The sequence below is a fragment of the Nyctereutes procyonoides genome, unplaced genomic scaffold (genome assembly GCF_905146905.1).
Source record: "Nyctereutes procyonoides isolate TBG_1078 unplaced genomic scaffold, NYPRO_anot_genome, whole genome shotgun sequence".
NCBI lineage: Eukaryota > Metazoa > Chordata > Mammalia > Carnivora > Canidae > Nyctereutes > Nyctereutes procyonoides.
This window is the reverse complement of record NW_026575146.1, coordinates 88,324,841-88,613,198: the sequence shown is the minus strand read 5'-3', so window position 1 is coordinate 88,613,198 and position 288,358 is coordinate 88,324,841.

Here is a 288,358-nt window from a genome sequence, read left to right as displayed (position 1 = left end):
AAAGGGGATTAAGAGTACTAAGAGATGTATAGAGTTGTATGGAGGCAAGATGGTGGAAGAGTAGGGGTCCTTGTTTCATCTGGTTCCCCAAACTTACCTAGAGAACTTTTTGTTTTGTTTTTATTGAAGTTCAATTTGCCAACACATATAACAGTCAGTGATCATCCCATCAAGTCCCCTTGTCAGTGCCCATCACCATTACCCCGACCCCCCTCCCACCTCCACTTCTGCAACCCGTTGCTCATTTCCCAGAGTTAGGAGTCTCTCATGGTTTGTCTCTCTCCCTAGATAACTTTCAAACCACCCTGAACACCCACAAATTCAACCTGAGTTGTAAAGAGAGAAAGCTGGCATGCTACAGAGAGAAAGGTGACCACTTCTAACAAGGTAGGAGGGCAGAGAAGAGGAACAGAGGGGCTATTTCAGAAGATAAACAGCCGGGGAGGGATCCTTGGAAAGCCACTGCAGGAAAGTAGTGCCGTGGACAATCAGGAACTTTAGAAATGTGCTCTAGAGAGAGTCTTCCTAACTGAAAAGTGCTCAGTGGGAATATAGGGCAGCATCACGGGAGGGGCAGTGGAGTCTCAATATTCCTGGAGGCACAGTAAGAGTAGGGGCACCCCGGAGAAAGAGCACAGCAAATTGCTATCAGATTGTGGTAAAGGGCTGGAACTAGCAACCCTCCTGGGGCATCTGGGAGAGGTGGGTCACACACACAGGCCAACAATTGAGCTCTCTCTGCCCCAGAGCAGCGGACAGAGCAGGCTATCCAACCTTCCCTGCAGGACAGGCAGAGCCAGGGAGGGCACAAGACAGCAAAAGACCTCCTGCCACTAGGCGCCCTTCAATTTGCACAAATCAGTGCCCCCATGCCTGCCCCCAGGAGGATCTAAGCCAGTGGTACTAAGAGACTGCAGTTTGGTAAATGTGGGGAGCTCTTGGCTCTGGGGCTGGAGTTCTGGCCACCACCATTTTTTCTTTCTTCCTCCTTTCACCTGGGAGAGGCAGGGCCTCCAGGGAACAAAGGCCTCACAGGACAAACAGCTTTACAGGGAGCCCAGCAACCTGACAAGGGGTGGGGCACCTGGACCCAGGCACAGACACCTGAGAATCAGCACAGCAGGACCCTCCTCAACAACAGCTGGAAGAACATGGGAACAAAAAGTTTACTGACCAAGCAACATTGGAAAGTTCCAACGTGGAGGGAAAATAGTATATAGAACTAGAGGTTTGTTGTTGTTGTTGTTTTTATGATTCATTTATCTTTCTGGTTAAAAATTTCCAACATTCTTTCTTTTTTCATGCCTTAACTACAATATTGTATCAACGCTTCATTTTTAAGTTTTTTCTCCTTTTTGACATATATTTTAACAATTACATATTGTAGATAAATTCTTCATTTTTGGATACCTTTCAATATATCCCATTTATTTTTTTAGATATGTAAGTTATGGGGGGGAGGGTTGTTTTGTTTTGCTTTATAATTGTGGAATTTAGTATCTTCTGACATATGGACCAAAATATACTCAGAACCAAGTGGAGCACCATGTTGGTACACTCTGTGAGATAATATTCTCTCTTCCTTCCCATTCTGCCCCCTTCTTTTATATTGTTTTTGTTTTTACACTTGCTATTGCATCTCTATATAAGTTTTGTGGGTTTATATAAATTTGGAATTTAGCACCTTCTAACCTACAGACCAAAATGCACTCACAATGAGACTCACCTTCTTGGTCCACTGTGTGAGACTATATTCTCTCTCCCACACCACTTCTTCCACACCATTTTTTAATTTTTATTTTTACTATTTTTTAAATTTGTTTTTCACTTTCATGGGGTTATTTCTTCTTCTTCTTCTTCTTCTTCTTCTTCTTCTTCTTCTTCTTCTTCTTCATTCTCCTCCTCCTCCTCCTCCTTCTTTCTTCTTCTTTTCTATTTCTTTTATTTTCTGGTACCTACCTCACTGGAATTGTCTAGGGTGTATTTCACTTAGGTTGTGGTTGATATTTTTGATCCTGCTTGCTTGTATAGCCATTCTGCACTGGGAAAAATGACCAGAAGGAAGACTTCACCACAAAAGAAAGAACCAGAAGCAGTATTCTCTGCCAGAGACCTAATGGATATGGATTTATGTAGTATGTAAGAGATAAAATTCAGAAGTACAATTAAAAATTATTGGTGGCTCTGGAAAAAAGCATAAAGGACTTTAGAGATTCTCTTACTGCAGAAATGAGATCTAATCAAACTGAAATTAAAAATACTTGAACTGGTATGCAGTCTAAACTGGGTGCTCAAACTCCTAGGGTTAGTGAGGTAGAAGAGTGAGGGACATAGAAGACAAGTTGATTGAAAGGAAGGAAACTGAGGAAAAAAGAGAAAAACAATTAAGAACCCATGAGGAAAGGCTCTGGGAAATAAATGTTAATTTCAAAAGTAATGATATTCATCTTATTGAGATTCCAGAAGATGTAGAGAGAGAGAGGACCACAAAGTATATTTGAACAAATCATAGCTGAGAACTTCCCTAATGTGGGGAAGGAAACAGGCATTCAGATCCAAGAGATAGAGAGGACACCCCCAATCAGCCAAAACCAATCAACACCCTGACATATAATAGTGAACCTTGCAAATTTCAGAGATAAAGAGAAATCCTAAAAGTAGCTTGAGACAAGAGATTCCCAACCCATAGAGCATAAAATATCAGATTAAGGCAGACCTCTCCACAGAGTCCTGGAGGGCCAGAATGGGCTGGCATAATATATTCAGGGTCCTAAATGAGAAAAACATGCTGCCAAGAATACTATATCCAGCAAGGCTGTCATTCAGAATAGAGGGACAGATAAAGAACTTCCAGGACAGACAGAAGCTGAAATAATATGTGACCACCAAACCGGTTCTGCAAGAAATATTAGGGGGGAATCCTGTAAGAGAAAGAGGGAGCCCAAAGAAATAATCTGGAGAAACAGGGACTGTATAGGTAATACTATGACACTAAATTCATAACTTTTAATAGTTACTCTGAACATGAATGGGCTAAATGATCCCATCAAAAGACTCGGTATCAGACTGGATAAAAAAGCAAGAGCCATCTATATGCCATCTACAAGAGACTCATTTTAGGCCAAAGGCCGCCTCCAGACTGACAATGAGGGAGTGGAGAACCATTTACCATTCAAATGGTCCTCAAAGAAAACTGGGGTAGCAATCCTCATTGCAGGTAAGTTAGATTTTTTAATATTATTTATTTATTCATTAGAGACAGAGACATAGGCAGAGGGAGAAGCAGACTCCCTGTGGGGAGCTGGGTGCAAGACTCAAACCCAGGACCCTGGGATCATGACCCAAAGGCATATTCTCAACCACTGACTCACCCAGGCATCCTCAGATAAATTAGATTTTAAACCAAAGTCTGTACTAAGAGATGAAGAGGGACACTATATCATACTTAAAGGGTCTATCTAACATGAAGACCTAACAATTATGAATATTTATGCCCCGAACGTGGGAGCAGCCAAGTATATCAATCAATTAATAACCAAAGTAAAGAGATACATAAATAATAATACAATAATAATAGGAGACTTCAAAATGGCACTCTCAGCAAAAGACAGATCTTCTAAGTAGAAAATCACCAAAGAAACCAGGGCCTTGAAAGACACACCAGACCAGATGTATTTCACAGATATATACAGAGTATGACATTCTAATGCAACTGAATACACATTCTTTTTAAGTGTACATGGAGCTTTCTCCAGAACAGACCAAATCAGGACTCCTGATTATCCACTGCATATTTTCAAACCACAGTACTTTGAAGGTAGAACTCAATCACAGGAAGAAATTTGGAAAGAAGACAAATACTTGGAGGTTAAAGAGCATCCTATTAAAAGATGAATGGGACAACCAGGAAATTAGAGAGGAATATTAAAAATTCATGGAAACTAATGAAAATGAAAATACAGCTGTTCAAAATCTTTGGGATACAGCAAAGACCGTCATGAGAGGGAAATACATCACAACACAAATCTCCCTAAAAAAAATGAAAAAAATCTCAAACACATAAGTTAACCTTACACCTAAAGGAACTGGAGAAAGAATAGCAAATAAGGCCTAAACCAAGCAGAAGAAGAGAGATAATAAAGATTAGAGCAGAACTTAATGAAATAGAGATCAGAAGAACTGTAGAACAGATCAACAAAACCAGGAACTTGTTCATTGAAAGAATTAATAAGATAGAAAAACCCCTAGCCAGACTTAATGGAGAAAATACTCAAATTAATAAATTCACAAATGAAAGAGGAGAGCTCACAACCAAAACCAGGAAAATACAAACTATTTTAAAAATGTATTATGAGAAGCTATATGCCAAAAATTAGGCAATATGGAAGAAATGGATGCATTTCTGGAAACCTGAAATTACCAAAACTGGAAAGGAAGAAATAGAAAACCTGAATAGGCCAATAACCAGTGAGGAAATTGAAGCAGTCATCCAAAGCCTCGCAAGGAACAAAAATCCAGGGCCAGATGGCTTCCCGGGGCAATTCTGCCAAATATTTAAAGAAGAAATAATATCTACTCTACTAAAGCTGTTTCAGAGGATAGAAATGAAGAGACTACTTCCAAACTCGTTTTATGAGGCCAGCATGACCTTAATCCCAAAACCAGACCCCATCAAAAAGGAAAATTGCAGACCAATATCCCTGATCAACATAAATGCAAAAATTCTCACCAAGATACTACCCAACAGGACCCAACAGTACATTAAGAGGATTATTCACCACAGCCAAGTGGGATTTAACCCCGGGATGCAAGGGTGGTTCAACATTTATAAAACAATCAACGTGATAAATGACATTAATAAAAGAAGAGACAAGAACCATATGATCCTCTCAGTAGGTGCAGAGAAAGCATTTGACAAAATACAGCATCCATTCCTGATCATAACTCTTCAAAAGTGTAGGGATAGAGGGAAATTTCCTCAGTATCATAAAAGCCATTTGTGAAAGGTCCACAGAGAATATCATTCTCAATGGGGGAAAATTCGAGAACATTTTTCCTAAGGTCAGGAACACGACAGGGATGTCCCCTCTCACCACTGCTATTCGACGTAGTACTAGAAGGCCTAGCCTCAGCAATCAGGCAACAAAAATAAATAAAAGGCATTCAAATTGGCAAAGAAGAAGTCAAACTCTCCCTCTTTGCAGATGACATGATATTGTATGTAGAAAATCCAAAAGACTCCATCCCAAGATTGCTAGAACTCATATAGCAATTCAGCAATGAGGCAGGATACAAAATCAATGCCCAGAAGCCAGTGGCATTTCTATACACTAACAATGAGACTGAAGAAAGAGAAATTAAGGAGTCAAACCCATTTACAATTGCACCCAAAAGCATAAGATAAATAAGAGGAATAAACCTAACCAAAGAGGTAAAGGATCTATACCCTAAAAACTACAGAACACTTCTGAAAGAAATTGAGGAAGACACAAAGAGATGGAAAAATATTCCATGCTCATGGATTGGAAGAATTAATATTGTGAAAATGTTTATGCTCCCCAGGGAGCAATTTACACGTTCAATGGAATCCCTATCAAATTACGTGGACTTTCTTCACAGAGTTGGAACAAATAACCCTAAAACAAAAAACTTCTGCACAGCAAAGGAAACAATCAACAAAACTAAAAGACAACCTACAGAATGGGAGCAGATATTTGCAAATGATCTATCAGATAAAGGGCTAGTTTCCAAGATCTATAAAAAACTTATCAAACTCAACACCCAAGAAACAAACAATTCAGTCATGAAGTGGGTAGAAGACATGAACAGACAATTGGAGGAGGACAATCATATGGCTTCACTCATATGGGTAATATAAGAAATAGTGAAAGGGATTATACAGGAAAGGAGGGAAAATGAGTGGGAAAAATCAGAGAGGGAGACAAACCATGAGAGAATCCTAACTCTGAGAAACAAACAAAGGGTTGCTGAAGGGGAGGTGGGTGGGAGGATGGGATGACTGGGTGATGGGCACTAAGGAGGGCATCTGATGGGAAAAAATATTGGGATATTATTTTATATTGAGATTTTAAAGTATTGAGTGCTTAATCTTAAGATAAATTGTTAGCAAAAAAAAAAAAAGATAAAATGTTAGCCTTGACATCAAAACTTAAGTCACAGCTCTATAATTTTTTAAAAGATTCTGTTTATTTACTCATGAGAGACACAGACAGAAAGAGGCAGAGACATAGGCAGAGGAAGAAGCAGACCACATGCAGGAAGTCCGATGCAGAACTCGATCCCAGGACCCTGGGATCACTCCTGAGCTGAAGGCTCAACTGCTGAGCCACCCAGGCGTCCCAATCACAGTATCTATATTAAAAAATAATACTAAAGTGCCTGGGTGGCTCATTCTGTTAAGAGTCTGCCTTTGGCTCAGGGAGTGATCCCAGGGTCTTGAGCATCAGGCTCTATGCTCAGCAGAGTGCGTGTTTTTCTCTCTTAGCCCCTTATCACCCCCCCTTTTTTTCTCTTTCTCCTTCCCCCCTCCTCCTCAAATAAAATAAAATAAAATCTTTCTATAAGTTAAAAAAATAAAATTGTCACATCACTATATTGCATACCTGAAAGTAATATGCACTGTTTGTTAATTTATTAAGTAAATAAATAGACAAGTAAAAATAAACACATTTAAAAGTGGGATGGAAAGACTGGGAGAATTTAAGGGCAAAATTTCTGAACAGATTTTCCTAACTTATTTATATATAGGTTTGAATAGCCCTATTCCAAGTTAGTCAAAGTTCAGCTTCCTCCATCCCTCGCTTTACAGCCAAACTAAAACCTAAAGAGGGAACTCGTTGGAACATGTCAGTTTTTCTGTTCTATCAAATGGGAATAATACCAATATCTCATAGAATGGTTTTAGGGATCAAACAAAATGTTAAATGCACAGCCAACTGTGCTACGGGCAAAGTCACCTTCTAGGAGAGATGCTAAGAAAAGCAAGCAGGAGCTATGCCTTGAGAGGTAGTTGGTGTGGTATCTAAGAAAGCAGACCTGGGAGTCAGAGCTGGGCTCAGTCCACCGGGGAGGAACCTGGAATGTCTGTTTCTGCCTGTACAGCCTCCATTAAAACCCTGGAAACTTTCCTAGAAGCAGGCACTCCCTTTTCCACTCTTGGTCCATGTATTTGGATATGGGGGGATGTCATAAGTTGTCCTGAGCCCCAGTCCTAGGACTTTCCCATTACATAAGCAAACAAATGCCCTTTCTGATTAAGCCAGTTGGTGATGGTGATCAGGGGTCTTCTCTAACACAGCATATTGTGAAAAGTCATGGTATGCAGGGTGGGGCCCAATAATCTAAGACCTTGCATGTCAAGAGGACTGTGCTAAGCATAGAGACTGTGCCAAGCACAGAGAGCTCTATGAATTTGCTCCACCAGTTGTATTCAAATCCTTCTCAGGCTGCCTAGTAGGCTGAGCTACAGGCCGACTGGTAGGCTGAGCTACAGGCCAATTGGTAGGCCGAGACACAGGCAGACTGGTAGGCCGAGTTAAGGCCAACTGGTAGGCCGAGACACAGGCGGACTGGGAGGCCATGACACAGGCCGACTGGTAGGCTGAGACACAGGCAGACTGGGAAGCCCAGACACAGGCCAACTGGGAGGCCGAGACACAGGGCCACATAAACACTCATCTCACTTCGTTTCTGTCTTGCTCTCCACCTAAGGGAACCAATAAAAGTCCATGGAAAATGTGAACACAGCATGTTGTTGGATGATTCACACTGGGTCTCCAGAGTTAAGGTGCCTGTGACAAAGGAATCCAAGTTGAGGCTCTTGTCTCACCAGGAGGAGAAAGATCACTCTTATTTTAGCAGTTGCAGAGATTCTGCTGATGTGCCAAGTGGTTACTTAGGAAAATACGGGCAACCATAAGCAGTTCTGAGTGTGAAGTGCTCTGCCATGACTACGAGAAGGAGACTGTTTCTGAGTACATAATGACCCCATAAAACAGTGTCTTGTTTCCTCCTGGGAATCTGGTCCATTCCAGGAAGAAACCTATTCCATTTTCAACTCTTGTAATCAGATCTCCTGGGTCGCTGGTGCCAATCACAGCAGTTCTGGGTTTCAGGATGACAAGCACCGGCTGCCTTGGGTTTTTCTTCCCTACCTCTGCTACATTTCATTTCCAACCTGCTGCAAACCAAAGAGGGATTTTTATCAAGCCATGTTTTATAACCGTTTGGGGCATTAGAAGGAAAAATCAGTACTGTCATCTCATTGCACTTTCATAAACTTCTGCCATTTCTTTCTGTCCAGAAGAGCTGCATCCTTCAAGCTGGGAATCTTAAAGGTCACATAATCATGTTTCAATGATTTATGTATTTGCCAGAAACACTCCCCTTTAGTCCAGTCTGAATGTATGGAAGGGAGAAAATTGAGAGTTTATTCAGACTCTGGAGGTTTCTCCTCAGTTACATTTCTTGTGCATTATACCTCTTGTCAGGAAGGCAGGTTTGAAAGCTGCAGGTAATCAAGAAGCTGGCAAAAACCACAGATGCTCGCAAACACCCCTCACTCCAACTTTGCTTTAGAAGCACAGACACCAAGCAGACACTCCAAGTTTTGTTTCAATGCAGGAGAAAGAGGGTCTTCAGCTATCTATGAATATGGGCTCCTTCCTTGGAAAAATGATGAAAGCCACAAGTCTTGTTGTTGTTGTTGTTTTATTTTGCTTTTTAAGAGAGGAGAGTGAGGAGCAAAGGGAGGGGAAGAGAGAGAATCTTCAGCAGCTCCAGATCCAGAGCAGAGTCCAACATGGGCCCCAATCTCACAACCCTGAGATCATGACCTGAGGTGAAATCAAGAGTCAGAAACTTAGTCATTTGAGCTACTCACATGCACCCAAGTGTATTTTTTTAACATCCTCATGATGTATTATTTTATAACTTGAAATTCATACCTTTTGATACTCTTTACCTCTCTACCTATTTCACACACTCCCCAGCTTCCTTCCACTCTGGTAATCACTATTCTGTTCTATGATTTTGTTGTTGTGTTTGTTCATTTGTGTTACTCTTTAGATTCCACATATAAGTGAAATCATATATTTGTATTTCTCTGTTTGACTTATTTTGCTTAGCATAATTCCCTCAGGGTAAATCCATATTGTCACAAGCAACAGGATTTAATTCTTTTTTATGACTGAGTAGTTTTCTGCTATATATGTATACATACCACACGTTTTCTATCCATTCATCTATCAACAGATCCTTACATGGTTTCTATATCTTGACTATTTTAGATGACATCGGGCACATTCAGGGTGGTATGGCCGTAGACTCAACTATTTTAAATAATGCTACAGTGAATATGGAGGTGCATATATCTTTTCAAATTACTGTTTTTGTTTGCTTCAAATAAATACCCAGAAGTGGAATTGCTGGGTCATATGATAGTTTTATTTTTAGTTGCTTGAGGAACCTACATACTGTTTTCCATAGTGGGACACATATTAACATTCCTATTAACAGTGCAGAAGGATCCCTTTTCTACACATTCTTGTCAGCACTTATTTCTTATTGTGTGTGTGTGTTTTATAAAAGTGATTTTGACAGGTGTGGGGTGTTACTTCTTTGTAGTTTTGATTTGCATTTCCATGATGACTAGTGATGTTGAACATCTTTTCATGTATCTGTTGGCCATATGTATGTCTTCATTGGTTAAATGTTCATTCAGATTCTATTCTTTGCCCAATTTTAATTGATTGTTTTGTTAGTATTGACTTTCATGAGTCCTTCATTTATTTAGGATATTAGTGTCTTAACAGATATGATTTGTAAATGTTATCCCCCATCAGTAGGTTGTCTTCATTTCATTGAAGACATTCTTCTTCCATATGCAGAAGGTTTTTAGTTTCATGTAGTCCCACTTACTTTTGCTTTTGTTGCTTTTGGAGTCAAATACAAAAGCTCATCCCCAAGACTGATGTTAACATCAGTAGCTTACAATCTACATTTTCTCCTAGGAATTATATGGTTTCAGGTTTTGCATCAAAGTTTTTCATCTATTTTGAGCTATTTTTTTGTGTATGGTGTAAGATAGTGGTCTAGTTTCATTCTTTTGCATGTCACTGTCCAGTTTTCCCAACACCATTTATTGAAGATACTGTCTTTCCTTCCTGTATATTCTTGCCTCCTTTATCATAAATTAATTGTCCATATATATGTAGGTTTATTTCTGGGTTCTGCATTCTGTCCCATTGATCTATGTGACTGTTTTTAGGTGAAACTTCCAGACTTATTTTATAAAGACAGCATTACCTTGATTCCAAAACCACAAAGATCCCAGTTAAAAAGAAAATTACAGGACAATATCACTGATGAACATGGATGCAAATATTCTGAATAAAATACTGGCAAACTGAATTAAACAGGATATTAAAGAATTATTCACCACATTAAAAGACTTGTTTACCACAATCAGGTGGGATTTATTCCTTGGCTGCAGGAATGGTTCAGTATTCACAAATCAATCAATGTAATACACCACATTAATGAAAGTAAGGATAAGAACCGTAAGAGTTTTTATGAACCATAACATGGATAAGAACCATCAAAAGATGCAGGAAAAGCACTTAACAAAATACAGCATCCATTCTTGATTAAAAAAAAAAAACTCAACAAAGTAGGGATAGATGGAACATACTTCAACATCATAAGCCATATATGAAATACTCATATTAATATCATCTTCGATGGGGAGAAACAAGAGCCTTTCCCTTAGGGGAAAGGGAAAACAAGACAGAATGTCTACTCTCACCATTACTACTTAACATAGTACTGAAAACCTTAGCCTCGGCAACTAGACTATGAAAAAAACAAAAGGTATCCAAAATCAGCAAGGAAGAAGTCAAACTTTCACTATTTGCAGATGATATGATACTCTATGTAGAAAACCCAAAAAATTACTGGAACTGATACAAGAATTCAGCAAAGTCACAGATACAAAGTCAATGTGCAGAAATCTGCTGCTTTTCTATATGCCAATAATGAAGCAACAGAAAAAGAAATCAAGGTATTGATCCTATTTGCAATGGCACCAAAACAGTAAGATACCTAAGGAATACACCTAACCAAAGAGGTAAGAGATCTTTACTCTGAAAACTATAAAATACTTCTGAAATAAATGGAGGAAGACATGAAGAAATGGGAATACATTCCGTGCTCATGGATTGGAAGAACAAATATTGTTAAAATGTCAATACTACCCAAAGCAATCTACACATTTAATTCAATCCCTATCAAAATACCACCAGCATTTTTCACAGAGCTAGAACAAACAATCCTAAAATTTGTATGGAACTAGAAAAGACCCCAAATAGCCAAAGAAATCCTGAAAAAGCAAAGCAAAGCTGGAGGCATCGTGATTTGGGACTTCAAGCTGTATTACAGAGCTGTGATCATCAAGATAGTATAGTACTGGCACAAAAACAGACACATGGATCAATGGAACAGAATAGAGAACCCAGGAATGAACCACAACTCTGTGGTCAATTAATCTTTGACAAAGCAGGAAAAATTATCCAGTGGAAAAAAGACAGTCTCTTCAACAAATGGTGGTGGGAAAACTGTACAGCCACATGCAGAAGAATGAAACTGGATCACTTGTTTTAAAGATTTTATTTATTTATTCATGAGACACACACACACACACACACAGAGGCAGAGACACAGGCAGAAGGAGAAGCAGGCTCCATGCAGGGACGTGGGACTCGATCCCAGGACCCCAGGATCACGCCCTGGGCTGAAGGCAGGTACTAAACCACTGAGCCACCTGGGCAGCCTGAAACTGGATCACTTTCTTACACTATATACAAAAATAACTTCAAAATGGGTGAAAGATGTAAATGTGAGACAGAAATTGATCAAAATCCTAGAGGAGAACACAGGCAGCAACCTATTTGGCCTTGGCCATAGCAACTTCTTTCTAGACACATCCCCAGAAGCAAAGGAAACAAAACCAAAAGTGAACTAACTACAGGGACTTCATCTAGATAAAAGGCTTTACGCAAAAGGAAACAATAAAAAAAAGCAATCTATGGAATGGGAGAAGATATTTGCAAACGACACAACTGATGAAGGGTTAGTATCAAATATCTGTAAAGAATTTATAAACTCAACATGCAAAAAACAGTGATCCAGTTAAGATATAGACAGAAGACATGAATAGACACTTTTCCAAAGAAGACAGCCAGATGGCCAACAGACACATGAAAAGATGCTCAGCATCACTCATCATGAGGGAAATACAAATTAAAACCATGATAAGATACTACCTCACACCAGTAAGAATGGCTAAAATTAACAACACAGGAAGCAACAGGTATTGGTGAGGATGGAGAGAAAGGGGAATCCTTTCACACTTTTGATAGGAATGCAAACTGGTAGCACCACTCTGGAGAACAGAATGGAGCTTCCTCAATAACTACCTCTGATGCAGCAATTGCACTAGTAGGTATTTACCCAAAGGATACAAAAATATGGATTTGAAGAGGTACACGCACCTCAATGTTTATAACAGCATCATCAACAGTAGCCAAAGTATGGAGAGAACCCAATGTCCATCACCTGATGAATGGATAAAGAAGACGTGAGTTATATATATATATATATCTTGGATTATCACTCAACCAACAAAAATGAAATTTTGCCATTTGCAATGATGTGAATGGAGCTAGAGTGCATTATGCTAAGTGAAACACTTCAGTCAGAGAAAGACAAATACCATATGGTCTTACTCATAGGTGGAATGGAAGAAAAAAAAATAGATGAACATAAGGGGAAGGGGAAAGAAAATAAAGGAGAGAGGGAAACGAACCATAAGAGACTTCACAATAGAGAACTTGCAGAGTTGATGGAGGGAGCTGTGTTCTCCTCTAGGATTTTGATGAGCTAAATGGGAGATGGGTATTAAAGAGGGCACTTGTATGTAAGTAATGAGTCATTGAACCAATATTGCATTGTATGTTAACTGAAACTTAAATTAAAAAATAAAATTGAATGAAATCTTCTAGTTTATATTCTATATTAAAATATTAATTAATTAATTCTATGAAATTATAAGTATCCATTCCTGAAGTAGTCAATGGACTTTGACCTCCTTAGAAGAAGTATCTATGGCAATGGAAGTCAATCGCAGTGAGAGCAGATGAAATGGTCTCTAACGACTATTCACTTCGCTCTCTCTCTAAGCACACATATTTCCCAGACAGCCCTGCTTTGTAGGGAGCTGGGTTAACTGCAATAATGATTGATGCTTTCTGAATGAAATCCACCTTTCTTTTTTTTCTTTTTTTTAAATTTTTTTATTTAGTTATGATAGTCACAGAGAGAGAGAGAGGCAGAGACACAGGCAGAGGGAGAAGCAGGCTCCATGCACTGGGAGCCCGACGTGGGATTCGATCCCGGGTCTCCAGGATCGCGCCCTGGGCCAAAGGCAGGCCCCAAACCGCTGCGCCACCCAGGGATCCCAAAATCCACCTTTCTAAATGCTTTTATGAATTTCCTATTGAGTTCTCCCAACTACTGTCTCTTACTATCTTTTTTTTTAGATGACAGTAATGAGGCTTTGGGGGTCCCCAAAGTCACTTAATCAGATTAAGTTTCAATCTGTACTGCATCATCTATTGTTCAATTCCAAAACCCAATGCTCTCAATTAGTATGCCACCAGGTGTTAAAGTTGGTGTATAAAGTCCCAACATTTCTGGCCATGCCACACATCTGTGCCATAGGACTCCCACTGAAATAAGTTGAATATAGGCAGCTGATCTAAATGTGAGTTACTGTCCCAAAGACCCCAGCACAATTCAGTTTTGACAGACTTTAAGGAATAGGACATAGAAGTCTATTAATGTCTTTAGTTTTAGCAACTATGTAAAATAGTCAATGAATGTTGTCTTTCAAAAGTGTTACGCTGAAGACCTGTGCACTTGTTCCAATGGTGTGGCCTTTGTACATGACATTTTAGGACCTCTTCTCTTGACACAGCTTACATACCAGCTTTCATCCTCATAAAAATCAAAATATTATCCCACAGTCAATTCTTCTGTTAAATCAAACACAGCATTATGCAGTTTGGATAACCTTTGTGAGCATTTTGACTATTATCTAATATTAAACCCTCTCTCAAATGATAGATATTTATCTTCATGGATAAAAGGCCCCAAAACAGCCAGGAGGCAATGATATACTTCACAAACTCACTACAAAAATATTCGGAGCAAGAATTGTATGCTAGTTACAATGCTTTGGGGGGAAACCCAACGTGGCTTAAGGAATTTTATACTATCTTATGTAGCAAGCAGAATGGTGTAGAGAAGTTCCTAAATTGGGTAATTCAGATATACAACAGATTATCAAAGACCCAGTTTCCCTCCACCTTAATATTCTGTTATTCTCATCCTATTGGCTTTGACTTCAGCTTGCTCCCTTCATGACTCCAAGTGTTTGCTTCAGGCATCACATTGTCACCCTCCATTGTACAGAGTCTGAAAAGGACGTATTTCTTCCATATGTCTCCATTTAAGAGCCAAGAAACCTTTTCTAGATGTCTGCAGGCCACCATAACTCCTTCATGCCTCACTGTCCATGTGTATGCCCCATGCCTTCCTAAGCCTGACACTAGCAAAAGGAATGGAATTAGCATGATTGCCTTAGACTAATAAAGTTCAGACTGTGAGATTGACAGAAGAATTCCTTCCTTAATGACCACCATGTGAGAAAAATAAGCACCTAGACAAAAGTGTAAATGAAGATGGGGAAATTATAAGGGTACTTATATTCTGCCATTAAGAGTCAATAAGAGATTATACAATATCCTATAATTTATAAAAACCTTTAAGGAAGACATCCATGGATATTTAAGTTCTAGGAAGTTTCTCTTGAAATCAGCCAAATATATGGTCACAACACAGAAAGTCCCAGCAATCATCAGAATGAAAGAAGTGATTTAGTCAGGATTACAAGGTGGTAAACAGTAGAAATTGACCATGGCCAATTTAAACAGAATAAAAAGGTCTATTGGAAGGACATGGTGGAGCTCACAAAACTGAAAGCTGGAAATCCATATCAGAAAAGGACAAGCACCAAGACTGTCTACAGGCTCTGCGGAGAGAATCAGATTGTCTGAGCTTATGCTCGGTGCCCAGTGGTTCACCAGGGAAGGGTGATAAGCCCATCAAGACCACCCTCAACAACTGAGAAGTGATTCCTCAATAGGAAAGCAAGAGATTGTTGCAAAAGAAGGTGCTTGGAGACCAGGAGGCCCTGTATAACAAATTTTCAATAGAAAAACACCAAAGAGTCTTATATGGGAGGGCAGATCCTGCAGACACTTGACAACAGATCTAATCTTGGGACATGAGAAGATTAAGGTGTCAGGATCAACTAAGCCTTTTTTTTCCCCCCAGCTCCAGAGACTGACCATCAATTTTCCAGATATCCTGCTTGGTAGATGCTGTTGAGCCTGGGGTCGCTCCTTTATCAGGCCAGTTCAACTGCACCACTGCTTCCAGCTGGGCTCTTCTTTGGAGAGCTGCTCTTGTCCGGTGGGGTTCACCTCACCCAGAAATGCCAGAGCAGTTGTGCCCTGTCCTTGGATGCATTCATGTCATTCAATGGAAAGCCAGAAGTGAAAAGACCTTTTAAACATTTACTCCCAATGAAGATAAAAATAGAATCTATAGTTTTAAGAATCGATGAGTTAAATTAAATATTTATAATCCTATAGAGATGTTTTCACATTCCAAATAACATAAAAGGGCTAAAAGCTAACATTTGGACCCATTTGACCAGCACTGAATGGAGTAATCAAGTAACTGTCACTTTGGGATGCAGCCTAGAAGGCTGTCACACATAACTGATCTGGTAACCATAGCAACCTAGATACATCTCACCCCAACTTTAACCAAATGGTTATTTGAATACGATAAAAATAATTATGGGATTCACTTTAACATCAAGAAACAACTGGTTATTTTTGTTGACTTTGAAAATAGTCTTTAGAAGCTTAAGAAGGGTCGTAAGAAATTGATTTTTATGAGAATAGCTTCCAAGGACGGACATTTTCAGAAGTAAAAGTAGGACAATGGCATTTCCTGGTGCCTGACCCATAGCATCTCAGAGGTGCGGAGCATTTAGTACATGCTGAGAGAGACGTATTTGTTAAACATCCCAGGAAACCAATAGAGTTCTCCAACTCCGCATTCCCTCTCCTCAGTGTAAAAATTCAACCGTTTTGGCATCAAAACAGAACATCCTGAGTTATCCACTTGGCACATTCATGATATTAATTTTTCAGAGGAAAAATAATTCCCAGTCCTCTTGTTACGATGATAAAGGAGTCTGTTGTTTCAGCTGGAATGGATCCCATAGAAGTTTGATGTTTCTGACTTAGCTAATGGCGCGAGAGGGCAGCAGTTCTTTCTGCTGGTAAAGTAAAGCAACGCTGCCACCATCACTCAGTCGGAGTCGGAGTCGGAGCCGGGCCCCAGAGATCCCCTAGGGCTGCTTGCCAGTGCCAGGAATAAATAATTTCCCCTCTTTATTTGCTGTGCCAAAGAAAGATAATGTAGCACATTCCGTTAACATTTGTCACTGAAGCACAGTCCCCTCAAGGGATAATATGTGGGAGTATCAAGGACCGAGTGTTTCCAATTAATCAGGGCCAGGATTACTCATGCAACAAGCAAAAGGAAATTTTTAATATTTTGGAAATGGAGTGAAAGCAGTAGCCAGGTCTAATTAAAGTGCACTTTCTGCTTTTAATTTACATGGCAGGTTCCATTTTATTAACCACCTTAATTCCTTCATTTCTCCAAACCTCAGGAACCACCCTAGAAGTTTACACTTGTGTGGGCTGATTGCTTCCCAATGCACTCAGAGAGAGTCCAAAGGCAAGCCTGGTAAAGGAAGAGGAGTTCTGCGGCAAGTCTCCCTCCCCGGTAGACCCATTCTCTCTCTTTCTTGGATTTAAACGTGGCCCTGAATGGCTTCTCTATGCTTTATTTTGTGCCCTGGTGTCTTGTGCATCAAGCATCGTTGTTCATTGTCCAAAGCAGCACCTAGAACTCTGCTGGTTTCTTTTTTTTTTTTTTTTTTTTATTTATTTATGATAGTCATAGATAGAGAGAGAGAGGCAGAGACACAGGCAGAGGGAGAAGCAGGCTCCATGCACCGGGAGCCGGATGTGGGATTCGATCCCGAGTCTCCAGGATCGCGCCCTTGGCCAAAGGCAGGCGCCAAACCGCTGCGCCACCCAGGGATCCCTGCTGTTGGTTTCAAAGTGCAAACCCGACAGCCTTAGGCGGGGGAACAGCTCTGCTTGGGATTTCTCAGGGGCTCGGAGCAGGCTTTTACCTTGTATGCAGCATCCCTTTCCCTGGGGCCCTGGGGCATTGCAGCAAAGTCATGCCACAGCCAAGAAGCTCCTACCAAGAGGCAAACTAATATACAATATCGTAGTCCTGAGCAAACTAAGCATAGATAGGATTTGTTGTGGCTAATTAGTTTTATTACTAATTAGTTATAAAATAAAAGCCTAGGTCCATGGTTTTCAGGGAAACAATTATAATTACAAGTGAAGTGGCATCTCTGAAGGCAAAGTTCTTCATGCAAAAGTAACTACATACCCCACAGCCTGGCTACCGCAGTTCAGGATCTGCCAGGGATCAGCCTTTGGCAATTGGGGCACCAAACACAGGTAGTGGGCGATGCACAAACCCATTAGCCCTTGTCTCTCTCTCTTTGAGTTCACAAAAGATATCTCAGAAGGTGAAATCCTTAATACAGAACGGGACCAGATCCTTGATTGAGTCCCTAGAGTCAAAACACAGCAGGCATCTACAGACGTGTGCAAATGGAAGACCCTGGCCTTGAGAAGGGTATAGAAATTTCAGCCAGTGACCAAGGCCAGGGGCAGGGTCATTTCCCGTGTGACCTATGAAGTTTCCTGAGTTTTCAGGATTGTAAGGGGTGAAAAAAAAGACACACGATTGAAAAGAAATAAGCTTTTTTTTTTTTTTTTTGGCTGAGTAAATTTAGACATTTAAAAAATACTCTGACTATAAATACGTGGACTGCAGGAAGCTGAATAACTTAAAATGAATTTTTACTCTTCAGCTGATGCAATGACTATGAAGAGAGGGAACGAGGGAAAGGATGCCTATAGGTATCGATTTGTCACGATATATTTGTGGATATATATCTGTATCTGTATGTGTGCACCTATATAGCTATATGGATATTGATAGATACCCATTTCCGTGTCAGTATAACTGTGTGGATCCTCTCAGTTAAAATTATTGATGCCGCCTCCAGGCACATCTTTAATGATGCCTGTGTTCAAGAACACAGAGGCGCTGTCAAATCCAATGTGAGTACATCACTATGCTGGGTTATAATTTATTTATTTTTATTTTTCGGGGGGGCGTTGTAATTTAAAATGAGTCATTATCATTTATTTTTCTCTCAGAATCTTAGGAGTAGCTCCTTTGCTTTTTATTCGGACCTGGCCCAAAGCTAGTTTTTCTCCTGGTTTTAAGCAGTAACATCAGACCCTTGGACCACTGCTTTGCCCCCCACAAAGACTCACTAGTTGAAGACTAGCTTTAACAGCCCAGCAGACACCTTGACCCACTCTGGTTAGATAGAGGCGGCACTGGCTCAGTAGAGAAGGGCACCCAGGGGCCTGCTGGTCTCACGGTTGGCATAAAGAGTTGTATTGACCACACACTGCCCCCAATTAGAGAAAACCCCACATCATTCATTTGAATACAGAAAAGGCAGAAATAAGGACATTGACATTCAGTATCCCCACATATGGGAAAAGGCATGGGCTTTGCCCCATCTTCCCCGGACAGAAAGCAACTTCCTTATTGCCCCTTTTGTGATGTGAGGTGATTGCTTATGCTGCACGTGCTCATCATCTAAGGCCTCAGGCCTGATTCTCTCCCAAAGCAAAGTTCATGAGACTTCCTTGTGCCCCAAACCCACTGGCCCCTTGGCACCAAATCCTCAGTGGCTGCTATCTCCTAACATCATAGAAATCATTGTCTCATTGCTCTGTTTGCTCCACCCTGAAATAGGGCAAGGGATCATGACTTCCTCAGGATGTGCCCTCAGGGAGCACAGCCTCAAGGGCTCTAAGAATCACCCAAATCCCGCCCACGCCAGGGACCAACAGAGACAAAGCACATGAGATTTGCTCTTGGCACGTATTCCATATGTGCCATATATGGAATATGACGTTTTCATATTCCAGAAACGTCCCACTAGAGAACACTTCTTAGAGGGGAAAATGAAAAAAATATATATACATAAACTTGAAGGTTGGCATTTAAAATCTGAATATGATAAAGAATGTTGGAAAAACTCATTATCTTTTATTCATAACACTCATCCCATTACCTCAGAGCAGCCAGTATTAGCCTCCTTAACATTTCAGTGTCTGGACACAGATCTCCGTGGGTATTTTCGAGTGCCGACGTCAAAGTGATGTCCACTGGGGCGGCCAGGAACTAATTTGTTCTCCATGTTTTCATAGATAGACATCTATCTATTAATAATTTGTTCCCCACACCTGCTCACACAGGTTACATTGGGACATCTGTCACCCATAAGCCTGCCATGGTCCACTCTATTTCCAATCAAATCTCAGATCTTGTCTTGTCAAGTGTCCCCATCCTCCTCCATGTACCATTCCCACCTGCTAGACCTTAGCGAGGTACCACCTGGGAGCTGAATGTCCCAGATGACCCCTACCACTCTTGCTCTGCCCTTTCCCTCTTCTTCAAAGTAGGTTTCATCTCTCAGACGGAGAGATGCACGGCGGCCCACACCAGCCCTGGAGTTCCCTCCCAGGTCACCTTACACGCTCTGACCTCATCTAGAAGCTCTATGGTGTCTATCATCCAACCACATACACCCCCATGGTTTTGGCCCATATTCCAGAACATGCAGAAAGGATCATGTAATAACAGAGGAAGTGTGAAATATGGGGAAAGTACGCAGAACCATGCTTATGAAGTCAGAGAAGTACTTCGGGCAATTACATACACGCAAACACACACAACCACATAAAGCCACACACACATTTACACACAGAAACGAACACATAGGGATCCCTGGGTGGCGCAGCGGTTTGGCGCCTGCCTTTGGCCCAGGGCGTGATCCTGGAAACCCGGGATCGAATCCCATGTCGGGCTTCCGGTGCATGGAGCCTGCTTCTCCCTCTGGCTATGTCTCTGCCTCTCTCTCTCTCTCTGTGACTATCATAAATAAATAAAAAATTTAAAAAAAAAAAAAAAAAAAAAAGAAACGAACACATACCCAGCTTTCATGGACTCCTTGAGAAGTTATATTTTTATGACAAGATGACATTCCTCCTCTGAGTCCCTGTATAGGAGATATTTGTCCCTTCTGGCACTTGTTTTTAGCCAAGTACGTAAGAAAATATTATGCTTTCCCAATGCAACTTGTATTATTTTAGTCATATGCCTTCTGAGCCACCTCTCGTCCAATCATTCTCAATCTGGCAGCTTATATATATATATATATATATATATATACACACCACACACACATACATATATATTTAATTTAGATTTAAAAAGATAATAAAATTATGCCTTCTCACTGATGTCAATGACCACTTAGGCTGCATAAGGAATGACCCCTAAGGTCTGCCTCCAGCTGCAGGAAAGAGAATAGGCCTCACATCCTCTTGGTTCCTCTATAGACACTACTTTGCTCCACAATGCTGCTCTTGGGATCAACAAATTGCTCTGTTCTCTCAGTCAAAGTGATGGGGGAACAGAGGACTAGCTGAGGACAAAGCACACTGACAAGTCCCTGAAACAGGCAGAGGGATATTCCTCTAAGGACTCAACTGCCTCGATGTTAATACTGTGCTAAGGGCAAAAGGCAATCCTAGCCCGACCCCCAGGATCCAGTGAGTCTACTTTGACATACAAAAATTCCTTTTAGAAATTTCCTTTATCTCTAAGCCCCCAAGATATGTGTTGGCGATCATCCCCCAAGCACATGGCCCACCCACAGACATCTGAAGGGTCTCATGGCTCAGGTTTTATTAGACAGTAATAAGTGACCCTTTCCCAACAATAGCTGGCTCCCTCAAGGTCCTGGAGACCTGCCTCCAAAATTGCTTGGAGAGGACACTATTCTCAAACCCCTCCCAACTCCCAGGTATATAATCAGTCACCCCTCACAGGCCTGGGGCAGCCGCTCTTCCTGCCCATGGGTCCTGTCCCCGTGCTTTAATTAAACCACCATTTTGCACCAAAGATGTCTCAAGAATTCTTTCTTGGTCATTGGCTCCAGACCTCACCCCACCAAACCTCACTTATATTCCAAAACTTCATCAGTAATGATGCATCTGTGCATCCAGGCAAAGCCCAGAGTACAATGGCCTATCCAGCCATGGCCTATCGAAGACATGGCCACTAGTTAGAGTAGCGTAGCCATTGGGTCACATTAGAAGACAGTCATACAATTTTGGGCCTCCTTAAATGTATCATCCAATCCAAACAGTTCAAGAGAACTTTTTGAATGTAGAGAAAGCAGACTTTTCATCTTCTACCTGTGTACTTTTAAATCCATTCGTCTCAATCCTAGTCCGTCCTGACCATATCTAAGACTCCTCTCCAGAGATTTCCTTTCCCAGACCTTCTACAACTTTCTTTTGCATGCAGATTTTGTTCCAAGCCATTTCTTATCAAACATCCAGACTCATTTAGGACAAAATTACCTTCTTTTACCTTTAACAAAAATACATTCCCATTATTAAATCTTTCTTACATATCTCCAACTGTTCTACATACAGAGTTGTTTCTCTTATTCTCCATCAGTCTTAATTACATTTAGCAGAATTTTCCAGTCTTAGAAACCTTAGTCTCCAGTGAAAACTAAGTAGTAACCAATTGTGAGCTATTATACCAAAACTCTTCAGATGGCAAATTTATGGTTTTATTAAGCACAAAGTGTATTTACCAACAGACTCAAATATCCTTAGTTTCTCTGCAATGAGGCACAAACCTATCTCCTAGCACTTTAGCCTACTGAAGTGAATCTCAATTACCATCCAACCAAAACTTTAAAGTTGTAGGTTACCAAAAACTTTGAAAGCTGTCTTAACAATTGCTTATGAAAACTTTGAGACAGACAACCCTCATTTCATCTTTTTTTCCTAACAAATTGCAGCAGAGATAACATGAGCTTATTTGACCTTTAGCAAACCTTGATAAAATAGAAGTTTCATATTTAATGCTGATAACTTTAAAGACAGGTCTACCTTAAACCAACAAAGTTGTTAAATATGGAATATGAGTCACCTGGGCCCACTGTTAAAAGTCACTTTGTCCCCCATTGCCAATTTTTACCTGAGACACTGGTGGGGAAATCTGGAGTGAGCGGTGTTAATTCCAGGGGTGCTCTTCTTTGCTCCTTGACAGAGAGGGTGGGAGCCAATGTGCCAGAGGCACCAAGGATGGTATAGAAGCCAGTTACGTAGGCTGCACCCAAGGTGGTGCTGAAACAGGAGGGGGAGGGGGGTCAGAAGAGGTGAAGTGAAGCCAGAAGGCAGAGAAAGCATTCCTGGTTCTAGAGCTCATCCATTTGGACAGATGAGCAAATGCCATGTTCTTCCACAAACAAGTGAAATGAAGCAGTCCATGTCAGACTGGAGAAGATAGGGAATTTCCCCAAAACAAAGAGTGTTTCAGCAGCAGCTTGGGAATATTCCTTGATGTCTCTGGCCTGAGGCGGACTAACCACAGTTGGCTCCAATTATAGCCATTAGCCTGGGAAATGAGTGAGGGAGAAGCCTCCTATTAGGAGGAAGAATGAGAGAGTAAGAGTCAGAGTCCTCTTCATCTGGGATGGCCTGTGTTTCCAACACCTTGGGTTACTTGGAGGAGGCCTATTTAGATAATTATTATCCAACGTCAGGAGGGAGTTTACTAGCCAACACATTTGGGCCATTTCCCTTATTTCCTGCAGAGGCGATCTAATGGGTAGACCCCACAGAGGTCATGCATTGTTAGAAGAGCTCAGTCCTTTCCTAAATTTTGTAATCCTAATTGTCTCTAGTGGGTAAAAAGGCACCCCAAGGGAGAGTCCTTGGGGACTGAAGAGAGGATGTCCTATGTTCCGAGAGAAGAGTAAAGAAGGTTCATTACCAGAGAAAATCCCCCCCAACTCTCAGGGGACGTTCCGTGCTCAGGATATGTCAGACATTCCTGGTATCAAAGTGACCTGAGGCATCCCCTGAACAAAATTGCAGTGATCACTGCAGCCATTAAAGTCCCCTGTAGGAGGGAGACCTGCCCTTGCCCCGCTTCCCCATCACATCCTAAGCTATGGATGGGTTCTGGTGTATGGACCAAAATACTGTGCCTTGAAGGTCGTGCTGTGAAGGTCATGCCTTATTTTGCCTTGCCTTGAAGGCAAAACCTGCCATTTTTAACCCATGGGAACACCAGGAAAGTTTTACAAGGGAATTGCCTAATTTTTTAGTTTATATATTTATTAGAGGACAATGACAGAAAACAGTAAAGATAGAAATCCATCATGGCTAAGCGACATTCCAACACACGTAGTCTTTACAGCCAACTTCCCTAAGAAATGGTCTCTGGTTGGGTTTAACTCAATCAGGTACTGGTTTTGGCTGGCTCCCAGTGGAGGTCACACAGCCAGAAGTGGCTAGACCAGAGATGTGGAGGGGAATCACATCAGATCAATGAGGAGGAAACCTCACATGGGAATCTTAAGATTGGCTGTTGTCCTGGTGACTTAGGTGGCTGTCCCATGCCCACGACAGACAACTTTGTATAAGGACAGGAATACAGAGAAGGCATCAAGTTTCAGGGTCATTACCATTCCAGCCAGGTACGAACTTTCAGCCAAAAGGCAGGCTTTCTCCTCCCTGTAGAGTAGGATGAGCTCAAGGATTACAGCCTGAGCAATCAACATGAAAGTGTTCCAATAAGACCGCACTCCTCGAAGGGCCCCTGGAATGAGAGTAAAGGAAGAGAAGAGGAAAGTACTTAACAACTTTGCACCGAAGCTCAGAGTCCAGACGTAAAGACTCAAAGCTTCACGTTGGGCACCAGATGATGAGGTTTTGGAATATAAGTGAGGTTTGGTGGGGTGAGGTCTGGAGCCAATGACCAAGAAAGAATTCTTGAGACATCTTTGATGCAAAATGGCGGTTTAATTAAAGCACGGGGACAGGACCCATGGGCAGGAAGAGCGGCTGCCCCAGGCCTGTGAGGGGTGACTGATTATATACCTGGGAGTTGGGAGGGGTTTGAGGATAGTGTCCTCTCCAAGCAATTTTGGAGGCAGGTCTCCAGGACCTTGAGGGGGCTGGCTATTGTTGGGAAAGGGTCACTTATTACCGTTTAATAAAACTTGAGCCATGAGACCCTTCAGATGTCTATGGGTGGGCCATGTGCTTGGGGGATGATCGCCAACACGTATCTTGGGGGTTTAGAGATAAAGGAAATTTCTAAAGGAATTTTTGTATGTTAAAGTAGACTCACAGGATCCTGGGGGTCGGGCTAGGATTGCCTTTTGCCCTTAGCACAGTATTAACATCAAGGCAGTTGAGTCCTTAGAAGAATATCCCTCTGTTTCAGGGACTTGTCAGTGTGCTTTGTCCTCAGCTAGTCCTCTGTTCCCCCATCAAAAGGAGCCAGGCCCAGAGTCAGCAGTGGGGGTGGGGGATGCATACAATTAAGGCAGAGAAAGCCAAGCAGGGAAAATCAATCCTTTACATATTTCTTCTACCAGTCTATTCATTCAGTCAACAACTATTTACTGGCATTAACTATGTTCAGGATTGATCTGACCCCTGAGGATAAAGGAGTAAGACAGACAAGGTGCCTGGTCTTGGGGATTCATATTCAAGTAGAGGTAGGGACAGAGAACAAGGGGAATAGAATAAATAAGAAGTGGACACAGCATTTTCAGATGAGTTCTAGGAAGATAATGAAAAAGCAATGTGGGGAAGTAATGGGGAAGGAGAAGCTGCTTTAAATTGGGGTGGTGGAAGGGGAGGAGGGCGGGGGGTGGGGGTGAATGGGTGACGGGCACGGAGGGGGACACCTGACGGGATGAGCACTGGGTGTTATTCTGTATGTTGGTAAATTGAACACCAATAAAAATTAATTTATAAAAAAAAAATAAATTGGGTAATCAGGAAGGCCTCTCTGCAGTGAGAAGTTACCCAGGTATGTGAGGCAAGAATGCTCCAGGAAGAAGGAAGAGCATGGATGAAAGCCTTGAGTAAGGAATGGCTTTGCCCAAACCCATTCGGTCCAAATGCCACTTTGTTCAGGGGGTCCCTCCAGGGTACTGTACTTCTCTTCCTCTGATGAAGCACTGGACCCCTCTGCAGCCCATGGCACCCTGTTGCCACCCTCACTCTCTCTAGATTACTGCAGTGATTACATCTTCTCCAGCTCTGTCTCTTCCTCATCACCAAGCATGGATACGAGGTGTTCAACAGAAATTTACTGAGTGAATGAACCAATGACAACACTGGACTAGAGTGGCATTTCTGTCCTTTAATTGGTAATTATGGCAACTATAACTTTGGAGCACCCTCTATTTGAGGCTTAATTTAGGGTTATATTTCTCCCTTATAAATTGATTATAAGGTAAAAGTCAATTTTGTTTTGGAGATTTTTCTGCACCTTTAGGAGATAATAAGATGTAGGTGGCTGCATCTTGTAGCCAAAATCAGTGTTCTATCACTCCCACTGGCCTACACTGACAGGATCTCTGGTACTATGTGGACTTGTCCCCAACATGGCCAGATAGGGCTCATAGCAACATCAAAAGGAAAAGAATAAGTGAACATCAGTGAAAATGATACAGCATAGACCTCTGACAGTTATAGACCTCACTCCTCCATAAAAGCAATGAAAAAATCATCAAACATTGGCAGAATAAACTTTTTCAGAGCTCTAAAAACTAGCTCAATGCTTGTAGCAACCCAGGGAGCATTTATAAGAGAAAAACAGCTGAATCTCAGTAAGAACAGGGAGCTTTATAGCGTTTTAACTTACCTTAGTCCCACCTCCTTTCCAGCCATGCAATCCCATATATTGCTGCATTGTATTATATTATTTAAAATATCTAGTTTTCTTTTTTTAATTGAAAGGATTTTATTTTTTTGAATTTTTTTAAAGATTATTTTTTTCATGAGAGACACAGAGAAAGAGAGAGGCAGAGACACAAGCAGAGGGAGAAGCAGGCTCCATGCTGGGAACTGGATGCGGGACTCCCTCCTGGAACTCCAGGATCAGGCCCTGGGCTGAAGGCAGGCGCTAAACCACTGAGCCACCCAGGGATCCCTAAAATATCTAGTTTTCAACAACAAAATACTTAACATGCAAAGAAATGAGAAAGTATGGCCCATAAATTAAAAAAACAACAACAAAAAACAACAGAAATTGTCCCCAGGGAAATGCAAATACTGGACTCACTAGACAAATATTTTAAATCAATAATAATTTTAATTTAAATAATAATAATTTAAAATAATTTAAAATGTATTCAAAAACCTAAAGGAAATCAGGTCAATAAGTTAAAATATATATAAGAACTATATCAAATAGGAAATATCAATACAGACACATTATGAAAAGGAACCAAGTAGAAATGATAGAGTTGAGAAACACAATAACTGAAAGGGAAATCCACTAGAGTGGCTCAACAGCAGATTTGAGCATGCAGAGGAAGAATTAAGCAAATGTGAAGACAGAGCAACTGAAATTATCCAGCCTGAGATCCAGAGAGGAAAAAGAACGAAGAAAAATAAACAGAACCTCAGAGACGTGGGGGACACTATCAAGTGCATGGGGTTTTATTTGGTTCTGGAATTAGATAACATCTCTATGAATATACTAAAATGTACACTTTTAAATGGTGAAATTTTTAGGTCATGTGAATTATATCGCAGTAAAAAATAATTTTCAAAATAAAGGAACAAATAGTTCGATTTTACAATACCTGCAAATGCCAAACACATCATAGCAGGTGTGTCCTTTCCTCCCTTGCCACCTGCAAGTCTTCTGGCTTGTAAGCTTGTGCAGTGAATTCCTAGTTTATTGTTACTGGTTGCATTTTTGCTTTCTATTCTCTATTTTTATAAATTAGATGCAAGTATACCATAGGGAAATGTATCCAGAATAATGGCAGTTATACTTTTATTAACATAGTATTGGCAATTACATGGTGCCTTCACCTTTATTTATACTCTTCCCCATGAGAAAGAGGAATTTTCTTTTGTTCAAGGCAAGAAGCAAAAGCTCAGAGAGGTGTTTGACAGGCCCAGGCTCACACAACTGGTAAATGGCTTACCAGGGACTTATTTGCCCCAGGCCCACAGACTCTACAGCCTAGCGGGGTCTTGTAAGGCTCTGTTTGGACAAGGTGTAGTAGAGAGAAAGCTGCTGTTCAAAGTACAGCAGATTGTGCCAGAAATGCTGGTTCTAGAGCTCTAAGGATCCAGGTCCTTCCATGGCACAAATGTTAAATAGGATATCAAGATGACTTGATAATTATCTAACCCGGGGAGTGGAAGGAATCTTCCCCGCCCCGTAGCAGCCAGTTCTCAGGGTTTATTATTGAGGGAAAGGTCGGTGTCTTACTAATTTTGTGGCTATCATGCCTGCTCTTCCAGAAAAGAGCTTCCCAGCCTTTCCCACTCCCCAGAAACCAATGTGAGTGCTCTACTCTGCTGCAGGGTAAGGTGAGGCACTTGGCAGCTTCACTGAAACAGGATGTTTGGGAATTCCAGAATCACAAAGGGTCTGGGCCCCTGCCATGGCAACCCTCTTCTAGGTTTGGAATGAAAGTAATCCTTCCTGAGGCGCCTGGATGGCTCCCCGGGTTGTTGGTTACGTGCCTGCCTTCCGCTCAGATCCTGACCTCTGCATAATGGGATCCACCCCTGCAACAGGCTCCCTGTTCAGCGGGGCTTCTGCTTCTCCCTCTTCCTCGGTGCTTGCTCTCTCTCTTGCATGCATGCATGCATAAGTTAATAAACAAATAAAATCATTCCTATTGAAAAAGAATTGGAAAAGAATTTCCCCACTAGCATAACTGGAGAAGACATGGTAGTCCCAGTTTCAGAAAGACAAAATTTCATTCCTACTTTCCAACCCAAGTAGGGACAGAAACCTAGCAAAATTACATGGTGCAACATCGCCATCAGGCGACCAAATGAGGAAAATAGCCAAAGCCTGAAGAAATTGTTTCTAAGAGTAAAATTCTGGGTGGAAGTGCTTGGATGAGAATCATTCCTATCACCCTGATTCTCCTCTTTGTCCATGTGGAGATATCTAAACTCCACATTTTTAACTTTTCTTAGATCATTCAGTTTCTTTCAAGAAACTATGCACAATCTCATCTCAGGGCCTTTGCACTTGGTTTGACCTCTGCTTGGAAGGCACTTTCCTCAGAACTTTTAATAATGCATCATTGTTATCATTCAGATATTGGGTAAAAGTCAGTATCCTCCAAAGAGTCTCCTCTATTCATTCCACTTAAAGTGCCACCCCACCCACAAGTCACTTTCTCATAAGACACAAGTTTAATTTTTATTCATAGCCTTTTTAACACTGAAGTTATTTTATTTATTTATTTATTTATTTATTTATTTATTTATTTATTTATTTATTTATTTATTATCTGCATACCTTCATACCCCACACCTTCCCTACACCTTCATACCCGAGAATGAAATTTCATGAGAATAGGGTTTTGTCTGTTTTTATCAACCCACTGCCTGGATGAGAGGAGTCTCCAATGCAACACATGCAGCTTGGATGGATGGATGGACATAAAAAGGGATGGACGGGAAGATGGACAGATGGGTGGGGGGATGGATGAGTAAACGAGTGGTTTCGATGAGAAGACAAATGGAAGGATGGATGGGAGGATGGAAGGAAGGATAAACGGATAAGAAGGGGGAAAGGCCAGCATTTTACACTGAAAGATCAGGTAGTACCACCTCCATTAGCAATTCCATGGCCAACATTTGGGTTTTACTTTTTAAGATTCTTTGGCGTTGAATGCAAGGACAGTCTGTATTACTTACATTCAGACAACACCTGAAATCAGTTAATTTGGCTTTTAAAAAAAATAAAAAAACCCTCAAGTTTTCTACAAGATGCAGAATTACCCCAGGTATTGTACACAGGCCATACTTTCCTTTAAGCTGCCTCTATGCTCATAATGTTGCTATTGACACAAGTCTTTAAACGAGTCTTTCCTGTGTAAATTGAGAGCATTTGAGCTAAAATGTGGATGATCTCCTGCAACTAAAAACTAATGCACATTTGCCTACTGAATGTGGCAATTTTTCTAGACTCAAAGGCCTCCCTCCTGATAGTTTGCTGATGTTTTATGTCTGTGGATTGAGCTTGCAGAGGTGGGCTCATCAATGTACTCTGTCAACAAGGAGTATCCACTTAAATAAAATCAAAGCCTACAGCAAAGTTGCCAGAAGTAGTGTTTTGCAGGGACCTTTTCTCCAGGAGAACTAAAATTAAGCCACTGTTGATGTTGAATTATGCTCTCATTCACATATTAATAGGTTTGGAAGGTCACAGTGGAGGTGACATTGCTCAGGAACTGTGCAGCGTTTCCTCAAATTGTCACACCGCTTAAAAGATGAACAGGTAGTCTACAGCAACTATGCGGAAAACTTCAAGCTTCTGGTTACATGCTCTGGATAAGTAGGTGGGAAAATTTGTCCTCTGATGCAAATAAGGATGAAGAGCTTTTAGGGTGAATTACATGGTAAATCTGGGTGAAACCTCCCCCCAAGCTAAGAGAAAGCGCACTTAGATTTGCTGCCAAGCAGAATTTTCAGGAAAGGTTTGGGGAAAGCCACGGAAATTTGCAAAGATGCTATTTAGCCCCAGGAGTGGAGAAATACCCTCCTATCTAGTGGCAGCTGTCCTAGCTTCACTGTAAGCGTTCATGAATTTCTTGTTAGCTTATACCCAAAACCATAATATCTGCCAATCCTCCCCCTACCTTCCCAAGTAAATATGAACTGTGAACACACCCCACCTTCCCATGTGTCTATTCCTTCACTCAACAAACATTTGCGAAGCACCTACTAAGTGTCCGGCTGTCACTGTGCCGGGGGAGAGAGGTGATGCTGAAATGATACCCAACCCGCAAGGTCTAGAGGAGTCACAGCATGGGGGAGACTCTAACTAAAAAAGAAAATCTGAAGCACAGTTAAGAGCTCCACCAATTACCCACTGTGTATGTTAGGCAAGTAACTTAAACTCGGTAAGCCTCGGTTTCCTCATCTACAAAATGGGGGTAATAGCCCCATCTACCACTTAGGGATGCTATCATCCATGCAAACTCTTCAAGATATGTCCACACTATAGGAAGCACCCAGTAAACTGGAAAATTCAAGAGTTCAGACTGGAGAGAGGGAGGATTTCCAGGGAGGCCTGGTCATATAGCTGGTGAGTAGGGTCAGAAATGCCTCATGAGGGGATCCCTGGGTGGCTCAGCGGTTTAGCACCTGCCTTTGGCCCAGGGTGCCACCCTGGAGTCCCGGGATCGAGTCCCGCGTCGGGCTCCCCGCATGGAGCCTGCTTCTCCCTCTGCCTGTGTCTCTGCCTCTCTCCCTCTCTGTGTCTCTCATGAATAAATAAATAAAATATATATATAAAAAAGAAATGCCCCATGAGCATCTGGCTCTTTGATCAAATCATCTCCTGCATCCAGGACTAGGTTTCCTCATTTTTTAGATGAGGAAGTTGGATTAGAGTTGATCCCATCCAGCTCTTATTTTCAGCTGTTTGATCTGGTCACGAGAAAATGAGTAAGATTCGGACTTACGGAGATAAAGGAGGGAAGATATTCCCAGTGGAGACGAGAAGAGAGGATGCTTTAACTTAAAATATCACCCCTGTTGATCTCTATCCATAGAACATTTAATTCAATAATTATTTCCTGGATACCTTCTCTTTCCCATCTTTTCTTAAAAGGGCACTAATCCCATCCATGAGGGCTCTATCCTCATGACCTAACTACCGACCACCTCCCAAAGGCCCCGCCTCTAATACTGTCACATTGGGCGTTAGAACTTCAACATAGGAATTTTTTGGGAGACACAGACCTTCAGACCTTCAGTTAATAACATACCTCTACTCCCATTAATAACAATAACCAAAAAAAAAAAGAAACAAAAAAAAAACAATAAAAATACAAAAAAAACCCCAATAATCTGCAGAGACACTGGCCATAAACAACCAATCCATATCAGCTGAAAGTGGGCTTTTATATCCGACACTGATAGAAGATCCACCGTGGGCCTGATGCTGCCTGAGCCAATACATTATCCAAATGTGTTACCTCATTTGATCTTCAAGACAACTCTATAAGGAAGGTGCTTTATATTATGTTAGAGAAAAAGAAATTGAGGCTTTGGGGCCTTTATATCCAACAAGATTGTGCATCTTGCCCTAGTTCACAGAGCAAGTATAGCTTGAGCTGGGGCTTGCCCTGAGGCCCAGCTTACCGGAGCCTCATTCTTAACCACAAAGCTGAACCACCTTCCTAATCCTGAAAAGTGAGCATGTCACCGAGCCTTTAACTGGGAATACACGTGCCCATGCACTGGCTGACGGCCTCGTGCCCCCGCGGGCACCATGAACGCTTGATCGCTCTGTACTTTTCCAGACCCTAAGATCAGAATATGAAAACATGGTGCTTCTGCCCATAAAAGATGCTGTTTGTCTTCTCAATAAGTAAGATTACTGGGATAACATTTTAGCATACTGACTGAGCATTTTCCCCACAGAACTTTACTGTCTCCCCTTCCTTTGCCCCTTCCAAACAAGTAGGTCATTTTCTGTTAGCTGCCAGAGGGAAAGGACAGATGGATGAACGAGAAAGAGCAAGATTGCTGTGGGTGCCTTATCTCCGTCCTTCAGAGCTTCACCTTTTCCACTGTTGGTCCCATAATTGCATTTCTTTACCTGAGAGCTGAATATCAGGGAAGCCCCAAAGTGTTGAGGAAGTAACAGCTTTCCACCTAGTAATGAACAGCTGCCTCCCCTTTGGCCCCCGTGTTCTCCAGTAGGACTAAACCCCAGGTGCCTACAGTGGTTCCTGGTTTGATGACACATTTTGCTGACTTCTCGTTTCACTTCCCTACTACGCTATGGTGCTTCCTGGAATCCACCCACATATAAACTACGCGTGATCCTTGAGCTGCACGGGTTCACTTATATGTGGATTTTTAAAAATATATGAATACAGTATAGTACTGTAAATGTATTTTATCTTCCTCATGATTTTCTTTCTTTTTTTAAGATTTTATTTATTTGAGAAGGAGAAGGAGAGCGAGAGAGGGAGAGAGCAATGAAGAGCGCAAGAGCAGGGGGAGGAGAAGCAGACTCTCCGCTAAGCAGGGAGCCTGATGAGGGGCTCCATCCCAGGAGACTTGGATCATGACCTGAGCCAAATGCAGTTGCCCAACCAACTGAGCCACCTGGGCACCCCTTCCTTAGGATTTTCTTAATAATATTTCTTTCCTCTTGCTTACTTATTTATAAAAGTCTAGTATATAATACATATATAGAATAGGTATTGATCAACTTGATGTCATCGTTAAGCCTTCTGGTCAATAGCACTTGAGTTTCATTTAGTTTGGGGGAATTCAAAAGGTATAGATGGATTTTCTTTCTTTCTTTTTTCTTTTTAGATGGATTTTCAAATGCAGGTGGCAGGTGGAGGCACTTCCGACCCCTGCATTGTTCAAGGGTCAACTGCACTTGCACTTAAATCCTGGTCTCAGAGTCTGCTTCTTGGAGGAAGCTAGCCCAAGGCAGGAGTCAAGTCTTCATTTTTGAATCTTAAAGTTTAAGCCACAAAGAAGTCCAGGCATGGAGTAATAGCAATCAGAGAAGGGAGTTTTTTTGCCCTGAGAACTTAGAAATTTAGAAAAGGTCCTTGCTGTTGAACAAAGAAACACCAAGACCTTGGGATAGCTGAGAGAGTGTCAGGGCACTATCCCTGTCACAACCTCCCTAATTCTTGTGCTGATCCAAGTAGAGAGAAAAATAGAAATGCCAGAGATTTGGGGGTTTCCAAGAGAAAGGTGACCTAGGCTGTTCCCTCTGGTGAGAACCAGGATGTCTCAGAAAAGAAATAACATCTGTCAGGGATGTCCAGCCTGACCACCAGGCAGGCTAGGCTCATAGAGCTCCAGTAAACACAAAACCGTCACCCTCAGAGCCCAGAACAGAGCCTTCTCCTACCTTGTGTGGTATTTGGTACAAGACACTTAAGACCCTGAGACAGGGCCCAGACAGGCACGCAGATCACGTATGCTGACTAGGTCACCCTGTGTGCCTGTCTCATACTCTCTTGGCTTCACCTCTGATTTCACTGCAACTCTGACCCACTTCTGGCTGACAGCATTTTGGCCCAAGTGCACACTACACTTCCTTCATTTCATGTGCCAAAGCTCCTCCAACACTGCCAGCAAGGGGAGGGTGGAGGCTGGTAAGAGGATAGCCTGGACCAGCAGCATGAATAAGGAGCAGCCGAGAAGTAGAAAGGAGACTTGCACTTGTACACACCCTTTGGAACAAGCCTCGACCAATCTAGAGAGAGAGAGAGAGTATTTAAGAAATGGTCAGTGTTTAAATAGTTCTGGGAGGTCTTTCTCCTATTCCTCAAAGTGCCCTGATGGGACTGAGTTCTACTGCCTGCAATGTGACCAACTCAGTAATACACCATGCTCTCTGATCCTTCCCCATGTTGTTCATTGGTTGGGATCAGCTCCCAAATAAACCACCTACAAACACAGGTCTGTTCCAGGGGGAACCTATGCTAAGACATATGCTCAGAAGAGGCCAAGTAGACAATGGCCACGGTGAGGACCCTATCCCTTAACTCTATAGAAGCCCCTCAGAACTAGACTCAACACCTCGAAAGTGCAAAAACCCTGATTGACTGGAATTTCCATCACCTTTGAGAATGGGGACCCACAAAATACTTTATTTTTTTTTTTAAAAGACAAAATTGTGTTTATAGCACATATGAAAAAAATGACCTGCAATCCAACCAGGAAACAAGACTAAATGGCAGTCCTGCTCATCCTTCCCATGAAGGGCCAGTTAGATGGTCTTTAGTGAAGACCTAGAGAATGTACCTTAACTCTTCAATCACAAATGACTCTGAACATGATGAGCTAACAGGCTGTACCTGCCCATAGGTAATCAAGAGAGCATTTGAGCTGCGTGGCTGAGTTCCTCCACTAGCCCCTGTCTACCTCCACCCAGTTCTCCTGGCCCACTTGACCAAGCCCAGCACGGTGTCTTTCCCCAGCTCACCACTGTGGCTACCTTACCATGCCTGGTACATGGGGAGCTCCACATGACACTGGGGCCACCAAGGCTCCTAATGCTTCTCAGCTTCTCACTTTTACAGGATCCTGGGAAAGAGCTGGTGAGGCCCCAGAACCCTGCAGTCTGATCTGGGGCTTCAGGGTCCTGATATGGGGTCACCTGCTGACAGAGGTGGAGGGAGAGCTTCCTTCTGTCTAAACTTCGCTTTTTAAAATTTATTTATTTATTCATGAGAGAGAGAGAGAGAGAGAGAGAGAGAGGCAGAGACACAGGCAGAGGGAGAATCAGGATCCATGCAGGGAGCCTGATGGGGGACTCGATCCCAGGATCCAGGAGTCACACCCTGAGCCAAAGGCAGACGCTCAACCGCTGAGCTACCCAGGCGTCCCTAAATTTTGCTTCTGAGAACAGTCTTCCCACTGTCCTGTCCCTGCCTGAACACCAAGGGAGGGCCCTAGGTGCCTATATCTTGCCCAATCCCAGATGCCGAGCATTGCCCATTTATGTGGGCATATTGGTGTTGGAGAGCTTGGGGGTCATGAGTGAGAAAGCCAGTTACCTCAGATGTGAATTCTCAAGGCTCCACCCCATTTTCCTGGTCCCAGGTGGCTACTGGCATGAAGGGCATCAGAAGGCAGGACTCTGGGCCAAAGGTGGGGGTAGGCTGGAAGTGTCTGTACAATTACTACTTACCTTCCCCTCACTCAACTCCAATTTGGAGACAGGTCCATGGCTACACCCCTCATGGAAGACATAAGATTGGGTTTTCTGATTAAACTGCGTTTCTATATTTTCCGAGAGAGAGAGAGAGAGAGAGAGAGAGAGAGAATTTGAAGACATTCTCCAGGTCTATCTGGATGGAAGAGATTTTAAGTTTTAATTTTAATTCCAATTATTTAGCATACAATGTTATATTAGTTTCAAGTGTATAATAATGTGATTCAACAATTGGATTCAACAATTCCATATCACTGCACTCATCATGGTAAGTACAGTCCTTAATGCCTATTACCTATTTCACCCATGCCCCCACTCACAACCCCTCTGGTAACCATCAGTTTGTTCTCTCTTTCCTTTTTTTTCTTTTAAGATTTTATTTATTCATGAGAGGCACACAGAGAGAGGCAGAGAAACAGGCAGAGGTAGGAAGGCTCCCTGGGGGAAGCCCAATGCAGGACTTGATCCCAGGACCCCGGGGTCACGCCCTGAGCCAAAGGCAAATCCAAAGGCCATGGAGCCACTCAGGTGTACCAAGAGTCTATTTCTTGATTTGTGTCTCTCTTTCTCTTTTATTTTTTCCCTTTACTTGTTTGTTTGGTTTCTTAAATTCCACATATGAGTAAAATCATATGGTATTTTTCCTCTCTCCGATTTATTTTGCTTACGTTGTACTCTGTAGCTCCTAGATGGAAAAGATTTTGATTAAACAAGCAGGTCAAGGGACATTGCTGCTTACACAATATGCAAATCTGACCAGGTTTTCCCTTTCTCTTTACTTATGTCAGGAGCTTGCATGAGCTAGTGTCCCAAAATCTCCATTTTTACCCAGAAAGGGGTCCTGGTTCCTGGGTGTTTCATTTGGCCCCATCACTAACTGAAACAGACCCTGATGGGTCTGTCAGTAAGCCACATGTCAGGGCTTTCCTGCATTTCCATGTAAAAATGGAAAAGATACAGGAGGAAATGATGAATGGCGAATGGCTTAAAGTATTGATGGCCAAATTCTAGGTAATTGAGCCAAAGATGGAGGGAAAAAATGTTCTTAAAGATACTATTAACAAAGAGGGAATTTTGGGTTTCCTAACTTCTGTTTCACTTTTTCTTAACCCTGGAGACAAGGAACAGATTTGTGAGATGCTGAGGACTGCCTCCCAAGCGCAATTTCATCTTTGTTTCTTTTTGTTGAGCAACGATTCTGCCGAAGGAAGGGCTAAAGTAACTCAATGGCTCCAAAGGGTGGTTCTACCAACCATTCGTAATTATTTTATTATTTCATTTACCTTTTCAGAGACTGGCTAGAACTAGGTCACATGCCCACCCTTAAACAAATAAATGGTGGAGGATCATGTGACCCAGTTCTTGCAATAGTATGTGAGAGGTCTGCTAGGTTGCTTTTAAGGAAAATTTTCTTTTCTGATACAAAGAAGTACATTTAAAAATCTCTCCTTTGCAGCTGAAAAGTATTGTGTCTATGGGTAATGCCTGGAACAGCAGCAGTCATTTTTGTGTCCTTGATGGTGGAAACCCATGGAATAAGCTAATATGCTCTGGATGGCATAATAGAAACACAAAAAAGCCTGCATTCTTGAAATCATTGTTGAGCCACTGAATTAACTCTGTAACTGCCCTATTTTTGTTTACTTCATCATTAAGAAAACAAGTCCAGTATTGTTTAAATCATTTTTGGTTGAGGTTTCAGTTCCATCTATGATCAGATAAATTCAGACAAGAGTGGTCTAAATAAAATTGAACAACTTATGACTACCAGTGCATCAGAACCTACGTATTAAACACAAATGTGCATATTGAATTTTCAGGAATAAAAATCAAGTAATCAGGAAGCCTGGGTGTCTCGGCAGTTTAGTGCTGCCTTCAGCCCGGGGCATGACCCCGGGGTTCTGGGATCGAGTCCCGCATCGGGCTCCCTGCATGGAGCCTGCTTCTCTCTTGGCCTGTGTCTCTGCCCCCCCCCCGTCTCTCTCTCTGTGTCTCTCATGAAAATACATAAATAAAATATTTTTTTAAAAAATCCAGTAATCTTGCACATCTAGCTTGGGATAGTACTGGGTTACTGGATTTTCTAGGCCAATGTATTAATTCCCCAAGGCATCTTAATTTCAGTTATATATAATAAAAAATCTACAGCATAATTTAAACAGAAATTCTTATTTTTCATGGAAAGTTTTCTATACTACATTAATTAGAACAAATTATAATTTCTTTTAAAAATTAAAAGTTTAATTCACTTTTTAAAATTTACCTTTTAATGTAAGAAACATTATTTTAATACAAATAACATTCAATCACCAAAAATTGTTAATTTAAAATGACTGTTGGAGGAGGGTTAAAGATAATGGAGGAGTAGGGCTACTCTAAGCTTGCCTCCTCCCTCAAACACAGCTAGATAAATATCAAATCATGCTGAACACCCATGAAATCAATCTGAGAACTGAGAGAACAAAGCTGCATGTCTACAAGCAGAAAAAACAACCACTTCATAGAAGGTAGGAATTGTGGAGAGTAGGCCTGGGGAAGAAAAGAGTGATGGGCCATGGACGTTTGGAAGGGAGGGATCCAGGACCTAAAGAAAGGAGTGAAATAAAAAGGGAGAGAGAAAGAGGAAAAAAGAGTAAAAATGTGTGCAGGGGATTACACAAGAAAAACTCTTACTCAAAACAGTTGACTGGGAAAAAGCAGATGGTTGAAATACCACAAGTATTTGTTTTTGTTTTTCGTTGCTTGTTTTTTTTTTTTAAGATTTATTTATTTACTTATTTATGATAGACATAGAGAAAGAGAGAGAGGCAGAGACACAGGAGGAAGGAGAAGCAGGCTCCACGCCAGGAGCCCGACGAGGGACTCGATCCCAGGACTCCAGGATCGCGCCCTGGGCCAAAGGCAGGCACTAAATCGCTGAGCCACCCAGGGATCCCCTGTTTTGTTTTTTTATAAATAGCAGAGCACTGAGTCTGAAGTTCTGGAGGTCAGCACCTTTGTCAGAGTTGCACCTGGCAAGCTGAGCCAGGTTTCAGTGGGGAAGGAGGGTGGAGGCTCAGGAGCAGGAAGCATGTTCTGAGGATCTCCCGAGTCACATGGACAGAAGCAGACCCCCTGTTTGGGGTGTGGGGTAGAGGTGATACAGCATCTCCAGGGGCAAAAGACCTGGCAAGTGACATTGACCTGCCTCATTCCCCAGCATAGGAACAAAGACACAGGCTGAGGGCAGCAAACATTAGCAGGGGGATTGTGTGGCAATTTATAGTAAACTCTGAACCACTGTGTGGCCATGCAACCATTTTCTGGGAAAAGCTGACACCAACCACAGCTCAGTGAGGCCCTACCCCAGAGGATCAGCATGGGTCCATAATGTAGAGGTCTCTGAAGTTTGGAGTTTTGAAACACAGCCCTACCTGAGATAAAACACAGGATTGCTGGGCCACCTGGCAGGCAGCTTAGACACAGACAGGATGAAGGTAGGGGTTTACAGAATTCTGGAACCCAGGAAGGGTGATTGTTCATCTGTGAGGTCTACTGAGAAGTGCTAAGCATGAGGTCCCCGCTCTGGAGACAAGAGAGTGGGGAAAAGCCATTTTCATTCCTCACCCACTAGCACTGACCTAACTCAGTGAGACAAACAGCAACACCAAGTGGAGACCAGAGCTGGTTATACCAAGGCCCCATCCTTGTACTCTACAAATGCAGCTCCACTAGGGCAAGCCCACTGGAGAATCAGAGCAAGAGGCCCATCCTGCAGAAGGTGGAAAAAAACCCCTCACACACACCAAGTCTAGTGATAATAGAGTGATGCAAAGCTTCAGCTCCAGTGGAAACAGAATCTACTTTCTTTAGATTGAGGAAGGAAGAGGATAAGGGAAAGGCAATTTTTAAAAAATATTTTTGATTTTTAAAAATATTTTTATTATTTATTTTTAATAAATCAAGTTTCTCTTAACAAGCAGCTCAAAACACACCTAGGTTCTAACTTCCTGTTTATTATTATTTTTATCTATTTTTATTGTTTGTTGTTTCCTTTACTTTTTTTTTAATGTATGCTTTTTTTTTTTGACCTCTAAAATGGCAAGAATTCATTCCAAAAGAAAAAACAAGAAGAAGTGATGGCCAGGGATTTAATAAAACATACATAAGTAAGATGTCTGAACCAGAATTTAAAACTATAATGGTAAGAATACTACCTGGGCTTGAAAAAAGCAAAGAAGACACCAGAGAATCCCTTACTGTAGAGATAAAAGAACAAAAACTAGTCAGGCTGAAATTAAAAATGCTACAACTGAGATGCAAAATCAAATGGATGCAATGATCATAAGGATTGATGAAGCAGAAGAATGAATCAGTGATATAGATGATACAATTATGGAAAATAATGAAGCTGAAAAGAAGAGGAAAAGAAAGTTATTGGTTCATGAGTGTAAACTTAGGGAACTCTGAGGCCTTAAAGTGTAAAAACATTTGTATCATAGGATCCCAGATGATGAAGAGAGAGAAAAAGGGGCAGAAGGTTTAATTGAGCAAATCATAGCTGAAAACTTCCCTAATCTAGGGAAGGAAACACACATTGAAGTCCAAGAAGCACAGAGGACTCCCATTAAGTTCAACAAAAGCTAGCCATCACCAGGACATATTATAGTCAAATTCACAAAATCCTGAAAGGAGCAAGGGAAAAAAAAGTCCTTAACCCACAAAGGAAGGCAGATAAGGGTCACAGCAGATATGTCCACAGAAACGTGGCATGCCAGAAGAGAATAACAGGATGTATTCAACATGCTGAATGGGAAAAATATGCAGCCCAGAATATTTTATCCAGAAAGGCTGTCATTCAGAATAGAAGGAGAGAGAGTTTCCCAGACAAGCAGAAACTAAAGGAGTTCATGACTACTAAACCAGCCCTGCAAGAAATATTGAAGGACTCCTTTTTTGAGGAGGGCAGAACAAAAGCAACAAAGACTAGAAAGGACCAGAGAACATTATCAGAAACAGCAACATTATAGGTAACACAATGGCATATCAATAATCATATCAATACCATATCAATAATCACTCTGAATGTAAATGGATCAAATGCTCCAATCAAAGACATAGGGTACCAGAATGAATAAATAGCAAGACATATCTGTATGCTGCTTACAAGAGACTCATTTTAGACCTAATGAAACCTGCAGATTGAAAGTGAGGGGATGGAGAACCATCGATCACGCTAATGAATGTGACAAGAAAGCTGGAGTAGCTGTACTTATATCAGACAAACCAGATTTTAAACGAAAAACTGTAACAAGAGACAAAGAAGAGAATTATGTCATAATTAAGGGGTCTATCCATCAAGAAGATCTAACAGTTGTAAATAGTTTTGCCTCTAACTGGGAATGCCCAGATATATAAACCAATAACCAACATAAAGAAACTCATTGATAATAATATAATAATAAGTAGGAGACTTCAGCACAACACTTACCATTATGGACAGAATATCTAAGCAGAAAATCAACAAAGAAACAATAACTTTGAATGACACCCTCGATGGGTTGGACTTAACAGATATATTCAGAACCTTTCCTTCTAAGGCAGCAGAATACACATTCTTTTTGAGTGCACATGGGACACTCTCCAGAATATTCCACCTACTGGGTCACAAATCAGCCCTCAACAATTACAAAATGATCAAGATCATTCCAAGATATTCTCAGACCACAATGCTATGCAACTTGAAGTCATGCATAAGAAAAACTTTGGAAAGACCACAATACATACAGGTTAAAGAACCTTCTACTAAATAAGAAATGAGTTAACCAGGAAATTAAAGAAAAAACTAAAAAATATGTGAAGTAAATGAAAATGAAAACATGACAGTCTATGGGATGCAGCAAAGGCAGTCTTAAGAGGGAAGTATATTCAATACAGGCCTACCTCAAGAAGGAAGAAAAGTCTCAAATACACAACTTAATCTTATACCTAAAAGTTTTAGAAAAGAAACAGCAAATAAACCTAAAGCCAGCAATTAATAAGTTAATTAATAAAAGGAAATAATAAAGAGCAGAGCAGAAATAAATGATTTTGAAACAAATAAAACACGGTTGAACAGATCAATGAAACTAAGAGCTGATTCTTTTAGAGAAAAAATAAGGTTGATAAATGCCAAGCCAGACTTATAAAAAAAAAAAAACAGAGAGAGAAAGAACCCAAAAAGATAAAATCATGAATGAAAGAGGAGAGATTACAATCAACACTACAGAGAATATAGGAAAATATTATAAGAGTATGTTATGAAAAATTACATGCCAATGAACTGGGCAGTCTGGAAGAAATGGACAAATTCCTAGAAACCTGCAACCTACCAAAACAGAAACAGGAAGAAATAGAAAATTTGAACAGACCCATAACTGGCAAAGAAATTGAATCAGTAATAAAAAATCTCCCAACAAACAGAAGTCCAGGCCAGACAGTTTCCCAGGGGTTTTCTACCAGACATTTAAAGAAAAGTTAATACCTATTCTTCTCCAACTGTTCCAAAAAATAGAAATGGAAGGGAAACTTCCAAACTCATTCTATTAGGTCAGTATTACCTTGATTCCAAAGCCAAAGAACCCACTAAAAAGCAGAATTATAGGTCAATATCTCTGATGAACATAAATGCAAAACTGCCAGCAAGATACTAGCAAATCAATTCCAACAGTACACTAAAAGAATTATTCATCAGGATCAAGTGGGACTTATTCCTGGGCTATAGGAGGGGTTGAATATTTGCAAATCAATCCATGTGATACACCTCATTAATAAAAGAAAGGATATGGACCATATAATCCTCTCAATAGATGCAAAAATAGCACTTGACAAAATACAGCATCCACTCTTGATATATATATTAAAAAAAACCCTCAACAAAGTAGGGATACCTCAACATTATAAAGCCATAGATGAAAGACCCATATCCTCAATGGGGAAAATCTGACAGCCTTTCCCCTATGGTCGGGAACAAGACAGGAATGTCTGCTCTCACCATTACTATTTAACATAGCTCTGGAAGCCTTAGCCTCAGCAACCAGACTATGAAAAAATAAAAGGTATCCAAAATCAGCAAGGAAGAAGTCAGACTTTCACTATTTGCAGATGACAGGATACTCTATGTAGAAAACCCAAAAGACCCCACCAAAAAAAATTGCTGGAACTAATATAAGAATTCAGCAAAGTCACAGATATGAAATCAATGTGCAGAAATCTGTTGCTCATTGTTAATGTTAATGTTCATTGATAATGAAGCAACAGAAAAAGAAATCAAGGAATCGATCCCATTTGCAATGAAACCAAAACAGTAAGATACCTAGGAATACACCTAACCAAAGAGGTAAGAGATCTGTACTCTGAAAACTGTAAGACACTTCGGAAGTAAATTGAGGAAGATGCAAAGAAATGGAAAGACTCATGGATTGGAGGAACAAATATTGTTAAAATGTCAATACTACCCAAAGCAATCTACACATTTAATGCCATCCCTATCAAAAGACCACCAGCATTTTTCACAGAGCTAGAGCAAACAATCCCAAAATTTGTATGGAACTGGAAAAGACCCTGAATAGCCAAAGAAATCCTGAAAAAATAGAACAAAGCTGGAGGCATCATGACTTGGGACTTCAAGCTGTGTTACAGAACTGTGATCATCAAGATAGTATGGCACTGACACAAATCAGACACATAGATCAATGGAACAGAATAGAAAACCCAGAAATGAACCCACAACTCTATGGTCAATTAATCTTTGACAAAGCAGGAAAGAATATCCAATGGAAAAAAGTCTCTTCAACAAATGGTAGTGGGAAAACTGGGCAACCACATGCAGAAGAGTGAAACTGGATCACTTTCTTACACCATACACAACAATCAATTAAAAATGGATGAACATCCTAAATGTGAAACCTGAAGTAACCTCTTTGACATCAAACATACCAGCTTCTTTTTTTTTGATATTTCTCCTGAGGTAAGATAAACATAAGCAAAAATAATGAGACTCAATCAAAATAGTTTCTGTACATTGAAGGGGAAAAATCAACAAAACTACAAGGCAACTTACAGAATGGGAGAAGATATTTGTAAAGATGTACTGGTAAAGGCTAGTATCCAAAGTACATAAAGAAATTATAAAACTTATAAAACTCAATACTCAAAAGGCAAAGAATCCAAATGAAAAATGGGCAGAAGGCATGAATAGACATTTTTTTCCAAAGAAGACATCCAGATGGCCAAAAGACACATGAAAAGATGCTCAACATCACTCATCATCAGCAAAATGCACTTAGAAAATACAATGAGATATCACTTCATACCTATCAGACTGGATAAAATCAACAACACAAGAAACAACAGGGGTGGGAGAGGATGTGGAGATAGTGGAACCTCTTGCCCTGTTGGTAGGAATGCAAACTGGGGCAGCCACTCTGGCAAACAGCATGGAGGTGCCTTAAAAAGTTAAAAACAGCACTACCTTGAGATCTAGCAATCACACTACTAGTATTCACCTAAAGAATACAAAAATGCTAATTCAAAGCATGCACCCCAGCGTTTATAGCAGCACCATCACAATAGATAAGTTATGGAAAGAGCCCAAATGTCCATGGACTGATGAAAGAATAAAGAAGAATGGGTATATATATAGATGATGGAGATAGAGATAGAGATATTTTATCACAATATATTACTCATCCATAAAAAAGAATAATTCTTGCCATTTGTAATGATATGGATGGAGCTAAAGAGGATTATGTCAAGCAAAACAAGTTAGAAAAATAAAAATACCATATGATTTCACCCTTATGTGAAACTGAAGAAACAAAACAAATGAGGAAAGAGAGCTAGAAAAGAGAGAGGCAAATTAAGAAGCAGGCTCTTAATTATAGAGACAAACTAATGGTTACCAGTGGGCAGGTGGGCAGGAGGATGGGTTAGGTAATGAGAATTAAGAAGTGCACTTCTGATGCACCAGGTATTGTATGGAAATGTTGAATTGCTATATTGTACACCTGAAACTAGTCTTACACTGCACGTTAACTAACTGGAATTGAATAGCGACTTTAAAAAAATTAAAGATGTAATTAAATCTAATTAAAAAATTAAAAATGTAAAATTAATACAGGGAAGCAATCCACATGTCTGTTAATTGATGAATGGATAACCAAATTTTGATATTTCCATACAATGGAACGCCATTCAAACATCACAAGGAATTAAAATCTGATACATCTCACAACTTGGATCATCCTTGAAAACCCAGTAGGTGAGAGAAGTCAGATATAAAAAGCCACATATTTATTATTCCTTATATATGAAATGTCTAGAATAGGCAAATCCATAGAGACACAAAACTGATTAGTGGTTGCCAGAGCTTGAGGGGGGATAAATGGGGAGCAGTACCTATGGGGATGTGGTTTCTTTTTTGAGTAATGAAAATATTCTGGAATTAGGTAGTGGTGATAGTATCACAACATTGTGAATGTTCTAATAGTCACTGAATTTTGCAATTAAAAATGATTACAATGGTGAATGGTGGAATGGTTGTGTGAATTTTATCTCAAATTTTTTTATTATTTTTTATTTAAATTCAATTTGGGTAACTGTATTGTTAGTTTCAGGAGAATTTAGTGATTCCTCAGTTGCATATAACACACCTGGTGCTGATCACATCAAGATCCCTCCTTAATGACCATCACTGAATTACCCCATCCCCCCACCCGCTCCCCTCCAGCAACCCTCAGTCTGTTTCCTATAGTTAAGAGTCTTTAAATCACCTATGGTTTGCCACTTTCTCTGTTTTCATTTTATTTTATTTTTCCTTCCCATCCCCTCTGTTCATCTATTGTGTTTATTTTTATTTTATTTTATTTTTTTTTTATTCATGATAGTCACACAGAGAGAGACAGAGAGGCAGAGACACAGGCAGAGGGAGAAGCAGGCTCCATGCACCGGGAGCCCGACGTGGGATTCGATCCCGGGTCTCCAGGATCGCGCCCTGGGCCAAAGGCAGGCGCCAAACCGCTGCGCCACCCAGGCATCCCACATTTCTCAATTTTTAAGAAAGCAATTATCATACCTGACTTTCTCCCTTTTTACACAACATTCACTTCTCTCCGCCACTTCATGGATCGTGGCGGTTGTTTTCATGAGAGATAACCATGGGAGAGGAGATTAACTATTACACATTATAAGTCATCTCTCCTTTCCCAATAGGGGCTATTTCTTTTTCTTATTTTTGCTAAGAAATCCAGAAGTCTATATAGTTGTCAGCAAATCATTTTCAGTTTTGCTAATGAAACTAGAGGTCAAGCGTCCACAGTGTCAACAGCAGTCCAAGTGAGTGCCTGTGACTCACCACCCCTCCTCTCGCACATAAATATTTCTTGACTTTTTCATTGTTTGAATAAATGACTACAAGGCAAGAGCTCCTGAGAGGTTGCTGATTAAAGTGCCCTTTATTGTAAAAAAACATAATTAAATAATGCTTGGATTTATCCTCTCTTTGGGGAGACGGAGCACAAAAGATATTAGAATCTCAAATGACACAGTCAGAAAGTCATCTAGTTAATAATACTTTTTTAATTATCACAGCTAGCTGCATTGCAATCGTGTCTGCAAGGTTTAGTTGTATTTACAGAAATTAAACTGCAAATCAAGTCGTGAAGCTTTCCCCTCGTATGCGTTGTCCAAAGCCTGTTTAACAAAATAGAATTTAGAAACAGCAAGGAGCTATAAATAGTCCGCTGTTTGGTGTAGCTTGTCAATCTGTTACCACTTATATATTTTCTCTAACAGCTCTCTAATTAGCGCTCACTTTTGATACTACTGCTCCTAAAATGTTTACATTGGAAATAACAAATTACTGTCTGATTATGCTGGCTACTTTGTTTTACATGAAGTATAAATAAAATCCCACTCATTCTATTAAAAAAAAAGTGCAGTATCACTTTTTCTATAGGATGGCTAATAAAGTTGGCCAGTTTTACACTGGATATCAGCAATGAACAACTTTAATTAAACCCGACAGTATAAGAATTCATGGCTTTACTTCCTTTAGTAGTGAGTTGCTTGCAAGTATGAAAACTTTGCATAAGTGAAGTCAAAAGATATGATCCTGGGAGAGTAGCAAACTCCGCGTCGGACTTGGAAGTTTCAGAAAAAAAAGTTGTTTTCAAAAGTTTTTGGCTCCCCATCTGCCGCTGTGCACTAATGAACTCAGAATATTCGTGTTTCTACAAAACCCAGTCTGTGTAAACCCTGGAAATCAGTGCTGGGAGTAGTCCGAGCCCGGAGTAACTGTTATTTTGGCCAAAAAAATTCAGGGCAATGCTTCTGATAACATGCACTTCTTTGCAGATTCATGTAAGTTCTTCACAATCCACGGCGTCGCCTTGTGAAATAAGCCAAACCACTCATCAAAACTAATCTTTCTGCCATTGGGACTCCTTTGTCCAAGCTCATGCCGCTTACACTGATGTAAATGTTATCGTCTGTTCAAAATATCCGTGCTTCGGCTACCAAAGTGAGGGAAGTCTAGGAGGATTGTGCATCTCGCTCCCCTGACACCTGGGGCATCGTGATTTGCTTAGGCTAGTGATCCGACAGGAGCCACTTCCAACAGAACTTGGAGGGTCATCGCATGCAGTGTCATCGTGCATGAAGCCAGCACGTCTCAGATAAAAGCTGCTCTTTCTACCTTGGTCCTGGAACAAAGGTGATGCAGGAGAGCTACAGCCAGCCCATGATGGACATGAACTTAAAATAAACTGAAATTTTAGGGGCCATTTTTTTCACTGTAGCATTAACGTAGCCTAGGCTGAGTTTAATTATCATGTGCTATTTTAATATTTAGTAAATATCTAATATTGAATGAATGAATAATAGATGGGTGGAATAGAAACTGAAATGATCATTATTAAGATTATGTCTGCATACTCAACTGCAGGTTGTCCATGTTAACAGGAAACTGTTCTATATTTTATTGAGACCAGCTGTATTTTCTGGGCATGAGGCCCACACATCTACATTTTACTCAAAAAGACAAAGTTGATCAACACTCCACATATCCTCTAATTACCAGAAATTGTAGACCATGTCGGAGGCCAGCTCTCCTCCATAACCTGATCAGTAGTGGTTGTCCCTCCCCCTCATCCTGCCCATGCCCATGCAGCACGTCTACAACATTGTGCCATCTCTTCGATGTGTATCATAGGCTCTTTTATGACGCAGACAAGGTCAAGTGGCAGGTCCAGTGCATCTGCACAATGAGGGTTATTTGGATTTGGGAAATATTCAGGGCACAACACAGGATGACCTGCCTCCCACATAAGCAATCTCCTGGTTCAGCCTCAACACACACAATTTTGGATCTGCTTGTATGCTAATTATCAGCTGTTCTTGTAAGTACATAAAATATTAACACTCCATATAAAATCCCAATTGCACTGTCCCTAGCAATCTTCATTAAGTGTCACATATTGTGGAAATTGTTCATTCTGGTCTATAAATGCTGGCCTCCATGACTTGCTTGTAGAATTTTGTTGGAAGATTAACTTTAGATTAACTTCAGATTAACTTCAGAACTGACACTAGTTCATATCTCCCAAGTTCTCCACATAAGCCATGACTAAGACCAACCTCTCACGAAACCAAAAATTCTGAGGAAAGGAAGGCATTTGTTGAAACTGAACTTCTGGTCGGATAGTCTCTTTTGGCATCCTCTGCCTCAATGGGCCTGGAATGTTGTAGAAATGAAGAGTCCCTTCTTGGTAGTGGTAAAATGGACAAAGATTACTGGTCCCTGACATTCTCCCCAAACAACATCCAACACTCCACAGGAAAGGAGCATCTTTTTTTTTTCCTTTTTTTTTTTTTTTTAAGATTTTATCCATTTATCCATGGAGAGGGGGAGGGACAGAAGGGAAGGAGAGGGACAAGCAGACTCCATGCATAGTATGGAGCCTGACATGGGGCTCAATCTCATGACCCTGAGGTCACAACCTGAGCTGAGGCCAAGAGTCGTCTGCTCGACCAAGTGAGTCATTCAGGCTCCCCAGGGCACCATTTTTCTTCTATCCAAATTATTCAGTCTTCTTTCCAATGCTACTTTACCTACAAACTACAGCTCCCTGTAGTTAAAGGGATGAAGTCATAGAGGGGCCTGGCCAACAGAGACTTGAAGGCTCAGGTCTCCAACAGTGTAGGATAAGTTGAGTTTGAAGTGTTCATAAACTACTTGAACAGCCAATTATCCCTTGGGAAGAAGCTGAATTTTCCTTTTACTCTTTCAACATCTGTCCAATGAGTCCCTCCTATGTTCCTGACCTGTGCTATGTGCTGTAGAAGAGCAAGAAGCAAACAAGAGAGACATCACAGACCTTCAAGCTGAGAAAGAATAAAAGGTAAATTTAAAAAATCTTCATACTAAAATCAGTGTTATAATAGAGAAATTATAGGGTGCTATGAAAGTGAGGAGAGCAGCTGTTAACCTAGCCCATAGGATTGTGTCAGAAAAGAAAGATTTCCTTAAGGAGTGATAATTCTTATAAATTTTTTATTAATATTCAGTTTAGGTTAGTGTATTATCAGTTTCAGGGATAGAATTTAGTGTTTCGTCAGTTGCATATAACACCAAGTGCCCTCCTTAATGACCATCACCCGGGTACCCCGTCGCCCCCACCCACGTCCCCTCCAGCAACTCTGTTTCCTATAGTTAAGAGTCTTATGGTTTGTCTTCCTCTCTGTTTTTATCTCATTTTATTTTTCCTTCCCTTCCCCTATTTTCATCTGTTTTGTTTCTTAAATTCCACATATGAGTGAGATCAGATGGTATTTGTCTTTCTCTGACTGACTTATTTTGCTCAGCATAATACCCTCTAGTTCCATCCACAGTGTTGCAAATCCAATATTCCATTCTCTTTGGTGGCTGAGTAATATGCCATGATATATATCACATCTTTTTTATCCATTCATCTGTTGATGGACATCGGGGCTCTTTTCACAGTTTGGCTGTTGTGGACATTGCTGCTATAAACATTGGGATGCAGGTGCCCCTTCAAATCACTGTTTGTATCTTTGGATAAATACTAAGTAATGCAATTGCTGGGTCATAGGGCAGTTGTATTTTTAACTTTTTGAGGAATAAGGATTGATAATTAAGTTAAACACAGAGGATGACTGCAAGGTAGCCAGGTAAAGGGTAAGGAGAAAGGAAGCTTCTAGCAGGAGACATAATAAGTGCAAAAGCCTGGAAGTGAGAATGAGCATGGGGTCAGAAGGAACTGAAAAGAATTGCTAGGTGGAGCACAGAGATCAAAGAGAGAAATGGTGGGAGATGAGGCTGGAGAGTCGATCAGAAGGGTTCTTTGAGCAAATGTTGGGAACATTGGGTTTTATAATGAGGCAATGGAAAGTCATGGAAAGAGTTTAAGCAGGGACTCCTGGGTGGCTCAGGAGGTTAAGCGTCTGCCTTTGGCTCGGAGGGGATTCCTGGGTCCTGGGATCAAGTCCCACATCGGGCTCTCTGCAAGGAGCCTGCCTTTCTCCCTGCCTCTGTCTTTGTCTCTAATGAATAAATAAATAAATAAAATCTAAAAAATAAAATCTTTAAAAAAAAGAAAGTTTAAGCAATAATCAGATTTATATGTTAGTAAATCAGCAGATTTTGGCTACAGTGCAAAGGACAACAAGAGTAGGTATGGGAAGGCCAATTGGGATACTATATTCAGTTATCTATTGCTATATAAGAAATTAATACAAATATCATACCTGCTGAATATCTAGTCAAAGACATAAGAACTAAGTACCAGCATTCTGTAAATAATGATATGACATTAATTACTATGAATTATTAGTTGACTTATAATCAATCTAATTAGTGGAGCAATTATCAACAAATGTGAAATATTTATTGATTACTTACTATGGGCCAAGCATGGATCTAAGCAGTTTACATCTAACCTCCCAACAACCTCGTGAGGTGCATCACATCTCTTCAGGAAGCAGATGCACCAAGGTCACTCAACAGAAAAATGGTGGATATATTATGGCAGATGGAGTGTCGGGCTTCAGAGCACTGTATTATGACCTTTAAGTCCATTATAAACTCAAGCCTTATAAGGCAGGCACTAGACTTATGCCATTTTACAAGCGTGAAATTCATATTCTAAGAGAAGAAATAAAATGCCTAAAGTCATGCCACCCATAAAAGCTGTGATGCAATTCAAACTCAGGTTCTGAATGATTCACAGCCATATGCTCCCAATTGCTATGCTATACTGCACGAAGGCCAAGATATCTTGTTTCCAATATAAGAATATAAATTCTGTATCAGGGTTATGCAGTTTATTCCACATAACTTAGCAGCACAGAATTAGTTACAGGAAAACTGAAGTTACTCTACATGAAGAATTCCATCATCACCAAAACTCTCTGAAACTGGAAATAGAGATCACAGCAGTATGAATGCCCCATCACCGATACACGCAGGCTAGGATGACTGGCCTTGTGTTGAGGCTGATCAAGAGGGGATTCTTTTTTTTTTTCTTTTTTTTAAAATAAATTAATTTTTTATTGGTGTTCAATTTGTCAACATACAGAATAACCCCCAGTGCTCATCCCGTCAAGTGCTCCCCTCAGTGCCCGTCACCCAGTCAGCCCAACCCCCCGTCCACCTCCCCTTCCACCACCCCTAGTTCGTTTCCCAGAGTTAAGAGTCTTTCATGTTCTGTCTCCCTTTCTGATATTTCCCACTTATTTTTTCTCCTTTCCCCTTTATTCACTTTTTTTTCTCCTTTCCCCTTTATTCAAGTGGGGATTCTTGCATCAAGAAAAAGTTCAATCAAGGATCTCTGAGGTCATCTCTAACTTTAGGACTTTATGACCCACATGGCTAAAGCCTTTCTTTCAGTTCCTCAGAGCTTTGTCCTTTGTACCCTGCACTTTTTACCATAAAATCAAGAAACAATGCAGACTGGGAGCATAAAACTAATTTTAATATTTTTTTTCTGTTTTTATATCTAACAGAATGACAGTTCAGATGAGATGATCTGAAAACTATAAGGAACTAATCTTCTGTGTTTGAATTTCCAAGGAGTAAGGCCAGTCTTAACAACAGCAGGAGTCACTTTTGAACTCATCAGGATTATTTCACTTCTCATCTGCCAATGAGGTGATCCGTGTGGCAGAGACCGATTGTGCTGTGAGCAGCATGGTGGACCCGTCCAGTGCAGACTGCGTGTGCCTGGCTCAGGGGTTAGGTTTTGTACTTGCTATACCTTGATTCCTTTAAAGATATTTTGTAGATTTGACTCAAGGAGACCCATGCAGTTAAGAATTCTTTTGCCAAGACCTTGGATGCTAGACACCTGGCTCACTGCTTCTGACAAACAATGTAAACATCCCAAGGGCTGTCAGCCTACGACATGAGCATATCATGCTTTGGACATCATGTTTCTTTCTTTAAAAAAAAAAAAAAAGCTTCTTTCTGTCAAACTCATAAGGAGGATTATTTGCAGCGGAGAATAAGAATAGTTGACAATTTGCATGCGTTCAAGTCAGTGTCTCTTTCTCTTATCCTATGCAGGCTGGGGAACCCTGGGTGGCGCAGCGGTTTGGCGCCTGCCTTTGGCCCAGGGCGCGATCCTGGAGACCTGGGATCGAGTCCCACGTCGGGCTCCCGGTGCATGGAGCCTGCTTCTCCCTCTGCCTGTGTCTCTGCCTCTCTCTCTCTCTCTCTCTGTGACTGTCATAAATAAAAAATAATAATAGTAATATCCTATGCAGGCTGAACTCAGTCCTTCCAGGAGAAATCACACTGGACTCTAGAGAAATAGGTCATTCTCAGGAGAAAAGAGAAGTCACTAGATAGAGATTCTCTCGTCTCCCATATACCAGTTCTATAAACCTTGCTGCCTCAGTGGCTCTCCTCTTTCTGTTCCCTTTCAATCGAGGAAGAAGTTCTTCCCCCTAAATATGAAAGGCCCACTCCTGGACTTGTGCTATGAACATGAGTTCTTTCATCCTTCTGAGGTACCCCACTGACTCTATTGTTTCCTACCCGTCCTGTATCTTCTTCATCATCCCTTTTTTGTGTATACATCTCATAAATATCCAAAGATGCTTTAGTCTCTCCCATATTTTTTTTCAAAAGATTTTATTTATTTATTCATGAGAGACACAGAGAGAGGCAGAGACATAGGCAGAGAGAGAAACAGGCTCTATGCAGGAAGCCCGATGTGGGACTCGATCCCTGAATTTGGATCACGCCCTGAGCCAAAGGCAGACGCTCAACTGCTGAGCCACCCAGGGGTCCCTCTCCCATATTTATTTATTTATTTTTCCTCTCCCATATTTAAAAAACAAAAACAAAAACCTCTACACCTACTCCTTCAGCATTTGTCCTATTCCTTTGCTGCTTTCCTGTCCAACTTCAAAAAAAAAAAAAAAAAGGATTTGAGGTATCTACACCACCGCCCGCCCCCATCTCCTGTCACTCCCATTCTCTCTTCGATCTACTCCTGGCCCCATCATCACAACCCCGCCCAAAGAGCTCTTACCAAGGCATTATTTGCTTCCATGTTTCTAAATCCAATGGCTACATTTTAGTCCCCAGTCACATGGCCTTTTATAAACTTTTGCCATTTTTCTAGATCCCATAACTGTGTGTTCTCCTGGCTTTTATATGTTCTCTCAATCCCTTTCTCTTAGGTGCCCCATCTCCTCCATACAGCTTTACCTATCAAAGTTCCTCAGGGTTTAGCCCTGGCTCTTTGTCTTTTCAAGTAACTTCCTGGGGATTTCTCTCACTCCCAAGGTATCAAACAACCCATATGCAGAATCACAGATGTCTTGTTCACCGTAATTCCTCAGTACTTGGGACAATGCCTCACACAAATAGTTTCTTCATTATCTTTGCTCAATTAATTGACTTGAAGCCATATGTTCCAGGTTCATCCTGGAGAAAGGCATAGCAAGCGACAGGAGTAGGACACTGGGTTAGAAGCATGATCTCTGGAGTCCGAGCTTTGCAGTTCCTCTTACTAGCTTTGTGATTTCAGACACAAATTACTACCCCCCCCTTATTTCTAAAATTGTACTAAATTTGATATCTATGTTAAGATTTTTTTCTGAGAATTAAATATACGCTAGAGTTGAGATCTCATAACAGACATTTTTCTGTTTTGTTCAATAAATAATCCACATCATATAGAGTCTAGGTGTGGCCAGTAACTATGAGTGCATACCAAATCCAGCCCATTGCCTATTTTTGTATTGCCCCAAGGGCTAAGAATTGCCTTTACATTTTTAAGTAGTTGAGAGAAAAGCAGACTATGTGATAAAGATAGTATGTGGCTGTAAAACCTAAATTATTCACTATAAACAACCTGCTGAGAAATGAAACGTTAAAAATATCTCAGTTTTTCTAATATCAAACAGTTCATGTGGTGCTGTGCTGCTTGAAAATGGCTTACTAAATTTTTAATAATTTTTTATCCATTAAGAATAACTTACTCCACTGTTAGTGATTCAAGTACTATGGCCCCCTCACCCTTAAGGACAGTGGTTTCTACGTACTTAGAGCCTTCTGACCAGTTTTTTTCTAGACAGACGACCCATATACAGTGAAATGACATATATTGTTTTTGATAGACAACATCCACATAGCACCCATTCTCCCTTCTTTGGATAATTCTGCCAAAAATTTTCTGTAGGAAATACCCCCTTCCCTTCCTCAGTCCATGAATGTCAGAGGGAATTGACAACACTTGTGGCTGTCGGAGAAGGCATGGGACATAGGACTGACCAGCCAGAGCATCACATTCCCCTGGCCCTGGCAACTGGCTGAAGGACAGACACTGGCTCAGTCAGGGCCAGAGAGAGAGACAATAAGCATTTAGTGTGCCTTTTAGGAAGAAAAGCACACTCTCTTTTCCACAAGACTTGAACCTTAAATAATGAGGGGTTTGAGCCCCTCGTAGCCATCTTGCCATTAATGGAGTTTGATCATGCAGCTGAAATGGAAAAGAATGGCCAGGAAATGGAGAGAAACTGAGTCCAGTGACATTTTTTGAGCCTCTGGATCAAGAGTTCAACTGACTAGTCTTTTTGGCCATCATGGAACTCAATAAATTCCTTCTTCCACCAAAGCCAGGGTGAATTAGAGCTCGTTGGTTTAAAAAGAAAGGATAATCTAAGTGATGCACCTGTCTGGTGTATTCCTCTTTATTCTATGATTTACTCTAGCCACCTAGATAAGTGGAACAGGTGGCGTTTGAGGGAGCATCATCAAAAAGCAGTCATTCACTCCAGAAACATGGCATAGGAACCATTGTCAGAGATTCAAAGTCTGTAGGAAGCCAGCTGTAGGATATTTAGAGACAGAATTGCAGAATTTAAAAGATTGATGTGACTTAAGACAAGACCACATGTATTTAGGGGATCACAAATCCCAAAACATGCAAAGCCAAGATGGGAACAGTAAAAGGGTCAGGAGTGAAAAGAGCAGAAGCAGATGTACAATGAAAAATGACCAATAAAAAAAAAAGAAAGAAAAATGACCAATAGCATTCAATGTCAGGGACCCGACATGGAAGGGCGTAGTGGGTCCCAGGCTGCACTTGGAGACCCTGCCTCCATGAGCAGCCTCCACTGAGTGTCAGCTGACCACTGCACGTGGGAATGGTGGTTCAAGATGAAAGATTTTATGTGAAATTGGTCTTTGACTGTTGCCAACTAAATTGCTCTTTTAAACTGTGTGATTCTAACGTAATATATTCTCAAGCCATACTCAGGCCATAAATTGCCAGAACATTCATTATGCAGATGGGGGCAAGGTGGTGGCAAGGGAATAAATTAACCTCCCCAATGGACCATGTCTTACTGCAATGATACACAACTACTAGCAAGAGGCAAAGACTAGACTCACATTCTTGTCTCCTGATTTATTCCCTGCATTGAATAGGCTGGAGATGACACTGTAATAAAAGTAATCCTCCACACCTGGAGAACAGTCCATATCCCTGGAGAACAGTCCATACCCCTGGAGAACAGTCCATACCCCTGGAGACCAATCCATACCCCTGGAGAACAGTCCATACCCCTGGAAAACAATCCATACCTGGAGAACGATGCCAGTTTGTGTAGCATTCTCACATAAAGTGAAAATATAATCCTCATAGAATGTAGGTACTATTCTATTCTCATTTCTACTTCACAGATAATCTGGAAAATAAAGTTCCTGGAGACCGAGGGGCTTTCCTGAAGCTTAGTAAGAAAGTCAGAACTCATGTATTCCCAGGACCTAACTCATCACCTTTCCTTCTAACCATACCTGCTTTTCCTCCTGGGTCTCAGATCTCAGTTGAAACGTAGCACCCACCCCCCTCCTTACCCTAAGACACACACACAGGCTGATTCTGCTTTCTAAACTTCTCTTTGATCTCTTTTATCTCCATTACCATTGCCATCAATTCACACCAGCATCACCACATCAGGCTTTCTAAGCCTCATCTCCTATTTATTTATTTATTTATTTATTTATTTATTTATTTATTTATATTTATTTTTAAAGATTTTGTTTATTTATTCATGAGAGACACAGAGAGAGAGAGGCAGAGACACAGGCAGAGGGAGAAGCAGGCTCCATGCTGGGAGCCTGACGTGGGACTCGATCCTGAGACTCCAGGATCAAGCCCTGGGCCAAAGGCAGGTGCTAAACCGCTAAGCCACCCAGGTATTCCATCTCCTTCTTTTTTTAGAATATTTTATTTATTCATTTGTCAGAGAGAGAGCACATGCAGGGGAGAGGCAGGCAGAGCAGAGAAAGAAGCTTAGCTTCTCTGCTTAGCAGAGAGCCTGATGTCAGACTCAATCCCAGGACCCTGGGATCATGAGCTGAGCTGAAGATAGACGCTTAACCCACTGAGCCACCCAGGTGTCCCTCACCTTTTCCTTCTGCTGTCCATACTCTCTATCACAGCCAAAGGGAGCCTCCTAAAATGCTACCCTAGCCTTAGGCCTGCACTATCTTGTCCTGCTTTCATAGCATTCATCCTTTCATACATCATTATCTGTGCACTTATCCCCCCCCCCCACCCCACCAGACTGAAAACTCTAACAAAGGAAGGATTTGTCATTGTATTCCTGGGACCCAGTACCTGGATCATAGTAGATGCTCAGTGGATGTGGAGGAAAAGAGAAGGGAGGGAGATGGGGGAGGCAGAGAAGGAGACAGAGAAGTCTCCCTTTTAGGGAGACTAAAAAAAAAAAAAGAGGACTAAAGACTTAAGACTAAAAAAAGTCTCCTTTTTAGACTTTTAGGGGAAGTGAGAAATCCATACAGGCTACAAATGGGGGAGCCATTAACAAGCCTATTCCATGCACTGCTAAAAATATATAAACAGCTGAATGAAGGATTCAACTTGTCAAAGATTAGTCATAACTTCTTGCTATTTTCAAACAAAAACATTGCAAATTAAGAGCATTTGATGCTAATTTCAAAGTTCTCAGTACCACCCTGGGTGAAAATGATGTTACTTTAAAGAAAAACTTGGACACTCTACTGAGACACTCTACACACTTGCTAATTAGCCACTGATTATTTTATTTTATTATTTTATTTTATTATTTTATTTTATTTTATATTTTCTTTAGCCACTGATTATAAAACCAGCAGTACAACAGGAACACAACTAAGCTGGTGTCTGTTTATAGATAAGTGGCCATGAATGACCTTGGTTCTCTTCAAGCTGCCCTCCCCCGGGGCTGAGACATCTAATGAACTGTTAGCTGATCATTGTTTATCCAGGAAAAAAATCTATAAGTATCTCCTTTATGTCCATTAAGTTATCCAGTTTTGGGTAACATCCAAAACCAGATTTTTATTCTCCCGAGATGTCCATGTCCAGAGAGGGATTTGTTTTCACTATGAAACATGACATTCCATTTGGCATCCTAATTCTTTGGCACTATAATTTTTTGGATGCTTTGTTACTGAGTATTTTTGTTGCAGATGGTTATATAACAACAACATTGGAGCCTGGTGCATAATTAGTCATGGAAAAATTGTGTCCAGCTCATGAAATAAAAATCCTTGGAATTGTGGTCAAATATTTCTATTAGCTCCCGAGGCATTTGAGGGTTAGAGACCTGCTCTAAGAGTTCATGAAAAAGCAGAGACAAAAAGGATGATTTCCTCCCCCTTCGAGGTTCCAGTCTTGGTTCTGCCCCTGACTGGCAAGTTATTCAATCTCATGGAGTTTTAAAAGATCCAATAAGTTACATATATAAAGCTTTTATTTTTATTTATTTATTTATTTATTTATTTATTTATTTATTTATTTATTTATATTTTATAAAGCTTTTATTCAAATAAACCTGACCCAGATGGATTTCTAACAAATGCATCTCTCCTTAAAATCCTTATCACAGTAACCATTTTATGCATTTTCCTGAGTTAATATTTTTTTTAATTTAAATTCAATTACTCAACATATAGTACATTAGTTTCAGCTGTAGAGTTCAATAGTTCATCAGTTGCATATAACCCCCAGTGCTCATCACATCACATGCCCCCACCTTAGTGCCTTAGTGCCCATCACCAAGGTACCCCATCCCTTCACCATCTCCCCTCCAACAACCCTCAGTTTCTTTCCTATAGCTAAGAGTCTCTTATGCTTTGACTCTCTCTTTGATTTAATCTTATTTTTTCTCTCCCTTCCCCTATGATCCTCTTTTGTTTCTTAAATTCCACATGTGAGTGAAACCTATAAGTGTCTTTCTCTGATTCTCCTCTTATTTTGCTCAGCATAATACCCTCCAGTTCCAACTACACTGATGTAAATGGTAAGTATTCATCCTTTCTGATGGCTGAGTAATATTCCATTACCTCTCTCCTCTCCCACACACACACACACACACACACACATAATATATAACATACGCTTTATCCACTCATCTATCAGTGGACATCTGGGCTCTTTCTGTAGTTTGGCTATTGTGGACATCGCTGCTATAAACATTGGGGTGCAGGTGCCCTTCTGGACCACTACACCTGTATCTTTGGGGTAAATCCCCAGCAGTGCAATGGCTGGGTCGTAGGGTAGATCTATTTCTAACTTCTTGAGGACCCTCACACAGTTTTCCAGAGTGGCTGCACCAGTTCACATTCCCACCAGCAGTGTAAGAGGTTCCCCTTTGTCCATGTCCTCACCAACATTTTTTGTTTCTTGGCTTGTTAATCGTCACTGGTGTGAGGTGGTATCTCATCGTGCGTTTGATTTGTATTTCGCTGATGCTGAGACGTGTGGAGCATTTTTTTTAAGCGTCTGTTAGCCGTTTGTATTTCTTCTTTGGAGAAATGCCTGTTCACGTCTTCTGCCCCCTTTTCGACAGATTGTTTTTTTTGGGTATTGAGTTTGATGAGTTCTTTATACATCTTGGATACTAGCCCTTTATCTAACAGGACATTTGCAAATATTTTCTCCCATTCTGTAGGTTGTCTTTTAGTTTTATTGACTGTTTCTTTTGCTGTGCAGAAGCTTTTTATCTTTTTTTTTTAAAACGATTTTATTTATTTATTCATGAGAGACACAGAGAGAGGCAGACACACAGGCAGAGGGAGAAGCAGGCTCCCTGCGGGGAGCCCAATGCAGGACTCGATCCCAGGAGCCCAGGATCACACCCTGAGCCAAAAGCAGATGCTGACCAATGAGCCAACCAAGCTTCCCAAAAAGCTTTTTATCTTGATGAAGTCCTAATAGTTGATTTTTGCTTTTGTTTCTCTTGCCTTTGGAGACTTATCTAGCAAGAAGACACTGGGGCCAAGGTCCAAGAGGTTGCTGCTTATGTTCTCCTCTAGGATTTTGATGGATCCATGTCTCACATTTAGGTCTTTTATCCATTTTGAGTTTATCTTTGTGTCTGGTGTAAGAAAGTGGTCCAACTGCATTCTTCTAATGTGGCCGGCCAATTTTCCCAGCACCATTTTTTGCAGAGACTGTCCTTTTTCCATTGGATATTCTTTCCTGCTTTGTTGAACATTAATTGACCACAGAACTGAAGGTCCATCTCTGGGTTCTCTATTATGTTCCAATGATCTGTGTGTCTGTTTTTGTGCCAGGACCACACTGTCTTCATGATGACTGACAGCTTTGTAATAAACCTTGAAGTCCAGCATCGTGATGCCTCCAGTTTTGGTTTTCTTTTTCAATATTCCTCTGGCTATTTGGGATCTTTTCTGGTTCCATACAAATTTTAGGATTATTTGTTTCAGCTCTTTGAAAAATGTTGATGGTATTTTGATAGGGATTGCATTGAATGTATAGATTGCTCTGGGTAGCATAGACATTTTAATAATATTTAGTCTTCCAATCCATGAGCATGGAATGCTTTCACATCTCTTTGTGTCTTCCTCAATTTCTTTCATACGTGTTCTGTAGTTTTTAGAGTACAATATTTGATTAATGTCTGTTTCTATAGCAGATTGTCAGTGCCCCACCCATATCCCTTGCATTCTGTGATTTTTTTTAAAAGGCTAGAAGGTTTTTTTTAAAATTTTTTTTTATTTATTTATGATAGTCAGAGAGAGAGAGAGAGAGGCAGAGACACAGGCAGAGGGAGAAGCAGGCTCCATGCACCGGGAGCCTGACGTGGGATTCGATCCCGGGTCTCCAGGATCGCGCCCTGGGCCAAAGGCAGGCGCCAAACCGCTGCGCCACCCAGGGATCCCGCATTCTGTGATTTTAAGGGAGTTCAGCCAATTTCTGTATCTCAGGTCTTGAGACGTTTTCTTGGAAACCAAAGGCTACTGTGTAGCTCGCTGAAATGCCAAGAAATTAATAGCCTCTGGCAGAAGTCCTCAACCAATGATCCTCTAATGATGGTGTGTAAATACCCCAACTGTCTTACCCCTTGGGAGGGAAAATACTGAGGTGTGTATTTTACATATTTTCTCAATTTCCTACAGGTTTAAGCTTCACTGTGCTGTTCACTGTGGCATCTGACTTAAGAGGACGCCCTTTACTGACTGCCTTCCCTTCCCACCTCTGTTTCCTGCATCTACCAAATAAACATTGGGATCTTTGTCTCAGTATTTGCCTCTGGGGCAGCCTGAACTAAGACAGCCTCTTTCCTAGGGCAGTAAGCCTATGATGAGTATAGATGACTTATTCATGACTGTGTCTGGTAATAGGTGCTCAGTCAATAATTGAGGGGAAAAAGAGAGAAAGCGTTATTATTGTAGATGTTGTCAATGTTGTTATTCAACGTAAAATACACAGCCCACCCTTCACTGAGAAGATTCAGCAATACATCTGATTCTTGGACAAAATCAGGTTCTGGGACCTTTGTATTTCACTTAGGGAAAATGAGAAAAGACTTGGGAATCAGGTTTTGAGGAAAGGCTACGGGATGAGAGGTAACGTCTGTCCTGTTTTTCTGTCTGAGTCAGGACTGCAAAGGCAGAGATGACTCGCTCTCTAGTGTGAAAGCCTCCAAGGTTGTCAGCCCTGTGACAGACACTTAACAAGACTTCAGAAAGCATTGACCTCAGCCAGCACACTGTCTCAAGGAGGTAACTCAGAATTAAAGTCAAATCGACAAGCCATTCCTATAATTGAGGCTGAAAGTGGGAGAAGCTGTAGATAGAGTTTGTGGTATAAAGGACAAGCATGTCACCTCAGGAAAAAGTACACGTCAAGTCAGCATGTCACCTCCCACTGCTGGCTATGCAGAGATTTTAATGAAACATTCTTGGGATTAATCTGCACCAAAGCCTGCCTCACCCAGCTCCTGACAGGGGGCAATTTATAGCTTAAAGAGATGTCATCAACTTTAATAGGCTTCAAATATCACCTTAAAATCACTGACTTCTTACAGGGTCCAGTTTTCAGTACATCTCCTATCTGCCTGTCCATTTCACTTCATTCAGGAATAGTGTTGGAGAGCAAAAGAATAAAAAAGCCCACAAGCTTTAAGGCTAGAAAGGACCTTATTAGACAAGGAACCACAAAATCAAATGTCTATAGTAGGCAGCAGGGAGGATAAATGAATGAAGTAGCTGGTCAGGCTCTGTCAGGACCTGGAGAATGCCTGCTGGGTTCAAGGCAGCAATGCTTTTCAATCACAAGTAATTGTTGCCAGGCAGAAGTTCAGATCCAGTGTGGCCAGATTTTTTTTTTCAAAAGAAGCTGAATATCCAGGTTTATAAATGAAAATTTCCTGTCTACTTAATTAAGTACTAATAATTAATTTAATATTTTAACAATAATAAAACCAAGTGATAATAATAAAGAAGAACAAAATTACTGCACATTTAGTAGTCATCTAGAACTCACCTGCTGTGCTGTAGGGGTTGTTAAAGTAGTGACACCTTTACATTTATTTTTTAAAATTTTTTATATTTATATATTTTTTAATAATAAATTTATTTTTATCGGTGTTCAATTTGTCAACATACAGAATAACACCCAGTGCTCATTCCATCAAGCGTCCCCCTCAGTGCCCACCACCCAGTCACCCCCACCCCCTGCCCCCCTCCCCTTCCACCACCCCTAGTTCATTTCCCAGAGTTAGGGGTTGCTCGTGTTCTGTCTCCCTTTCTGATATCTCCTACTCATTTTTTCTCCTTTCCCCTTTATTCCCTTTCACTATTTTTTATATTCCCCAAATGAATGAGACGATATAATGTTTGTCCCTTTACATTTAGATTGGTAAGCAGTCATTACAGCAGGCCCTCCAAATGACTCCCACCACTACCCTGGCACTCCTTGCCTGCCCCAGAATGTCAGCCTGCTCCATCATCCAGCGACTAAAGGGTTAACATATAAACAACAGGTCACCTGGAGGATCCTGTTTCAGTACCACGGCCAGTGTCTGGTTGACTTGATCAGCATTTGCATTACACTTGTGAAGTGTTTTTAGGATCACCTCTCCATAGCGGTCAACAAAACACATAGGCCTGGAAATGGATCCTACCAAAAGCCAGTTTGGGACCCCTGATTTATTCCAATTCCCCTTATTTGATAGTTGATATTCCCCTTATTCCAATTCCCCTTATTTGATAGTCAAACAAAGGTTGACACAGAAAACATTAAGTTAATTAAAATTATGAAGCAAATCACTGAGAGACACTGATAGGAGCCCAGAACTCCAAGCTTATAGGCTAGGGCTCTGTCCTCTTCATCAGTAGCTACCAAACCCATGGAGGGTATGGATTGTTAAAAGCACAGATTTCTCTTAACTCTTATCTATAGAGAACAAACGATGGTTACTAGAGGGGAAGTGGATGGGGAATGGGTGAAACAAGTGATGGGGAATTAGAGTACACTTATCATGATGAGCACTGAGTAATGTATAGAATTGTTGAATAACCATATTGCACACCTGGAACTAATATAACACCGTGTGTTAACTATGCGGGAATTTAATAATTTAATTTTTAAGAGAGTGGCAACAATAAAAACACAGATTTCTGCCAAAACTCTGGAGTTGGTTGGCTCAGGCATGACTATTTTTCAAAAACTCATCAGATAATTCTGATGATCAGCAGATCTGCAAAACATTGCTGCAAACTGTTACCACTGGCGTAGCAGGAAACCTTAGCCACCCAAATTCCTCTGTGGACACATTTGGAAAGAAGGGTAAAGTCCCTAAAGACATATTATTTAAATAAATCTCATTAGAATATCACATAGAAGACATATGTGTGTATGTTGGGAGGGCAAATGGTTTTATGCAAGCCCTTTAGGTCTGTCTTATTGTTATACTGAAGGGAAGAAAATTAAAGGAGGAAATTTTTGAGGTTGGCAATAATTAAGGACCAGAGAAATGGAGATTACACAAGCACCAGTATCAAAAACAGGACCATTACTTACTAGTTACACATCTTCAGGTACCTCACTTAAGTTTTCTGGGTCTCACATTCTCCATCTGTCAAATGGGGATAGCAATACCCAGTAGGCAAAATAATCAGTTTTCAGAGATAAATCAGTCAATTCTGGATTACCCTGCCTATAGACTTCTCAGTGACTGCAGGCGCCTCAACCAGAGAGCCAAGTGGATATGCAGCTTCTGCTCTGCTCACAGGAGCAGCAACACAGGTTTATCAGCCCCCTCCCAAAGCCCAAGTCTAGCCACAAATTGAAGGACAGCTCAGGCCTTTGTGATACCTTCACCTACACCTCTGATTCTTATACTGATGAATCCAGCTCAGGTGTCAATAATTGACACTAGGGCTTTGTCAGCAGCAATGTGTTGTCCGTGAAAGTCTGCCGGCCTACCCACAATGTAATTGTAGAGCTTCCCTTAGTCATAAACACTTCTCACAGTACTGACATATAGTGGCAACTGTGATGGCCATGATTATGATTGCAAGTGATTTAGAATACCACTCTACAGCCAGACAGATCAAGGGGCAGCTGTGTGACTTTAGATATTATTTCCAAAAGTCTCATCATCAGTGAAATAAAGGCAATAGTGATTATCTCCTATATTGCATTATTACAAGAATTAAATGAACTAATAATACAGGAAAGGGCTTAGGTTAGTGCCTGACATATAGTATTCAGTAAATGTTCTTTTTGGTGATAAGATCAGTATTAATTTCAAGATTCAACCCCAAGTTTGAGAGAGCCTTGGCAATAGCATGTGATATTTGGTGCTAGAACCAGCAGCCTAATGGGTGCCCATGGCCTGATGAGAGGCTCACACAGAGTAATGCTCCATCTGGGCCCCTGTGGGGCACACAATTACTGAGAGGTTTAGGAGCCTCCTTCAAGTCTCTGAGTTCAACAAGGGGTTGTTTGCAAAACAGTCTCAGCCCATAGCCACCAACAGCCCTCTCTCAGTCTCAAACTCTTCTGCCAGAAAGGTTGCTAGTAACCCAGCCAGCCACCCCTGCTTCTGGAGCTTGGTTAAGTGAAGTCAAGGAGAAGTGCTGAGTTATCTTAAGCTTCTGGTGGCCCAGAAGACTCCAGTAAATGCCAATTGCAGATCCCAGATCTCCACCCACCTCTTCTAGGCAGATCCAAGCAATGGGTATTTAGGCAGGCAGCCAACTCTGGATCCCGAAACAAACAGGCTTCATGTTATATTATCTAAATTTCTAGTCTTCCCTGAGAGCTCCAGGGTGCAGCACAGAGCCTGGTAACAAGGAGAGGGGCTGCCAGAAAGAGAACACCTGGACCCAGAGCCCAGTTCTAGCACGAACTCAATGTGTCATTGTAAGAACCAAACAGATATGATTATATAAAGGGCTATAAAGTATAAATCAGGATTGCTGTTATTAACATTTATTATCATTACACGTGTTTTGAACTTTCAGTCATAAAACTCAGTGTGCAAAAATGTAACTTTCTATAACTGAACTCAATTTTTTAGTTAAGTTCCCATTTTGCCTGGTGCATAAACTTAATCTAGTTACTTCCACATATACCCATTCTTTGCCAAGTAAATGCAAAAATTTCAGGATTAAAAGTCAGTGTTTTCTCCTGCTTACCTTATTTTTCTGGATAGGAGATCTCAGGTATCCCAGAGTGGAGGTGAAAGGTAGGGCACCGAATCTCATTGAATCTTGGTATGGAGGAGGCAGTAGATCCACAGTGACTCTGATCCACATATCTCCTTCAGACCCAAAAGTCCTCTTTATTTCCAAATTCAGATACAAAAGTGCTTTTCCTTGCCACTTAGGGAGGGCTGTCTCAGGCTTTTTGGTAACTAGGCACCAGAGTACCATCCATTTGTTCCTACTGCCAAGTTTGCTGCACCAAATTAGGGTAGGAATGCTCTGGGTATCCCCCTGACACATCTGGGAAATTAGCTCCCTTCTGTAGAAGATCCCTTCAAACCCGTTAGATGTCTCCACGGTCACCGGCCAACTTCGGATATCATCCTGGTCATAGAGTCATGAATCCAATAGACTTCATCTCTGCCCTATGGAGCTAGTGACAGAAGACAAATAGTAAAGTCAACACATAAATGAATGCAGGATTGCAAATTGAAAAAGTGCTATAAAAATAACAAATAGGCAGTGGCAGAAGAAGAGAGGGTTAAGGGGTGCCTACTTATATAAAATGATCAGAATCAGGTAAGGTGTCTGAGGACATGATAGATAAGCTGAGACCTGAGGGAAGGGAAGGAACCCACATGGGAAAATTAGGATTATGGAGAAGGGATGGGACAGACACTCCAAGCATAGAAACAGATATGGAGAAAAGGCCCCAGGGCTTCCAGGTTTGATATGGTACTGGAATACATGGTCAGGGTGATTGAAACCCAATCAACAAACAGGGTCTAAATGTCGTGGTGAAGAGTTGGAATTCATCCTAAGAAAAATGCTAAAGTCATAGAAACATTCACTGTTAGTTTTTTTTTTTATCATCAAATGATTTTAACCAAGGATGAGATGGATTTTTTTTCTTATAAAATATTATGTTGGCAATAATTCTCAACAGACATAGTATGGTCACCCCCAGAAGACATTTGGAAACATGTAGGGACATTTTTGATTGCCACAATGATTTGAGTATATACTACTGGCATTTAGGGAAGTCCAGGGAGCTAAACCACCCGCAATACACAGGACAGGTCTACTCAATGAAGAATTGCACCCCCAAGTCCTTGTGTTCCTAGCAAGATTGAGCAGGTATCTGGCAGCAGTGCGGAAGTGGGGGTAGGACAAACATGTCAGCAGGGATGTAATGAGGATTGCATTGGCATTGTCCAGATGGGAAAAGATGATGGCAAGAGTAGGACTCGGACCTCGGAGATCAAGAACAGTGAAAAAGTGTGCAAATATGAGCAGAAATCATAAACTGGCCACACTGTTTCCTCTCAAATGAGACACAGTCCCAGAGAGTTTCTCAGTTTGATTCCTGGTAACCATTAGCAATTGTTTCCAGTTAATAGCGGAGGCAAACCTACTTGGAAAATACCTGATTGGGCTGTGATTCAGAGATAGAGCAAATAGGATACAAAGGGAAGAACATAGGGAGTAAGTCTGGAAAAGGATGTTACCTTAAATGCCCAGATGAGCTCCTTAAATAGAAAGGACAACAGCTCTTCCCTCTTTTAGAAGATTCCTCCTGGAAGCCCACCAGATTGTTATCTCTCTCTCACTTATCTCTACCAAAACCTCACAGCTGCAATTTGAATGTTCTCCACAATTAACAAAAAAAAAAAAAGTCTGTAAAGACTTGCCTATCACTCAGAAAATTAGCTGCCATGCATAATTAGGTTAATTTGGCATGATATTCATCTGAAATGTGAACATGCTATTAATAATGAAAGCAAACATATGGAGCAAATGTCCTTGATCTGCTGAGAGAGCGGCTAAGTCATGAGCTCCACACACAAATTATCACCATGCGGGGCGCCTGGGTGGCTCAGTCAGTCAAGCATCTGCCTTTGGTTCAGATCATGATCTCAGGGTCCTGAAATTAAGCCCCATGTCAGGCTCCCTGCTCAGCTGGGAATCTGCTTCTCCCTCTTCTTCAGCCCCTCCCCTGGACTCATGTGCACGTGCGCGCTCTCTCTCTTAAATAAATAAAAATCTTAAAAAAAAAGGCATCACAGAAAAAAAAAAGGCATCACAAAGTTCCAGAATCTCAAAAAAGTCCCCACTCAGGGAATTTATCACTCTGTGGAAAGAGCTAGCATTCAGTTAACTCTTACCGCATTTCCTCTCTGCCTCCTAATCAACCCCATCCTTTTGTGGACAGAGATCACAGATGGAGCCCGAGAATGAGGTCAACTCAAGTTTTCCATTTGTGAAGTTGAAAGAAATATAGTAAGTGGGAAATAGGAGATGTGATATACACAGTTTCCTTGTTGAAAATGCCAGATTCATTAGACTCTTTACCAACTGCATCTTTGTTGCATCACAAAGGCTCCTACACTGTCATGACCCATCCTGGAGGCTTGATGCTCTTCCCCCCAGACAGTGTGGTACTGTGATGCACACTCACAGGTGTAAGCACTCATGTGAACACTTAGACATCAAGGAAAGTATTTGAAACAAGCCTGCCTAAATCCAAGATATTGAAAATAGACCACAAGGAAAGGCTATAGTGGGAAAGCAAGCTGTGTTCTCTCTCTAGCCCCCCCCCTGAATTATCTACCATAGCCATTGGGTCTACCTTTCATACTAAATCGTACACAAACGAGGCTTTCTTGGGACACTTGGGTGGCTCAGATGGTTAAGCATCTGCCTTGGGTCAGATCATATCTCAGGATCCTGGGATCAAGCCCCATGTCTGGCTCTCTGCTCAGCAGGGAGTCTGTGTCCCTCACCACCCCCTCATGCCCTCTCTCATGTACTTTCTCAAATAAAATATTTTTTTGAAAAAAAAAAACCAGACTTTCTCTTAATTTTTCTTTTTTTTTTTTTGATTTTTATTTATTTATGATAGTCACAGAGAGAGAGAGAGAGAGAGAGAGAGGCAGAGACATAGGCAGAGGGAGAAGCAGTTTCCATGCACCGGGAGCCTGATGTGGGATTCGATCCCGGGTCTCCAGGATCGCGCCCTGGGCCAAAGGCAAGCGCCAAACCGCTGCGCCACCCAGGGATCCCTCTCTTAATTTTTCTAAAGGATGCTCTCATCAAGAAAGCTTTCTAATTATAATTCAATCATGATAGAAAATAGAACAGGGAATCCATGCTTTAAAAGGCAGTTATTCAGTGATTCTTGACTAATAGGTACTAAAGACATGATGCTGGGCATGTTTCTAAACCAAAGCCAAGAGGCAAGAGCCCCAACACTAGAGATGTACCCAAGGTCCTGCTGGTCACATATTGGACCTAGCCAAGCATTCCTGTGACTACTGAGGGGAAAAAATGGTATAGGTGGGCCAACTGCTCAAGTTTCCACATATTTCTGGATGGTGACATCATATATCTGAATAGTACAAGACCTGAAACTGACCTTCAACCCAAATTATCCATGCCACCATGCAGAGCTAGCTTGTGGAAATTTACATAAATTATTTTCCTATTTCAATATATTTGGAGACTTTAGTCTTTCCAGAATCATTTACAAGATGATAGCAGATACCAGCGATGGCTCAATTCCCTCAGTTCACTTGAGGTCACCTGAAAGTGTGACAGATGATTTCCTCCTGTCTCAAGCATTTCCACCTCTCTTCTCTGCCTGAGGACTTTCTCCAGCAACACCAGAGCAACTCCACCAAGTGGGGGTGTAAACTGGATCTGCAAGCAGCAGAGCACAAGGGATAATCCTCAACCAATAGAGATAGAAGGGAATAAATGCCTTGATTTCCCTGCCTTCTGGTAGACAAGTCCAGGTATATTCCATACAGGTTCTCACAGGGCCCTTGGACAGATGGATCCCTAATAACTCATTCATTTACATACCTCTGTCTCACTTTTCTAGTCATTCACTTTTGTGCCTCCTGAATTCATCTCCAAAATAAAATGTCAACTAAAGTCTTTGAATTGCAGTGTGCTTCTGTAGGAACCTAAACTAAGACAAAAACAGGTAGTTTTAATTATTACCTTAATTAATATGCTTTATAATATAGTACTTTCTTACATATTTGGAAATATATGTGTGTGTGTGTGTGTGTGTGTGTGTGTGTATTATACTCAGGTATGTATATAAAAGTTTTTAGTGAATGAAATCACATTATGTGAGAAACACAAATACAAGAATATACCACACAGATCCCCCTCAAAGAGAGGACCTTTTGTCCCAGATGCCAGAAGTGCTGTCCAGGTCATCTTCCAGTGGTCAGCCCACCCAGAGAATGCTCACATATAGAGGGTGCCTAACTCCCGTGTGAGTCCAACACCCATAATGGAGTTCCATGTTTTATATAGGAGAGATTATAAAGAAGAAAACCAAGTGAAAGCCATTGAAACTGTCCCCCCATCACTAGAAAGAGTAACTTTAAAACAACAGCACATTCCAGGGGTAGGTGAGAAGGTGGATATTGGCCATCCTTAAAGATTCTAAACAATGTAGGGAGGAACGGAAAGGAAAGAAATGATGAAAAATGAAGAGCTTCGAAAACCTGTAGTACAACATCAAACACACCAATGTCAGCATAAGAGAAGTCACAGGGGAGGAGAGAGAGATAGCAAGAGTATTTAAAACAATAATGACCAAAAACCTCTGAAATTTTATGAAAACCTTTTCCCTATATATCTGTGAAACTCAATAAACTCTTACAGGATAAACTCAAAGAGGTCTACAGCTAAAAAATATTTTTTTAAAAATTAAAAAAAAGTCTACAGCTGTACACATTATAGTCAAATTGTCAAAAAATAGAGTATATAAATAGTCCTAAGTAGCCCTGGTAATTAAATATTTCAATTCACTGAGGAAACTTGGATTGTTCAATTAACAGAGTTGGGCCATCAGATTAGTGATTCAGAAAAGAAATAATTAAAAGTATTCATGACTCTTTCATTTTTTCCAAAATAAATTCTTAATTGATGAAATATTTATATGCAAAAGAAGAAAGAAGAAAGAAAGAAAGAAAGAAAAGAAGAAAAGAAAAGAAAAGAAAAGAAAAAAAAGAAAAGAAAAGAAAAGAAAAGAAAAGAAAAGAAAAATTTTAAAAAACTAGGAAGAGGTTCTGGTCCTACCTGACAGCCCAGGAGGCTTCTGAACCCCCCGCCTCTCATGGACACAGCAACTCTACAAATACATATGGAGAAACTCCCTGTGAAAGGAATCCAGAAACTAACTGGGCAACTGTTACACATTAAATGGACGACTCCCCACACAGAAACATAAAATGAGGAGGGAACCCATGACTCCTAACTACTCCTTGAGGAGCAAAGGTTTGGATCCAACATCTAGCAACCCCAACTTTGAAATCTTCCACCGGAGCTACAGGCCCCAGGACACCTAGCTCTGAAAGGCAAAGAGGCTTGGCCCATGAGACCCCTAAGACTGTAACAAAGCAAGAAGCCATTCTTAAGAAGCTCATGAAGGTCAACTGTGGCTATACTCCCTCCTCCCCCGGCTCAGACCAAAAGGGCAGACGGAAAGACCCACCTCCTAATCTTTCCCTGAAAGAGCCCAATTTGCATACTTGAGAGGTTACTGCAGGGTCAAGCTTCTTGTTTATCACACATCCAGGAGCTGACTGCTCTTGAGAGATGAAGGAGATGAGGGAGGCCAGTGGACACCTTCTCCGCACTCCCCCTCTGGCTCAATTCAGTCACTGGTATGTATTTCCCTGGAAGGAGTTTGTGCACATGTCTGGTGCCCCCAAAATGAAAAGACATCCTTTGTAATGCGAGAAAATATGTCTGCTATAGGGTTAACATCCAAAATATAGAAAGGACTCCTGCAATCCAACAGCCAAAGAAAAAAATCCAATTAAAAAATGGGAAGAGAAATTGAACGTACAAACTTTCAGCTTTAAGATGAATGCGGCCTAAGGATCTAATATAATATATATTGACTATAGCTGATAACAATTATAAATTGAAACTTTCTAAGAGAGTAGAACTTAAATTAAATGTTCTTACCAAAAAAAAAAAGTAAATATGTGAGGTGATGGGGGTGTTAATTAACTAGATGTGGGGAATCCCTTCACGATGAATAGGCATATCAAATCACCATGATGCACACTTTAAATATCTTAGCATTTTACATAACATATACATTTTAAATATTTTAGAAGATAAATAAACAATAAAGCTGAATTTTCTTAAAGCAATAGGAAAAAACACAAGTAAGTATATTTATTGCCTTAGGAAAAAAACATCAGTTTTGACGTGAAAACTAAATGCGATGAAGGAAAATCCTGACAGACTTGATTACATTAAAATTTTAAATTTTGGAGTGACAGAAAGTAAAACTAAAATCAGAATGGAAAACAAAAGATAATATTTGCAACACATGGAATACATAGAAGGCTTAATACATAAATGTGTTTAACTAATCAAAAAGGAAAGGAATTCACAGAAGAAACAAGAAATAAAATAGCCAATTAACAAATAACCACGGTGACTATCACTCATATTTAAGACATAAAATTGGGCAGCCAGGGTGGCTCAGCGGTTGGGCACCTGCCTACGGCCCAGGGCATGACCCCGGGGTCCCAGGATCGAGTCCAACATTGGGATACTGAGAGGAGTCTGCTTCTCCCTCTGCCTGTGTCTCTGACTCTCTCTGTGTCTCTCATAAATAAATAAATAAAATATTTTTAAAAAAATAAAAAAATAGAGACATAAAATTAAAACAATGCAATGTCATTTCACATGTCAGATTATGTTTTATCTTCCTTAAATCTATGTCAGTGTAGACAAGGATGTGTTTGCTAAATACCTAGTAGTGCAATTGCTGGGTCATAGAGTAGCTCTATTATTAACTTCTTGAGAAACTTCCGCACTGTTTTCCAGAGTGGCTGCACAGTTCACGTTCCCACCAGCAGTGCAAGAGGGCTCCCCTTCTCCACAGCCTCGCCAACATTTGTTATTTCCTATCTTGTTAATTTTCTGACAGGAGTGAGGTGGGATCTCATTGTGGTTTTGATTTGTATTTCCCTGATGCTGAGTGCTGTGGAGCATTTTTTTCATGTGCCTGTTGGCCATGTGTACGTCTTCTTTGTAGAAAAGTCTGTTCATGTCTCTCGCCCATTTCTTGATTAGATTATTTGTTTTTTGGGTGTTGAGTTTGATAGGTTCTTTATAGATTTTTGGATACTAGCCCTTTATCTGGTAAGACATTAGCAAATATCTCCTCCCATTCCATAGGTTGCCTTTTACTTTTGTTGACTATTTCCTTGGCTGTGCAGAAGCTTTTTATCTTGATGAAATCCCAATAGTTGATTTTTGCTTTTATTTCTCTTGCCTTTGGAGACGTGTCTAGCAAGAAGTTGCTGTAATCAGCCAATTATTTAAAATCAACCATTTGTTCCTGCTTCTTTAATCTATGCGTTATAGCTCTGCTATGTCCATGCACTGTGTGGACCATGGAAGATGAGAGGGAAAGGAGAGATAGAGGACTGTTCCCGAAGTGTTTATGATTTTCTGAGAAGGAAAAGACTAACCTGAGTCCGAAAACCCAAAGTCTTGTACCTTCTCTATCTCTGTGTGACTTTGGGTATGTTACTTCTTTGTTCTGGGTCATAATTTTCTCTATGGAAAATAAAAATATAGAACTAGATAATATCCCATTGCTCTTCCAATTCTGATATTCTTTAATTCTTGTTTTCCAGTATTTCTAAGCAACATTTTATATATTCTGTCCTTCAGAGATGAAGCTAAAAAAAGTAATAAAGGAAATGTTTTCATATTTGTAGTCTATGACACAACTACTGTGATTAACATTTAAGGTTTTTATTTTTTTAATTTTTTTGATTTTATTTTTTATTTTTTATTTTATTTATTTATGATAGTCACACAGAGAGAGAGAGAGGCAGAGACAAGAGACATAGGCAGAGGGAGAAGCAGGCTCCATGCACCGGGAGCCCGACGTGGGATTCGATCCAGGGTCTCCAGGATCGCGCCCAGGGCCAAAGGCAGGCGCCAAACCGCTGCACCACCCAGGGATCCCCAACATTTAAGGTTTTTAAAAATACAAATGTAATGATCCAAAGGGGCACCTGCACCCCAATACTTATAGCAGCAATGTCCATAATAGCTAAACTATAGAAAGAGCACAGATGTCTATCCACAGATGAATGGATAAAGAAGATGTGGTGTATATAGAGTCTAAATACTTACCATTTACATTGACATGGACAGACCTAGAAAGCATTACGTTGAGCGAAATAAGTCAGTCAAAGAAAGACAATTATCATATGATCTCACTCACACATATGTGGAATTTTTTTTAAAGATTTATTTATTTATTTATTCATGACAGACATATATATAGAGAGAGAGCCAGAGACACAGGCAGAGGGAGAAGCAGGTTCCATGCAGGGAGCCTGATGCAGGACTCAATCCCAGGACTCCAGGATCGCGCCATGGGCCAAAGGCAGGCGCCAAACCACTGAGCCAACCAGGGATCCCCCATAAGTGGAATTGAAGAAACAAAACAGAGGATCATAGGGGAAGGGAGGGAAAAATAAAATAAGACAAAATAAGAGATGGAGACAAACCATAAGAGACTCTTAGCTATAGGAAACAAACTAAGGGTTGCTGGAGGGGAGGATGGTAAAGGGATGGGGTAACTGGGTGATGGGCACTAAGGAGGGCATGTGATGTGATGAGCACTGGGTGTTATATGCAACTGATGACTTATTGGACTGTACATCTGAAACTAATGATACACTATATGTTAACTAATTGCATTTAAATAAAATAAGTTACTAAAAAATACAATTGATCATCACCCAATCGGCTTGAGTTGCCAAGACATATGACTTCCCATTATGAGCTGTCTGCACTGGTTATTTTAATGATCAGACCTGATGAATTGCAAGGAATGATACATCCCTTTCAGCATTGTGTCTAAAGTCAAATAGTTAGGCACCTTCAGGCCAAAGATCTCCCCGCATCTTAATGTAATTTCATAATGAGTCTTAGGAAGACTTTACATATAATTTGCTAAACCTTGAGGCCAACGTTTGAATTATTTTCTATCAAGTCCTGTTATATGTCTGGTGTAAAGCATTACTCTAGAATTCAGAAATTTTATCCCCAATCTGAGCTTTCTTACCGCAGCAAGACCTAGACTAGATATTCATTCCTCTTGATGACATTTTTCTCTCTGGCTCTTCCAGAAACAAATGCTGGGACAAAGATTCAAGAGCAAGAATTTTATTCAGAAGGTAATTCCAGGAAACAGGGAAGGGAGTAGAAAAGTAAGATAGAGTAGGAAGCAACCAATAAAAGGTGAGTTAGTGAGCTAATTACTACTTCAGGGAACTAGAACTTGATTTTTCTGGGGAACCCTAAGAGCCAGTGTAGATCACCCCCTTCAGGGTTATCTACTGGAGGGAAAAAGGGACTAGGGTATTTCTACACCTACTCAAGCCATCCTTCATTGTTACTGTTCCTGGAGAGCATTATATTGCTCATTCAGCCTTCTAAAGAGTAAATTCTAGCCTCCAGAGAAAACCCTCAGGCAGTTAGAAGGCTGTACTACGACATTAAGACCTAAGGGGATATTTTGTGAAGAAACAGTTAAATTTCAACTAACAGGAAGGACTGAGTGAGAAGGAATTTAAATCTTGGGAGAGGAATTTAAGGAGCTTTAGATCAAATCCCCGTCTCAAGATTGTATTTGTTGCCCAAAATGGCCCACCTACCCATTCACTGACTTCCCCAGATCTCTAAATGCCAAAAGAGACTTAAAAACCATTTCAGGTTAATCAGAAGTAAAATATTTTGCCATAATAAAATCACTGTGGATGGAAATTGGAGCTACTCCATGAAAAGGCGTGTTGGCTGAGCTCAGAGCTGCCAATATGCACTTTATTGGTGCTGGGAAGAGGTAATTGAAGTTGAGCAATTCCTCACTAACAGTGGGTAAATGGACTTTAGCAGCTATGGCAGGAAGCTAGTAATCACCAGGGGACTCTCTGGGCATGCTCCACGAAAGAGACCATCTGAGGTCATTTGTGAGGATGTGCACCCAGCACTGGGTAGCCTCCACAGAGAGGGTCATGGCACCACTTGTGAGCTCTCCCATTCCTCCCTGATCTCCATCCCTCCCTGAATCATGCCAAAGACGCTTTCTCCCTTGTCACCCCTCAACCACAGGGCAGTGAGGGACAGTCCCATTTCTCAAGGTGGTCTCTTCACCTCCAGGGCTCCAGGCCTTAGTCTGGGAGAGCTGTCGCAGAAAAATAGAGCCCTAGAGGAAGAGGAGGGGTAGCTGATAGTTCTAAACTAAGAGCAAGGAGGAAATAAAAAATTCATGAACCAAATCATTGGTTCATAACTCGCCTTATGATGCCAGCTTTGGTCCAAGTGAAGGAGAGGAAGTGGAAGGAATGCTAATGGGGCAGCTGTTATTGCTCTGAATAGGTAGGTGGGCTATTCTGGCCACAGGGGTTCTAGGGGTGACAGTCCTTGGCTGACCAATTAGCCACCATCTTCCATTAAGTTGTTCTGTGTTGAGAGGCTCCCTTTTGGACTCTGGTCATACACTTCATTTGAAAGAAAATCTTCTTGGTAGAGAGGAGGAGACAGGCGTGTGATTTATCAACTACTCAGGGAGCAGCAAATCTGGGCTTCAAACTCCCTGCACATTTTTGACTGCTGTCTGTGCCCGGTGTACCTCATAAAATAGGAGGCAGGAGTCTGCAGGAGAAGACAGGGAAGGCAGATTCTGACATTTGATGGAACTTCTTAACCTTCCCATGCGCCACTCAGTGATATTTTCACGACGTGCAGAGGTAATTAGGAGATGACTGAGAGGAAGCAACAAAACAAAACAATAGAAGCATAAGCTTTGCTCTTTGAAAGAGGAGAAAAGCTACCAGTCCCATGTGCCAGGGCGCGTACAACCACTACTTCCACCAGCAGAGAGAGGCTTTAGTCTAAGCTGTTTCCAAAGGTAAATTGACATCTCCCTGTGGGGCCTCTGCTTCTGTAACTCCGGGATCCCTGCAGGGCATAACCCCCCAGAATGGGCCACCCACCACTCTACAAATCTGCCTTCAGATCCCCCCCCCCTTTTCCTGCCCCTCCGAGGACGGCATTGGAGGCCTTTCTGTAAGTGAATCTCAACCTGCCATGATCACAACGGCCCCTGATGCTCTCCCTTGTGACCAGCGAGGCTGTAGTCAAAATGAATCACTTTTGGTCCCTTGGAATTACCCTGAACATTCATTTGCCAAGCTCTGGGCTATGTGCTTTTCATTTATTATCTCATGTCAGCTCTTACCTCAATTCTGTGAAGATACCGCCATCGCCTACCAGATTAAATTAATTTCCAGATTAGAAAACCAACTACAAGGGGTTATAATAAATAATAACAATAATTAAATCATAATAATAAAATAAATTGCCTAAGGTGTCAAAAACTACTGTCAGGGCTAGAATCCGAATCCAGGTCTGTTTACGCCACACCTATGCTTTTAATAACATGATACACTGCTTCTCATGGGAGCCTTTTCCCTTTAATTAATCTGTTTTTCCCAAGTTGTTTAAATATTTATACTCTCTTCTTCATGAGGTTTATCCCTGTGCAGAAACTTGCTGTAGTTAAAATCTTGACGTCATTTTAAATTGCTAAGGGAAGCTACCTTCCCCAGAAGCCTATTGCTTCTCTCAAGAGCTCCCTGTCTCCTTCCTTTAAGCAGGAAATATACATGAAACAAGACCTTTAATTAGCCCTCACTATTAGCTCCTACATCCTCCAATAATTATCTTTGGCGATGTCGTCTTGAATCCCTTGGGTAGCATGGATACTATGAACGATTAGAGGCTGTTCTGAGAGCTGGCCGTCAGTGTGATTCGTATTAGGCCAATTACTCTAACTAAAATTAAAATTTGTCAAGGATAGTTTGATGATGAGTCTTGGCAGCTAAAGGGAGCCCTTAACGAGCCAAGCAGCACTCTTTGGCAGAAGCACGGTGGTTTCATCTCAAGGTGAAGGTCTGGTTGTTAGTGATCAAAAGGACAAACTTTTCAGGATTTGTCGCCTTGGACAGACTCCCTGGCTTGCTGTCACTGGAATCCACCCGGCCAATAAGTGCTTTGTTCTCTCTTGTGGTATTTGGGGGTTCTCAATAAAGACCAAAGTAAAAAACATGGACCCAGGGACCAAGGACTTTAACGTCCATTTGGTATAACACATCTATTAGGTGCCTACCTAATATCTATTTCCCCCATTTTAACAGAACCCTGGTTTTGTTGAAGCAGCAACATGATCTGCCAAAAACCAATCTTTTGGCCAGACTCCTTTTCGTGAAAGTCAGTCTTATAACGCAGTTATGGCTAAAGAGACCTAAAAGGACGTCTGCTTCAGAGTTTCTGGGAAAAAAAAAAAAGTTTATTTTTTCCTAATAAAAGGAAATGGATATGGTTATTGTTTTCTTTTGTCTTTTCTCTCTTCCTTCCGCTTGGGATACGCATGCAACTTCTGAAAGCGCATCTGTTGTCTTGAAACATGAGGTGATAATCGAAGGGATGAAATCCAACCTAAGGATGGCAGAACAGAGCTGGAGAAGGGCCTGGATCCTTTTTGTCCAATCCCTCGGCTGTTCACCTCCCAATTAAGGTTGCTCTAGTTAGGTTTTCCCATGACTTGCTGCTGAAAGCACGCCCGGTGGGTAGAGCTGGGAAGGTGAACAGAGAAGGATGCCAGTGTCAGCAGTCCTATCCGAAAACACCCTGAGGCGGCGGCTGAGCGTGGAAAGCAGGTGAGACCAGTGTGGGCTATCACGATCCCCTCTGTGAGTGCCTTTAGGGCAATGATCACTCATTAATTCATTCTCAGGGGACAATGGTTATGCTTATGTGTCAGACATTGGGTGTGTGATGCTGTCGATGCAACAATACAACTATTCTACAGTTGATTAAAAACATGAATACTTGTAGATTCAATGTCTACAAAGTGTACAAAGTCCTACTCTGGCCACCACAGCCAGGAGCCTCCTCTACCTAAGCCCCTGAGAAGGTTCTTCTCTGCTGCATGGCATTACCTGTGGTGTGTGCTCATCATTTTATTGAGGATAAACGCGGAACATTCTGGAATAGAAGGACATCCTGAGACTACCTGCCAAGGTCGGTGTGTAATGAAGCAGTGAGGCCGCCACTCTCGCCAAACGCTGCTCAGCCTCATCTTTACTTACTTTGACTGACCTTTATGTAATAACTGTGTTTCTAGAAATCCATGTCAAATTGAGTCACATTTTAGATATGCTATGAGGGTTTACTGTTTCACTACTTAAATCAATCTTGAGTCTAAATTTTTCTGAAAGGCGAATATTTCTCTTAATAGATTTGATATTTGAAACCAGATACTTGGGTATCAAACTTTCATGCAAAAGAAGTCTGAGGTATCGTCACTAGAGTATTATGCAAAATTCACCTGTGATAAAGTCACTATTGTGGCCCCTAATGCCCACTCTACCTGCAGCCTTCTCTGTCCACACTAAAGGGAATTCATTCTTCTAGGGATTCAGGCAAAAAAAAAAAAGTGCCATTTTTCTTAATACCTCTTTTTCCTTTACACTCCACATAGCAATTCCTTACCAAATACTGTTGGTTCCACTTCCAAAATACACACAGAATCTGGAGCCCCATCGCCCCTGCCACTGGGTTGGTCCTCCTCACACATCTCTCTGCTGCCATACTCACCTCCCTACAGTCTGTTCTCCACCTGAGGACCCAAGTGATCCTCTTTTTACTTTTTCTTTTCATTTTTTAAGTTGAAGTATAGCGGACACATGTTACATTAGTTTTACATGCACAACATAGAGACTCAACAAATGTGTATGTTACGCTCTGCTCACAAGTGTAGCTACCATCTGTCCCCAGACGTCATTACAATACCATTGACTATATTCCCCATGTTGTGCTTTCTATTCCCATGACATATTCATTCTGTAATGGGAAGCCTGTATTTCCCAGTCCCCTTCCTCCATCCCGCTCTTCTCCCCCCGCCCCCGGCAACCAGAAGTTTGTTCTCTGTATTTGTGGGTCTGTTTCTGCTTTTTGTTGGTTTATTTATTTTGTCCTCCTGATCCTTTTAGGGTAAAAGTGGGAACAATTAACAGCTGCACTCAGAGTCCTTCAGTGGCTCCCATCTCACTCAGTGTAAAAGCCGAAGTTCTCCCAATGTCCAAGAAGATCCTGCATGCCCGGGCCGTGTCCTTCCCCGACTGCTGCTCCATCTGCACTGACCTCCCAGCTGCTCCTCAAACTTGCTCAGCTCCTTAGGGTCTATGCACTGAGTGTTATTTCTGTCTGGAATGTTCTTCTCCCTGATATCTTTGGGACTGAATGCTCTTCCTCCTTCTCTCTTTGCCCATGTCAACTTCTGAGATGGACAAGGGCCAAGGTATGGGGGGCAGGTTGGGTGGAAAGGGCTCAAGTATCCTCCATTCTCCTCTTTTTAACCAGAGTAGCTTCAATTTTGTGTGCTTTATACATTGGAGTTTCTTGTAAGATTTGATGTGAACACAGGACTCCACTGCCTTAACAGAAAGCCTGAAAAAAATATCATATTGAAAGGGGAAAAATTGGTGGTTGGGAGATTTATTAGACATGGTTGCTGTAATTCAGATGAGAAATGATAAGGGAGGGACCAGAGTGGTAGTTACATGAGTGCAAAGAAATGAATGGACTTGAGAAATATCTATGGAAGCAAATCCACCAAATGTGTCAATTGATTGGCTGTGGGGCATAAGAAAGAGTGCAGGACGTTCTCAGGCTGGGTATGTGGTGATCATTTATATAAAATGAGTGTGGTATTGCACATGGGAAAAGCAGTTGTATTGAGTTTGGGGGATTGGAGACATTTATCAGGAAACTACCAAAAGTCAAGGTGAGGTCAGGTAGGCCTGGAGATACAGGAGTCATTATTAAAAATAAGAATAGCTGCCGTGTGTTGAGGGCTGGTCGTATGCCAAGCGTTGGTCTAAGCACTTCCATTTCGCAGGGCTATTATAAGGGTTCCGTAAACACCGAGTACATTTATTTCAAGTGGGATCCCTGTTCCTCCCATTCACTACAGTTAGTGTAACGTGGAATGTTGATGAGGAAAGAGAGCCTTCTAGTAGACACCATGGGCAAGGACGCTGCATGACCTCTGGGAAGAACTGGAAACACACTTTCACCCCCTCCAGGCTGTTCCTCCACCTCCTATCTGTCCTCCTCTCCTGTGCCTCACAGCAGTAGAGCAGCTCACCCTGGGCCTAGTTCATCTAACTGAATACGACCGCTAACAACTCCCAAGCTTGATGTGGGCCAGCACTTTCTCAGCCCCAAGTATGAATTTTTAGGGAAATGATTCAGTTGGCCCAGCTTGTGATGTCCATCTCTGAACCAATCCCCTGCAGCCAGGGGGCAGGGACACGCGGGGAAATCATGTGGCTGGAAAGAAGATAGCGCAACATCTCCCCAACTCTGGAGGGGAGATGGGTTATTTCCCAGAAAAGTTAAAGAGCTGGACAGACAAATCAAGATATGTCTCCAACAGGAAGCTGTCACCACCCCATTTTACAGATGAGCAACTGCAGAAGCTACACAAGGAAGTGACATGCCCCAGAGAGAGGAAGACGACAATGTAGGAAGGGACCGGGGAGCTCTGTTCGGGCCTGTGTTTGTGGGATAATTGGGAGAAGGCGCCGTAACAAACTGTCGTTGCCACACTTACATCCTCTCAACCTATCCAGGGAGGTGTTCACCGACAGTTCCGGTTCACGTTGGTGGCTCCCTGGGTCTCTGCCTGAGAATGTTCTCTGGCCCCTGGATGCAAGGGGAGCCAGAAGCGCCAGCCAGTTGACCCATGAGGAATGATAAATAGATACTTGGGCTTCCCCCGCGCCCCCAGGAAACATTCTGCGGGATATTCTAAAAAGTCATCAGAGTTCCCAACTGGGTGAGCCCCAGCTGCCCACAATGGTAATCAGAGCATGACGTAGCTCTTCATCTTTCTTTTCTTGCTGGTATTGCTCTCTCATTCCCTCGTTGTTCTTCCTTGGGCTACCTGCCCTCAAACCGTTGTCTCAGGGTCGGCCTGTGAAGGAGCTGAAATTAGGAGACCATGAGGACGTCTCAAGGACTGTGCATAGAGAGACCAGAATAAAACTCATGAGAAAAGCCAGAGAATGGGGACCAGCAGCCAACACCTGCCTCCAGGAGATGCCCACTCCTCAGACTTGGCCCTGAGGCAGGTGAGCATTTTGGCAGCCGCTGACCAGAGCCATGCATCTCCTGCCTCAGCGATGCTCCAGCAGACAACCTGAAGGGAGCCAGATCAGTTGATAGATCAAATGTATAAATGAGCAGACCACTCCCTTCTTATTATTATGCCACTGCTCCAGTCCTGCCCATAATCTGGGCCCATATCCAGGGCTTTGTTTTGTTTTTGAAAACTGCAAAAGAAACAACATGATTTTTCTGTTGGGAAAAAAAAAAAGACACTCCATCAAGCTATTTTTATTTCCTGGCTGACAGTCCCTTCGTAATCTCCAGTGGGTAGGAAATTAATTGGGGCTTGAAAATACAATTTTCCATAGGTGATTATTATAAGCCATTGGGCTGCCTCGCAGAGAGGGGACTGCTTCCAATTGCGGGCTAGGAAAATTCAGTGAATTTTTTTGCATTGTCTCTAAGACATCATTTGCCAATTATCTTTGAAATGCTTCACTGGCAGCTCTCCAAAAACAAGCCCTCTCCTTGCTAACGGGAGACATGGGGGAGTTCTAGCCACATCATTTAGAAAGCTTTATATGCACAATCTCCCCTAACACAAGCACTCCCTGAAGGATCGGAGGGCAGCTTCTTGGACTAATAATGATTCCCTGATATCACAGGTGAATAATTATCTGTTCTTCTTCCCTGAGGAAAGAAGAATAGAAAATGGTAAAAGACCAGAAGTACCTGGAAGAAGAAGAAAGAAAGGAAACAGGGAAACAAGACTATTCCTGTTCCATTCAAAGAGCATTAGGATAGAATCTCTCTCTCTCTCCCTCTCCCTCATATAACATTTCCAATTTCTCATCCACATGACATTTCAATAAATTGACTGGGCTCACAGAGTTTGAAGAAACGTATGCATGGAAGTCTTGCCAACATTGGAAGTCAAAGATTTACATACATTAGGTGATTAGGGCTCTACACAGCAGAATATGAAATCAAGTACAAGATGAACAATCATGAGTAGGAAGTATTTCAGAAAAAGGAGAAAGGATTGGGGAGAAGGGTGATAATATCTGGAGACACCTAGTCATGGGAGCACCATGGAGCTTCCACACGCCGCATGCAGGCTCTGACAGTTTACTCACTACCTCACCTGTCCAGGCCCTTGTAGGATAACGCTAACCCCTAGCAAGCTCCTCTGAAAACTGGTTCCTGAAACGTCTTGTTCTCCTTCCTTCTGGAGAACACTTCTAAGTTCATTTATTCTTCCCCAAGACATATGGAGGTTTCCCCAAGAAACCTCGAGGCTTTTCTTTCATGAGCTTTAACTCTCAAGGAAGATTTTTTTAATAATAAATTTATTTTTTATTGGTGTTCAATTTGCCAGCCTACAGATTAATATCACTCTATACCCAGTTTTTTTAAAAGATTTATTATTTATTTATTTATTTATTTATTTATTTATTTATTTATGATAGACATAGAGAGAGAGAGAGAGAGGCAGAGACACAAGCAGAAGGAGAAGCAGGCTCCATGCAAGGATCCCAATGTGGGACTTGATCCCGGGTCTCCAGGATTGCGCCCTGGCCCAAAGGCAGGCGCTAAACCACTGAGCCACCCAGGGAGTCCCCTATACCCAGTTTTTCAAAGGTATTTTCAAATGAGAGAAAGCAAACATATTTTAGGGTTTAAGCTTGACAAAACCAAACCTAACTCAAAAGAACTGAAAGCAGAGACTGAAGCCCGTAGTTGCACACACGTTTTTTTTTTAATAATAAATTTATTTTTTATTGGTGTTCAATTTGCCAACGTACAGAATAACACCCAGTGCTCATCCCATCAAGGGCCCCCCTCAGTGCCCGTCACCCAGTCACCCCCGCCCTCCTCCCCTTCCATCACTCCTAGTTCGTGTTTATAGCAGCATTATTCACAAAAACCGAAAGATAGAAACAGACCAAGTGTCCGTGTGATGGATGGATAAGCAAAATTGTGATATGAGCATGCAATGGAATAGTATTCAGCCTTAAAAAGGAATGACATTTTGACACATGTCAGAACCTGGATGACCTCTGAAGACATTATGCTAAGTGAAATGCTGTCACACTGAAGGACAGATACTGCCTGATCTCACTTCTATTACGTAAGTAGCGTCGTCAAGTTCATAAAGACGGAAAGCAGGAGAGTGGTTACCGGGAGCCGGGGAGGGGAAATGAGGATTTGTTGTTTAAACATTATAGAGTTTCAGTCTGGGGTGAAGAGAAAGTTCTAGAGATGGGCGGTGGCGATGGCTGCACAGTGTCAGCGTGCCTAATGCCACAGAAATGTACACTTAAAAGTGGAAAAATAATTAAAATGGCAAATTTTGTTATGAATTTTTTACCACAATAAAAAAAATGTCCAACCTCTACTCCGTGGAATCCTATTGACCCTCTGGATCTAGTTCTCTGATCTGACTGTAACCTGTTCAGACCACACCAGACAAAATGTGTATGAAGCTCCCCTTGGCACTTTGCCGAAACAAACATCCAGGTGCTCGTTCCACAGCTTCTCGTACTTTCTTCCACGTGCCCTGATGCATCAAGTATCACAGTCTCCTAAACCACATCCACTGTGGTTGTGCTGTGGCCTAGGCCAGAGCTGGAAGCCCGCAGGGAGGAGGCCGGAGAGCTGAGAACAAGTCTTTGTCCAGAGATGGGTAGAGCTGTATTGAAATTCGAATATATTACACATAAATCCAGAGGAGGAAAAAGTTTGCCCAAGGTCACAGGAGAAAATAGATAATTTTATTAGCACTCAGGAGCGCGTTGTTCCTAATATCACTCTTAATGACATGCTGGCACCACCTTCGCCATCTGGCCCAGCCTGGACAGAGTGCAGGAGCATATGCTCCCCCGACTGTTTGTTGTCGGAGTCTATGCAGTTGGTTACAAGATTCCAAACGGAAACAAATGATGAATTCTTTAAGAACCTGATCACTTTTAAAAACTGGTCTGACAAGAACCTCCTGACCCACTAAGAAGCTCATACTCCAGACCAGTCACAGTAGCCAGGAGTATCTTTCAGAAGCTCCCGGATGATCCAGTGTGGCGGGTGCCTGCCAATAGGATGCAAATGCAATGCCGATCAATTGCCAAATGCAATGGGGGAAATCCTGCATCTTCTGCAAGACTGACAAAGTCAATGAAAGTAACAAAGGAGACTGCTTTGAATTCCACTTAAATCAATGACAAATGAGGATAAGGCACAGTTAGGGCAGACACTGTGGAAGAAAAGACCACAAAATGATGATTTGACCAAATAAAAGCTTCAGAAGAGAAAGACGTCTTCAGAAGCTCTCAGGGAAATTGAAAACTCTTAAAACTTTTTTTGGCAGAGCTTGATCTCCCTAAGATGTTTTCTGTAGTTAGTTATTAGTTAGATTTTCAGAAAAATGGATTTGTTCTTTTGTGCGTGACTGTAACCAACAAAGATTGTATAAGACAAATTTGCTTTCAATATTTATTCCGTAAGATAAAGTTTCAAACAAATATTTTGGTTGCATTTAGAGTGCAATGTTCACCCCACTCTAAATAAATTCCCTTTAGGATGTGTTCCAGCGGCCTAGCCTGATAACGTGAGCCCTGCTGGGTATGTGCACGTGGCAAAGCCCCTGCCTCCTCGAAACATACCGTCAAGACGCGGGCCGAGGTGGCCAGCTACGTGTTGGACAAAGCAGTAGACGGAGATATTGTCCACACGACGTCCGTTCTCAGCCACCTTTCCCAGGATAGTATTTTGAATTATATTTCCAGGAATGGAAATATTTTTCCTCCCACCTATGCCCCTTGTAACAATCATGCCTTATGTATAAGCATGAGCTTTGGTAAAGGGCTTTCCTACTATTATCCAGTTTTAACTTTATACTAATTACCTCGTAAGCATTTAGAGCAGGAGTTATCAGGCCCAGTAAACAGGTTGAGGTCAAGAAAGTCCCTGCCCAGCAGACCCTGACTGCCTCCCCGAGGCCTCCTCCTACTATCAAGCACCTGCTCCCTGACCTGTTGTTTCCATACTTAAGCCTACTCTGACCCTCTCCTGGACCCATCGTGTGATATTTGGCTTCCCAGTGCCATTAGGATGGGGATGAAGAGAACCTAACCAGGAAGCAATTCGCCTGCATTGACCAAGAGGACATTAGAGTTGAGCACTGAATGAGAAGCTAGAAGCCTGGGGTTCAAATTCAAGTCTTACTCTGCACTAGTTGTGTGAATTTAGAGGGCAGGTTACTTAAACACCTGAGCCACAGTTGTATTTAAATTGAAAAGTTTAAAAAATAAATACATAAATTGAAAAGTTTTTTGAAATGTAATCTTAGTTCCAGAATAGGCCTAAGGATTCAAATCTCTTCCCTGCCTTGAATTCTGCAAGAGTGTTTGAGGAGCAAAAGAGCTCATGGGAATCTTTTAAACTCTGACCCTACAAAATATGTGATTATTAATCACTGTCACCCATGAATGCTCAATATCTCATTTATGACAAAATAATAAATTCTTCTTTGGGCTAAAGTTATGTAAGAGCCAATCATTTTATTTTATTTAAAAAAATTTTTTTAAAGATTGTGTTTTTATTCATTCATGAGAGGGAGGCAGAGACACAGGCAGAGGGAGCCCAACTCAGGACTCGATCCCGGGACCCCAGGATAATGCCCTGAGCCAAAGGCAGACACTCAACCACGGAGCGACCCAGGTGCCCCAGAATTTGGGATATTTAGAATCCAGAATGACTCAAGTTGTCCATTGCAGTGGTAGCAGTGGCTCAGTTGTTGCTGGCCAATGGCAAAGACTACAACTTTCACCCTTTGGGCATCTCTAACTCCTCCAGTCCTACTTATCCCCAAACCGTCATCATACTTCCTATTAAGTTCCTTTTTGCTCAAATTAGTGACCCTCTGTTGTTTGCAAAGTAGGAACTCTAGCAGATCATGAGGATGAGCTGACAGTGGGCCCGAGAGTGCTCACCAACTATCCTGAGCCCAGGATGTGTTCTAAGTGCTCCCTCATTGCCACTCTTGCCTTTGTATGGTCCAGTCACCCACAATCTACTATCATTGCTATTTATGTTTGCAACCTAAAGCATATTGAAGACAAACGGTGTCATAGATTTTGCTCCCTTTCTGGGAAATGGGTCCGCTAGTCTCTAATCTTATTATGCCCATTATCTGTCTAGGAACATGATGTACATGGATGGATGTACCTGGTGTATATGGATGATTCAGAGCCAGCAAAACCCATCTTGACCTCCAAAATCTCACCTGAACCACAACTCCCCAACACAGGCATATAAACATCTTTCTAGGCACAGAAACTCTATATCTGGGGCTGGAAGGAGCTCTTTTTCTTTTTTCTTCTTTTTCAAATATTTGTACTCATTCATTTTAAAGATTGATTGATTGATTGATTTGAGAGAGTGCGTGAATGGGGGGGCAGAGGGAGGGAGTCTTCAAGCAGACTCCCCACTGAGTGCAGAGCTCCACATGGGGTTCCACAAGGGACTTGATGGGGTGGGGAGGCCAGGAGGGGCTTGATCCCATAACCCTTGAGATCACAATCTAATGTGGTTGGTTTCTTGCCGAAACCAAGAGTCAGACACTTAACCAACTGAGCCACCCAGGCATTCCTGGAGGGATCTCTTAAAAAGCTTTTATGTCTACTCAAATGCTCAAAGTATAAGCCAGGACCAAAGTACTAGCCTCAAAATATTCCTTCAAAGGACTTGAGTGATCAAAGAGGCAGAGCACTCCCAGTACTCCACTTAACTCATTTCATTAATGTGACATAACCCAGCAAAGTGAGCAGCTTTGCTTTTAAAATTCTGACACTTGGAAGACAAGTGCTGATTACCAACAGTGCAGTCATGAAATGGCACTATGGGGAACAGTTTTTAACATATTTACCTAATTAGCCCATTATAAAGTGTAATGTGATTTCTTGCCTTATCCTGTCATTAGTTTTATGATAATCTTTAAGAAATGACAGCGTCAAAAGGGAAAGGGAAGAGGCATTTTGTGCCCAACTCCATATGCTTCCCAAAAGGCTCACACCGTCCTTGAATTTAACGTGGTGCACATGGAGCACCCCAGAGCTCAGCACAAGGGCTTGACGGCTTTTCAGAATTGTGAGAGAGGCTCCCCCAAGCAATTTGCATGCTCACTAAGATGATGCATAGAACCCAACCGCTGCAGACTCCATTCCAAAATAGCTTTGGAGAAAAGAGCCCTGATGTAGCAGTCAGTAAGGAAAATTAGGTTTCAATCTCAGACGTGTCTTTGACTAGTGAAATGACCCATTTCACGTAACCACTTGAGCCTCAGATGAATCTTCAGTTGCACAATGGTAATAACGATACTCAACAAGCCTACTCATGGGTCTGTATCATTGTGACAAGACCATGAGGTAATGGATGTGGAAGTGCTTACGATAGTGATCACTGATACGTACTGAGTGTTGACTGCATGCAAGACGTCCTTGAGATGATTTCTCAATTGTGCAATTAAAATGATCAAAAACTTTCATTTATTCTGGTTTGAATTTCAGAGAGAACTTTCTGAAAGCAACATCCTCAAATAATTCTTCCCTGATCTCCCCCCAAGTAGGCATCTTTTGCTACTTTCTCATAGCATCCCTTCTTTCTCTTTTTTAGCTCTCAAAACATGTATAGTTATAATTTGTGGTAAGGATCTGATTTGTTTAATTCCTTTCTCCCCCATGAGACTATAAATTCCATGAGGGCAGAGACTATGTCGTTTTTGCCTACCGAATTCCTTAACATAAACCCTACCACATAAACAGTGCTACATAAATACAGAAATGGCAACTGCCTGCTTTCTGAAAGGGAGTATTTTCTGGAGGCCCATGCCACAGCCATTATATACATAATAGACGGATTCTCTATATTTAAAAAGAGAATTGAAAAACTAGAGAGTGGCTAAGCTAACACTTTTCATTCCAGGTACTCTGCAGCATGGACAGAGCTTCAAAGAGAACTAACCCTATTGACTGAAGACTATACTAGTGGGAGAATCAGATTAATGCTTTTAAGTTAATTATGTTATTTACTACTAATACATTTCACTACTATGCATTGCAATATGTGATATCAGTCATCTTTAAATTAACACAAGGTGTAGGGGCACCTGGGTGGCTCAGTCAGTTAAGCGTCTGCCTTCAGCTCAGGTCATGATCTCGGGGTCCTGCCTCGGGGTCCAGCACCCATCAGGCTGTCCACTCAGTGAGGAATCTGCTTCTCCCTCCCCTTCTGTCCCTCTGTCCATGAATACACACACTCTGTCTCTCAAATAAATATAAATAATAATAAGTAGGCAAATAAATAAATACTTAAAAAATAGAATTACCACAAGGTTTGAGTAGCCTAGTATTATCCTTCTTTCATTCACTCAACATGGATTAATCAGTTGCCTGGTATGTGGTCGGTGCTGTGATGGCCCCTGGCTAATATTTATAGAAAGAAGGATTAAACCTTATTCTTAGAGTCTTGGATAATAATCTGAGCGCCAATATTGCCTACCTCATACCATCCAATCCCGACCCCAGTGTCCTGAGTGCTCCTGATAAGAGCACTAAGTTTAACATTGTTCTGTAAGAAACACACAGCCCTAATGAAAAAAAGCTCTGCTCTGGCATGGAGCAGGCAGGTTTGGGTTTGGTCCTACCTCCAACACTGGTTCTCTGAGTTACCCCATCAATGAGTTCCCTCTGCTAGCCTTAAATTCCTCAACCAACAGTGAAGAACTTGGACTAGAGTTTCTCTAAAGCTCTTTTAGCTCTAGCATCATGACCCTTTCTCTGTCCCCTACACTCAACATTGTGTTTGTTGCAAGTCATCTGTCATAAAGGAAAGCCTGATCCCCCATAAATGGAGGAGATGCAAATCAGCACTCCTACTAGGCTGTTAACACTGCCGTTCAGAGGGAAGGAGAAGAATTAAAATTATTATTAGTAGTAGTAGTAGCAGCAGCACAGGAGTAGCTATATATAATGTTATTATACATAATTAACATGTATTATAATATTATTATGTATACTAATAGCATCACCATAGATAAAATATTATGCTAAACTGAAAAATACACATGGTATAATATTAAATAAATATCAGAGAGGAAGACAGATCATGAGAGACTCCTAACTCTGGGAAACGAACAAGGGGTGGTGGGAAGGGAGGTGGGTGGGGGGTGGGGGTGACTGGGTGATGGGCACTGAGGGGGGCACTTGACGGGATGAGCACTGGGTGTTATGCTATATGTTGGCAAATCAAACTCTAATAAAAGACATACCAAAAAAGTGCAGAATTTATAACTACATTAATTCCAATACCGTGAAAGAGTAAATATCACAAGTAGGTATATTGGCTGTACGTTGTTGGCTGTGCCATTGTTGCAAGCAACAGAAACCCATGGGGCTAATTTAAACGGAAAAACAATTATATAGGAGAATGTTGGGAAATTCACTGAACTGTTCAGGGTTTGGAGAATTAAGATTGGAGGCAAATTAAACATTGCTGGAATCACACTGCAGAATGGCTTGCCCCACCCACTGACCCTGGACAGACACAGGACACCACCACCGTCACTGCTACTGTTGCTTCCCCTAAGAACCATTCTTGCTGAAACTGCCTAAGTGTCCACAGAGAGGGTGCCCCTGGATCCCCTTGTGGGTGTAGGAGCGTCTGCTGGCAGGCTGGCTGTGCCCCAGCTGCGAGGGAGGTGGGGAAGGCAGCGGCTGATGTGTTCGTTCCCACGGGAGTGTGGAGGGCCTGTTCCATAAGGAGGGGGAAGGCCCAGGCAGCAGAAGGGAGCCCAGACACGGGCTGGGCCATGGGAACAACCAGCGCGGGTAGGACAGGCATAGAGAGAATGACCAGATGTCACGGGGACAAATGGCAGCATTTATTTGATCGATTATCGGGAACAGGGGAGAAGAGCTGGGAAGACGGTGGGGTAGGAGGAAGCTGAGTTCACCTCATCCTGCATTTTCAACTGGGTTTCAGCCACATCCAAGTCAATAAATCAGACAGCTGGCCAAAGACTAGCAGAACTAACTCTGCAACCAACTACAGAGGGGAAGAAGCCGCATCTGAGAGGTTAGGAAGGTCAGAGGCCGAGGGAGGCTGAGGGAGGCTGCGGGAGGAACAAGGTGCGAGGCGCATGGAGAGCCCCAGCATCAGGCCCCCCCAGCAGGAAGCTCCCGCGGGGGAGACTAATCTCCATCACACTCGGCTTTAAAAAATATCAGAAAGGGAGACAGAACATGAGAAATTCCTAACTCTGGGAAATGAACTAGGGGTGGTGGGCAGGGGGTGGGGGTGACTGGGTGACGGGCACTGGGGGGAGCACTTGACGGGATGAGCACTGGGTGTTATTCTATATGTTGGCAAATTGAACACCAATAAAAAATAAATTTACATATAAAAAAAAAAACAAAAACCAGAGGGGCTGGAGTCTGTGAGCTTCTATAACCAGTGGGACTTGGAAGCGGAGCTTTAACAGTCGCTGACTCAGCCCTGGGAAGCCAAAAGGCCTGTGAGGGCTGGGTTGCCTCCCTTAAAGAGAGAGCAGCCTGGAGGAAAGGAAGCATAAAACCGGCAGTTTATAGGATGCTGGCGGCCAACAGGAGACAGATCTGTTCCCACTGACTTCTGAGCCCGTTAGGGGACTTCTTGGAGAACCAGCATGTGCCATTTTCCATCCCACTCCCAGGATAAACACAGGACACCTGCGGGAGGTGGGGCTGTACAGACACTTGCTACCTAACCTGCTAGCAGTGCACCTCGCTCACAGGTTCTACTGAGGACTCACTCCAACCCTGCTGGCCTCGGCCTTAAGCTCAGGTCAAATTTTATTCAAGTCCTGAGGGTACCCTGCCCAAGCACCTGTGCAGAGCTGCCACCCCATCCTGCACACATCCACCCTGCTGCACTCCGGTGGGTGCCCCAGGCCGTGTTGCACTCTGTGTCCACCACTAGGTAAACAGCTACCACAGCTGGAGCCCAACGGCCACTCCACACCCATGCCATCAGCCACTGTCACACTCCGTGCCCAGCCTTGTGCCCCTAGCCATCCAGGTGCACAGGCCCAGCTTCCACAGGGCTTCAGGGATCTAGCATAGGATTAGTGGCCCAGCACATATTCTGCTAACATAGCCGCTCTGCTGCCCAGTTCCCCAGTGGGGATGCCCCACCCAAAGCTGGCCTGGCTGGGTCCCACTAACACCATAGAGAGCAAGCACAGCCTACGACAGGCAGACTGTTGACTTAATTGAAAGGAAAATTGACTCAGACAAAATAGCAGGATGTAAACAACCTCGGAACCTAGGATACGTCCTGAAGGGCCAGATCCTGGTAAACAGAAGACACTGTGCTGCGAGGCACTCCAAGACCTCTTCTTCATAAAATCACTACATTGAAGAGCAGAAGACAGAGCTGACCTTTTGTTTTAAGTTTTTATTTAAATTCCAGTTAGTTAACACGTTAAACTATTATTAATTTCAGGTATACAATTTAACAATTTAGTGATTCAACATTTACATACAATACCCAATGTTCATCATCATAAAAAAGCACGTACCTTAATTACCATCATCTATTTAACCCATATCCCACCTGCCTGCCCTCTGGTAACCATGTTTCTTCTCTATAGTTAAGAGTCTCTTTCTTTTCTTAGAAATTATTTTTATTTTTATATTTATTTATTTATTTTTATTTATTTAATTTATTTATTCATGATAGGCAGAGAGAGAGAGAGAGAGAGAGAGAGAGGCAGAGACACAGGTAGAATGGGAGAAGCAGGCTCCATGCAGGGAGCCCAACACAGGACTCGATCCCGGGACTCCAGGACCGTGCCCTGGGCCAAAGGCAGGTGCCAAACCGCTGAGCCACCCAGGGATCCCCAAGAATCTCTTTCTTATTGGCCTCTCTCTCTCTTTGGTTTCCCTGTGATCACTTGTTTTGTTTTTTAAATTCCAAATTTGTCCAAAGACAAATTCCAGTTTGGTATTTGTCTTTTACTGCCTTATTTCACTTAGCACAATACTGTCTAGCTCCATCTACCTCATCACAAATGGTAAGATTTCATTCTTTCTTATGGCTGAGTAATATTCCACTATATCTATATCTATATTATCCTTATATATATATTCTTGTTTACCCATTCATCAATTGATGCACACTGGGCCATCTCCATAATTTGGGTATTATAGATAATGCTGCTATAAGCATCGTGGTGCATCTATATCACTTTGAATTACTATTTTTGTGTCTTTAGGTAAATACCTAGTAGTGCAATTGCTGGATCCTAGGGTAGCTCCATCTTTAGCTCTTTGAGGAACCTTCATAATGTTTCCCAGAAAAAACAAACAAAAAAAAAAACAAAAACTAAAACCAAACAAACAAAAAAACCCCATAATGTTTCCCAGAGCGACTGCACCAGTTTGCAGTCTCACCAACAGTGCAGGAGTGTTCACCTTTCTCTACATCCTTACCAACATCACAGCTGACTCTCTTTTTTTTTTTCACAACTCACTTTCTTAACACAGAGAAACAGACACAGAGAGGGAGACAAATGAGGAAGCAGAGAAATTTATCCCAAATAAAAGAACAGCACAAGACGACAGCCAGAGGTCTAAGTGAAAGGGATAGAAGCAACATGCCTGATAGAGAATTTAAAGCAATGATCATAAATATACTCACTGGACACGAGGAAAGATTGGAAGACATGACTGGGGCCCTTAACACAGAGATAAGGAATAACATGATACATATACATAAAACCCGAAAGACTCCACCAAAAAAAAACTGCTAGAACAGATCAATGAATCATTAAAGTCACAAGATATAAAAATCAGTGTACAGAAATCTGTTGCATATCAACACACCAATAATGAATCGACAGAAAGAAAAGTTAAGAAAACAATCCCATTTAAAATACACCCCAAATAATAAGATACCTAGGAATAAACCTAACCAAAGAGGTGGAAGGCACGTACTCTGTAAACTATAAAACACTGATGAAAGAAATTGTAGATGACATAAAGAAATGGAAAGACATTCTATTCTCATGGACTAGAAGAACAAATATTGTTAAAATGTCTATACTACCCAAAGCAATCTATACATTTAATGCAATCCCTATCAAAATACATACAGAATTTTTCATAGAGCTATAGAACAAACAACCTTAGAATGTGTATGGAATCACAAAAGACTCTGAATAGCAAAAGCGATCTTGAAAAAGAAAAGCAGGGCACCTGGGTGGCTCAGTGGTTGAGCATCTGCCTTTGGTTCAGGTTGAAATCCCAGGGAGCCTGCTTCTCCCTCTGCCTCTATGTGTCTCTCATGAATAAATAAATAAAATCTGAAAAGAAAAGAGAAGAAAAAAGAAAAGAAAAAAGGAAAGGAAAGGAAAAAGGAAAGGAAAGGAAAAAGGAAAGGAAAGGAAAGGAAAGCTGGAGTCATCACAATTCTGGACTTAAAGTCATATTCCAAAGCTCTAGTAATCAAAACAGTATGATATTGGCATGAAAACAGAGACCTAGATCAATAGGACAGACTAGAAAATAAACTCCTAATTATATGGTCTTTGATAAAGCAGGAAGGAATATCCAATGGAAAAAAAAAAGACAGTCTCCTCAACAAATGGTGTTGGGAAAACCAGACAGCAACATGAAGAAGAATGAAACTTTATCACTTTCTTACACCATATACACAAATCAGTTCAAAATAGATGAAAGATCTAAATGTGAGACTAAAAACCGTCAAAATCCTAGAAGAGAATACAAGTAGTAACTTCTTTGACATCAGTCATGGCAACTTCTTTCAAGATATGTCTCCTGAGGCAAGGACAACAAAAGCAACACTAACCTATTAGGGCTGCATCAAAATAAAAAGCTTCTGTACAGCGAAGGGAACAATCAATAAAACTAAAAGGCAACCTACAGAATGGGAGAAGATATTTGTAAATGACACATCAGATAAGGGGTTAGTATCCAAAATATATAAAGAAGTGATACAGGGCAGCCCAGGGTGGCTCAGTGGTTTAGCATCGCCTTCTGCCCAGGTGTGACTCCGGGGTCCCAGGATCGAGTTCCACATTGGGCTCCCTGCAGGGAGCCTGCTTCTCCCTCTGCCTGTGTCTCTCATGAATAAATAAATCAAATTTAAAAAAGAAGAACTGAAACAACTCAACACCCAAAAAACAAATAATCCAATTAAAAATGGGCAAAAGACATGAACAGACATTTCTCCAAAGAAGATAACAGACACATGCGAAGATGTCATCCTCACCCACCATCAGGGAAGTGCAAATCACAACTACAATGAGATGTCACCTGACATCTGTCAGAATGGCTAAAATCAACAACACAAGAAACAAGAGGTGTTGGTGAGGATGGGGAGAAAGGGGAACCCTCAGCACTGTTGGTTGGGATGAAAACTGGTACACGTGGAAAACAGTGTGGAGGTTTCCCAAAAAATTAAAAATAGAGTGACCCTACAATCCAGCGATTGCATTACTAGGTACTTACCCAAAGAATACAAACTAATTCAAAGGGATACACGCAGTCCTGTGTCCATGGCAGCATTACCATGACCACGTTACAGAAGCAGCCCTAGTCCTTCAGCTGACAAATGGATAGAGAAGATGTGGTACATGTATATCACGACGAAATGCTATTCGGGCATGAAAAAGAAAGAACTCTTGCCGTTTGCAACATGGATGGAGCTAGAGAGTATAATGCCGAGTGAAGGAAGTCGGAGAAGGACAAATATCCTATGATTTCACTCATATGTGGAGTTTAAGAAACACAATAAACAAGCCAAAGGAAAAAAATCAATAAAGAGACAAAGCATGAAGCAGATTCTTAATTAATTATAGAGAACAAAGTGGTGGTTATCAGAGGGGCCAAGGGTTGGGTTAAATAAGTGGTGGCAATTAAGGACCACCCTTGTCATGAGGAGCACAGGGTGATGCAGGGAACTGTTGATTACTATACTATAGACCTGAAACTAATAGTAAAGCAATATTAAAATATTAGGATGTTACTTAAGTGGAATTAAAATAAAAAGTTAAATTAAAAGTTTAAAATGGGGGGCAGCCTGGGTGGCTCAGTAGTTTAGCGCCGCCTTCAGCCCAGGGTGTGATCCTGGAGTCGCAGGATCGAGTCCCACGTCGGGCTCCCTGCATGGAGCCTGCTTCTCCCTCTGCCTGTGTCTCTGCCTCTCTCTCTTCTCTGTGTCTCTCATGAGTAAATAAAATCTTAAAAAAAATAAAAATAAATTAAAATGGGAATAGGAGAAATGTTTGCTTTATATTCCTGTTGTTATTTTTTTAATATTGTTTTTGCAAAACTGCTTTTTTTAAAAAATGGCTTAAAATTAAAGAAAAAGAAGAAAAAAGTAACCAAAAAGCCAAGCTGTGTTCCCTGTCCCCAAGGCCCAGTGCCTGGCAGGTGGCCGGTGCCCTCGGGAGCGCAGGCTGACGGCCCAGTGCAGGCGTCCCACTCAGAGGGCCAGAGAGGCTCAGGAGTCTGACAACCTCTCGTAAAGCCTGGCCTGAGAGTGGTAGAAACTGCACCAAAGAATCAGAAAGGATGGGGAATTGGGAAAACATGGCAAATATTTTTTTCCGTGTCCTCCAATATCCAGAAGTCCACCGAAATGGATCACATGGCCCACCTCATCAGGAAACCCGCGGGTCTGTGGCTCCAGAGAGAGCAGCGGCTCCCTGGGTGTTTCCAGGGGCTTCTAGGGACCTTGCCCTGGTGGGGGGGCAGCCACCTCCCGGTCCCGAGCACCGGCTGCCCGGCCCGCAGCCAGAATCGCGGAGATGTGGGGGACAAACTCCATGAACCCCCTAACTTTGCATCGCCAGACGGAGCTTCTGGTCACCTCCTTGAAGTCCCGCTGCCTCGGTGGCCTCCCGAGACAGCACTGCTTCCTCCAGCAGCTTCCGTCTGTGCACAGTCTTCAGGGCCGCGTGCAGCAAGCATACCTGAGCCTTAGCCCTAAATTCAGAACACGTACTGGAGGAAATGCTTGTTCTCTGAGATCAGGCATGTCATGAGCATCTACTAAGCACCAGGCCCTCTATGGGTACATGGAACCTGGTCGTGAACAAAAAAGTGCAGGAGGCACTGGCTTGGCCTAACTGACTTGGGGGTCAGCGCATGGACTATGCCGATAGACGTGCTGAAGGGATCCGTGGAGGTGGATGCAACACGGCCTGCCGGCGGCCGAGAAAGGAGAGGCCAGACACAAGGTGAGAACAGGTTCCCTGACCACCTGAGGTCACTTTTTAATGAAACTAAAGCCTCTTCCTGCATTTGAGGACATATACCCTCCATCCTTGTTCCACGGCCACCTGCACCACTCCAGGCTAGGGCAGCACCAGTTCCAGGTGAAGCAGCTGCCAAGAGGTCCCCGCTTGGGTTCCTGAGCCCAGAAGAGCAGAGGTGACATCCTGCAGGGCCCTGTGGGTTTCCCGGCCAGTCCGACACGCCCCCACCACCTCCGCACTGGCCAGCGCCGAGCGAAGCCCGTGCTGCCTCAACACACGATCGTGCCTCGGTCCCTAGTGCATCCGGGAGCCAGGAGGGCCTCCGATGAGACCATGGACGACGTGAGGTCGGAGCCCACAGCTACAGCCAGGCCAGGCTTGGGCAAGCAGCTCACGGGGAGGGAATTACGTTTCTTGACACCAACCAGGGTTTTTCCCTCTGAACCAGGATGCCTGAAGGTCTCCTCTTGCATTATGTGCTTTGTGTCTGGCGTCTGTAGACCTTCCCCACTGCGGTTCAGCCACCAGTGGAAGGGAAGGGCTGCAACTCGGAAACATCATGAGCAAATCTTTACAGCCCGGAGACAAAGGAAAGAAGGTCGGCAGGGGACGCACGCCCCGGGTTGTGTTCCCGGCTCTCTCACCAACCGATTGCGTGGCCTATGCTGCCCTTTGGACCTTCATTTCCTCATCTGTAAGTAAGGAAAAGGGTAGCCGGGAGCCTGCACAACTAACCGCCCGGACGGCCAGGCAAGTGATGTAATGGCCAAGCTGACCTTTGTAGCTCGTTAACTAGAGCAGGACCCCTGATTTACATCTGAATTCTACATTCAGGACATTTCAGCAGATGAAATTCAGCTGGCAGCCAGCACTTGCCATCCCTGGACTAGGCGCTTTCCACTTCTGAAAATGCTTCCCATCGGCTTTCCTCTAAAAGCAGCATTTTCCACACTGATTTGAACTTCGCTGCCGCGGACAGAGGTCTCCCACCCTGTTATGGGGAGTCCCGTGGGGGAAGGAAGGGGTTTTTACGTAGCAGGCTGAGCGTCCCAAAGTTTATAGGATTTGGTATTTGGGCAAATAGGCTCTGAATAGGCCCTGTCTCATATTACCCAAACAGAAGCTGGAAGCCAAATAGGGAAAGCAAAGAGGAAGCTGAAGGTAAGAACAAGGAGTGAACCGTATGGGATCCCCCCCTTCCTCTCCATGTCCTTGCTCCGAAAGAGCCTTCTCCTGAATAACGCAGGGACGTTTCTCAGGTCAAGTTGTACCTCCTGTTCCTGCAGCCAGGTGCTTCTTCTGAGATCAGCCTGGCCCTTCCGTACGTCTGTCGGTCCCCAGGTTAGAAGAGTCTGTGTTGATCTGGGGCGGATTAGTCAGGCAAGAGGACGGAGGAAGACCTTGAGGGCTCTCCAGTCATCTTGGGGGCGGGGGGGCTCCCGCGGAAACAAAAATGTGCGGCGTCCACACTCTCCCACAACCTCCCACGACGGACTCAGCGGGATCACCCTTGACTATCACGAAGGCCCGCGGAACCACAAATGTGCACACACATGCCAGCCTCCCCCCACACACAGACACCACCCAGGAAGAACGATAAGAGGGAGGGGAACGTCCTTGTTACCCCATGGATCAGCAGGAAACCCTACAGCACAGATGGGGGGGGCTGTGCCCTACAATATAAGGAAGGCTCTGGGCTTCCCGGAAGACAGACAACATGTTGAGGAGCTACAGAGAGGAAATTAGTCAATGGAAGCGTCCCAAGAGCGTGGAAGACGGAGACCTCACTGTGCATCCCGGAAGACCTCGGAGATCTCAGGGCTTTGGGCTAAGCTTGACGGCCTCGCTGGTCTTCAGCCTCCCCCTTCTTCAGTCCGACTGAGCGAAGAACAGAAGTCTGCTGACCCCTTTGCGTATTTTCCTTGCTCCTGTGCTCTCAGGTGAAGGGCGATCGCCATCTCTGGGCCAGCCCCACAGGTACAGCCACCCCATGCCTCAAACCCCAGCCAGGCCTGCTTGTTTTCACCAGATCATGTCACCTTGTCTCCGCTCAAAACACGTGATGCGAGAAACAAAGGCGAAAGAAAAATTAAATTTCTTCACCACCTATAGCCCACTGAGCAGTCCTTGAAACAGGTAGAGACACATTCCTCTAGAAACGCAGCTGCTGGGCGGTGGGGGTGACTGGGTGACGGGCACTGAGGGGGGCACTTGATGGGATGAGCACTGGGTGTTATTCTATATGTTGGCAAATTGAACTCCAATAAAAAATAAATTTATAAAAAAATTAAAAAAAGGAAACTAAGCTGCTTTGGTATTAATGCTGTGCTAAGGGCAAGAGGCAGTCTTACCACAGCCTCCAGGATCCCGTAAGTCTACTTTATTTATTTATTTATTTATTTATTTATTTAATTTATTTTTTCCGTAAGTCTACTTTTTAAATGATAAAAACTCCTTTGGAAACTTCACCTCTATCCCCTCAACTTGCGTGTTGGCGTTCACCCCCCAAGCACATGGCCCACCCATCCACATCTGAAGGGGCTCATGGCTCAGGTCTTATTAGACGGTAATAAGTGACCCTTTGCCATCAATAGGCAGCCCCTCGAGGTCCTGGGAACCTTGTTTCCAAAATTCCTTAGAGACTTACGCTCTCCCTAACCCCCCCCCTGCAACTTGAAAGCATATAACGGGCACCTCTTCCTGACCCCCAGTGCAGCTCTTTCTGCCCATAAGGCCTGTCCTTGTGCTTTAACAAAACCACTTTTTTGCACCAAAGCATCTCAAGAATTGTTTCTTGGCTGTTGGCTTTGAACCCTAACAACTTTCCTCCATCAAACCGGGCGCCAGGTCCCTAAACAAGCTGGAGGCGGTAGGGGGAGTAGGATGGTAGAAGCTGCCTCCTTGGTTCACGGGAGCTTCGTCTCAGGGCAAAGAGGATCCCACCATATGCCCCGGGGCACCTCTGCCTTCCTCCTGGAGGGCGAAGTCTCCCATCTCCCAGGAGTCGCTGCCCCCCCACCACGGCCCACCCATGCGGATCAAAAGGGCTCCACCCAAGTTCCAAAGAGGAGCCTGACCTTCTGCACCCCGAATCCCCACCCCCCAGCCCTTGGGACGGGCTCAGGGCAAGACGTGGGAATCGACAATCCAGTCGGTGAGCCCCAGGGACTGTGCTGCGGGAAACGGGGGCAGGAGATGTTCTTTCTTCCTTCCTCTGAAGCGAAGAGCAAAATGACGATGCTGAGACTGGAATCTATGTCTGCCAGCTGCCAAGAATCCCTCCACCTCATCCCGGGAAGCTGGTGGCTGCCTGGAATTCCAGGACTTACCATCCGCCAGCCCAAGCGTGGGTGGCCCAGGCTCTTGATGGACTTTGGTACGTTAGCTCTCAGCTTTCAGATCCGGAGACGGGGGTAGGAGTGCTGGGGTAATACTCATTCATGCACACACCACGCACAGATGCACACACACGTGCATGTACCCAGATACGTGCGTAGCTACGTGCACACGTGCGCACACCCCCCCTCCCATGGCTCCAATCCTGGGAAGCTGAAATTCCAAGTTTTACTTACAAATACAAGCTTCCTAAAAAAAGAGAAAGAAAAAAAAAGAAAATAAAAAAATAAAAGAGAAAGAAACACACTTTATTATAAAACTAAGAATTTGAAGTAGCGCCAGCAGCTTCCAGGGTCCGGAGGAGCCATAATCTGGGGCAAAAGACAGTTAGGGAAGTGTACAAGGACGGATGAACAGCACCTGTGGATTAGACACCTGACGTCCCGGAAGGAAACGGGGAGCGGGAGATCGGAGAGGCCTTGGCGTGAAGGGGCGGGAAACGGTGGGGTTTTGTTCTGTTTTTGGTTTTGGTCTCAGGTGACCTCCTCGTTTGTGCCGTGGCTGCGGCTCCCCGCTTGGTGCGGGCTCTCACGGTGCTTCTGGGGCACAGGCGGCAGGGCAGACGCTGCCATTGAGACACAGATCCCCGTCCTCCTCTGTCCCCCAACACTTCATTTTCTTCCTTGTGCAGAGGCTCTAGGGACGTCGAGGTTCTGCTGCTGGAGACTGAGCATGGACCAGAGAGAAGTGGGATGAGGGCCGAGGAGGGCTCTGCTGCTGCTCCAAAATGGGTTTGTGGATTTATCTGAAAACACGGATCCTGGACAAATGATGGGATAATGGGTGAGATGATTACTGTCATGCATTGAGCTGTACCCCCCCCCAAATGGTTGTCTTGAGGTCCTAACTCCCAGTACCTCACAGTGCTGCCTGTTTTGGAAGTAAGGCCATTGCAGATGCCCTTAGCTGGGATGAGGTCACGCTGGAATAGGGTTGGCCCCCAGCCCGGGGGATTGGGCCCTGCGAGACGACAGCCACGCGAAGTCAGAGGACGGAGGGCGCCAGGTGACGAGGGAGGAGGCGGGGATTAGTTATGCAACGTGAGCCCTCCCCGAGACCACAAAGATTTCAGCAAAGTGCTGGAAGCTAAGAGGTGGGGAGGAGCGATTCCCCCGCGGATCCCCGAGGGAGCGCGGTCCTGCTAACAGACCCCCCCCCCCCCCCCCCCCCCGTGCACTGTGAGGCAATAGGTTTCTGGAATGTTTGAAGCCTCAAACGAAGGCCCAGCAAAGTATTACAGCGGGATTCTCTTTCCACCTGTGACAACTCTGACGTCCACCTCCAGGGGCCGCCTCCACACGGACACGCGGCCAGCCACCACCCCGGACGGGCCACAGGGGACGTGAGCAATGGTGCACGGGAGTGGGGTGAGGTCACGCGGGTCCCGGCACCTCCTACAAGAGGCCTCTGTGGTGGGCCTGGTATCAGCCCCCCTGCCGCCGGCTGGATGGGGCTTGCGGCCAGGAAGCTTCTCCAACCGGTCATACGTGCTGTTGTGGGGAGCCAGGGTGCCCTGGACAGTTGGCGGAGCCTCGACGGGACGGGAATGAAAGCTGCATTCGGCTCTGCACCAGACCTGGGCTCCCCAGTGCCCCGGAGCCCCACGCCGCGTGCCCAGGTTGCTGGAGGGCGACCACCCAGCCCCGAAGGGATTGCAGTCCCGGGCGGCAGAGGTGGCAGAGCCGGACATTGCGGTGGTGGGTGTGGGGGGAGACCGGGCAAAAGGACCTCAGGCCCGTCCTTCTGGGGGCCCCCAGTTCTCCACCAGTTTGCAGACTCTGCGCCTTAAGGCTGCTACAGAAGAGCTGAAATATTGGATCCTGTCAGGTGAAGGCAGTTTTCAATTACATCCCCAACCCCGCGGGAGGTCAGAGGTCACTCAGTGTGGCTTGTCACTCCTTCCCTCGTCACCCGCGTCCCACAGCCCGGGCTGCTGGAGGAAGCCTAGCAGCAGGAGCCAAGGTGCCCGGGCCAGTGGGTACAGGCCTCAACCCAGAACAAGCACCCGCCCGACGCTCACACTCGCCACCTGTGTGGCCACGCGGCCGGCACCGAGACAGTAGACTCGGCCGCGCTGCCATTCGCTCCCCCAACAGGGAGTCACACGCCCTCAAACAGACGCACATGGGCACAGTCACACACGCGCAGCACACTCGCCCGGAGAGGCCTGTGCTAGCACACACGCCCCTGAACACAATCACACAATCACGGTCTGCCTTCCGAGGCCGGAGACACCGTGCTCCCTCTCTCTGTCTCTGTCTCTGTCTCTCTCTGTGTCTCTATGTCTCTGTGTCTCTTTGTCTCTCTCTCTGTCTCTGTATCTCTCTCTCTCTTTCTATCTCTCTGTCTCTCTCTGTCTCTGTCTCTCTCTGTCCTTGTCTCTCTGTCTCTCTCTGTCTCTGTCTCTGTTTCTCTCTGTCTCCCTCTCTCTGTCTCTCCATCTCTCTCCCTCTCTCTGTCTCTTTCTGTGTCTCTCTATCTCTCTCTGTCTCTGTCTCTGTTTCTCTCTGTCTCCCTCTCTCTGTCTCTCTGTCTCTGTCTGTCTCTCTCTGTCTCTGTCTCTGTCTCCCTGTCTCTGTCTCTCTGTCCATCTCTCCCTCTCTCTCTCTTTCTTTCTGTTTCTCCTTCTCTCTTTCTGTCTCTCTCTCTCCATCTCCGTCTCTCTCCATCTCTCTCCGTCTCTGTCTAACGCCTGCGCACACCCGCCGCAGTGCTCACTAAATCACACGGGCCTTCAGGACAGCTCTAGGAGGCTTTCCCGCCAGGCTCTTCAGCCTTCCCGCAAAATCAATGGAGCCTACAGATAGATGCTCACAAATGTTTGTTCCATGTGGAGACCTACTGGGTGCAGACTTGGTGAGAGCAGGGGGGCGCGGTTCCCTGTCCCCAGGTGTCCCTCACTGCCTGGAGAGGCCTGTGGGCCCTGCCTTCCCGCTCCTGGAGGGGCACCTCACGCCGGCACCCCTGGGGACGAACCCAGGCCCCGACACAATAAACCCAAAGGCAGAGATGACGGAGGTCGTGAGGCCAAGCAGAGACTGTGGTGGGGGACAGGAGGCAGCTGGGAAAGTAGACGCAGGGAAGGGGGGACAGGACCCGAGAATGACGCGAGGCAAGACCGACGCCCGGGACAGCCGGACACACGGTCACCCCCGGCCACACGTCGAGGGCCGAACAGACACAGAGGCCGTGAGGCGGCTCCGCGGAAGCTGGAGAGAAAGGGAAGGAGCAGGGCTGTCCCTGTCCACCCAGCGCTGTTTCCCGGAGGTCGTGCTGTCCTCTCGTGATCGTCAATAGAGTCGTGACAGCGCTGCCTTGCCAGGGTCCGGGGCATTAGTCACCCCTCTAGCGACAGGCCGTGTTTTCCCCGGTCCCTTATCTTGCCCCGTATCCAAGCAGCGTGAGGACTCTGCAGTTCTTCCCACTCGGTGCCAAACGCACTTCCTTTCCCTTGGACTTCGAGCGAGGCCGTTGACTGTCACGGGACGTCAGCCGAGGTGGCTCATGGTTGGGCCTGCGCTTTCACCTTGAGAACATTCTCCAGCTGGCTCGCTGGTTCAAGGAACGGGAGTGACCCGTAGAGTTGCCTGGAATTGATGACCAATTCCTTGTCAACCTGCAGACAAGTGGAGCACAAACGATTGTTTTTCAAGAAAAGCAATGATTGTCGTTTAAAGTCCCTGAGTCCGTGGTGCTCGTCTCGCGGCCCTAGGGTGGCGATAGCTGACCGATACGGCTTCCTCTCTTCTTCCCACGTCATCACCACCTGCTCCACCTCAGTCGGCTTGACTCCCATCTCTCATTCTCACACCCAGCACACCTGCGAAGTTGATCTTAATGACCAGCCCCCAGCACGTCACTTTCCTGCTCAAGACTCTTTAGCAAGCCCCTTGGGTTCACACGGCCGGGATCCAACCAATCGATCCAACTGCCAATGAATGATGTCTTGCAAACACGCCACCCCGAGCAAACCATTGTCCCTTCTGTGGTGCAAACATGCCCCTCACGTTCCCCGTCATACCTCTGCTCATATCGGAACCCCTGCTGGAATGTCCTCTCCATTCTAGATGATGCTACACATCCTCCAAGACACGACGCAGGTGCCACCCCTTCTTGGGAAGCGTCCACCTAAAGTGTGCAGCTCTTACTTTTTCCTTACTGAGCATCATTTTTCCCTCCTTCTTGTTCAGCACCTGACTCTCCTAGGGATCCACCTCTCCTTCAGCCTCCGTCCTTGCAGGTTGAGTGGGGCTTCGTGCACCTTCTCAGCTCCCAGGCTGTGACCAAAGCTTGGCCAGTCTAGGAGGGGATTCTATTTCCCTGGCCAGTAATTGGTTCAGTTATGGGCAAATGACTGGATCAGAGCCAGCGAGGGCCTAAGACTTCTGCTAGAACAGTTAGGAAAATAGAAGCTTTTTTTTTTTTTTTTTTAAATCTGGAAAATACAGCCTGGCCTTGTTTGCTGCCCCTTGGGGAAGTTTGCCTGAGAATGAAAGCAAAATAGACAAAAGCAGAGTCAAGATGGGAAAAGACAGATTTTTTTATGACGTCTTGGAGCCCCATTTCTAGCCCCACCTGAAGCAGATGCTGTCTCTGGACTCACCAGTTTATGACCCAATGACTCCCTTTGCATCACTGGACCTCTGTTAGCACAAACCCGACACATCCCGGCAGGCTTGTGTGCACACACCCCTCCACCTTCTAAACTCTCAGCCTCAGACATGTGACGATCAAAACCACCGAGAGTCTGGACAGTCTGGAAAGGGAAGTTGCTTCAGAGAGAACTGCTAAAACCATCTCCCAATCCCAGGGGAGACACGTAACTGCCCCAACATCACTGACGTGACGCGATAGGACAGCGCAGGCCTGGCTTCGTTCAGGCGGGGCTGGTGTGACGAGGGTTTGGGCTTGTCCGCGTCTCCCGGGAGGAGACACTGCAGCAGAGGCCTCTGCACCAGTCCTTCCTGCCCGCGGCCCCTCAACCCCAAGTGGCTCAGGAAAAGGCTCATGAAGAAACAAGGGGTTCCCTCAGGACGACACCCAGTCTTTCCTGGTCCCCCAGCTCAAGGGCCCAGAGAGACTAATGCCCTGCCCCGCTTTCCCTCCCAGAAACAGCTGAGGAACCACAGCTCACGTCCTGGGAACCCCCAGTTCCGTCTGAATCGAGCAAGATGCAAAAGACTGGCTCTTCTTCCAGAGTAGGAGGCTCTCATCGGCCCCTCGTCTTTCTCATCCCACTGGCTTCTGTTCCACGGGCTGCGGCAGGTGTGCCCCAAGCTCCCAGACCTGTAGCTCAGCATCTTAAAGCTGAGCCATGTGAAGACCAGCCCAGGGCTGGCTCCCAAGTCAGGGGACACACCTGAGCGCCCCAGGGGAGTCCTCCCAGGGCAAGACACGGGACCAGGGTGATCTGCGAGGATGTTCTTAAAAACAAGAAAGAGGGACAAAAGCAAAAGGGAAAAGGGAATCCAGAGAAAAGACAGAAATAAAACTTGCATCGACAATAAATAGTCCTTGAATGATTCAAGTTTCCAAACAAATCCTATATTATTGACGCTGCGTCTGAAAAATACCTTTTATATTTAAAAAAAAAGGGGGGGCCCTTGAGCATATACTTCCACCACAGGTTTAGCCACAATGCAAGATATATTTAAGAGATCAGCGCCCGTGGGAAGAATTGGCGTCCTCTCAATTTTGCAACAGGAATGATAAGTAGAATTAGAAGTCCTCTATCTTGCTTCTCCTTATCTCCGACACTTTTATTCAACACAAACAAAAACAATTAATTTTATTATTTTATTTTTTTGTGTTATTTTTTTATTCATAAATTTTTTTATTGGTGTTCAGTTTGCCAACATATAGCATATCACCCAGTGCTCATCCCGTCAAGTGCCCCCCTCAGTACCCATCACCCAGTCACCCCCACCCCCCGCCCTCCTCCCCTTCCACCACCCCTAGTTCGTTTCCCAGAGTTAGGGGTCGCTCGTGTTCTGTCTCCCTCTCTGATATTTCCCACTCATTTTCTCTCCTTTCCCCTTTATTCCCTTTCACTATTTTTTATATTCCCCAAATGAATGAGGCCATATAATGTTTGTCCTTCTCCAACTGACTTACTTCACTCAGCATCATACCCTCCAGGTCCATCCACGTTGAAGCAAATGGTGGGGATTTGTCGTTTCTAATGGCTGAGGAATATCCCATTGTCTACACAGACCACAGCTTCTCTATCCATCATCTGTCGATGGACACCGAGGCTCCTTCCACAGTGTGGCTATTGTGGACATTGCTGCTGTGAACATCGGGGTGCAGGTGTCCCAGCATTTCATTGCATCTGTATCTTTGGGGTAATTTATTTTAAAATCATTTGGCTCTTCTTTTCAAAATTACTGGGCCTCCCTAATGAAAAAGAGACTCAGCCCTAGAGATCCTGCTCCCAAGGCCCCTCCTAGTTCATGTGTCTTATCTCCGGGATGGAGGGTGAGGGCACCTAAGTCATTTGACAGGAAACAAAACCCCACAGGGTTCCCTGTAATAATAAACAGTGCACCTGAGGGAATATGAACTGGGAAGATGTGATGAATCCACCAAGGATGGAGTGGTCTGGGGCACAGGGGGTGGGGACAAGGAGGTGGTGGGGACAAAGCCGCCTGGTCTGAGCCTTGGCTTCCTCACAAAGTGGGGGGAATGGAGTACCTTTAGGGGATTCTCATTTGCAACAACATTTTCCACAGAAAACAACCTAAAATGGTTAACTAAACATGGCCACTTAGACTCAAGGGTATAGTGGAAAACAGTTGGAGGACAAGAGGGGTGTGATGAAATTATGCTGGGACACAGCTAAAATTCAGTTCTCCAGACTCCTTCTGCAGTGCTCCTTTTTCCTACAAGGATGGCTGCCTTAGCCCAAAAATATAGGTCACTGGATGATGAGGGCAGATGTCCTTGCTGTCAGGCTCCTGGAGCTGGATCCCTGGGTCCATCCCTTCCTCCTTCTGACATTATTATAGGGCCTGCATGGTTTCTGGGCACTCTGTACCTACAGGCCCTGCGCCGGAGTTAATAATTTTTGTCCTGCATGCTGTCCTGACTTTGTCAAGATGCTCTGAAAATCTATAGTCAGTTTCCTTTTTTTGCAGTAAATTACAAAAAAGTCAGCAGCGAGAGCTATTTTTCTTTTTCTTTTTTTTTTTGAGAGCTATTTTTCAAATTTAACTTGGTCTCCTATATTTTTATTTACTAAGTCTGGCAGTTATTGCACGCTGGGCACTGTATCATCTCATTTAATCTGCACAAAGCCCCGTGAGAGAATTGCACCTGTTCTCATTTTATCAAGAGAAAACTTGGCATGGAGTGAAGAATTTGCCCAGGACCATGCAGCCCTGAGTAGGGAGGCCAGGCTTCACAGAGCTGCAACCCTAACCACGAGTATGGGAAGGGGACTGACTTAAGCCAGGGCCACGGGATAAATGGTGGTAATTTAGAAGCTAGATAAAAAGCAAGAACCAAAAAAGAAAAAAAAAAAAAAAGAAAAAAGCAAGAATCATCTGTCTTGGCTTTGACTTCCATCCCTGCAGGCCCTGAAGCACCTGGAGCGGCTTTCAGGGTGTTGATGAAGGTGAGCTGGCCAGGCATGTAGTGGGAATGAGAGTTGGATGTGAAGCACCCTGGAGACAGGGAGTAGAGGCAGGAAAAAGGGTGAGACGCACAAACACAACAGACCTCAGAGCCGCAGACGACCATTGGAAGCAAGAGAGGAAAACACCCTCCCTGTAGGACTGACTTCCCCACTAGATACAGCAGGCACAACGCCCAGGGCCCATGAGACTTGTTGAGGTCTACAAGAATATCTTAATTTTCTTTTAAAATCGGAAGAAAAAACAATGTAATAACAACAGATATATAATAATGAATGTAGCCTGGATTATATTCATCTGGAGTCGGTCATAAAGTATATATAATTCGTAATATTTTTTTATGGAGGAGAGGTCCATGAAGTCAAAAGTGTTGTAGGCCCACAGAAGTCATGATGTGGCCCTGCCCCGGGCGGGGGTGTGCACAGCTCTCATGCACAGTGGTGCTTGCGGTAGACTGCGTCACCCAGTCTCTGGAGGGTCAGGGCATCGCTGACCTTCTGTACTTGGTAAGGGAAGTTCTAGAGCTAGTTTGTGCTTCCCCAGTGCTTGCAGTCCTGTACCCAGCTCCTCTGCAAGCAGAAAGAGGCTTTTTTCAGACTTGGTTTTCCAAGCTCACCCTTCATGGTGTGCTGCTGCGGAGGGAAGTGGCCAAAGCTGGGGGAAGGAGGGGACAGGAGTGGGGACAGGAGGCGAAGGCAGGGGAGTGCAGGGGACCCAATGCACATGCAGAGGGGCAAAAGTTGTGCTGGGGTGCAAGGATCCTGTGGACCGGATGCCTTATCCCAGTCGGCAGGGCCCCACTGAGCTGTAGTAATGTAGCTTTACCAGGGTCCTCGCCTCTTCCCCAAACACGGAGGTAACCGACGGGCCAGAGTGAAAGGGAAGCCAGCTCAGGAAGGATAGATGCACACAGAGACACAAACATACATATGCACACAACACACGCGTCTGCACATAGAAACACATGTACACACCCACACCCACACACGCAGAAGCACACCCACCGACACACCATTGCACACATACATATACCCGCACACCGACACGTGAATACACACAGAGGAAAGCTGAAAATAATTGTATATAGAAATAGGTAAAAGCTTAAAAGTCAGCAATCGGAGAAGGACAAACATTATAGGGTCTCATTCATTGGGGGAATATAAAAAATAGTGAAAGGGAATAAAGGGGAAAGGAGAAAAAAATAAGTGGGAAATATCAGAAAGGGAGACAGAACATGAAGACTCCTAACTCTGGGAAACGAACTAGGGGTGGTGGAAGGGGAGCAGGGCAGGGGGTGGGGGTGACTGGGTGATGGGCACTGAGGGGGGCACTTGATGGGATGAGCCCGGGTGTTATTCTGTATGTTGGCAAATGGAACACCAATTTATAAAAAATTTATAAAAAAAATAAAATTAATAAAAAAGAAAGATTAAAAGCCTTCCACTAGGGAATGGCTAATTTATTTACTTTTATTTTTTTATTTTTTTGGAATGGCTGATTTTTATAGGAATCTTTAGATTAATGGCTAACCGGTGAGGAATGTCAGAGCAGAGACGTACCACAGAGCCTATCTAGTCTGACTTCCTCATTTTGCAGACAAGTAAAGGAGACTGGGCAAGTTCAAAGTCGCCCATTGTTGGTGGAAGACACAGTCCCTAACGGTGAGACTGCCAGCACTGGTCGTGGGGTGGGGGGTGGGGGGTTCTCAGACAATGAATCCTGCCCAAGATCACCCAAAGCATCCGAGGGTCTCCTACTGGTCCCTTCACACACCCCAGCCCGCTGTCACTTATAAAGTATGTACCAAATCTGCAAAGAGCGCAAACATCAAAAAGGAGACAGGTCGCTCTCCCCTGTTAAAAGACGAACAATCCTATTTCACGTCCATAGACTCCTGGAGGGGAGGCCATTGCGGCGTTCAGAGACGACTTGCACAGTGATCTCTCTATCCGCTCACCTGTGGGTAGACAGGATGCCCTCCCCCTGAAATAAGGTCAGGGACTTCAAGGAGACGCTCCTGTTCCCCCAGGGGACCTGACCTCAGCCATCAGAGTTAGGAGGATCCCCTTCCTTCCCGGAAACTACCCTTTCCAGAGACCCTCCTTTAAACTGCAAACCTACCTAAGGAGAAAGCCCTGCCACGCTGGGCGGTGCCTTTCGGAGGAAGTTCAGATACACATGGGGGGGCCAGGGTGGGAAAGGAACCTAACCCCCAACCCTGCCATCTTAGGAATGATCGATCGAAGAAGTTCGACTTGCTTACAAAGAACAGAATCGAAGGCAGCATTTCTTGACAACAATGACGACAGGAAAAGATCCCCGTGGCCAGGGAGGGGTCGTGTGTCTCACCCAGAGAAGAACTCCCGGCCTAAAGGGACGACTTCTGATTAACGGATCAGACGTCTTCCAGCAGTTATGAGGCTCCCATTTCAGGTCAGAGTAAGTGGGGATTTGCTAACAGCTGATGGGTAGGGTCGACCAGAAGGGAAACATGCTGAATTGACCTGCGTTCTGGAATTAAAATATGAAAGTACTCATCAGAGCGCTCGTGAGGGTGAGGGTTTATTTCACCAGGAGGTGACGTGGGCTTGGGAATGGCCCATGCGTAGATGCCAGAAATTGAATCTTCCAAGTTTCCAAGAATGTTTGGAAAAAGCCCATTGATGGCGAACGTCTTCACTGAGGTGCAGGGTGCAGAGGGGGCGTCTGCAGGAAGTCTATGTTCTCGCCGTCTCGAGGACACAGCTAAAGTTCAACCAAGAGGAGCAAAGGATCGATAACCACGGATAACCACTCCCCCTGTTCCTCCACGTGGATGCTCACGACATGATAATGAGGTCGACCGTAATTATGGCAGAGTAACACAGGATCCTAAGAACCCCAACCTCAAATGGGGATTTAGGTGGTGTCATGGAGGAGATGCGAGAGAACAAAGACTAAGACCACCTGGGAGGGATTAGGGTGTGGGTTCTCTAACCACCCAGGAGTCCCTTTGCAAATGTTTTTTTTTTTTAATAAATTTATTTTTTATTGGTGTTCAATTTGCCAACATACAGAATAACACCCAGTGCTCATCCCGTCAAGTGCCCCCCTCAGTGCCCGTCACCCAGTCACCCCAACCCCCCGCCCTCCTCCCCTTCCACCACCCCTAGTTTGTTTCCCAGAGTTAGGAGTCTTCATGTTCTGTCTCCCTTTCTGATATTTCCTACCCATTTCTTCTCCCTTCCCTTCTATTCCCTTTCACTATTATCTATATTCCCCAAATGAATGAGACCATATAACGTTTGTCCTTCTCCGATTGACTTACTTCACTCAGCATAATACCCTCCAGGTCCCTCCACGTCGAAGCAAATAGTGGGTATTTGTCGTTTCTAATGGCTGAGGAATATTCTATTGTATACAGAGACCACATCTTCTTTATCCATCATCTGTCGATGGACATCGAGGCTCCTCCCACAGTCTCGCTATTGTGGACATTGCTGCTATAAACATCGGGTGCACGTGTCCCGGCGTTTCACTGCATCTGAATCTTTGGGGGTAAATCCCCAACAGTGCAATTGCTGGGTCGTAGGGCAGATCTATTTTTAACTCTTTGAGGAACCTCCACACAGTTTTCAAGAGTGGCTGCACCAGTTCCCATTCCCACCAACAGTGCAAGAGGGTTCCCCCTTCTCTACATCCTCTCCAACATTTGTCATTACCTGTCCTATTAATTTGCCCCATTCTCACTGGTGTGAGGTGGGATCTCATTGAGGTTTTGATTTGTATTTCCCTGATGGCAAGTGATGCGGAGCATTTTCTCATGTGCATGTTGGCCACGTCTATGTCTTCCTCTGTGAGATTCCTGTTCATGTCTTTTGCCCATTTCATGATTGGATTGTTTTTTCTTTGCTGTTGAGTTTAATGACTTCTTTATAGATCTTGGAAACTAGCCCTTTATCTGATGCATCATTTGCAAATATCTTCTCCCATTCTCTAGGTTGTCTTTGAGTTTTGTTGACGGCATATTTTGCTGTGCAAAAGCTTCTTATCTTGAAAAGAGATGGAAAAATAGTCCATGCTCATGGATTGGAAGAATTAATATTGTGAAAATGTCAATGTTCTCCAGGGCAATTTACATGTTTAATGCAATCCCTATCAAAATTCCATGGACTTTCTTCAGAGAGTTGGAACAAATTATTTTAAGATTTGTGTGGAATCAGAAAAGACCCTGAATAGCCTGGGGAATTTTAAAAAAGAAAACCATAGCTGGGGGCATCACAATGCCAGATTTCAGGTTGTACTACAAAGCTGTGGCCATCAAGACAGTGTGGTACTGGCACAAAAACAGACACATAGATCAATGGAACAGAATAGAGAACCCAGAAGTGGACCCTGAACTTTATGGTCAACAAATATTCGATAAAGGAGGAAAGACTATCCACTGGAAGAAAGACCGTCTCTTCAATAAATGGTGCTGGGAACGTTGGACATCGACATGCAGAAGAATGAAACTAGACCACTCTCTTGCACCATACACAGAGATAAACTCAAAATGGATGAAAGATCTAAATGTGAGACAAGATTCCATCAAAATCCTAGAGGAGAACACAGGCAACACCCTTTTTGAACTTGGCCACAGTAACTTCTTGCAAGATTCATCCATGAAGGGAAGGGAAACAAAAGCAAAAATGAACTATTGGGACTTCATCAAGATAAGAAGCTTCTGCACTGCAAATTTTTGTGGACCCACATTTCCTTATCTGTCTCCATGGAAGGTGGAATCAGTATCGGGCAACTGACAGCATCAGGTCCTGCACAGAATAGATGTCAAGCCATGGCTAGATAGTCCTTGGGTGAACACGCTGACCCGAGAAATAACACTCATAATGCAATGGCCGAGCCCTTACTAGGCAGCGAGCAGCATTCTGAAGACTTTGCATTGGCCTTGGAGGTGCAAAGGGTCATAATTCTATCCTGCAGAGGAGGTCGTCCTGGGACTCCCAGTAGGTACCGGCGGAATCAAGTGGGCAGGCCCAGGAGCCTGACCCAGAGCCCGGCCCACTCTCCGCTCTACCATTTAACTGAGTGCTTGTGTGGGACCTGCATGGAGCTTGACTGCTCGACTGTGTGTAGGGATGAGCATCTGGACAGGATTTGTCTGAACCAGAGTCAGGACCGTTGGGCCAGAAAGAACAGGCCCTTTGGGAGCCTGCTGTGGGCTCTGGGCTGAGCAACAGGCAAACCTCCCCAGGATGCTCCCAGGCATGTGCTCCAATTCACCCTGTGGGGGTGACCTAAACCTGCCACATGGTTGGTTGCAAGCAGGGAGAGACCAGCAGAAGAGATTTGCGTCACATACAGGCCAAAGCACTTAGCCACAGGTTTCTGTCTCCCCTGCTAGACGGTGGCAAAGCCTAAAGTGCCCGTGCAGGGAGGTCAGGGGCTCCTGTCAACCTGGATCCCGGACTGATGAGCTCGTGGAGCCGTCCCACGTCCCCACCCGGACCTGATGATGAGAATCAGGTTGCAGTGGTCGCGCCCCAGAGACGGTGGCCGCGGTGGCCGCCCGCTGCCCGGCCAGGCTTGGTAGGGGACTGACGCCAGCAGGAGTCTGGCAGGAGTGACCCGCCTGCATGGCCCGATGGTGCGCCTGCAACAAGCTGTCCTCCCCTGACGGGACACACGTGGCCATGTCCAGGGTAATTCATACCATGGGGCTCGCTTGGAGGCCGAGGCCGAGCTAGAGACAGGGAAGGACCAAGGCGCCCACGTGCTCTCTAGATGCTCTGGCTCCGGGCACAGCGAGGGCTGGAGCTGGGCCGCTGGGTGGAGGGAGGCCTTGGGAGGTTGGACGGGAAGGGCCGGTGCACACGTGGAGCAGCCGCCCTGGGCTCGTGGCCGCAGGTGGAGGCCTCAGTTGCACAGCCCCTCACCGGGAGGACGGGAGTCCTGTCGTCACTGCTCACGTGCCCATCATCCTCCCTCGTGTGCATCATACTGGAGCCTGCTCCTGTTGACATCTCCCAGGACCTCGGTGACATCGGGTGACATCGGCCAACCCGGCAGCGGCCCCTCCCCACGGTACAGCCGAGGAAACCGAGATGCGGGGCTGGCCCTCAGCCCGTCCAGCGGCACAGCCCAGGGTCTGGCTCCGGTGCTCTGACCCCAGCCCAGCAGCCCCGTGTGCTCAGCCCTCAGAAGCCACCGGCCCTGGGAGCACAACAGAGCCCAGGCTGGGCTTAGCCAGTGCCCACCGCCGCTGGCTCCCGTCTTTCCTGCGTCCAAGACAATCACGGCTTTTACCGCTGAATCAGATGGAGTTTGGAGCTCAGACTCCCTTTCCGAGGGGAGCAGGAGGCCTGCAAGGCCAAGCCCCGTGGCGGGAGGTCACCGGGTCCCCCCGCAGCCCCTCGGAGGCAGCACCTTCCTGTGATCTCCAGGCCTCCTCTGCCCGTGGGCTGCCGGGGCTCAGGCATCACGGGGTCTACCCCACAAGGTAAGAAAGGCCAGGGGGTCTCTGCAAACACACGAGCGACCAGCCTGAGGGCCTCTGTGAACAAAGCCCGAGGCAGAAAATAATCCCATTCGTGATCCTTACACGGATGGCGCAGTCAGGCCCTTCCCAGGGCCATGGGAAAACAGGAGGGCGGCAGGTGCCAAGCTCCCCGGACTCAGCCGTCGCCCATCATCGCTGCCTCGGTGGGCCCTTTGTCACGCTTTCCATAGCCAGCGAGACCCTGAAACTTCCAGTTTTCACAAGATGCCTCTGGGGCCTGGAAGGATTAGCTCACCTGTAGACACGGATCGACCGGGCAGAGGTAACACCAATAACTCCGATAAACGGGGGTAGAGGGTCCTTCTGAGCAAGAAGCTGCTTCCAAACGTCACCTGTCCCCTCTGTTCTCAGGTCCTGTCACCTCCAACACGACTTCCCGGATTTTCCAGCCAAGGGGAGCCCCTCCTGAGTTTTCCTCCTAAAGTGCTTATTTTCCGGCCAAGACATTGGTGTGCCGCGTGCTCCGTTCTCCCACGCTTGGCTTCATGTAACTACGGTGGTTCCTTGTCCTACGTGGCAGTGGGGTCAGGAACTACCGCCTGGGTACGGAGCGTGCACAAAATACCCAATAATTTGAAATACATATAATTCGGTAAATTGACCCAGTGGATCACACCCCACGCCGATCTGATTTCTGGAATTCCGCTCCTAATCCCTGCACTCCGGAAGGCTTGGACACATGCAGCTGGGAAGCAAGGACTCCAAACCGGTCGACTCCCTCCGGTTGGGGTCCCCCGCGACCGATCTCGCCCAGCTGCGTGCACACCCTTCACTTCCTCGCAGATATATGTTCTCCCTAAGTTTTCTTGGAAAACCGTGACCCACCTTGGTCTCTGTTTTTGCTTTTCTGCTTTTCACAGAGATACATACCATAAATCGAAAATTTTCTTTTGTTCCCTAACACTATCATAAAAACAAACAAAAGCACAAAAGATCTTGAACACCAATAAAAAATAAATTTATATATATCTATATATATATATAAAAAGCAAGCAAGATGACCAATCGCACTCAGAACTCACTTTTAATACGCAAGGGTCCAAAGGGAATGGTGGGGAATGTGTCCCTATCCAGGAATAAGACCCAGTGATGTCAAACCACCATTTTCAAAGGCTAGAAATCTAGATTTTTATGTGAAATCTCCCTATTTTCAAATGTCATACTATAATTATTTATATATATATAAAAGTACCGTGTAAGCTGTGCACATTCAAACCAAACACCATCTGAACGCCAGATTTGGCCACTTTTAATGCCAGTGGACAGCGGTGTCGTCAAATCAGTGGGTCCTCAGCACCATGCATCAGCCTCTGCAATGGGGACTATTTGCACAAAAAAGTCCTGGCTGGGCCCCTTGGTGCCAACTCTGACATTAAAGGGCGAAGAGCTGCATCCAACAGGCCCTGGGGTTACAGCTGCAAACACCAACACTTTGTCAAACTCTGCTCGGTACATCTCCATCCCCCCACCAGTCTCCCTAATGACAAAAATAATTAACACATTCATATAAAAGCGCAGAACGAACGAGGGCTTTAATTTATCCATCTATCTCAGGGTCATCCCTGTTATCAATATATGACAAGTTAATGGGTCTTAATTAAAAAAGCAGCCGTAGAGCAATTTAGGAAACTGAGGGATTATCCCGAGTCCTAGCTGTGACAGCGTGTTTTGTGCACCTCGGAAGATCGCAGATTTGCGTCCCCTGGTATCTCAGATCCATCACCCTGAAACCACCCGCTCTCGGTAGGTGGAGGGACTTGTAAAAAGCGCCTGGATTTAATAGCTGCTCCCTGAATGGCAGCAACAATACACTAAGGGAATCAGGCAAGGGTGTAAGAAGCAGGCAGGGTAAGAGGGTATTAGCGGGGCCGGTTGTGGGCCAACGGCCATGACCCCGGAGGCACGAATTAGCCAAAGGTCGAGACGCCATGGTACATCAGCCTTTCTCTCTCTGCCCTCCCTCGAGCCCAGTAAATTTCTGAGCACTGTGCATTTTATTTCAGAAATATTTCTCAAATCCAGATCCCCTGTGTCATTACTTCCTGGCACTCAACGTTTCTTCCGTAAAATAATGCAAGACCCACCTCGTTACTGGTCTCCTTCAATGGCACGAGGTCCCTCCTTCCTAAAACGCCCTTCAGTTGCCCCAACTTCCAGAGCAGAAGTTAAAAATCGATCCATGCCACAAGCATGTTTATCCTGCCTCGCGGAGCGTGTATCACAATGCTAAATTCATTTTAGGTATACATGGGAGGTTTTACTTAAAATACGGATTTCTTTAAAGCCCGGGCTCGTATTCCCTGGGTGGCGACACTGAGGTGGAGTTACTCCATTTGGCTGCAAGGGTCACACGCCCCTCCACTCCCTGTTACACCAACCGCCACGGTCACTTATGTCTCCTACCCGGGCCCATTGGCATCGGAGTCTGCAAGTCATGGCAAGTCGGACGCCTGACGTCGGAAAAACAAAGACAGGAATCCAGGACGCAGAAATGTCCTAATAAAAAGTTCAGATGTTTGTCGCTAGGAGGGAAAATAATCTTGGGACATGAGGGTTGAGTGCTCACCAGTGAGCATAGGCGAGTGGTACATCCGGAGAGAAGGACAAAGGTCTTGAGAAAAGGACACAGGGTCTCGGACTTGATTGCTTTGCAATTTGTCACAAGAAATCGAGCTTTCCTACAAAAGAAAGAAGCACAGCAAGTCCCTCAGAACTGGGACATCTTTAAACTTGACCTAAATGGCATCGGCTCAGGGCGGCCCCCTGGAAATCCAGGAAAGCCAGAAAAGAGGGACGAGGAGGAAGACGGCATCTTTCACTTTTCCCCGCTGTGCTTTGAGTATTGCGATGGGGGCACAGGAAGTCCTTTGAAATGTCCGACTCGGAGGGCGAATTCGCAAACCAGTTTCTACCTTGTTGTTAAGTATTTTTAGTCTCTTATTTTGAGACTCGGGGATACGGGTCACATGCATTTTAGGCCCGGGAGTTGTTTGGTCCCCAGTCAATGGGAAAATGCAGTGGGGTCTCCTAGGCCTGATGAACAACCCCACGGCTTCTTGGGGCCAACCCCTAAACACGCGCTAGGTCTCCCGGCCTTCATGGATGCGTCCTGCAAGGAGTTGCTGTGGCCGAGTTCACAAAGGGCGTTGCCCACATTCTCCTCGGGGATTCTGATGGATTCTGGTCTCACATTTAGATCTTTCATCCATTTTGAGTTTATCTTTGTGTCTGATGTAAGAGAGTGATCTAGTTTCACTCTTCTGCATGTGGATGTCCAATGTTCCCAGCACCATTTATTGCAGAGACGGTCCTCTTTCCAATGGATCGTCTTTCTTGCTTTGTTGAATATTAGTCAACCATAGAGTTGAGGGTCCCTTCTGGGTTCTCTATTCTGTTCCATGGATCTCTGTGTCTGTTTTTGTGCCAGGACCACACTGTCTTGATGACCACGGCTTTGTAGTACAACCTGAAATCTGGCATTGTGATGCCCCCAGCTATGGTTTTCTTTTTCAATATTCCCCTGGCTATTCGGGGTCTTTTCTGATTCCACACAGATCTTAAGATGATTTGTTCCAACTCTCTGAAGAAAGTCCATGGTATTTTGATGGGGATTGCATTAAACGTGTAAATTGCCCTGGGGAACATTGACATTTTCATAATATTAATTCTTCCAATCCATGAGCATGGACTATTTTTCCATCTCTTTGCTACTTCCTCAATTTCTTTCTTTCTTTCTTTCTGTAGGTTTTTTTTTAATTTTTTTATTTATTTATGATAGTCACAGAGAGAGAAAGAGAGAGAGGCAGAGACACAGGCAGAGGGAGAAGCAGGCTCCATGCACCGGGAGCCCGATGTGGGACTCGATCCTGGGTCTCCAGGATCGCGCCCTGGGCCAAAGGCAGGCGCCAAACCGCTGCGCCACCCAGGGATCCCTCTTTCTGTAGTTTTGAGGGTAGAGATCCTTTACCTCTTTGCTTAGGTTTATTCCTAGGCATCTTATGGTTTGGGGTGCAATTGTAAATGAGATCGACTCCTTCATTTCTTTTATTTTTTATTTTTTATTTTTTTATTTTTTTTTTCGACTCCTTCATTTCTTAACTGAAGGATATTATGCTGAGTGAAATAAGGCACTCAGAGAAGGACCATCACCATACGGTTTCACTTTTATGTAGAACATAAGAAATAGTGAAAGGGATTATAAAGGAAAGGAGGGGAATTAAGTGGGGAAAATTAGAGAGGAAGACAAACCATGAGAGACTCCGAACCCTGGGAAATGAACAAAGGGTCATGGAAGGGGAGGTGGGTGGGGAGATGGGGTGACGGGGTGACAGGCACTGAGGGGGCCCCCCTCAATAATAACAATAAAAATAATAAAAGGTAATATCTAGTACCTACTATTTATTTAAAAGGGGATCCCCTTTTAAATACCTGAGCAGGGGGTGCATGAGGCGGGGAGGGCCGAGCAGGGGGTGCATGACGGGGGGGCCTCTGGGACTGGGCACACAGTGTGGGCTCGTGCCGGCCTCCACGGACCAGTTTCTACTCAGACCCAAAGCAGACCTCAGCTTTTTTTCGAGACACTCTGGAGCCCCGGGTGTTACTGAACCCCGACTTGTAAGTGTCGGCGACTGGTTCAAAGTGCTCCAAAAGGCGCGTGAGCCAGACGGAGCCGAGCGCAGCGGGGCCTCTGTGAGCCACTATGTCACCAGCGTCCAGCGGCCGGATGTCTCAGTCTGGGGCACGTCCCGGGAGGCCCCTATGGGCCCACCCCCCGGGAGAACCAAGACAGCGGTCACTGGGGAATCCCGACAGCGGTGTGGTCCGCGGGGTGGCCTTCCCACGTGGCTCTACGCCTGTCACCCACGGACGTTCAGGGCAATGAAAGTAAAAGAGGAAAAAGAGCTCCGTGTGCTTCCTGCTGTGGCTTAAGGAGACTCAATACTAGGAATTAAAGTCAATAAATAAATAGAACCAGGATTATGGCAATAACAGCTTTGGTGGGAGAGTCCAGAGATGGGGGCCTCTCAACCGGACCCAAATTGCACGTGACCTCAAGCACAGCTTCAAGGGCCTGCCCCATCCGAACCCCCGCGGCCTTGCATGACCCGGAGCAGGTGCGTTCAGAGGAGCTGGCGGAGGCTGTGTACCTTCCGAGCACGCGCCGCAGATTCCCTTGGGGCACACGGTGCATTGGCCCATGTTTGCATCCCGGCCCCACGGATGAGGCTGGGGAACTCTAGGCCCACTCGTGGCCTCCCTTCTCCCGATGCCCACGGCCCCGGGACCCACAGCACATCGCCCAGAACTCTCGTGTCCTAAGCTGGGTCCTGCTAACTCACCATTCACCTCGACAACAGCCACAACAAGTAAACTGTGTGAGAACCGGAGAGAGGAGAGCAGCAGGCCCTGTGCTCAGGTCCCCCCACCTCAAACTTGTCTGCGATCAGGCTCCCTGAAAGTAAGATATGACGAGGACCTTGCGATGCTCCAGGAGAGCTCAGCAGGCAGCGGGGGAGGGCAGGGTGCAGAGAAGCCACTAACAGCAGGATTTCAGGGCAAGAGCCTCTCCACCTGACCCTGCGGCGAGAGCCCGATGGTGACTCACGTCTTAGAGTTTATCCTGGTTTGAATGGAAGCACCTGAGGTTTTGCACCCCAGCACACGCCGTGTTGCGGCCGGCCAGGTTGGGGGGATGTGAGCTCCCAGGCCGGAGGGACGAGAGCTCCCAGGTCAGAGGGACGTGAGCTCCCAGGTTGAAGGGACGTGAGCTGACAGGTTGGAGGGTCGTGAGCTCCCAGGTTGGAGGGACGTGAGCTGCCAGGTTGGAGGGACATGAGCTGAGCTCCCAGGTTGGAGGGACGTGAGCTCCCAGGTTGGAGGAACGTGAGCTCCCAGGTTGGAGGGACATGAGCTCCCAGGTTGGAGGGACGTGAGCTGCCAAGGACAGTACTTCCCGCACCCGGTACCTGCACAGGTGGGTCACTGAAGACAGATGCATGTGGCCCTCAGGTGTGGAAGAAAGAGATGCTGAAGAGTGGTCAAGGCGCCAGAAGGCCCGGGCGGCCCATGAGCTCTAGGACCACATTCACAGGCTCCGCCAACTGTACGAGATACTCCAACGAGCCAGAAACCAGATCTTTTATTCTCTCTGTGGCTCCACAGGTGCAAATAGAAGCAGGGATAGGGAGAGGGGGGCTCTGTGGTGATTTCTGGGTTAATCCTTCCATAGCACTCGCTAATGCCAGGCGCTGTCCTCAGCATTTAACAAGCATTAACGTAGCTCACCTCTCGATGACTCCATTTCTTCCTAAGTCAAATCCAGCTGATAACAGTGACTTCACAGGCTTGGTGAGAAGCCAAATAACCCACCTAAGGTTACAGAATAATCTACCAGAATTTCAACCCGGGCAATTTGGCTTCCGAAGCTGCCACACCCTTAAATGTGCCACCGTTAAAATGAGTGAGGGCTCGTAGAGCCACGTAGAACCGGATTTGAGGCCCAGGTTACGTCCGTAAAGCTGCCTGTCGTCTCTGAGCCTTTGCTCTCTTAAGTTTAAAACGGAGATTTTAAAAAATAACAACTGACATCCACATGCTTGTAAGGCATGCCCAGAATGTGCCAAGGACGTGATGGATGCTCGACAAACGTGAGCTCTCCTTATAAAATGCTCAGTAGAATTGACCCCATGGTCATCTTTGACAGCACCGACTGTCCCCAGAACTCTCAGTGCAGAGATGTAGACAAATAAAAATGCAGACGGTGCAGCGCGTTGACGTGGCATTGTCCAGGCCAGAGAGTTGGCCCAGGTGGCGACTGGCAATGTCTGGGCACATTGTGGTCACCGCTGCGGACGGGAGGGGGGCTGCGGCCTCCGGTGGGTCGAGGGCAGGGATGTTGCTGAACGTCCTAAAGGGCGGAGGACGGCACCTCGACAAAGCACCATCCTGCCTGTAGCGTTAATAGTCCACACTCGGACCCTTGTGGCCGGAGAAACTACAGCATGTGCCAGTGACTCTCTGCTGCGATCTCAGACCCCGAGCGGAACCTCCCGGTGTCCAGGGACTCGGGCCGCGTGGCCGGCCTGGAGCACGGTGAGGGGCTATTATCCAGGCAACTGTAAAGTAGGTAAATAGAGCTCCTATTAGGTCGGTGCATTTTCCAGCCACTGTATCTGAAGCTTCAGGCAGAGGCCCCTGCACACCTGGAAAAGGTCCTCCCTACAGTACGAGCCGCTAGGAACCCCCAGGCCTGGTTCATCCAAGCTCAGCGAGTCCCCGCGGGATCAATAAACCGCCGGCCTGTGCTTGCCTCCCAGCGACAGGGGTTAGGCCGCAGAGCCAGCCGCCCGACGGCGCACCTGGGGACTTGTAGAGGTTAGTGCTCGGGGAGAGGCACACCTGGCACCTAACAAGATCCTGGCCTCCTGCCGTCCCCACTGGGGCACGCGGGGTCACCCTGCACCTTGTCTGAGGTCTGCAAACGGCGATCGGACGTTGTGCTGCAGCATGAGATTTGGGGCCCGCAGAAGCGCCCTCGTGTGCTCACCGGGCAGGTCTGGGCCGAGCCCTCACCCCCACACCACGAGAAGGACCACTAGCCCGAGACCTCTCCCCCTTGTTGTGGTTCCTGACGTCCTGCTGCTCCACCCCCGCCCCCCACCTCACCTGGATACAAGGGGGACAACCACATCTTATTTGCTGCCCCCCCTCCCTTCAGCCCAGGAGCCAATGAACAGGTAACACCTGTCACGCCCGCAGCACCTTCAGACCTACTGGGACGAAACCCCGACGCCTCCGCTACCCCCGCCAGGCTCTGTGAAGCACCCTTCTGTGCATATGTGGTGTGTGCATATATGGCCACGTGCACACACACAACATACACACTGAGGGGGCTTTTGCACGTTTTTGCCTGTGTTATTGCAATTAGAGTCGGGAGGGATAATGAGAGGTGAGTGGGAGTGAGCACATTTTACTCCCTCGTTTTCCCATAACAACCAACCATAAACCATTCTATACTCTTTTTTCCCCCTCCTTTCCAAAATAATGATAATAATGATGATAAAAGCAGCTGTCAGTGCTTCCACACTCAAGGCTCAGTTCTAAGTACATTATAAAGACGGTGTCTAAATGACGTCTCTGAGGAAGGCTTTCTTATCGGCCCCCTTTTACGGGTCGGACAATGGAGGTGCAAAGAGGTGAAGTAATATGGCCAAGGCCACGCGGTAAATGGGGGAGACTAGATTTGAAGCCAGGTTATTCAGACTCCAGGGGTCATGCTCTTAATCATCACACTTTGGTTAACGAGTTGTTACAAGTTTGGTTCGTTAACAACAGGGCAAGGAAATATAAAGGCACGTAACTTGTAGTTTTAGCACTGCATTAGTTTTATTTATTTATTTATTTATTTATTTATTTATTTATTTATTTATTTAATTAATTTAAATTTATTTTTATTGGAAATAACCCCCAGTGCTCATCCCATCAAGTGCCCCCCTCAGTGCCCGTCACCCAGTCACCCCCACCCCCTGCCCACCTCCCCTTCCACCCCCCCCGTTCGTTTCCCAGAGTTAGGAGTCTCTCATGTTCTGTCTCCTTTTCTGATATTTCCCACTCATTTTTTCTCCTTTCCCCTTTATTCCCTTTCACTATTTTTTATATTCCCCAAATGAATGAGACCGTATAATGTTTGTCCTTCTCCAATTGACTTACTTCACTCAGCATCATACCCTCCAGGTCCATCCATGTCCAAGCAAATGGTGGGTATTTGTCGTTTCTAATGGCTGAGGAATATCCCACTGTCTACATAGACCACATCTTCTCTATCCATCATCTGTCGATGGACACCGAGGCTCCTTCCACAGTTTTGCACTGCATTACTTAAAAGGAATCATTTGGTTCTAGAAAGCTCTCTGTCTATATTAATGATAGCAATAAATTACATTAGGAGCTAAGCCTGGCATAATTTTTAAAGATAACTTATGAAATCTAAACCTTGATTTTTCTCCTAGTTACTAACGGCTAAATTCAGACTCTCTTTAGAAGCCTCTCAGTTGGAAGGAAGGCTGACAAGATCATGTGTTTACATAGGACCTGAACCAAACCCGTTTGAATTCAAAGAGAAGGCAGATATATTATCTTCTGTTCCCTAGAGCTGAAGTCCACCAGTGTCTCTGTTCCTCACTGGAGAGGGTATGGAACAAAACTGTTTAGACGTGATAAAAAATGTTGATTCCGAGAAAGAATTTGGTGGAAAGGACCTTTGATTGGGATTTGTGCACATAGAGCCGCTTCAAGATAGCAGGCCTCCGAGTGCCCGGGAACCCCTTCATGGCCTCCATCCGCTGCAACTGATAGCCCTGTGAGCGGCGGCGGGGGAGGCAATGACAAGAGACCAGGGCCTCTTGCAGCAAATCCACGTATGTCCCCTAAAGGGTGGTCTCCGGTGCCGAGGGCACCATACCTCGTGCTGCAGAGTGGCCCTCAGCAAAATGAGCGGATGGCCTAGTCAAGGCAGGTGGGACGTGAAAGTCGGCCTTGAAGACAAACACAAGGTGGGCTGGTTCTCCTCGAATCAGCCAATTGGACTCTCCACGGAAATACCCTGCCTGGTTGTCCAGTTCCATGATCCTTCAGTAAAAGCAATTCTTTCTTTACAAGAAAACTACCTAACAGTGTGCAAGGAGGACTTTGGGCTCGGTCAGCTCCCCTCCACGACCCTGCGTGAGATGACCAGCTCGGGATGGCCCAGGATCTCCTGCACGCACAGTGACCTTGAGCTGTCAGTGGCTTCCAAATCTACAAGTCGATTCCTTAGTAATGCAAATTATGATGCCAACCAGACGGTCCTGCAGGACAGCCCTTCTGCACGCAGCATCTCAGAGATCCAGGTTCCATCGTCCTTGGGGCACCGCTGTCTCGGAAGCTGGCTTCTAGCTCCCCAAAGCAGGAAAGTTGGGAACCACAGCGGGTAGATCAGTCCTTACTTAAATGCTTTGGTGTTTCTGCTTACAGCCCATTGGGCAGAGCTAATCATACACCCCACACGCACATCAGTTGCTCCAAGGCTGGACAAGGTAGCACGTAGGAAATACCTTCAACATGTGCGGCCTACAGCAAAGGTTCCTTCCCACCGACCCAAAACATAAGTTCAGAAACGAGTGCTGAGTTTTGGAGAATTTTAGAAGATACTTAATTTGGCATTTTATATGTTAATGAGACTATACTTCCAATCACGTTATGTCGTTTTCTATAATCCTGTGACTCCAGCATCAAATTTAAGATAAGGAATATATCTAAGCTACATATCCATAAGCAATAAGATCATTAAAACTCTTTGGGCACTATTACTTAAAAGAAAGGAAAAAAATATCTGTCCAATTATTTTCAGCAGGGAAAATTTATACGCCAGAGCGTATAGCGTAGCATTTAATTGCTTCTTCTTCTTCTTCTTTTTTTTTTTTTTTGCATTGGTGAATCATTTTGAGCTTATGATGATTTCAAAATAAATATTTTTCAAAGCCTCCGGGCATTCATTGTATAATGATCATTTGAAAGATTTCTTGGTTATAGGACTCTCAAAAGAATAAGAGGCTGTCCACAGCACCAGTTATTTCTATATTAAAAAGATGAAATTGCTCATTAAGTGGTACAAGTCAATTTCTTTCATCAGCCTAACTGCCCATTTTATCAAAGATTCAATCTCTGAGTTAAGCAAATGAGTATACATTTCAAAGTCAATAACTATACCCTATTTCCTTTAACGTGAACATCTTACACGGCTAACAACCAGTGTCAGCCTCTTGGCTGGGCCTTTTCCTGAGCAGCCTGAAGACCGAGTTTTATGATTGCTGTGCGGCTCGTGTCATTGTTCTCTCCAAGTAATGCATTTGCGAGTTTTAGCTGAGGTCCTGCTGGTCATGACACGCACATTTTTAAAAGAGCCAGATGCTTCTGAAAATATGGTGAGACCGAATAGTTCACTTAACAATACAATAAAAAGAAATGTTCATATTTCTGTTTGTGTGTTTGTAATTTCCCCGAGGAGACTTGTTTCTTTCTGTAGTGAAATCAAGTCCAGTGTAATGAACAATATTAGGTCTACGGGGGTTGGCGGCCAATCTGAGGATGGAAGAGCCCAGGGACTTTCCTATTTCTTTTTTCCAACCAAACTCTTGGAGCTAGAGGCTGGAGAGAAGAGAAGAGGGGTAGAGTTGAGAGAGTGGGGAGTGTGTAGAAAGAGGTGACCTTACAGATCATTTCAAATCCTATAATGAATGTAAAAAGTAATCAGAACGAGATAGTGGGAGATTCAATTCTTTAGAGGGAGATTCTAATTCATTTGTCCCTTAAAGGAGCCAAAGGAAAAGAGCCATTATTAATTTAGGCAATTAGAGAACTTTGAAAGCAATATCTAGTATGTCTCAAAAAAAAAAAAAAAAAAAAAAAAACCTATCCCAAGACTGCAGCCCACAGCCTAGGAAAACTTAATTTTTATAACATTTAGAATGAAGAAAGGTCATTTCTTAGATGTTCTCTACAGAAGGCTGTAATTTTAAAGTGGGGATTTTAATGAGAAGTAGAGTTTTCATAAAAAGGGAGTAAACGCTTGAGTGAGTTTGAAATGAAATTAGAGGTTCAGGGACACCTGGGCTCAGCAGTTAAGTGTTTGCCTTCGGCTCAGGGCATGATCCTGGAGACCCGGGATTGAGTCCCACATCGGGGTCCCTGCATATAGCCTGATTCTCCCTCTGCCTGTGTCTCCGCCTCTCTCTCTCTCTTTCTCTCTCTTTCATGGATAAAAAATAAAAATAAAAATAAAATAAAATAAAATAAAATAAAATAAAATAAAATAAAATTGGAGGTTCATGTTCTGGCCACCATGGCATCTCCAAACGGATTGGAGAATCCAATACCGCTTCCCGCTCCGCCACACTTCCACCCGAAAGTGCCAAGGCCTCGGTGCCCACATCTGCTTCTTCTTCTTTCCCAACGACATTAAACAAAACATTTTACTTCTTCCTCACGTGGGCGGCCGAGGCTGCCTGAGATGATCCGTGGACCATCCCTCCGTGTGACTCATCAACACGTGGAGCATCACATGGAGACCCCGCCCCACGATCAGGGCAGAGACAGAGTGGCAAGCTGAGGCGTCCTCACGGAGCCGGCCCAGGGTGTGCAGTCACAGGGGACTTTGATGAATCTTGCCCCTTCTGTGGACAGATTCAGGAGGTCGCAGGAGGAGTTTTGGACGTCCGGAGGGTGGTTCTCTAAACTTTGGAATCACCAGAGAGCTTTTTAAAAGGTGTCTGGGGGGATCCCTGGGTGGCGCAGCGGTTTAGCGCCTGCCTTTGGCCCAGGGCGCGATCCTGGAGACCCGGGATCGAATCCCATGTCGGGCTCCCGGTGCATGGAGCCTGCTTCTCCCTCTGCCTGTGTCTCTGCCTCTCTCTCTCTCTCTCTCTGTGACTATCATAAATAAATAAAAAAAAATTAAAAAAAAAATAAAAAAAAAATAAAAGGTGTCTGGGTCCCCTCTCCATAGAGTCTGATTTCACTGGCCTGGGCTCAAACTGGAGTGTTTAGGTTTTTTTAAAGCTCCCTAGATGATTTGCTCAGGGGTGAGAACGATGGTGTCACCTTCTGAGAAGGGATATTAGCAGAGGAAAGGCCCTTGACGGGAGCCTGGTGAGTAAGGGGTGAAGTAGTCAAGGGGGGCCTAGAGGATGAGCAGGAGGAGGCCTTTGAAATATGTTAGGATAAACACCAAATCCTTGAGGACCGTGGCAGGCCCAACCAGAGTATCGCACAGATCAGTGTGGCCACCTCTTTGTTGCCACCTGAGTTGTTAAGTCAGGTAACAGAGGGGTCAGATGTCCTTCGTCTCTGTTTGAAGAACAAGCATTTATTTGCTTTCATTCATGGCCTTGACCACAACCATGCCTCGCCCTCCCCACCCCGGCCCCCAGTGTCCTCCTTCCCCACCACAATGTCACGCTTCACTTAAAAACAAACACCTTCTGTCTCCATCCTGGCACAGTTTCAGTGTATTGAGCATTATAACATATGTCATCTGTTTCCTCAGCAGTCTAACATGGTCATGGCATTGATGGGATTGGGAATTTGGGCAAATGAAAAACAGCCCGCCGTCAGGACAACCATCGTGATATTTGATCTGCTGTCAGTAGACTCTACTGTGTGTTCTTTCTCTTCTTGTTTCTGGAAAATAAACACAGGCGGTAGGATTTCCAGCCACAAGCCCTTCTAAAACATCAAAATGATGGAAACACCGATCTCCTTTGAATGTCCTATTCATCTGGCAAACACCAAGTAGATGTTAACCAGGTGAGAGGCCCGTTGGGTCTAGTAGGAAAATGTAGACACGGACGCTGCCAGCAAGAGGCTTCCAGCCTCACGTGAGAGACTAGGTTACAAAGCATTGAACAGCTTAGGGAACAGCTGCAGGAGGAACAAGAAAATTCACAAGGCAGGTTGTGGCGCCTTCATCCATCCACGCACACGTGAGAAAACGCTTTGCCAGCATTAACTCCAAGGAGTCACTGTTGCTATCAATCGACCGTTCCTGTCTTATCCTGTTCAGACCAAGGAGTCTCACGAAGAGCTTTCCGAGTTCCTTAGGTCATTTCATTACCGGATGCTACTCTCTTTGGTTGAAAGAGAGATATCAAAGAGATATCATATCCTGCATTTTGTGCAACTTGCTGTCCAAGAACGACACCGGTTTTTCTCTAAGAAGGGCTCAGCTAACGCCTTTCCGGCAACAATGCAACACAGCGTGGCCACTGCGTGGACCGCAGAATCCAGGAATACTCAGACTTCCAACCCCACCTGCAGTTCAGACCCGTTTCCTCCGCTCACTCATTTGTTCACTTCAGCCAATATTCGCTCAGCCATTGAGCAAAATAAAGCCAACACATTGGACCAGAATTTGAGCTTTAAGAACTGCCAATCTAATAGGAGAGGTGTGTCTGAGGAATACGGGAGCCTAGGTGATGCTTCCCGGAGATGAGGGGTGGAACTCTGAGGCTAGATACACCTCTGTCTTTTCTAAAGAGCCCCTGAGACACCCTGCCACCCCCCGCCCCCGAGCCCAGGTTACATCCTCAGACCTTCCCTGAAGTACGCAGACAAGGTTGCCCTACCTGGGGTCCTGTGCTTGACTCTGGCCCCGCCATGGAAGGATCAGTCTTGGTCTTGACCTTGGATCTGAGACTCACTAGGGGAGAACCCAAGAATAGCAGGGAACTAACCCACTGCGTGTTCTGCTCAACACTTCTTCCTTGTTCTGGGTCTACTCATTAATTAATTAATTAATTCATTCATTCCTATGAACACTATTCAGTAGGCTGCCTCCAACGTCACAGGCCCGAAGTTTCCTTCATGCTTACTGCACACCCACTAACTTTTCCATCGTCTCAGGAAGAAAGATGGGCATGAAGATCTTCACTGTTACTTTTTGTCCTCAAGTAAGTCTCACATTCTTTCCCTGATTTATCAGAAAGATAAGTTTTGTGTCACTACCAGAAATGGAACATGTTAACGCCCACAAAGTCCTAAAGTCTGAGAAGTCTGTTCTAAAATAGTGCCAAGTTTCTGCCCCATGCTACCCTAAGGAATGGAGAGAAAACAGGTCCACGTAGATATCAAGCAGTCCAGGCTGATCTGAAGGAGAAGGGTAGTGTGAAGTGAAAAATAAAAACTCACTCTTTATTCCCCACTCATTTCCTTCCTTTCTTAATATTTAGTCTTCTTTTTTTTTTTTAAGATTTTATTTATTTATTCATGAGAGGCAAAGACACAGGCCGAGGGAGAGGCAGGCTCCATGCAGGGAACCCGATGTGGGACTCGATCCTGGGACCCCAGGGTCACGCCCTGGGCCAAAGGTGGTGCTAAACCCCTGAGCCACCCGGGCTGCCTGATATCTAGTCTCCTTAAGGAGCAGTAAGAGGCTTAGAGGAATAAAACCAGAACAATGAGCATGGATCAAAAGGAGACAGTCTTATCCCCCCAAACTAGAAAGAGTTAATAATATAAGGCCATGATCTCTTCGTCCCCAGGGGCATGCAGGCAGATACTAGATAATAAATAGGTGATAAAAATAGAGAAGGAATTTAAGAAAGAGGAGGGCTTTAAGGAAGAGAAGAAAGATAATATTGCCAAGATGGATCCGTTATGTTTCAGGCACTCTTCCTGGCCTTTACACACTGTCCCACGACGATGCTTAGGAAGATACTATTGCCTGCATTTTGCCTATGAAGCAATTATAGCCCAGAGAGTTTGAATAATGTAGCCAAAGCAGTAAACTGGTAAGTGGTATGACTCCAAAATCTGTCCTCTTTCCATCTCAGCATTGCCTCCTTAGAGGGTCAGAACAGCGGGCTAGATTCATCTGTTCACTCAACGGATGTTGAGCGCCAAGCTATCATTCTGGTGCTGGAGATAGATACAAGAATGAAAAGCAACCTGGATCAGTATATGGGATTCCAAGAATCTTTTTTTTTAATTTTTATTTATTTATGATAGTCACAGAGGGAGAGAGAGAGAGAGAGACGCAGAGACGTAGGCAGAGGGAGAAGCAGGCTCCATGCACCGGAAGACCGATGTGGGATTCGATCCTGGGTCTCCAGGATCACGCCCTGGGCAAAAGGCAGGCGCCAAACCGCTGCGCCACCCAGGGATCCCGGATTCCAAGAATCTTAAAGGGCTCCCACTGCCTGCCCAACTAACGGCATAGATAGGAGACCCATGAACCAACACTTCTCCTCCTTCCGCTCCCGCCTCCCCGCTTAGTCTGCTGCCTCCCTAGGTTGCCTCCAGCAGCACAGGGTTACCCAAAGGGCAAGCCGTGGCTTACCTCTCTGACTCACCTCCCCCAGAGTAGTATTTCCCAAAGTGCAACACTTGGAACAGCAGGACCATGGATTGCTCTTTGGATTCAGAGGGTTCTCTGGTCCCGGGCATTTGGGACATCAATCACTGGAGGGTCTCAGTGAATGAAGAGTATAGGAGTAGAGTCCGGTCCTGCAAGGCTGGAAGGGCATCACCAACAGGTGCTGAGAGGGCTTTGTTGCTCTGTTTAGGGCAAGAGCTTTGAAAGCTCCTGTGGATCACAGTAAGAAATGCATTTTACATTGCAACTCTATGTAAATACCACACACACACACACGCACACACGCAACTGAAGCCAAAGTTTAATAAAACAATACTTACCTTCACTACGTAGAATACACTCTGTTTCTAGTCTATTTTCTTTTAACGCTGGTCCATGACCTTCTAAAGCAACTTCTTGACTCCACACTATGAAAAACACCAATCTAGAGCACAAGAAGCTACTTGGGCTGACTGCTGGGTAAACTAGCCGCACTCTGAATCAGAGGGTCAAGAAAGAGGTCATGAAATTAGGAATCAAGAGGCTGAGGTTCCAATCCCAGCTTCACTGCTTTCTGGCTATGTGACCCAGGCCAGTGGCTTCTCCCCTGAGCAAAGGTGAAGGCCTAACTTATCAGGCCTGGCCGATACAGACCAGAAACATGGGAAATGGGAGGCACTAAAAAGATCTCAAGGAGGATTTAACAGAGGTTGTTTGCAGGGATGTGCGCAGGGCCAAAGCAAGAGAGCAAGGAGAGAGAGCTCACTAAATCCCATGAAAGAGCCAGAGGAGAGACCACCCACAGGACATAATCGCTGCCAATGGTGGTCAGGCTGGGAGGAAACCATGGCAATGATTCCCCAACCCCTTCTCATTCTTCTCCCCGATCTCCTACTAGTGCTTCTTATTGGCCAAAACCACCAAAACCCAGAGGGCAGGTAAGCCCATTGATGAAATCCTTACAGGTCAGCTTCCTGGAAGCTGAAGAGTGAAGAGCAAGAAGTGGATCAGGAGGGGAAAACATATTATTCATCAGCCAGAGCATTCCCGTCAACATGGAGAAGAGCAATAATGGTTGACGCTAACAGCTGCCCCAGCTGCCATATGCAATTCAAGGGTTGGGTGAAGCTGCCATCCCTTTAGGCCTTAAAATTTTCCCACCCATTTTCTGAGATGCTTAATTGTGTCTGCTTTTGCAGAGGAAAGGCCTCAGGATTAGCACTGTGAGGGAAGATTCGGCTCAGTCTGACCCAGGCCTCAGGGACCTCACAGAATCCAGTGAAGAAAAAAGCCATGACCTAAGGATCATGGCATAAAGCATAAGGTGGAAGGTGCCAAAAGAAGAGTTCGTTGAGTGCTCTGTGGAAAGTGACAAAGAAACAAAACAGACCATGGCATCTGGGAACTGGTCCGACATTCACAGTTAGGTCATGTCTTTCTCCTATTGGATGGAAACAATCTCACAGAAGACCAGCGTCAGGCAAGGCCATTCTGACATGACAAAATCAGGCAAAAACAAGGTTATTGTACAATCCATGTGACGCTTGATATCCCCTTCTCTTGGCTAAGATGACTGAGAACTGCTTCTTCACCAAGCAGAGCTTTGTCCTTCCTCTCGTCTGCCCTCCCCATTGATCACAATTATTAAGACAATTGATCACAAGATTGTTCCTGCTTTCTGACAGCACCCAGTCAGAACACCTACTTCCTTACATCCTCCCCAAAATTGCCCAGACAAAGGCCAAAAGTTTAATATAGTTTTTCTTATTATGCTCTTATTGTGACACCCCGCCATTCCCCACGGTGGGCATTGTCCCTCACTGAATTGAGCAAGAGACCCAACCTGTCATCTATGGGTGTGTTCCTGGTGACTTTTGACTAGAGGGCATTGCCACTAAGGAGAAGAATCAGATTCTATAACAAAGATCCAGGGCAGGCCCATGAAGGGCTTGGGTCTAGGGCTGGGCAAAGACAACAGCATTCCACTTCTGGGCCATGGAAGATCCAAACGAAGCCACACAGAGGTGAAGGTCCTGGGCCTATTTCTACGCAGGAAGCAGAAGTTTGGTCAAAGCACTGTAAAGAAGAGGATGGCGATCTTGGAAAGTCAGACCGTACTCTCACACGGGAGATGACAAAAACTGCACGTCAAAAAAAAAAAAATTCCATCTACTGGGTCTGTCCAGGGAGAACTGAGAGGAGAGAAACACCAGAGACAGAAAATCTGGTGAAGACGCTGGAGAAGGAGTGAGCTGGAGGGCTCAGGGATCACTCTGCCCAGCGGAGACTTTAGAGGTCCCGCTCACTCATTCTCTGCAAACTCAACGTGGTCCTTTGCAGCAGAGTTCTTTCCCCAGTAGCTCTAAGTCTCAGATTTGTTTGCTGGTCCCCAAATGGTAGATACAAATCTCCTTGCCCAAGGCCAAAAAGCACTTAAAGGAAAGCATTTGAGAGCAAATGAGGTTGCTGCTTTAAGAGACTTTATATAACAGATGTCTGAAGGCAAAATTAATCCGGAGTTTGCGGATTAAATTCTCCTTCAGTCATACAAGACGTACTTTTTTTTTTAATTTCACTTATTTATTCATGATAGTCACAGAGAGAGAGACAGAGAGGCAGAGACACAGGCAGAGGGAGAAGCAGGCTCCATGCAGAGAGCCCGACGTGGGATTCGATCCCAGGTCTCCAGGATCGCGCCCAGGGCCAAAGGCAGGCGCCACACCGCTGCGCCACCCAGGGATCCCCAAGACGTACTTTTAATTAATGGAACATATTTTTGTGGGATGCATTTGACTTCAGAAGGGGAATATATTTGGGGCAGGGGGAATTGTTCAAATGTGTTTTCTCAGAGCTTCCTTCAAAGGACCTTGAATACGAAGGAAAAAAAAAATGAAGGTAAGCGTGAGTGATGACCGATTTCTGGTTCATAATGTTTTATTTAACAATATCTAGTTCATTTGCCGTTTGGGAGAAAAACTTTTAATTCCAATAGGTGCCTAATCAGCCCTCAACAGGCACCCTGAATACCCTAATTAGCACCTACGAAAAGTGGCTCAAAGTTGAACTGCGAAAAGCTAAATAATAATTTGGGAATTTGCCATGCTTCTGAGTAAAGCCCTTCCCCATCCGCAGTTGGCAAGGATGTCTGCTGGGCTTCATGAATGTTGCATGCCATGGGTAATTATGTTAGATAATCACGACTCACCCAAACCTGCACCCTGTGATAAATGGGCTGTGGCAAGCTCAGCTTTACGTCTTCATGCAGAATTATTCAGCAACGAGTCTTTATTTCACTTCTGTTTGGGCCTATAAACATACATATTTATCAAAACTCTTTGCGATTCTGACACCATATAGTTTAAGACACTATCCTATTTGTGGGTAATCAGAGCTTCATGAATATTAGATTTCTGCCTTAATTTCACTGGTCTGGCTTTTTTCTCTGCAAGGAAAGGTCAGGACTCAGTCGTGTGACAAACTCATGCCCTGGCCAGGAAGCCATCCCGGCAGAGGTAAGGACTTGGCCTTCGTACCCCCTTCTCTCCTTTGCTCTCTTCCTGCTGTCACCTCCACCCAGACTCCCTGTCTCATTGCCCAGAGTTAGCTAAATGGCTCACGCACTGGATAGCAGCAAATAAGTGTCCAAGGCACAACTACTTGTGAATCAAAAGAACTTAAATCAACTGTGAGCAAACTGTGTGGGAGGGGCTGAGTCCCGTGTTGAGATCCTCAAAGTGGAGATGGATCTTACTGCTCTAGTGGACTCGGCCTCGTATCACAGTCCAACCCCAGCTCCTCAAGACACCAAGCCCCCCAGGAGGTGGCTCTGATGGTGACGCAGTCCAAGGATGGGTTCTACAACAATGGACAGAGTGCTCAAAACTCGTCCCCCTCATCGGCCGCTTTCAAACCAGAAAGTTGGAGACAGAATATGAAAATAAAGGAATGTTGAGTGAATTAAACAGCTAGAGCCGGGCAGGCAGTGTCTTGGCAAAGCTTGGGATCATACTGGGTCCTGACGCCTCTGTGGGTCCTCACCAGCATTGCCTCCCTGCCAACACTCCAAATTTCTATCCAGCCAGTTAGCCTTTAATTCATCAGCCATCATTAAATGAGGACCTAAAGCACCGAAGGTCCAAAGACGAATTAGCATCCCGACCCTTCATTCCTTCACCCATTCTTTCATCCATTCTACTATCACTCACTGGTCTCCTTCTAGCTCTGAGTTTACAGCAAAGAACAAACCAGACGCGTTCACTGTCTCCATGGAGCCTAGAGTCTTTGTGGGTAGGTGGGTAGGTACGCATTTATTCACATTTCCATTTGTTTGATGATCAATTGCAAATTGTGATAAATACTACAAAAGCAAGGGACTAAGTTCTGTAGAAAGAAAACCAGGAAAGATCATAGGTAGCCTGGGACGCCAGAGGAGTTTGCTTTGAGTAAGTGGGAGATACGAAGAACGTGGTAGCAAGTGAAGGCTGAGAGGACGTTCGAGGCGAAAAGACCTCGACTTAGGAAGAATTTGATGCATTCAGAGAGGCGTTGCCAGAAGGCTGGAGCGCTGGGGAAGGGAGAGCAAGGGGGAGAGTGTCCAGAGCTCAGGCAGGAGCAGGAAGGCCCAAGCACGGAGCTTAACTCGGGGGAACAAAGATCCCTCCAAGGAGTCCTTGGGTGGATTCCAGTGAGTTTGTGGACACAGATGGAAAAATTACTCCTTTGTATTTACTTCCATCTAACGGAAATTAAGCGTTGCCTCAGTAGGAGTTTCCCATGACTTTGTCATCAATACACGCCACAGATGTTTCCACGTCACATCGCGGTTGTTGTCGATGTCAAACTGCGACATTTATACTCATCACTACTTTGGATTTTTTTTTTTTACTTTGGAATTATGACACTTCTCAGACCCACTGCTATATCCTGTTCTGTAATGTATTAATAGAGAAGCATATTTCTTATTATGTTACATTTTAATAGATGTTGATGATTGTATTTCAAAATAATTGATTTTCTCTGCAAATCTCTGTATGTTACTTCATGTATTTAAAAATATCATTCAGGGGCACCTGGGGGCCCTAGTTGGTTAAACGTCCAACTCTCGGTTTCAGCCCAAGTCATGATCCCAGGGTTGTGAAATTGAGCCTCACATTAGGATTTGCACTCAGCACGGATTCTCTCTCCCTCCTACTCCGCACTCTCTCTCTCTGTCTAAAATAAATAAATAAATATTTTAAATTTTTAAAAGAATATTCAGAGAAGGGGTCCATTGGTTTTGGTCCAAGGGGCCTGTGGCACAATAAAGTTTAAGACCCCTAGTCTAGCTGGACCTCCCTCAAGGAGTTTACAATCCAGAGGGGGAGGCCCGAATGAGCTGAATTATAAAAGACACAGTGTCGGGAACTCTGGGAGGAAAGAAGAGGGAACTCTAGTTTGATCTGGGAAGGTCATCAGTTGCATCCAGAAGGGGGGCCAGAGGCAGTCTTCAAGCGCTGACCCCACCCCTGCAAATGGCCAAAGGCAGGCCTGGTGGAGAGAAGACCCATCAGGATCGCTGCAATCTGGGCTTCTTCCCAGAAAGGACAAGGCCAACCATCCTGCTCCCTACCTCATCACCATAGAGACCAGCAGAATCCAAACAAACAGAAGACAGTTCTCCCTTCCTGTCATTCATTTATATTCTCCTTCCCTTTGTGGTTCCTTCATCCTCTCTCTTCCACCGTCTTCCCCTTTGCTGTCTCTCTGCCTCCCCTCTGTCCCTCTCTTCTGCCCTCCATCTCCTTTCCATCTCAGTTCATTTCTGTGTTACGTCTCTGCATTTATTCTATTGCTGTTTACTTCAAACTTGTCCCAGAGCCCCAGGATGTTAGGAACTAGAGGGCAGCACACAACGTGACCCAGTTTTCCAGAGTGGCTGCACCAGTTCACATTCCCACCAACAGTGCAAGAGTGTTCCCTTTTCTCTGCATCTTCTCCAACATTTGTGATTTCCTGCCTTGTGAATTTTCCCCATTCTCACTGGTGTGAGGTGGTATCCCATTGCGGTTTTGATTTGTATTTCTCTGATTCTGCCCCTCTTTTAAAATGGGAAACATAGGCTCAGCCATTGGAGAAACCATGCCCGGGGTCCCCAGACACACCAAACATGTCCTTATTGCCAGCCCGTGCTTCCTCCCCACTGCCCACAGGGGCTGTTCAGTGGCAGAAAGCGATGGCTCCAGAGACAGAGCTTGAAGGGCCCGGCCCTGCCCCTAGCAGCTCCGAGCAGGAGGGCCTGCCCCTGGCAGTGTCCACGGGAAGACTTGGGCACCCTTTTCCCCATTCAGACTTCCCGTCTTGCCCACAGAGTAGCTGTCTCACAAGCAGAAAAGCAGCCAAGTGTATCCAAGAGCAGCTGCCCTCCCAAAGGATGTGATACTTTCTCTCCCCAAACAATGAAAAGGAGCGTTTTTCTCTGCTCCACTTACCTCTGCCACCAGCCCCAGGAAGTGGAACCTCAGCATCCGAGGAATGATGTGATAGGAGTAACAGCCCAACGGCAGCCTCTTGTGCAAGGCAAAGACCTCACAGCCCCTCTTTTTCCAGCTAAGACAGTGCCTGGGGTGGGAGCGGGAGAATGGGGTGATGCCAATTCCCACTGGGTCTACTGGGGATGGGGAAGGCCAAAGCCATGGGACAGCCTCCTGGGATAGAGCTGATGCCTCCCCAGCCCCCCCTGCACCCCTGTGCTTCCCAAGAATCCTGCGCACATCATGTCGTCAGCATTATGGCCCCGTCTGGTCATTTGCAACTTATCCACTGTGACCTGCTGGGGCGTGAGACCTGGGACGGGAAGGCCCTTGATGACCTTGGGTTGGCGTTCAGTGAAACTGAGTGAGTTTTAACACAAATGCACGCAGTCTAAAGTTTTCTAAGGTTTGGGAGTGAAGGATGAGTGACCTGATTCACGTGTCATAGGAAAGCAAATCTCTCAGGAACTTCTTCGTTTCCCCAAGACCGATGAGGAGGAACAAGCAGCGGAAGGCGGCTCTCCCTTCCTGTCGTTCATTTACATTCTCCCTCTCTCCGTGGTTCACTCATCCTCTCTCTCTCTTCCACCGTCTTCCCCTTGGCTGCCTTCTCCGCCTCCCCTCTGTCTCCATCTTCTGTTCTGCATCTTCTCTCCGCCTCAGTTCATTCCAGGCCACCCAAGGTGAGCTGAGGAGGATGGGCCCATCTTCACATTATACGCGATGACAGAAGGATTTACGATGAAATGACCACGTACCTGATACCTGAGTCTTCGGCCAGGCACATAAGGAAATAAGACAAGGCAAAGCTTCGGAGGGGAATCGAAGAGCGGGGTCCCGAAAATGGAGGATCAGAGAGCAGTGGGGGAGCCAAGGGGTAATGGGGGGGTCACTGGGGCACAGCGGGGTCTGTCGGCAGCCCTACAATGGGCCCCATTTTCCAAAGCTTTCAGAGAAAGAACACATGTTTGGGATGAGTTTTACCCCATGAAGTAGGCAGATGCCCCCGGAGTCTGGGAGGCTGAGGGGGTAGAGTGGGCGCCACAGGGGCCCCAAACCACAGAACCCATGAGGGACGACTCGGAACAACTGGAACATTCCTCCGCTCTCCACACCTCGTCCTTCCTCTGTTCATGGACAGGACGACGTAGAGGCCCTGAGACAGGCCAACATCTCAGGACTGGGTACCTCCCCCGGCTGCCTCCCCATGTAGACATGTCCCAGACTCGAACTTTCAGGGGTGTCAACAGCAAGACTACCTTGCCCCAAGGTAAGGTAGTGATAAAATGATAAAATGAGCCTCACCCCCTGTCAGAGGCTGCACCCTGCATTCCGCACAGGCTCTTCGAAGCAGTGATGTCTGAGGACAAGGTCCCCGGAGCACGTCCCGGCCTCAGGGCCATGACACCATACAACAATCCATTAGGGCCTCTGAGCCTGTTCCAGCCTCTCGTCTCAGCCTCAGGAGAAGGAAGGGGGGAGGCAGTGCTTCAGGAAGCCGCTGTGCTGGGACAGGTGGCACCCCGGGTCGGGGCCGGCAGATTCCTCAGGCTTGGTCTTCTCATCTGAAGAAATGGGCACGAGCTTCCCAATAGCCTTATATGTTTGTTTAGCCGATATTCCCACAAAATGTAGACAAAGAGCTTGGGAAAGACCAAAAGGTTAGGAGGTGATGGTCAGATGAGGGCGACGGGCCCAGTGATGGTGGCAGCTCCTTACACTCCTTGCTCCTTAGAAGAATGAGCCCCAAGGGACAGCCCTCATTTTGCTGATCCCAGTGATAAACTTTTACAAAGCACCCCAAACCGGGTAGCTTGAAGAATAGAAACTTATTCCCTCACAGTCCTGGATACTAGAAGTCTAAGATGAAGATGTTGGCAGAGTTGGCTTCTCAGGGAGACCTCTCCCTGGCTTGCGACGGCCACCTTCCCCCTCCGTCTTCACATGGTCTTCCCTCTGTGTGTGTCTGTGTCCTACTCTCTTCTTCTTATAAGGACACCGGTCGTGTTGGATTAGGGCCCATCCATATGACCTCATTTTACCTAATTAACTCTCCAAAGGTTCTGTCTCCAAATACAATCACAGTCTCAGGTAGGGCTACAGGTAGGATGTCAATATGTGACTTTTGGAAGGGACACAATTCGGCTCATAAGGGTGGAGATTTAAGGAGTAAAAGCTGATGGGGATAGAGCAATGATCCCAAGTTCAATGACTACAGACAAAGAAAGATAGAAAAAATGAGTAAAAAAAAAAGAAAAAGAAAAAGAAAAAATGAGTATAGCAGGCAGGAGGGGGAACGTGCTCTCTACAGAACTCATCCCCATTTAGAAAAGAGACGGCCACCTTCAGCCGTGGCACACGCTCATAGAAGAACCAGACCTAACACCTGTTTTCTGATTTTTTTTTAAAGATAAATCAGAAGTCTGTTTTCTGGGGACAACTGAGGGGCTCCACGGTTGAGCGTCTGCCTTCATCTCAGGGCATGACCCTGGGGTCCCAGGATCGAGTCCCACGTCGGGCTCCCTGCATGGAGCCTGCTTCTCCCTCTGCCTGTGTCTCTGCCTCTCTCTCTCTCTCTCACTCTGTCTCTCATGAATAAAATAAATAAAATCTTAAAAAATATATTGGCAATGAATTAAAAAACAATTTTAAACAGCGTACAAAGTGCGTTTATCCCTGAGGGCTGGAGCTGGTACAGGGGCCACCGCTGTGCAGTGTCTGACATGGCACAAGGCTCTGCATCCGCTCAGTGATCAGCACCCAGGACTCAGACACATAGATGCAGCCACTTCTTGGGAAACAGCCACCCAGTTCAGACATGTTTTTTTTTTTATTTTTATTTTATTTTTTTTCAGACATGTTTTTTTTAAAGCTAATTGTTAACAGGCTGGAAAGGAAAGGAATAAAAGCCATTATGATCACTCTAAGAAAGCATTTCTAATTCATGGATCATTTACTATTGATTATCGAAACAAACGCTACTGTGCATGCCCTATGGCTGGTTTTAAAACCTCTATATCTTTGGAGTTTTTAATTTATTTGGAAGCGCCATAATAAGCAGCACATGACAATTACCTCCTTCAGTACTCCTTATAATCAAGATAAATTATCTGGCTATTGATGTAAATGGGATATGAAAATCTATAGAGTTCTCTTGAGGAGTATAAACTGCACATTATACTCACCACATTTGAATTTTGCAGCAAAATCATTTTGGGGTCAATCAAAAATACATTCCCCCAAACTTTTATTGCCATCCATGCAGAGTCACGTCCAGAAATAATTAGCAAACAACACCAATGTGGAACTATTTAGCTCAGTGCCCGGCTACATTGCTATTACATCTTATTGAGCACCTTGCACTCTCGGGCCTATGTCTTATTGCAAATGTATTTACGTAGTATACATATTTATTTACAATTCCTTTTCCCCATTGCCAAACAGCCTCTTATGAAAATTCAAAGACAATTAATTGTAAGAGTTTTTTGTAAACACAAACTCGATTTGCGTTATTTCTCCTTCTCTTGTTTCTCCCTCTTCTTTTCCAACAAGAGCTTGTCTTCTGAGCCATTTTTTTTCCCAGCTGGTTTCTCTTCTGCCAGAAGATGTGCTGCCCTGACTGCTTTCATGCCATGGTTTTTGTTTTTCTATACCCACAGCCCCACGCTTTCTTCAGTCGTTGGAGATCATATAGCTTTCCTTCCTAGAAGTTCCCTCCAATGCAGAACACTTCTGGCAATCTGGAGTTCTTTTATGCATCGAATCTCTCTGATTTTGCAATTTAATTTATTGCCCTTTTATTCAGCACTTTCAATAGGAAAGCTCCTTCTTTGCAGCAAAACAAGCATTAAGTCCTCTCTCTGCCATAACTTTTCTTTTTTTAATAATAATAAATTTATTTTTTATTGGTTTTCAATTTGCCAACATATAGAATAACACCCAGTGCTCATCCCGCCATACCTTTTCAAGCCATTTCCAGCATCAATTTCCTGTCTCATCTGCTTAAATAACAGAGAGGGAGAGACAGAGGAGAGAGAAAATGAGGGAGGAGGAGAAGCAACAGCCTCAAATACACCAATATTATCACTGGATGGAAGGATTACGGGTGAATTACTTTATTGTCTTCCTTATGTTTTTCAAGATTTTACAAGTTGCCTAAGATGAACATATATACTTTATTCTAGTTTCCCTGGAAAGCAGAGCCCGTGGCAAAGCTTACATGCTAAAGCTTTATTGGAGGTTCATTCGCAGAGAAGCAAGAATGAGGATGACAGAGCGAGGCAGGGAAAAAGGAAAAACAAATACCAGGTGGTGAAATTTCAAGCTCCACAACAAAACACAGCTGATGCTTGCTCACTTAGGTCCTCCTCAGAGAGGCCACATGGAGCCGCATCTCAGTGAAAAGGAATAGAGGGGAAGGGAGAAGAAATGGGTAGGAAATATCAGAAAGGGGGACAGAACATAAAGACTCCTAACTCTGGGAAACGAACTAGGGGTGGTGGAAGGGGAGGAGGGCGGGGGGTGGGGGTGACTGGGTGACGGGCACTGAGGGGGGCACTTGACGGGATGAGCACTGGGTGTTATTCTATATGTTGGCAAATCGAACACCAATAAAAAAATAAATTTATTATTAAAAAAAATAATCAGCCAGGGGAGGAGAGGGAGCTCAGGACCTGCTGACTTCCTCTGCCTCTCCTCGTCAAAGTCAAGTTAACTCTGACTTACATGTGTGCAAGTCATGTTTCCAGCTCCTCCTGCAGCTATTGGAAAAGCCAAGGCCTCTGTGGACCTGGTCTAGCCAGTGTACAGGTGCTGTCCTTTCTCCTGTTACCTGGTACCTACGAAAATAACAAGAAAGTTTATTTTAAAATACTCAATTAAATTTAAATCCTTTTAGCCTTTTCTTGCTCAAACCTCCTTCCAACATCCTAGATTCAAATTGGGCGCAGTACTCTAAGATAGAGGTCATAGACTGCAAAGCCCATAGAGGCCAGACTAGCAACATCAACAAGAAAGCCCAGTGGAGGCTGTGAAAAGTGCTTGGGCTGTGGCAGAGAGGACACACTGAGAAGTCTTAAGTGCTCAGCCCCAATCAAGGATTGATTTTTTTTAAAATACTAATAAATATGTTAAAAATCAGTACTTCTTTCCAAATCTCATATTTCGTTATTGACAATAAATGTACTTTTTCCCCCTGCTAAATTCTTTGAGCTAAACAAAATATGTCAGCTGGCCACAGACATCACCTAGTCATCTCCCAGCTTATGACATCTGATCTTAAAGACTGTGTCAAGCATAGAAAAACTTCATTTTCCCAACCTTTGCATTGCCTCATAATGATAATGGCTTACACTTACTGAGCAAGTTTATGAGGAAGACACTGTTAGGCGTTGTATGTGGTCTTCCTTAGTCTACATTAATTCACAGAGCTTCAGAGAGGTCCTGGGGTGGGAAGACCAGATGGAGGTGGACCACGCTGCTCGCCTTGGAGAAAGTCTCCTGGACACACCTCAGTCTTTCAGCTCCAATTTCCCTGGGGCTCTCCTGAAAACAAGGGGTTCTGATGAAGCCCAAAACTAGCTCCCTCTGGCCAGATGGACATCCCCTGTGGCCTTAGCTTCCCAACTTGCACCTCTCAGCTGACAGCCTTCTCTGCAAACCAAACTCACTGAAGCAGGGACTGTGTATCCTCAGGAAAAATTTCACTTAATAAAACAAAAGATCATCAAACCCACCAATTAGTAACTTTCCATTGCTCTTGAGTCCCTCTAAAAGGCTAATGAAAGCTACTGGTCTTCTCCTCCAAAATATGTACCAATTAACCAAGAGCTCCACCTGATTTCAGAGAGTTCCCATGCTACCTGAAGATCCTAGGTTAAAAACTCCTGATTAAAAAAAAAAACACAACTCCTGATCCAATCACATGTTCTTTCTTTATAGATTAGTCATTTCTATCCCACAGACTTGTCATATCTTGGCAGACCAAGAACTACTGACTCTTAGTGGGATTTTTTTATGGTCCATGGTCTACATAAAATAAAAATCAACTCAAGCTGGCTTCAAAAAAAAGAGGAATAGGTACAAAAATTTAATTTGGGATGATGAAAATGTTCTGAAGATGGATGATGGTAATGGTTGTACAACAATGTGGAATATAATATCACTGAATTGTACACATAAAAATGATGAAAACGGTTTTACATTATACATATGTCATCACAATAAAAAAAGGCAAATTTTTCAAGTAAAAAAAGGGAAAGAGTCCATTTGAAGTGAATGGAAGTTTACCAAGGAGCCCACAGGCAGCCAGGCCTCAAGAAGGAATTAGAACCTTCTATTTGTTTCCCATTTCTACTCCTCTCCTTGTAGCTTCTCCCTTGTTCTGTTTTTCCAGGTTATGCCCACTTCACAGCTGCCAAGTTTTTTATGTCCTCAATCAATCCAGGCTGAGTGGTCATACCTTGGACACAGGTACAAACTCCCTGGAGGAAGAATCTGATTATCCCAATGTGAAACAAATAATACCTGGCTAGAGGAATATTGAAAAAGAAAACCAAAATTGGTGGCATTACAACCAACTTCAAGCTGTATTATGAAGCCATAATCATCAAGACGGTGTGGTACTGGCACAAAAACAGACAAATGGATCAATGGAACAGAATAGAGAACCCAGAAATGGACCCTCAACTCTATGGTCAACTAATCTTCAACTAAACGGGAAAGAATATCTGATGGAAGAAAGACAGCATATCTGCCCCATATCTGCTGAAACAGACCCTGCATTTTAATGATACTAATGATTTGCCTGTATGTTGGGGTTGGAGAAGCTCTTCAACAAATGGTGCTGGGAAAACTGGGCAGCCACACACAGAAGAATGAAACTAAACCATTTTCTTACACCAGCCACAAAAATCAGTTGAATATGGATTGAAGACCTAAATGTGAGACAGGAAACCATCAAAATCCAAGAAGAGAACACAGGCAGCAAACTCTTTGACCTCAGCTGCAGCAACTTCTCGCTGGACACATCTCCAAAGGCAAGAGAAACAAAAGCAAAAGTCAACTATTGGGACTTCATCCAGATAAAAACTTGTGCACAGCAAAAGAAAACAACCAACAAAACCAAAAGACAACCTACAGAATGAGAGAAAATATTTGCAAATGACCTATCAGATAAAGGGCTGATATCCAAGATCTATAAAGAACTCATCAAATTCAATAACCAAAAAAAACAAATAATCTGGTCAAAAAGGGAACAGAAGACATGAAAAGACATTTCTCCAAAGAGGAAATACAAATGGCCAACAGACACATGAAAAAATTCTCTACGTCACTCAGCATCAGGGAAATACAAATCAAAACCACAATGAGATCCCACCTCACACCAGTGAGAATGGCTGGAATTAACAACTCAGGAAACAACACATTTTGGTGAGGATGCACAGAAAGGCGGAGCCTCTTACACTGTTGGTGGGAATGCAAGATCATCGGGACAGACACCTGGAAGCGCAGTATGGAGGTTCCTCAAAAAAATAGAGCTACCCTACAACCCAGCAATTGCACTACTAGGTATTTGCCTGAAGGATACAAACCTAGTGATTTGAAGGAACACATGCACCCCAACGTTTGTAGCAGTGATGTCCACAATAGCCAAACCTTGGAAAGAGCCCAGATGTCCATCTATAGATGAATGCATAAAGAAGGCGTGATATATATATATATATATATATATATATATACACACATTTATATATAAAATTTACTCAGCCATCAAAAAAATGAAATCTTACCATTTGCAATAACATGGATGGAACTAGAGGATATTATGCTAAGTGAAATAAGTCAATCAGAAAAAGACAAATACCATACGATCTCACTCATATGTGAAAATTAAGAAACAAAAGAGAGGATCATAGGGGAAGGGAAGGAAAAATAAAACAAGACAAAATCAGAGAGGAAGATGAACCATAAAAGATTCTTAACTATAGGAAACAAACCGAGAGTTGCTGGAGGGGAGGCAGGTGGGGGGATGGGGTAACTGGGTGATGGACCTTAAGGAGGGCATGTGATGTGATGAGCGTTGGGTGTTATAAGCAACTCATGAACCGCTGACCTCTACTCTACCTCTGAAACTAATAATACACTACATGTTAATAATTGAATTTAAATCAAATCAAATTAAATAATAATAATACCTGGCCAGAAAGGTAAGGTTACTTGGTATAATCACGGCAACCAGAGATGGTGTCTACCACTGGAAGAATGGAAAAGAGAACCTTGTGGATGAACATCATGGAAATGAAGCAATTAGAAGCAACAGCTGGATGCACACAGAGCAACACAGAGCTTATGTTATTAAGTAGAAAGAGAAAGAAACGGAGAGCGAAGTAGATCGGAGCTTCTCCAACCCCAACATACAGGCAAATCATTAGTATCATTAAAATGCAGGGTCTGTTTCAGCAGATATGGGGCAGGGCCTGAGATTCTGGGTTTCCAGCAATCTCCCGGTGATGCTGCTGGTATACCAGGGCCACCCTGAGCCAGCACAAGCTCAGTTATAAAATTAAAAACACGGGGCACCTGGTGGCTCAGTGGTTGAGCGTCTGCCTTTGGCTTCGGTCATGATCCTGGGGTCCTGGGGTCGAGTCCCACATCGGGCTTTTCACAGGTGCCTCTCTCTGTGCGTCTCATGAGTAAATAAATGAAATCTTTAAAAAATAAAAATAAAAAATTAAATTAAATTGAATTGAGTTGAATTAAAAACACATGTCAGGGGCAGCCCGGGTGGCTCAGCGGTTTAGCGCTGCCCTCAGCCCGAGGCGTGATCCTGGGGCCCCAGGATCGAGTCCCACAGTCGAGCTCCCTGCGTGGAGCCTGCTTCTCCCTCTGCCTGTGTCTCTGCCTCTCTCTCTCTCTCTCTCTGTGTCTCTCATGAATAAATAAATAAAATCTTTTTTAAAAAAAACATGCCAAAAGAACTCTACCTGTTTTACAAAGAAATATACATTCTCCAGAACATATATCAAACACACTCCTAGGGACGGGGAGAGGCAAAGGTATGGAAGTAAAATGAGAAAACAGGGAAAATAAATGTACAGAACAAGGGAGGGACTTTGCTCCCCGGGATGGTGAGACCATGCCGAGAAGGGAAAATGATGAACTCAGCTGTCTGAGGAGGAGGAGAGGGTGGGGAAGAAGAGGGGGAAGAGGGAGAAGAGAAGATGTGAAGTGGCACCAGCAGGGCTGTTGGGCTCTTCCCTGTGGGGCATTCTCAGGAAAGGGAGCTGCCAAGGGCTGAATGGGCAACCCCACAGGGTTTCCCACCATCCCCCTGTAGCTTCCCTGCCCACGTGGCTTGGCAGGTTGTCTGCGCCATCCGTGCAGGCTTTCTGCTCTATGCTCCTTCAGGACTATTTGAAATGATGGCCTAGTTTTCATCTATAAGAAGAGGGCTTGGTGAGGGTGGTGAGATTTAAAATCCACTGCCCTCAACTTCCCGCACGATGGCATTCAATGTCTTTCCAGGCTACAGGAGAACCACCTGCTTAGATTTATTTTAACAATTTGATTTGCATGCACAATGAAAAAAAAACATCAAATTGACATCAGTAATTAAGGGCTAATAGGAAAATACATCAAACCTCTTCCCCAGGATTTTTTTAAAGATTTATTTATTTATGATAGACAGAGAGAGAGAGAGAGAGAGAGAGAGAGGCAGAGACACAGGCAGAGAGAGAAGCAGGCTCCATGCAGGGAGCCTGACGCGGGACTCGATCCCGGGTTTCCAGGATCTCACCCCAGACCGAAGGCAGCGCCAAACTGCTGGGCCACTGGGGCTGCCCCATGATTATTATTTTAAAAGAGTGTTGGGCTTAGAATTTGTCTCTTAGGTGCCTACGATCTGTCTAGGGAGATAAGGCCAGGATGCAAAAAGTAAATTAAAGCAATGGATCGTCTTCCTATATACACCCGGTGGGCCTACTTCATGCTTCATGCTTAGGCATGGCTGGACATGGAGAAGCAAACCGTGTCGCCAAGACCTGACTGCCCGTAGAGAGAACCTTGCTAAGCATGAAGCTCTCACAGAAGGAAGCAGAGCCAAGAAACAACAGGAGAAGCAAAGAGAAACCGTGGCAAATCCTGGCTGAGATCTGCTCTCCTGTGATATTATAATAGTAGAGGAGAGAAAGAGCCCTCTTCCCCCCACATCTGTGTCAATCCCCCAAACAAATTCTGATCTGCTCTCTCTGGGCCACCTGCCCATTCTGCTCCACGGGAAACTCTGAGCCAGACCCCCAGACACTGTAATGGGTTAGCCTGAATGCTGCACCCACCCCCTAAAGGGCAAGGAAGCTACCTGATTGACAGGTCCACCCAACCCACACGGAGCTGTGGAGCGTGAGGTCTGCGGACACGTAAATAACATGAGGCGATGGACGCGACGATGACATTGCACGTCGGAGACATCACTGCAGGTCAAGACAGATCACGTGCAGGTGAAGTGTTTCTAAAAGTGATGAAACTAACACAACAGCAAATCTCATTCTGGACCGACTATGTGGCAGGTATACCCTGGGCCCTTTATTGCACATGACGGAACTCAAAGTCCAAGACTTGCGAGGGCTGCAGAGCCCATTCCGGCCCGAGTCACATCCTCATTCTTGCCGCCCGATAGCTCCTCCCATCACTGGGTTTACTTCTATTTCTACTATTTCTTATACTTACCTTTGCTTTTTCTCCTGCTAGGAACTCCCTTCCCAGCTTGTCTTGAGCCTAACTCTACTCATCCTTCACTTTCTACCAGAAATGCCACTTCCCTAAGGAGGCCTTTCCTCTCCTTGTTGGTAGGTAGCCCAGCATCTCCAGCTGACATGACACTGAACCACCCAGCGCAGGGAACGATCACCACCGCGTCCCGATGGCACAGCCCGAATACACAGCAAGAACCTGAGAAATATTCCATTTATTCATTCCGTAAATGTTTGCTGACTATGTGCCAGACACTATGACAAGTGCTTGAAATACTTCAGTGACCAAAACAGACAAGATTCTCTGCTCTCGAGAAGCTTAGGTATTTTTCAAATCAATGAGTATTTTTCAAATCAGGCTCAATGACAGCCTGGGCAGAGACTCAGAAGCTGGGTAACTAAGCAAAAAGAGGCTGGGAGAGCATCCTAGGTGGAGGGAGAACGAGGATGACAGCCCCAAAGGCGTGATGAGAGTCAGCAAGATCACCTCCTGATCAGCCTGTCATGGGCCCAGCCTTGGTTTCCACCAACCCACAAGGCTGGAGAGGGCACCTCGGTGCCCTCATGGTGTAACGGCTCTCTGTCTGGTCTTAAGGACCAACGGGCTTCGAGATAACACACTCCTTCCTTGCCGACCTAAGCCCCTTGACCTGTAACAAGCAGACCACCGGCCCCGAGGAGTGAAGGACCATCCCTAGGCCATCGACGCTAGCAAGTCTGTCTGGGGCCACCTCAGCTTTCTGATCAGCTTCGTAGCGTTTTTAGCAAAATGTGTTTCTTCTTTTAGGTCACGCAAATGACCTTACTAACCTCCCTTTGCACAGACCTCGCTGCCCTTTGCAGACCGCTGTGCTCCTTTTCCTGGTTTTAACTTTGCTAAACCCCTTTAGGAACTCCTGAGCAAGACAGAAATCTCAGAGTTGGCTTTTGGACAAGAGCGGCCAGACTTTGGAATGAAGCTCAAATTCCTTTCCAATCAAAACTGAGGCTGGGCTTCGGTAACAATGGCACGACTGGGCCTGCAGGTGCATGACCATCCTTCGGAGAGGAAGGCCGGTGAAGAGCACTCTAGAAAAGTCAAGTGTAATCTGCCTGCTGAATCACACTTGACTTTTTGCTAAAATCAAGACAATTACTAGATTGTTCCTGCTTCTCTGAAGTAGGGCTCGATGGCCCTTGAGCCAAATTAAAAGTGAGGTGGTTCTGGGAAGGGGAAAGATGGGAAGGCTCTACTGAGTTTGCATAAGGATTTCACTTCTCCAAGAGGCAATGTCACAGGCTTACAAGTTGCACCCAATAAAAGACCAGTTTGGCGAATAATAGATGCTCATTTGTTTTTCAGAGAAACTGTATTTCCTTTAGATGCCTAAAACATTCACTTTTAAAATAAGAGTAAACATTCAGTTAAAGTACCTTTTTACCACCCGTCCCTAAGACCAGGCTTCTCTCTACATTTTGGAGGTAAGTACCGTTACCATTTTGGTGTATATTCCTTCCAGACTCTTTTCTTTTTTTTTCCTGGGATATTAACATAGTTTTATTCTTTTTTTAAATAATAAATTTATTTTTTATTGGTGTTCAATTTGCCAACATACAGAATAACACCCAGCGCTCATCCCGTCAAGTGCCCCCCTCAGTGCCCGTCACCCAGTGACCCCCACCCCCCGCCCTCCTCCCCTTCCACCACCCCTAGACTCTTTTTTTTTTTAAGATTTTATTGATTTATTCATGAGAGACACAGAGAGAGACAGACAGACAGGCAGAGGGAGAAGCAGGCTCCATGCAGGGAGCCCGACATGGGACTCGATCCCGGGTCTCCAGGATCAGGCCCTGGGCCAAAGGCAGCGCTAAACCGCTGAGTCACCCGGGCTGCCCCCTAGACTCTTTTTATGCATTACATATATACGGCATTTTATTTCTTCTTCATTTTGTTTTATGCAAATGATTTCATATTGTACTTTCATTTCTACAACTTTCTTTTTTTTCTCCACATAGTATCTGAGAAATCTTTGCACATTAGTATACGTGAGTCTATTTATTAGTGTTAACTCATGCACAGCATTTCAGAGTAGTTTTATGCCTTTGCTTATTTAACATTAAAGGCTTAGTAATTCCACAATAATAAACACTTAACTTGTGTCAAAATTTTCACTGTTACGAATAATGCTGCGATGAACAGCTGTGTCCGTACTTCCAACCCAAAACACCAGTGAGCATTTTTCCAGAGTCCACATTTACAAGTCAAATTCCTCAGTCATAGCCTTACACACTTATATTAACAGATATTACCAAATTCCCCTCCAAAGTGGCTAAATTTCCTCTCCGCAGCAGTGCCTGAGCATGCTTACATCTTCCGTAGATGTTGATAAAACTATCATTCTTCAAACATATTCGTCATCTTCCTCTAAATCCCACCAGGCCAACCATGAGCAATAGTACAAGTGTGCTGCTAAGACAGCCCTGAGCAAGAATTCCTGGCCACATAAATGGAATTCCTGCACCGAGCGCTAGAATTACTTGTAGTGTTCCCAGTTTTCTCCCCAGGCCCCACAGCGTGCTCAGAGCCTGCCCAGGGGAGACACTCCGCGTATGGGAGAGGGCACTGGTGGAACTGGCCCTGGCTTGGGGCCTACTAACACTGTCCACCACCCTGAGCACCGCTCTCTAATATTATGTATCTCTGTTTCCATCTCTAAAATGATACCTACCTCACACAGTTACCATAAGGCCCAAAGTAAGATAAGGAAATAGGAAAACGCACACACGCAAACTAGCACCCAGCTCCTGGGGAGGCTGTTGACGACTCTAATTAAGAACACTCTAGGGGATCCTCGGGTGGCTCAGGGGTTGACCGTCTTCCTTCGGCCCAGGGCGTGATCCTGGAGACCCGGGATCGAGTCCCACGTCGGGCTCCCTGCATGGAGCCTGCTTCTCCCTCTGCCTGTGTCTCTGCCTCTCTCTTTGTGTCTCTCATGAATAAATAAATAAAATATTTAAAATAAAGAATACTCTTGGTGCCTGTATTTCTGCCTAACATAGCCCAAATCTAATTTGGAAGTGATGGTTCCCACCAAAAAAATATTGAACAAATCCCTCTTCCTACCATCACATCAGCAAAGGTCAGCATCCAGAGGCCCCTAAGCAAGAGGTATTCAGTCACAGAGCACAGCTGGGCGACAGCCTCCCGCAAATGGCCAGACTCAGCAAACCCTCCCCAGTGACCAGTGGTCAGCTCTCTGTGCGCCCTAATGCAGAGGCAGCGAGACCTCCCTGCGGACGCAGCATATGGAGACTCATCCTAAGATGCCCATAGAGCAGTGTTCTCCACAGTGGGGTCACATGGGGAGCTTTATAAACGGTGGATGCCAGGGTCCCACCAGCAGAGATCCAGATTTAACTGGTCTTATTTATGGCCTATGAAGAGATCTTTTTAAAACTTTCCCAGTGATTCTAATGTGCAGCTTCGGTGAGCCTCTATTGCCTTAGAGGAATTGCAGGTGTAAAATCTGACAATATTTTGTAATTAGGATAAAGAGCCTTGAACTGTTGGTAAATGTTGAAGATGGGTGATGGGATTAAGGGGGTAGTTATACTACGCTCTCTCTTTTTTTATGTGTGTTTTCCTCTAACTTTTTACTATGAGAGATTTTAAAGAAAAGAAGGAAGATCTCTAATATAAGAAGACGCTCAGAATTGAGAATGAGAGACCCAGAGGAACAGCAGCAGAACTTGAACAAAACAGCGGAAGACAGAGGCGAACCATGCCTGACCAAGTATTTCTTTCTGTTTTTTTTTTAAATTTTTATTTTTTATTTATGATAGGCACACAGTGAGAGAGAGAGGCAGAGACATAGGCAGAGGGAGAAGCAGGCTCCATGCACCAAGAGCCCGACGTGGGATTCGATCCCGGGTCTCCAGGATCGCACCCTGGGCCAAAGGCAGGCGCCAAACCGCTGTGCCACCCAGGGATCCCCTGACCAAGTATTTCCACTCTAGTCTTAGTAAAAATAAACTGCACAATGATCGCAACACCGTACTGAATAATTTCTGTAGTTTTCTACATGTAATTACATGCAACAATTTTGAAGTAAGGTTTAATAAATCTTCAGTTAATTCCTTGTGCTCTCTTCAGAGATTAAATTCAACGGGGCTGCAGCTTCTGGAATTTGCATGGCAGAGAAAGGAAGAAGCTACGCAAAGAATGAATTCCGAAACTCTACACGGGGGTGTCTGCTGGTCTATTAAACACGAACTCTCATTTGTGCCAGAGGAACCCCCCGGAGGCTGGGTGTAGACTGTGGAGGGAGCTCACTCAGATCCAGGAGAGGTTCAGGCTCCCAGGAAGGAGTTGAGTTGTATTGAACATCCAGGCCTTTCCACGCGGAGCCCAGAGGAGCGCGCTCTAGTGATAGGGGTAAACTAGCTGGGAAAGGCGACTTTAAGCCCAACCTAACAGAGCTTCACCAGTCTCCATGTGTCAAGTCAATCTTCCGTAGCTTAAGGACAGTAATTTAACTGCCAGGACAACCTCGAACGTTCCTGGAAGGAATACAACAAAATCCAGCAACCAGCAATGAGGAATCCACAATGTCCACCATTTATTTATTTATTTATTTATTTATTTATTTATTTATTTATTTATAAAAAGATTTATTTATTTATTTATTCATGAGAGACACAGAGCAAGAGAGAGGCAGAGACACAGGCAGAGGGAGAAGCAGGCTCCAATGCGGGAGCTCGATCCCGGGACTCCAGGATCACGCCCTGGGCCAAAGGCAGGCACTAAACCATGAGCCACCCAGGGATCCCCATTGTCCACCATTTAATTCAAAAATTGCTACACAGATAAATAAGAGACAAAGCAAATATAATAAAATGTCAACGTAAAATCTAGGGGACAGGTTAACATTTTTATAAAAAGATGTTGGAGAAAAAAACTACTAGAAAAAAGAAAACGTGACTAGAACGACTAGCATAAAAATCATCCCGTTAATACAAATTCAGAATTGGCAGCCAATTGGGATGCAGACGTTATATCTTTTTCTTTTCAAAATTTTATTTAAACTCTAGTTCGTGAAAGAGGAGTTGAGGTGGTGGGTAGGTAGGGGGACCTGGGGCTTTCCTCGTTCCTTGAACACAGTTGTGTTGAGATCAGATCCCTTGGAACACCCCGAAAATCAATTTTAGGATTTGAAGAAGGATTTCTATAGTTGGAGCCAGGCAGTAGAGCAGGTGCAAGGGGCCTGGAAGTGAGTTGGGGGAGGGAAAAGCTGCTGCAGGTGGGAGGGAGTCCTTTTGGCGGGGAGAGAAAAGGGAGGGATGGAGAGACAGGTTGAGAGAGTGCAGCTTCCAGGTCATGCAAGAAGGAAACCTCTTGGACCACAGACTGGGGAGCTGGGGAAATTGGCTCAGAATTTTTGCAAATAGTGAGTGTGGTTCACACTCAGAGCTTTTTTATTTCTTTTTAAGATTTTATTTATTCATGAGAGACGCAGAGTCAGAGACATAGACCGAGGGAGAAGCAGGCTCCCTGCAGAGAGCCTGATGTGGAGCTCGTTTCCCTGACCCTGGGATCATGACCTGAGCCAAAGGCAGCCAGATCCTCAACCACTGAGCCATCCAGGTGCCCCTCATACTCCAAGTTTTCAGAAGTGTGACTCTTCCAGGAGAGCTGCTGTAGCGTGCACTCCCGGAAAGAGACAGCTTTGGGCAAGGAGGGCACGCAAAGTGGTGCAGGGACCTCAGGGGTTGCACTGGGAGAAATCATTCCCCAGCCTCGAGTGCCTTTGGAAGAGGATGTATATCGTTTCCAAGGACAAAAGATCCTGCAGGCTCCAGCAAACAGCGTTTCATCGGCAGTGAACAGAGCTGTGCACACAGGCTGGAGAACCTGGTCACTGCTTTTCGTGTTGCCAAGCATAGAATGTGGCCTCCTGCGGGCAGGGACTGTCTGGGACGAAGAGCACTAGTCAGAGTGCAGGGAGCCTCTAACCCGAAGGAGGGAGTGGATCCAAGTGGTGCCAGCTACTGGAAGGTTTGGAGTTTGGGATCCGAGCCGTGGCAGAGGTAAAGGCAGGAGAGTTGTGGCAGCAGGTGTGCTTATCGGGGGGCTTCCTGAACAGTGGGGGTGTGAGGTCCCCTGTCCAGGGATGAGAGACGGGGCTGACACCACTTACCCTCACTACCAATACAGTTGTCGACATCCGACATCTGACAGCACAGTGGTCCCAGTGGAGGGGGAATCCGCTTATGTCAAGTCGCATCCTCCTCTGCTTAGCGAAGACCTGTCCTGCTGGAGCAGGACTGACTCTGGGGCAGCTCAGCAGGCTTGTCCCCCAGAGGGAGCAATACAGGCGGGACACCTCGTGCACCGAGTCTACTGATCATACCCGGCCCCCCTGCCCCTCAGTTCTGGCGGACATAGGACCAGACCAGATTTTTTTCCTCTTATTCTTTTTTTTTTCTTTTTCTTTGGAATCGGAATTATAGTTTTTTGTTTGTTAGGTTTTTTTTTCCCATTTCTTTTCTTTCTTTCTTTCTTTTTTCTTCTTCTTTCTTCTCTTCTTCTTCTTCTCTCTCTCTCTCTCTTTATTTCTTTCTTTTCTTTTTTCCTTTTTTGTCTGTCTCCCATTCATTTTGGATCAGGCTTCTTTTTTTTAAATAAATTATTTATTTATTTTGAGTGGGGTGGTGGGGAGAGGGAGAGAATCTTCAAGCAGACTCCCCGCTGAGCACAGAACCTGATGCAGAGCTCAGTCCCACAAACAATGAGCTCAGGACCTCAGCCAAAACCAAGAGTTTGACACTTAACCAAGTGAGACATCCAGGCACCCCAGGCTTCTTTTCTTTTTTTTTTTTTCTCTTTATTTTTTTCTTCACTTTTTCTTTGGAATCAAGCTTATAGTTTTTTTGATTTTTTTTTTTATTCCTTCCCCTCTTCTCTCACTTTTGGATCAGATGTGGGTTTTTTTCCTTTTCTCCTTCTTTCTTTCTTTCTTTCTTTCTTTCTTTCTTTCTTTCTTTTCTTTCTTCTTTCTTTCTTTCTTTCTTTCTTTCTTCTGGCTTTTTCTCAACAAACAAATCAAAGCATACCTACTGAAAGGACCAAACACTCCTCACTACAGGCAAAGAGGAACTCTGCAGAGGTGACCAGTGGGAAAGAGCAGCAAAATCACAAGAGCAGAGTGCCCACAGCATATACCAGAAACACTTCCTGAAGGGCCAGACCCTGGACAGTACATGACCTCTATTTAATAGAGCATTACTCTGAAATCCAGGAAACATAACAACTTTTAGAACAGAAAAAGGATAGAAGCTTAGCAAAAATGACAAGACAGAAGAATTCTCCCCAAAAGAAGTTCAGGGGGATGCCTGGGTGGTTCCATGGTTGAGCATCTGCCTTGGGCTCAGGGCGTGGTCTTGGGATCTGAGATCGAGTCCCACATCGGGCCCCTGCAGGGAGCCTGCTTCTCTGTCTGCCTGTATCTCTGCCTCTGTCTGTGTGTCTCTCATGAATAAATAAATAAATCTTTAAAAAAGGGTCAGGATATATAAGAATATAAGATACAGATATAAGAATATAAGGTACTTGCTCAAAACAGATATAAGCAATATATCTGAACAAGAATTTAGAACAACAGTCATAAGACTACTAGCTGGACTTGAAGAAAAACAGAAGACAGCAGAGAACCCTGCTACAGAGATAAAAGACCTAAAAACTAGTCAGGCTGAAATTAAAAATGCTATAACTGAGATGCAAAATGGACTGGATATGATCACTATAAGGACTGAAAGAGCAGAGGAGAGGACAGGTGATATAGAAGATAAAATTATGGAAAATAATGAAGCTAAAAAGAAGAGAGAAAGAAAACTATTAGATCATGAAGGCATATTAGGGAACTCAGCGATTCCAGAAAGCAAACTAATATCTGTATCATAGGAGTCCCAGAAGAAAAAGAGTGGGGAAAGAGGGCAGAAGGCTTATGTGAACTAATTATACCTGAGAACTTCTCTCATCTGGGGAAGGAAACAGGCATACAAGTCCAAGAGGCCCAGAGAACTCCTCTCAGAGTGAACAAAAACAGGTCAGCATCATGACATATTATAATGAAACTTTAAAAACACAGAGATAAAGAGAGAATTCTGAGAATTCAGAGAAAGCAGTTCAGGATAAGAGATCCTTAACCTACAAGAGTAGACACATAAGGGTGGCAGCAGACTTATCCAAAGAGACCTAGGAGGCCAGAAAGGACCAGCATGATATATTCAATGTACTGATGGGAAAAACATTGCAGCAGCCAAGAATACTTTACCCAGCAAGGCTGTCATTAGAATAGAAGGAGAGAGAAAGAGCTTCCAAGCAAAACAAAAACAAAAACCAAACTAAAGGCATTCATGAATACTAAACCAGCCCTGTGAGATATATATTAAAGGGACCTTTCGAGTGGAAAGAGAGACCCAAAGTAACAAAGACTAGAAAGGAACAAAGACAACATATAGGAACAGCAACTTTAAAATGTATTACACTACCACTAAATTCATATTGTTCAATAATTACTCTGAATGTGAATGGACTATGTTCTCGAATCAAACGAGAAGGGATATCAGTGGATACAAAGCAAAATAAAACAACATCCATTGGGCAGCCCCGGTGGCACAGCGGTTTAGCACGCCCAGGGCGTGATCCTGGAAACCCTGGATCGAGTCCTATGTCAGGCTCTCTGTATGATGCCTGCTTCTCCCTCTGCCTGTGTCTCTGCCCCTCTCTCTCTCTGTCTCTATGAATAAATAAATAAAATCTTTAAAAAACACAACAATATCCATCAATATGCTGCTTACAAGAGACTCACTTCGGACACAAAGAAACCTCCAGGTTGAAAGTGAGGGGGTGGAGAACCATTTATCGGGCTGATGGGCATCAAAAGAAAGCTGAAGTAGCCATCCTTATATCAGATAAGCTAGATTTGGAGCCAAAGATTATAATAAACGATAAAGAAGGACACTATATCATAACAGACTTGCTGTCTATGCAACAAGAATATCTAACAACTGTAAATATTATGTCTCTAATGTGGGAGCAGCCAAATATATAAACACGTTGATAACAAACTTAAACACAGTGATAATAATTCAGTAATAGTAGAAGACTCTGGGATCCCTGGGTGGCACAGCGGTTTGGCGCCTGCCTTTGGCCCAGGGCGTGATCCTGGAGACCCGGAATCGAGTCCCACATCAGGCTCCCGGTGCATGGAACCTGCTTCTCCCTCTGCCTGTGTCTCTGCCTCTCTCTCTCTCTCTTTAATAAATAAATAAAAATTAAAAAAAATTTTTTTAAAAATAGTAGAAGACTCTAACACCCCACTCACAGCAATGGACAGATTATGTAAGCAAAGATAACCAAGGAACCAGGGCTCCGAATGACACACTGGACCAGTTGGACTTCACAGGTACACTCAGAGCATGTCATCCTAGAGCACAGAATACATGCTCCGCTCAAGTGCACGTGGAACATTCTCCAGGACTCAACTTGTGCAAAAAGATTGTGATCACGCCATGCATGTGTTCAGACCACGATGATATGAACCTTCGAGACAATCAGAAAAAAAAAAATGGAAGAACCACAAATATGTCGAGGTCAAGGAACATCCTACTGAAGAATGAATGAGTCAACCAAGAAATCAAAGAAGAATTTTAATAATAATTTGTGGAAGGAAATGAAAGTGAAAACAGAACATTTCAAAACCTTCGGGATGCATCAAAGGGGGTCCTAAGAGGGAAGTGATACAGCAATACAGGTCTTCCACAGAAGCAAGGGAAGCCTCAAATACACAACCTGATGTTACACCTAAAGGAGCTGGAGAAAGAGCAGCATATAAAACCTAACTACAGCAGGAGAAGAGAAATAATAAAAATTAAAGATTAAAATAATAAAGAAATAACAAAGATTAAAGAGAAAATAATAAAGAACAGAAATCAGTAATACGGAAATAAAGAAAAAAAAGAAAAAGTCAACAAAACCAAGAGCTGGTTCTTTGAAAGAATTAACAAGGTTGACAAGCCCCTAGACAGACTTATCAAAAAGAAAGGAAAAGGGACCTAAATAAATAATCGTAAATGAAGGAGGAGAGATCACAGCCAACACCGAAGAAACACAAATAATTATAAGAGAATATTATGAGCAATTACACGCCAAAAATATTAGACAATCTGGAAGAAATGGATGCATTCCTAGAAACATATGAACTATGTTCCCACTGGAGTGGGAAGAAATAGAAACCTGTAAAGACCCAGAAACAGCAAAGAAATGGAATTAGGAATCAAAAATCTCCTAACAAACAAAGGTTCTGGGCCAGATGGCGTCCCAGGGGAATTCTATCAAACATTTAAAGGAGAATTCAGGGACACCTGGGGGCTCCTCGGTGGAGCATCTGCCTCCAGCCCAGGGCATGACCCCGGGGTCCCGGGATCGAGTCCCACGTCGGGCTCCCTGCATGGAGTCTGCTTCTCCCCCTGCCTGTGTCTCTGCCTCTCTCTCTGTGTCTCTCACAAGTAAATAAAATCTTAAAAAAAATAAAGAAGCAAAATAAAGAATTCATACGTATTCCTCTAAAACGATTCCAAAAAATAGAAAAATTACAGACACTAAAACAGGACTAAACCGTGGTCCCCTAAGGCCAGTCTGATGCGCCTCACCCAATATAACCATGTTCTTCACGGAGGTGACGCGACTCGCTCTCAGGGACAAGCACAGGAGGCGCCGCCAAGCACCAGGTGGGGCATCAGGTGGGCACCGGGTGGGGAGCCACGGTCCTGGGGTCCCCCCTAGGGGGGAGCCTGGATGTGCAGCAGCTGCGAGCTGAGCCCTCCCTGTGTCCCTGCCCCCGAAGGGCTGGGGCCTGCGAGCCCCCGGGGCACAACAGCTCTGCAGGCGGAGGCCTGGCGAGGCGCTGCCTCCTGCTCCTGTCCCCCCATTAAGACCTAGAGGGCAACCCTGGACGGGCCAGGCCGTGGGCACATCGGGCGCCTCCTGGGGACCCCAGGCCTCAGGGCCTGCTGCCTGGCAGCGAGTCGACGCAAACAGCCTTAGTGTCTCCGGACCTGGCAGCCGGGACGGAGAAGGCCGGGCCGCGAGGTCATGCAGCTCCGGTTTCTCCCAAGCCGCCTCCGCTTGCAAAGCACCTTCACAGTTTTGTCCATATTGTCGTGCGCCCTCTACTATTACCCACCTAGGAAAAAAAAAATTTAATGGCTTTAAGTCAAACCACTTCTTTAATATTTGACTTAATTCAAAAAAGTGATAGGCTTTAGGGAAATAAGGAAAAAAGAAGTCAAAGTTCTCAGACCTTTTCAACTCCCATTAAACTATGTCACCACCGTCAACTGCTGTAGACTTGTGGGTCCTAAAAGCAGCTCACAAGTGACAAGTGGTCATTGGCCACCCGCGTGGTAGGCTCGGGCCCACGCAAGCTTCGTCCGCGGACCCGTGAATGTCCTATGCAACTTGTGTTCCTGAGAACAGACGCGGTCTTAGAAATGTAGGTTTCAGGGTTTTCCGCCAACACCGTGTCCTAAGACGTGAGCCCCGTGTAGCCTCCGACCCATAAGGTAATGGTGCAAATTAGGGTTAAAACGTGCTGCTTCCTCGAGACACGTGTGGCCTGTACCTGCTGCAAAACTGCAGTAATAATGCAGGTTTTTTAATAGGACCTGGGCTCCTTTTGGAAGTGAGACGGACCTTGACTGTCACCTAGTGGAGAATCGCTCACCCAAGCGCAGCAATCCGCAGCCTGGGCCGACGGAGCAGCGGAGCAGCGTGGAGGCGGCCTACCAGGCCCAATGGCTCCCAACGTGTTCCCTTCCCCTCAAAGGGCCACAAAGCACTGGGTCTGGGGAGAAGCTGTACTTTCAAGGCTGTACTTTCAAGCGATGCCCTGACTGGTTCTGAGGTATCGCTCCGGTTCTGAAAAAAACCTTGTCCTTGGCGTTTGGTACGGAAATCAAGACGAGCAGGAAATGGGAGGCCGTGGAGGCCATGCAGGCCTTCAGACTCGGAACACACGCCTGCCATAGAACCGGCTTCCAGGACGAGCCCTGGAGAGAAAAGTCTTAAAAAAAATAAACAGATTAAAAAAAAAAAAACTAGGTGGTCAAACATATGGGTTTGGGGGAAGAGACTATAAGGTTTGGAGTCCCGTCGCCAGGCTGGGGACATTGGAAGAAAGGTAGGCAGCCTCACCGTGCTGCAGATTCCGGGGAGCTAGAGCCGCGGGGAGAACCATGACTCTGGACAAATGGGGCCCCTTCCTGCCGGGTAGGATCCCTCAGGGACCCGACGATGGAGCTGCCCCGTGGGGACAGTGCCTGGGCTCTGCTGGGGTGCATGATAGCGTGTCTGTCGGCCCCGGTGCTTGTGACACGGAGACGGGGCTCCTGCTCCGACCCCCGCGGTCACGCCTGCAGGCGACGTGTGTGCCTGGGCTGGGGACGCATGACCAACCGGAAATGCCATGCAGGTGAAGGCTGGGTTTTGTTGCCCGAAGATGCAGATAAGCCAGGGCTGATGGAAGATGACAAGGTCACCTTGGCCTGCAACCCTGTCAAGTCCCTTCCCTGTCAGCAAGGGGATTTGCTGAGCCTTGGTTCCCGAGACCAAGCAGAGAAGGATCCTTCTCTCCTTCTGCCGGAGCCACGTGTCTGAAGCATAAATCGGCCGCATTACTCTGGCTCCTTCTCACCCATAAGATCTCAGGTGGCAGCCGGTGGTGCTGCCGTCAACCTGACCGGTCGCTTGCACCCAAATGGAGAATTGGGAGCTGCCGGGAGCCTGTGTCGGTCCACAGCTCCACGGGTTCCTCCCAATAAGCTCCCTTCGTGCTTGAACCAAATTAAAATAGACAACTGTCGCCTGAACCACGTGCACCTGGATCGACATCCGCTTTGCACCAGGCCAGGGGCCTCTGCGGGCCGGGCTGCTTCTCTGTCCCCGCTGGGCCCAGGCCCGGCCTTGGCAGGCGAGCGGCGGACGTCGGGGAAGGAGCAGACTTCATCCCCTCATTGCAAAAAGCCAGTTTCCCATTCCCCGCCTTGGCTGCCCCACAGAAGTCCCTCCTTAACTGTCGGGGCCACACTCACACACTGGTCACCGCGGGAGAAAGCAGCCCCCAGATCTGCTCTGCTCTGTTTTAATTCTGGTGTGACGTATACAGCTTTGGGAAGGGGGGAGAGAGACAGAGAGAGAGGCAGAGACCCAGGCCGACGGAGAAGCAGGCTCCATGCAGGGAGCCCGACGTGGGACTCGATCCCGGGACCCCGGGGTCATGCCCTGGGCTGAAGGCGGGTGCTAAACTGCTGAGCCACCCAGGCTGCCCAGAATATTCTGATTTTTAAAGCATTGAATTCTAAGCCAAACTCCCTACATCTTCCTTCCGATGGTCCAGGGAGAAACAATCTGTTCTCTCATTTGAGGGGGACCACAGAATCCAGGACCCAATGGTCCCAAAGGGACATGAGTAAGATCAGAAGGCTTTCTGCTTTTTCCCCTCCTCTCTCCCATCGTTTGTCCCTCGATGTGAAAAATCTGCTCCGACCCGGAGAGAGCTGCTGCGGGATTCTGAGACGGCGGCTCCGCCACAAAGTCGGGCCCCATCCCCATGACAAGCGTCTCCGAGCCCGACAGCTCAGCCACCGCTTCTGCTGACTGGAGTCACCGCCAAGACCACCCTGCGTGGGGCTCTCGGACGCCGGCTCAAGAGCTCTGCTGGGACAAGGGCAGCGTCCAAAGCAAAAGCTCGTGGAGCTCTTGCACGGCTTTGCTGCAGGGCGCACCCCCGAACCCCCCAACCCCCCGGCACTCTTCCCTCTCGGATACTAGGGCTTCTGCCGGGACGCCCCGTCTTCACGTCCCAGGGGCTGCACATGATCCCAGCGGACTATGCTAATATCTGATGATTTCCTACATACAATACCAAAAATACAAGTGATTAAAAAAAACTTGATAAATTGGATAAAATATTCCATCCAGAAAGTGAAAAGACAACTCAGAGTGGGAGAAAATATTTGCAAGTCATGTATCTAGTAAGGAACTTATCCCTTATTTATGGATTTGTAAAGAACTCTTAAAAAATAAGAAGAAGACCACTTTTTAAAAGTTTCTGAATGGGACATTTCTCCAAAGAAGATACACAAATGGACCATAAGCTCATAAGAAGATGCTCAACATCATTAGTCATGAGAAATACAAACCTCAAGAAAATATCACTTCATAGCCACCTGAATCATATAATAAAAAAAAATAGACAGTAATAAGTGTTGACAATGATGTGCAGAAATCGGAATCCTCGGAGCTATAAAGACGGAAAGTAGATCAATACTTGTCTAGGGCTAGAATGGGGGAAGTGGGGGAGTTATTAGTTAAGAGACTTACTTTTGAGATGATAAAAATGTCTTAAAATTATAGTGATGTGTATACAACTCTGTAAACAACCGAAAATCGCTGTATGGTGCACTGGCCAATGACTGAATTTTATGTCACGTAAATTATATCTCAATAAAACAAAACGTGTATGATTTGAAATATGCATGCACATACGTACGCATCAGTGTTTAGGACGATAATTCCCAAACTCGGCTACACATCCGAATCACCCGGGAGTGCCCACGTCACATCCCATATGATTAAGTCGGAACGTCTCTCGGGGTGGGAGTCCTGGGTACCTCCAGCGTGCAGCAAGCTTTGGGAACCACTGGCCTGGGGCCTGCACCCATGAAACCTAACTGGTTAGAGAGCAGCTTGGAGCTGGTCCTTCTGAGGTTCCCAACCAATTCTGGAGGGCAGGGCCCGAGTGCCACATCCATCCTACTCCGTCAGTTCCGTGTGGGGAACTAAATTCAGCCCGAGGAAGGCCTGATTGTTTTAAAGGTCATCACATTCCCTGAACAGTAACTGGCTCAGGGGTGAACATGTGATATATTGGAAGAATATTGCCAAGGAAATGGGGGGGGGAGTTTTTTCTTTTTTTGGGGGGGGCGAGTTTTTTCTTGTTCTTAAGAGAGAACGAAAAAAAAAAATAAAAATAAAAAAAAGAGAGAGAGAGAACGAGGAGCCAATTCTCTGTTCTATTTTATTTATTTATTTATTTATTTATTTATTTATTTATTTATTTATTTTAATAATAAATTTACTTTTTATTGGTGTTCAATTTGCCAACATACAGAATAACACCCAGTGCTCATCCCGTCAAGTGCCCCCCTCAGTGCCCGTCACCCAGTCACCCCCACCCCCTGCCCACCTCCCCTTCCACCACCCCTAGTTCGTTTCCCAGAGTTAGGAGTCTTCATGTTCTGTCTCCCTTTCTGATATTTCCTACCCATTTCTTCTCTGTCCTATTAAATGGGACTGGGGGAGCTTGCAGCACAGTTGATGCTGACGGGAGAAGCCAATCTTGGGATGAAGCCAGCACCGTGGATGCAGAGAGTCGGACAAGGCCTGGGTCCTAAACTGCCGTCCCTGAACCCCTCATGCCTCTGGGCTGCCTGGTCCGTCAGCCGGTAGATTTTCATCTTATCTGAGCCAGTTTGAGTTAGGTTTTCCGTCACTACCCTACACTAACACGGGCAGCCAGAGATGGTGTCTCTAAGAGAGTGAAATATTAGAGCCGCTTGATGCAAAGAAACCAAAGGATACAGAGGATTCAGCCCGTAAAAAAATCTGATAGAAGGGATTTGAGCTCCGGGACCAGCATGTGTAAATGCCCTGAAACGAGAACAGGCCTGCTGAGTTCAAAGAAGAGGGAACAACGGCCAGAGCGAGCAATTCCACCGAGAGCTGCTCCGTCAAGCAATAGAAAGTGGTTCTGGGCAGAGGCGTCCTCGACACGTTGGAAGGCACAAAGGCAGCTCAAGTGAGACAAGCAGCCCCATCACAGACACTCTGCGTGGTACAAGGGAAGGCCAGGAGGGTCCAGGGAGTGATCCTTGCCCCGAGATGCAAACGATCCCATTAGAAGAGAGAACGACGCCTTGATCATTACACAGCGGCTTCCCAGTCATGATGCCATTCGACCTTAGTAGACTCCGGGGGTACGATGCTCTGATTTGTAAATCGAGAGGGGGCAGGTAGACGGGGTATATGTGTGCAGGCACACGTGTGATGTGTGTGTGTGGGGGGTTGTGTGTGTAGAGGGTTGATTCCGCCAAACCAAAGATGGTAAAGAATCCAGAAGCCCCGCAGACCATAAAGAACATGAAAATCAAAAGTCTGTATTCTCTGAGCACATTCATAAGCTGCAAACTTAAAGCTCCTGCCTGCATTCCTAAGTGTTTCTTCCCTTCATCTAAAGAGTATGAAGAAGACAGAAAATATGGTCTTTAAAAAAAAATTTAAAGGTCATTTCTCAAGATAGCCTTGAATATTTCATAGCTTTAAAGCGAGGGAGAAGCCTCAGAGGAAAGCTCAGCACCGTCTGCCTCTCGTCTCAGTTTTCGGCTTTGGCTCCTCGGGGGCCCGACTTTATTAAATAAGCAGAAAGAGGCCGGGGTGTCGAGCAGGTTACGGCCTCTTGCACCTTCGGGGAGGCTACGTGAACACACTCCAGGCTGGAATAAAGGGCGGAGAGGCGCCCCCCGATAGTCCCCGAAGTGCCGGGGCCAGAAGGGCAGTAACGGCAGGACCAGCCGGGACTCTGGGCCCCCCCGTCCCCAGGGGCCTAGGATGGAGTCTCGTTGGAGCATCGAGTCTCTCCGAATCCAGCTTCCTTGTGCGTAGAGCCGAGGCGAAGCAGCCCTTGGTCACTCCCATGCACGGGGGGGGGGGGGGGGCCTCGGGACGTGGGGATCTGCCCTGGGGGACGAGCCGTGTGTAGAACAGGGCAGAGGCCCTGGAAGGGGGGGGACCTGCCTCAGAGACAATGTTTCTCTCCAGGTGCAGACCGGAGAGTCAGCAACGAGCTCCGTCGGCTCCTCTCCGTCGTGGGAACCCTCCGACGTCCACGAGATGGTTTCTGTGAGTAACAGGGAGATCACAAAGGGTCTCAATAGGAGTCAGAGCTCGTCAGCAGTTTCTATTATTTTAACTTAGGCCGATGGCCGTCATCTCATTTTATAGGGCAATGCTTCTGCCCTGGTGACCGGGGTGCCTGGGCCCCCCTAAACTTGGTCTTAGCAGAGTGAATGGGGCTCATGCTCCTTAACACCTCGAGTTCCCTCAAAACCTGACTTGTAGCTTCTGTTGGAGATAAAACAGTAGTTTAGAGACCTCCGTAGCCCTCTGCTGTCTCTGCTCTTTGCTGCATGTGCACCGAAGGCCCCACCGAGAAATGGGTCTCGCCCCCGGGGCCACCCTGCTTGGGGTGGGCAGGGCCGCCAGGCAAGTGTCCCGACTGACACTGGGCAGAAACCAATTTCAGTGAGAACTTTGTAATTTGGAGCTCAAGGAGCTAAGATGCATTCGGGGAGTCATTTTCCCGTCTACAAATTGCAGGTTTGTCATTTAAGAGATTTAATGTCACGGAAAGGGCTGGTTGGCTCTTCTCCTTCTCCTCCTCTCCTTCTTTCTCTTCTCCTCCTCCTCCTTCTTCTTCTTTCTTCTTCTTCTTCTTCCTTCTTCTTCTCCTTCTTCTTCTTCTTCTTCTTCTTCTTCTTCTTCTTCTTCTTCTTCTTCTTCTCTTTTTCTTCTTCTTCTTCTTCTTCCTCTTCTTCTTTTCATTCTGAAAACTGCCATCTTGATCCTCTCAGAACAGAGGCTTGGAAATGAGGACAATGGCCTGTACTTCAGACGAACGGATCCTTTGTTGTCTACGTAGAGGCAGGAGAATCACGCCAGACAGCAAGCACGTATTTCCTCAGCAAGCACTTGGGTGTTTGGGCCGAGGCAGACCGGGACGACCGGCACATAGCAGCTGGTCGATAAATCTGAGAAAGAGGGAAGGAGGGTGAGGGAAGACCAAATAGGCAAAGACTCAACAGCAGAAATCCCAAGGCTCTGAAGGCCGTCTCTTCCAAACGCCAACACACCTAACAAGGCACAATATTTAAGTTGAAACTACACCGTGACACACAGATGCAACGGCAATAACCCGGGGGAGAGGGGCACACGTAGCAGATGTCTAGTATGGGAAGGACTGATCCAGAGGGCAGGCTCTTGAGTCGGACACAGATACACAGAATCCTGATCCTTTTCTTACCAATTGTGTGACAACGGGCAAGATACCTCATTTCTCTGAGCCTCGTCCTTATTTAAAATACAGACATTAAAAAAAAAGGAAAAAAAATTTAAAAAATAATAAAATAAAATAAAATAAAATAAAATACAGACCTTATTCTTATTTTGGAACATACTTGTTAGTTCACGTAAGAGCCAATCCTAAACCCCTTCTCCTTTGTCTTCCTCAGCTTTAAAGAGCAGAAAGCTCAATACCCCCCATTCCCTCTTTGCCCTTTAGAGGACAGGTGTGACCCGGGGGACAGTTGGCTGTAGGTTTATGGGGAAAGCTGTTGCCTTCCTGATAAAGGGAAGGTACTGGTTTGGTCTAACAATGAGCACCCTGAGGACAGACACCACATCTTCCCACCCCATGGGGACCCACGAGACCCCAACATGCCAAGCCCAGGATTAGGCATGTAGTTGGTCTTATTGGAAGACTTGATTTGAAATCAAGCATGATCTGAGCTGCATTGGGCTGTGCATTTGCTTCAGTTGCCTTTAAATACACAGGCAAAAAAAAACCAAACAAACAAACCCCAAAATATTGTAGGGTGGGCTTTGGAAAGATTGTCAGGGAGAGCTAGAAAGAAGGTGATTATTGACAGAGTGAGAGATCATGAAAGTAAAGGAAATTTGGGGGATCCCTGGGTGGCTCAGGGGTTTAGCGCCTGCCTTTAGCCCAGGGCGCCATCCTGGACACCCGGGATCGAGTCCTGCGTCAGGCTCCCTGCATCGAGCCTGCTTCTCCCTCTGTCTCTGCCTCTGCCTCTCTCTCTCTCTCTCTCTCTCTCTCTGTCTATCATAAATAAATAAATAAATAAATAACCTTAAAAATAGAAAGTAAAGGAAATTTGATAAGCAAGTTTGCAAAGAGATGAAATAAAACAATTTGTCTAGTACACCAACACAACATATGTGTGTGTGTGTGTTTTTTTTTAAACTGGTTAGATCTACTTATTGGGTTTTTTGTTTTTAATTTCAAAATAGGCCACTCTCCAGAGGACCCGTGGGCATGTGCTTGTGATTAAAAATACATTATAGCATTCTCGGTTGTCATAAAACGGCGTAAGAGCAGTGGCATGATTACACGTGACTTCCTCTAACACAGAGCTGGCTCCCCCTACTCCGGGCTTGGCAGGCCCCGGAAGGATGGACGAAACCAGAAGTAGGGGCCGTTTCTCCTCCGGAGCCCCCGCCAGAATCGAGGTTACTTCCCAGCCCCTGCCGGTGTCCTCCCTCCAGTCGGTGCTTCTCCACCCAGAGCTCTCACGGGACAGGTGTCCTGCCTCCACCGGGACGGACTCCTATTTTGGGCTGAATTGTGAGCTCCGATTCAAAGCCCGAGGAAGGGAAGCAGGCACCCCACGGCGTACAAAGTGTTTTTGACAGATATCGTCTCGCTTGATTGATAAAATGCAATACAAATGTGAAGTTTGGTTTTTTTTTTTTTTTAATTAGCGTTGAGGGTTCATTCTGATCCCCAAAGATTAGCAAACGCTTAAACATTAAGCAACAGGATGACATGATAGCGGGGTAGCGTTTACGACTGAACATATGTGTCATGTCCCCACAGAACTGGTCGCTAAGGCAGGGTAACACGCGGGCTGCAGCACAGCTCAGAAACCCTTCCTGATAAATGCTAGAAAACACACGTCTCTGCATAGGGCCAACCTTTGGAAACCGAAGGCTCAGCCTCTGAGATCTGGCTCCCGTGGGCCTTCCCGAGGCCTCCCGGGAGGCCCTCGCTGTCCCTGGGATGCACCTTTTGGTTCTGCGCAAGCCAGTTGCCTCGTGGCGCGTTCACAGTAGCCCACTTATCAAATTGTTCTCTATGAGCTTGGAGTCGTGCCAGTCAACCGGGGGTCTCCTCGGCGTCCCTGAGCCCCGGGGTCAGCACCGCCCAGATATGAGCCAGGCAGGCGCGGACTTTCCAAGAGCACCTGAACGCCCCGCTCTCCCAGCCTGCGACAGGCTGACAATTGAGATTAAGGAGAGCCGGGTGTTCGTAGGAGTGACAGAGGGGCCCGGAGGGGACACTTCCAGCAGGTTGCCTGCCCGCCTCCAGCCGGGAGTCAGGCCTGCATAGACACCGCGGCTGAGCTGCAGGAGCCCACGCTCCGGCCTTGTCCGCGGGTGACATCCATGGGGGCCGCCCAGGGCCCGGTGGCACCTGGCATTGCCAGGCCGACCAGCCAGCTTCTGAGGGCAGGCCCCCACCTGGCTCATTGCCTGCCAGGCCCTGCCGCAGGCCCCCACCTGGCCACATTGTGTGGCAGGCCAGAGACGCTGGGTAGTCATCCCAGGCACGACGTGCAATCGGCCCCGGACTGGGGTGGCTGATGCCTGCACCCTCCAGCGCCATCCCTGCAGCACAATCCCAGGGTGAGAGTCCTGTCCTGTGTCCCCAAGTTCTCAACACGTTCAAGTACAGTTGTCCACAGTGGAAACCCAACTGGTCGCCCTTGTCAGCCGCCCTGGCTTCCCTAACCCACTGCCGACTCCCCTATCAGGGCGTCCCGGGTTCTCCTTACAGATAAGCTGCTGCATTCAAATCCACTCCTGGGGGGACTCCGTGCAAGACTCTTCCAGCCTCAGCAAGGTTTTGCATGTAGTACACCTCCCCCCAGCTGGAGGGGGCCCCCGATGCTATCTGCCCTCCCAGTGGCTCTGCTCCAGCCCTTGTCGTGTGATCCAGCCTGAGACCTGAACTCAAGGGCCGGATGATGCCCTCTCAGCCCACAGCCGGAGCCGCCCCGTGGAAGGAGGGTGGTATCCCTGCAGCCGTCTGTCTCTTCCTCGAAGCCAGTTTCCCTCTGGCTGTTGTTTCTCTTGTCATCCTCCATAGGCCGAGAGAACATCAGGACGCAAGAGAGGCTCTCGCGGTCACAGAGCCGTGAGCTGCAACGAAATCGTGGAGCTCCCACGAGCCCCATGTGTGAGAACAAAGGGAACTCGTATCTTTGATGGTGACAGGAGCACCCGTGCCTTTAGCAGAGGCCGCCTCAGTAAACCCCATATCCATAATTTTCTTATTGCGGGAAGATAAATAGCATTCTTATTTCCCAAGTCTGAATTCGTTTTGTATTTGAGGTTGCTGTATCCACATCAATCTAATGAACAGTCATTGGCTCTCCATTACGTGGCCAGCTCTGTGCTGAGCCTGGAGATGGAGGGATGAATAGGACATCGTCTCGGACCTTGCCATAGCACGTGGGAGACAGACACAGAAACAGACAAGACCACGTGGAATGGAGTGCACTGGGGTGAGAAAATGATGCACCCGAAGAGTACAAGTCTAGCCACTCACAGCAACACGGATGAACCCAGGGATGTTATGCCAAGTGAAATAATGCAGCTAAGGAAGGACAAATATTGCACGATTTCATGTGTACGTGGAATCTGAAAACCAAAACAGACAAAACAGACACGGACTCATAGACACAGAGAGCAATCTGGTGGTTGCCGGGGGGAGGGCAAGACAGAGGAAGGGGAGGAAAGGGTCCAATCTTCACTTATTAAATAAATAATACACAACAAGGGCATAAGGTACAGCATGGGGAATATGGGGAATATTGTAACAACCTGGTACGGTGGCATTGGCAGCTCGATTTAGGGGTGATCACTCTGTTATATATGGAAATGCTGAATCCCTATGTCGTACACCTGACACTAATACTATATTGTAGGTCAATTACACTTCAATAAAAAAAAAAGTCCCCGGGTACTGATTCAGACAGTGAAATCAGGGAAAGCTTCCACAAGTGACTACAAAACTGAGTCTCCAGTGTGGACAGAATCAGCGAGTGAGGGGGCAGGACAAGGGGGCCTTCCTGGAAGAAGAAACAGCACGAAATGGAATAGAAGTACAGGTGCAAAGAGTATCACCTTATGCCAAATAATCAAGGAAATGAACTGCTTTAATACAAGTAAATAATAGAAATAATAATATTAGAAATAATATTCTATTTTATTTTGAGTCCGTTAGTAAATAGTAAATAATATTAGAAATAATATGTCTGTTAGTAAATAGTAAATAATATTAGAAATAATATTCTATTTTAATATAAGTCTGTTAGCAAGGAGCAAATAATATTAGAAATAATATTCTATTTTAATATGTCCATTAGTAAATAGTAAATAATATTAGAAATAATATTCTAATATAAGTCCATTAGTAAATAGTAAATAATATTAGAAATAATATTCTATTTTAATATAAGTCCATTAGTAAATAGCAAATAATATTAGAAATAATATTCTATTTTAATATAAGTCCGTTAAAATCTAACAACATGGATCTTTTAAAATTAACAAGTAAGATACATAATCATCATGGACAACCTTGACGCCTACCCTTGAGCCCCAGGGGAGCCTTGCCCGGGCTGGGAGAGGCAGCACGGGGAAGGAGGCGATAAAACAGGTGAGGTGAGAGCACAAGAGATGGGGGACGGGATAACATGAAGGATGGGGGAGGCAAGGGCAAGGACGGGAAGAGATGAGGATTTGAGGAGGGGAGAAGGAGGCGGAAGGTGGCCACAGAACGTGCTATTCACTATTTCTCAGTAAAATGCTTTGGTTGGGGCACTTGGCCGGCCCAGTCAGTTAAGGCTCCAGCTCTCTGTTTTGGCTCAGGTCACCATCTCACGGGTGACGAGATGGAACCCAAGTCGGGTGATAAGCGGTTCTCTCCCTCTTCCCCCCTGTCTCTAAAATAAATAAATAAAACTTTTAAAAAATGCTATGATTTGGGGACCATCCCTAGATAACTCTGAGTCATAAGAACCCGACTGAAAAAACTTGCCCAATTGCCCAGTGGCCTCAAGATCTAGGCTGTGAGGTTTGGGCGCTTTCTCTCTCTCTCTCTCTCTCTCTCTCTCTCTCTCTCTCTTCACTGCCCCTCACTTCACGTAGCATAGAGATAATCTGACATTTATCACACGGACTGTGTTATCCCTGGATGAACAACAAGGTGGACTCTCTAGGGGTTGTCATTAAATGTTCACACTACTTCTTTTTTTTTAAATAAATTAATTTTTATTGGTGTTCGATTTACCAACATACAGAATAACACCCAGTGCTCATCCCGTCAAGTGTCCCCCTCAGTGCCCGTCACCCACTCACCCCCACCCCCCACCCTCCTCCCCCTCCACCACCCCTAGTTCATTTCCCAGAGTTAGAAGTCTTTATGTTCTGTGTCCCTTTCTGATATTTCCCACACATTTCTTCTACTTCTAAGTTACCCTAGAATTCTAAACCATGACGGGAACCTCTCTGACCTGCTTTTCTTGGATCTTGTGGTGGTGATAGCGATTTAGTGGTAACAGTGAACGAGGCAAAACAGGGCTGTGGAAGTGAGAGCTGGGGAAAAAAAATAATTAGATCAAAATCAGTATAATAGATAAAGAGGCTTGCGAAAGAAAATTATCACTAAGGTTTCCTCTTACACCAAACAGTTGTGAGGGCCTTTTCCAGAAATGCTTGGCCCTCTCCTTCTCACTAAAAGCTTCAGATCATCTCAAGAAGGCTTTTCCCCAGGTGGAGAGGCTTATTCCCATTTTGGACAGATCCAGCACCTGGAATCTCCGCAAGGTGAGTGTGATCACCCCAAGCATTCGGGTGGCTCTCAGAAACAACTATTTTAAAATATTCTTTTAAAGATTTATTTATTTATTTATTTATTTATTTATTTATTTATTTATTTATTTATAATAGACAGACAGAGAGAGAGAGAGAGAGAGAGAGGCAGAGACACAGGCAGAGGGAGAAGCAGGCTCCATGCAGGGAGCCTGACGTGGGACTCGATCCCAGGAGTCTAGGATTGCACCCTGGGCCAAAGGCAGGCACCAAACTGCTGAGCCACCCAGGGATTCATCAAACTATTTGCTTTCCAGGGCTGGTTTTACAGAAGGTCCCTTAGCGACAGTGCAAATGAATGGATGATGTAAGTGTTAAAACCATAAATGACAATATTTAAATATGGAGACTTAACCGGTAAGTTGAGTAGCGAAGGTTTTGTTTTTGTTGATGTAAAGGAGGCTGTCTCCATACTTGTGGAGACACAGTATCACAGGAAACAACACAAAATCTCGCATTGTGTTGTGTGGTGTAGACCGCAAGTCCGGGCAAGAGGTGGGGCCGTGAGTGGAGAATAACGCTGGTGTCTGGCAGGTGCCCTAGGATGAGCTTGGCATTTCCGACTGGAGCACTTCACAGTCTACAAATGAGCTCCCTTCTCCAGGATCACATTTAACCCCCCACAGCAAGGAGTCTTCTGTTCTTTTTTTTTCTTTTTTTCCCTCTGTGTCTCGAATGAATGAGAGTCTTCTGTTCTTATACCTGAATTACAAATAGTCAGAGAGGCCGCGGCGGGTGAGTGTGGGTAGTAAAGCTGATCTCGATGCTACAAGAATGGAGAAACCAGTACAGAGCGGAATTGCACGGGCCACACTGGCTCTGTGCAGCTGGGCTCTCTAGGATTTAAGAGGTTCCCAGGATGCAGGATTTTCAGTTTGAAAATTGGGACAGTCCCAGGCAACTTGGGACAAGTTGGTCACCTTTGCCTGAACATAGAAGAGCCTTAACAGCCAAGGACAACTTTCGATAAAGGGGGACTCTAGGAGCTGACAGCTGCCGCTCCTGTCTTATGGCCTGGACAGACTTTCAGGGGATGCATTCCACATGCACATTTCCCCAGAGGATCCTTCGAGAAGGAAGCCCCAATTTCCCATAGTAGTGATCAATTTGAGAATCTCTCAATTTGAGAAGGTTTCCCTTTTTCCCAGTCTTGATCTTCTTAATCCCCACACTCCTGTTTCTTGGGATCACTTCCCACAATAAACAACTTACACACAAAAGCCTTCATCTCAGCTTCTGCTGTGGGAGGGGGCCCAGAATCCAGACAAGTACTTGAGAATTTTGGTTAATGAAAATGTCAGGGGTTGTCCTCTTTAGATACTGGACTTCTGATTTTCAGGTCCAAATAGCATTCTGCTAGGGTAGAGACTACTAAAATATTCTTGATTTCTCTACAGCTTCTTAGTATTCTTTTTGCACTCCAACCCAGCCAGGTGACTGCAGCAATTCACTTGTGTAGTTGTTGGTTCATTTCCTCAAAATATGGGATTTGGGGGCTACATCTGAGAACTACACAGGGGATCTTGTCTCTGATCAAAATCAAATCAAAACACCTCCTGTGGAGGCATAGCAGGCATTTTATTTCCTGACAATGTTTCTTCCATCCTAATTCAATTTTCAGCAAATGAATTTCAAGTAGATATAGGTGCAAGAACTGAGAATAACTTGACTTGTATTTCTCAACAACAACAAAATAAATAAATAAAAATAAGGGAAAAAACCATATTATCAATAAAAAAGTGAGAGAAACTCACTAAACTCTTATACATATTCTGAATCAAGTCAAGCTTTTCTTATGGCAGGACAAGAAAATAAGGTAACAGTATTTCTCAGTTATCAACAGCTATCATTTCTGCAGCACCTCATATATATCATCTTATTTAATTCCTTAGAACAGCCCCATGGCTTACATTTGTTCTCACCATTCCCATTTTATGGTTGGAGAAATTAAGACCAGCAAGATTAGTTCACTCAGCCAAGATCACGCAACCAGCAATCTGGAGAGCAGTCCAGCTCCAAAGCAATACACCTATAGCTGTCTAGTGAGGCAAAGATCAGAAAGGCTCACGTCATCCCTTTATGGTGTTCTCCCACCATCCTCACTGCACTTTCCATTGACTATTTCTGCAATTGATTGGGATCTAGACATTTCACAATTTCATAAAACTGTTAAGGTACAATAAATCATTTCCTGTCTAATAGAGACAATAACCCTAAAGGTTAGTATTTTATTGCCCTGCAGAACATTAACCATTTCTAATCTAATTCAGCAATCTTATCTTAGCATTTCTTTTTTTCCCTGTACAACTGACTGTAAAATCCCACTTTATCACATTCCTGTTTTGAACCAGCCTTGTCATTAATGAGTTAAATAAAATGATGCCACGTGCATAATTTCTAACTACACGAGAATTATATTTTTAACCTTTTTAGAATCATACTTTGACAATCATATTCAGGAAAGTTAAAATGGTGGATGTGATCATGAGTGAATGGGTGGTCAAGGAAAACCTCTCAGAGGAGATGGGTATGAGAGTTAAAGATCAGAAAGGAGTTTGGTGTGCTAAAAAGAAGAGGGAGTATCATTCCAGGTGGAGGTAACAGCTGAGCAAAGAATGTAAAGAAGGATAAGAATTGACTATTGGATGGTGTGCTGGTAAATGTGTAACAATTGGCTGGTTGTAGCCAGGGGAGCTGGGGAGGTGGGGAAGGGAGGAACTCTTCTTTCACCCCTGATTTGTAGCACTTGCCAAATTCCCACCATTTTGTGCTACCAACACAAGGTCATGGAACACAGAGTTGAAAAACAATGCATGCAATGAGCCATGTAGGCTGGCTCCAGCATATCACTGGGCTGTTCCAGAAAAAGAAGTAAAGCCAGAAAAGCAGGGGAGATGAAAAGAGAATTTCAAGAGATAAACTCAAAGAGTCAGGTAGAAGGCAAAACTTGGAAGGAGATCTTCGAAGGAATTTCTATTGTATTCCGGTTATGACAGGAAGCCATTTGAAGGATTTTTTTTAAACACAGAAGCAACAGTCCATCTTCCTTTCTACTTTCTTGATATTTGCCTTTAAAGGAAGGGGGAAGAGAATAAGGAGGAACGCAAATTCCTCTCCTAGCTTAGTGCATTAGCAATGACTATGCCCTAGTGTCTCACCTCCCACTTTGTAAGGCTTATCAACAAATACCATGCTGTATAATTTGCTTCATTTTATCTCAGTAGCAAGCACTCAATTTTTTTGAAAGAAGGTTAGTAAATTCATCCTTTCAAGACTATGCAGAAAAGGAACTGTTAAGTAAATTGTTTAAAAATGTGGTGCACTGTTTCAAACTGTTAAAAATGGTCACAGAAGTAGTTTAATGCCTTTTAAGGAGCAACTGGCTGCTTTGTCATTGGGGCTTCTGGAAGAGAAAGACAGCTGCCATTGTGTGCTAGTTGACCTGCGGCCAGAGAAGGTGATTTAGCTGATAGACATAGCACAGTGACTTACACTGGGAAAGGGAGACCTGTTGTAAGAGCTGAGAGGAGGCCCAATTGCCTCAGCGGTTCATCTTATTTGATGTGGTGGGTACTGGCTCAGAGATCGGGTGGGCAGGGAGGGGGGTGGCTAGAAGCAATCATATCTCCCTTGAGTTTCATTCTAAATTAGAATCTACAGATGCAGGCATAGAAAATTCCCTTTTCCAGACTGTCGTGCATTTACTTTCCTGGCCTATGTGTATCTGGTAAATCATAGATGTCCATTAAATACCCGTTTACTAGCAGGCAAATTTTACTAAATGGTCCTTATGTGCCCTTCACTTGACTAACTGCCAGGAACTTGGAGATGAACATAATAGAACACCTTTGAATCCTCATCCATGGTTAGGAGTAAAACTTGGTGCAACCACTATGGAAAACAATATGGAAGTTCTTCAAAAAATTAAAAATAGAGACACCATAAAATCCAACAATTCTATGACTTACCAAAGGAAACACTAATTTGAAAAGATATATGAACCCCTATGTTTATTGCAACATTATTTACAATATCCAAGATATGGAAGCAACCCAAGTTCCCAGTGATAAATGAGTGAGTAAAGATGTGATACGCACATATAAATGCACACACAATTGAATATTACTCAGCCATAAAAAAGAATAAGATCTTGCCACTTGTGACAACATGGATGGACCTAGAGGGTATTGTACTAAGCGAAATAAGTCAGACTGACAAAGACAAATATCATATAAGTTCACTTATAATGTGGAATCCAAAAAAACAAAACAAATGAACAAAAGAGAACAGACAAAAAACAGACTCTTAAATATAGAGAACAAACTGGTGGTTGCCAAAGGGTAGGTGACTAGGGGGTGGACAAAATAGATAAAGGGGATTAAGAGGTAAAACTTCTAGTTATAAAAGAAACAAGTCATAGAGATGAAAAGTAAAGCATATAATAGTCATAATATTGTAGTAACAATATATGGTGACAGATGGTGACTACACTTAACATGATGACCATTAAGTAGTGTATAGAATTGTTATAATAAACATGTTGTACACCTGAAACTAATAGAACGCTGTATGTTAATTATATTTCAACAAAAAAGATACAATATAGTTATCAAATGAACAGAAAGCAAGCAAGTGCAAGACCAAGAGAAACAAACACAGAGAGACAGAGATAAAAGGAAGAATTATATCCTGAGAGTTCTTCTAAAGATTGGTATGGTTAACAGTGTTGGGGACAAAAAAAATCCTTCAAGGTTCTTTTGGCTAGTCTAAGAGTTAAATTGACACGAAGCAAATTAACAGGAGAAAAGAACATTTAATTACATACATCAAGGGCTTCCATAAAAACATAAGGTACCAGTAGTCAGACAATTAAGGCTTCTATGCCTTCCAGAGCTAAGGAGACGAATGGAGGTGTCTGGGACTTCAAAGGTGAGGAAGACAATTCACAGAGAGATGAAAAGGAGTAAATGTTTGGTAAATAAATGTTTGCTAAGCCACTCATAAATAGTGGGACATAGAGAGGAATTTTAACAGACTTTGCTAAATTCCATTCTGTCTACCACACCTAGTTCATATCTATGGCAACAGCTCCCTCTGGGCCCAGGTCCTCTAACTAAATCCTTTTAGGTAGTTGGGGGAAGGTCAAAGGTCTTCTCCAGCCTTCTGTTTCTTCAAAATAATCAGCCTAAATTAATCCACATACCAAAAAGGCACATTTTGGGGTAGTAAATTTTGCTCCCCTACCATAATGTCACAAGAAGACAAGCAATCAGAGAAAGAAAGCCAGAGGTAGATATATAGAAGGAATGAGTACTAAAATTTGTGTTAATTAAAAGATTATGGCCATGGTAGAGGAATAATAATGGCTGTTCTGGAATTTTTCCAGGATAGCATTGTCTTAGCTATGCTTAATGGTGTAGAAACTCAACAGCCTAAATCATGTATAAGAGCAATCCCAGAACGACTTTCTGATGAGTTTCTTAGCCTTGCTTGCCCAAGTTAGGCAGCATCCAAGTAGCCATCAAACTATACAGAATTTGAGGACCCCAAATGCCATCATGACCCCCGTGAGATACAAAAAAAAGAAATATATGGGGTGAGAGATTAAATGGAGTCCTAGTCCAAGTCTGTTTCACACTGAGTCTACATGATGGCCATTGTCCCTATTCCTGAATTTATTATTGGAATGACTATATGACCAGCGGCTTTGGAATCCTCAAGTTGGCTCCTTGACTTATGGAATAAAACCTATCCTAATAGGAAAGACTCAGTAGGATTCCCCCAAGTTGTCCATAATCCCCCTCAACTCTTAACCAAAAGAATAAATTAAAGACAACATATCACACCCTGAAGAGGAGGATGATTAGTGCCATTCAAAGACTTAAAGGAGGCAGGGGTAGTGCTCTCCATTTAACTCACAAGTCTGATTCCTGTGAAAACAAGATGGGTCATAGCAGATGACAGTGAACTACTTCACATTTAATCAAATAGTAGCCCTAGTTGCTGTAGGCTGGATGTAGTATCTTTAGTAACATTACGTGTCACATAATATATGTAATGCAGCCAATGTTTGGCAAATGTATAATTTCAATACCGGTCATAAAGGTGACTCAGGAGCAGTTAGCACTCTTGCGGACACCAGTACACATTCACAGTCTTACCCCGGGCGGAGCTGTGCTAATCCTGCTTTCTATTACGATATAGTCTGAAAGGATGTTCCGAAGATGATCACATGGGCCCACTGTGTAGATGACATCTTGTTAATTGGACCCAATGAGCAAGAAAGGCAAATATTCTAGACATCTCATTAATTAAGATAAGTGATCTAGAAAGTAGGAGAAAAACAGCACGAAAATCCAAGGGCCTGTTATTTTGGTGAAGTTTTTGGCCCGGTGGTCTGGGGCATTCAGGAATATCACATCCAAAGTAAAGGACAAATTATTAAACATTGAACTTCCTACCACTAAGAAACTGGAGACTCCTTCAGGTTTTGGAATAACAGAAATCATGCTTGGGAATTCGACTTTGGCTCATTTACTGGGTGACATGAAGGTCTGTTGGTGGGCACGGAGAAAGAAAAAGTATCTGAAGAAGGTTTAGACTGTGGCGTAAGCAGCCATGCTTGGACCTCCTTACCTGTAAGAATCCATACTAAGGTATCTCTGGTAGGAAAAAAAGATGTGTATAGTAGAAGCATTGCAGTGTGGACCGTTGTATTTTCAGAGCAAGGCCATGCCACTCACAGCAGAGAACTGTGGACCACTTAAAAAGAGCTCCTGACATACCACCGGGCCCTGGTGGAAACTGATTATCTGGCTGTGGGGCATCAAGTGACCTTACAATCAGAACTGTCCATCATCTGTGGGACTTTCAGGCTTCCCAAGTCATAAGTCAGGTGGGCTCAGCACCAATTCATTTTAATCCGACTGGTTAAGGGTTGGAGGGAGAACGACTGGAGAGCAAGCATAAAAGAGCTCTGGAGAAGAGCTGCATGCATAGATGTGCAAATACGTACAGAGCATAAGGGTCTTAGTGTAAGCAAACACCCACCGAAGAGCATCCACTGCAGAAGAAACACCAAAGAACCAAGTAGACAGGATGATTCAGCCAGTAGATGTCAGCCAGTCCTTGGCTTGCCCATCCCAGGGCTTGTGCCATGGGCCTGTGAGTGAAGCAGCAATGCAATAGCCGTGGTGGCACAAATGGAGGCTACCCGTGACCCACCAGCATGGACTCCCTCTTCCCAAGGCCGATCTAGCTGCAACCGCTGATGTCTCACTGCCAGCGATAGAAACTAACACCAGCCAGTCACTCTTCTACCTGGAAAGGAACAACAACTCATCCTGACTGGAAATGACACATATCATGGATATTGGTTTGCCTTTCCTGTCCAGAGGGCCTCAGCCGCCACTCAATCCAAGGGCTCCGAGAGCGTCTAATGACATGAGATTCCACGTAACATTGCCTCGACCAAGGGATCCACTGTATAGCAAAGACAGTGCAATGGTGGGCACATGACCATGGCATCCACGGTCCTGTCACTTTCCACACCACCTACAAGCTGCTGGGTGACAGAGCAATGAAATGGTTTCTTGAAAGCTTGGCTGAAGAAGCAACCTACCGATGACATTCTCTTTTTTTTTTTTTAAATAACGAAGAATTTTATTTATCTAATGCCAGAGTGGAAAATAACTTAGTAAACAGGAAACAAAATTCACATACCACAATTTTTTTGTTTTTTTTTCCTTCTTTTTTTTCTCATTTTATTCTTATGAAATACAATCCTTTTTATGTCCATCAGAGAATTAAAACATTGACCATCTTGAACTTCCTTCAGATATTAGCCAGCTGGCATGTTTTCCTAGCAAAACATTTTCTGATTTGACCACGAGCTCTCTGAATCAGTTGTTATTGGTTTGAATAATAGAATATGCTGTCATGGTGGGCACCTGATCATGAAAACTGATATCTGGAGTACATTTTTATTTGGATTTAAAATGTTTTTACAATCCCAGTATAAACACTGTTAATCCAGTCAAGACCTTTTCTCACAAGATCAAGAGTTTGTGTGGTTTAACTAGTTAGAGTCAACAAAATGAGAATGAATTGTACATTTACATTAGACAAAATTTTAATTTATTTTTAACATAAAGGATGTCATATCAAAATAGTTTTAGGAATTTTTGAGATAAAACAACTTAGTTTCCAAACTCTAAATAGCTGGATTTATTTAATTTAAATACCATTTGGAAATTTTATTGTGTAATTTTTGTGAGATTGCAAAGTAAATACATCATTTTTGATGCAATGCTGAGAAATTACAAATCTTTCTTACATCTGGGTTATGGATTCAAGGTTTGAGAGTTACTACTTCTTTGGGTTTTTCATTGAATTAGTTTCATGAAATATAATTTTTTAAAAGATTTATTTATTTGACAGAGCACACATGTGTGTGCACACACAAGTGGGCAGGTTGGCAGGCAGAGGGAGAGGGAGAAGCAGTCTCCCTGCTTAGAGAGGGAGCCTGATGCATGACTTGATCCCAGGACCCTGGGATCATCACCTGAGCTGAAAACAGACACTTTAACTGACTGAGACACCAGGTGCCCCTATAATTAATTTTTATAATTTTGATGTAACAGGTCTCTCCAAGGGACAGTAAGGATAATTTTCTTAGTTGTCTCCATATCCGTGAGTAAAAAGTTAATTATTTAATTATTTATTTATTTATTTTTAAATGAGAAAAAAATCTAGAGTTTATTTTTTTTTTGGTGTTGAGTTTTTTTAATAAATTAATTTTTATTGGTGTTCAATTTACCAACATACAGAATTTCCAAAATCTATAAAGAACTTATTAAACTCAATACCAAAGAAACAAACAATCCAATCATGAAATGGGCAAAAGACATGAACCAAAATCTCACAGAGGAAGACATAGACATGGCCAACATGCACATGAGAAAATGCTCTGCATCACTTGCCATCAGGGAAATACAAATCAAAACCACAATGAGATACCACCTCACACCAGTGAGAATGGGGAAAATTAACAAGGCAGGAAACCACAAATGTTGGAGAGGATGCGGAGAAACGGGAACCAACCCTCTTACACTGTTGGTGGGAATGTGAACTGGTGCAGCCACTCTGGAAAACTGTGTGGAGGTTCCTCAAAGAATTAAAAATAGACCTGCCCTACGACCCAGCAATTGTACTGTTGGGGATTTACCCCAAAGATACAGATGCAATGAAACGCCGGGACACCTGCACCCCGATGTTTCTAGCAGCCATGTCCACAATAGCCAAACTGTGGAAGGAGCCTCGGTGCCCATCGAAGGATGAATGGATAAAGAAGATGTGGTTTATGTATACAATGGAATATTCCTCAGCCATTAGAAACGACAAATACCCACCATTTGCTTCAACGTGGATGGAACTGGAGGGTATTATGCTGAGTGAAGTAAGTCAATCGGAGGACAAACAGTGTATGTTCTCATTCATTTGGGGAATATGAATAATAGTGAAGGGGAATATAAGGGAAGGGAGAAGAAATGTGTGGGAGATATCAGAAAGGGAGACAGAACATAAAGACTTCTAACTCTGGGAAATGAACTAGGGGTGGTGGAGGGGGAGGAGGGTGGGGGGTGGGGGTGAATGGGTGACGGGCACGGAGGGGGACACTTGATGGGATGAGCACTGGGTGTTACCGATGACATTCTCAACGAGAGCATCTTCCTTTAAAATGTGGTATACGCTTCAAATCAGTGGGTGTTCCACGCCACCATGTCCCCAAGAGGTGGGGCACATGGGTCAGGAAAATGGAAGTGAGAGTGGTACTGTTCACTATCACTTGGGTGTCTGTGCTTTTGTCCATACGACTTTAGGCTCTGTGGGTTTGGAGGTTCTGTTTCGTAGAAAATGCTTCCATCGAGGGCTGGTTATGAGTCACACTAAGCTTAAATCTATTGCTACCACTTGATTAGTCTGGTATCCTCGTGCCAGAACCATCTATACGGTAGTTGCTATGGTGGTAAGGGTGGTTGGCCTGGCCCATCGTGAAGCAGAGGGACTCCTGCTACATAATCGTGGCAGGGATGGACGTGATCGGCACCTAGATAATATACCGGGGCATCTCCTAGCTCGCATACCCAGTTTTAACTGTGAATGTGTTAAGTACAGCACCCATGGTCTGCTAAAGGCACAGAAACTACATCTCAGACCCTTAAGAAATGAGATTCTGGGTTAACTCCCTCCCAGCCCCTGCCAGGTAAGCCACTGAAACCACCAGAAATGCCGGCCAGGCCTCCAGACAGGAGAATTTTGAAAACATGGTGGAAAAGGTAGATTATGAGTACCAGTCATGGCCTCAGCGAACCCAAAGGGGACTCAGTTTGTCCCACTTCTTTTGTGAGTCTCCTCAGAAGTGATAACCAACCAGAATCCTAGAGAAGCTGTGACCCAAGGGAGAAACTTTAAAAAGTACATGTTCTGGTGATTCTCATCTCCAAAGATTAAGATAAAAAATCCCCAAACATTTATAAAAATAAAAATATAGGTAACCTTAAAAGGGATAAAAATCTGACCACCGGGCAGACCCGGTGGCTCAGTGGTTTAACGCCGCCTTCAATCCAGGGTCTGATCCTGGAGACCCCAGATGGAGTCCCATGTCAGGCTCCTTGCATGGAGCCTGCTCCTCCCTCTGCCTGTGTCTCTGCCTCTCCCTCCCTCTCTCTCTCTCTATGTCTCTCATGAATAAATAAATAAAATCTTAAAAAAAAAATCTGACCACCATCAGATTTCTCATTAGCAATATGAGGTGCTGGAAATTAAAACACTATGTCTTAAAGTTTTTAGGGGAAATTATTCTAAGCCTACGATTATATATCCAACATCAAATATGATGTTAAAATTAAATATGTTAAAACTCATAAAATTCATCCCCAATGCACCATCTCTGGAAAAAATACATAATTTGAGGGTGACCTGTAATAAAATTAATCACGTAATATGAACTCTTGGTGCACCATGAGCAGTGGTATGGCTAGTTACTATTGCTTCAAAACAAAGCACCCCAAAGCGAGAGGAGGAAAGCAACAATTTTATTATGTTCAAGGATTTTGTGGGCCAGGAATTTGGATAGGACCCAGCAAGGACAGCTTGTCTCATATTCAAAGTCTGCAGCCTCAGCAAACGATTCAAGGGCCGGACCCAACAGGTAAAAGCTGGGATCTTCTGGAGACATGCCCCCTCAGGTGTGATTGATGCTGGTGGACTGGAACCTCGTGAGGCGCTCAGCCAAAACACCTCCTTCTGGACTCTCCGTGTGGTCTCCCCACATGAGCTACTGTAGTTCCAAGAATGAACCCCCCAGGACAGCATTGCAGAAAGGCCTGGCCTTCTTATGCTCTGGGCTCAAAGGTCACATGGCGTCCCTTTTGCTGTACTCTACTGACCGAGGCACTCAACGGGGCTACACCCGGATTCAAGGAGACGTGGGTGTCACTGTGAGAAGAGCTTGGCAGATAGGAGGCTCTGTTGGGGCCAGCTTTGGAAAATACAATCTGTCACGGCAGAGAGCAAGGAAATTAATAAATAACATCGCAGTCAAGTCCAAGTAGCTGCCAGCGTTCCCATCGACGATGCACAAGTGTTCCTTTTTCTCCACATCCTCACCAGCACCTGTTGTTTCTTGGTTTTTTTGAGTCTAGCCATTCTGATAGGTGTGAAGTGACATCTCATTGTGGTTCCGATTCGCATCTGCCTGATGATGGGTGATGTTGAGCATCTTTTCTTGTGTCTGTGGGCCATCCATATGTCTACTTTAGAGAAATGTCTGTTTGTGCCCATTTCTTTCTTTTCTTTAAAGATTTTTTTATTTTCTACTTTTATTCATGATAGACATAGAGAGAGAGAGGCAGAGACACAGGCAGAGGGAGAAGTAGGCTCCATGCTGGGAGCCCGATGTGGGACTTGATCCTGGGACTCCAGGATCGTGCCCTGGGCCAAAGGCAGGCGCCAAACCGCTGCGCCACCCAGGAATCCCCTGTGCCCATTTCTTAATTGGATTATTTGTGGTTTTGGTGTTGAGTTGTATCAGTTCTTTATATATTTTGGATACTAACCCTTCATCGGATATGCCATTTGCAAATACCTTTTCTCATTCAGTAGGTTGCCTTTTAGTTTTGTTGATTATTTTCCTTCCCTGTGCAGAAGGTTTTATTTTGATGTAGTCCCAATAGTTTATTTTTGCTTTTGCCTCAGGACATATATCTAGAAAAAATGTTGCTACAGTTGTTATCAGAGAGGTTACTGCTTGAGCTCTCTTCTTGAGTTTTTATGGTTTCAGGTCTCACATTTAACTCCTTAGTCCATGTGGAATTTATTTTGCATGTGGTGTAAGAAAGCAGTCCAGTATCATTCCGGACCAGTGGCATGTAGGTGCCCAGTTTACCCAACACCATTTGTTGAAGAAATTGTCTTTTTCCCATTGGTATTCTTGTCTCCTTTGTGAACATTGATCATATAATCATGGGTTTATTTCTGGGCTATTTTGCTCCATTGATCTATGTCTCTATTGTTGTGACAGTACCATACTGTTTTGATTATTATAGCTTTGTAATATAGCTTGAAATCTGGAACTGTGATACATTCCACTTTTGTTTTCTTTTTCCAGATTGTTTTAGCTACTAGGACTCTCTTGTGGTTCCTTACAAATTTTAGGATTATTTGTTCTAGTCTGTGAACAATAATTGGTATTTTGATAGGGAGTGCATGAAATCTGTAAATGGCTTTGGGTAGAATGGACATCATAAAAGTATTTGTTCTTTCAATCCATGAGCATAGAATATCTCTCCATTTGCTTGTAACATCTTCAATTTTTTTTCATTAGTTTTTTTTTTAAAGATTTTATTTGTGTATTTGTGAGAGACACAGAGAAAGAAGCAGAGACACAGGGAGAGGGAGAAGCAGGCTCCATGCAGGGAGCCTGATGTGAGACTTGATCCCAGGACCCTGGGATCACGCCCTGGGCTGAAGGCAGAGGCTCAACCACTGAGCCACCCAGGGATCCCTCGTTAGTGTTTTATACTTTTCAGAGTAGAGGTCTTTTACCTTTTTGGTTAGGCTTATTCCTGGGTATTTTATTATTTTTGATGCAATTGTAAATGGAATTGTTTTCTTAATTTTTTCTTTCTACTTCTTAATTATTAGTATATATAAAAGCAATGGACTTCTGTGCATTGATTTTGTATCCTGAAATTTCATAGATTTCATTTATCAGTTCTAGTAGTCTTTTGGCGGAATCTTTAGGACTTAATATATATAGAATCATGTCATTTGTAAATAGTGGAGGTTTTACTTCTTCCTTACCAATTCAGATGTCTTTTATTTCTGATTGCTGGGGCTAGGACTGATTTCTGTGGCCAGTAGTATGTTGAATAAAAGTGCTGGAAGTGGACATCCTCATCTTGTTCCTGACTTTAGGAGAAAAACTTTGTTTTTCACCATTGAGCACAATGTTGGCTGTGGGTTTTTCATAGATTTTGTTCCCTCTAAACCTACTTTGATGAGGATTTTTATCATGAACTTGCCATACTGTTTCAAATGTTTTTTCTGCATCTGTTGATATGATTATATGGCTTTATTCTTTCCCTTATTGATGTTAGGTACCCTGTTGATTGATTTAGTACACCTATATTTTAAAAGGAAAGAGAGAAAGAAATGAAGATTAGTTGAAAATTACAGGAATATGTGTTATATTTTGTTAAGTGATCTCTCGCAAAAAGAGTAAGAATGTCAATAGTAATAACAGTCAAAATAGAAGCTAAGGTGAAAAGCATCAAATAGGAAAGACAAATATTTTATAGTATAAAAATTACAATTCCCAAAGAAAATATAATAGTTATAAACCTTTATGACCAGACCAGCATAAACATTGATATTTATAAAGCTAAAACTCTTGGAAATATGAGAGAAATTGACAAATCACAACCTTTTTTTTAAAAAAACTTAGTTGATTTAAATTCAATTAGTTAACATATAGTGTATCTTTAGTTTCAAATGTAGAGTTCAGTTATTCATTTGTTGTATATAACATTCAGTGCTCATTACATCACTACCACAATCTTCATGGGAGATTTTTACAAAGTCTTTAAGAAATTAAGATACTAAACAGACAAAAAAAAAAGATTAAATCCAATAGTATTTAAATAAGACAATTACTTAAATGCCTATCTTGTACTTTTGATATGAATTGTCTGTGACTAATTCAATTACCTATATAGCTATATTGCTAATATGAAATGCCCCCAGTAAAGAGATTGCACATTATTTTCACATACCTGTGAAACATTTATTTTAATTGACTTTAAATTAGGCCAAAGGAAATAAATCATCAATTTTCAAAGAGCAAGAATCATACTGGTCACATTGCCTGAAATGATTCAGCAAAACTAGATATCATACCTCATTTAGAAACTAAAACCTTTCCAAATGAATCTTGGTCAAAAATGAGTTTCAAAATTGACATTACAAACTAATTAGAAATAAATGAAAATGAGAATGCAGAAGATAGAAATCTATACGAGATGGCCAAAGCCATATTCAATGACAGTGTTAGTTGTAATTGCACTTATTAAAATGCAAGAAAAACGACAAATACCCACCATTTGCTTCAATGTTGATGGAACTGGAGGGTATGATACTGAGTGAAGCAAGTCAATCAGAGAAGGACAAGCATTATATGGTCTCATTCATTTGGGGAATATAAAAAATAGCGAAAGTGATTAAAGGGGAAAGGAGAGAAAATGAGTGGGAAATATCAGGGAGGGAGACGGAACATGAGAGACTCCTAACTCTGGGAAATGAATAAGGGACAGTGGAAGGGGAGGTGGGTGGGGGGAGGAGATGACTGGGTGATGGGCACTGAGGGGGGCACTTGGCGGGATGAGTACTGGGTGTTATGCGATATGTTGGCAAATTGAACTCCAATAAAAAATATACAAAAAAGGAAAAAAAACCATATTGTAGTGGACTAAGAATGAAATGCACTCTACTAAGATATTAACCTATTTTCTTTAATAATTTTTTTAAAGATTTTATTTATTTATTCATGAGAGACACACAGAGAGAAGGAGAGACATGGGCAGAGGAAGAAAGCAGGCTCCCTGCAGGAAGCCCGATGTGGGACTTGATCCCAGGACTCCAGGACCATGTCCTGAGTCAAGGGCAGACGCTCAGCCACTGAGCCACCCAGGTGTTCCAAGAATTATTTATTTTTGAAAGAGAGAGAGACCGAGACAGAGACAGAGTGCAAAGTGGGGAGAGGGGCAGAGGGAGAGGGAAAGAGAGAATCCTCAAGCAGACTCCCCCCTCTTGAGTGCTGAGACCTATGCTGGGCTTGATCCTAGGACCCCAATATTAAGATGTGGGCAGAAACCAAGAGTAGGTCACTTAACCGACTGAGCCACCCAGGGGGCCCCTAAGATGTTTTATAAATAAAAAGGAGAGAAATAGGCTAATGTCTTTTGTTTTATTAAAATATTTGTCAGGGAAAAAAGAGATTTCAAATAGGCACTTATAATGATAGTGTGACTTCAAGTGCCAACATCTCAGTTTTTGTTAACCAAAGGACTTCATTAACTTTGGAAAGTAGTAAAAATATGGAATTAAAGAATGGTTAATAGAACACAAGAAAAACAAAATATAGAATAAGGATTCAACTCAAGGGGTAAATAGATCTAAAGAAAGACAAACTAGTAAGTTAATAAAAATAAAAGCATTAAATTAATGCAGCAGGAATCAGAAAATTACTTTAAAGAGTAATAATTCATACAGTATGTTTTATAGTAGGAATGCAAGAATATGGCAACATTAGGAAATTTATTGATGTAATACACTACATTAAAAAGAGGAAGACATGTGATCACCTCAAGAGAAGCATTCTAATTTCTTATTTTAAATTTTTTATTATCTAGGAAAATATTTAAATTTCCTCAACTTGATAAAGGGTAGCTTCCAAAACCTACATTAAATAACATCCTTAAAGTGGAAGCATTAGTCAAAGCAAGAATAGAAATATTCCTAGTAAGCTAGATACAAGATGACTACAGTCTTGACCATGTAACATTATTCTGAAAAACACAAGAAAATGAAAGATATACATATTATATAACATGAATATATATATATATATTTCAGTATAATAATCAATTAGAAAAAGAAGAGTTTGGGGAATATAAATAATAGTGAAAGGGAATATAGGGAAGGGAGAAGAAATGGGTAGGAAATATCAGAAAGGGAGACAGAACATGAAGACTCCTAACTCTGGGAAACGAACTAGGGGCAGTGGAAGGGGAGGAGGGCATGGGGTGGGGGTGACTGGGTGACGGGCGCTGAGGGGGGCACTTGACGGGATGAGCACTGGGGGTTATTCTGTATGTTGGCAAATTGAACACCAATAAAAAATAAATTTATTATTAAAAAATAATAAAATAAAATCCATTTTTTTTAAAAAAGAAGAGTTTTTGTAGCTTGTGGTTTTCAAGGAATTGGTCTATTTCTCCAAAGTTGAAGTTGTAAGTGTAACTTTGTGAAGATATGAGTATAACTCATTATCCCTTTAATGGCTAAAGGATCTGTAAAAATATCTCCTATTTCATTTGTGATATTGGTGATTTGTGTCTTTTCTCTTTTTATTTTCATCAGTCTTGGTAAAGATTGGTCAATTTTATTGATTTTTTTTTAAGAATCAGTTTTTTGTTTCAGTGATTTTCTCTAATGTTTACCTGTTTTTAATTCCTTTAGTTTCTGCTCTTTGTTGTTTCTTTCTGCTTACTTTGGGTTTATTTTGCTCTTCTTTTTCTAGATTCTCAAAGTGGGAACTTCGTATGCCTCTGAAACATCAAATTGCGGTTCTTATTTAGGTATGTGGACACCTCCCAGGTGTGAAGGTCTGCCCTGGGGCTATAAAAGTGACATTTGTCAGCATATATGATATTGAAAGCTATGAGATTAAATGAGATGATGGAATGCAATCGTGTGGACAGGACCCAGAACGAAGCTGCAATATTTTGAGGTCTGAAGAAGTAGAAGACCCAGCAAAGGAGACAGAGAAGAATGGCCTGGGACAGGAGGAGAAGCAGCTAAGAATAGTGTCAGGGAGTAGAGCTTTCTAAGAATAAAAAAGTGGTCTAGTGTTTAATGTTGCTGAAAGATCAAACTAGATGAAGTCTGGGGTGTGTGCACTGAGGCAGCAACACGAAAGTAATCGGGGACCTTGGCAACTGTAATGTTGCGGAGAGAAGCCAGATTGAGAAGCCCGGAGTGGGGTTGGGAGAGTGGTGCTCCGCAGGGAGGGGCATCTCTCTTATGAATGACGTAATGCATTTGAAGTGTTTCCTAGTGTCTGACTCATAGTAGGGGCTTGCTAACACTTCCTATTTACTCACTTTCTCACCTTTTAGTCTTTGACTAGACATGTGGTTGTTGTGGCTGTTTCTCTTTTTAAAAGTGGATCAGGACACCAGCACAGCTCCTTTAGCTGTATTTCTGTTAGAAAAGCGGACATGATTTATTCTCTTTGAATGGAACTCCTTTCCTAGGAAGGGAGGCAGCCAATATAGTGGTTAAATCAGTTTCTAGAGTCAGATTGTCATCAATTTAATCCTAATTCACTCCCTCTGAGCTATGTGGCCAAGGGAAAGCTGCATCAACTCTGGAGCCTCAGTTTCCTCCTCATTAATCATTAATTAGAGTAATACTTGACCCATCAATACACATAATAAGCATTTGACACCTGAATTAACTATCACTTAAGTTCAAGAATTTCTCTAGAGTTGTTTTTTTTTTTTTTCTTTAGAGGAGGTTCCCTGTATAAGAAAATAAAAGAGCTCACACCCCCTGGTGGAATGTGGATACTCTCAGTGTGTGACACCCAGGCTGGGAGCTTGTTTGCATAGTCCGGTCAGTGATGGGGACTAACAATGTCAGAGCTGCTTTGCCTACAAAACAGCTGAGATGCCTCATTGGTAGGTCCCAGCCATCTGGAGCTTCCCTAGCTTCCCTTCTTCCCCAAGAATCCCAGGAGATCTAGGCTAAGGCCCTTAGCTAATGAGAAAACATTCTGACTTTTTAGGTTATTTTCTCTCCCCGTCCCCGGGACATGGTAAAGAATGATAATGATTGCCGCCGTAGATGAGCGGGCTCGCCCGGGGAAGAGCACCAAGCACCTAAGTCCTGGCACCACCTGCCAGGCCCAGCATCATCCTGATTAACACAGCAATCTTCAGCAGGGGAGCCAGGCTGCTCTGCCTACCAGACACCGTGACTGGGTGACTTACAGCTTTATATTTTTAAATTGGCCTCTCCAGCACCGTCTGATAAATCAACACACAAGTCATTAAATGGTTCGTTATCCCAGTAATATGATTCATTCTTTGTGCCAAGAAACGCAAGAGATGTCAGGAAACTTAGAAATCTCCCATTTGAAGCCACACATACCCATCCACAAAACAAATGAACTGGATGAGAAAAAGCAGTTGGACACAGAGGTCAAAGAGAAGGCTTTGCAGGTGGTGGCCTTCCCTCCAGCAGCCCTTGACCTCCTGGTGGAAAATGCAAGTCAGATTCTCACCAGACAGTCTCCGTGCTTCACCACACTCCTCTCTCGCGTGCTCAGATGGCAGGCGGGCTGATTGTAGGAGTCTGGTGTAGAATTACCAACTGAGCACTTCCAGCTAGATCACTTCTGTAGGAAGAGTGTCAAGCCCAGGTGCTAGGGTAGAAAGAACTGTCCCGTCCTACCACAAGGTATGGGACTCTGGGTGTACCACCTAACATCACAACCCTGGGTTTCATCCTCTGTCATAAAAGAGCGATTCTTCATGATTTCTGACTTCTCCCTGGTACTAAGATCCTATGATTCTGTGTTGGAGAGGGAGAGAGGGAGATTTTAGCACTTGGTTAGACCCGAGGCTCAAATGCATCTGGGGTATGGAATTAGACAAGAGTCCCCTCCCCCACCCAAATCTACCTGCACCATTTTGCTTGAAGGTCAATGTCCTCCCTGCCTGGTTTATGCTCATTGCTTCAATGATGACTCTTTTTTATGAAAAGAAATTTAAAAATCCAAATAAAACTGGGTTAAGCAATAAAAAAAAAAAACATTTCTTCATGTATTGAGCAACTTCTGAATGTCTATTTTGGCTTAACTGTAACACCAGGAACTATATCAAAGAATCTACACTCAGAGAACTTAATTCTAGTTGAGTAAATAGACAATAAACAAACAAAATAATAAATTATATAAAATGTCAGGTAATGATGAGTGTAAAGAAAACAAACAGAACAGGGTAAGCAGACAAAAATGCTTTTTTACGCAAGATGGTAACAGAGATCTCTTAAAGGAAATTAATAGCCGACGTTATTTTGGTAAAGAAGAGCAAACAGAAAGACCACGGGACCATATCAGAGACCAGGCAGCATGGAGAGGACCTGAGTTAGGCTCCTGTGAGGGATGAAGGGTCTTAGCATAGCCTGCCTGCGGAGAAACCCAGAAGGCAGCAGATTGTTAGCTGGGAAGTTTGGAAAGGCTTCACGATAGGGCCAAATGTCCTTGTAGCCCAGAGCCTAGCATCTGCCAGAGACTGGTGGTGAATCCCCTTCTTGGCCCGACCTGCTCAGCTTCCTCTTCCCTTCCTCACAGATTCTCACCATGCCAGTGGTCCCTAACTGCAGCTTCTGTGTCCGAGTGAGCACCCACCTCGCTGCACTGCTGCAGAAAAGAGCCCTCACAGAACGCTGGGGCACTCTTCGGACTCATCTGCTGAGTCCCTTCTTTCAGTGACCACAGTTCTGTACTCTATGTTGTTCGGAGTCCTAAAACAGTTGCTCCTTATATTTTGACCAGTTTTATAATAATTTTGGCAGGAGGGCAAGACTAGTACCAGTTATTCATCAGTCGTGGTCAGAAATCGAGGCCTTTTCTGTGCCTTAACTCTTGACCTTTATTGGCAGCTGGCTATGCTAATTAGACATCCAGAAACATGAAGGGGAGCCCAGCTTCAGGTCTCCAACCAACCTTAGGGAAAGGATAAAGTTTGATTTGAATTTCATGTTAAAAGCAACATTTTGACTATTTAAACTCTAATAAAAATGTAATTAGTAAAAATTATTTTAAAAATAGTAAAACCTGAGGTGGACACTTGACGGGATGAGCACTGGGTGTTATTCTATATGTTGGCAAATTGAACACCAGTAAAAAATAAATTTATAAAAAAAAAGAAACAGGGAAAAAAATAAAAATAAAAAATAGTAAAACCTTCTGAACCAAAATATTTATTACCATGAATGTGATACTGGGTTTATTAGTTAATGTCCTCTAGAGAAATAGAACCAATAAGATTTTTAAAACTTATATTAATTTTAATATATATTATATTAGTATATTACATATATTATGATTTATTGTAAGAAATTGGCTCATGCAATTATAGAGGCTGAAAGGTCCCATTATTTTATATCTCGAAGCTGGAGACCCAGGAAAGCTGGTGGTGTAATTCAATCTGAGTCCGAAGCCCTGAGAAACAGGGAAACCAATGATGTAGATTCCAGCTTAAGTCTAAAAGCCTGAGAAGATGGAGGGGTGGTGGTGGTGGGGGAGATGGGATAATTGGGTGACAGGCATTAAGGAGGGCATGTGATATGGTGAGCCCTGGGTATTATACGCAACTGATGAATTATTGAACTCTACATCTGAAACTAATGGTGTACTATATGTTGGCTAATTGAATTTAAATAAAACAAACAAACAAATAAATAGGTGCCTGAGAACCAGGAGTGCTGAGGGTTGATCAATGTTCCAGCTCAAGCCATCGGGCAGGAAGGACCAAATTCATCCTTTCTCCACCTTTTTGTTCTATTTAGGTCCTCAATAAATTGGGGTGGTGGGTGTCCCACCCACACTGGGGAGTATAAACTGATTTACTGAGTCCAATTCAAATGTTAATTTCATCTGGATACATACATGCACACTCAGAAATAATATTTAGCCAAATATCCAGGAATTTCACAAACCAGTAAAGTTGACACATAAAATTAACCTTCACGTTGGGTTAATTCTTTTTTGTTTAAAATCTGGGACAAAGTTTATCATCTCATTTATGTCTAATTTAAGAGAATATTTATCCCAGGAATACAAGGGCTTCAAATCAGAAAATTTATTAACAATAACTTACCACATTAACAAATCAGATAATTTTATGGTTATTTCAATAGGTGAAGAAAAAGCATTTAGTAGAATTCATCTTATATACATGACAACACATCCTTTAACAATAAGCAAAATAGGAATAAAGCTTGATTAAGGTACTTACTTTAAAAGTTATAGCAAACATTATGCTTAATGGTAAAATCTTCAAGGCATTACTAAAATCACATCGAACACAAAGAAGTCAACTATCTCTGTTTTTATTCAACATTTTATTTACTAGTATCTCCTGTCCTGATCTCAAGGCAACCCCAAATCTGGAGGTGGAAATTTTCATGGTCATAAAGAGCGCCAAGAGAAGCCCTCTAGTTCAGGCTCAAATAAAGGGAAACGAATGTCCTGGCAATGAAATCGGTGGTGTCCAGGACTCACATCCACTCGAAACTCTGAAAGAAGAACCTTCCTATCCACTCAGAAGAGGTATAGTTCCAAGAAGGTAGGGCAAAGCCTTCTTTCCCTTTTTTACTCTCCCTCTCCCCTACTGGTTGGCTCTGTTCATGGAGTAGTTTCAGAAAGTGAGTGTGAAAACTAGGTAAACAAAATTCCAGATTTCTAGCTGGAAAAGGAGAGCAGGGGAAACAAGAGAGTACCAGGAAGATTTCAGAGTGGGAGGAGCTTGGGAAACAACACTATTAAGTGTAAACTCCTAGGATCACCCTCAAGCTTTACATGCTCTGATCCTACATACCCTACCAAAGACATTAACAATAAACTAACAGAGAGACCCCTGCCTGTATCCCAGATTGCCCCTGGGTGATGCACATGCGGGACAAATCCAAATAGGGCTGTGAGAGCTCTTAAAATGAAACTAATATTAAGACCACATCCCATAGAAGACAACTCAGAATATACAGCCTAAGGCAAATCAGGTTGATTTCTGCTAAAACAAAAACATCAGTATTCTTCTTAGTTATAGACAAGACCTAATGTGGTATAACACAACATTCAAAGTGTCCAAAATATAATCCAAAATTACATTGCATATGAAGAACCAGGAAAATCTCAAATCACAGAAAAGGGAAAAGACAACAAAGAGGTGCCGACAGTGAGATGTTGGAACTCACAAAATACCGAAATGTTCCAACATAAACATTGGATTTATCTGACACTGATCCCACCAGTAAAGCCAAACACTCCTAAAATTAATCAACAGATAGAAAGCATCAGCCAAAAATTATATATATAATATATAATTATATATAAGCCAAGAATTATATATATAATATATAAATACATATAATACTGTATTTAAGACCTACAAAAGAACAAAATGGAAATTTTAGAATTAAGATACACAATAAGTGAAATTCTAACTCATTAGATGTGTTCAAAAGCGTAATGGAGATGACAGGAAAGAATATGTGAACTTCAAGATGAATCAACAGAATCCAATTTGAACAACAGAAAAAATATATATTGATTTTAAAAATTCATGGGGCCTAAGAAACCTATGGGACAAAAATAAAAGGTCCAGCATTTTTGTTACCTAAGTCCTAGGATAAGTTATAGTGTGCAGTGCAGAAAAAAAAATATTTAGGGGATCCCTGGGTGGCGCAGCGGTTTGGCGCCTGCCTTTGGCCCAGGGCGCGATCCTGGAGACCCGGGATCGAATCCCACATCGGGCTCCCGGTGCATGGAGCCTGCTTCTCCCTCTGCCTGTGTCTCTGCCTCTCTCTCTCTCTCTGTGACTATCAAAAAATTAAAAATTAAAAAAAAGGAAAAAAAAAGAAAAAATATTTAAAGAAATGATGGATAGAAATTTTCCAAATTGGCAAAAAAAAAAGAAAAAAAAGAAAGAAGAAAGAAAGAAGAATGAAAGAAAGAAAGAAAGAAAGAAAGAAAGAAAGAAAGAAAGAAAGAAAGAGAAAGAAAAGTGCATAAACCTACAGATTCAGGAAACTTAGCCCCAAACAGTGAAAACTCAAAGAAATCAATGCACAAGTGCATCATAATTGAACTTTTTATTAAGGTAAAATTGGTATACAACGTATAAGTTTCAAATGTACAACATATAACTTTATTACGTATTCTTTTTTTTCTTTTTTTAAAATTATGTATTCTTTACAAAGTGATCACCTCTGAAAGTTGAGTTCCCAACCATCACCATACATTTGACCTCCTTTACCTTTTTTACCCAACCCCCAATGTCCTTCCCTTCTGGGAACCACCAATTTGTTCTTTGCTTATGAGTTTAGTTTAGTTTGTTTGTTTTGTTTTTCAGATTCCATGTGTGAGAGAAATCATACTTTGCCTTTCTCCTATTTTATTTCACTAAAGTCTTACTGTCCAGGTCCGTCTATGTTGTCACAAATGGCAAGAGTTCACTCTTTTTTATGTCTGAATAGTATTCCACTGTATATTCGTCCCACGTCTTCTTTATCTAGGTATCCAACAAAGGACATCTAGTTGTTTTCACTTATTGGTTATTGTAAACAATGCTGCAATGAACATCCAGGCACACAGATTTTTGCAAATTAGTATTCTCTTATTCTTTAGATACAATACCCAGAAGTGGAATAGCTGGATCTAATGGTAGTTCTATTCTCAACTTTTTGAGGAATCTCCATACTGTTTTCCATAACGAATGCACCAATTTACTACATTCCCACCAACATTTTGCAAAGGTTCTCTTTTCTTTACATTCTCTCCAGTACTTTCACTTCTTATATTTTTTTATGGGACCCAGCCTAAATGGTGTGAGGTCATATCTCGTGGTCTAGATTTGCATTTCCCTAATAATTAGTGATGCCTAATACCTTTTCATGTGCCTTTCAACCAACTGTATATCTTCTTTGGAAAATGTCTACGCAGGTCCTCTGCTCATCTTCCAGTTGAGTTGCTTGTTTTTTGTTCCTAAACTGTATGAATTCTTTGTATATTTTGGACATTAACCCCCAGTTGGGGGATCCCTGGGTGGCGCAGCGGTTTGGCACCTGTCTTTGGCCCAGGGCGCGATCCTGGAGACCCGGGATTGAATCCCACGTTGGGCTCCCGGTGCATGGAGCCTGCTTCTCCATCTGCCTATGTCTCTGCCTCTCTCTCTCTCTCTCTCTCTCTCTCTCTGTGACTATCATAAATAAATAAAAATTTAAAAAAATAAAATAAAATCTTAAAAAAAACCCAGTTGGATATGCAATTTGCAAATATCTTCTCCCACTCCGTAGATTGCCTTTTCATTTTGGTGATGGCTTTATTCACTGAGCAAAAGCTTTTACTCTGATGTAGTCCCATTTGTTTATTTTTATTTTTATTTCCCTTGATTTAGAATCAAATCCACAAAAAGATCACCAAGACCAGTGTTAAGGAGGTTAGAACTTATGTTTTCTTCTCAGAATTTTATGCTCTTAGCCACTATATTCAAGCCATGTACCCATTTTGAGTTACTGTGTGTGCATGGTGTAAATAATGGTCTAGGCTCATTCTCCTGCATGCGACTGTCCGGTTTTCCCACCATCACTCATTGAAGAGACTCTCCTTCCTCCATTGAATGTTCTTGCCTCCTTTGTCATAAATTAATTATCCATATTTGTATGGGTTTATTTCTGGGCTTTCAATTCTGCTCCATCAACCTGTGTGTCTCTTTTTATGCCAGTATCACACTGTTTTGATTAATATAACCTTGTACTATAGTTTGAAGTCACGGAGCATGATATCTGAAGCTCTTTTCTTTCTGGGATTGCTTTGGTTATTTGGGGTCTTTAGTGATTCCATACCAATTTTAGAATTATTTGTTTGAGTTTGGAAAAAAAGTCATTGATATTTTGGGAGGGATTTAATTGAATCTGTAGATTGCTCTGGGTAGCATGGACATTCTAATAAAATCGATTCTTCCAATCCATGAGCACTAAATATTTTTCCACTTATTGGTATCTTCAATTTCCTTCATCAGTGTATAGGTCTTATCATTTTCAGCGTAGGTCGTTCACTCTATTTAGTCCTAGATATTTCACTGTTCACAGTATTTTACTGCTGTTTGTTCCTTGGTATTTCACTGTTTTGATACAATTGTAAATGGTATTGTTTTTCCAGTTTCTCTTTTTGATAGTTGATCAGTGTATAGAAATGTCACTCATTTCTATAGGTTGATTTTGTATCCTGCAACTTTACTGAATTTATGTATTAGTTCTGACAGTTTTTTTGGTGGAGTCTTTAGGGTTTTTATACATATTATCATGCCATCTGCAAATAATTACTGCTTTACTTCTTCCTGATTTGGATGTCTTTTATTTCTTTTTCTTGACTAATTGCTATGACTAGAATTTTCAATATTATATTGAATAAAAGTGGTAATACTGACCGTCCTTGTCTTGTTACCTATTTTAAAGGAAAAGATTTCAGCTTTTCACCATTATGATGCTAGCTGTGGGTTTGTCATCTATAGCTTTAATTATGTTATGTTCCCTCTATAGCCACTTTGTTGAGAGTTTTTATCATAAATGGATGTTGATTTTTTCAAATGCTTTTTCTTCATCTATTAAAATGATCTTATGATTTTTATTTTATTTTTTTAATAAAGTTATTTTTTATTGGTGTTCAATTTACCAACATACAGAATAACACCCAGTGCTCATCCCGTTGAGTGCCCCCCTCAGTGCCCGTCACCCACTCACCCCCACCTTCCGCCCTCCTCCCCCTCCACCACCCCTAGTTCATTCCCCAGAGTTAGGAGTCTTTCATGTTCTGTCTCCCTTTCTGATATTTCCTACCCATTTCTTCTCCCTTCCCTTATATTCCCTTTCACTATTATTTATATTCCCGAAATGAATGAGAACATACACTGTTTGTCCTTCTCCGATTGACTTACTTCACTCAGCATAATACCCTCCAGTTCCATCCACATTGAAGCAAATGGTGGGTATTTGTCGTTTCTAATGGCTGAGGAATATTCCATTGTACACATAGACCACATCTTCTTTATCCATCATCTTTCAATGGGCACTGAGGCTCCTTCCACAGTTTGGCTATTGTGGACATTGCTGCTAGAAACATCGGGGTGCAGGTGCCCCGGCGTTTCATTGCATCTGTACCTTTGGGGTAAATCCCCAGCAGTGCAATTGCTGGGTCGTAGGGCAGGTCTATTTTTAACTCTTTGAGGAACCTCCACACGGTTTTCCAGAGCGGCTGCACCAGGTCAGTGCAGGAGGGTTCCCCTTTCTCCACATCCTCTCCAGCATTTGTGGTTTCCTGTTTTGTTAATTTTCCCCATTCTCACTGGTGTGAGGTGGTGTCTCATTGTCGTTTTGATTTGTATTTCCCTGATGGCAAGTGATGCGGAGCATTTTCTCATGTGCATTTTGGCCATGACTATGTCTTCTTCTGTGAGATTTCTCTTCATGTCCTTTGCCCATTTCATGATTGGACTGTTTGTTTCTTTGGTGTTGAGTTTAATAAGTTCTTTATAGATTTTGGAAACTAGTCCTTTACCTGATACATCATTTGCAAATATCTTCTCCCATTCTGTAGGTTGTCTTTTAGTTTTGTTGACTGTATCCTTTGCTGTGCAAAAGCTTCTTATCTTGATGAAGTCCCAATAGTTCATTTTTGCTTTTGTTTCTTATGATTTTTATTCTTCATGTTTTAATGTGGTGCATCACATTGACTTGTGGATGTTGAATCACCCTTGCATCCCTGAAATAAGTATCACTGGATTATGGTGTATGATCCTTTTAATGTATTGTCGAGTTTGGCTTGCTAATATTTTGTTGAGGATTTTTTTTAAAGATTTATTTATTTATTTATTTATTTATTTATTTATGACAGACAGAGAGAGAGAGAGAGAGAGAGAGGCAGAGACACAGGCAGAAGGAGAAGCAGGCTCCATGCAGGGACCCTGAGGCAGGACTCGATCCCGGGACTCCAGGTTCACGCCCTGGGCCAAAGGCAGGTGCTAAACCGCTGAGCCATCCAGGGATCCCTGAGGATTTTTTTAAATCTGTGTTCATCAGGATATTAGCCTGTAATTTTGTTTTCTTGTGTCATTCTTATCTAGTTTAGGTATTGGGGTAGTGCTAGCCTCATAAAACAAGTTTAGAAGCAATTTCCCCTCTTCAATTTTTTAGAAGAGTTTGAGAAGGATATGTATGAATTCTTTGAATGTTTGATAGAATTCACTAGTGAAGTCAACAAGTCCTTTTGTTTGTTGAGAGGTAGTAGTCTCATATGATCCTTTGTATTTCTGTGGTATCAGTTGTACTGTCTTCTGATTTTGTTTATTAGAGCATTCTCTTTCTCTTCATGAGTCTATCTAAAGATTTGTCAATTTTATTTATTTTTTTCAAAGCACCAGCTTTTGGTTTCATTGACATTTTGTATTTTTTCCCTTGTTTTATAAGATATTTTTTTATTATTTTTTATATAAGTTTGTTTTTTATTGTTGTTCAATTTGCCAACATATAGAATAACCTCCAGTGCTCATCCTGTCAAGTGCCCCCCTCAGTGCCTGTCACCCAGTCAACCCCACCCCCTACCCACCTCCCCTTCCACCACCCCTAGTTCGTTTCCCAGAGTTAGGAGTCTTTCATGTTCTGTCTCCCTTTCTGATATTTCCCACACATTTTTTTCTCCTTTTGACACTTTGTATTGAACAAGTTTCTATTTTATTTATTCTGCTCTGACTTCTATTATTTTCCTTTTTTAAAATATTTTATTTATTTATTCATGAGAGCCAGAGATTGAGAGAGAGAGAGAGGCAGAGACACAGGCAGAGGGAGAAGCAGGCTCCATGCAGGGAGCCTGATGTGGGACTTCATCCCGGGACTCCAGGATCACACCCTGGACCGAAGGCAAGCACCAAACCGCTGAGCCACCCAAGGATCCTCTATTATTTTCTTCCTTATACTAACTTTGAGCTTTGCTTGTTCTTCTTTTTCTAGTTCCTTTAGGTATAAACTTAGATTGTTTATATGAGATATTTCTTGTTTCTGGGGTAGGCCTGTATTGCTATGAACTTCCCTCTTAGAACTGTTTTTGCTTTATCCCATAGATTTTAGTATGTTGTATTTCTGTTTTCATTTGTCTTTATTTTTCTTTTTTTTAATTTCTTCAATTTTTTCAATGATCCATTGGTTGTTCAGTATCATGTTGTTTAGTCTCCACACTTTTTGTGTTTTTTCCAGTTTTCTTTTTATAATTGATTCCTAGTTTCATAATAGTTGTCAGAGAAGATGTTTTATATGATTTCAGTATTCTTGAATTTATTGAGACTGGTTTTGTAGCCTAACATATAATTTTTTTTCCTGAAGAATGCTCCCCATGCCCTTGAGAAGAATGTGTATTCTGCTGCTTTTGTTTTTTGTTTTTTGTTTTGCTTTGTTTTGTTTTTGTATTCTGCTGCTTTTGGGTGGAAAGCTCTCTCCATATAGGTTAATTCCATCTGGTCGAATATGTCATTTAAGGTCAATATTTCCTTATTGATTTTCTGTCTGGTTGATCTATCAATTGGCATAAGTGGGTTTTCTCTTTTTAAAGATTTTGTTTTTTATTTATTTATATTTATTTATTTATTTATTTATTTATTTATTTATTTATTTGACAGAGAGAGAGAGAGTGAGAGAGCACAAGTAAGGGGAGCAGCAGGCAGAGCAGAGGGAGAAGTAGTCTCCCTGCTGAGCAGGAAGCCCCATGCCAGGCTTAATCCCAGGACTCTGGGATCATGAGCTGAGTCAAAGGCAGATACTTAACCAACTGAGCCTCCCAGGTGACTCATAAGTGGGGTATTTAAGTCCCCTACTATTATTGTATTGCTGTCAATTCCCACCTTTAATTCTGTTAATATCTGCTTTATATATTTTGGTGCTCCTCTGTTGGGAGTGTATATATTTCTAAATGTTACATCTTCTTGCTAATTGAACCCTGTATCATTATCTAACATCCTTCTTTCCCTTTTATTACCTTCTTTATTTTAAAGTCTATTTTTTCTGGTGCACCTGTGTGGCTCAGTCAGTGAAGTGGTCAGCACTTGGTTTCTGCTCAGGTCATGATCTTGGGGTTGTTGTTGTTATTATTATTATTATTATTAATATTTTGCTGGTTTTAAGATTCCCTCTTTAATTTTCATCATATTAATTAAAATGTTTCTTGGTGGGGACATATTTAGGCTCATTTTATTTAGACTCTGGGATTCCTGGACCTGGATGTCTGTTTCCTCCCCCAAATTAGGGAAATTTTCATCCATTATTACTTCAAATGAGTTTTCTAGCCCTTTCCATCTTTTTTCTTCCTGGACCCCATAATGTGAATGTTATTTTGATTGATGTTGTTCCCTTAGGGAATCTTCACTTTTTATATTCTTTTCTATTTTTCTGCTCTGTCTGGGTGATTTCTATTACCCTGTCTTCCAGCTTGAAGATCTATTTATTCTTCTGCTTCATCCACTCTTCCATTGAAACTCTGTAGTTTTTTTTCTAGTTTAGTTATTGAATTCTTCAGCTATGTAAGTTCTGTTTTGTATTTTCTGAAATTTTCTATCTCTTTATTAAATATCTCACTGTGTTCACCCATTCTCGTAAGTTCAGTGAGCATCCCTATGACCATTATTTTGATCTCTTATTCAGGTATATTGCTTATCGCCATTTTATTAATATCTTTTTCTGAGGTTTTTGCCTTGTTCTTTCTTTTTTATTTAAATGCAATTTAAATACATAACATATAGTACATCATTAGTTTCAGATGTAGGGTTCAATAATTCATCAGTTGCATATAACACCCAGTGATCATCACATCATGTACCCTCCTTAATGATTGTCACCCAATTACTCCATCCTCCCACTGACTCCCCTCCAACAACCCTCACTTTGTTTCTCATAGTTGAGTGTCTCATTTTTTTCTGCCTCTCTGATTTCTTTCCATTCTGTTTTCCTTCCCTTGTGATCTTCCCTTGTGATCCTCTGCACTGTTTCTTATATTCCTCATATGAGTGAAACCATATGATAACTGTCTTTCACTGACTGACTTATTTCACTCAGCATAATACCCTCCAGTTCCATCCATGTTGATATAAATAATAAAATTGTGTTATTTCTGATGGTTGAGTAATGTTCCATTTATATATTACATATATACCACAACTTCTTTATCTATTGATCAATAGACATCAAGACTCTTTCCAAATTTGGCTATTGGGGACATTTCTGCTATAAACATTGGGTTGCAGGCACCTCTTTGGATCAATACATTTATATCTTCAGGGGAAAAACCTAGTACTTCAATTGCTGGGTTGTAGAGTAGCTCTATTTTAACTTTTTGAGGAAATCCCATACTGTTTTTTCCAGAGTGGCTGCACCATCTTGCATTCCCACCATAGCGTAAGAGGATTCCTCTTTCTTCTCATCCATGCCAACACTGTTGTTTCCTGTCTTATTAATTTTAGCCATTCTGACTGCTGTGAAGTGGTATCTCATTGTGGTTTTGATTTGTATTTCCCTGATGCTGAGTGATGTGGAGCATTTTTTTTTATGTGTCTGGTGGCATCACAATGCTGGACTTCAAGCTATATTACAAAGCTATGATCATCAAGACAGTATGGTACTGGCACAAAGAGAGACACATAGATCAATGGAACAGAATAAAGAACCCAGAAATGGACCCTAAATTCTATGATCAAATAATCTTTGACAAAGCAGTAAAGGATATTCAGTGGAAAAAAGATAGTCTCTTCAATAAATAGTACTGGGATAATTGGACATCCATATGAAGAATGAAACTGGACCTACAACATATACAAAGATAAACTCAAAATGGATGAAAGATTTCTCTTCATGTCTTTTGCCCATTTCATGATTGGATTGTTTGTTTCTTTGCTGTTGAGTTTAATAAGTTCTTTATAGATTTTAGAAACTAGCCCTTTATCTGATATGTTATTTGCAAATATCTTCTCCCATTCTGTAGGTTGTCTTTGAGTTTTGTTGACTGTATCCTTTGCTGTGCAAAAGCTTCTTATCTTGATGAAGTCCCAATAGTTCATTTTTGCTTTTGTTTCTTTTGCTTTCGTGGATGTATCTTGCAAGAAGTTACTGTGGCCAAGTTCACATTAGAAAATGCTCCGCATCACTTGCCATCAGGGAAATACAAATCAAAACCACAATGAGATCCCACCTCACCCCAGTGAGAATTGGGAAAATTAACAAGGCAGGAAACAACAAATGTTGGAGAGGATGTAGAGAAAGGGGAACCCTCTTACACTGTTGGTGGGAATGTGAACTGGTGCAGCCACTCTGGAAAACTGTGTGGAGGTTCCTCAAAGAGTTAAAAATAGACCTGCCCTACGACCCAGCAATTGCACTGTTAGGGATTTACCCCAAAGGTACAGATGCAATGAAACGCCGGGACACCTGCACCCCGATGTTTCTAGCAGCAATGTCCACAATAGCCAAACTGTGGAAGGAGCCTCGGTGTCCATCGAAAGATGAATGGATAAAGAAGCTGTGGTCTATGTATACAATGGAATATTCCTCAGCCATTAGAAACGACAAGTACCAACCATTTGCTTCAACGTGGATGGAACTGGAGGGTATTATGCTGAGTGAAGTAAATCAATCGGAGAAGGACAAACAATGTATGTTCTCATTCTTTTGGGGAATATGAATAATAGTGAAAGGGAATATAAGGGAAGGGAGAAGAAATGTGTGCAAATATCAGAAAGGGAGACAGAACATGAAGACTCCTAACTCTGGGAAATGAACTAGGGGTGGTGGAGGGGGAGGGGGGCGGGGGGTGGGGTGAAGGGGTGACGGGCACTGAGGGGGACACTTGACGGGATGAGCACTGGGTGTTATTCTGTATGTTGGTAAATTGAACACCAATAAAAATTAATTTATAAAAAAAATGGATGAAAGACCTAAATGTGAGACAGGAATCCATCAAGATCCTAGAGAAGAACACAGGAAGCAACCTCTTCAACCTCAGCCACAGCAACTTCTTGCTAGACACTTCTCCAAAGGCAAGGGAAACAAGGGCAAATAATGAACTACTGGGAGTCCTCAAGATAAAAAGCTTTTGCACAGCAAAAGAATCAACAAAACTAAAAGACATCCTATGGAATGGGAGAAGATATTTGCAAATGACATATAAGATAAAGGGGTAGTATCAAAACCTATAAAGTACTTATCAAATACAACACCCTAAAAACAAAAACAGGGGCAACCCGGGAGGCTCAGTGGTTTAGTGCTGCTTCAGCCCAGGGCATGACCCCATGGTCCTGGGATCGAGTCCCACGTCGGTTGGGCTCCCGGTGCATGGAGCCTGCTTCTCCCTCTGCCTGTGTCTCTGCCTCTCTCTCTCTCTCTCTCTCTCTCTCTCTCTCTCTCTCTCTCCGTGTCTCTCATGAATAAATAAATAAAATCTTTTAAAAATGTAGTCAAGAAATAGGCAGAAGACACTATTTCTCCAAAGAAGACTACAAATGGCCAACAGACACTTAAAGGATAACTTTTAATATTTCTTATAAGGCTTGTTTAGTGATCACAATTCTTTTAGTTTCTGTTTTTCCTGGAAGAGTTTTATCTCTCTTTCTATTTTGAAAGACAGACAGCCTAGCTGGATAAAGTTTACTTGGCTGCATGTTTTTCTCATTTGGCATCCTGAATATATCACGCAAGTCCTTTCTGGCCTGCCAGGTCTCCGTGGGTAGATCTGTTTCTGCCTTAATGTTTCTGCCCTTGTAGGTTATAGACCTCTCATCCCAAGCTGCTTTCAGGATTCCCTTTTTGTCTCTGAGATTAACCAAGTTTCACTATTCGATGTCGGGGTGTTGACCTATTCTTTTATCAATTTTGAGGAAGGTTCTCTATGCCTCCTTGACTTGAATGCCTGTTTCCTTCCCCAGATTAGGGAAGTTCTCAGCTATAATTTGCTTCAACATACCTTCTGTTCTTCTCTCTCTTTCCTCTTATTCTGGGATTCCAATTATTCTAATATTGTTTCATTTTATGGTATCATTTATCTCTCAGATTCTCTCCTCGTGATCCAGTAGTCACTTATCTTGCTTTTTCTCAGCTTCTCTATTGTCCATCATTTTGTCTTCTATATCACTAATTCTCTCTTCTGCCTCATTTATCTTAGCATTTAGAGCCTCTATTTTTTATTGCTTCTCATTAATACTTTTTTATTTTGACTTGATTAGATTTTGGCTCTTTTATTTCTCCAGAAAGGGATTATCTAGTGTCTTCTATGCTTTTTTTCAAGCCCAGATAGTATCTTTATAATTGTTGTTCTGAACTCCAATTCTGGCATTTTACTTATATCCATACAGATTAAGTCCCTGGCAGTACTACCTCTTCTCTTTTTTAAGGTGAGTTTTTTCATCTTGTCGTTCTATCCAGATAACGGCTGAATGAGAGAACAAACTACTAAAAAAGGCAACAATGACCCCCAGAGAAACATACTAAACAAATCAGAAGAGACTCAAAACAGGAAAAAAAAATTAATTTAATTTAATTTTTTAAAGATTTTTATTTATTCATGAGAGACAGACAGACACACACACACACACACAGAGAGAGAGAGAGAGAGAGAGAGAGAGAGAGGCAGAGACACAGGCAGAGGGAGAAGCAGGCTCCATGCAGGGAGGCTGATGTGGGACTCGATCCCGGGACCCCAGGATCATGCCCTGAGCCAAAGGCAGACGCTCAATCACTGAGCCACCCGGTCATCCTTTTTGTTTTTTTAAAGAGAATATAGTCAGACAGGTAAACAGAATAGAGAAATACACTGGCTCCTGTATATAGTTTGGTCTGTTTGTTAGAAAACTAGATCCCAAAATGATAAAGAAAGACATATCTACAAAAATAAAATTAAATACAATGAAAGGATAGAATGTACCTATAAAAATGAAAATTAGAGGAAAAAAGGAAGTAATATAAACATACAGGTGAACAGAACAGAGGAATGCACTATATCCTGAGTGTATTTTGGTCAGTTTGTTAGAAGAAATACATCCCAAAATTGTAAAGGAAGAAAAACTTAATATATATATATGAAAAAAAAGTTAAATATATTGAAAGAATAGAATGTAATTGTAAAGATGAAAATTTAAGAAGACTTTAACAAAAGAAAAAGAGGGAGAAGATAGAAAAAAGAGAGAGACTATCATCAGACAATTGAAGAGAACAGAGCCATACACTAGATTCTGGGTGTATTTTGTTCTTTTTGATAGAAGAAACTGCATCCCAAAATTGTAAAGAAAGAAAATCATATATATATATATATATATATATATATATATATATATATATACAAAAATAAAATTAAATACATTGAAAAGACAGAATGTAACTGTAAAAATGAAAATTTTAAATGATTTTTTAAAAAGTTGATAAAATAAGAAATTGGTTGAAAGGAGAAAGAGAAAACCATGTGGGGAGAAAACCGTGAATTCTATTGAACACTGGGTGTTATATACAACTGATGAAGCACTAAATTCTACCTCTGAAACAAAAACAAAAACAAAAACAAAAACAAAAGGAGGCCCAGAACTAGCACGATGCCATTTCTGCCACAAGGCCATCTCAGATTCAAAGAGGGGAAATAGGCTCTACTTGAGGTGAGAGGTGAGGAGTGTCATGCTTGCACAGAGAGGGAAGGAATTGATGGGAGCCAACCTTGGAGACTCACTACGGGGGCGTAGAAAGGACTCTGTCTGGCCCTAGAATTTGGAGCTGCGCCTACTTGGATCAAATGGGAAGATTAGGCCAGTTCTAAACCTAAAGGAGAAAAGTTCTCTCTGCCTTGCTTGCTTCTCCCACTTGCTTCTATGTCTTCACCTTGGAATGATCAATGCGCCTGGGCCCAGAAAGAGGGAAAAAGACCCTAGAACTACAGTTGATAAAAGAAGCCCTCATAGTGTCCTGCCTGGACCACAAGGAGACAACTTTGAGACTGAGGCCAAACCCCCACCTAAAGAGTTCATGTGGCGTGTCCTCTACGCTCTCAGAGACCCAGGGAGCAGAGACTGTGCCAGAACAGGATTCCGGTGTTTGGGGATTCCATCTCTCAGCCAAAAGCCACTATGACCCCCACTCAACTGGACTTCTGTGAATGGTGGCTTTTTGTGGGTCGGTTTCTACTCTGAGGTGGTTTGGATAGGGTAAGATGAACACGGTGGCCCTAAGTAGCCAGAGGAGAGAGTCATGGGAGCTCTCATCCCTCTGACCCAGAGCAAAGGTCTCTGTGATGGGCCACCTCAAGTACCGCGCTCAGAACAATCTCCCCGGACCTGTGACAGGTATCTGTGCTTGTCACAATGGGGAAGATGCTGCCGTGTCTAGTGTGTAGAGGCCAGGGATGCCCCTGAGCACCCTACAGTGCACAAAACAGCACATGATGAAGAATTCCCTGGTCCAAACTGCCAGCAGTGCTGATTCTGGGAAGCCCTGACCTTCACCTTCCCTCTTGCCCCGACGTCGTTGTGAAGGGGCTACTTAGAAACGCCAGGAAGGACCACAGATCCTTCACAGATCAGAAGTGCATTTGTGCATTTTGTCAAACAACCAAAAGGGCCCAGAGACGCAGTTCGGTTACTGCCTCGTCTCCAAGGACGGTTTCTTGTTTGCTTCCGTTGTGTGATCCCTTCAGCGCGCGCACATTGCTTCTGAGGAGCTACGGAAGCACATACGTGGGAAACCAATGCAATAGCTTTTTATCTTTGTTTACCACTGTTTCCCCTACCCTCTCACCGTCTTCCCTCCCTTGATTAAAAGATCCGGTTCTCTGAAAATCACAGGCAAGGCTGGCGCCGCATCAATAATTGATATTTTACTCCTCTCTCAGCAAGCTGTGGCATTTGACTTTGAGCAGTAGCTTTTCGCATGGAGAAGGCCGCGGTGTCCTTCCAGCACCATTTTGAGTTGCAAGACTCTTTGGTGGATGGTTTCTTTTTTTCCTTTTATTGTCCTGCTATTAGCGCAGTAATAACAATCGTAACATTTCCATCCTTTCAGACCTCTCACAGGGGATGACATCCGTGAAAGGGACTTGAGCTGCTGCCGGTGACATCTTTGTAATTTTTTTGAGCTCTGCAACAGGGCCAGCCCTGGCTGCTCATTAGCGCACCCCTGGTAATGAGGTCTCACTGACACTTCTGTGGAGTTTGATTTGTCAGAGGGCAGCACACCGTCGCCTGAAGAGTGTGAGCTGAGCCCTGTCCTTCCTCTGATGTGACAATACTGGCATTTTCCCAGCTGAGGGGTTGCGCGGCTCCCCCCAGGCCTGCCCTGGATTTACATCATCCGTCTGCATTACTCAACACTGTGCCCAGCACTGCTTAAGAACATTAGGTTACATTCGTTCTTCAGGATACTATACGGACATTAAATGAGGTAAAGTATAGCTACGCTAGCAAGGTAGCAAAATAACCAAGAGATATGAAGTTCCACAAAAGGTTGTATAGCAACATGCATAAATGATCTCACTTAAAAATATTCCCTGTCATTAATACATTTATATAGGCACATAGAGCGTCTGCAGGGGTGTAGTAAAAACTGTTGGCGGAGATTATCCTAAGGCTGGTAAGAGGTGGGCAGTTGTGCAGAAGTTTCCCTTTCTGTGTCTTTTTCTTTTCTTTTTTTCTTTTTTTTTCCTTTTCTTTTCTTTTCTTTTCTTTTCTTTTCTTCTTTTCTTTTCTTTTCTTTTTTCTTTTCTTTTTTCTTTTCTTTTCTTTTCTTTTCTTTTCTTTCTTCTTTTCTTTTCTTTTCTTTTTTCTTTTCTTTTCTTTTCTTTTCTTTTCTTTTCTTTTCTTTTCTTTTCTTTTCTTTTCTTTTCTTTTCTTTTCTTTTCTTTTCTTTTTTCTTTTCTTTTCTTTTCTTTTCTTTTCTTTTCTTTTCTTTTCTTTTCTTTCTTTTCTTTTCTTTTCTTTTCTTTTTTTCTCCCTTTCTGTGTCTTATAATGAGCCTGTTTGTGGTGGACAAGTGCTAATTGCCTGACCGGCGTCCATCCCACCCTTTCCTGGTAAGTGCCTCCAGCTCTCTCCTCTCTCCCTCCCTCTCCTCCTTCCCTGCCCCATTCTGTCTCCCCATTTAAAGTCCCAAAAGACCCTCCCATGGTTTCCTCATGCGGTTTCACATGTCAGATAGTGTTATCATCTCATCTACAAGCTGTTGCTGTGCCACATAACAAAAATACAAATGCTCGATACTTGGCGAAGCAAAAACAAGGTAAAAACAATAGAACAGCTCAGCTAGAAGAGACCTGGTAGGAGAGGGGCCAAGGGAGAGAGAGAGAACCTTAAGCAGGCTCCGCCCCCAGCACAGAGCCGGGTGCAGGGCTGCATCTCACCACCAGCTCTTGAAATCAAGAGTTAGATGCTGAACCAACTGAGGCACCCATGTACCCCCCAAAAGAGACTTTTTGATTCTAACACAATCCCCTGATATGGAAGATATTACACCCTCAATTAAATATCTTCCTTCGCGTGGTTCTGGTAACAGAAAGTACATTGAAAAACAGCAATTGGGGATCCCTGGGTGGCTCAGCGGTTGAGCACCACCTTCGGCCCAGGGCGTGACCCCAGGATCCAGGATCGAGTCCCACGTCGGGCTCCCTGCATGGAGCCTGCTTCTCCCTCTGCCTGTGTCTCTGCCTCTCTTGATCTCTGTGTCTCTCATGAATAAATAAATTTAAAAAAATATTTAAATAAAAAAAAAAGAAAGAAAAACAGCAGTTATCAGTCTGGTCCTGAAAGGGCTCACAGGTCAGCCTAGCCAGGAAAATCAACCACGAGGCCTGCTTTCAGGCTATCGTAGAAAGCTCCCACCTGCGCTCGAGGCTCTGCTCCATCAGGGTTTAGCCACAAGATCTCAAAGTCTCAGACGATGTCTGTAGAGCAAACCAGGGTGCCCGCCTGTGTGATTCCGGAACTTGCAAAGACAGGACCCAGCAGAATTGTACCCGCCCCTCCCACACCCACGCCCACTCCCTGGGCGTCACTATGAACCACAAGACGGCACCTGTATCAGGAGAGGCACATACGCTGGTCATCCACATTAAAAAAAAAGGAAATGTTAAAAAAGCTATTGTTTTTTTTTCCCGAAATCATCTTTTTTCTCCTGCATTCACTAATGGCTTTCTCTTCCAGCAGCATTTGCTTCGGTAGCCACAGGCTCCTCTTCAACACGTGTCCTTCTCTTGGCTTCTAGGGTGTCCTTCTCTTAGCTTCTAGTGTGCCCCATATTCTCCCTTCCGCCTCTGAGCCCACTGTTTCTCAGTCCTGTCCCTGGTTGCCGCTTGCTTAGGCCACTCGGAAGCCTTGGTGTAGTTAGAGACTTGTCCGAGCCCTCTTCTTCCCTCGCACCCTCTCCAGTGACTTCCAAGGCACTTCCTTTTAAGACCTCTCTTCTGAACTTGATTTACTGTATCCTAATAAATGCTGTTCCTAAGCAGCCTGGTATAGGGAGAAGAGCACTGCGGTGGGACCCGGCAGGCCCCGATGTGAGCCCCAGATCCCCTAAGGTCCATCTGTGAGATTCTGGGAAAGGCCCACCGCTGTCTTTGAGTATCCAAGTCTCCGTCTGTGAGATCACACTCCTTCACGGGCCCGAGTGAGCACTAACTGTGACAATGTACGAGCAGGTCATTTGCAAATCAAAAGGGCTAGGACCTGAGGGGGATGACTATGCCTGGTGCCAGTGGCCCTTTGGTGAGGGAGGTCAGCAAGAACCACTCCTGAGACCCTGGATCGAGTCCCACATCGGGCTCCCTGCATGGAGCCTGCTTCTCCCTCTGCCTCTGTCTCTGCCTCTCTCTCTCTCTGTGTGTCTCTATGAATAAATAAATAAAATCTTAAAAAAAAAAGAACCATTCCTGAGCCGCAGGTAGTCCATGAGCCAAATTCAGAAAGTGATAGTCATCACTGATGGGCTATCCAGCCCCCTCTTCCAAATGATTCCAAAAACATTCTGAAACAAATGATTATGCAAGAGAAAATACTTATGCAAAGAAGGCATTTTAAAGCCCTTTGAAGCCAATGATCCAGAAATATAAATGTGTACATATACAAGAAATTTTTACAAAATAGTATTTACCCCTATTAATATGCGATGCATCCACATTATATATTCGAACAAAATATTCTCTTTGTTTTTTTTTTTTCTTTTTTGTTTATTCCCCCCTCCTTCCCTCGCACCTTCCCTCCCTTCTTTCTTTTGGCAGGGGGTGCTGGTTATAGCTCTTTAAGTTTATTTCAGAATCCACAAATGCGATCCCAGGAAAATGACCTGAGCCGAAGGCAGACACTGAACCATCTGAGCCACCCGATGCCCCTTCTTAGATCCTCGAGTCATTCCATTCAAATTCAAGATTCTCAGGTTACGAGTGACCAGCAATCCCACCAAAGAACAAGCCGGGTATCAGGAACAACATCTAGGGGAGCGGAAGCCAGACCGCCAACCCCAGCAGCAATCCACCGCCTCCGTCGTCCTCGTATGTGTGTTGCCGTCAGCAGCGGTGCACGGCGGGGGCCTCCTCTGCAGTGCTTGGCCTTAGTGTCCTGCTCTTCCCGTGGCTACAGAGAACCCCGCAAACCATGCTCCCGTTGATGACAGGTCTCCACATGTGGACAGAAGCTTACAGGCACCAAGTACTTTCATATACATGTCTCCGTATGACAGCGAAAGCAATCCCCCTGCACTAAACAGCGTGTATTAGTTTCTTCTTGCTGCTATAACAAGTTACGACAAACACGATGGTTTCTTTTTTTTTAATATTTATTTTCTTTATTTATTTATGATAGTCACAGAGAGAGAGAGAGAGAGAGAGGCAGAGACACAGGCAGAGGGAGAAGCAGGCTCCATGCACCGGGAGCCCGACGTGGGATTCGATCCCGGGTCTCCAGGATCGCGCCCTGGGCCAAAGGCAGGCGCCAAACCGCTGCGCCACCCAGGGATCCCCAACACGATGGTTTCAAACCACGCAGAGCTGTTCTTTCCCAGTTCTAGTCATCAAATTCCACAGCTGGGTCTTACGGGGCTAACCTCAAGATGTGGTCAGGGGCGGTTCCTTGCAGAGGCTCGAGGGAAAAAAATCCGTTTTCTACCTTTTCCACCTTCCAGAGCCTACCTGGCCTTTCTTAGCTCGTGATCCCTCCCTTCACCATCAAGGCCAGCACTATAGTATCTTCAAATCTTGCTCTGTTTTCATATCACCTCACTTTCCCTCTGATTTGACCCCTTTTGGCTCCCTCTTGCCAGGACTCATGTGATTACGCTAGGCCCACTTAGAAAATCCAGGATAATCTTCCCATCTCAAGGTCCTAAACTTAATCACGCATGTAAAGTCCTTTTTACCATGGAATGTACCATATTCACAGGTTCTGGGGACAAGGTTCTGGCCACTGTAGGGGGTGGGGAGGCATTGTTCTTCCCACCACAGAGAAAAATGAACTAATATTGATTAATTAGGTACTACAGGTGAGGCACTGGGCTGGTGCTTTACACAGATAGCCACAGACCCTACCAGATGAACCATTATTTTTTTAAATTTCTTTATTTATTATTTATGATAGTCAGAGAGAGAGAGAGAGAGAGAGAGAGAGAGAGAGAGAGAGGCGCAGAGACACAGGCAGAGGGAGAAGCAGGCTCCATGCACCGGGAGCCCAATGTGGGATTCGATCCCGGGTCTCCAGGATTGCGCCCTGGGCCAAAGGCAGGCGCCAAACCGCTGCGCCGCCCAGGGATCCCAGATGAACCATTATTAATCTCATTTTAGAAAATGAGAAAATTAAGGCTTGGATGGTTTAAGTAACAAAGTTACACAACTAACGAGTGACAAATTTGAACTCACATCTGAGACTAAAGTTAGAGCCCTCTGCTTTGCTCCTCCTGTGTAAGCAATTGGCTGTGACTAATCCCTAGGGGCTCCAGGAATCTGTGAAATTCTCCAGACAGAAGGGAATAAATTTCAAATTATAAGCATTCCAGTAATAAGTTCTCAGTCTTTGCATTCTAGAACATGCTGTGGGGTCACTGACTCAGGCATGTTCCTAGAGAACTCTTGGCTTTTTTGTGCTTTCCCATCTGTGCAATGGGGTGAAAATAGGAGTCCTGTACACCCCAAGAAATAAATCTTCATACAATTATAAATAAGCAATTCACCAGCTTTAATATGGATTAATTTAATTAAATCACCTGTAAGTTTATTATAGAGTTGATATAATTTCCACAGTTATATTGTCATATTAAAAGGCAAGGTGGTATTGGAATTCAGACCGTCAGAAGCAGATTTTCTGTAGAAGCATATACATCTGCTTTGCAGTCTAACTTGAATGGGGATTCTTCTCAAGAATATGACTTTTGGGACGCCCAGGGGGCTCAGTGGTTGAGCGTCTGCTTTTGGCTCAGGGCGTGACCCCAGGGTCCCGGGATCGAGTCCCACATTGGGCTCCCCAGGGGAGGCTGCTTCTCCCTCTGCCTGTGTCTCTGCCTCTCTCTGTGTGTTTCTCATGAATAAATAAATAAAATCATTTTTTAAAAAAAGAATATAATGTCTAATTAAGCAGGTGATTATAAGAAAGTTGGATTTTCCTATGACTGTTCTCCCTCAAAAATCCAATGGTCTCCAGCTCATAGGCCATGTTCCAGGCAGCAGAGAGCATGGAACTGATGCAAACACCCAGACCATTTAAGAGATAGCTTATTTTTATTATTATTTTTTATTTTTTTATTTTTTCAATAATAAATTTATTTTTTATTGGTGTTCAATTTGCCAACATACAGAATAACACCCAGTGGTCATCCTGTCAAGTGCCCCCCTCAGTGCCCATCACCCATTCACCCCCACCCCCCACCCTGAGGGCGCCTGGGTGGCTCATCTGGTTAAGGGTCCAAGTCTTGATTTTGGCTCCGGTCATGATCTCAGGATCTTGAGATTCCAGGTGTCTCACCTGTATTAACTCGGTTAATCCACTCAGTACCCCACGGTCCTATCCTCATAGTGCAGATGAAGAAACTGAGGCACAGAGCATAGTCACTTGCCCGTAGTCCCAGAGCCAGAATTTAAACCTGGCCATCTTGGCTTTGGAATCTTCCGGCTAAGCTACCCATTACCCCCAAAGCCTGTCAACTACGGTAGACAGCAGACAAACTCATGCCTCAGCCGCCTGTTGACCGAGGACTGACCCCAGAGCGTGGGCAGCCTTGAGGACTACTGCCGTTCCTGCAGCCCGCACTGGCCCTTCACACTCACTCTGTCCTCCTGTCAACCACTGATGAATAAACCCGAATTAGCCTAGTGTCAGAAAAATTTAATGTGCAGTTTTGAGGACGTGGCCCGAGGTCCCCTCTCCTGGGCCGCTCCTAGTGGAACGTGCTCACAGACTCTGCCAGAAGATGCTTCCAGGTCTGTGGTTATTGATTTCCACTTCACACAAAGCCCTCTTAAGTCAAATCAAACTTGCTAGGAAATTGGGCAGAGGAGAGGATCTGTCCTTTCCTTGTCTTCAGGGCCTTGCAGGTGTGCGCCCTCCCCTAACTGGCCCAGGAGGCCAGCGATGTCCTCAAAGCATTACTCCAGCTCGCTGCCTTCACCTCTGTCAACTTCAAGGCAATTCTTCACCTGCGTTTGATGCTGTTCCTGCCTGGTGCATAATCTCTTACGGCAGAGGACAAGCAGTATCGCCGCCACGTTGCTTTCCTCCACCCTCTGGGCTCCAGGCTGACTGAGGGACTAAGGGATCTGCAGCTCCAGAGGCAGGGGTGCAACTAGAGGAGAAGGCCGAGCCGGCAGAGTGGTCGGCCTGGCCCGGGATGAGCGCCTGAGCCCTGGCCCTCTCCTCGTCCTCGAGGGCTCCCCCGGAGTGGCCTTGCTCAGAGGACTTGTCTGGATTTCCAGTTCAAAAGAAAGTCACCCCTTTTTGACCTTGAGGTAAGCAGAAATGCTTTCACAGGGCAGAAATAATACCATAAAAGACGAATTTGATACATTGGTCCATGTTAAAAATAAAAACTTCTGTTTATTGAAAAAGGCCATAAAGGCCAAAAGGCCTCAAAAAAAGCATAAAGGCCAGCGTCAGAGTGGGGCCATATATTCACAATACATGTAGTGACAAAGACTCACGGCCGGCATGTACAGCTGGGGATGACAGTCGCCTCCCCACTCACCTCAAATTCCATAATGAATGTGGACGTGCTTGGAAACGACAAATTGCTTCATCAATATAAGGAGTGACGGGGGCACCTGGGGGCCCAGCTGGTGGAGCCCAGGTCATGATCTCAGGGTCCTGGGAGCCAGGCCCACGTCAGGCTCCATGCTTAGTGCTGAGTCTGCTGCAGACTGTCTCTCCCCGTCCCATTCTCCCTCCACCTCGTGCTTTCTCATAATAAATTACTATCAAACAAATTAATTAATATCAAATAAATCAATAAATCAATAATAAATAAATTAATTAATATCAAATAAATATCAAATAAATTAATAATTAAACAAATAGATATAAGATAGATTAATAAATTAATAATAAATTAATTAATATCAAATAAATTAATAAATTAAAAAATATATGTAGACATACTTGGGTCTTTTTTGGTGAGTTATTTCCACAGTGCCAGACAGAGCCAAGTAGCATGAATCAAGCACAGTCTCCCTGCTCCATACCCCACAATAATTAAGGGATAATCTTTATCAAATCTAATCTAATCGTGTCACTCTCCTGCTTAACACCCTGTACTGCCCCCAGCCTACCAGATGCCATCCAGGATCCTTAACATGCCCTTCAAGACCCCTCATCACCAGTCCCTGCTGCCATGTCTCCACCCCCATTCTCACCGTGGCCCCAACAGTGCTGAACTCCAGCCACCCAGACGTTTGCTGTATCCTAGGCCCATCACAGTCCTCAACATCCTTGCACCTTCTACAAGCTCTTCCCTCTACTGGGAATGTTCTTCCTTCCATCTTGGCCCCAGCAAATGACCACACTCAGTCCGAGACGGCAGGGGTATATCCACTCTGCTGCCTCGGGGTCCTGGGGGGCTTCAGTCCCAATGCCCCACAACCCCCTAGCCACAGGGTAGAGCAGCCCCAGAGTGGATTTGGGACACGAGTCCTTCCCTGGATTAATACCCAAACATTTGAAAAGAGCAGTCCCTTTCCATGCACGGTTGCCAAACTGCAAGGAGTGAGCCGGGTGCTGCAAGCAGCCGTGTCTGATGATGCACAGGGACGCCAGTCTACAGCAGGAGGCTGGCACCGTGGGGGAAGCAGAGGGAGAGACAGACAGGGAGGCAGAGAGAGCCAGGTGGCCCGGGAAGGGCACCGGGTTCCAGCCCGCTTGAGGCCCTCGGTTCTGTGAGACTAACCAGCCCTTCTTTGGTTGAACTAGTTTGGGTTGGGCTTCTGGCCAGCCAACCACAGAATATTCTCCGTGGGCCCTTTCCCCGGGGGGGGAAAATGTATCTTATGAGACCTAAATATATGAGTTGCTCCTTCTTCCTCACCCTTCAGTCCCAGGCTGCCATATAACAGGGGTTCTCATTCCTGGCGGCACATTAAGAACTCCTGGGTCATCTGAAAAATCCCAGTGCCCGGGCTTCTTCCCACCCTTGTCAGAATCTCTAGAGGGGAGGCCTGGGCATCTGTACGTCTTAAGTCGCCCAACAGCTTTCAACGGGCAGCCGAGGATGAGGGCTGCACAACCTAAGGCCTACACACCAAACAGAAGGTCAACCCCATCCCTTCGTCTTGGTGATGGGGGGAAAGAACGTGAAGTCAGCAGATGAACACGTGAGGAAGGCTGGTGGGGAGACTCCAGGTGACACCACGTGCGACGGGCTTTCCTAGAGTTGGCACAGCAGACAAGCGCGCGTTCACAAGGCAAGGCGACCAACCCCAAGTCCTGGCCTTGACGTAGACAGACAGGGGTCCACGCTCCAGCTCTGCCACTCATTAGACAACTGGCCTCAAGCAAGTCACTTCGGGGCCCTCAGTTTCCGCATCTATCGCTGGGATTAACGACGCCCACCTCTCCCTCCACCAGCATCAGACGAAGCCACTCTTGCGGGGTAGCTGGCAAGGGAAATCCGGATTCTGTCGGAGCAAAGCCCTAAGGGACCCACGGCTTCCAACGCAACGTCTTCTCCATTTGCTGTGTCAGTTATGGTGACTCTTCAATGGCCAGGATCCCCTCGTCTCCTCCGTTCGGGGCTGTCTCCAGGCTCGGGGAAGCTCGGCCTCCATCTGCCTCACCAGTCATTGCATCTGCCCAATGTTTCCAAGGCTCTGCAGAGCCAGGTGCGATGCCCTGGCCCCTGACCGTCCCCCTCACCCAGACACGGCCTCGTTGCCTACAGCCCGGTGGCACCAGCCATGCTTTGCCCTTCAGAGCCTCCTGTCAAGGCCTTCCCTCAAAGGGTTCCCTTAAACGCCCGCGCACTTCTCACACCAGCCAGAGATTCCAGATTCATGCCGCTTCATGCTAATAGCTCCCAAGAAAATAAATGAAGGAGACATCCTCACGCTTGGCTGAAAAAAAAAAAAAAGGTTGTTCAAAAGGAGATTATATACATTGGTGCAATAATATTCAGTTCTGGATATCTGGTGGAGAAATCTGTCTTGGAAGTCATGGGAAAAAGAAGGAGCGGGAGGCAGAGGCAGAGGGGGAAGCAGGCTCCATGCAGGGAGCCCAATGTGGGCTCCATCCCAGGACTCTGGGGTCATGACCTGAGCCGAAGGCAGACGCTTAACCACCTGAGACACCTAAATGCTCTAGGATTTTAATGACTTAAAACAATAAGAGACAGTATTCTTGCTCAGATCAAAGTCTAACGTACGCTCTCCATCAGGCCACTCTCCTGGGGGCTCTCCTCCACCCCGGCCCCTTCCATGTGTGGTTCTTCCCCGATCTGGGCCCTCTGATTCTAGTACATCAACCCAGTGGATGGAGAAAGAAAGAGAAAGTATGGAGGGTGCGGGGCCCGTGGATGGGATCTAAAAGGGCCCACAGTCCATCGATCCCGCCCGACTGCATGAGAAAGGAGTCTGGCCCTGGGCTTTAGGAGCACCTACGTCACCTCCACAAGTAGCATCTGAGTTACCAATATTTACCTTTTCATTTTACGTCTGACTTTTATTGCTATGCTCACAAATATGTTGAACATCTGCTGGGGACCAGGCACGTGCAACCAGAGTATCCGGAGGAGAGTTAAGTGCATGGGAGGGAGAGGCAGCACAGCAGTTAGGAGTCAGAATCTGGAGGTTCAAATTCTGCATCCACCTCTTTTTAGCCAAGGAGTATCTTGAGGGATCAATCTAATCTCTCTGTACCCCCGTTTTCTTAGGTGTTAAATGAGGGTGACTGTACTTCTATCATGGGCTGCGGTAAGACTCAAACGAGAGGATACATGGAGAGTAAGAGCCCTGCCTGGAAGTGGACACTCCCTCCTCTTCCTCCTCTAGGGCCAACGGATCCCCTCAGGTTGCTCAGCTCAGGTATTTCAGCTGCTGAGGTCTTGGCAGGTTTGTTTCACCATTAAAGAGGAGGAAGGGACCCTTCCTCCCAGATGCCAGCCTGGAGAAAGCCAGGCCAGGTCATGCTGAGACCAATATGCAGAGGCCACATGGAGGGACCTTGAGTAAGTCATAGATCCAACAGGTTACCTGAGGCCAAATCCTAAATTCATAGGCTTAGGGGCCAACCCGCCAGAAGCCCTGTCACCGTTACCTCCAAGAGTAGGCTCTAAGTTCATCGTTGTCACCCTGGATGCCAGCCTGAGAATGTTCAGACTCACCCTAGACTGGGTCTGTCCAGAGGGGGCAGCCACAAGGCAGGACTCAGCCCAGGAAGAGGGGATTGTAGCCACCGTCTGCATCCTTGGGCCCAGGAAACACCGTAGTCAGAGGCCGTAGGAAGCTGTATGGATAGACACAGTCGTCCTGTGTCCTTCCTCCTTTCCCAGGGATCCAAGCTATCGGCATGAAAAAAGGACTTAAGAGAGTTGCCAAAAGCGGCAACCACACATGGATGCCATGCTTTATATTTTTTCCAAAACATTTACACCATCACGGTGTCTTTATTCCCTTCGGAGGTGTCAACGGCAGGGGAATATATTCAACATCTGATTGCATTTCAGTTTCCTCAACAGAGGGGCAGTGACTAGTCAAGGTGTTCAGATTTGCAGTATTTGTGGAAGGGGCGGGACCTGGATCCATTCAAATCTGTCATCCTCTGAATCCGGGGAATCTTTACAAGCCTTGGCATGCACCCAAAACTTTCCAGGAATTGTTGTCAAGAACCAATTACAGTTGCAGACTGCAAACCTCCTAGAAGGGGGTACAAGGGAGGTTGGCACATCTCTTACTCATCTCCAGAGCAGGAGCCTCGTTTCATCTTCCATCAGAAGGGAAGGGCTGCAGGCCACAGTCTCCCCTCCCACAGGCTTCTCTGTTGATCAAACACATAATAGAACCAGCTCTAAAGGGGACACCCGGGTGGCTCAGCTGCTGAGCACCTGCCTCCAGCCCAGGGCGTGACCCCGGGGTCCCACGTCGGGTCCCTGCGTGGAGCCCGCTTCTCCCTCCGCCTGGGTCTCTGCCTCTCTCTCTGTCTCTCATGAATAAATACATAAATATTAAAAAAGAACCATCTCTTAAAAGTCCACAAAGCCCAATAAACATCCAAGAAAATAATAATTAGATATATGAGTACTGGGCTGAGTCTAAACGAATTACGTGGGTCTGATTTACATCTCACGAGATGAAGTTAACTTTCTCAAAAAAAAAAAAAGAAAGAAAGAAAGAAAGAAAGAAAGAAAGAAAGAAAGAAAGAAAAATAGTCTTAGGCATCTTTGCTCTTCTGACAGCAGCCAGACATGATGAGTAAGTAATGAAATAATGCAATTCAAATTGCACCTGCTCTCAGAATTCCCTCTCCTTCTGTGCAGAACAGATTACATTGGCTTGGTTTTTTTTTTTTCTTTTCTTTTCTTTTCTAAATCAATGCACTGGCTATAATGACGTGATGAAGCAATTATTAATGCTGATGATTGTTGGAAGCCTGACTTCCAGACCTAGTGAAACTGGGGGCATTTCCTGCCACGAAGGGCAGTTCTTTGCGAGAACACCAAACCCATTGCAAGAATCCAAATCAATTGGTAAGAAAGCAGGGAAAGGGTGATTCTCACTAATTTCCTTTCTGTAGAGAGGAATTCTGGGGAGAGCTGAGCCATAGACAAAAGACCCCACGCTGTCAGGCCTTAGTGTACAAATTTCTCTGAGACTCAGAACAAGCAATCTCTCTCAACAATCTTTAAGTTGAATCTCTGTAAAGCCCTTCAAAAATATATAAAGCACTCTCACAGTTTGTTTTGAAAACAATTGGGTCCAGGCAAAATAAAACAGTATATTTTCGCTCCAGTCCCAATGTCTTATGGGACACGAATGTCAACACAACATTCACCTCAACACGAATGTCAGATCAAGCCTAAAATGAACCGTTACTTGATCTATTTCCTTTTGTCACTCTTTTAAATAATATTCGAACATCCCGTGGGGGAGAAAAAAAGAAACAGGTGCTCGGCTGCCCCCTGCGGTACGTATTAGGTGTACAGCTACTCAACCGCTTAGCTGGGAGTAACTGACACACCCTCCTTGGAGGGCTGTTTGGCAAATACCAAAATGTTTTAATGCATTGACCCTTTGACCTGGCATTTACATTCCAAGAAATGTATACCCCAGATATTCTTGTGCTCACTCAGAAAACAGTGTGCACAGGGATGGTGATTGTAGCATCGATCTCTACAGTAGCAAAAGACAAGAAGCATCCTAAATACTCATTATTAGGGGAGATGCTAAATAAATCATGGTGCACCCAAACAATAACATATTTTGCAGCTACTAAAAACAATGAGACTGCTTTATATGCATGCATTTAGAACAAATTCCAGGAAGTGCAATCAAATTAAAAGGCAAGGTAAAGGACGCTGCCACTTACTGGGGAAGCATTTGACGATTCGACATTTGTGTGTATCGCAAAATGGTCACCACAATAAGTCTAGTCAACATCCACCACCGGGCAAAGTTACAAATTTCTTAAAATGAGGACTCTTAAGATCTACTGTCTTAGCAACTTTCAAAAATGCAGTCCATTTTCAAAAATGACTATACTAACTATAGTCACCATGCTCTTTTTGCATGGCCTAGTCTGATGATTCCAACATTCCTGCCACATCTAACTCTGGTTCTGGTGCTTGTCTATTCTCTTCACACTGTGTTTCTTGCCTTTTAGTACACCTTGTAACTTTTTGTTGAAAAGCGGGTAAAAGGAACTGTGGTAAACAGGCCTTTAGCGATGTCGTGGTGAGGTAGGGGAGAAAGAGAAGTATCCAGTTTGTATACAATTTGTCCTTGCTGTCATCTCACTCTTTTTTATTGAGATATAATTAAGGTGTGACACCATATTAGTTTCAGGTGTACAACGTCTAGATTCAATATTTGTATATATTCCAAAATGATCACAATGGGTTTAGTTAACGTCCATCACCATACATAATCAGTTGTTTTCCTTGTGATGAGAACTTTTAAGACCTACTATTAGTAATGTTTAAAAATTTGTCCTCAATGTGGTGACCTCACTTCTCTGATGGATCTAAGAAGAATTACTGATTTTTGAGTTTGTTCAGCTTTTTACTCATTGATTGTTAAGACAAACTGGTGACTTCTAAGTTCCTATATGCCAAACTGGAAACCAAAAGTATGAAAACCATTAATTTTTTAAATTTAAATTCGTTTTTTGTATATATTTTTATTGGAGTTCGATTTGCCAAGATTTAGTCTAACACCCAGTGCTCATCCATCAAGTGTCCCCCTCAGTGCCCATCACCCAGTCATCCCCATCCCCTGCCCACCTCCCCCCCACTATCCCTTGTTCCTTTCCCAGAGTTAGGAGTCTCTCATGGTTTGTCTCCCTCTCTGATTTTTCCCACTCAGTTCCCCTCCTTTCCCCTATAATCCCTTTCACTATATTTTATATATTTAAATTCAATTAATTATTATATAGTTTATTATTAGTTTCAGAGGTGAGTTCAGTGATTCATCAGTCTTCTGTGACCCCCAGTGCTCATTACATCACGTGCCCTCCTTAATGTCTATCACCCGGTTACCCTATCCCCTCACCCCCTCCCCCAAAGCCATTATTTTGTGATTTATATACTATACTTTAAACACTGCTCTTGTACCTATAGAGTTCTTTTTTTTTTCTTTTCAACAGATTCAAAGATCAACTAAGGATTTCAAGCTGACCTGGTTGAATTTGCCTCACTCTTATTTCCCCTTCTTGTTCTTCAAGAATAATCAAGTTAATTTTGCTTCTCAAGACCGACTTTAGATCTGGAGACTTAATGTGGATACTGGGCAAACAGGTTTCAGCAAGGAGTTAGAAGATTTAGTTAGAAGCCATTGAAATTCAATATATCTTGCCTTTCTTAATTCCCATAAAATACTTTAATGTCCCATTGATTGCCAACTCAACTGCTTTAACCAGTACCCAGCACCTACTTGGCAGATAGCGAGTTTTGCAAGATATTATGCCATTAATTGCATGATAATATTATGTTCATGATAGTAATATAAATGAGGCAATAAAAAGCAGTTGTGAATGATTAAATGTCAAGGACTAAGAAAATTCATTGGAATGACACTGAAGCATGGTGTAACTTTAGAAAGACACTCTTCAATTTTGGAAATAGGCAGGCAGTGTTTTTAATGAGCAGCCTATATTCTTGTTAAGTCCCACTGCTGGAACTGAACCGATTTTTTCATAACGGTTCACCAGTTTTTAGATTCTGCTGAAACTCAGCTGGAGAAAGAATTTCTTTTCACGGCTTCCACTGTGTAAGGTATGACACTAAAAGAAATAAAAAGTTTTTCTATACTCAAAGTTTGCAAGTTTTGTATTAGGACTTTCTTGCTTCTCAATATTTCTACCTACTGATCACAGCATCGCTCCTGCTACCTTGTGTCCTTCAGGTGCTGGGCAGGGGCATTCTTCAGGAAAGAATTCTTCTAATCTCTCTCCTTCTGTCCTCTTTCCCTTCAGGTCTAGATGAGGCAAGCATCCTCAGGAGCCACGGCAAAGACTTGGGAAAAACAATAGGTGAAGTGACCAATACCCGTTCCTTTCAATTAGGAACAAGGTTTATTTAGGCATAGACTCCAGCAAGAAGGATCTCATTCATTCATCTGATCAAGTGGACTTTAAGCACCTACTCCTTGTAAGGCACAGGCTAGCACAGGAGTGAAAGTGGAAATACAAAGATAAATAAATCATGTCCCTGCTTCCAAATTAGTAGAAGGGGGAAAAGCAAGAATGCGGGGAGAGATTTCTAATCACCAGGATTCCTTTTTTGTGAGGCCAAAGCCCCATTGTTTGGAGGGAATGCTTTGATGGCTACTTGGGAGCAGGACGCGCGGGTGAGGGTGGCCCCTGCGGACCATCTCAAGACTGACTTTCAAAGGGATTGGACAGAACAGGATGGACGGAAGATCAGACTGGAAGTGATTTCCACTGTAGTGGAGAGAGAATCCAGCCGAGTCGGTGCCTGCTGGAAAGAGGGAGGGAGCAAAACGGAGACTAATCCCAGGGAGATTGACCAACAGAGGTTCAGAACATGATCCGCTGAGACAGCTGGAGTTGTAGGCTCTGGCGTATGTGACCCCTCCTCTTACTTTCTTACAAAGATGCCTTTGTATGCTTCCTTTTAGGGAATCATATTCATTATGGACCTGAAGAGCCATGATACACAGAAAATTTTAAGATTCACAATAACGAGGCAAATAAAGCGAGAGGCTAGGAGAATTCGGGGAGAAAAGTGGTCATGTCCAGATGGAAGCTAAGGGCAGGCTTCATGGAGGAGGTAGCATTAGAGGGTTTTGATGTTGGGGGGACAGGTTTTGCTGTATGGTAGGGAGTAGGGCGATCAACAGAGGCACTGGGGAGGGAAAGTGCAGGGTCTGTGCCGGGACCAGCTGTGGGGCCAGGCCGTCTTGCTACAGCTCGCTCAGCCCCTTTCCCACAATTTCTGTGGAACAAGCTGCTGGCCTGTTTGCTTTGTGCAGCTACGTTCTCATGTTATTTGGAGATATCAACTGAAGGGATGTAATTAGGAAACAGATAGGCTTGGGGTAAATTTAATCTTTCTAAAGAGTCGCCCATACCTCCCTGGAGCCAACAGCTCATTTTTATTCCTCACCCGCTGGGCTCCCGGAGCTGACTGCTGATGCCGCTGCGTGGCAGAGGGCAATCGTGCATGCCCTCGGAGCCCCCGCCAGGGTCCACTTGTTTATGGAAACTGAACTTACCCCTGTTTACCTCCTCTCCCGCTCCCCAGAGAAATTTTCCTCAGTCTCTGCCACACACACACCACTGCCTTTGGACAAGGCTGCACTGTAAGAGGAACACAAGAAGGGAGTTCTCCGCAAATCCCCACACTCCATGGTCACCGGCACGGATTGCTGCAGGGAGGGTGTGAGGGCTTCACCGATGGCTGCACCCAGGTCCCTGCAGCAGCCAGAGCAGCAGCACCGGGTGCTAAATGTGCATGGACACTGGGCATGGGGTTAAATGAGACCAGATGGAGGCTTCCCCGACCTTTGGGTGGGCGGGGGGTGGGGGGTGACTGGGTGACGGGCACTGAGGGGGGCACTTGATGGGATTAGCACTGGGTGTTATGCTGTATGTTGGTAAATTGAACACCAATAAAAAATAAATAAATAAAAAAAGAAAAAAAAGACTGTGTTAGTCAAGTCTCACAAAAGAAATAGAATACTAAGCAGATTTTGGCCCTACTTCTTAAAAAATAATGACTGGGGCACAAAGAAGAAACGGAGGGTCTTGCCTTGAACGATAGGCTTTTTATAAAGCATTAAGGGGTTAGCATTTCTAGATAATACCATACCGTTGCGTTAAAGTATAATTCTCAACAAGATAAAATCTTGAGTCTTAGGCAAATGTAAAATAAACATGTGGCAAAGATTTTACTTAACTCATTAATTAAGGGAGAACTAGTAAGATGTTAAAACCGTATCAAATGAGAGCTTGAGGAAAAGGATATTTTAGGCAATTTAACAAAACGGTATTAAGATAGCAAGTGCTCTGTGCCCAATCATGATGGGTGCGGCTTTTTCCTCACAACCAAGCAATTCTCCTACACCAGTCGGGTGCCCTACAATTCAAAACAGTTCTCACACTGTCTACCCAGAGATAGCATGAGATCCCACAAGTCAAGGGGTCAGTCCCACAAGACTACCTCCACCTTCGGATTCCGATCACAAGTCCTGACTGTCACCTGTGCCTTCAACTCATGGCTCTCCACTGGCGATTCCAATGACCCTCTTCCTTGAGTCAGATTAATTGGCTAGAGTGGCTCACAGAACTCAGAGAAACATTTTACTTACTAGATTACTGGTTTATTATAAAAGAATATGTAACTCAGGAACAGCCAGATGGGAGAGATGAATAGGAGAGGGTGAAGAGCTTCCATGCTCTCTCTGACCCCACCACTTTCCCCAAATCTCCACATGAAGCTCTCTGAACCCCATCCTTTTGGGGTTCTATGGGGGCTTCATGACATAGGTGTGAAGATTAAATCAATGGCCATTGAACTCAATCTCCAGACCCTCTTCCCAGGAAATAGAGTGGAGGAGGGGCGAGGAGAGCAGTACTGAACGTTCCAGCCCTCCAATTACAAGATTGGCTTCACTGGCAGCCAGCTGCCATCCTTATGTGCTATTAATTAATTAATTAATTAATTTTATAAATTTATTTTTTATTGGTGTTCAATTTGCCAACATACAGAATAACACCCAGTGCTCATCCCGTCAAGTGCCCCCCTCAGTGCCCGTCACCCAATCACCCCCACCCCCCGCCCTCCTCCCCTTCCACCACCCCCTAGTTCGTTTCCCAGAGTTAGGAGTCTTTCTAGGTCACCTCATTCACAAAAGACGCCTTAATCCTCTCATCCCTTAGGAAATACAAACGGTTTTTAGGAACCCCATGCCAGACTGGGGGATGAAGACCAAACATATATTTCTTATTATAAGTCACAATATTACCACATATGGTTTCTAGGTTAGATACAAAGCTAGTTAGTGCCCTCTGGGCCTTGAACCACAACCTTTGTGGTTATCTTTTCCACCAGTTAGAAATTATTTGCATATCACTCAGACCCAAATCTACAAGTTCACTTCCACACTTTCAGGGCTGTAAAACAGCCCCATCCCAGAAAATCTATCAAAGGTGCCAGCCCAGCACTGCGCTGAAAGAGCACCCAGCAATCTCTTTGACCTATTTCCACGTTGGGACTCATTTTTCTAATAGTTGAGTGACTGAATGCTGCCCTCCTGGCCCCTCAATTGCAGTAATAAATCACCTCTGCCCCTGCCTTCAAGCATTAAAATCTTGGAGGGCACGAGACACATGAAAGTTAATCACAATCATGTGGCAAGAGAAATAAATGTAAACTATCCCATCTGGAGTTTTAACGCTGGTGGGAATCTACACAACTCTTTGGAGATCAGGGTGTAGTACTTAATAGAGGGCAGAGCCCTGACCTTCATCTTATAAAGTGTGGAGTCAAACACAAGTCGCCATCAAAATTGATGTATCAGGGAATGTAGAGATTAAATCATGTAAACTTAATCAAATATAAGAACTAGAGGCAATAATATGAAGATCAAACAGTAAAGGGAGGAGAGAGGCAGTTAAAACATCATTTTCCACATCGGCCTATGGATAGATAAGCAAATCGAGTCTACGGCCTTATACTCTGGAGGTGACCATCAGTCTCTAAAAGACAAACACGGCTAACGGGGAGGTCTGCAGGGTGGACTGTGGGAAGAAGATGCCCAGCGATGGCAGCACATGCGGGAAGCACGGTCACACCCGCCTACACAGGTCTAGGCAGGCTCCAGGACCCAGGCCACACTGAAATACGATGTGGTAACTGATGGGAGATTGCCTGTTTGTCACCTGGACAGCTCGAGGAAAGCATCTGACATGGAAGGAACAGCACGAGCAGCAGCCCAGGAGTAAGCAAGAGCAGGGCACGTTTATAAGGTCCAGGCTGGGGGACGGAGCTGGGCAGGCATGTGCCGGACCATACAGACTTTGCGGGATGTGCAAACCGTTTCAATTTAACCTGTAGACACTGAAGACATGATTCAAAGGCGGTTATTGCTGTCGTTTGACTCATTTTGCTGGAGCGGACACGGTGTCTGGGAAATGGGACCACAGCGGCCCAGTCTCCTGGGAGCGACGGAGCATGAGCGTCTCGCACATTCACTTCTATTCCTCAGGACTTACTCTCGACTAGACCGCAACCAAACCCGAATAAAATACAGGACTTCCTTTTCAAAGACTCACATTCTAGTAAATAAAAAAATAGGAATTTGTAATGGGAGGTTGACCAGTAACCCTGGAGAATGATTAGAAACCTCCACGCCGCCGTTCACGGGAAGCCAGAGTGAGGCAGCAGGTGTCTGGCCCCTGGACTCGGGGCCCAGGGTGGGAGCGATCAGGACACCTGGATGCAGGAGGGCGTCCTGGCAAGATGCTCCAATGTGGCTGAGTACAGACAGCACCGAGCTGCCTCAACCTCCCTGAGCGGCCTCTCTGAATGATTTCTACCCCAAGGGCAGCTGCAGAGGCAACAGTTAGTCCTGAGCTTTCAGCACATCCCTGGAGTCTCCGTGGCAGAAGGGAAATCTTTGAAAGAAAGATCTTCCTGAGAATCGAGAATGAAGGTATCAGAATCAGCAGTGGGTCTGGGAGAATGAACACCTTCCCAAATTCTCCTGCCACAAGGAAAGGGAATTTTAGTAAGTAAACAGAGACCTTCCTGAGCTAAAGAAGGGCAGATCCATCCAGACTCATTCATCCAGAGTCAAAGCAGAAGAGCCTTCGGAGGAGTGAGTGTGGGTCCCTGAGAATGAGCCGGGCGTCTTCTCCTTCCTGAGATCAAAACTGTGGGTGCAAAGGGGGAGCCACAGAAATCCCCAAGAGGTTTAGAGGATGTGAGAGCACGGCAGACTGGAGCCGCTTCTTTTCTTAATTAATTAATTAATTAATGATAGATAGAGAGAGAGAGGCAGAGACACAGGAGGAGGAGAAGCCGCCAAGCCGCTTCTAGGGCGCGCGAGTCCCCCATCGAGCCTTCTCTGTGACCCTGGCTGCGCGGCTTTCCCTTCACTGCCCGCGCTGTTCCTATTATGTAGAAATGCTAGTTCCTTAGTAATTTATGCCGTCTGTGGATCCCCCAAGGCAAAAAAAAAAATCTCTTTTTCTCCCTTTTAGAGATTTTATTCATTTTCTTTTGGGGGAACATCATGATCCACATGAAATCCCGAAAATGAATGTGTCAAATTATTTTGATTTGCAGCCAGGCTGACAACTCAGCCTTGGCTTCCCTCATTGAGGGGATGCCATCGGGACGGTAGCTATTGAAGGGCAATGGGGCTTTTAGGGAGATGAGCTGGGCAATGGGGTGTTGCCTCCAGGGGAGGGAGAATCAGGCAGGTGGTAGAGGGCCGGGAGACCTGCACCCCGAAGTTCACAGCAGCAATGTTCCATGCTGTGGGAGGAGCCTCGGTGTCCACCGACAGATGATGGACAGAGAAGCTGTGGTCTCTGCATACGGTGGGATATTCCTCGGCCATTAGGAACGACAAAGACCCACTCTCGGCCTCAACCTCCTCCGCTCGACAGCAGGGCCGAGGCCTAGAGAGAAGACGCCCTGCTCCACCTTGCCAGTGACACTGGCATTGGCAATGGCCTAGGCTTGCCCTGGGGTGCAGGCCCGAGCCATCCTTCCGTCGCCCAGGGTGAGGGAGCCCAGGACCCGCCGCCTCAAGCGACGCCGTCGGTGTCCCGAGCTGCAAGCACTCAAGGCCAGCAGGTGCAGGTGGGCTTTCCCTCAGTGGCCTTCACCCGCCTAGCGACAGGCCCCCCAGAAGGACGGCAACTGGCCCCAGTCTCCTCCCAGGAGTTTTATCCACCAGGGAGGATGGACGCTGTCACAGGAGGTGAGACCAGACACGGACACCACAGAGACAAACCCTGTCACCAGCGGTCACACCTCCCGCCTCTTCTTCTAGAGGCTCATTCATCTTTCCTAAAAATCAATAAGCTTCCCCCAACGGCCTGCACCCCCTCCCCCTTCTGTTATCAACATGGCACCAGAGGTCTCAAAACGCATGGATTTTTTTAAGAATTCCCCCCATTTTTCTCCTGATGCTGCCATGCGTATATTAAAGAATGACAAATCTGTAAGACTTTTCTCCTGCTGGTCTCTCTCTTGTCAGCTGCCAAACCCCGGAGGGAAGGGACACTTCTCCCCCACGAGGACCACGGCCTGTAAGTACCCGGAGCGCAGGCCCCGTGCTGGGCCGGGGCAAAGCTCCTGTCCTGTGTGTAGACGTGGGCTTTGCACCTGTGGGCCTCCTCCGCCCTATCCGGATTGGATTCAGTCTTTAAGCAAAACCACCACCCCGAATCATGCGCCCTCCATCCCGGCATTTCAAAGCCCATCGGTGAGTATTTCCATCCTGTCTCCCAGAGTTCGTTTTTTACTTTGGCAGAGTCCCAATAGTTTATTTTTGCTTCTGTTTCCCTGGCCTCAGGAGATAGATCTAGAAAGAAGTGGCTACAGACAATTTCAGAGGTTACTACCTATATTTTCCTCTAGGATTTTGAGCTTTCAGATCCCACATTGAGGTCTTTCATCCATTTTGAGTTTGTCTTTGTGTCTGGTGTGAGAGACTGGTCCAGTGTCCTTCTTCTGCACGTGGCTGTCCAGCTTCCCCAATGCCATTTGTTGAAGAGACTGTATTTTTTCATTTGAATATTCTTATTTGCTTTGTCAAAGATTAGTTGACCATGTAGCTGTGGGTCCGTTTCTAGGTTTCCTATTCTGTTCCATCGATCCGTGTGTCAGTTTTTGTGCCAGTATCATACTGTTTTGATCACTACAGCGTTGTAATACAGCTCGAAGTCTGGAATTGTGATGCCACCAGCTTTTTTTTTTTTTCAAGTTTGCTTTGGCTACTTGGGGTCTTTTGTGGTTCTATGCAAATTTTGGGATTTTTTTTGTTCTAGCTCTGTGAAAAATGCTGGTAGTATTTTGACAGGGATTCCATTGAATGTGTACGTTGCTCTAGGTAGCATAGACATTTTTACAATATTTGTTCATCTAATCCATAAGCACGGAATGTTTTTCCACTTCTTTGTATCTTCTCCACTTACTTTCATCAGTGTTTTGAGGTTTCCACAGTCCAGGTCATTCCCATTTTTGGTTAGATTTTTTTCTTAGGTATCTTAATGTTTTTGGTGCACTTGCAAATGGAGTTGATCCCTTAATTTCTCTTTCTGCTGCTTCATTATGGGTGTATACAAATGGGACAAATTTCTGTACATTGATTCATATCCTGCAACTTTACTGAATTTGTTGATCAGTGGAGTCTTCGGGGTTTCCTATATAGAGTACCATGTCATCCCCAAATAGTGAAAGTTTTACTTCTTCCTTACCGATTTTGATTCCTTTTATTTCTTTTTGATGTCTGACTGCTGAAGCTAGGACCTCCAGTTCTACATTGAATAAAAGTGGTGAGAGTGGGCATCCTTGCTGTGTTCCTGACCTTAGAGTAAAAGCTCTCAGTTTTTCCCCATTGAGAATGACATTAGCTATGAGTTTTTCAACAATGGCCTTTATGATGTTGAGGTATATTCCCACTAAACTTACTTTGTTGAGGATCTTTATCACGAGTGGATATTGTACTTGGAGAAATATCAGTGTCTTCTGCCTATTTCTTGACTACTTTTTAAAGATTTTATTTATTTATTCATGAGACACACACACACACAGAGAGAGAGAGAGAGAGAGAGAGAGAGAAGCAGGCTCCATGCAGGGAACCCGATGTGGGACTTGATCCCAGGTCTCCATTATCATGCTGTGGGCTGAAGGCAAGTGCTAAACCGTGGAGCCCCCCAGGCTGCTCCTTTTTTTAAATATAGTTTTTTGAAATTTTATTTATTTATTAATGAGAGAGAGAGTGAGAAGCAGAGACACAGGCAGGGGGAGAAGCAGGCTCCATGCAGGTATCCTGATTCAACTTCTTTGCTGATTATCAGTCTGTTCAAGTTTTCTATTTCTTCCTGTTTCAGTTTTGGTACTTTATAATTTCTAAAAACATGTCCATTTCTTCCAGGTTGCCCAATTTGCTGACATATAGTTCTTCCTAGTATTCTCTTATAATTGTTTATATTTCTGTGGTGTTGGTTGTTATTTCTCCTCTCTCAACTGTGATTTTATTTATTTATATCATTTACCTTTTCTTTTTGATTAGTCTGACTAGAGGTTTATCAATTTTATTAATTTTTTTCAAAGAACCGGCTCCTAATTTCATTGATCTGTTCTACTGATTTTTCTTTTTTATTTTCTATATCCTTTATTTCAGCTGCAATCCTCACTATTTCCCTCCTTCTGCTGGCTTTAGGTTTTGTTTGTTTTTTCTTTTTCTAGCTCCTTTAGGTGTAAAGCTAGATTGTTTGAGATTTTTCTTACTTCTTGAAGTAGGCCTGCATTGCTATATACTTGCCTCTTAGGACAACTATGCTGCATCCCAAAGGTTTTAGATCATCATGTCTTCATTTTCATTTATCCCCATGTATTATTTTATTTCTTCTTCTATTTTCTGGTTGACCCACTCATTGTTTAGTAGCATGCTGTTTAGCCTCCATGTATTTGCAGTCTTTCTAAATTTTTTCATGTGGTTGATGTCTAGGTTTCATAGACTTGTGGTCAGAAAACGTGCATGGTCTGATCTCAGTCTTTTTGTATTTGTTGAGGCCCGATTTGTGACCTAATATGTGATTTATTCAGGGGAGTGTTCCATGTGCTTGAAAAGAATGTGTATTTTGCTGTTTTAGGGTGGAGTGCTCTGAATACATCTGTTGAGTCCATCTGGTCCAGTGTGTCATTCACAGCCCTTGTTTCCTTGCTGCTATTCTGCTTACATCATCTGTCCATTGCTGGGAATTGGGTTAGTTAAAGTCCTCTGCTATTATCGTATTATAATCAGTTCTTTTATGTTTGTTATTAATTGTTTTATATATTTGGGTGCTCCCATATTGGATGCATAAATATTTATAGTTGTTAGATCTTCTTGTTGGGTTGTCCCCTTTCTTATGATATCGTGCCCTTCTTTATCTCTTGTTATGCTCTTTCTTTTAAAGTCTGGTTTGGTAAAGACTCCTAACTCTGGGAAACGAACTAGGGGTGGTGGAAAGGGAGGAGGGCGGGGGGTGGGGGTGAATGGGTGACGGGCACTGAGGGGGGCACTTGACGGGATGAGCACTGGATGTTATTCTGTATGTTGGCAAATTGAACACCAATAAAAAATAAATTTATTATTAAAAAATAAAATAAGAACATACACTGTTTGTCTTTCTCCGATTGACTTATTTCACTCAGCATAATACCCTCCAGTTCCATCCACGTTGAAGCAAATGGTGGGTATTTGGTGGAGGGGGAGGAGGGCGGGGGGTGGGGGTGAATGGGTGACGGGCACTGAGGGGGACACTTGACGGGATGAGCACTGGGTGTTATTCTGTATGTTGTTATTCTGTAAATTGAACACCAATAAAAATTAATTTATTAAAAAATAAAATAAAATAAAAATAAATAAATAAAGTCTGTTTTGTTTGATGAAAGTATTTCTACTCCAGCTTTCTTTTGACATCCATTTGCATGATGAATATTTCTTCATTCCCTCAGTTTTAATTTGCAAGGTCTTTAGATCTAAGATGAGTCTCATGTAGACAGAATATAGATGGGTCTTTGTGTTTTTTTTTTTTATCCATTCTGACACCTTATGTCTTTTTTTTTTACCTTATGTCTTTTGATTGAAGTGTTTAGTCCATTTACACTCAGAGTCATTATTAATAGATATGTATTTAGTGCCATTTGATTACTTGTTTTGTTGTTTCTGGAGATTTTCTGTTCTTTTCTTGTCTTTGTCACTTTTGGTCTCTCCTTTCCACTCAGAGTCCCCTTTAATATTTCCTGCAGGGCTGGTTTAATGGTCATGAACTCTTTAGTTTTGTTTGCCTAGGAAACTCTTTCTCTCTCTTCTTTTCTGAATGATAGTCCTAGTGGATAGATCATTCTTGGCTGCAGATTTTTCCCATTCAGCCCTTTGAATATATCATGCCGATCCCTTCTGGTTTGACAAGTCTCCTTGAGAAATCTCCAGCTAGCCTTATGTATTTCCATTATAAGTTAAGGACTTATTTTTGTCTTACTGCTTTTAAGATTTTTTTTATTTATCAGTATATTTTGCAAATTTAATTACAATATGTCTTGGTGTTGACCTGATCTTATTGATTTTGATGGGAGTTCTCTGTGCCTCTTGGATCTGGATATCTGTTTCTTTCCCCAGATTAAGGAAGTTTTCAGCTATTATTTCTTCAAATAAATTTCCTGCCCCCTTTTCTCTCTTCTTCTCCTGGGACTCTTGCGATATGAATGTTATTACATTTTATAGAGTCACTGAGTTCCCTAAGTCTATTCTCATTTTGCATAATTCTTTTTCCTCTCTTTTGTTCAGCTTAATTATTCTCCATTACTCTGTCTTCTACACCACTAAGTCATTCCTCTGCTTCTTCCAGCCTGCTGTTCATTGTATCAAGTCTATTTCTAATTTCATTTATTGTACTCTGCATCTCTGATTGATTCTTTTTTAATTGTTTTATCTCTGTAGTAAGGTTCTTACTGATGTCTACTTTTCTCAAGTTCAGTGACCCTTATGATTGTTGCTTTAAATTCTCCACCAGCCATGTTACTTATATCTGTTTCACTTAGATCTCTGGCCATGGCCTTACCTTGTTCTTTCATCTGGGATAAATTCCTCCATATTGGCATTTTGTCTAAGTCTCTGCCTTCTTCTGTTTGTTAGAAAAGCCAGTTATGAAAGTAATGGTCTAGTGAAAAAGAGGTCATGTAGTGTCCAGGGCCTAGTGAATAAGAGGGAATTTGGACACACAGAGAAACATCTGACCTGTGTGGGCACAGAGGACAGACCGTTGAGGACATGGTGAGAAGGCAGCCACCTGCAGTTCCTGGGGCTGCTCGTGACAGCTGGATGCACATAAGAGACAGGTAGTGCCAACAGACACAGCCTGCCAGCTCTCCAGGAGGAGAATCTGCAACTCTAAGTCAGTCCCTCACTTGGAAGGGTGAAGGAAATCAGCTTTATTTTTAAAAATTTCTGATGGTCTTTATTTTCATCTTTGACAATAAGTAGCAGTGCTTTTCCACAGGATGTTGAAAGGATTAAATAAAATAACGGACATGCAGCTCTTAGCACAGTACCTCAAACAAGTAGTTCTTCTTTTTTTTTTTTTTTACAAGTAGTTCTTCTATAAGCATTAGCTATGAGCCTAGAGAAGCGTAGATCTCCAAAAGTAATTATTGAATAAATGAAAGTACTCTTTTATACACTTCACACACATTACTTCATTTGAGTCCCAATTCAAAAACTAATAATATAAACAGACCTTAGAGCCTGGAAAATCGAGGCTCAGAAGGCAAAATGGATTGTCCAAGATTGCACATGTAGCAGGGACGGGCCGGGGACTCACACTTGCATATCCAGGCTGCAGTTAATTTTGGAGATGATCCCAAGAATCAGTGAAGGAGTGAGAAAGTGAAACAGGGAAGAGAGAAAACCAATGAGCAGGTAACTGGGCTGGTCACCACTGTTGTGATGGGGCTCAGTCCTTCTGGGGACCCTTTAAAGGATTCTGTGGGACACACCTCAGAATTATCCTGGGGAATTCATCCACCACCCTTCCCTCTCCTGAATGCCTGAAGGTTGCTCCACTAACATCTCAGCCCTCCCGCTTCACTTTCTGTGGGCTGGGCCCACACATCACAGGCCATTGGGCACCTGCGGCCAGAGAAAGTGCTCAGAGATTCAAGGGTTCGTGGTAGCTCTGTAAGGACAGTGTCCACCAACCCTGCAGGTGGCTTCTTCATGGGCCAAGGGCATATGAATCAGGCATTGGCAGCATCTAGTAAAATGAAAGCTCCCAAGGACGGGGCCCATATCTACCTCATCCAGCGCAGACATGGTCATTAGCCCTGGGTGGATGTTGGGATGGATGGATAGAAAGAAGGTAGTAGAAAACTGGATAAGCAGAGGTATCTGAGATGGAAGGAAGTTTAAAGTGGAGACTCAAGCTCCAGAAAGACAAGATTCACAGTCTTTATAATTTTGAGGCCATTTTGCTACACAAACATATACCCCTCCAACGGTAAAGGGGAAACTAAGCCTCAACACAGAGGTCAAAACTCCATTCACTACTGCCACCACCAAGGACATATTTTGGGTAGAATCCTTTCATGGCATCGCTCGCATAAATCATAATGAAATACACATTCTTTGCTCAATGGCTGGTATTTGCCAGGATGACCAGCTGTGCCAAGACAGCTGCTTAATTAGAACGGTCTTAAATCAGTCACAGATGCCTACATGTTCGAAGCTCTGAAGGCCCCCAGCCACGCCTCCTCCTTCCTCCAGCCTCATCTTTTCTCTGCTTTCTAATGGCGAGTGGGGACGTCTGCAATTCAGAGCCCAGGGGCGAAGGGCAGGGTGGTACATTTGGGGTCACCCACACACCCTACGTGAGTTAGACCCCAGGCTGGAAATTCTCTCATGTGGGATGTGGAATGTCACAGCAGCACAGGCCCCCTGGGGGGGGGGGCACCCGACTCTGTAGCTTTTCATTTTTTTTTTTTGTACCTCAGGGCCCTGAGCTCAAATACAACCTTAAGCAGAATATAAATGTACCAACTTGGTCAAATGAAAATGCTGTTTGGGGCAGTCCGGGGGGCTCAGCGGTTTAGCCCTGCCTTCGGCCCAGGGCGTGACCCTGGATTCCCGGGATTGAGTCCCACATCAGGCTCCCTGCATGGAGCCTACTTCTCCCTCTGCCTGTGTCTCTGCCTCTCTCTTGCTCTTTCTGTATCTCTCATGAATAAATAAATAAAATATTTTTAATTTTTTTTTAAAAACCATTTTTTAAAAATGGTTATGTTTGTTTTCAAGAAAAGCTGCGCGTCAGTTTCTCAAACTGATGAAAGAAGGTGTTTCTGTTTCTGGTAAGTCAGTTGAGTTGCTCCTTCAAGGGAAGGGAGGGAGGACGAGGCCCTGAAGAGAGAGCAGCCCGACGTTGGGTGGCACGCTGCTGCTTCCGGGGAAGGGGGGTCGGGGACAGGGAGGCAAACTCGCAAAGGGGCAAAGGGAGGGGAGACTGACCTCACATTCAGAGTTCTGACTGGCCGAGGATGCTCAGGTGGATTGAGATGTCCCTTCCTGAGCTACTGGTGAGAAAAGAAGGTCCCGCGTCAGCAGAGTCCAGCCTGGCAACGAGGGCAAGAGCAAGGCAAGCAGGGTTGATTGTCGGGTGGTGGGCGAGGAGGCCCCCCATGTGTGCTCGCTGAGAGAAATGGGCCGTGACCAACCACGACCCCGTCTCCCTGGCCCATACACCCCTGAGCCTGGCAGGGCGAGGGCAGCTCGAGGCCCCAGGCCGGAAAGGTCGCTGAGAGGCCTGCACCTGTATCCCAGGCTGTGGGGGGCTGGTTAAGCACAGGCAAGGCCCGGTGTCCCAGAAGAAGACTTTGCCCAGGTCAGAGTCCCCAGCGGCTGACCTGCTCTAGGGTCAGGCGGGTGCCAACCCGGTCACTGCGGGTCCCAGACCCTCGCGGCAGAGGGCCCTCCTGGGGCGGTGTCCTGGGTGGTGTGTGTCTGTCTTGGATGGGGGGGGACTGCCCCACGTTTGGTCCTCTGACTCCCTGGACTGGTGAGACGTAGGCAGACGTGCCCCAGGTGAGAAGCACCTGCCAAGGGGGCTCCTCCTGCGCGGGCAGCAGAAGGGGCCTCCGGAGACACAGGCCTGGCCGCCCAGGCAGGGAGCAGGCCCACAGCCCGAGCTCCAGTGGGAGGCCTGCTGTCCTGCGGCCCCACTGTCTTGCCCGCGGCGCCCGCCACTCCCACAGCACCCACAGGGCACGGCCTCCCTGTGCCTTGGCCTTGCAGCTGCTGCTCAGCCTATGGGGCTCGAGTCCCACCAGGGCCCCACAGAGCAAGCACCTCAGAGGCGCACAGTCCGATGTCTCCCCGAGCTCAGTGGCCCCTCGTCGCCCAACTCCGCAGCCCATGGGCGTGACCCTCGGGGCTGAGCTCGCGGGTTCAGGGAAGGCTCTGTGGCACGGCGGCTGGAGCCTGGGCCACACGTCTGAGGTTCGGGTCGCCGCCTACCCAGAGGCAAAGGGCGGGCAAGGGGAGTGGGCAGGCGGCGGCCCAGAGGCCCCGGGACTCACCGGGTCCCAGCAGCAAGCCCCGCGGGGGCTGTGGACACATTTTACAGCCAAAGCCAGCACGTGATGGAGACCTCAGGATCCAGGCTGTATTGGTCACGTCCCGAACCCACTGCCCTTGCCCTCGCCCTGGAGCCGCTCCCCTCTGGCTGGCTCAACGAGGCCCCAGGCCCCCCTGGTGGGGTAGGCCACACGCTGTGCCAGGTCTGCGTCCCAGGGACCCGAAGCCCGACGGCCCGGGAAGATGTACTGCTCTACGGTCACTTCCCCGGACATACACGGGCGTCATCAGAAAAGACACATGTCCGCTGTGTCCCGTGGGGACCTGGCGGCCTGGGCCAGCAAAGGGCAAAACAGACCAAGTCCCCGCTCTGGTGGCTGCTGTAGGTGAGCCACAGACACGCGCGAGCAGACTGCACACCTTGCACCGCGTGCCTAAGTGTACGGGCCGTGAGCGGGGGGTGGGGGGGTCATGGGACAGGGCTCGCGGGAAAGGCCTTCCTCGGGGTCGCCGTGTGGGCAGTGGAGGAGGACTGGGTGAGCTCCCTGGGAACAAGCATAGGTTTGGATTCGCGCCGCAGTGAGTGTCTAAGTATTTTCGTGATGAATAATGTTTAACTTGCTACTGGCAAGAACCAAGCTTTATCTTGGTTAATTGGCAATTAACTTTTATTTCGTCTCCTGAATTAGCCAAGAGCTCCTTGAGGCCAGGGATGACGTCCTACTGGGCTCCCAGGGAAGGGACAGTTGAACCATCAGGGCCCAGGGCCCGGCGCGGGGCAGGTAACTCCAGTAGAGGCACAGAAAGGGCCCTGTTTTAACTTCCGTGACAGACCCGGGGTAGGAGAGCCAGAAAGTGAGCCGGTTAATGGAACCAGGAACTTGGAGATGGTTTTCATCCAAAGTAGAACCCAGAGGGCAAGCGCGTAGGTCCCCACCACAGACCTCGCTTTTTGTCCGACTCTCTGGTCACCGTGTGTTTTCCTACGGTTGCCTCCTCCTAACGTATCCATCAGCGAGAAGACGTGGTTCTCGGAGTGTGGAGCCCAGGCCACCAGCAGCAGTGGCCAACCGGGAGCCTGTGGTGACGGGAGGCTGGGGCCCGTCCCAGGCCTGCTGAGCCCGACGCGGTGTCTGCGGCCCCAGCACCGGAGCCGCGGAGCCTCCTGCAGGCAACCAAGCTGCAACCCGAAGTCTGAGAGCTGCTGCTGCACAGTCAGCGCCCCCCCTTCCCTCCCCACGTACCCCGGCAAGCTCATGGCTACCAGCTAGGAACCAGACCTCCGGCGAGGCTCGTCCCTGGACTGCAGACCCTGCGTGTAGCCCCGACTTCGCACCTGCTTAGATTTCCCAGAGGCCCTGCTCTCTACTGTGTCCCGGGTGTGCTCTTCCCCAGCTCTGGCCCTTGATGTAGTTGCATCGTGCCATCTATTTATTTTATCTTGTTTTAAGATTTTATTTATTTATTCATGAGACACAGAGAGAGGCAGAGACACAGGCAGAGGGAGAAGCAGGCTCCATGCAGGGACCCTGACATGGGACTCGATCCCGGGACCCCAGGGTGGGCTCTAAACCGCTGAGCTCCCCAGGGATCCCCTCGCGCCATCTGGAAACCTCTGCTGTTTTCTCGCCCTGCTGCCTTCCCTTCCCTAATCCAATACCCGTCCCCATGCTGCTGACAGTGGGATCTTCATTTTTTTTTCCAAGTTTATCTTTTAATGCCAGTGTGGTGGACACACAGTGTTGCATTAGCTGCAGGTGTACAGTACAGCGTTCAACTATTCCGTACATTACCTGGTGCTCATCATGACACGTGCGCTCCTTCCTCCCTTCCCCCTGTTTCTCCCCTCCCCTCCCTCTGCCTCCCCTGGTCACCATCAGTTTGCTCCATAGAAGGCTCTGTAGGCGTGCGTGCTGACCCTGCCCTCCCGTGTAACGTGACCCTTCCAGGTGCTGCACGGCCGGGCCCTGCTACCTCTCACTTCACCTGACTACAGCCTCCCACACAGACAGGTGCTCCTTGAAACCCAGACATGCTGTCCAGTGTCCCGCACAGCCAGGCTCCTCTCCCTGACTGGCGTCCGAGCATGCAGCTTCCTGACTTGGCCCTGACCTGTCTGTCCAAACCTCACCTACTTCTACTGTTTCTTACTTTTCATATCTAAGCTTCAGGATCTTCTTCTTGGGGGGACTCCCTATTGGGGAGTGAGGCATGTGCCCTTTACTGGTTGCCTACTGCTGCATAACAGGTCGCAGCTCACCTAGAGGAAGTCAGTGCCTGTGCCTTAGCTTACTCATTTCTCAGGTCGGAAGTCAGGGCGCTGTGTGCTGTGTCCCCTGCCCAGACTCTCACGGCGCTGAATCAAGGGGTTGACCAGCTGTTTGCCTCTGGAGGCTCCAAGACGGAATCTGCTTCTAAGCTCCTTCAGGTGCTGGTCAGCTTCAGTTCATCGTGGTTGTAGGGCTGAGACCTCCGTTAGCTTCTAGCTTTCAGGCAGGGGGTGGCCTCAGGCCCCAGGGGCTACAACGTGTGCCTTCCTTGCCATCTCGTCCCCATTATCTTCACATCCAACAACAAAGAATCTTCCTCGTATCAGATTCCTTTTGTTCTTTCCACATCCACCTCCATGAAGAACCCGAATCCTTTTGAGGGTTCACCTGATTAGGTGGCCCGCCCAGGATAATTCCTGCATTTTAAGATCAAATATTTGTGTGAGTTTCATTGCACTTACAAAACCCTTCACCACAGCACATAGATCCTTATTTGATAAATAACTTGGAGCCCTTATGTTCACAGGCGTGTGTGTGGGGGGGGATCTCAGTGGCCATTTGAGCATTCTGCTGGCCACACCGTCTTGATTCTCGCTAGTCTCCTCTACTAGTGTTCTAATTAGACCTCCCACTAACCAACCTTGACCTGCCCCAGGCCTGATGCTTTGGTCTCTGTTTTTGTCCACATTGCGCCTCTACCCAGGACACCCCTGCTGTTGTTGCATCAGCCCCGTAGCTGGTGTCAACCCCTTCACTTTTGCACCCTTTAAACACTTCTCCCATCAAGGGCAGCACACCAACCCTGCTCAGGATGAAGACATCTCATCACCTGGTAGCACATGGAGAACGGGGAGCACCGCTCACCTTTGCTTCCTCACCCCCCAACCCATGGTGCACATGAGATTTTCATTAACCCTGCAAAGTGAACTGAATTTAAACCCAGAAATATCCAGACTGCCTACTTAGAGGATCCGAGAAACCAAGTACGTAAGAGGAGACAGAGGAAATGGAGGGCTGACTAAGAGGGAAATGCCCACCTGGGACCCCAGGCTCCCCAGCTCATGGCTTCTTGTCCACTCACAGAGGTGGTGAAGTTAGTACCATTGGAAGTCGCAGTGCCTCGCCTTGGGCCACTGAAACCATCAACGTGAAGATAATGCTGAGGATGCGGACAACGGGCCACCCAATGTGGAGGCCAGCTCATCCTCTCCCAGGAAGGTCCCTAATTAGCTTGCCAAGGACTCAGGCAGTCAGCAGAAAGATTGAGATGTAGATTCTGGAAATTTTCATACACAATAGAAAAATATTTATTTTTCATTCTTTTAAAAAGATTTTATGTATTTATTCATGAGAAACACAGACAGAGGCAGGGACACAGGCAGAGGGAGAACCAGGCTCCCTGTGGGGAGCCTGATGTGGGACTCGATCCCAAGACTCTGGGGTCATGCCCTGGGCTGAAGGCAGATGCTCCACCACAGAGGCCCCCGCGTGCCCCCAAAATACATTTTGAAGCTTGTATATATCTTAGCTGATGTGCAAGCTGCAAAGGCAGAGAGAAGAGAGGAAGTGGCCTGTGACACAGAAATTATTCAAGACAACGCAAGTCACATTTTATGTATTTGAAGTCAGGGAAGGATGGAGGTTTGATCCAGGAAGAGTGGAGCAGGGCTTCTCTCCGATGCTCTCTGGGGGGCCTGCGGGCAGGACAACACGATGCCACAGAAGCCCAGCTGTGGGGGGCAGGGGGTGGGGGACCGGGCTCCCACAGGGGATGCGGAACACAGGGAAAGCAGAGGTGGTTCCTGGCTGGGAGACAAGGCCGAGGACTCATACTGTGAAGAGGACAGAGTCAGACCCACACCAGGCGGCTTACTGTCCATTGTTGTGGGGTGACGTCCATATATTCTGATTTTTATTTGCAAAAAAAAAAAAGGGAAAAAAAGAAAAAGAAAATCCTAGTAGAAGAGGTTTGGAACTACTGAATTGTTCACTTTTCAGTGTCATCAGACCGATTGAGTGTGTCGCCACCAATACCCCGTTGAATCTCTGGGCATTCACTTTATAGACAAAGAGGAAACAGTCACCCTGGCGGCTCCTGGTCTCCACCTGCATCCGCGGACTTGTCCCTGGGTGCCCACAGCCCTGTTCACCAGCTTCGCATCCTCCATGTGCCGCGTTGGCCTCCGTGGGGACCCGGACCTCAAATGCTGCCTAAAACTGCCCACAAGACAGTCATTGCTGGAGAGGTCACCTCGAAAATGCTCCAGGATGTATGACTGTACCCGAGAGGGGTTCTGTGCCTGCTTCATAGGGCGGGGAACTCACAGGGTGTCCACAACGGAGCATTTACTCTGCAGCCTTCAGTTGCCACCAGTAAATTAAAATAAAAATTAGGCTTTTGCAAGAAGGGAGAAGGGGAAATGTGGAATCAATTAGTTCATGACACATTTAAGCATGTATTTTGGAGGAGTGGCTCGTGTCTCTCAAATAATGTAGATCCAGCAGGTGCAGAAGTGGGGCCGCTAAGTAGCATTGACCTGAGGGCAGGTGTGCTTACTTTGCTTGTTTCTGTAAAACTGTTGCCATGCTTTATAGTAACGACTGGAATTACCGAATGCTTTTCTGCTCCAGGCACTCTATGGAATTATTAATAGGGTTTATTTATGTATGTATGTATGTATGTATTTATTTATTTATTATTTATTCAACTGTAAAGACAAGCTTATGAGTCCTGTTGACAGACCGAGAAGCAGAGGCAAAGAGCTCAAAGCTCTCACAAACCAGTAGCACAGAAGCAACTTGGGACCATAGAGATTTTTTTAAATTTTTGCCCAAAGAGAAGGGTTTTATTGTCTGTGTGCATGCAGGTTGCGTCCTTTCCATGCCTTCAGGCAGGACATGAAAGGCCCAGGTTCTGCAGGCCCCCTGCCCACTGCCTGCAGTTGCACCTGCCTGGTCCCGTTGGGCTGCCTCACATCGGGTAGTGGCAGACGCCCAGGGGACCTGGAGGAGGCTGCCGGGTGGGGGTCCTCACACTGCGCTCAGGCCCAATGGTGTCAGCCAGCCCAGGGGCCCCGAGGCCCGTGCCGTCCTGCAGCCCACGGCCATGGCCACGCTCGGGTGCCCCGGCCTGCTGGTCACCGGGGGGAGGGGGTGCAGCTCCCAGGGCCTGGACGGCGGGGCCTGCAGGCTGCCTGCACCCATGCCACAGCTGTCAGGGACAGCCCTCCCCTGGATGGGGGCCGGGGGGCACCTGAAGGGAGCTGTCTGGCCCCTGGTAGGTCTCCAATAAGTCACGTTGCATGAATGCCCGAAGAAATGAATGAATGAATATGCACGCTGGTTTTAGAGCCCACGCGGGATTGAGGGAACTGCAACATCACAAAGGGAGGAAAATCCCCCAAAGGTGGAAGGAACCAACTGAGAAGAGGCATCTAAAACTGGGAAATCTTGGAGCATTAAAATCAATTTTCTCCTAGAGGCAATGCGGAATCCAGGATTGGGCCTGGAACAGAAAATAGGCTCTAGTGACAGAACTAGAGAAATCCGAATAAAATACTTAGTTTATTTCATCGTCATGTGCCAACGGTCATCCGTGGTGTTAACATGATGGAAAGCTGGAGGAGCAGGACACGGGAGCTTTGTACTAACCCTGTGACTCATCTATAACCTAAAATTACTATAAAAGTAAAATGAAATTTTATTTAAGAAATTGCATGTCTCTTTGTCCTGCGTGTCATGGAGATCCTTCCAGCCTAATTAGAGTAAGTCTTATTAACTATATTCACTATGACCCGTATTAGAGCTACGTGCGTCCCACAGGTCCCCAAATGGATTCAAGCAACAGGTTTAAGGATATTTTGTAAATGGAGGAGCGAGATTCACTGTAGGACATGAAGGAACTGGAATGTTTGGAGCACGTGTCTCTCAGGTGAGGCTGGAGCAGTGCGACACACTCGCTCTTCCCGAGACTCAGCCTGGCTGCCCCCTGGCAGGACTCAGGGCTTCGAGAAACTGGTCTGCAAGCTAGCTCAGAGTCCTAGAGCCACCCTGGGACCCAGGATTTTTTTCTCCTCAGCCCCACCAATCCCCAGGACCCTCAGGATGTCCTCCCAGACCCCACTGGCCTCTGTCACTGTCCGCGTGTGCTCTCTACCCTGTGCTTTTCTGGACCTTTCTCCAGGCCCTGTGTTTGGAAACTGGAGTCACCTGCCCATGGGAAATCCTCTCCCTCTCCTTCCCCACCTCAAGGTGGCTCATAGCCAATGACTGACGAGTGGAGACCACAGAGCTCAGTTCCATCCCTTGGAGAACAAACTCTGAGATGTAACCATGCTCCCCAGAGGCCCCCCTGGGATCAGTTTGGCTAGGATTTCACCTGAAATTACATTTTTGCTTGACTGCTTTTCGTTCCTTGCTTGGTTTCCTCCATACACTACTAGTATGTTCTTGTTTGCTCATCTTTTTAAGCATCTCCTTAATCAATCATCAGTTCAGGGCCTGCTTCTGGGAGAACTAGATCCAGACAGTGAGGTAGTGTGGCCAGCAGAAAGAATAGTCATCAGAAGAGTTGTCCTCAAACCCCAGCTCGATACCTACCTTTTGTGTGGCCTTGAAGAGGAGTTCCCTGCCTTGTATCTCAATGAGTAGGGGGTAATCACCCCTCTTCCCAGCTGACCATGGAGCATTCATGAGATAGAGTGTCAAGGGCCTGGCACCCCTTCCTGGGTCTCTGGGAAGTGCAGCTTCCAAGCAACCTGGGCCCCTTCCCTATTAGAAGGCTGCGGTCAACTCTGTGCATCTTGGTCAATAGAAGATATTAGCAAATGCTTAGCCAAGTGTTCTGACTGCATTTACTCTCACACTCACCATCATGAAAAGTAAACAGCAGAATAAATTGCCCATCTGCTGTCATCAATCACAAATACAATCTCCCCCCGCTGTAACACAAGGCAAATACTAATGACAAAATCCATAGCTTGGGAGATGATAGAGTGCTGGCCAGGACTTTCCTCTCTTCATAGCCCCAGTCTATGATCTATTATCTAAATGCACAGTAAGTGGCCGAAGCAATCAGTATGTGATTGGCAGGGTGGTTGCCTTGAGCCTTGAGTCTCAGAGCCTCGAGATGGTATGTGCTGGACTGTTCTAGAAGAGAGAGCCATGAAGGGCCTACTTGATGAGCAAAGATGGTATGTGCTGGACTGTTCTAGAAGAGAGGGCCATGAAGGGCCTACTTGATGAGCAAAGCTTCCTGCACCATCGAGAGCCCAGAAGTGGGACCTTCCCATCCTGAGAGGGTGAGGGGAGCCTTCAGAAGGAATAAGACAAAATACATCATAGTGGATCAGTACTTTGGTTTGCTAAACATGTACACATATATACAATAAGTTTAAAATAACATTTTTTCCCAGTTTCAAAGCTGGTAGAAATTTTGACAAATATAAAAGCTCAAAGAGGAATACTCAGATAATGTGTGATTTCATTGCCCAAACAACAGCCACTATTAAAATATCCCTCTATATACTTTTCAGACTTTTTCTCCTCAATCTAGGTACACACACACATATACATAAATAAGATTATGCTGTTATCCAACTGAATTTTTACTTCTGTGTTCATGTCTTGATGTAGGTATGGTTATAAAATATGTACAACTTTGTTCGAATATATGTGAAAGCCATTGTTCAAGAGTCATATGCTGTTTTATTATATAAAGGTGTCTTGATTTATTTAAGTACTTGCCCATTGTTGGACCCCGAGTGATCTCAGTTTCATGTGATTATGAATAGCACTTTAAAAACAAGGTTGTTCATCAAAGTTTGTCACATCCTCGATTAGCCCTTTAGTAGCAAATCTTTGAAGAGCAATCACTAGGTCAAGGGCATAAACGTGTTAAAAATTTTGAAACACAGTGTTAAATTGCCCTTCAGGAAGCTTTGCCAATTTACATCACTACCATAGGGCATGTCTAGATCTGCTTCCCTGCATGGTGACCAACCCCAGAGATACAGATGCAATGAAACTCCAGGACACCTGCACCCTGATGTTTATAATAGCAGCAATGTCCACAATAGCCAAAGTGTGGAAGGAGCCTCGGTGTCCATCGAAAGATGAATGGATAAAGAAGATGTGGTTTATGTATACAATGGAATATTACTTAGCCATTAGAAAAGACAAATACCCACCATTTGCTTCAACGTGGATGGAACTGGATGGAGGGTATTATGCTCAGTGAAATAAGTCAATCGGAGAAGGACAAACATTATATGGTCTCATTCATTTGGGAAATATAAAAAATAGTGAAAGGGAATAAAGGGGAAGGGAGAGAAAATGAGTGTGAAATATCAGAAAGGGAGACAGAACATGAGAGACTCCTAACTCTGGGAAATGAACTAGGGGTGGTGGAAGGGGAGGAGGGCGGGGTTGGGGGTGACTGGGTGATGGGCACTGAGGGGGGCACTTGATGGGATGAGCACTGGGTGTTATGCTGTATGTTGGAAAATTGAACACCAATAAAAAATAAATTTATTAAAAAATTAAAAAAAAATAAAAAATGAAGTCTACCAGTTTAACATGTAAATAATACCTTATTATTTCACCTTGCATTAAGTAATGTTACCAACAAGATAACGTTCCTTCATTATCAGCTCCATTTGACACATGAGGAAGTGAAGCCTGGAGAGAGTCATTGCTAGCCCAGCATTTATACAATAAGAAAATGGAAAAACAAGGTGTATGAGGGTGAAGTGTATGCTTCTTGACTCTAAAATCTGTTACAGAAGAGAAAGTTTCATTAAAACTCTTTAATGAATAGTGAAAGGGAATAAAAGGGAAAGGAGAAAAAATAAGTGGGAAATATCAGAGAGGGAGACAGAACATGGAAGACTCCTAACTCTGAGAAATGAACTAGGGGTGGTGGAAGGGGAGGAGGGTGGGGGGTGGGGGTGACTGGGTGGCGGGCACTGAAGGGGGCACTTGACGGGATGAGCACTGGGTGTTATTCTATATGTTGACAAATTGAACACCAATAAAAAACAAATGTATTAAATTAAAAAAAAACTTTTTAATGAACTTTCAGATCATGGCATTTACAGATCACGCATTTGGGTTTAATGAAAAAAGGTTTTAATAACAAATAATTTGACAAAAAGATAACCTAAACATAGCCACAGGAATCTACTGTTCTGCTTATTGGGTTTATAAGAGCCTCTGTTGTTCTGGGACACAGGGTGTGTGTACCTGTGCGTGTGTAGATGTGTGTTCGTGTGTATGTGCATGTGTGTAGGAGGCCCTGGTGTGACCTAAAACCATGGGAAAGGGCTTCCTCCTCCCTCTACCATGGACCCGTATTTCTATTCATAATTCTAAGACAGAGCCTTCCGTGTCACTTAGAAGTCTAGAGCTAGAACGGGAAATATCCCAGGTGACATTCATTACACGACTATTTCTAAAATAACTGTATTTGTCACCGGGGTAAGGTTGTGACACAATGGAACACACTGAGCTTCTCTCTAATCGAGTGCGGCAGGAAGACCGGGTGCAGATATGTCACGATCTGTATACAACCGTGGGGAATCAGTGAGGGCTCAGTGACATGCAGGAAACGTGACATGCGGCGATGTGAGCAGCCCAGAGAGCATCTTAAAGAGGGTGTCCACACTGTCCGTTAGACGCGAAAGCTAGCCAAATGCGCGGGAAGCCGGTACATCTCTTAGGTTGAGCTCATCGAAGTCTTTTGGGGTCACAAGTACAATGAGCAAATAACCTCATCATCTGTTCCCTGTTCACTCTTCCAGTCTGACTTGGTTGATTTACACGACAGGTTGGACCTTGATGAGAAATCATTAGGTGATCATTAATGAGTAGCATTAGGAAAGTTAATTTCTCGATGTATGTTTGAATATCCCAGCGAGGAACTGAGATCGGCCAACCCACATTTGCATACCCTCTGGAGGGCAAGGTATAAAGCGAGTGACTATCCTCTGGAGACGGAGGTCCGAGGAGAGAGCCCACCTGCATCCTGACAAACGTCTCCTCTCATCAACGCTTGGCAAAAAGATTTGAGAGGAGTAAGGGTCAGAGTTTGTTGGATTGAGTTGAATCTCCAGACTTTGGGGTGTGGGCGCGCGACGAAGCCTCACGTATAGACTCTCTCGTGTCCGGACAACGGGCCACCTGCTCGGATCGAAGAGGTCTGCTGTGAATCTGCTTTACGGCCTGAAATCCCTCATCAGGGCTCGCGGGTAGGCCATTGCCTGTTGATGGTGGCGAGCCAATGACGGTGCTTGGTCTCGGGGCCGCTTCAACTCCAAGGCTCTACTCTACTCACCGGTCTCCACTCCTCCTCCCGCGCCCTCATCGGCAGCCCCGGTCCTCCCTCCACATCCTTCTGTCCTTCCGACCGCCACTCCCGGCTCGGTGAACAGGGCACCAAGCAGAAGCCCTGAGGAGCAATCCAACACTAAAGGGCCTCTCAGGAGAGACGGGAAAGGGGAAAGTCGGGTCTTTTGCCCCTAAATTATCCCCATGCTCAATTTTTCTCTCAAAGCAGCTACATTTAAGAAAAAGCATTCCTACATGGGGTTTCTCCAGGAGGAAGGAAGGAACTCGAGGGCTTCTCCACCACAGTGTCTCTCTCAGGCTTGCACAGGGCTAGTCATGTGCATAGTTGTCACTCAATATATTTCTGGTGAATGAGTGAATGACTGAATGAATGAGTGAACGTGTTGCTCTGTTCCACTCCAGGACTCTCCACACGCAATGTTGGCATTGCCCTTCTGGCTACTTTAATAAGCACCCTCTGCCTTGGAAGCGTGCAGATGCCCGGCTACCAGTGGAGGGAGTGATGGAAGATGATGGGAGTGATTTCCTTGCCGACGGGACCGCCACCTCTGAAATCCAATTTGAAATATTAAAGCACTCTTGACAACGTGAGGCCCCCTCGGTAATTTCCAGCTGGGCTCTACAACTCCACTTCCCAGAGTCAGCCGCCCCTCCCATCAGGCCTGGAGCATTTAAACAGCAAAAAAACAAACAACAACAACAACAACAACTACAACAAAGGATGTAACTCAAACGGCTCTGGAACATTCTGCAGAAGGAAAAGATGTGACGTGCTGAATGTCTCATGAAGATGAAACAAGTCGTCACGTCTCTTCAGAGGACACGCAATCCCCTCAGCTCCCTGGCTTCTAAATGCAAACAGAAAACACCCGGATCTCCGAAATGACGAAGGCTACAACTTCAAGTCACCGATGTGAGCAGGAGAGGAAATACCTGTCCTCGGCCTGTGTCCTTCCTGTTTCTCCAAGGTGGATCCTTGGGGGGCTTCACCCGGTCAACGTGGGGGCCGTGCACAAGCTTCAAAGAACCCTGCTTGCGCCATCACCAGCCACTTGACTTGAGGAAACGTTTCTCCTCTCTGAGCCATACGTTCTTCATCCACAAATGGTATATGTGAGTCCTGGTCTCCTATTGTTGTGGATTATCTCATGTTTGGCACGTGAGGACTCTCAGAAATTTCACTATTTCAGCTCAGAGGTCACTTCCTCTAGGAAGGGTCCTGCCCCTTGCATGTTCCTAAGGCCACTGAACTCACTAGGCCTCCCTGGCCTGTGTCTTGTGCTTCCACCCATGGCCAGGCTGTGAGCTTCAGGAGTATATAAAAAATAGTGAAAGGGAATAAAGGAGAAAGGAGAAAAAATGAGTGGGAAATATCAGAAAGGGAGACAGAACATGAGAGACTCATAACTCTGGGAAACAGACTAGGGGTGGTGGAAGGGGAGGTGGGTGGGGGGTGGGGGTGACTGGGTGACGGGCACTGAGGGGGGCACTTGGTGGGATGAGCACTGGGTGATATGCTATATGTTGGCAAACTGGACACCAATAAAAAAATAAATATTTGTTCTTGTGATTTGTGCCTCTCTCCACCCTATGGTGGATGCTCTACAACCATACAACCGTCTTCAACACTACCGAAGCCTCCATCCTCCACCGCACACAAAGACGGAGGGGCTGCTTTTGCAGAAAAATAACAATTACCGGCCAATGGTTCTCCAGTCACAGCTTCCTTCTCACATCCAACATGACAAGGAGGTATCTGATCCAGGGAACCAGAATCCCTGGGATCCTTTCTTCTCTCCTGTTCAACCCTTAATGTCCTTTGGAAAGAAATTTCTTAAAGAGGACGACGGTTAAGGTGCCAAGCTACCAGGTCATCAGCTACAATCCCTGGTGTCATGCAGAGCTGAGGTGCAAGGATGCCCCCAAGGCCGTCTAGAAAAATGCTCTGTGTGTGTGGAGACAAGGGCCTGGGGAAGGAAGAGCTCATCCTGGGATTCAGGGCTTTGCACCACACACCACCCCCAGTGCCCAGAGGGACCAGGCTCTCTGAGCATGAAGAAAGGGTCAACATGGGGCACGTCCATGAGCAGTCTCTGCATGGCTACCTTGACGCACGCCTGACCCCAAAGCCAAGCCCGAGCCATTCCTTCGATCTCTCTCCTTCTATCAATGACCTTGAGCCCTCTGAGACTGGAGCGTTTCTGTCTTCCTATCGGTTCAAAGAATAAGTCACCACTTACTGGCTATAGGAACTAAACCATGCAAAAGGCCTTTAGGATCTTCAGGCTCCATACCTATGGGCAGAACACTAAGAATATCCAGCACACGTGAGGATTAAGTTGAAACCATACACCCAAGCAGATACACGAGATTTACAAGGATGTCAACTGCAATCTGTTTTAGTGCTGCTTTTAAGAGCCAAAGATGGGAAACAGTGAAAGTGTCACCCATAGATCAGGTTAAATGAATTTTGATTAAGTCCTAAAGTGAAATATTATGCAGCCGTTAGGAAGAAATGATGTGGAACGAGAGGGTACTACGCCGAGTGGAATAAATCAGAAAGAGAAAGACAAATACCAGATGATTTTCACTCATACGTGGATCTTAAGAAACAAAACAGATGAACATTGGGGAAGGGACGGAAAAATAAAATAAGATAAAAACAGAGAGGGAGGCAAACCATAAAAGACTCTTAAATGTAGGAACGAACTGAGAGTTGCTGGAGGCGGGTGACTGGGGAGATGGGGTAGTCAGATGGTGGGCACTGAGAGGGCACTCAGGTGTCGTGAGCAACCGCTGCATCACAGATTCTCCCCCCGAAACTAGTAATACAGTATGTTACCTAAATTGAATTTTTATTTTATTTATTTTATTTTTTACCTGAATTGCATGCAAATAATTTTTTTTAATTAAGTGATGTTTCCCCCAAAGTTTTCTGCATGGTCCAAACCTAATCATATTTCACAGAAGAGGAAACAGTGATTGAGGACACAATGCCGGCCTTCGAGCTGGGGGGGCGGGGATTGACCGTGTCTGCCCGACTTGCAGACGTGGTGGGGGGCTCCGCTCACCGGTCAAGGACCCCGGGTAGGCACCCACAGCTCCTGGCGCCAGCGGATCTCAAGCCATTCGCCCACGTTCACCAAGCACCGCAGAGGGAGCACCCCAAGCCCAACCCCGTAGAAGGCAGTCAACAGCCGTATCTCTTCCCATTTGTGATGCTCTTGGTGATTTGCAAGATCCTCTGCCTCCCTCTTCCCTTGTGAGCCTCCCAGCTACCCTAGGGGGTCGGACAAGGGGATTTTTTCTTTTCTTTTCTTTTCTTTTTTTTTTTTTAGTCTCAGAAGTTTCTGCACCAGTGGGTGACCTGGTTTCCTCTCTCCACCCCACACCCTGAAGGTCTACGCTCTCCCCGAAGGTTGGCCCGAGGCCCCTGAGCTCAGCTGAGTCGCGGGACGAAGGCGGAGTCCTTTCCTTTGGTGGCCCACGACTCATCCTGGGCTCCAGGCCAAGACCTGGCCTCTGTTTTGCTTCCTCTTCCTCTTCCTCTCTCTCAACAACATCTAATTAACGTCCTCCTGCATGTAGTCCATGACCCTCTGAGCCCCTGGAGCTGCTTCCAGGGTAGGTAGATCCAACTTCTGCATGTTTTCTTGTTCATCTGTTCATTCCCTCAAGGCTAAAAGGAGTTTCTGTGACCAGAATGACGGATCACCTGTCCGGGGAGATACCTGGAGCTCTGCAAGGAGCACGGCAGCGGGGAGGGGACAGGGCGCTGCTCGGGGCCCATCCCACTCCTCCCTGGAAAAGCCTCCCGGTGGATTCTATTTCCCCGAGAGAAGATCCCTGGCCAGAGCCCTTAGACAGGCTCCTGGCCGAGGTCATGCAAATGTGTGGGGGTGTGTGTGGTTCAGCAATCTGTACCTAGTAGGGTCCACCGGGGATGGTTGGGCCCACGTGCTCAGAAAACCTTCCCGAGACATTTTGCTTGAAATCATCAACCAACAAGTGTTCTTCTAAGAAACGGAGAAGATTGCATGATGCCCACAGAATATAGGGTTTTCAAGTCTTAACCTAGCTGCCTGGGGGACTGCTGGGATCCCCCCAACTCTGTGGGTCTCGGGGGTCCTGGCTAGCCCTACCTAAACTCTGATTTCATTTCTAAGACTCATCCCAGAGCCCATTTTTGACCTTTGACTACCAAATTGCTCCATGCTCTCCAACTTCTGTGAATTTCCCCCCAAGTGCATTGAAAAGCTCCCCCCTCACATAAGTATCTGTATAAGTGGGATACTTTAGTATAAGTATAAATGGGATATTTGGTGCACACTTGCAAATGGAAAATGGATCCCAGAGAGGAAAAAAAATGGAAAGTGTGTTCAGGGTCAACTGAGCTGTGTAGACCACTGGACGCCAGTGGGCAGCAGTGTGGGGTCGTTGCATTTGGTTTGCCCTGTGTCTCACTGTCACCTATAGAAGCATCATGGAGCGTGACCCTCTTGACCACAAACACTCCCTGCTCCCGATTTACTCGCCTTCACACACCTCAGGCTTGCAGAACTGAGCCCCTTTTAAATTCCACATAAACTCTGATGAAATAGAACCCAAGTGAAGGCCCAAGGCGGCTTTTCTGTGAGTAAAGGAATTCAGATTTAGAGCTCCGGGTTTCACGGAGGCTCAGAGCTTTAGGGAATATGCTAAAGTGGCAACATCACCAGCTCTGCAGGCAGATTTCCCAGATGCAAACCCGACCCCCTGCCTCTGCTCACTTGCAGAAGGGGTGTTGCACTCCCCGTCGCCCTGGCTTGCTAAGGACACCAAGGGAGATGAGGTGTGCGAAGTCCTCGCATGTGGGGAGTCTTCCCAAGGGTGAGCTCCCCTAGCTACTGGCGAGCAAAACACCTCCTGAGCCTGGATGGACTGAGCCAGCCGGGGCCCTGAGTGGGGGGCACGCAGCCGAGCCCCAGAAGAAGAACTACAGACGCCACGCCGGCAGCCTGCTTGGAAGCCAGAGCCTTAGGGACACGGGCTGACTCAGTGGTTCAAAGCTCCGCCTCCGCTCAGCGGGGAACCCAGGGCCGGTCCTCCTGGGAGCTCCGGGGTGGCCCTGCCAGCACCAGTCCCACAGCAACCCTGTTGTGCAGCATCCGCGTGGCTCAGGACGAAGGCTGGCTTCGTGGACGTCTGGCTTTTTCAAGGTGCGCAGGACCCCGTAGTCCAGCTGCTGCTGCTGCCGTCCTGAGACTGTTTACCTTGTTACCTGTGAGCTTCTGTTTCATAAGCGGAGGTCAGGGGGCGACGGTGGGTGCTTGGGGACAGGGACAGGAGCTCGGTGGGCCAGGGCTGGCGACCGTGGGCCGGCGGCCAGCTGGTATACCAGCTGCTGATGGGCGTGCTTGGGGCACCCTGGGGCATCGCAACTCCTCGAGGGGAACTAGGACCAGGCCCCAGCCCCAGGCTGTGTGACCACGGCCACAGGAGCAACAGAAGAAGCAGAGGTGGCAGCAGCCGGAGCCGTCCCTGGAGAGAGGAGGGGCTCCCGCCGGGAGGCAGCCCCGGGCTCGGTCAGGGTGCACACCCACCCCCGGGGCCCAGCCCAGCGGCACCTGCACATGTTTGAAATATGCCGCCTGAGCACCGGCCGGGGCAGGGACTTCCAGGGTTCACAGAGTAAGTTGTATCAGCAAATGACCACAAAATAAACGCGTGCACATAGGCGTCGCAATAAAGCCCAGCAGGGGCTCGTTGACATTTTTCAAGAATTCTAGGTGAAATTGTAAAGCCTTGACGGTTTGAAAAGCGCTGCTACACTGCAGAGAGGATGTCCACACGTTGAGAAGTGGAGCTTGAATCTGAAGATGTTCCCATGAATGTAAAACAACACAATTTTTGTATGAAGTTTCACATAAAGTATCTCCTGGCAAGAGAAATTATTTTATTATTTTATTTTATTTTATTATTTTATTGTATTTTATTTTTTATTTTATTTTATTTTATTTTTATTGTATTTTATTTTATAATTTTTATAATTTTATTTTATTTTTTTTATTTTATTGTATTTTATTTTTTATTTTATTTTATTTTATTTTTTATTTTTTATTTTATTTTATTTTATTTTATTTTATTTTATTATTTTATTTTATTTTTTATTTTATTTTATTTGAGAAATAATTTTAAAATCATTTTGCTTGTCACTGAAGACAGGGTTGGAATATATATAATAAAACAGGCATTTTGAATTATACACAAATCAGGAAGTCACTTTTGGTTCCTTATATGATCTCCATAAGTTACACGGATGTCAGAGGAAATTTTAAGATGACATTATATGAATTTATTTATAATTAAACTCAGTTACACAAAGATGATTTGTATGAAAAAAAATCCTCTTGGAAAAAAGTTCTGCGGAATCGTCAGCTTTCAGTTGTAGTAAATAATTTTTCAGAAGTGTGTGTTAATGTTGTTCCAGCTATAAATTCTCTTAACAGCTCTGGTAAGAACTGTATTAGCAGAAAAATCCTTTTCAAAATTAGAATTATCAGAAATCGTCTATGATCTTGCATTTGCCAAGAGTAATTGGTGTTAATTCCTATTGGAAATTAAGTCACTAAAGGTAAAATTTCTGATGACTTAATAAATGAATTCGCAAAACGAAATGAGCCGGAAAGATCTTATGATCGATCCAAATATCACACTGATAAATTTTTTGTGCTACTCTACAAAATCATGATACAAAAATATTCTTTTCTGTGATCTGTAAATTTAAATCGTTGAGTATCAGTATTACCCCATTATGTCTTATAAGTAACATGTTACTTTTAAAGGGAAAGTCTTTATATTGTAGTGCCTTTAACTGCACCCTTTTCTACTTTTTAAATGTGGGAAATTGCACAGAGTATAAAATTTATTACTAGTAACATTTAGTATGTTTTTATATAAGGGGCCCTGCATTTTCATCTCACACTCGGTCCTGCCAATGATGGAGCTGACGTGACTTGGTTAGCCTTGTTGGGTTTTTATGAATTACTGGATCTCCTGCCCCCTGCAAGCCCTAAGGAAAAAGGGTCAATCATTATCATTTGATTGCTCTTGAGTTCCAACCACTCAACCATGGAAAACATATTGTCTAGGTGACCAAGTTGGGCCCAAGACACACGGTCCATGAAATACCAGAATGAGATGTGTGTCCCAGAGCCTTGCCTTATCTGGGGGAACATATGCGTCCTCTTGATGCTTGAGGGTGGAAGCTGAGCTGGTGGCTTCCGACGAATCCTTTGATCGTAGCCGCCAGCTTTGACCTTGGTGATCCCGTCCGCTCCTCACGAGGCCTCGTACTGTCTTCCATATTTCCCCAACCGCTCCTCCACCTCGAATTCCGTAGGCAGTCCTATTCCCCAGAAATTTCCACCTGCTGTTAGAAAGGCTAAAGCCAAAGGACCGTGGTTCGCGGACGACAGTGCCCTTGGGCAGGGACTGCAACAGTCCCCGCAGTGTCCGCTGATTTGTTGGGTGAGGAGTGGGGACTTGGAGGGGGCCCGGCTGGGTGGTTCCAGAGCGTGTTCCCTAGACACTCCGCGTAGTAGCAGGATTGCACGGTCCCAGGAATTAAGGAAAGCGCGTCTAACACGGTGGCTTTGGGGACCTTGTAACGCACAATAGCACATCGAATGTCCCGGGGAGTTAGGGTCAGGAACCCAGAGGTTCACAAGGCCTTGATCCTCAGACCTCCGTAGCCTTCGCGATGAAGGCTCCACTTTAAAATTAATAGTGTTCATTCCTGTCATTTTAAACACGGGGAAGCCAAGACTGAGCGAGGGGCAAGGACACACGCAAGGTCACAGAGTGGGATCCAACACGGTAGCTCAGGCTTTCCTTCTCCCATCTCAGGTTGTTCTTTTAAGAGATTCAAAGAAACTGTAATGGGGAAAACATGAGAAAATAACTCTGGGGTCCAGCGTGTGCGCGCGTGTGCACGTGTGTACCCGCGTGAGACTTGCCGTGCACTGATTCGGCAGTGGCTGGAGAGGCTGTCACCCTCCCCGCCACACTACACTCTGCGCCGGAAGCCAAAGAGTCCTGGTTCCAGTGCTCCCAGGCTCCCCCACTAGCTCCGGAAAGGCCCCAGCGTGGGTTCCAGAAGCGGAGGCCTTCAGCAGCAAAGCATTCTAGGTGGTTAGGGGAAACGTATCCCTGTTAAGACCAAAACTCTTAAAACACATTAACTGTCTTGAGTGGAGAGCTTTCTTTTTTTTTTTTTTTAATTTATTTATGATAGTCACACAGAGAGAGAGAGAGGCAGAGACACAGGCAGAGGGAGAAGCAGGCTCCATGTACCGGGAGCCCGACGCGGGATCCGATCCCGGGTCTCCAGGATCGCGCCCTGGGCCAAAGGCAGGCGCCAAACCGCTGCGCCACCCAGGGATCCCAAGTGGAGAGCTTTCTATGTATTACAGGCACGTGTAGCCGCATACACAGATAAGAAAATACGGCCAGTGTATGTTAGAGATGTTTCCGAGTTTTTATGTTTTACTCTCTTATGCCTGCGTCAATAGGCGGACCCTCGGGCAGTGTCAGGGCCTCCCTTTTGGGGCATAGAAGAAAATTTGCTCCTGAAGCAAGCCTATAGTTTGGATATTAGTTAGTTAGGGTTCTCCAGGAGCACACAACCAACTCGACGGCGATATCTATCTCCATATCCATCTACCTGTCATCTATCATCTACCTATCATCCATCTATTATCTATCTATCATCTATCATCTACCTATCATCAATTATCTATCATCTATCTATCGATCATCATCTATCTATCATCTATCTAGACACACACACACACACACACACACACACACATTATTAGGAGTTGGCTCATGTGATCATGGAGACTGAGAAGTCCCAAAGTCTGCAGGCAGCACGATGGAGACCTGGGGAAGTGATGGTACAACCTCTAGGCTGAGCCTGAAGGCCTAAAAAAACAGGAGAGTCAATGGTGCAACTTCCAGTCCAAAATCCAGCAGCCTCAAGACCCAAGAAAAGCCTACATTTCCGTCCCTGACCAAGAGCAAGTAAAAGAACAATGTCCCAGCTCATGCGATCAGACCCAGGAGGGGCCTCCTCTTACCTATTGGATGAGGCCCACCCACATTAAGGAAAATGATTTGCTTTATTCAATCTAAGCCAGATGTTAACCTCATCCACAGACATCCTCACAGACACACCCCAATAATGTCTGACCAGATTTCTGGGCACCCTGCGGCCCACTCAAGCTGACACGTAAAACTAACTATCACGTATATCCTTCTAATTGCTCTATTTTCCCCTATTTTCCTCTTGAGATCAAATATACTATCTCATTTTCCCTGTTCCCTTTGCTTCCTACGTCACCATTTTTAATTCTCATCTCTGCCCTGGGCTAGCTGTGTGTCCTGGGAAAGTTCCTTGATCTTTCAGAAACTCACTTTCCTCATGGGTAGGATAGTAATGATACCACTTGTCCTACAGTCTGCAGTGTTAGGTAGGACACAGGTGTATTGTATCACGCTTGGTCATGCGTCGTCACTCTGCTCAGGGGCCCTCCTGCAGGGACCTTGCCTCCTGTCTTTGACAGACCGCCCTCTCTCTCTCTGCATCACTCTTGTTGTAGGCCACTTTCTTCCAACAATTCATTTTATTATGGCCTAAAACTCTGTGTATAGTTGCATGAAGCTCTTGCTGTCTGAGTTTACAAACTGCTTAATTTTTTTTTTTTTTTGAAAAGGAAGACTATTGCTAGTGTCGTTTCTCCTATCTTGGCTGGGTGTCACGTGCGGGAGGGCAGAGAAGTTGCTCTTTGTGCCTGGTTGGCTGAACAGTCTGCTGAGTGAGCTCGTGGTCATAAGGTCGGGGGCAATTACTCCAGTTCCCCTTTCCCTAGAGCACGTAGTAAGACAGCACTTCCCCGCTTCTGTTTGATTCTGTTCGAAGTAGGTGTGGGATATAACGTGCTTTCGCCAATGAACCGTGAGCGGAGGTGATGTGCGCTGTTAAGACTCGGGGCCTGATGTGCCGCGTGATCTTTCTTGGCTTGACGTGGTGATGGTGGAGCCCTGGGCTGCCCGAGGCCCCCAGGTGACGACATTCACAGAGTGCCCTTCCAACCTGTGTTTGGACATACAACATTAGCAAGAAATAAGCTTCTCTTATACGGAGCCACCGATATTTAGGGACACTTGTCACTCCAGGGAAAACTTAGCATGACCTGATACAGTAAGTAAGAAATATAGTTCTTAGGAGCCTTTGTTGCACCACGCGAAGGGCTTCTACTTCTCGTTTCTCTTCAAGGCCAGGCAACCTAGCAACCCGTGCCAATAACCCATTTGTCATCTTTGTGGAGAGCTTGGGAAGAGGCATCTATGACCCCACCCAGCCTGCTCCCCTACTCCTGCCCCTACGTCCCTGGTTTAGACTCAAACATCCATCCAGTACGCTCCGGACCTATGTGACCGTGCACTTCCTCTCCTCCTCCTCCTACGCACTTTGGAGCAGATGGAATTTTTTCCAAGACTATTTCAGCTTGTCAGTCTCATGTTGAATTTTTTTTTATTGTATATTTTCCCAATCAAGTTAATTGAAGTGAAAAGTTCCATTCTATGAATAAGAGACCTCTAACTTTCCCTATCTGCTTAATAAATCTCAACTACGGGCACTGAGGTGGGCACTTGACGGGATGAGTGCTGGGTGTTATTCTGTATGTTGGCAAATTGAACACCAATTAAAAAATAAATTTATAAATTTATATATAAAGAATAAATTTATAAATTTATATATAAAAAATAAATTTATAAATTTATATATAAAAATAAATTTATAAATTGATATATAAAAAATAAATTTATAAATTTATATATAAAAAATAAATTTATAGATTTATATATAAAAATAAATTTATAAATTCATATATAAAAAATAAATTTATAAATTTATATATAAAAAATAAATTTATAAATTCATATATAAAAATAAATTTATAAATTTATATATAAAAAATAAATTTATATAAAAAATAAATAAAGAAAAGAACAATAAATAAATAAATTTCAACTACAAAGGTCCTTCATTCCTCCCTTCTATTTGCCTCCAAACACTCTTTGTGAAGCATCTTTAATTGTTCTAACATAAACGTCGTGCAACTGGTTTCCATACTATGAAAACATTTAGAACCCAGTGAGTGTGTGTGTGTGTGTGTGTGTTATATTTCTAATTTCTTAAGCTTTAGCAAGAACTTTATCTTTTCCCCTTAAAACCCCTTTAAAATTTTCATGCCTAGCTGAGAAAAGCTTGCTCCAGTCCTGGACTCGGTATAGTTACTTGTAATTATCTTCAAGTTCAAAAAAAATTTTTTGTCTCTAATGCTTCGAATTCTTTTTCCACTGTATTGAATAAATAGAAGTAATTTATTATTGAAAGCGCTGCTGTTTTGCGGGTTTGGTGGGTGGGAGTTGACATTTGGGATATTGTGTTATGTATAATGAGTATGAAATGAGTGGTTCTGATCCAGTCAGCATCAAAGGCAATTTCCCTTGTAGGACAAAATGCTTGCAAATTAAGTTGCATATCTTTACGAAGGCAGGGAACGGCACAGACTGGAAATATTGATTTTGATTCTGCTCTTCTTAGAAATTGTTTTGGATGTGTATTCAGAAACGTATTTTCCCTGAGACAGAACCCTACATTTTCTGCCAGAGAGATGTTTGAAAGACATCTTTGGTAAGGATTGTTTTTTTCAGATGCTATGGAAATAAAATCAATAGGGGCTAATTTCTACTTGTCGCTTTCTATGAATGTCGCCTGATGGGGCTGCAAACCAGCTACGAAATGAGGCTGGGGATTGTTGCCCCCGCTTCTCCGTCTCTCCCTCTCTGGACTGGACTATGCAGAAAGGCTTTGCCCAAAGGGAGGTCCAAGGGTGGGACTTGCTTAGAAATGACACGCTGGGAAAGTTATTGCTCGGCCGAGAGACGGAGAGGAAATGGCCCAGAAGAAGAATGGCACACACGGGCTGCCAGAGAAGATGGAAGACAGAGTTTCTGCCCATAAAACAGCAGCGTCATTGAATTGGAAGGTGCCAACTGCAAGATGAAGGAATATGTGAATTTGCCTGGAAAGGACACTGAAATGGGGCCAGTTTCTCACACCAGTTCAGGAAGTAGCCCCTGCTCTGTCTCTTGCCTTAGTATCCCATGCCTCTGTTTACTCTTTTCCACCTCAACTGATTTCTAGAATATAATTCTAAAATAAAATAATATAATATAATTATATATAATAAATTAATATATAATATATATATTCTGCCTCAATTGATTTCTAGAATATAATTCTAATATAATATAATATAGTATAATATAATATAATTATATATAATATAATTTTTAGGAGTAAAGCGTGTGAAGTTGTTGTCCATGGAGCCCTTCCTTCCTTCCTTCCAACAAAACGATTAACTTTCACAAATTCTCTTAGAACTGTTACAGATACCCGTCCCCACTTCACAGCGTTCCTTTGCTCAACTCTTCCCGCTCCAGATGGGAAAGCTGAGGGCTTGCAGACGTCTGGTCGGATGCCTGTTCTTCCTACCACGGGGTCCGATTTTGGGGCTGAGCGACTGGCTCCGTAAGTCGTCAGGAACCTGCCACGGAGAACCATCCCCAGTCCTCTACCAAACTGGTGGGACTTGAAGCCTTGACACGCTGCTGGGTGACCCTTGTGACCGATCCGCCCAGCCCAGATGTGGCGTCCATGCTTCTCTGACTGGTTCTCAGCACCTGGACTTCCTTTCTCTGGCTCCCTGGTTGGTTTGAACAGACGCCGTCAAGTGATGCAAGGCTAGCAGGGGAGTCAAAGGGATTTCCTTTCTCTAACCCATCCCTGCCTTGGATGCATGTTGCTGGGCTGACGTTTTCCTGACTGGGACTTGTATTGGGTGGTCCTGTCCTTTCTCGTTGTGTCCAGGCCTCCCCGGGCTCCAGGAAGGCCATTTCCCCCCCTTATGACTTCATCCCTAGCAATGGAACAGTTTGTTACTCGTCTCTGGATGCTTCACCATCTCTTGTTAGTTCTCTTAACCCTTCCCGCAGTGTGTAAATAAATGATCGCTTCATTACATTCTCTTCATTTGGACTGTCTAAGGTGCATCTTGCTTCCTGCCTGTGCCCTGTCTGATAGAAACACACAATCTAAGGAGAGTAGAAATAAAGAAGTGTAGACATTTCAGCAGTCAGGCAAGTCTTCCTGGGAAGGATAAAGCGAGAGCTGTAACTTGAAGACATAGATCGGGGTGTAAAGAATTCGAGGTAATGTGACGATTGAGAGGGGAACGGCTCATATCTATCTGGACTTGTTAGTGTTGTGCCATTTGCAACTAAACAACTTGGCTTAAACAAAAGAAATTTACTGGTTTGCTTTTTTTCAACTAAAATCCAGGAGTTGGGGATCTCTGCGTGGCTCAGCAGTTTGGCGCCTGCCTTTGGCCCAAGGTGTGATCCTGAAGACCTGGGATCCAGTCCCGCATCAGGCTCCCGGCATGGAGCCTGCTTCTCCCTCTGCCTGTGTCTCTGCCTCTCTCTCTCTCTCTCTTTCTCCGTGTGTCTATCATAAATAAAAATAAATAAATAAATCTTTTTAAAAAAATAAAATAAAATCCAGGAGTTTCAGGCATGACTGGACCCAGGAACTTAAACAAAATTACAAGAATCAATCTTGTTTCACATTTTAGCTTGGTTTCTTCCTTTTTTGAGGTCATTATCTGCCAAGATTTATCTTTTTGGTACAAAATGGACTCTAGGAACTTCCAGCATGTCCCGTCCCATCACCTCACAGTCTCAGAAGAAGCAGAATGTTTTTTCTTCCAATACTCCAGGGCGATGTCTCTCAAAAGACCTCACCGGCACTGTTTGGGTCAGACATGCACACACACATGCACTGGAACCTCAGGTGAATGATCTTCCCAAGCTTCGTCTCCTTAATTGTATTGTAATTGTCTTTGTCCATAACCAATCACTATAGGTGACTTCCAGGGAAGTAGACTGTGACTTCCTAGAACATTCATATTTTTACGAATTTAACATATTGGTAGCTTTAAAAGCAGGGCAACTGCCTTAGAGCAATAGACTGTTCAGCCAACTGTACTGAAACACCTGATGCCAGCTTCTGAGGAGTTTGATCTGGAACATTTTCAAAGGCAGAGTGTGCATGCGGTGCTGTGCTGCAGGGAGAGGTGGGGAGCAAGGTAGCACACGTTGGAGCAGATTGAGAATCCCTCTGTAAGATGCAATAGCTTCCAAGGGCACTTTGCTAAGTAATCTTAAGAGACAATAGGCCTTAGATCCATCTATGTCCAACCGTTGGCTCAGCGTCTGGTTTTGTAAGTCAGTACCGACCTTTGATTCTTTCTTGGGTCAATCCAGCATCAGTACTTCTCCTGGTGAAATCAGAATCCCACTGTTTGCAAGTTCATGGTGGTATGTATGTCGTGAGCCAACAAATTCATGGTGGTGTGTGTGTCGTGAACCAATGAGGAATCCCAGGAGGGAGTATTTTCCGAAGCCGTAAACATTGCTACCATCGTGGAGCATCCTCACCAGTCGGCCTGACGATCCAGAAGTCAACACACACCACAGATTTGGTGGCATGCTGGACTGGAAACCCATGACCTTCCTGGTTCCCAAGGATGGTTCAGAGTGGGGGTCTTATTCCCAGCTGAAGAGCATGTAAGGTAGTGGTTTGGGGGGCACCAGAGAGTCTCCAAGGGATTGCTGCACACTGGCGTTAGGCCAGCATCACGTGGGGCCCTCAGGAGGAAGGACTCGTGAGAAGACAAAGCAAAGGCGATGTTGGACATGAGGTGCTGCCGGGAGCTCCCATTTTCCTTAATCCTCCACAGGTCCTTTGAACTTCTTGCAAGATACATCCACGAAGGCAAAAGAAACAAAAGGAAAAATGAACTATTGGGACTTCATCAAGATAAGAAGCTTTTGCACAGCGAAGGATACAGTCAACAAAACTCAAAGACAACCTACAGAATGGGAGAAGATATTTGCAGATGATGTATCAGATAAAGGGCTGGTGTCCAAGATCTATAAAGAACTTATTAAACTCAACATCAAAGACACAAACAATCCAATCATGAAATGGGCAAAAGACATGAACAGGAATCTCACAGATGAAGTGAGTGGGGTCTATTCTTATTTCTACTTCACAAAGGAGAGATCTGGGCCTTGGAGAGGTGAAGGGATTTGAGGCCAAACTGCCTAAACTGCTGATTAGCAAAATCACACTTTGATCCTCTAAATCCTGAGAGTCTGACGACTCCATCTGAGCCGTAGTTACGATCTACTGAACAAGGCAACTTTTGAGCAGGATTATCTCCTCCTAACAAACGGAGTGCTGGGAGTGGGGATAAAACATCCGATGACCCAGTGACCCAGAGTATTCACCCAATGGCATGTCTGGTTAATGAGGAACTTCTCTGAATGGACCCGAAGGAGGACAGTGGTAATAAGCCAACTTCTGTGAAGGTTTACTAGGCTACATCATGGGCCTTGAAAGACGTCTGTGCCCTAAGTCCTAGAAACTGCAATTGAGCTACATTACATGGTGGAAGAAATTCTGTAGGCGTGGTTAAGTCGAGGAACAGATGCAATTGAGTGAATGCTCTTGAGATGGGAAACGATCCTGAGTCATGTCGGTGAGCACAATCCAATCACAAGGGTTCTTAGAAGAGGGAGGCAGGAGGATCAGGGTCAGTGAAGGAGATGTAATGACGGTCTGCTGGCTTTGAAGATGGAGGAAGGGGCCACGGGCCAAGCAGTGAGGGTGTCCTCGAGAATCTGGCCACTGGGGCAGACGAGCCTCTGCCCTTGAGCCTCCAGAAGGAACCAGCCCTGATGACACCATGACTTGAGACCAGTGACACTGATGTTGGACATCTGACCTTCGTACGTAAGAGAATACATTTGTGCTGTTCTAAGCCACGTGACCCCTACGTGTCTGTGGTCTCAGAGATGATTAGTTCCTTCACACATGACAACAGGTGAAGCTCTGTGCACTTTGTTTGTCTCTAATAAAGGAAAAGTCTATAATTTCTCATCGCTGGAATGCAAGCAAAGTCAGCCGTTGGGTTTGGGGGACTCTATTAGTGATGACGAAGTGCGCTGTGGGCTTTTCACCCGGCAACGTCTTGTCCCTGTGTGTGCGCTGAAACTCTCTTTGGCGAGAAAGCCCTTCTTTATTCTTTTTTCTCTACCGCTTTTGAAAAAAATACTCGTTTGCCTTTGAACAAACAATATTTGGTGATCTGTTTATGGAGCTTATCATGCTTGCACTAACTTGTAGGTCATCAGATCTTCAGCTGTGTGGGGCAGGAGCTGTGCGGTTTTCCTCGGTGCGGCCTTCCCGGTGGGGGCTTTGCACCACATGATGAGAAAGTAAGTGCACAGGTAGATGAATGCATTGATGGGGTTTCCTCCTCTAGCAGATTGAACCTCCTCAAAGGTGGAGACAAATTCTCAGAGTTATGTCATCTACACCTGGGTTTTCCATGCATACGATCAAATACGCACCGTAATTCTAGTTTAGGGCATATGGTCACTGTTGTCCCAGGTCTTTGTGATTTACTTTGGGAAACAGCAAATGTGAACCACTGTATCTGACATCAGGAGTCCGCAGTCCAAGCCTTGCTCCCGCCGCCTCTTTGTAGAATAACAACGGCGTGTGCTGGTGCTGCTCCGAACTTGCACATTCTATGCCACCAACCACAGAGCTGTACCCTGTAAGCTCTGCAACCCAAGTAAAAACTCCATCTAGTGTTTTGTCTGCAGCCCTGCAGCATCAAATGTTGCTTCATTTAAAGGTAGTAGCCAGCCATTGGAAACAACAAATACTCTGGAAAACTGTGTGGACGTTCCTCAAAGAGTTAAAGATAGACCTGCCCTACGACCCAGCAATTGCACTGCTGGGTATTTACCCCAAAGATACAGATGCAATGAAACGCCGGGACACCTGCACCCGATGTCTCCAGCAGCAATGTCCACAGTAGCCAAACTGGAAGGAGCCTCGGTGTCCATCGAAAGATGATGGATAGAGAAGATGTGGTCTATGTATACAATGGAATATTCCTCAGCCATTAGAAACGACAAATACCCACCATTTGCTTCAACGTGGATGGACCTGGAGGGTATGATGCTGAGTGAAGTAAGTCAATAGGAGAAGGACAAACATTATATGTTCTCATTCATTTGGGGAATATAAAAAATAGTGAAAGGGAATAAAGGGGAAAGGAGAAAAAAATGAGTGGGAAATATCAGAAAGGGAGACAGACCATAAGAGACTCCTAACTCTGGGAAACGAACTAGGGGTGGTGGAAGGGGAGGTGGGCAGGTGGTGGGGGTGACTGGGTGACGGGCACTGGGGGGGCACTTGACGGGATGAGCACTGGGGGTTATTCTGTATGTTGGCAAATTGAACACCAATAAAAAATAAATTTATTATTTAAAAAAAAATAAAAGGGCAGCCCTGGTGGCGCAGCAGTTAGGTGCCGCCTGCAGCCTGGGGTGTGATCCTGGAGACCCGGGATCAAGTCCCACATCGGGCTCCCTGCATGGAGCCTGCTTCCCCCTCTCCCTGTGTCTCTGCCTCTCTCTCTGTGTCTATGAATAAATAAATAAAATCTTTAAAAAAATAAAAAAATCTATGACAAAATCTGTAAGGATATCTATACACAATAAAGTCTGTAAATAACTAAACAAATAAATAAATTTATAAAATATAAATTAAAATAAAATAAAATAAAAATGGAAAAAAAATAAATAAAGGTAGTAGCCAGATGAACATCCTTGATTCTTTCTCGGACACTGGCATCTATCACTACGACCTCCGAGTTGAGAATACCAGCATTTGGAGCCTCGAACTGAAGACGGAGAAGGAGGAGAGGGAGAGGAAGGGACTGGGGGAGAGGGAGGAGCCGATGGAAGAGGTGGAAGAAAATAGGCAACCTTCCAGAAGCAGAATCAGGCCACCCAGGTTTGCACATACCCGTTCTGGGCTACGAGCCACCGGAAACCTTGTGCCCTTGGGAAAAATCACCCACGGGCTCTATCTCACCACGCATTTCATGGGCAACATCAGGACCAATCTCACAATACCGCTTACATGCGCGCTAGCACCCCGGATGGCACCGACAGCCGTCAGTGAGTGGCATTAATCAGTTGGCTTGAGGAACCCAATGACTCCAACTCGGTGGACCGAGGTCTAGCTTTGCTCCTACATTTCGGAGGCTACTTTCCACGTCTGGGCCGAGCTCCGCTCCCTTAAGGAAATCCAACGTCTAGTGTGTTTTAGAATCTCCTAGCACCGTATTTTCATGAACTCAATTTAATAATTATTTTTTTGGGAGGGGAAAAGTGCAGACAGCAAACATTGCCTTTTATCTCTACCTCCGTAGAACTAATGATGGGAAATAGAAAAACAGACTTGTTTATTAACACAGAAGAAAAATGATCAAAACATTAAAACTCAGCCTCATCCAGGAAGTTTACAAACATGGAAAAGGTGTGAGCTCTCTCTGGAAACAGTGCGGTGTCCTTCTCATTTGCATGAAACAGAAATGTGCTTCCTCTTCACAATTAATACTCTGTTAGCAAAAAAAAAAAATTGTTTTTTTTTTGTTGTTGTTATTGTTGGTTTTTTTTTTTTTAAGATCATAAGATATGACCAGGTGAGTTCTGAATATTGATTTACTCCCATTTCCTTGTAAGGAAAAAAAATCTTAGTTTTGTTGTTGCTGTTTGATACTTAGAATTGGACTTTTATGCAATCGCAACCTCCCCAAGTGGCCGAAACCCTAGTGCCACGTGCCTACAGCAAACGTCTGTTCTTCTGCAAAGGAGCCTCGGAGGCACGTGTACCGCCCAGGTCGGTATCTCCGCCCTGACGTCCCCTCACACACTTCTAAAACATGGGATCTGGCACTGGCTGTGGCGTTCGCAACTTGACCGTCTTGCTGTGTTCACCCAGGGGCTGCAAGCCGCATGGTTTTATTTTGTACTTTATCTTTTTTCCGATCAATAAAACCATATAACTAGTGCCGGAGATCCTACAGTCAACGCCGAGGCCAGCACGCAGTGAATGCTAATCAATTTTTAATTATGGCTTTAATTTTATATGACGCCATTTAACTTTATTACATGTGTTCAAGGGAAGCTGTCAGACCACGGGATCTACGGCGTGGGCCAGGGCAAGGAGCGTCCCCGGGGCTGCCGCAGGTGTATGGCAGCATTAAGGAGATCATAAACGGCAGTGCGCTGCGTTGTGCGTATTGTGCACATCAACGTGCCTTATGCCTCCGTGGCTGGAAGGGCTTCGTCCCGGGCCATCGTGAGAAGCGCGGCTCAGGGAGTGGGCCGGGCGGCCTGGGAGCAAGTTGGGGCCCTGACCCCTGCAGCTGGTCCACGGCCTGTGGGACTGTTGCTTCCATCCTCTGAGCCTCAGATTCTGCATCAGGAGAAGAAGGATCGTGGTAGTTATGGTCTTTATGAGTCAAAATAAGAGGTAAGGGAAGCTGAGCCAGGACGGGGGGGGGGGTGCACCCACTTCTCTGCTCCTGGAAATTTAAAGAAAAAGAAAAAGGAAGAAAGGGAGGCCTCCTTTTCCACGTCCTGCTCCCTCTACTTCCTGTGCGGCTCTGCAGGCTGCACCTCCTCGCGGAACCCATTGCAGACAAACCAGGAAATGAGGAAAACCACGCTTAGGGCAGGGAAAGAACTGGGAGGCCGATTGCGTCACCGGTCAAGAGAAACCCCGATGCGACCGCAGTTTGAAGGGCTCAGGTATTTTGCAGCAACCGTTTCTCATCACGCGCACACCCGTGTGTGTGTGTGCGTGTGCGTGTGCGTGTGCACGGACGGGATGTTGAAGATCGCTCCTCGCCGTAGCAGGCTTTGACACGCCTGCAAAGGGAGCCAAGTGGAGCAGAATGGGGTTCAGGTAACATCCCATCGTCTGATGGGGACGGCAAGTCAGGGGGAGTCTGTGTTCCCCTGCGAGAACGACCTGCCGGAATCTCCAGCCCTGGCCACAGACACCGCGTGTGGTCGCCCATTAATCAAATAGAAAGGTCTCCCCGGCATAGAAAATAGAATGTGAAGCGTCCTAAAGCGGAATATAAATCAACTGAGCGGAGCCACGTAGTGAGCAACGGCACGGGATGGTACTGAGCGCGTCTCAGAACGGCCGAGAAGCGTGCGAAGTTGCTTCACGTCTTAATTTCTACTTTGCTTTCATGACCGTGGGGCAAAAGCAACGCTCTTTGGACTCATGGAATTTGGGAGGCCTTCTTCAAAGATATATATATATGATATATATTTTTTGATATTTGATATATATATTTTTTGATATATATATTTTTTGATTTTTTTGATATATTATATATATATATATTTTTTTTTGATGGAGCTCTTTGGGCTGGCCTATGGCTGCTTGAGCGACCTCGCTCCATGGTTTGGTTTGCTGTCTTCTCCCCAGACAATATGCCATCTTACCCAGGAAGCCTCTGTTCTCTCTCTTGGAAAGAACAAACAAACGAAAAACGCCCTCCCGTGCCCCGTCTCATCCGTATTTTCCCTTTTCTCATGGGAAAATACTTCTTCTTTACCGAGTCAACTGGCTGCATACACGTGTGCTGTCCGTCCGACGGAACCCTTCAGTCTGTTCATTCATTCGCCACCGTGCTTACTGAGCATCCTCCGTGCGCGGACTGCTCCTCTCGGCTTGTTCCTGTGCTTAGTGAGCGAGTGTCTCCTATGCGTCCACGCTTTTCCGGGCACAGGGTGGTCAGAGATGGACAAGGACCGAGATCGCCATCTGGGAGCAGAGAATGTCAGTAAATGAAATCATTCCGTGCGGCGGTAAGAACCTCAAAAGAAATGAATTTAAATGATATCGAAGGAAGGGGTGGGGGGAGTGAAGGTTCAGGGACAATCTGAGGAGCGGACACTTTAACTACGAAGGGGGCTCCATGGCTCTGTGAGCTCGGTGGGCTCCGTTGGCTCCGTGGCCTCGGTGGGCTCCGTGGGCTCGGTGGGCTCCATGGCCTCAGTGGGCTCCATGGCCTCTGTGGGCTCCGTGGCCTCCGTGGGCTCCGTGGATTCTGTGGGCTCCGTGGGCTCCGTGGGCTCCGTGGATTCTGTGGGCTCCGTGGGCTCGGTGGCCTCCATGGGCTCCATGGCCTCTGTGGGCTCCGTGACCTCTGTGGGCTCCGTGGCCTCTGTGGTCTCCGTGGCCTCTGTGGTCTCCGTGGCCTCCATGGGCTCCGTGGATTCTGTGGGCTCCGTGGGCTCCGTGGGCTCCGTGGATTCTGTGGGCTCCGTGGGCTCGGTGGCCTCCATGGGCTCCGTGGCCTCTGTGGTCTCCGTGGCCTCTGTGGGCTCCGTGGCCTCTGTGGTCTCCGTGGCCTCCATGGGCTCCGTGGCCTCTGTGGTCTCCGTGGCCTCCATGGGCTCCGTGGCCTCTGTGGTCTCCGTGGCCTCTGTGGGCTCCGTGGCCTCTGTGGGCTCCGTGGGCTCCATGGGCTCCGTGGCCTCTGTGGTCTCCGTGGCCTCCATGGGCTCCGTGGCCTCTGTGGGCTCCGTGGCCTCCATGGGCTCCGTGGCCCCTGTGGTCTCCGTGGCCTCCATGGGCTCCGTGGCCCCTGTGGTCTCCGTGGCCTCCATGGGCTCCGTGGCCTCTGTGGGCTCCGTGGCCTCCATGGGCTCCGTGGCCTCTGTGGTCTCCGTGGCCTCCATGGGCTCCGTGGCCTCTGTGGGCTCCGTGGCCTCCATGGGCTCCGTGGCCTCTGTGGTCTCCGTGGCCTCCATGGGCTCCGTGGCCTCTGTGGTCTCCGTGGCCTCCATGGGCTCCGTGGCCTCTGTGGTCTCCGTGGCCTCTGTGGGCTCCGTGGCCTCTGTGGGCTCCGTGGGCTCCATGGGCTCCGTGGCCTCTGTGGTCTCCGTGGCCTCCATGGGCTCCGTGGCCTCTGTGGGCTCCGTGGCCTCCATGGGCTCCGTGGCCTCTGTGGTCTCCGTGGCCTCCATGGGCTCCGTGGCCTCTGTGGGCTCCGTGGCCTCCATGGGCTCCGTGGCCTCTGTGGTCTCCGTGGCCTCCATGGGCTCCGTGGCCTCTGTGGGCTCCGTGGGCTCGGTGGCCTCCGTGGGCTCCCCCCTCTCCTGCCCTGGTGGCTTTGGGGAGCTGCCAGGGGCCCCAGGAGTCCAAGGCTCGGGCCCAGGAGGGGGCGGGAGGCCTGGGGTGGGTCGTGAGCAGCCCGGGAGGGACCCTGTGAGCCCTTTGGGTGCCTTCCTTTCCACAAGTGGGTAATTTGCTCTCCCTCCTCGTTGCGCTTTCCGCTTTTGTTTTTTAATTTGAAATAACACCATTCGGCTGGCACGGCCTGCGGGGAGAGGCACGTTATTACTTCTTCTAAATATAATGTGAGAAAGTTGCTGAGCCAGGGCTGCGGAGCAGGAGCAAGTTGCACGAGGTCTCGGAAGAAGAGGACCGTGGAGACGGGCCCCCGCCACGGGCGTCCGTGGAGAAGCCAATGCCCCGCGGCCCATCTCTTCCCGAGTTCCCGCGCGTCCCTCTTGGCCCGCGTCCTCAGCTCGGGCAGCGGTGGGCAGGGGCCAGCCCGCAGCAGGTGCCTGTGGGCCCGGGTCGACCCTCTCGCGAGGAGCCGTGATGCTCGGGCCCCCGGGGTGCCGGGAGTCTTACAAACGACACACGGAAGCGACGAGCGGGATCGTGTCTCCCGGAACCTGACGGAGGTCGCCGGCCGTGTCGTCATTTGACTTTCTTATTGATCCTGATCCGCTCGCTGAGGAGACCTTCTGGTGCTGCCGCCCTGGAAGGTGTGATTAAAACTCAAGCAAAGCAAAGCAAATACATCGGAGGGTCGAGAGGGGAGGAAGGGGAGCAGCATGGAAATGGGTGGGAAATGCCAAAGAGACGGGGTCGGAATCGTCGGCACAGCCAGGGGACGGAGAGATCCCCGGGGGGGGGGGGACGACAGGCTTTCCAAGACAAGGGAACAGTAACGAGGGAGGGACGCGGGGGGAGAACCACGGGGGCGGGCAGGGCAGGCCTGTCGGGAACCTTCGGGGTGTCATCGTCAAGGCCTGTCGCTCTGCCAGCCCAGGGGGCTCCAGGGAGGCAGTGGGGCTTGTCCGAGACCCAAGGGGATGAGCCGCTCTGCCCTCCGGGATGCATTTGTATTCTGGGACATCGCCACCGTCCTGTGTTTAGTTTATGAGCCTTAATTAGGCCCGGGACACCGCCTGAGGCTCAGGCCCGGCCAGTCAACCCCGTCCCCGTGCCCCAGAGACGGTCACTAATTCACGGCCCATCAGGACACCCAAGGACGGCCCCCGCGGTGGAGGATGATGGTTTCTTTCTCATTCCATCTGATGGGGTCGGGGAGCGAGAGCGAATCATTTGGAATCATTTTACCACTAGATGGAGCCTGAGAATAAAAATCAGCGAGGAAAGACGCCGCCGGGGCCCAAAAGACACCAGGCTCAGCCTTTTAGCACCTGCCTTTGGCCCAGGGCGTGATCCTGGAGTCCCGGGATGGAGTCCCACGTCGGGCTCCCAGCATGGAGCCTGCTTCTCCCTCTGCCTGTGTCTCTGCCTCTCCCTCTCTCTCTCTCTCTGTTGTGAATAAATAAAAATAAAATAATAAATAAATAAATAAATAAATAAATAAATAAATAAATAAATAAATAATAAATTCAATGAGCCAACATGGAGCCCGTCATGAGTTTCAGAGTAGAGGTGAGTGATTCTCCAGTTGGGTAGACCAGCCGTCATCCCAGCACGTGCCCTCCTCCACACCCGTCACCCAGCGACCCCCCCACCCCACCCCCAACCACCTCCTCTCCAGCCACCCTGGGCTCCCTTCCCTGGTCAAGAGTCTCCCAGGGTCTGTGTCCCCCTCCGACGACTCCCGTGCCACCTCCTCCCCTCCCCTACGACCCCCTGTGCTGTGGCTTATGTTCCCCGTGTGAGTGAAACCATGTGATTGTCCTTCTCTGCTTGGTTTTGCTCAGCATCAAACCCTCCAGTTCCATCCACGTCGATGTACGTGGTGAGGTGTCGTCGCTCCCGAGGGCTCAGGAACATCCCGCCGTGTACGCAGACCACATCTCCTTTATCCATCATCAGCCGAGGGACGTCGGGGCTCCTCCCACAGTTCGGCTGCTGTGAGCACCGGGGGGCGGGCGGCCCCCGGGATCACTACATTTTTGGGGTCCCAGGATCACCCCGCACGTGGAGACAGCACGGCTGTTGGGTTTTTCCCTTACACGAGGCAGCAAATTCCCCCCATTCTTACTCGGCGGCGGCGACTTCCTCTCCCCGTCAGCACTAAGGATCCCAAGCCACCAGCTCATGGTGGGGAACTCACTAGGTCGGTTCACCCAACGTCTGCTCTGGTCGTCCTCCACGGGGGTCCCCTTACTTCGGGTTGGACCCTCCGATCCCAAGAGACTGGCACAGTCCTCGTAGCTGGGCTCTGCGTGCAACGGTTCCATCAATCACATGCATTTCGGTGCATTTTAATGGGATTTGATGTGCCATCGAGGTAAATGGGAAAAGAGCTGAGGCACCCACGTGGCTCGTCCCGATGCGGCAGGCACACGGGTGCTTCTCTGCTCCCGTTTCCCTGCAGCGAGGGTGGGACCCGGAGCTGGTGCTTGGGACCCGCTGTCCGACTGTAGCAAGGGTAGCAAGCGATTCCCTTGGGGGGGGGGGACGTCTCAGACGTTCTGGGTGTTTGTCCCGCACAGCCCGGCTCTGCTGGGCCTTCCACGGGGTGTGCAGGCGCCTTATTTCCAGTATTAAGCCACTTTCTGCTTTCTGTTTGCAGCAATGGAACCGCGGCTGGTTAGCCAGAAAGCCCTGCCCGCGGGCGTGGTGCTTGCTTTCCATGTCAGGCAGCAGCAGTTTGGCCTCCCCGACCCGGGGCATCCCGGTGCTGTCAGGTGGCAGGTGGCCGGCGACTCCCAGGAGTACGGACTGACTCCCGGTCACGCTCAGCTCCCGGGTGACCCATGGGGTGGAAGAAAAAAGAGCAGAAGCATGAAGAGCGGTGCAAGGGGGTACGCAGGCTGCACCGGGGAGAGGAAATGCAATGATGAGCATCGTACACTGTCCCCGAGGGGGCTTCCTTAGGGTTGGAGGAGAACAGCCGTAGACCTTCGGGGCACACTCCACCTGGCGCGTCTTCGAGGCTGAACTTGCAGCATCTTTGATGGCGACGCAGCCCAGCCCCCTCCAGGGAGAGGGACGCACTATTGGGATCCCTTCACGGCAAACACCACTTGGAGACGGAGGTCAGGAGGCCTTCCTCTCTCCGCTCCCCCCTCGACATGGTTATATTTGCAGCATCCACGGTAGGATCTTGCATCAGGAAAGGCTCGGAGTTGATCTGGGTTCGACCCCGTCCTTTTACATGGAAAGACCCGACCCTGCGCACACACGGGGGCGGGGGGGGGCGTAAGAGATGCGCTGAATAAAACAGAAATGCAAGAGTTAAACCGGAGCTAGAAGCTGTGTCTGGACTCTTCGTCCTGGTCCTTTCAACTGTCACTGAGGGTCAGCACTTACCGCCCGGGGCCTCCTGTCTGTCTTCACCCCGCCCGGAAATGGAAGGTGCCCACTAATTGCACAAATCGTGGAGGCAGACGCACGAGTGCCGAACAGCGAGTTACCCTGTAGCACCACGAGGTGGGATCTGGGCTCCGCTCTTGTTGAATCTCCTGGAAGGACGGCGGGGGCCGGATCCCATCCCCTCCAAGGCTGGATGGAGGCGGTTGGCTTCATCTACCCTTCCCTCTCCCGCAGCCTGTGCTGAGCTCGTGTCCCCTCTTCCTCAATCACATCCATGTGATTATTTCCCCAACTTTAATCTTCTTTCTCAAGCTCCCTGTGCTCATTCTGTTCGAGCACGGAACTGAGCTGTGCACGTAGACTGTTCACCTGGTCTCCCGCTTCATGGAAGGGCTCCTGACGGAGCCGACTTGGCTGCTTTTGGCATCCGCCCCCTGGATACCTGCACTGGGCGCAGGGCCTAAAACAGCAGTAGGCAGTAGGCGCTCAAATGTCCCTTCAGGTAGACCAGAACCCTTCACGGCCTCATGTATCTATCTACACCCACCATCCTGCCGTAGAGACCGACAGAGTAGCACTAATCCTGGATGGACACGTGGATGCAAGAGGAGATGCCTCCTTCGAAGACCTTCCTCTTGTCGGTCGCACACGTCTGATCCCCAACAGCACTGCTCCGGGTCCACCCCAGCTGCTGTCCAGATCTGGACGGAGCAGGGTTAGGAGCCCCTAACCTCAGATTCACCCAACCTTCCTCTATCACTAACCCACTCACCCCATTATCGACCATTTGCCAGGCAGCTGGAGGTATTATACCTTGGAGCAGGTGGTATGGGTGCCGAGACCAATAACCCGGAGAGCCGGCGCTCAAGGGGCCGTGCGGTCTCCGAGGAGAGGTCGCAAGATTACAGGCAGGGAGCGACTTGCAAACCAACGTTTGCAGGCCAGAGGGACCGTCGTGAGTTTTTGAAGTCAAGCAGGCGGTTGAAGGGAGCAGGGGAGGCTGGATGTGAGCCGCAGAACCATGAGGCAACCCTGGGGCACCATCGTGTGTGGGTTTGCAGGGTATTTTCTGGCTCATTGTGGCCTTCGACCAGTGGAGCCCAGAGATGCGCAGCCTGCTCATGACCATGAACCCACGGGGGCTCTGGCTGCAGCAGGGAGGGCTCTTCAGGGCCCGTGAGAAATGCTTATACTCCAAGATCCAACTAGCTTGAACTGGAGATTTTTTTTTTTATTTTAAGATTTTATTTACTTATTCATGAGAGACACAGAGAGAGAGAGGCAGAGACACAGGCAGAGGGAGAAGCAGGCTCCATGCAGGGAGCCCGACGTGGGACTCGATCCCGGGACCCCGGGGTCACGCCCTGGGCCCAAGGCGGCGCCAAACCGCCGAGCCACCCGGGGATCCCTTGAGCTGGAGACTTTGACAACCGTCTCTGCTGTTACGAGGGGATTTTCAAGGGAAGAGAGGGAGGGGGCAGGGCTGATGTTCCTGTGCTGTCTGAGCAAATGCATCAGAGAGTGTTCTCGCAGGGAACGAAAGTATAACTAATGAAATTAAATTCAGAGAAGAAAGATGAGCCCTGCTAATGATTAATGTTCAACTTAATAGACGAGCAGGACATGCTGAGCTGAGAAGTCGCCCAGAGGGTTCCAGGCTGGTGCCCCTGTGAAGGAGGAACAATGAAAGAAACAATTTCAGCTCCCCTGCTCCTCCCCCGCCCCAAACAGCTTGTCTCTGGGGAAATACAATTATTAATTGCTCTCAAATGTCAGCTGCTTTGTTGCAAAGTAGTTATGTCCTCAGCTACTTTCTGATCCCCCCTCCCACCAAAAAAAAAAAAAAAAAAACGACTTGAAATGTGGAAATCAACTCTTGATTGCTGCTTGAAATCAAATATGAGGCCTGCAACCCACTCAGCATGTGCACTAGCTTTGGACAAAGGGACAGACTGATCTAATCCAACAGGAGTGGATGGAGACCCTGCAGCTCCCCGGACGGTCCCCTGGAGGAAGGCACGGCCAAGCACAGGAGCGGGGCAAGGAAGGGTCTGTAGAGGGCACTGCCTGGGCCTGAAGGAGCCAGAGGCATCGTCCCCGGGGAACAGGCTCTGGGCTCAGAGCACAGGATGAGGGGTACCCGGAGTCTGCTGCTTTCTCTCTTCCAGGCACAAGAGGCAGGCAGGTAAGGACCATCCCTCTTGGCCCCCCCTTTGGGATGTATGGCCTTGTTTCTTCCCCGACTTTCCTTTTTTGGGGTTTGGTGGAGCCCTACATGTGTGTCGGGCCCCGGGATGGAGAAGAAGGGGGTCGGTAGCTGAGGATGCTCGGCTCCCTGTGGAGTCTGGGAGGTGGGCAGCTGGGAAGGAAGCCACCCGGAGAACCCAGAGCAGGCCGGCACGGCACAGGCAGGGCACCTGGGGCGGGCGGCGGGGGGGTGGCATCCGTGTGACGGCCGAATAACCCCCCTATTTTGGACTCTGTTGTCTTTAACTCTGTAGTCTTTAAAATAATGCAATCTCCAGGACTCTGAGGCCTTCCCAAATCCTATTGACCTGAGAGTGGGATGAGAACTGATCTCATTTGTGTCCGAATGAATGACTGTTGTCTGTGCAAGCAGCAGACATCAGGGCCAGGCTCGCATCCAGCACAATAAAAGCAAATGCAGGCTTTGTGGTTGCAGATGGGCGGGCAAGCAGCAGCCGGGCCTCCCTCTCCTGTAGGGCCTGCCAGGGTTCTGAGGGTGCGGGGAGCGCAGGCCTCAGTGCTCGTTTGCTGAGCTCCTCATGCCCTTGCTGACACTGTGTCCCATCGGCGTCCCCCGGTGACTAAATATTTGGTCGCAGCAGCAGGAGACAATTCCATCAGCGGGCAGCTCTATTTTTAAGGCTCAGGTTTTGTTTTCTCTTTCCCAGGAGGCAGCCCCCCCGGGGAGGCCTAAGCATCTCTCCCCCCCGGACAGCCCCCCTCGCCTGATGCTAAGCCGGCATCGGATACTCGCCGGAAGGCGAAGGAAACGCAGCGAAAACGTGAGGAAGTCGAGAGAGTCGAGAAGCCCGTGCTCCTTGGGATGAAGGCAGTTTCTGTGCCATCGGGGATCTGTTGGCCTGCTCGCATGCTCCCGTGGCGCGTGTGCACACGTGCACCTGCACACGCGTGCACCTGTCACGTGCCACCTGGTCCCCTACTGCCCACCTAAAACCCTCCCTCCTCCAACCAGCTAACCAGCTCACTCATTCACCCCGTTAAGGAGTCTTTGCCTCTTTGCCGGGGGCGGGGGCGGGGGCGGGGGGGGTGATATCCCCGCTCCCAGGCCTCCCCTTTTCTTCTTTTTACCCGATTCCTTCAAAACTTACTGTAATGAGTCCTTCTTGCAGCTCAGTCCCAGCTGCCCTATTAGCTAGCACTGTGGTCTCCGGCAGGCTGCTTCATTCGCTACGGGCTGTTTTTTCATCTATGACAATATCCCCCCTCGCAGGGATGTGGCAGGCAACGTTGTGCGCCCAGAGCCGCAGCGGAGGGCTGGCTGCTCTTGCTCCAGAGCCTGTTTTGCAGCCTTGCAACTCTTCTATTATAAATCTGTCATCTATGGCTGCTGGGTGGAGAAAACTGGCCCATCCTGACACCCCCCCCCACCCCACGACTGCCACCCCATGGCTCGTGCCCTTGCTGGATAGGGGCGGGGAAGCACAGCTGGAGGTCAGCCCCGTAGACACTGATTCATCATCTCAATACCTTCTGGAACTCTGGGAAACGAACTAGGGGTGGTGGAAGGGGACGTGGGCGGGGGGTGGGGGTGACTGGGTGACGGGCACTGGGGGGGGCACTTGACGGGATGAGCACAGGGTGTTATGCTGTATGTTGGCAAATTGAACACCAATAAAAAATAAATTTACAAAAAAAATAAAACAATAAAAATAAATAAATAAATACCTTCTGGGAGCATTTCCTTCCAGCTGTGTGCATTGAGGAGGACTCCCAATTATAAGATTTTTATAAGCCCTTTAAGGACACAACCCAAATGGAGCCGTCTTATCGGGCTGTTCCTTGGCCTAGTGGTTGGTCCACAGATGAGCGCTCGAGGCCTGTGAGCCAATCAGAGAGCTTCCTTGGGATAGTTTGGATGGATTTGATGGTAAAGAGCACGATCCCTGCCAATCAACATGCCCCTGTTCAGGCAGGAGCCACCCTGCGTGGTCTACGGACAAGCAGAGACGAGAAACGAGGCGCGTGCCCCCCATCGTGCCCAAGGTCCTAAGCCCTTCCCCTCTGCCATTTTCGTGTGTGGATTTGTTCAAGCCCTTTTGGACCAAGCAGACCAGGAGGAGGCAGGGGCACAGACTCTGGAGGAAGCACAGAGTAGGGCATGGTTGGAAAAAACCTTCAAGATTTGGTAACATGCTTTCTTTAATGATGCCCAGGGAGGGTAAACCTACATAACAATAACAAAAAAAAAAAAAAAAGAAAAAAAAAGAAAAAACATGACGTTTGCCACTGCTCTGCTGGAAATGGGAGGCCAGGAGAGCGAGACTGATGGGGGGCGGGGGGTGTCCATGGCTAGACCCTGCGAGATGGCTCGAACGCGGACCCGTCCCTGTGATCGCGTCTCTGGGGTTCCGCGGGGAGCCAGAAGAGAAAATGACAAAGGAGGCGCCTGTGAACTTGGAAAATGTCATTATCCTTCCAAAAGCCAAGACATCAGGTGGGAGAGAACCAGGCCCCCCTAGCTCACCTCCAAGGAGAGCAAAATCGACCCAGATTTCTACGGGTCCCAGGAAGTGCCTCTTCACAAAGTTCAGCAAGAAGAAAAAGGCTCCGACGCACTTTTATTCTGGATTCAAGAATTCCTTCCGACGTCTGGGCTAAAGGGCCCCTCTGGATGGTTTTCTACTTCCTCAGGCCTCCTGGATCTAAATACAACATTTTGTCTTCAAGGATCCCGACTATCGGACGCTGACATGCAGGCGGGAGCGTGGCCTCTGGAGGGCTCAAAAAAAAAAAAAAAAAACAAAAAAAAAACAAAAAAAAAACACCAAACCTACAAACCCTAAGAATCAGCAAAATACAGGCAATGGCAGAGACACTCCTAACCTATTACCAAGGTACAATCACAATGCGGTGACCCCGTTGCTGAATCCCGTCTCATAGCTGTAAAAAAAAATAAAAATAAAAATAAATAAAAAGAAAAAAAGAAAAAAAAAAGATTGAATGTGTTTTGAATGAATCGGGCAGGTGTCTCCAAGTTACTCAAAGGCTCAGCTTCCATGCACCCCCACACTGTTCCCTATTGCCTTAGCTCGGTAACTACGCTCATTCATGTTTCCTTTTGACTCTGGCAGGTATTTTAATACGAAAGTGCGGAGTTCTGGGTCACTGAAAGGAACGGAACCAAAACCTGAATATGGGCGTCCAAGCGTATTCAATTCGATGCCTAAACAAGCCGCGTACTATTTAGGATGGGGGACAAGTGTACCACGTTCCTCTTTACCTTTATTTTTTATTATTTTTTAGAAAGTTTCTTTTTTTTTTTTTTAAAGATTTTATGTATTTACTCATGAGAGACAGAGAGAGAGAGGCAGAGACCCAGGCAGAGGGAGAAGCAGGCTCCATGCAGGGAGCCCGACGTGGGACTCGATCCCGGGACCCCGGGCTCACGCCCTGGGCCAAAGGCGGGCGCCAAACCACTGAGCCACCTGGGGATCCCCTCCTCTTTACCTTTAACGTTCTCTCAATTAAATTAAAACATTGGTCTCTGTGATGCGAGGTCACCCACCATTTTACAGGTGGGGAAAGCTGAGGCTCCCAACTGTGGGAGATGGCACTGGAAGAGGCCCCGACTCCTATTGGGGGGCTTTTCTGTTTGGCATCTTCGCTGCAGGGGCGGGGGAGGCCACATCCGAGGGCGTGCGATCCATCTGCACAAAGTGCCTTAAACAACAACAGCAAAAAAAAAAAAAAGGTCACTGGAATACAATGCGAACTCCAGGGAATGAGAAAAAAATGGATTCGGCAGCCCACGGCGTCAAGGTGGGGAAGCAGCGCGCTGCTCACTGTGTTTTGAACAGAAATTATACAACTTCTGGAAATCAGCTGTGGTGCTCTAATGGGGCTTGGCCATGAATCGATTGGATTCGAGTCTCCTGGCCGCTGGGCGCCAGCCTGCTGGGGGCCCCGTACCGCCCCGGGCCACTACTGGGAGCTTTGGATCCCCAGCCTGGATCGAGACGGGGTGGGGGGGGGGGCTGAGCTCCGGGGCGAAGCCGGCGGTCGTGGGTGTGCTGTGGGGTGGGCAGACAGGCACCCGCCACCCGGGCCTGCTGGACCCTCTCCACGCGGAGTCCTAACTGGCAGTAGACTCGGTCAGGGGCTTAGAGCAGGAGTTGGAGACTTAGGTGGGAAGGGGGGGAAAGAGAGGCAGGGAGATGCTCGGGGTGGGGGGGGCAGGCCTCCTGCAGCGACTCCGCGGGAGCAGGAGGTGCAGGCCTGTGGTCCCCTGAGCCTGGCAGCTGCGGACTTGGCACCGGGAGGAGCAGCCCAGAGCCCAGATTGCCGAGCCCGCAGTCCGGGCCCAGGCCTCTCGGGTGGAGGAGGGGCCTGCCGCTCTGGGGGACACGCAGGGCGCCTCTAGTCCCGGGGGGCTCAGAGCCAGGACCCTAGGAGCCATGGGGCGCCCGGCTGGCTCTCGGGGCTCCAGGGGCCTCATAAGGCCTCTCTTGGGTGCTGCTTCAGGGCCCTGAGAGCTTCAGGCACGCCGGGCCTGCCTTGTCTTCCCAGGGGCATGGGGCCCGCTGGGGGTGGATGGTGACCGGGCCCGACGGTGCAGCGAACAGCCCAGCTTAGGGGTCAGAGCGCTGCCAGCAGAGCTCCGGGACCTGATCCTCAACACCCGGCGGTTCACGCGACCCGCTCCTCACCGCCTCGGAGGCCAAAGCCAGCCTGGGGAGGCCGACGGGGCTCCTGGGGGCGGGCACCGGGCTTGGGGGGCACGGGCCCCCATGCCTGCTGGCCCCGCGTCTGTGGGCTCCCCGTAGAAGGTTCACGAGCAGACGGGGGCGGGGGGGAGCCAGTGGGGCTGGCTGCACGGAGCAAGTCCTCCCTGGGCTGGGGGTGCAGCAGGTGCAGTGCAAGTGCCCTGTGGGCAGGGCCTCGGCCGCAGAGGGCTGCCTCGGGCTGCACCCCAAGACGGGCTGCAGCTGCTCACCGGGCCAAGTGCTTCGGCTTCGGGGAGCCCATCCTTTCGGGGGACAAAGGAAATCGAGCAGGACAGAGAGGTGGCAGGTACCGAGCGAGGCCAGGGTTGCAGGCCTGGGCCCCCGGACGCAGCAGCAGTAGAACCGCCTGGGCCCAGAGGCAGAGGCACAGGCCAGTCTTCGCGGGGCTGCAGCTTCCCAAGGGGGGCGGTGACTGGCCCTGAGCACCGGCCAGGGCAGGACCCGAGGCGGAGGGCCCGTGGGGTGCGGGCCCAGGGGCTGGATCCCCTGGTGCAGTTGGGAGGGCCTCCCTCCTCACACACCGTGCACCCCGCTGCGCGTGGAGTGGGAATGCGTGCATGGAACACGCGTGTGCCGGGGGCAGGCGTCCCTGGAACGGCCACCGTGGCGGCCTGGCTTGGGCAGGACACCTGGGAAGGGCGGGAGCTAGCACGTCTCAGGCGGGGGCTTCTCAAGGATCGTTCCGGGAGGTCTCTGGATCCTCCTCCTGGGAGGGGGCGTCTCCAACCGCACCTCAGGAGCCAGGCCGCAACCTCCTCCCCATCCACAGCTGAAACAGCTGCTGAGCCCCAAATGTGCAAGGAAGACCGGGGGGCCCAGGGTCACCTGCCCCCCAGGGCCCCACACCCTAAGGCTCGGTGGGGACGGCTTGACTTTCAGCAGGTGAGACCTTCAGCCTTTCCTTTATGAGACTGATTTTTCAGGGTTTATAACTTGGAAGGAAAAATGCGCTCTGGGCAGAAACCTGGCAGACGAGGTTATGTGTCCAGGAAGAGGGGCTTGAGCAGGTTCGTTCAGTTTAATTTGCTGCAAAGGGAGACTGTCCTGGGTGTGTGGACGGGTCTGGTGCTGGGACAAATTGCCCAATTTTGATGCAAGAAAAAAAAAAAAAAAAAAGCTGGGTGGCGGGCACTGAGGGGGCACTTGATGGGATAAGCACTGGGTGTTATGCTATATGCTGGCAAATTGAAGTCCAATAAAAAATAAATAAAATAAAATAAAATAATTTAAAAAATGAAAAAAAATAAAATAAAAAGGTAATATAAAATAAAATAATAAAATAAGATAAAATAAAACAAAATAATAAAATAAAATAAATAAAATAATAAAATAAAATAAATAAAATAAAATACATAAAATAAAATAAATAAAATAATAAAATAAATAGAAATAAAATAAAATAAAATAAAATAAAATATAAATAATAATAAAATAAAATAAAATAATATAAAATAAAATATAAAATAAGCAAAGCCAGCGCTGGGGGCAAGTGAAGGGAAGCTTCGCCCGGAAAGCACGGCCTGGTGCCGTCTACCCGGCGGCCCTGAAGATTTGAACCCTGAGGGCAAAGAATATTTGCTGAATGGTTTTTGAAGAGCAAAGGGGGGGTGTCCTCCCTACCGGCAGGAGCTCACGACTTACCGAGCCGGGCAGCTGCGCCTGCGGGAGTTCCTCACGCCTGGTTTCCGAAGGCCGTTCAGGGCTGACTGTGCCTTGGAGGTTATTGAGCCAAATTCATTCTCCTAAGTCGCGTGAGCCCCCAAAAGAATCCCTTAGCATAATAAACGGTCGCCCAAATGGGGACCCCTCGCTCCCCATCATCGAACGTCTCCGCCACTCTATTTCCCGAAGACCTTGATGACAAGGTTAGCTGGATGCCCGTGCAAATGCAATTTTCAAGTAATCAAATGAAATGAGATCTCATCCTCCTTAATAAGCCCATCAGTACCCCTAACAGGCCAGCAGCGTCCTTCTGATAGAGCCGTTGACCCAGCAGTGGACGCGGGGCCCATTCACATCGATTTGCTTATAATTAGAGGGTGGACAGATGCAGGGCCCTGCGCTGAGGCAGCATCACTGCTTTCCGGGAACCCCGTTCCGGGAGCCACGACCGGGGTCCTAGTGGGTTTGGCCTTCAGACTTGGAGCATCCCCGGGCCCAGGTTAGCAGCTTCAAAATGTTTTGTCTAGTTGCGTTCCTATGGGAAATTTGGGAAATAAAAGGAAAAGGGTAAGAAGATAAAAAAGTACTCAGAGTGCATCAGCTGCTCGTCATGATGTCTAGCCCGCGTTCCCGTTTTTAAGGCTCCCACGTTCAGGGACACAGATCTGAATGTCACACAAAATCGGGGCTAGGCCGCATGTTTCCATATTCTGCTGTATTTAGCATTATATTCAGCGTGTTTTCCTATCTCATTAGATGTCCTTAGAAAAAGATCATTTAAAAGTTCTGTCTAAAAAAATAAAATAAATAAAATAAAATAAATAAAATAAAATAAATAAAATAAAATAAATAAAATAAAATAAAAAATGAAATGAAATGAAATAAATAATAAAATAAAATAAAATAAAATAAATAAAATAAATAAATAAAATAAAATAAAAAATGAAATGAAATGAAATAAATAAAATAAAATAAAATAAAATAAAATAAAATAAAATAAAATAAAATAAAATAAAATAAAATAAAAGTTCTGTCTAGGGCAGCCCGGGTGGCTCAGCGGTTTAGCACTGCCTTCAGCCCAGGGCATGATCCTGGAGACCCGGGATCGAGTCCCACATCGGGGTCTCTGCATGGAGCCTGCTTCTCCCTCTGCCTGTGTCTCTGCCTCTCTCTCTCTCTGTGTCTCATGAATAAATAAATAAAATCTTAAAATAAAGTTTATTAAAAAATAAAAGTTCTGTCTATAATACTAGCTCGAGTGGATTTAAATATTACATTTCTAGACGTGTTTTTATTTTTTGTTATCATAAAAATACACTGATGCACATCGTCACACAAAGCTAATTTCCTATCCTTCCAATTATTTCCTTAAAATAGGCTCCTGGAAACTTCTATAAGTAGCTGTGTCAGAGGAAAAAAGGCCTATTACAGATCATCACTTTGCTTCCATGCAGAGTCACGCGTCGGCTCCGTATATAGCATGAAATACTGGCGTTCCCTCCCACAGAGGGTCTGTCCGCAGAAGAGATGAGGTTCTTGGGTAGGTGGATGCGGTTAGTGCCACTTTTTGCCTTTCTGTTACGGAAGCGAGAATATCAAAATAAGAATCTTATTTTTTTTCTTTATTTTTTTTTAAAGATCGTATTTATTTGTTTATTTGGGCCAGAGAGCCAGAGAGCACCAGCAGGGAGAGGGAGAAGCAGGCTCCCGCGAAGCAGGAGCCCGATACGGATGGAGCTCCATCCCAGGACCCGGGGATCATGACCTGCGCTGGAGGCAGACACTTGACCGACTGAGCCCCCAGGCGCCCCCAAAATAATACTTTTAGTTCCCTTTTATTGAGCACTTACTATATACCAGGTACTAAACTAAGCACTTTTTCTGATGTAATTTCTACAACCTCATGAAGAAAACACTGTTTTTTTCTAGGTTGGTTGGTAACATTCGTTCACAATTCTTCCTTCCTTTATTTGGAAGACGCCCCCGTCGGTTGCCAGCAGACTCTCTGGATGTGCTCTTTGAGGAAACATCTGCTTTTTTTTCTGTTTGTTCGCCAACTTGCTTGATTGTTTGCTTTTGGGTTTTGGTTTCGGGTTTTTTTTTGTTGTTGTTGTTGTTGTTATTTTTGGCCGGGTTTCTGCTCCTTCTCTTCCACTTCTACACTCAGCCACAGCAAGTCGGCCCCAGCTAGCCATTAGTCCTCAAATAAGGAGGCTCAAGAGGGAGACACACGCTCGGATCTCTCTCTGGAGCTACGCCAGCTGATGCCAGTCAGCCATGTGCAAACTACACACCCGTGGGTGAGACATAAAGGATTGTTAGTACGAGTCAGTGAGATTGGGGGATGTTTGTTACGCAGAATCATTACGACAAAGCTTACTTAGAGCAATTTTGCTTGTCAATTGGGAAAATGAGGGGCACCCGAGCGGCCCAGCGGTTGAGCATCTGCCTTCGGCTCAGGGCGTGACTCCAGGGTCCCGAGATCGAGTCCCGCCTCGGGCTCCCCGCAGGGAGCCTGCTTCTCCCTCGGCCTGTGTCTCTGCCTCTCTGTGTGTGTCTCTCATGAGTAAATAAATACAATTTAAAAAAAAATAAGGAAAATTAACCTCAGAAATATGAATCATGTCAAACTAACATACGAATAAATGCAAGAGCTCTGACTCAAACTCACACCTGCCCTCGTCCTGGAGGCAGTATCCACAGTGGTTAGTGCATACGAACAAGGTGTTGTGACTTTTGTATCTTGAATAAAGCTGTAGGTAGCTGTGACCTAGGGTCCTGGTCCTTTAACCACAGACAAGCGGTAGACTTAGAGCAGAGGCTAGACCAAAAGCAGCCTGTTTGAAATGACTGGCCCACGTACATCATTTATTACAATGACCGATTCATGTAATTTGTGAAAACTAATACCCAAGTCTGGTGCTTCATGCAAAAAAAAAAAAATCATATTCATGAGCACGAGCTAGGGAATCACACTGCTCGGTTTTGAATTCCGGCTCCATCACTTACGAGTTCTTTGATTTTAGGTAAACTTATGAAACATCTCTTTGACTCAGTTTTTTTTATTTTAGGTAAACTTATGACATATCTCTTTGACTCGGTTCCTTCATCTGTACAGTTTGATAATAAGAATATCTTTTTCCCTACAAAAGAGATGAGGATTAAATGAAATAAAGCTTATGAATACATTGAAGGGTGTTTGGCATCCAGTAAGCTCTCAATAAATATTAACTATTCACTGGCTTGACTATCCACCTTGGCTTATCTTTTCTGCTAATGGAATCTGTTGACAGTTTCATGGTTATGGTGTGAGGGTTTCCGGACATAAATAAGTCATATTTCTTTATTAGACATTGGCATTCCTTATTAGTAGGGTTGGACATTGGACATCAGTAATGGGTGTAGCTGGGACTTTGTCCGTAAGATGTTTAAAATCATGTTTCAATCCTATCTTAAATTTTGCCTTTGCTGGGCAGCCCGGGGGGCTCAGCGGTTTAGCGCCGCCTTCAGCCCAGGGCGTGATCCTGGAGTCCCGGGATCGAGTCCCACATCAAGCTCCCTGCATGGGGCCTGCTTCTCCCTCTGCCTGTGTCTCTGCCTCTCTCTCTCTCTCTCTCTCTCTCTCTATGTCTATCATAAATAAATAAATAAATAAATCTTTAAAATAAAATAATAAAATAAAATAAAATAAATTATTTTACTATTATACTGAGTGGGAATTTGCCTCCTGTTTAATAAAGTGAAGGAAGAAGAAGACGTCCCTGGCACCGTAGACAGACACATCCTTTGCTCCCTCCCCCATTGATTCTCATTACAGATGAGTCCTAGGGCACAATAAATAGGACCTCGGTGGGACTTGGGACCGAGATGAGAAGATGCTGCATCTAGCTTTGCTAGGAGGAAGAAGTTTGGTCTCCGATTATTTCACCTTGAGGTCAAGGGTATTTCAAGCCTGAGCTGTTGTAAAAATGACCCGATGTAGTAACACCACCAGATGGAAAGTTTTGAATAAATATTTAAAATCCTGGCTCAGCGGTTGAGCATCCGCCTTCAGCCCAGGGCGTGACCCCGGGGTCCCAGGATCCAGTCCGGCCTCGGGCTCCCAGCATGGAGCCTGCTTCTCCCCCTGCCTGTGTCTCTCTGCCTCTCTCCGTGTCTCTCATGAATAAATAAAATCTTTAAAAAAATATTTAAAATCCTCCCACTATAAAACATTAATTACGATCGCCCTCTCGGTGGTCATGGAACGAGATGATGAGCTTGTCTTAATGGTATATTTCATGTAAACATCTTTCCATTTGCCTTGATATTGGCTGGTGTGCAAGCTGAATGGCGGATGAGGTCACTGATGAGCACATCCTAGCACGCACCCATCTCCCCGCGTCGAGGGCGGGGGCGAAGGGGACTTTCCCCCGCTGGCCTTGGAGCCAACGTGAGCAGCACCTCCCCATCCCGACCCTGTAGCGTGGTGGTCAGGGCAGGGTCCCAGGCATCAGTTCGGTGGGAGCTGGGGGAAGCATTCACTCGCCGGTGGGATGAAAAGTGATAAGCATTCAAATACGCCCCGACCTTTAACTTCTAGGCTTTGAGCTCATCTCTATCAGTCTCCAGCAAAGGTCACGGGCTGAGACAGCCGCTCCAATAAAATAAATGCGTTTTGGAGACAACGGCAACATAGCAAGCCTGGGGACTCCCAAGGGCCCCCCCGTCCCCACATTTCCAATCATCCAACATACCGAGTCTTAGAAATCGGATCACCGGGTTCACGACAGCCTCATATAAAACGTGCATCTCAGGTCAGGCTGATCTGATTTAAATATCTCGGTGTCTGGCATTCTCCACTTGACATCGTGAAGACAAATGTAATGGAACCAAGATTAAACTACGAGGATGACAGGGGACGATTGCACCTTGAATATATTAAAAAAAAAATCACGTGTGTTCCAGGGTCACGCACTTAATCTGAAACATCCGTGTTCCCCGTTCCACCCCCGCGGCCGGCAGCTCTGCCGTATTTAGATTAAGTAAGTAAATATGAAAGAGCCAACGCGCGCCTTTGCCTCCCGCAGAATATCAGTGGTTTTGTCTGTTTGTTTGCTTTTGTTTTTAGGAACGTACCTGTACCGGCAAGGGGAGTCACGCAGAAGGTGGAGGGAATTGCTCTCCGCTGGGATCCTAACCCCCCACCTAGGAGGGCAGGGCCACGGCATCAGGTCCCAGCTCCGCCGCCGTTCTCATCCGACACTCAAGGGGGACGATAAAGGGGAAAGGAGAAAAAATGGGTGGGAAATATCAGAAAGGGAGACAGAACATAGAGACCCCTAACTCTGGGAAACGAACTAGGGGTGGTGGAAAGGGAGTTGGGCAGGGGGACGGGGGGGACTGGGTGACGGGCACTGAGGGGGGCACTTGACGGGATGAGCACTGGGGGTTATTCTATATGTTGGCAAATTGAACACCAATAAAAAATAAATTTATAAAAAAAAGGGGGGGGAGGAGCAGAGGGGAGACATTTCCCTGAGGCTTTGCCGGTTTCCAGGAGGGCTGCGCCGGGGAATGCTGTCCCGCGTCCACACCACGTGGGGCACCAAGGCTCCCTACTGAGGGGTATTCATCGCTGCCCACTCCTGGCCTTGACCTGGGGGGTCAAGTAAGCGAGAAGCTAGAGCGAGGGTAGTCTCCGGGGTACGTCTTCCTCTCTCCCTCTGTCCCTACATCCCCATCAGCTCCGCGTCCTGGCCTAGGTGGCACCTGGGGCTGTGCACCCACCTCCTCTGATCAGGCCCAGCAGAGGAGGGCAGAGAGGGCCAGCCCTGGAGGTCTCGGACGGCTCAACCTGAGGTTCCAGGGGCACCTGGGCTCCCTTCTCCCGTTGGCCGGTTTCCGGCTAGGTTCTGACTCATACACCTGGAAAGGTCCTGAGCATCTCTTCTGCTGACTCGCTTGGTGCTTCTCCCGTGGGTTTTGCTGTCTGCGGGAGTCACGCGGGGTGTGCGATGAAGTCGGGGACGATGACCACCCTGCCCTGCCCTTGAGGGACTTACAGCCCACGGCGGGGCCCCGATCAGCACAGAATAAGGCTGAGTGGGAGAAATCACACACACGGGGGCCACGGAGAGCCTGTCAGACTATCGGGGTGAACGAGGACTTGGTGCAGGAGCCGGGACTCCGTCCAGAAGCCTGGGCCGGGCCAGTTCCAGGCTTGTCTGCGATGCTGCCTCGTCCCCTTCCAGCCACCATGGGGCTCCGCGGATGCAACCCTCACGCCGCAGGGACAGACGGCCGCGAAAGGATGCGTTATCTGGGGAGCAAGGTAACCGTGGATGGTTCTGCATGTTTTTTCCCCCACGCCCCAGGCAAGGGTGCAATCAAGGCGGAATGGGGTGAACTTGGAATCAAACTGTGGGACGTCTGAGGACACGGTCAATACTCCTCCCTTCCCTCCTGTGGTCGCACACGTGCACACACCATGTTTGATAAAGGTTCATTGACTTCGTGTTTTTAAAACTCGGTGACATTTCTCAAAATTTTGAATCGTGTCATAAAGAGGCTGGAATTGGGGATCCCTGGGAGGCTCAGTGGTTTAGCGCCCGCCTTTGGCCCAGGGCATGATCCTGAGGTCCCGGGATCGAGTCCCGCATCGGGCTCCCCGCAGGGAGCCTGGTTCTCCCTCTGCCTGTGTCTCTGCCTCTCTCTCTCTCTGTGTCTCTCATGAGTAAATAAATAAAATCTTAAAATAAAAAAAATAAAAAAAAAGAGGCTAGAGCTTGAAAAGAAAAGGAAAATAAAATTTCAATGTTTTTTTTTTTCTGGACGTGGATTATTAGAGGAGAGACTGTGTAGCTCAGTGGCCAAGCCTGTTGGCAAGTGCTCTGCGTTTAAATCCCCCTTCATTTGCCTGCCTTGTGACGTTAAGCAAAGCTATTGTAGCTCTCTGCCTCAGTTTCCCCACCTGCAATGTGGGATCGGTCACAGTACCTATCTGG